The 279,441-nt window shown below is 41.9% G+C and overlaps 2 protein-coding genes and 3 long non-coding RNA genes across 24 annotated transcripts; 2 read left to right on the forward strand and 3 right to left on the reverse strand.

Annotated features, from left to right (window-relative positions):
- Positions 1–1,127: 1,127 nt before the first annotated feature.
- Positions 1,128–1,732, forward strand: LOC115606014. The gene is made up of 2 exons (XR_003990792.1): positions 1,128–1,359; positions 1,588–1,732. It is a non-coding gene; the product is annotated as an uncharacterized LOC115606014 (long non-coding RNA).
- Positions 1,733–17,678: 15,946 nt separating this feature from the next.
- LOC115617874 lies at positions 17,679–20,468 on the forward strand. Its single transcript, XR_003994689.1, has 2 exons — positions 17,679–17,776; positions 19,014–20,468. It is a non-coding gene; the product is annotated as an uncharacterized LOC115617874 (long non-coding RNA).
- Positions 20,469–40,092: 19,624 nt separating this feature from the next.
- Positions 40,093–178,778, reverse strand: LOC115607365 (supervillin-like). Of its 20 annotated transcripts, XM_030484682.1 has the most exons (39): positions 178,402–178,778; positions 149,268–149,362; positions 108,008–108,074; positions 102,623–102,714; positions 98,444–98,501; positions 98,164–98,315; positions 97,088–97,766; positions 87,461–87,631; positions 86,797–86,831; positions 85,607–85,668; positions 85,102–85,241; positions 84,234–84,329; positions 82,775–83,027; positions 81,466–81,489; positions 79,836–80,406; positions 78,242–78,461; positions 74,032–74,161; positions 69,843–69,920; positions 63,342–63,489; positions 60,570–60,659; positions 60,400–60,486; positions 59,171–59,348; positions 58,718–58,890; positions 57,334–57,489; positions 56,454–56,590; positions 55,793–55,940; positions 55,524–55,669; positions 54,474–54,649; positions 54,229–54,373; positions 53,617–53,893; positions 51,582–51,733; positions 50,277–50,382; positions 48,965–49,172; positions 48,168–48,301; positions 47,330–47,485; positions 46,784–46,927; positions 42,463–42,584; positions 41,496–41,651; positions 40,093–41,374 (listed from the first exon to the last, which is right to left on the reverse strand). In XM_030484682.1, the coding sequence occupies exons 5-39, from the start codon at positions 98,449–98,451 to the stop codon at positions 41,288–41,290; spliced, it is 5,745 nt and encodes a 1,914-aa protein (XP_030340542.1). In that variant the 5' UTR covers positions 98,452–98,501; positions 102,623–102,714; positions 108,008–108,074; positions 149,268–149,362; positions 178,402–178,778; the 3' UTR covers positions 40,093–41,287. The 20 variants fall into 20 exon arrangements, with proteins under 20 accessions (XP_030340542.1, XP_030340574.1, XP_030340551.1 ...); XM_030484714.1 differs by lacking the exon at positions 98,444–98,501 and having other exon boundaries at positions 98,164–98,251; positions 178,402–178,731; XM_030484691.1 differs by lacking the exon at positions 108,008–108,074 and having other exon boundaries at positions 178,402–178,663.
- Positions 87,565–90,813, reverse strand: LOC115607441 (supervillin-like). Its single transcript, XM_030484744.1, has one exon. It carries the CDS (start codon positions 88,740–88,742, stop codon positions 87,960–87,962), a length of 783 nt encoding a protein of 260 aa, XP_030340604.1. The 5' UTR covers positions 88,743–90,813; the 3' UTR covers positions 87,565–87,959.
- LOC115607449 lies at positions 110,424–122,457 on the reverse strand. The gene is made up of 3 exons (XR_003991237.1): positions 122,309–122,457; positions 112,004–112,014; positions 110,424–110,437 (listed from the first exon to the last, which is right to left on the reverse strand). It is a non-coding gene; the product is annotated as an uncharacterized LOC115607449 (long non-coding RNA).
- Positions 178,779–279,441: the final 100,663 nt, after the last annotated feature.

Consider the following 279,441-nt stretch of genomic DNA (forward strand, 5'->3'; position numbering starts at 1 on the left):
AGACCTCACAATGCTCTCAGCTGGATGCATATGTTGGCTGCCTTATTTGATCCCCCCTGAGCTAAATGTGTTTGTTTGCGTTTAACCTCCTTTGAAAGGAGAGAGTCCAGAAACTTATCATCTCTCTTCGTCGAGCCAGGGGTTTCTTCCATGGCTTTATCCTGCAGCCCCCAGATTCAGCAAACTTAATAATAGCTTAGAGACACCAGCTACCCCTGTATGCCATAAATCCCAAGGAAAAGAAATAAAAAGAGGTTGCACAGAGTGTGGGTAAACTTCAGGACACTTCTTTCTTACCTTTTAATGAAACTCTAAATATCAAAAGTAAATCTGCTAATGTGGTTGACACTAGTCAATGGAGAGTAATCAAAAGGCTTACACAACTTGCTTTGAAGGTTTGAATAAAGAAGGATTTCTTCCAGTGCTTCAAATCCTGGTCAATGGACATGTTAAGTCAAATGCAGTCAATGAAGTGCAGAGAAGCAGAATGGCTGGGGAAGCCCAGGGAGAGGGAAGATCAGCAATCAGCTTGTATTTTGGCAGGGAGGCGATTGCAAGCCTGAACTCATTCAGCATAAAGAGACAAGTGAAATAAAGCAGTATTGGGTTCTGCACTTATCTTTTATCTGTAGATTTTAATTTCTATTTGAAAAAGAATAGATGGATGTTATGCAGCATTTTTCTAGTACTCCAGCTGTGGAAAACAAACCACATCTGGTACATAAAATAACAATGAAATTACCTGAAAGCTTTACTGTTCTTAAAAGCAGCTACAAGTACATATTCAAATAACTTGCTGGAAGAGAGTAGATCCAATTTGTCAGATGATAATACATAAGCTTAGAAGGAGGGAAAAATGAAGCCAAGAGAAATATTGCACTTCAGAGAGATCAAATAAAGAGGTTCCTTTCCACCAAACTTCTGTGGGCTTACAAGGCATAAATTACACAAACAGCGTTTAAAAACAGGAATGCAAAAATCAAAGAGCAAAATTAAAAGCTCTGTTTGTGTTCCAGCCATGCAACAAGTGTGCTGCAGATGTCAGAGGCCTGTGCTTAAGAAATCCCCTGGTCTGGATGCACAATTTCCAGCGAGTCTCACTGACACGCATCTGCAGGTAGGTTGTAACAAATGTACTGTCAGCTATGTAAAATACACAGCCTGTGAGAAGAGGAAATACTGTAAATCTGGCAATGATGCTTTCCCTTGTGTTTCTCTAATGAAGCTGCTATTCTGTAGTGTTTCTGAGCGAGGAGCCACCACTGGCCTGAGAGCTGTCACACTCCATCCCAGTGAAAAGCCACTTCCTTTCCCAGTTCCTTTCTCACATTGGTGCTGAGGTTTCCAGTGAAGCACAAGGTAACTCACTGTATCTTAAAATGGAGCAGTTCATCTTAACTATAGCTGACATTTGGGTTCGAAGGATGTATCCCGCCTTCATGGTCCATTATACCCTATTTGGGTGAAAAGACCTGTGCTGCCAAAGGCAGAAAGGAGTAATAAAAGTAAAAATGGCATATTGAAATGATTCAGCTGAGGGAAATTGTCAAAGGACTATTGATTTGTTTCTTTGTTTTTATTTTTAAGGTGATTTCTAAAGCTACAGTTTAATAATGTTCTTAAAATATGTCAGACTTTACACATTAAGTGGAGGAAAAATGCCGTGCCTCCTACACTCACAGCAGCGGGAGAAGCATGTTGTGATGACTAAATAAAGCCCTTCCTGCAATCAGGTTGTTCGTAATTTAAATATTTTTATCTACCAAAGAATAATAAAACATCAGTCAATACCACACACAGTTTCCAGATGAATGCAAGACGAATGCAAATTAAAGGCTTTGCTGACAGCCTAAACAAGAGGATTTTTCATGCAGGTCTGTAGGCTTAACATTAAGGATTGGGTTCTCTTTTAAACAAACTCCCCTTTACATCACCTCCACAGTTGTGATGGATCTTACTGTGGGAGTAAATTACACACTCACTTAATCTGAGAGGGTTTAGATTAAATGCGAAGTGTCATCCTGGGGGTGGAGGGGATGGGCTGGCTGGGGAGAGGGAGGTGGCAAGGGGAGATCCTGTGTACGAGCCCAACACGAAATCAAATAACTAATTCTGATCTGCGTTTATTCCTTGGAATAGCTGTGAGTCTGAGCTGAATCCTGTGATGGGAAATGCTGGTTGTCCACACCTTCTCTCTCCTGCTACTGAAAAGATTAAGGAAAACATGTTCACATCCACAATTCTAATATGCTTATTAGCATGAAAAGTGTAAAGTTTTTGGAGTGCAACGCTGTAGGAGCAAAGCATGGGAAAGCAAGCGTAAAATGTACTGTTTCGTGTCAGTGGCAGCTGCAGTTTTATTTCTGTGGCTGAGTGATAAATGACAGGAATTCACATTTTTCTTCCAACTCCCTTGGCGGATGTATTCTATAGAATGAAAATAGAAGCACTGAATTATTAAGAATCAACCCCCTTACATATGAAAATGGTAGTGTCATGTTAAATACACTATATTAAGAGATCAATTACAGACCTATCTTGAGTTAATGGGATTAGTTCTTCTTTTATTTTACATTTTAAATGCAATCTTTCAAGGTGTACTGGAGATCGAAGGGATAGAACATAGTCATCCAGTTGAAGGTGGTCAGTGCTTGCAGAATGCCTGAGAGCAATGCCAGCAAGTGAGAGGGTGCGATGGGGCAAGGGCTGAGCAGACAGCATCCCTTTCTTCCCATCTACATTGACTTCCCCGTGTGTGTGAGTGAGAAATGCCATTTTTATAGAACATTCCCTTTATCCGAATAGACAATGAAACAAGGGAAAATATATTTGGGCCCTGGCTCTCAACCACAGCCCTTATTTCACTAAATCTTACAGCACTTTCTTTAAATCCTATTTGATTCAGTGGAAACTGAGTGTATACAAAAGCTTTGAGCACAATATTGCAACTGGTCAAGGTACAATTGTTGCATTAGTCACTGGACACTTGTTCAGCCACAGATTTGTGTTGGAATCAGCTCCAAAGGGAAATAGCTAGAGAGAGCTTCTCTACTCTTCAAAGGATTTGCTGCTCCTGTGATGCCCCTGGAATGCTAATGCACATGGATATAGGCCCCCTCGGTTACAAGAGAGGGGATGGCTGTAAAAAGGAAGCCTGTGGACCAAATTACAAGTGAATAAATGAGGCACTAGGAGTATTTTGGCATCCAACTACAGTCCTGCCCACACATTCCCCAGGACCTTTGCTAGCCCTCTCTTTCTACCCTGCCCAAGCACATGTACGTGCTGGGGGCCTGGATTCAGCTTGAAAATCAACCTGAGAAAAAAACCAATAGGATGGTTTTATGGGCACAAGTTACTCCTGGGGAGATTCTGACTGGACTCTCACAACGAAAACACTGGAGTAATTTCCCCAGGGAAGTGGTGAATTTCCCAGCACTGGACACTTCTAAGATTTGTCTGGACCAGAGGATCCTTGAGGTCCCTTCCAATCTGGTATTCTATGATTCTGTGATTCCAGTTGACTTTTCCTTTCCCATGTGGCATAAATTGCTGTCCAAAGAGATATGTATCTATAGTCTCCTTTTGCCAGGTCTCTAGACAAGGTGCACACAGCACTTACTTACTTTTATATTAGGAACAGTTTGCATTATAGACATTCAAGGTGGCAATATTTGTCACCAGAGTTACTGCTTAGCTAAACAGATGATCCATACAGTGCATGAAAGAGGATGTGTTTATGCTGAACAGAAAAGCCTGGAGATAGTTCAGCTCACACTCACCTCTGTGCACACACGCTGCCACTGCAGTGTCTGCACTGAAGAGACTAGGCCCTTCTCCAAACAGTACTGCTGCACTAGTGCAGTCCCCACAGCTCAATTTTTGTACCAGAACAGGCATAAATTCCTCTTGATTCGCCTTGTCTTGTCACACTTCAGGTTTCCAAGATGTTCTGGGACAGCGATTTGCTCCCTGCAGGGTCAAATATTGCCTAACGAAGAAAACCACCAGCTCCTAAGCAACTCTAATGCTTGCATAATGTTAATTTGCAAACTAAATTTGGCATAAGTTTAGGAATGTTACCTTGCCAGTTGGTATAACTGGGTAAGGGTCTTCTCTCTGAGTAGCTGCTGGGACTGAGTGGTGGATGTCATTGTTAACATTAGGAGGAGACTTCTCATCCAGAGCTTTGCCACAGAACCCACATCACCACATCCTGCTGCTGCTGGAGCAGTATCCTGTGGTGCCAGATCCTGCACCGGAGGATGCCAGCAACCAAGCCAGCCTCCCGGCTTGGGAATATGAGTCACTTTTACTTTCCTGTAAGCTGGACCACAAGACCGCTCATTTCCTGGCGCTTTCTGACTCTTGATCTTATCCCACCGATTTTTCCTTTACAAACAACAGGGGAAAAGCTGGGAAAGCTGTGGAAAACAGAAAGGAGAAATAGGTCACACTAGAAGTTCTGAAACCTCAGCAAAGCTCTTGTTTGAAGTGATTAATTCAGTGACCTCTGACCACAAGGCAGACCTTCAATTTGCCAGCAGAGGATAAAGGAGTCAAGATCTGAATGAGTAAAGAAGGGATGAAGGGTGAGTTAATCCAGTAACTGTGAAGGAACATTGGAAATAAAAATAGTCAACATATATTATTCTTCTCTTTAGTCCTTCTATTGCATGCAGTTTATTTCTGGCTGTGCTGGAATACCAGGTACACTTATATTCTTTTTGATCTACACTGTTTGATCCAGATCCAGGCAGCAGAGCAGACTGATGCTTTTAATGCTATTAAGTAGCACAGTCTGCATTTATTTATTTTTTTGAAAAGAAACTAAAAAGTACTTGCAAAATGGTACAGGGTTAAAAGAAAATGAAGTAATCCAGCAGCTTGTAACAGTTCCATCTTTATTTGCTAAGGTTTTTCATCCTAAAATACACATTTTTTGTGATGGAAAGTAACAAACTGGATAGTGACTGGGGTTGCCTGCACTGGATAGTGACTGGAGTTGCCTGCAAAGCTCCCATGCAGAATATAATCTTTCATCTATAGTTATAAGCCTGTAAGCTGCTTATACTATTTTTACTCTAAATTCACCTTTCATTTGGTTAGTCTTCAGCAATTCAGAGCAAATTTACACTTGGAAGTTCCCTAGTAATTTCCAGTTAACACCATTAGAAAGTGAGAGAGGAGTCTTGAAATAACGCACCTATTTTTGCTGCTGGACAATAAGCAGATGTCTCATTTGTGGTATCTGATATCCTTCATATGATAGCTTTGATTGATTGTGCCATTTTCTCCCAAGTAGAAAAGAAGACTTGTGGGAAAGTCACTTTTAAAAATGGTACTGTCCAACAATGCTAATGACATGAAGACTTCTCCATATTTGTTTATGCCAGTACATCTTTAAAATGAGAGAAAAAGACCTTGGAGTAACATAAAATGCCTGATTGTACCTCCTATACTCCATTACTTGGTTAAGGTTCAATCACTAAAGGTTCACAGGTTACTTGAACAATTTTCCACTTTCATGTGTGGTTTAGGTTTCATTTTACAGCAGCAAAATATCAGGCTATTACTGATTATTTGATTTTACTGTAAGGATTAAATGAAGAAGTAAAGATAAAATGTATAATAAAAACCTTGTCTTCACAACATCATAAATGTTTTTAACATTCAACCTATAACCTATTAGACTTCAATCCTTTCCTAAAATAGAAAAACACTTCTTAAAAGTGTGTATTAACTCTTGATTCTTAAGTGCAGGGGATTTTATAGTTCTCAAAAAGGAATCCTGAGAGAACCAATAACTCTGTTTATGTCTGCACAGCAAAACTACCTTTGAGTTGTCTTTGATTAAATCATTATCTTCTTTCTTCTGCTTTATTCCTTCTGGAGACATAAGAAGACATTAGTAGCAGAGATAAAGCTCTTGAGAGTCCAAGAAACAAAAATGGGAGATTATTTATATTCAGCTGTCCAGTAAAACATTAGAAAACTGAGTAATTATTTTGTAATGTTATAATAAAGGATGAAGTGAAGTTTGGGCTTTTGACAGGTATGTTTTGGTAAAACCAGAACTGCCTATAATTAATATTTATTATTACTATTTGCTTAGCATGCTGAAGTTCATACTGACTTACAGATAAATATTCAGATAAAATACCCCAGGCAGGAACTTTGTGTAACAAAATAAATTGTAACAAAATGGATGATGACAAGGAGGGTCTGTACGACTTCCTCCCTTCCCAAGCAAGAGCCCTGCAGCCCCTTGGAAGCAACTTTCTTGCTCTGTGCTACTTAAGCCCATTGCTGACTTAGCGTTTGCTTCGCTAGATATGTATCACCACCTAAATTCTAACACTACAGTTGCAAGGAATATTCCACTTAAATTCAGAAAAAGATGCCAATATCTGGTGTAATATACAACATCTTCCTAATATGGTAGCAGGGGTTACACTGATGATAGCTGCAAGTGTGAGTAACAGAAAAACATTGACACTGTGAATCACAAGAAAGCCTCAGCAGCAGTTAAGATTTATGGTGTCAACCTGTAATATACAGCTGTTAATGAAAGCAGAGGATTGAAACAATACTGATTTATTGGGTCAGGCAGATGAAAGCTTTAATGAGAGCATCTTCCTGTTGAATGGCTACTTGGGGCTGTCTCAGTAGTCCAGGACCCTTGGTAGCTACAGCCCTTACACATTGTCACTACTAAAATATTAAATAGAATTTTGAAAAGTTTAGGTTTTCCTCAAAAAAAGACTGTGGATATGGGGCTGCTGACCTTCCAGTATTAGATTTGTGAGCTTAAATTAATGGTAGAAATCACAGGTAAGAGGCAGAAAAGGTACATTAAAGCCTAAAATGTGAGGTGTTTAGGACCAAATATAGCACAGGAAAAACTAGGGGAAAAAATTATCTAACTATGCAGAAGCCTGGCAGGCTGTAGCAGGTTATATTTTCAGAAGTAATGATACTTAGACCTCTGAAGTCCCCTACTGCACAGCCAGAGACCTGCCCCATCTCAGCCAAGCGTAATTCAGGAAAGGCTTGGTCTGCTATTCAGATCTCATTTGCACTCCCTGCCAACATTAAATTCAGTACAACAGGAAGGGTCCCTGCCTTAAAAATTGCCAAACCCCAGAAAAATTCCAACACTGGCAGATTCCTCTTCCCTGCTGCCCTCACGGCTCACATACCCTCGCTGGAAGGCCAAGAGAGAGCAAATGGCTGTGATCATTTTCAAATAAATAACTTTTGGGAACAAAAAAATCTCAAAATTCCTGAACACATTTCTCAGCACAACCTGATACTCTGAGAAGCTGGGTTTTTTTCTTTGAAATACCACACTCCTAGTGTCAAATTCTGGTAAATACGGAAGACACACCCTGGGTTTGAGCATCTAATCATAAGCAGTGATAAATAAATACACCTGCCTACCTATTCTCCTAGAATTCATTACATATATTTAAGCAGAGTATATGTGCACACATGCAAGCAATTTCTCAAAATAAGACTCAGTAATATTTTGCATTCCCCCAAGTTCATGCAGATACACGATCGTACATCTGTAGCTAAGGAAAGGTTTACACATACATGCATATGCCTATGAGTAGAGACATCAAAAATGGAGCTCACAAGACATAAAAACTCATAAAATGTGAGTGCTATGATCCAGCTTACTAAAATGTTGTTAGTGGCATTAAGGTTAAACATTTCTGAAGAGTTAAAGTGTTGCAAAAGAACCATTGGTCCTCCATTAGTTTTGGATTGCTCCAGCTTGTGAAAAATGCACTTTTCTGTTTATTCAGGGTAAGGAGGATTGTTATCCTTGGTGGTTCTTGCTCCCATCAGATGGCTGGTTTAGCCTTCAGGCCCCTGAGTCTGCAAAATGACCCACAACAGCTCAGGTGGTGCCCACTAGCCAAAGCTTTCCCATTGCTTTCATCTGCAAAGCTCATGAGCTGTGAAGACCACTGTCACACATGTCACTGTTCCCTGGCTGTCCCCAGACTTGCTATTCAAGTCCACAGGTGCTTCCTGGACGGCACACACCTTGGTGCCCAAGTACCCTGGGCCACTGCTAACGACTGAGGAACCATCTGCAGGAAGGGCTGGTGATGGTGGGAGTGTGTTGCACACCCTCAAGCCTTGTGCTTGAAAGATTGCTTTTAGAGGAAGCCCTCTCTGGCTCAAGGACTGAAATCTTTCCTTATTCCTCCCACGTTCTTTCGGGCACTGTAATTGCATGCAGCAGACTGGACCCCATTATGTTTGGCACACTGCACATAAAAAGAAAGACGTTCTTTTTGCCCCCACTCCCACCTCAGATTTGATATATTTCTTCATGACTGCTTTCCTACCTTGAGACGAGTTGTGGTTAATCCCATTGCATTTTTTGGGTGTTGGCTATAATTGTATTTGAAATGTGATGCTAACCTTGTAAGTAGATTCAACACAGTTTATGACACCTACAAAACTGGTGTGACATACAGGCATCAGTGCTATTGTCTGCGTTCAACAGCTGTAAAGGTCAAAGCTACAAGGGAAACTGCAAAGATTTGTGTAAAGGACACAGAGAAACATGTAGCTGGGATTAGACTTCAGGGATTCCTTCTTTACCACCCTTATTATTAATTGTTGGATCAAGCCCTACTCTCCAAAGTGGCTTTTACGTGCTTCATAAACACACAAATATTCCAATTGATCAGACACTAATTTGTCCCCCAAGATTTGGGCACAAGTCAAGCACAAGTCAAGCCAGCGTGACTTGGGGATTGAGGTGGATTGATTCCTCTTCGTCAGCAGTATTTATATAACTGACTTTAGTTTCAAGGCACACACCTAGTAACAGCGAAGTCAAAGTGTGGTCATGGCTAGGAAAAAAGTGTTTGACATTTCGCTGCCATAAATTCTTCTATTTTAGTTATATTATAGCTTAGTTTGTTTTTTCAAATTCTCTTTATGTTAACATAAAAAGGAATTCAAACTGAAATAGTTACCATCTGCCTGAAAGAGGACAGGAAAACATGGTTGCAAAAGAATACCTAAAGTGTGGAGCAAAATACAGTCCTGCTAATGGTAACATTTCTATCATTAACATTAAAGATTAAAGATATACAGGAAAATATATTGCATAGCTTATCACATTTTTAATGAAGGGTTCAGTGTTATAGCAGGCAAGCACTGGGAAGAAAAATGTACCTCTTGGATTTTATTTGCTCTCTTGGGAGACTACCATATCATGATTGTAGCCCATAGCATCAGCCAAATGAACACCAGGCAGTAAGTCAGCAGTCCCCAAAAGGTTAACAGAGCTTCTTCCTAATGTTACAGCAATGATTAAAAAAATTAGCTCACATTAACCTTTCACCTTTCGGTGAATGTTTCAAATCTAGTGTGGGTTGGTAATGATTGAGAATGGTTACTATAAGTTTAATGTTTTTTTGGTGGCTTATGCAATGCGAGTGGGTGGTCTCACACCGCTTCCCTGGAGAGGCATGTCTGCCCTGAATGGATAAAACCCCAAAATAACTTGCCTCAATTGGTGCTAATTGGAAACCTCCTTGGCAATTTCAGCGGGGACCCTTCTGCAGGCAGAGGCACCGAACAAGCTGCTACAGACCATGGCTGCAGCGAAGGCCACCCTGAGGACACTCTGGCTTCCTAGCAAGGTTTTCAAGTCCTGAATTTTTAATTCAAGCAGGTTTGCCCTTCTCTGGTGCTGAGCCTCCCCAGGGACCTGCTCTAGATTTAGCCCTTTCGCCCTCCCCTTTCCCCACATTCCCCAGGTCCTCCCAAGGATGCTCCTAACTCTCCATCCCCACACATAGGTCAGACCAGACCTTCATTGTGTGGCTTTCACTGGACAAAGTGTGGGGATAAGAACCAATGTGAGATTAGGGGTCTGCTCTCTTCAGCTAATGTGCTTTAGGGTGGAGGTGACTTTTGCCCTATAATCACTGGCTATAAATGCAGCTGCAGTAACCCATTTATTCCCTACATTTGTGTACTACATCCATCTCGAGCGTGCCCCTTGCCCAATCCCCCAAACCAGGATCCACAGTGTAAGTAAGTGTATTCATAACGTGAGAGACTGCAAGCAAGCATTTGCCATAACATAACAGGCACAGTATTGTCCAAGAGCATGGAAGTCTGGACCAAGGGTGCTGGACTCAGAAATACAAGGTCCAACACACTCCCTAAACTTCACCATGATGAATAAAGCAACATTAACACAACCCCAGGATGCCTTGGTTCCCTGTGTGCCTTCAACTAGTGTACCAACTGTAAACACTTAATGACACATGCACAAACACAAGCTCCCTGCAAATCCTGTTTGTTCTCCATGGAAAATCCTTTACCTGGTGTAACAAACTACTCCCTTTCCTCTTCTGTCGTATTTTGCAGCTAGAAAAAAATTATAAGGCTGTGGTCATGTGTATTTCTTGCTTCTTGGGTGAGAAAGCAAGCAATCAGCACTCAGGGGCTTTTTCTTTCTTGGGTAAATAGTTCTCGTTAAACCAACCTAAGTAGGGTGATTTGCAGTATGGATTTTTCCCATCTAAGTTGTTAGAATAAGTTCAGTCAGCACATTCAACCCTAGTCTCTAGTGGTACATAAATTTAATGCAACACTCAACTCTCTCTCAGTATTTTTGGTGTATACTTGAGTTTCTCTTGGCACAGAGAGAAGTGGCAGGTGGAGTGATCAGAGACTTTTTTCCATCAAAGCGAGATTAGGATTTTTTTAGGTTCCTTTGTTCTGTAAAAGCCATGGTCTAATTCGCTACACGCTCGCTAGGACTGAGAATGTCATTTCTTTACTAATTTATATGTTTGGTTTAAAGCAGTGCACTGATCTCAGTGGAGTTCCCTATTTTTAGTATTCTGTTAAGAAATTTTATCCAAAGGGTTTTATTGCACAAGAAGGGCAGGTTTTGGGAGATATCTTTATTTTTGCATTACACTATCAAAGGCAGATAGTTTCCTCTTTCTTCCCCCCGATAACTTCTTATCTCAGCAGAGAGAAAGCAGAACACACAGGATAGCTCAAGGCAATGGAAATCCACCAGCATCTGTTCAGGACAACGCTGACTGACTTGAGCCCAGGCTGAGCTGAGTGCGTTAGAGTTAAAATCCTCCAATGCATGTAAGGAAGCGTGTTTAGGAAGGAGAAACAGGAGAAGGAGAAATAGGATTTGCAATGAGCTGTCTTCTCCAGGAATATACTAAATAGAATTCACCTGGCAAAGAAAATTGGAGAATGCATGCAGCTTTCTGGCAGGTGCAGAGAAGGCCTCTGACATGATTTAATGGTATGTTAAAAGGCAAGCACTTTTAAAAGGCAAACAAATGGGAGTGCACTGGGATGAATTAGATGGATTAAGATTCAATGCGATAACCTAACAACCTCAGGAATAACTAATGACCTTCCCTAACAGAAATGTCTGCTGGGTAGGGAACAAGGCAAAGCTATTCACTTTAATGATTTTGTTGGCACTGAAGCCTCTCATTTGGGACGCTCAGCAAGAACAGCTTATGAAAAGTATTGGCTGAAGTCCTCAATTTCTGCAAATTGTCTTGGTTCCTTTGGCATCGGACATGTGACCTTCTGCCCCATTGGAGCATCTGCCTCATTCTGGTAACAAGACAGAAATCAATGCAGGCCTAAATGTGAATGATATATTGATGGCTGAGATACTCTTGTTTATAGAAATGCTTTCATAATACCAGGAACAGGACAGCCTAGAATTTAACATCCAGGAGTGCTAGGGATGGCCCCAAATGTTTTACCTGTGAAGAAGTGACAGCAAGGGTTATAACATGTCAAGGGTGACTGTGGAGTACAGGCATTGGTCAGACACTCAACAAGACTCCCTTCCACAGTAAGGGTGGTGCTTTGCTCCTCTGACATTTGGAGGAAGAAATGAGTTATAGTGTACCCAAGAACTGTCCTTAAAATGAGTGCTTTGCCTCAGCTTTTCGGTCTCACAATTATTCATTGCAACAGTTCAAAAGGAAAATCATCATGATCTTGGCTGAACAAACTAAAAAATCTCCTAGCATATCAATTAACAAATTGTATAGGAGTATTGCAATTAATTTGTTTAATTGAAATTCCTTTTTCTCAGCAGTGCCAGGCTGATTTAGTGCCTTGAAGGACACAGATACTCTGCAGAAATGAAGAGAATGAGCTATGGACACAGGAATGAAAATCCCCTTTCTGCAGTCATTTACGGTACGAGAACACTGGGACAAGTGTCCATAAATCTCTGCTTGGCCACTTGACTTGCCAGCAAGTCAGAGGTACAGAGAATCTACCTGAAAGGTAAAGGTCTGTTAACTCCGTGGTGTGTTCTTCGCAGCTATGAAGGGCTGTGGGTGCTCCCTGGCAAGGGACCTGCAGGGAAAACGTGGAGATCTCCTGTACATTCAGACTGCATGGTAAATATCACAGTAACATGTAAGCATGGCTTAAACCTCTCCCACAGCTTTCCATGGAATTAAAGCAGCCCTCAGACTCTAAGTAGCAGTAGACAGCACCACTTCCAAAGGACCAAGCATATATTCCAAATCCAGGTGGGATGGAGTGAGATCAGTTTCTCTCTTTTCCTATGTTCTTGTAATGTATATGCTGTGTACCAGCACTGGCTCGTATTCCCTTGCACGTCTCTTTCTTTCTTATTGCAAAAGAAGTGTTACTGAGCAATGAAGAGCTGCACAGTCCATACATTTGTGATGGTGAAAGAGCATGTACACATGCAGATGTGGGTGTGTGGCTGGCTAATTGCAAACCGTGACTGTGTATGGCACATGCAATTTAATACAGTTGAAAGTTCAGAGCCTGACCTTCTCAAGGGCGACATAAAAATGCTTCCCTTGATCAACCTCAGCTCATGATTTCAGCTGTGGCACCTCTGCGGCACTGCCCGGGGTGTGGAAGATGTCTCTGTCCTGCAGCGAGGCCCCGGGTGACATTGTGCTCTATCAGCCGTTATCAGCACCTTTAATTACTAACAGGTATGTTACACAGCATCCAAATTGTAATCAGACTGAAATGGAGTTATAATGATATCTGATCTGGGAATTTAGTCCAAAGCTTTCCTTTTCCATGATGGTTTTCATTTCCTGTAATTTAGAGCTGGAAGCATTTATGGAATATCACATGGTTTTAGTTTACACAGGAAATCAGCTGCAGTTGCGGGAAGATACTGACTTAGGAGTTTTAGGGTTTGTTTTGTTGGTTTTTTTAAGAAGCAGAGATTGCTTCAGAGGAAAACATTGCAGACTTCTACCTCTGCTGTTTGAAGCCTGCATTCTGAAAAGTGATCTATGATTATATAGGAACAAGCAGTTTATTTCTGTTACATGATAATCACTTAATGTGAATGAAGCAATAAATGCCTTTCCTTTTTACAGTGAAGAGATAAAGCAAGTGCAGGAAAAGATGTGGAGGAGGGTGGGGGGAAGGGATGCTAGGCAGCTGCAGCTAGAAAAACCTCTGAAGCAGGAAGTCTCAATAGAGTGTGCATGAAAAGCCTGAGATGACCAAATCAGATTAAAATGGGAAAAGGTGGTTATGTTTCTTGAGTCACAGTCTGCCATTTTAATCACCCTCTCCATGGCTCCTGGTGGGAGCGGGAATGGGTGAGGGGGGTGAGGGGTGTGTGTGCATCAGGAGTAAAACTGCATGATGCTGCACCACCCAGACCACAGCAAAAAGGCCTTCTCCATTCCCAGGAGTGAAAATCTGGCTCTCCTGATTGTGCCAGGCACATTTCTCTTTTGGGTTGGGGTGCAAGTGCTGGTGTGGCAGGGAAAGCACTTGTAAATTGCACTCTCACAGTAACACTTCTCAACAAATTACTCCTCCGAAAGTGGCAGCAGGGCTGCTCAGTGTGCTGAGGCTGGAAGGCAAGGGCAGGGCGGGCTGGCATCCCTCGGGAGACAGGCTGCGGAATGCCAGGCAGGAGATATCAAAGAGCAAGAAAGGCAACAGGAAGGGGGGTGGAAGCCAGCAAACTGCAATAAAAATTCATCTCTTCCCAATGGCAGCCCTGCCCACTCCATGTGTCTCTGGTGCCAGAGCAGAGGGAGATGGCAGGGTGTGATTAGAAAAAGATGAACTGTATAAGTCAATAGCGACTGAAGAATCATGTTGGAAACACAGTCAAAAGCAAAGACCTGGATGTGCAGGACGGTGAGAGCAGAGGAGTGCTGGCTGCTTGCTTTCTGCACACAGAGGTACATTATGATTTTAAATGAATCCAGAACAGCTGAGGCATTTGTGGACTAAAAGCCAACATAACCATGACCATCTTAATCATCCCCTTGTAAAATGAGTAGCCATATGCGTGAAATCAGCCCATACATTTTATGGAATATCTGTTGTATGCTGGACAAGTACTTGGACTGAGGTTTATTTTCTCAGTACTTTAACTCCTGAAATATAAACCATGTAACCTTTCTTTTCATAAAACCAGAATTTAGAGAGGGGAGGGGGAATTCCCCCAAGCTTTGCACTGCGTGGCATTGCCTCTCACATGTTACTGCACTTGGCAAAGTCTACTGCTATACTGGATGCTATAAACAATGATTCCTTTACCATCCTGCGTGAGCAGCCTTTGTCATGATGGGGAAGGGTGTTTAAACAAAGGTGGCATGGCTTATAGTATTTGTTAGCAAGATATCAAAATATTTATGTGCGCAGTATTTCTTTGCTATGCTTCTCAAAAGGCTGAGGTTAATCAAAAGGAGCCTGTTCCTTGTCATAAACAAAATCTTGTCCCAGGATGCCTGCTCCTTAATCCCCAGAAAGCAGTATTGTGTTTCCTTGCCGGTTGCTTCTCAGCTAATGGATTCAATATCAGAGGCAGTGTTACGCTGCGTTAGGATTTCTCAGGGCAGGAGAGTTCCTCTTTGACCATACTTCTCCAGGACTCCGATTCTGCAAGGTTTTGTGCATGTGTTCAACCATCTGCGCTGGAGAAACTCCTCAGGCCTCAGTCATGTGCATCATTGCGCATATGCATGGGTCTTTGCAGGACCATGGTCTGATTGTATTTTATGTTGTACCACATCCTGTAGTATATCACACTGGCACTGGCTTAATTGCCACGAGTTCCTTCAGCTCCCAGAGCAAACTGTTGAAAGCAAGGTGGTTCACGATGGGCAGAGAGCACTCCTTGTGCTCGTGGTCTCATCTTAGGATTTTCTGCTTGTTCCACTCTCCTCTTGTTCCATTCTGTTTTTTCAGTGTTTCTGAAGATTTCATGCTCATTTTGCTCTCTCTCATCCTCTCTGAGGTCCATAAAAAAACACCAGGGAAAATGGCCTAGCCTGTCCTACCATGTCCCACTTGCTGCTTTTATACTACCTGGTCACCATCAAGACAGCCCCAGAGGTCTGCGCTAGATGTGGCGGAAGGTGGTGTGTGGGATTCAGTGCTTTGGATATGAGCACAAGAGAAAAAAGAGGAATATTTGGGTGCAAAAGTCTGTCTTTTTTCAGTTTTTTGGCTAAAATCCCAGAGGTCTCCCCACTTCTCCAATTTTTCTAGTTGTGTTCTGGAGCACATAAAAATCTCTGCTTCCAGCTGCACAGGGCCATAGTGTATTTTTCCACCACTGCAAAGGATTCACTGAGGCAGGTTGGAGTTTCTGGCCACTTTCCTGACCTGCCTGTGGACTGGAGTAAAAGCATGTGCAGGCCCAGAGCTGGAAGAAGTTGGGTCCTCTAATGGTGTGAGAGGTCAGCCCTGCATCATGGCCTTGAGAGGGGGAGAAGGCCACACAAGCAGCCTATGCCATCCCATGAATGGTACTGGAAGAGGAATGTGGCCAGAGAAGGTCACACTTCCTGCATGGGAGAAGAAGATGGGATTTAGCACCAGTTATTTGGAGAAAAGTTTAGTTTTGTTAGGGAAAATGTGAGCAACTGTCTACATGGGAACAGGACTCAGAGCAGACTGATTTAGAACAGGTACTGACTTTGTAAATCAGAAGAAGGATTTTGCACTTGAGGGTGATGAAGGAGGCCAGCCAGGAGGGTGAGGAACCCACAGACAGACCCTCCCCTTCTAGAGAAGAGATCTTTCTTCCTAGGGGGATCAGCAAAAAAATCTGCTGAAACAAAGATTTGTTTTTGGGCAACGAGGAGAAAATCATTTGAGCAAGAGAGGAGAGCTAATCCAGAAGATACCATACAACTTATTTACTGGGGATTTTTCAGAGGATGTTGAGGCCTTCAGGGCATTCCTCAGTGTCCTCACATGCTTCCAGCATCAGCTGCCTGTGCCACTGGGTGACCCTGCCCTGCACCAGCCCAGGAGCAGAGCTTGAGGACAGAGCCTCCTGCCCAGACACAAACAGCCTACGCTGGGGAATAGAATGTGGACCTGGGATGAAGATCAATATTATTTTGCAGTTGATCTCAATTTCAGTTTTTCTTCATCTAAGGGACATTTTCTGGATGCTGCAAATGAAGCCAGACCCATAAGAAGTTTAATCACAACTTCTTAAAATGTGTGTTGCCCCCACTTTGCTCCCTCCCTTTCCTTTTGGGATCAACTTCAAAGCTGGAGCCAGGAGTCCAGGCAGGACTGAAGCGCCTTATCTTAAACTGGTCTGCACGCAAACAGTGTCTCCTGGAACATGATGAATTTGTGCAGATGTATTTACCATCCTGAACTAGACTTTAAACAAATTGACATTTTAATATGCATTTATTCCTGCTGCATTAAAAAAAACCTGCTGGTATTATGCCAGAATGTGATATATAATGATGTTGTTTAGTGGCAACTCTGTCATTTGGTGTTGTTGACAGTAAAATAAATTAACATAATAAACATAATTTGTTAAAAACAGCTAAGTAGAAACAGATGGTTAAAATATTTTGGCAGGACCTGTTAGCCCAGGTTTACATGTGTGTTTAGACATCAGTTCTGTTTGCAACATATGTTACATATTTTCTTGATTCCATTTAGTATGCAAATACACACCCTCTCCCACAGTTGTATAAACAGGTCCTTTGCAGCGTGAGCGATGGGGAGGGTGCGGGGAATGGGATTTTTTTCTTGCTTTTCTGTGTCAGATTCTCAGCTACGTAAATGGGAGAGGAAAGTAGCCATAGTACTGCAAGAAACAAATAGGACGGAAGGTGGAGCGTAACAACATATTTGTGTACTGACACAATGGGTCTATTACTGGCTGCTGATACCTACTTGTGTAAGGCGCCGGTTTGTTGCTGGCTCTGCTGACCAGCACACCAGAACGTGCTGTCCCCATCGGGCTCCACAGCCTCCAGTTTACCTAATTCTCACCACACTGGCCTGAGCTCCAGCAGGATTAATGGTCACATCCAGTCCCATCCCTCCCTCCCTCCTGTTTGTGAGGGATTATGTGGAAAAAAAGGAAAAGAAAAAAAAGAAGGGAGAAAGCAAGCTGCTCTTTTAAAAGAACTTGACAATGGTGCAAGCTGGGAATAAATTCTTTTTAACTATTTCTAAGCTGTGGCTGGGCTGAAATAGGCATATGAATACCATGAAGTTACTGTTAATGTCTAAAGGTTACATGTCTGACAGTCATTTTCAAAGTATAGGGACATGGTTTAGTGGTGGACTTGGCAGTGTTATGTTAATGGTTGGACTCGATCTTAAAAGTCTTTTCAAACCTAAATGATTCTATGATTTTGACTTTGCTGAAAGGTGATCTTCAATGCCCTCCTGAGACAGCCCGAGTTGTGCTGACACCAGACTGCACCAACCACACAGGGTGAGCTTTGTTCATGCATGGACTGAAGAGAAAGGTGGTAGAGAGGATACTGCCAGTGCTGTGAGCTCTTTTTGTTAAGTCATTACTAAACTATGCAGACTTCAGGGTTTCATGCCTATGCAAACTTCAGTACAAGGTGGCCTCAGGCTGTCCCTCTACCCAACTTTGTGACCCTCTTTCTCACTCACCTTACATTTACAGCGGGAGAATGGCTGTTCATAACCCTTTCTCCACTCTTCCTCCCCAAAATCTTCTGCACACCCTTTGGAGATCTTCCTCTGCCTATCCCCTCCAAACCCTGGCTAATGTCAGTGCCCGTTTACCTTGGATTTGCTAGCAGTGCTCCCCTCCTGCCCCACATCCCTGCCTACCCCAGCACCTCCTGGCATCCTGGAAGGCAATGCTAGGGAAAGGTCTGAGCCATTTTTCTGCCTCTGGAGCAGAACAGGGCAAGGGATAGAGGGGATGATGCTCTTATCCCACATACTGTCCACGTTGGGCCTTAAAACAGTGACTTACAGCATCCACATCATGAGTGGCCAGGGCTTTATCCTGCAGGGAGAGCTCTGGATGTCCAGGAAGCACAGGCTGCTCTCCAGGGCAGTATATAGGCTGTTGTTGCAGAAATAGGTGGCACAAGGGAGCGTTTTCAGAGGTTCCTCAAAATGTCACCATCCCTTCCTTGCATGGCTCTGTGACATATCTAATGTAAAATATTATTTGTGAAACTTCCTTTTAATTGCTGTTTAATGGCTCCTAATATATTTCAAATAGGCATCTGCAAGTTCATTTTGACATTTATTAGAAGCCATTAGCTACCAATTTAATGGTGACTTGATGACAAATGTCTGACATCATTAAAAATGTGATGGTTGATAAATTATAATGTGATGTGCTTTTGAGCATCAGGGAATTAGACTGTTTCCAAATGTGACTGTTTTTGATGCTGTAAATTAAATTTTATTTCTAGTTGATTTATGTTTGTGGGCTCTGAAAGTAAAGAGTATCAGAATTTGAGGAGTTAGTGGGGAAGCTGGTTCTGATGAGGGCAAATGGGCAAACATGGTCAGTCAAACCATCATTGGTCCTGGTGGTTTGATTTGGGTGAAGGAAGATTGTATTCGGAATAACTTGCTTTTTAGAGACATTGTTAGATCTCTCCTACCGGTGTTCCAGTAAGTACTTTCTCTTGCATTAGTCTGATTATTTGTTTACCATTTTTATTATTGTCTCACAGAGTATCACTCATCCTGGACCGTCAACCACTTGTGCCAAAGAAATGACAATCTTTGGTCTGCCCAGGCAGTTTACAGTATGGGCAGGCCTGGATGTGAACGAACAGGGAGACAGAATTAGCATCATAAACAACAAACACTGGTCTTCAAGAAAGCTTTTCATAGACATCATAGCAGAAGAGATTTTTAGAGATCATGTAATCATACACTGGTTTGGGTTTGAAGGGACCTTAAATACCATCTAGTTCCAACCCCCTGCCATGGTTCCACTAGCCCATGTTTCTCAAAGCCCCGTCCAACCTGGCCTTGAACACTGCCAGGGATGGGGCACCCACAGATTCTCTTGGGCAACCTGTGCCAGTGCCTCACCACCCTCATAGTGAAGATAATTAATTGGCAAATGTTTATAGGAGTCTCCTTGCAAGGACAAGAGGGTAAATGGTAGAGGAGAGAGCTGTGCAAACTAAAAATGGGTGATGATAGAGATTGCCAACGGATCCCTAAGCTACAGGGTTGGGGCAGATCATGTATGTGATACCAAATGAAATCTCTGTCTCAAGTTGCATGGAAATTCCACATTCACATTAACATCCACAAAGCAATGGAGCAGATCCATAAGTGTATCTCAGATTTCAAAGGAAATACAAGACCTGCAGATGTGGGAAAAGATGCTTTCTCACAGAAGGCACCTGGCTTTAAGGAGAACAAATTGCTAAGGTCACTGTGTATGCCTAGATGGAAAACAGGACTTCTTGGAGATGAAGGTACGAGTCAAAGGATGTGGTGTCAGGAATGCAAGGTCACCTGGACCTCCAGAGGCAACAAAGAATCTGGATGCAGTGGATGAAAGGATGCCTTTGCGATTCATGGTGTTTGGGATGAAAGAGCTGAAGCAGGAGGACACAGCCCTGCAGCCAGTTTGGGCGAGGAGGCCCGTCAGGTCCTTCCCCACACTGTGGAGGCAGTTGTCTTCCAAGCCTAGGCTGTGAGCCTTGCTCAGCTACCTTACAGCAAAGCAAGCAATGTACTTGTATTTTAGTGACTCTTACACAGACCTGGAGTCAAAACCAGTGTCTTCAGTGAAACTGTGCATCTTCAGAACTCTAATACTGAACCACATGGCTTTCAAAACCCAAGATCTTTGTTAAACAAGATGCCCTTTTCCACAAGCATAAACTGAAGAGCTCCCTGAAAACTTTTGAAACCTTTTTTTTTTTTCTCCTGAGTTCAAAAGTTCTGTTAAAGAAGGAAGGTTTTTCCAAATCCTACCAGGTGGTGTTTCCCTAACACACTGAAAAGTCCATTTTGCCCCATGAACTTATTCTCTTGTCTCTTTTTCAAGATTTTTTTCCTTGACAGTTTTCCTTAGGTAAATGTCATTTTACCATTGCACAGTTAAGGGGGGTGGGGGGAGTACTTCAGACAGGTCATACTGGAACAATAAAAGCTTGAAAAAACTTTGCGTTTCTACTACCATGATGCATCTGAGGGTCTCCAGGTTCTTTGAAGCTGAGCTTTGCTCTTATCGACTAAGGGCTTACCTTTGCCAGAACCATTGTATACAGTACGAAGGTGGGACTGCACAGCACATTCGTTATGACACATATGTCCCTATACTGTGTACAAACTGCCCGTATATACACAGAGGTCCAAGAGCACCTTTGGGAGCAGCCTCTCACAAGTGAAGCAACCTGCCTTGCATATAGGCTGACCTGGGAGTTAGCTCAAGGTAGCTGCTACATGTTAAACTTGCACTTTTAAACACCCTGCCAAAGTTCCTCCACCCCAGTAGATGAGCCCCAAAGTGTTAAATGGCTCATTCCAGTACACAGAAAAAACAGAAGCAGAACCAGGTTGAGCCCAACTTCCTTGACACCAAGCCTTGGTACCCTGCGGCTGGCTGAAGCCCAGCCCTGTACTGCCAGCTTGTCTGCCTGCCTGCTACTTCCCCAGGCACAGAGAACCTCATGGCCCTCCACAGGCTCCTGCATCTCTTCCTTGCCATGTATGGAGCTCCTCTGCACAACGAAAAATGTTTTGGTTGTGCTTCTCTGGCCTTTCTCTCCCTCTCTCCCTCTCAGAGAGGGAGAGGGGCGCTGGCCAAAGCCAAATGCGCCATTCCAGGAGAGGAAATACCATTATACTGGCATCATGAATGAGAGGGATCCTAGTGCTCTGTTTAAAGCAAAGCATGAGCCTGGGTACATCTGGGTTCTGTTCTCAGTCGTGCTCCAGGTTTTCTCTGAAGTTTGCCCTACTTACTCAGAGTCTCTATGCCTCAGCCTCTCTTCCTGTGAAAACAGGGCTGTAATATTTTCCCTACATCTTAAAAGTATTGGGGTTGTGAAAGACTTGGATACTTGAGTGCAGATGTAATTAAAAATGCAAGATAGGGTGGATTAATTATACCCCAGGCCTCTGGTAACAGAAGCCAAATGTCTTGTTCTGTGGTTTTATAAGGAAGAAATATGTGTTTGGACCATGCTGTGTCATCAGGCTCTGCTCCCTGGTGCTGATGCGTGAGGGCTGAAGCAAGGCTGGAAGCTGGGGCAGCTGTGGTGGGGATAGCAGGGACAGGAGCTCCCCCCAAACCTGTGCAGGGCTGTTAGTGTGCTGATTTACTAAAGCACAAGGGCCTGGTTGGGCAAGTTGTGGAATACAATCCGGGGTTGCTGAGCAAGCAGGGCAGTGGCTCCAGCCTGGCTTTATAACTACCTCAGCATCGAACAGCCCTGTTTTAGTGTATGGGGCGGGTTCGGGGGGTTTTGGTGTGTAGCCATGCTTGGCCATCATCCTCTCTCCATGTCTGTGTGTGCGTGCATGACTGCAACATGCATGCCCTCCTTGGCCAATATGCTTGCTGGTAAAAGATGAACCCAACCCCAGATTCATCACGCTGGGAATAACCTCTGTCTTGCTGGCAGCCAGTGCAGCTCCAGCCCTGTCTCTTGTTTTTGAGTGAAAGAAAAAAAGCCCAACCCTGTTTGATTTGTTCCTGTAATAGCAGCTGATCTGGATTGGCTTTTATTCAAGTCTTCATGTGATTATACGGCCCAATCCCCATGGTATGTTCACAAAGCCATTAAATAAAGATGAGACATTTTAAAATACAGTCGGGCTTTAAAAAGACCTGCTTAAATTGTAAGAAATACTGAACTTCTGCCAGGGATTTTGCTATTTGGGTGAAAACTGAAATCCCTCTGCAAGGTTTGTTACATTATTGAGCACCTATAAGTACTCCTAGTTAAATAATTAAAAAAACCCCTGAGTTTTACTGGTCTTCTGCTAGTAAGTTGTCAAAAGAAAGTAAAATATGCCAGTGTATCAGCAGGGAAGCAGAGTTCCTGCAGGAAGGGAAAAGCCCGCAAGAAGATTGATGGCCGTGGTGCCTCTCTCCCTTGTAGAAACATGACAGCGTAGAGAAAAGAAAGGATAGGGGAGCTCACTTGTGGTGTGCCTAAGAATTGGCTGAGCGGCAAAGCCCTTATTTTCTCTGGATAATTTTTTCCTAAGTGAGCAAATGCCTGCTATAGAAATGTCAAACATTTTCCAAGCAAGGTTCCAGGTAGAGAGTGTTGACTTGCATATCTGAGAAATCACTTAAACTGCAAACTTCATGAGCAGATGTCAGTGTTTTGAAGCTGTTGGACATTATTAAAGATGCAGGTGGCACGTTGGCACTACTGACTCAGCTCTGGGCAGCGATGGGCATTGCCTGGGAGACCCAGTATCTCATCACTCTTCCCGAAACTCTGGTCACGCTCAATGATGAAAGCCAGGCTAAGATGAACTATAAATCTCAAAATACATATTTTTACTAAAAATTACGTGTGAAGTCCAATTTAAAATATTATAATAATATTGATGTTACTGGTGTGTATGTCATTTTTCATGTGTAAGAGGAAACACACCAGATCTTTCATGTCAGCTTAGGCCAAACCTACTAGACCGTGAAACTCTAGAGAAAAAAGAGATTTTAAAACTGCAATTTTGCCTCCAACCTCCTGTTTTCTTGCTGCTCCAAGATTTCCCCAGGTGCCTTCTCATTTTCATCAGCTCCCAGCAGCCAGAACCTTGTAATCTAGTATGTTTTTGCAGTGTATTGATTCCAAATGACCGGTATTCAACGACCAAAACATGCTTGCAGGGTCTTGTGTCTTGCCATGCAGGGTCTTGTTTTTGTGCCCAGCCTGATCCTGCAATATGTGCCCAGCACCCTCAGCTCCCCTTCACTGGCCCTCTGCTGTGTGTGGCTCTTAGAATCATAGAATGGTTTCGGTTGGAAGGAACCTTTGAAGATCATCTAGTTCCAACCCCCCTGCCATGGGCAGGAACACCTTCCACTAGACCAGGTTGCTCTAAGCTCCATCCAACCTGGCCTTGAGCACTGCCAGGAATGGGGAATCCACAATATCTCTGGGCAACCTGTGCCAGTGTCTCACTATTCCCATTATAAAAAATTTCATCCTTATGTCCAGTCTAAGCCTACTCTCTTTCCATTTAAAACCATTGCCTCTTGTCATAGAATCATAGAATTGACTAGGTTGGAAAAGACCTTTAAGATCATCAAGTCCAACCATTACCCCTCTTCTCCGATGGCAGCAGCTTTTCGTTTGGCTTCCTCTTCATAATAATGAGGAAGGGAGTGTATCAGAACACAATGCTCAAAGGAGCATTAATTCTCTTCCTGTGAGGCCTCAGAGCACCTACCAGCACCTACTCCTGCCCCTCCTGACCAGCATTGCTCTAGACTACTGTTTTGAATGCTGATATTACTCTTTACACTTAAAAGGTCTCATAGTGTCTCTAAAACAGGACACTTGCAGGGGGATGATGGGTTTACTTGGCTTTTGGTTTTCTGTTGGTTTTTTTTAAGTGTGAGAGCTTTATGATGCCCCAGGTACAGAGGTTTACAGGGCAACAGTGGCTGCAGTGGAACCATGCCTGTTTCTGACCGATGCCGGGTAAGATACCTGCTTGCCCTCTGCTGCCTGCACAGGACACTGCTGCTTGGCCCTTAGGTGAAGGTGGCCTAAAGGGGAGAAATGAGTGCGTACGTGCTGGACCAGCTTCATGCCAGGTAGCAGCTAAAGAACTGTGACTGAGGCATTTTCCTTTGTGTCAGGCCTTAGGGCCATTGGAGCTGGAAGGGACTGCTAGGGGAAGGATGCCAGGAGAAAGCTCTGGAAAGCACAGTAAGGTCCCATAGGTTTAATATGAACCCTCTCAAACAGTGTGAATTTGGCAGGTGGAGTTTCCAAGTTCATCTGGCCGAGACACCGAGGAATCAAAGAGAGAGAAATCTCCTTTTCACTCGGTTCCAGGTGGAGCAAGATAACTTGTTCTGGCAGCTTTTCAGTATTCCAGAAATGTGTAATGATGTACACCAAAGTGTGTGCCCCTACCCTCTGGGGCAGAGTTCAGCATCTGCAATAAACTTGCACGGCCTAAACCAAGCCCGGAACAAGAGGATGCTTTTCAAAAGAAGCTGGCGAGTTCTCACCATTGCCTTCAGCAGTTGCAGTTCAGCCAGCTCATTTAATAAGGGACTTCAGTGTATGTTCTGCTTCCAAAAAACCAGATTCCCCTTTACTAGTCAAGAGGCAACAATCAACCGGGGGGGGCGGGGAGGGGAATGGGGAGAAGTTTGCGAATATGACTTTTCCTTTAAACAGTGAGTTATGCTGCTTTCCTGCTCAGCCGGCGCTGTTTGACATGTACATGTGAGTATTTAACATGCTAATTAAATGTCTTGTGCCACACAGGTCCTGGCCCCTTTTAGCACTTACTTGAAAATTCCCCAAGGAGCCGGTGCCAGTGCTGGAGCAGCACTGCTGCCCAGTGCCGCCTTGTGCTGCGATCAAACCTTAGGGCAATGTGCACTGAGTTGCGGCCACTGCGAGCTTCCCTTGGCTTCCTAAGAAACGTCCAGTGCAGCAGAAAATGAGAGCTGAAGTAAAAACATCAACTCTTTGCTTTTCTTTTGGGAAAATCCAGACAAAAAAATAATTCCTCAGTAATATCATGGAATAGTAGTTCATGTATGGGATGTTTAGTAGTGCTGAGAATCACCTATGATTTCATACATGATAAAGTATCACAATGATTTATTGCATGAGAAACCTTTCAGTTATATTTAATGAGCTTCCATTATATTGGTTTATTAGAAGAGAGACAGTCCTCATTAAAATAATTTCCAGAATTAAACTGGGAGTGTTATTAGATGTATTTGGGAATATAAGAGTCTCATCTATGGGAAAGGTATGTATTTGTCTGAATGTAAAAATACAAAGAACCTTTTAAATGTGAGGAAAGTGACAGACAGCAATAGTTCAGTTTTCCGAAGTGAAATTTTAGCTCTGGTCAATGTTTATTTTCAGGTTCTGCACTGTTTCTGTGAGCACTCTTGTCTTCTCATTAAGAAATATGTTCAATAAGGTTTGGAAGCAACTAGATAAAGAACAACTAAGTTTGTAGTAGCTGCTAACTCAATTCTGCAGTCTGAAAATAAGGGATGGAAGGGTTTTGTCCCAGAGAAGTGGAGTGACAGATTCGTGCTCAGCTTTCAGATCACCTCAGGCTTCTCTTAGAATGAGTTATGTTTCACTTTACTCTGTATTTATTAAACGCTTTTGTGTGATGCATTATAAAAGCTAGAAATACAGCAGCAAAATCCATTTTCCTCATGTACTGCCCATCACCAGCACCATGAAAGCCTTGGCACAGCCCATCAGTGCAGCGCGGGTGAGTGTCAGACACACATTTCTTTCCCAAGTCACACAAGAAGGGAAAACTTACTGAAATGTTTGTGTGTTTGTGTTGGACCGGACAGCCTGACAACTCCGCTTAATGACGTGAGAGGAGTTTAATGTAATTTAAAGCTACTCTGATCACTAATCTCACCATAAAGAAAGTTGTGGGCTTTTTCTGCTTCCCCAACTCCCACTGACTTCATTGTCCATTGATGTCAATAGGAATGAGTGCCCTGGGTGTGCAGTGGTGAGCCTGACATTTTAATGAGCCACAGTACAGTATCTGAGCTGCACTGAATACCCTGGCCTCTATAGATAACACAGATTTAGGGGAGTGGGAGAGGAAGAGAGACAGAGAAGCGGGAATAAACCTTTCCTCCTTCCTTTACACTGACTGGAGTGGAGAGAGCCATCAGCAGGTGACAGGTTTGCATCCAAGTCTTGAGTTTTTCCTTTAAAATGCCTGTAAAAGCCAAAGCCTGCAAAGGGTCTGAACAAAACAGGAGGTGAAAAATTGTGCCTCACTTTTACTGTGAAGAAAAATCGGTAGTGCTACAGGAGTGCCCCTTCCCTGGTTTGATTGTTGCTGCAAACCAGGAATTAATTACAGTTCACCCACTGGGTACCTGGCCAACAAACACTCCCAATAGGTTGCATGTATAGATTTGTTTAACTGCCTCAAAATGTCTTTTCCTGGCAAAATTCTTGCTCCATTTATATCAAAGAGTGCCTGGCCATTGGTTTTATTCAGAAAATAAATAAACAGAGTGGATGTTTGTACTGTATCTGTTAGACAGATTGCACTACAACAGCCATATTGCACTACAACTCGGGACACCTGAAGTTGAGCACCCAAGTTGCCTTTGTGGTCATGGGACCACGAATGACACCCAAAGGGTGACCCAGGACATCCAGATAGGTGCTGAAAGGCAGAGGGTGTGACTTCACCTTCTGTATCAATTCCAGTGAGAGGTGAAGGGACCTGTGCTTCTCTCATGAGCCACCTGACTGTTTATAAGATGAAGCAAATCTCCCTGAAGCTCCTTAGTTTTTCTTTTTTCTCTCTTTGTTTGCTGTGCTAGCCAGAGGGGCCTGCAGCATTGAAACATTTTATATCCGGCAGCAGCATGCAAGGTGGGCTGACAGCTGTGTAGGATGGACCTCTCAACAGAGCAGTGTATGTGTTTCCCGCTTCTCTAAAACGGTGCAGCCAGGCTGGGAAAAGCTTCAGTATAAGGATCTCTTTCTCTCCATGGATGAGAAGGGCCCAACCAGACCTTGCCCTCTGCAGGAACAAGACTGCAAACTCAATTTTTATGCCACCAACCCCAGTATGGAAGCTCCTTTTGGAGATGTGTAAAGCCTATTTACCTCATTTCCCAGAGGGCAATCAACTGCCGCAGGATAGGAGAAACATTCTGTCACTATCATCCTGGTTTAATAGGAATTTCATTTCCAGGAAGAATGTAGTGTGGGATGAAATCACCTCACCACTGCCGGCATGCTGCCAGTGAGGCAGGTGATAGCTGGCTGCAGCTAACTATCTCTTTTTATGTCCTCTTGGCCATCCTCAACAAAACCCACACAAAGCAGGATGTTGCACCTACTTCGTTGTCCAAGCAGGGGAAGTTCCAGGTTATGATGAGCAATGACCTTCACCAGGATGGGAAAAGAGTCTTGTCACCTACTTTTGTACTCAGCTTGCTTCTGGTGGGAATTCTAAGCTAGGCGATAGTTCTTTTCTACAGAACAGCAAGTCTCACAGCAAAATACCTGAAGGTAGAGGAGCTACTTTACCTACTTCTCATGTACTGGACTGCTCTAGCAGCACATGGCCTTCTTTTCTTTTCATACCCAGAGCAGTTTTGTAAATGCCAAGGAGAATTCTGCCCCTTGCTCTGGGAAACTCTACAACCTTCTCTTCCTTTGTACCTGTGTCCTTGCATAAAACACATATTTTCCTGCCCGTAAATTCCTCCCATTACATCTAACCTTATCCCAAATGAGCCACCCTTGGTGTTTATAGCCTTCAAATACTTGCAGAGGGTTATCATATCCTCCTCCTCCTCTAGTCATCATTTGGAAAAGTTGTTTATGCGGAATTCTTTCAGGCTTTCCTCATCCAGCCGTTCCCTCCCACCTCTCATGTGGTGGTGCTCTTTGAAAGCCCTCCAGCCTGTCTGCATCACCCCAGGCCTGATGTGCACAGTAACGATTGCAACAGCCCAGGTGCAGCTCTGGCAAAGCCCCACTGCAACCCCAGCACATCCTTACTCTGTGGTGCTATACCTCAGTGGGCAGCAACAAATCACACAGGCTTTTCCTGTCCCATGCTGCAGCAATAGCTGCTAACCAACTTGCCTGCCTTCCAGGTTTTTCTGTCCTATTCACTAGCAGTGTTTCAGATTATTTCTCCCAAATGCCTTAGCTTCATTTTTCCCAGGTGCTGTCTAGCTTGGTTATTTCCTGCTCATATTTCTAACCTCTCCAGCTCCCCCCATATTACCGCTACATCCTCCCTCATTTGCTTTTGACTGCTTGGACCAAATTACAGAGAAAGCAGAGATGAGCCAGGATGTGTATCCAGGCTCTCTGCCAGCTATTTTGCAATCACCCAGGCCACAAGATCCCACCTCTCGCAAATCACAGTGACAAACTTTGAGTTAGCAAATGGCTTTTCTTTTTCCAACCTACCTGGTCACACAGGCAGGACCAGTAGCAGCTGCCAACTAACCCACATGGTCACAGGGGCTTGAAGGTTTCCAGCTCCTGCAGCGACCTGCAAGGTCCTCAGAGGGCATCATCAGGTATTATTTCCCAGCAGTTATTTGAGGTTAGACACAAAAATGAACGTGTCCTGATTTTCAAGTGCTCATATTTTCCATTGGTGATTTTGGCCATCATGCTACCTAAAGAATGGAGTTCTGGGTGTGATTTGACTGACAGCAGGAAGGTTCACCACCTCTGAATTTCACCTTTGAAATTGCTCTTGTGTAGGTGAATGAATGTCAGCCATTTTGGAATTGTTTGTATGCATGCGTGTGCATTTGTGCAAGCGTGTGTTCTGATTTTGGAGGCAGAAGAGCAGGCAGAGGGACATTAGTACTCCCCAAGAGCAGAGGGACTGCAAGGGCAATGACAAGGGTCACTGGAAGTCTTTGGCTTTACTTAGGAATGGGGCGGCCTGTGCTTTAACCAACAAGCTGTTGCATATTTTCCCTCTTCAGAAATAGCCTTCATCACCTCACACCTACATAAGCTGCTTTCCAGCAGGTGACCTGCTTTCCTGAATCCAACCATTTAATCAATCCAGGCTTTATTTCTGGTTTAGTTCTTCATGTAAAGTTACTCCTGGTTCATGAACACTTTCAGCAGCTGTTCGTGGCCTTTCATCATTGCACCTCTCACTTCTTCAGGGCTTTTTCCCACTCGACGACTGAGGCATCATGTCTGCTGATGGAAAGTGAGCGCTCCTGACTTCGCTGCCTTCAGCTTTTAGAGAAATGACCCTTTAGCAGGAAATGGTTTACATTTCACTGACTGCAAATGATTTGGCAAACTAATATTTACTAAGTCAGACCCAACCTATGGAGCATTCCTGGTACCTAGCTGCCCAATGCCTGGGCAGGCAGAGCCAGCTCCATGGAGCTGCTGATGTGATACGGCCCCAGACCCTTAATACCCAGCACTGAAGCACCTGGTAGATGGCACAGGAACCACTGGCCCAAGCTCCCCCTGCCTGAGCTCAGTCCCCCCCACTGCCCCAGCAGGCTGACATCAGATGGTCAGGAAGATGACCTGGAACGTAAAGGCTCTGCAGACCCTCAGGCCAGGCATCAACCCCAAATCTCTCCATAGTTCCAATTCCAGTCTTATGCAGTAGATACAAGCTAGTGCTGCTTCCACCAGTATAATAGAAGCCAGCTCTGGTGTGTCTTGTGCAGAGGGTATTAGAGGAGACATGTGTGCCTTGAGAGTCTCTCAAGGCAGGGATGAGGAATGCGAGGAGTCCTGCTGCAATGGCAGGGGATTAAGGCAGACCTCCTGTGCAAAGCCCTGGGCTACTGGAAAACTGAAGGACCTCTAGACTGCAACAGTGAGATTCCTCTCTCCTCACATTATAGTGGAGCCATACATCCTGGACTCCTTTTGAGCCAGTGGGGCGAGGGAAAAACCTTTTGAACACAATTCACCTGCCTCCTTTTTTATGAGGTGACTCCAATCCTAGAATCCAGCAGCTGAACTAAGTAGAGCTCTGCTGACTATAGATCTGAGTAGTGGTAATTGCTTCCCTAAAACCTCCTCTTAGGCCCTGTGTGGAGCTGTGAGGCAGATTCAGGTGCAAGATACTCTGCAAGTCTGAAGGCTGAAAATGGGCAAAAGGAAGAGTGGGCAGGCAGGGCATCACAGTGGCCACAATGACAAAGCTACTTCCATGCCCTCCATTAGCTTACCCATTCTGGGCCATCACCTCTTTGTAGGCAGGAGCACAAGTTGAGGAACTACTGGGGCTTCACCTTTAGTAAATACTACAAAAAGTGAGGAAGAGAGACTCTGAATGATGTAGCTGTCCTGTCCCTCAAGTTGTCTGTGCCTACCCAGCACCATAATTGGGGGAAAACAGCCCAGAGGCACCCTGCCTGGTGTGCTGGGAGCCAGCACAGCTCCCCTGATGTCAGTGTGATGCTGTGCCCAAGCTAACAAACCCAGGGCTATTAGCTTACGTGCAATGCCAGGCAAATGCGTCAGTACTGCCATCAGACACAGTGCTATGCCTGTGTGACAGCAGGCTGCACCTCACTGTTACCCTCTGCTGTGTGGGCAGCCCTTGGCTGCTGTCTGGTTTGGAGCACACAGGACTCATAACCTCTGGTTGCTTCAGGCCAAATGCTCCAGACCCACCTTCCTCCCCCTTTTATATATACATTAATAAACCCCATGAAAAAGTCATACGAAGTGAGAGAGAATAAAGTCCAAGCCTGGTTTTGGTCACCCATTTGGATCTATGCCTTGGAAATGAGCAAACTGCCGACAACCAGCTGGCACAAGCAGTTTACCCTCACTCTATTAGTTCCCACATCCAGGAAAAATGTCCTTCACTTCTCTCTTGATGTTAGAAACTGCCTGTCTCCTCCTAGGTATTAAAACGTGTCTTACAGGTCAAAGCTGTTGTGGTCCCAAAATGCTTTCAAGAGGCATGATGTATGCAGGTGACAACACACACTGTCACTAGTGTAACAGGGCAAATGCTGCTGATTAGTCCATTTAGCCCTTTCTAACAGTGTTCCCATTGCAAGGTAAAAACCACTTGAGTATTCAGCACATAAAGTGCTTAAAAATTATAGTTTTGTGTGTGTGCGGAGTGGGGGAAAACCACAGTCTGCAAACTGACACACTGTGCTCTGGCTTAATATGTCAGCAGTGGAATAAAAGCCCCTCTCCAACTCTTCCATCCCCAAGCACCCAAATAAGGGTGTATGTATTCAGCACAAGCACTGCTCTAAACCCAAGCCCCAAATGCTAGCAGGTGCTTCTCCCTCTCTTTTCATCATCTGAGCGTAGCCGATGTGTCCTGCCAATTTCAAAGGCAAGCGAACACAATGGTGATGGGGGGTGAGGCAGCTGGGGGGATGGCTGGGAGGGGGCACGGAGGGGGCCCTGCTTGGCAAGGTGAGCGGTGCCCGCCGCGCTGGCGGGCAGCCCTGCTAGCTCTCTTTGTGCTGCTCTGGGAGGAAAAGGGGGAAGGAAGAGGCGGCAGCAAGCGAGCAAATTCAAAGTGAAGCGGCTGGGGCCAGCGAGCCGTGGCTGATCTGTGCCAGCTGTGAGCCACTGCTCCTCTAGTCAATGTGCCAATTATTTTGCTGCAGTAGAGAAGAAAGAGCCACTAGACGTGTGTGTGTTTGTGACCGATGGGGCTGGAAGATAGTGGTGTGGATCAGCCTCACCCAAACCCATTGACACACAGCCATCACAAATTCCCTAGCGCCTGGCATTTAGGGTGTGCTCCATGCTCAGTCACAGCCCAGCAATTCCAAAAGGCTGGGACCCGAGGGAGAGGGAAAGAGTGGTCATGCTCCCCACGCCCATCCCAGAGCAGGGAATGCCACAAACCCAAGCCTGAGTCTACCAGGGAGTCATTCTCTGAGCTGCCACAGGGATGGGACCTCAGCACCAGTTTGCTCAGATCAGCTACCAGATAACTAGCTGACAGGGAAATGTTCGACTCCAGAACTGCCCCTGCTGAGGTGCTGGCCAGCATGGAGGGCAGTCTTCTGCCCTCTCATCTGTCCTCTGGGGCGCAGTCCCTGAGGGGCCATTCCTGTTCTCACAGACAGAGGGTGGTTTTGCCTTCTTAATGTGCTTCTGGATGGAGTGTGGCTCATGTCAACCACAGCTACTGTCCCCAGGCTGGGATCAGAGTGGGAAGAAGGCTGGGTCAGGACAGCCCTAACGCCCCCGGTGGGATGCCAGGGGGGGAAACGTGGCTGGTAAAGGCTTCTGATGGGGAGCTTGTAGAGCGTGGTAATGGCTTTACATAGTGGAACACAATGGGCACATGGCGGCCAGTGTCGGGCAGTGGCACTCCTGTACCCCCACCAGCCTGGGGGTATGAGCCAGGCACTGCAGCCCAGCGCCAGCAGCGATGAGCAGGCAGGGGAAGAGGATCCCTTGGGAATGCGGCAGCAGCCAGCAGCCCCGGGGTCTTTTTCTGGGAGCTCCTTCAAGTGCCCGACTTCCCGCATGCTGATGCGAGGCTGCCCATGTAGCCCTCCGCCTGCTTAGCCTCGCTGCCACAGGCAGTCTAACGTCCCTGATCACAACAAACTCATCCGAAGCCGCAGAGTGAGACGCTACCGCCCTGCGCTGGGGCAAGCGGCAACTAGAGCTGCCCGCCCCGCCGGCTCGGAGCCAGCAGCGCTGCCGCTAGCAGCGCGGCGGGCAGGCCCCGACCCCGGCCCCGGCCGCGGGCAGCCCGAGCCCGCGGGCGGCGCAGGCAGCGGCGACCCCTGCCGGCGGCGTGACTCCTCCGCGGTGGCGCGGCCGGCGGAGGGGGAACGGGAGCGGGCCGGTCCCGGCGGCCGGGCGAGGCGGGGCGCACCCGGGCCTGCCGCCCGGCTCCGGCAGTGCCCGGGGCACACACCCGAGGTGCCTGCGGCACCGGGCAGGGGCTGCCGAACCCGGCACCTGGAGGAAGGATTTAAAAGCGGCGTGAGGGCAGCCAGGCAGCGACGCTCTCCTGCTCCACGTCCTGCAGGCGCTGTCTCCTGTGGCCGTACCGCTTGCCCAGCAATTAATCGTAGAGTCAGCTATGTTGGAAAAGATCTTTAAGATCATCGAATCCAACCATTAACTTAACTCTGCCAAGACCGCCATTAAACCATGTCACTAAGGGCCTCATCTACACAGTTTTTGAATGCTTCCAGGGACGGTGATTCCACCACTTGCCCTGGGAAGCCTGTTCCAATGCTTTACATGCCTTGCAGTGAACAAATTTTCCTAATATCCAATCTAAACCCCTCCCTGGAGCAGCTTGAGTCTGTTTCTTCTTGCCCTACCACTTGTTACTTTGGAGAAGAGACCGACCCCACCTCACTACAACCTCGTTTCAGGTAGTTGTAGAGGTTGATAAGGTCACTCCTGAGCCTACTCTTCTCCAGGGTAAACAACCCCAGTTCTCTCAGCTGTTCCTCATGAGACTGTGGGGAGATGCAGGCTGGCAGCGCTGGGAACACTGACCTCCCGGCACTGCAGTGAGCAGTACTCGGTCCAACCCAGGGACCAGCATGTCCCCTGCCTCCCCTCTGCCCCCAAGGGGTTTTAAAGGGCACCTGGTGAAGTCTCCTGAGGCAATGCAACAGCCTGCAACCAGCACAGGTTTAGCCAGAGAAAGGACATGAGCCTCTATGGGGACAATGTTCTCACTGCAAGCAAGGGGCAGGAGGCAGCCCAGTACAAGCGGGCTGTCCATCCCAGGCGGCAGAGGTGGTAACGGGGCAGGAACCCATCTTACCTGCATTACTCATGGGGAACAGAAGGCACAGCATTCCACCAACCGTTCCGTGCAGTGCAGTAGCCAGTCATCTGCCCTCACAAGGTCCTACAGCTGTGGCTCACATGACATGGCGTGAGCACTGAACAAGTACAAGCTCCTATTAAACTCAAACAAGGCTGGCAGCCTTCAGCCACTTCTTAATATAAAATGAAAAGACATTTTAATCACACTGTGCTGGCATTTTTCCAATGGTTTTTCCTTGTCTCTTCCCTTCCAAGATGGCTCAATCATTATCCCTTCTACCAGGAACACTTTCTCATTAGCAAACATCCTCCGCCTGCCTTCACTGGGCTCTTCCAGCCTCCCCATGCATGGTGCAGTCCTTTCTTAAATGCTGCTTTGCAGCCTTTCTAACTTTTCTTAATGAGTTTGGCTGAGAAAAGGGAAGATTTGGTGTATATCCTTAAGGAAGAAACAAACCTGTAAGTGATGCCTCAGGGTCAGAGTAAATAGGCCACATGCACAAGGTGTTTCCAGAAGCTCCACTTTCACACTTGTTTGAGTCTGATAAGGGCCAATCTCACTCTGAAAACATAACCTGGAAGCGAATCTGCTGCTACCAGTCTCTCACAGACTGCTGCCTGTCCTGTGTCATCAGAAATGAGGCAGCTGTGGTAAGATCCTCAAATACAAAACCACACACTCATCTAGCACTTGGTCTTATGGCCCATGAACATCAACAAGTGAGGTGTGTTGGATAAGGTAGTATCTAATTTGTTAAACCAATACGGACTCCTCATAAACCTCACTTTATAGAGTCTTTGCATATATTTTAAGGGCAAACTGTGTATCCTCTTCTGTGTTATTGTCTCTGTTCAAACTGGTGCCAAAACCAGTGGTGGTTCCAGAGGATCTCATCTTCACAGGTCATTCCTGAAGGGCTCCAGCTTGTCCCTCTGTTGCTCAGACTCTGGGCTCCCAAACTTCGTTCTTGCTGCTGCCCTGTGTAATTTTGGCTGGCCCTTTAGTGCTTCACTTTAATTCCAGCCTTGAGTGCTTCATCTGCCTCTGCGAATTTTGTATGCCAGTCTTTGCTCACCCAGCAGTGAGTGTTGGCAGAATGCACAGCTATATCTAAATCAAAAAGCACAGCAGAAATTAAGCCTGTTTTGCTGGAAATTTTGATGCTAAAGTAAACCAGAGGCCTCTGGATAAAGTCAAAACCTCAGACTATTTCTGGCAGTTTTCCTTTGTGAAGTGTGCCACGTTCCTTAGTATTTATGCCACTGATGTGGTGTGGTATGGTGCAGCATGGTTCTGCTTCTGGTCTGCAGCCAAATTTTGGAAATATTTTCTGAAATAGAGAATCATCTTTCCCAAATCACTAATAAACCACTTGGAAAGAATTGAGGATGGGTGGGGAATACCATCCCACCACACAGTAAGGCACCAGCAATCATATTCCTGAAATATAAACATTAGAATTGTTTAATAAAACCCCACACACTTAAATTGTAAGGCTTCAGTGAAGTGAAGGTAGCAGTCAGAGTTGGAAAAAGAAAAAAGCATTAGAACTAGCTGAGATTTTACTGGGAAACTACTTACATAAATGAGTTAAGTTCAAAAAAAGCTATAGAAATGCAATAAATGATTGCCTGGGTCTCTATAAATAAACCAAGCCAAATCAATTACTTTTCTGTCTGTAAGTCATGAGCAATTTATAAAGCATAGAGTGAATGAACAGAGGCACTTATAATAAAGTGTTACCACTTCAACAACATTATTATACACAGCATCCAATTTCTGGAGCTGGGAAGCAGGTGCCTTTCGTTGCAGGCAGTCACCATTACCAAGGGTAGCGATCGTATCAAGGCTACTATGTGTTTACTGGCTACATAAAAACAATTAATAGCTGCACACAGAAACAGTTACCACTTTATACAGAGTATTTCTAAATTAAAGGGATTAAATAGCAGAGTGCTTCTATCACTTGTGCAATTGCAACTGGAAAATGAATGTACTGGTTGGCACAGCTGGAGTGCAAAATTGAAGCTGAACTGGTATCAGCTAGTAATACGGGAAATGGGGACACTGCGAGGTGCTTTCTCCTGCCTCCCCTTGCCTTTCCAGCAGTGCGTGTGCTCTAGGTCTTTTCTCTGGTTCAGTAACTTGGTGAGTAGTTCCATGGATAGGTCCCTGCAGAGGAGGGAGCAGAAGTTTGGGGTGGTTTAGGTAATGTTTACAGCCATGGTATAGGCATCCAGGATAGATAACTCCTCAAGGCCCCTTCCACCTTGGTTAGATTGGTAAAGCCACAAGCATAGAGATGCACGACTGCAAGGGTCACAGACCAGGGCCAGGACTGTGTGCAGGCAGGCATGTAGCAGAGCCAGGACCTCAGGTGCGTGTTCAGTAGCATTTTATAATCTCTACAAGTGACTCTACTCACTATTTGAAAACACACAGGAAAGTTTTCTTCCAATACCCTGGTTTCTTTATTGTGATGAAAAAGCAGGAAATAAAGCTGTTTCTTTTTTGTAAATATTATATCTTTTAGCAACAGAATGTAAAAAATTTGTCCAGAGTCTGGTCCTTGCTGGGAAAATATATTCCTGTGGCCAATCTGAGTGGCTACATTGAGCAGGAGCGATTGACAAAGCTTTATGCAAGTGGCACTGTGCTTTCTGCTTTGTCAGTGCATCAGGACTGCATGTGGACCTCAAGTCATGGGGCTGCCCCTACTTACAACTGTTGAAACAGGATGGGCCCATCTTTACCACCTGGGCTGCACATCCTTAGAGAGAGCACAAGATTTGGCATGAAAGTGCTTGGAGGTGCAGCCCCTGCTGCTGATCCTGTGTGCCTGTTGCCTTGGTGCTTGTGCACATTGTACCTATTCCCCAAGGAATAAAGGGCAGGGAGCACTCAAAGGCAAAGTAGCCCAGCTGCAGGAAACATGATGGTGTGCACACAGTGTATGGTACTCTCTCTTTTTCCTCTGAAATATGCTGCATGTCAGGAGAAGCACAAGCCAGAGATAAAGGTCTGCCTTACTTCAGGTTCAGATCATGCAGCTTTATGGGCTGGCTGGGCTTGCTTCTCCAGCTCTAGGAATAGTCCCTGCATGACTGGCTCCCAGTCCATGCTTCTTTTGGCCACTCCAAAGCAGAGAGGAACTTGGAGGAGAGCTGTCCTCCCCATAAGATAGGGCTGCCAGCTGCACGCCTGGTGAAATACTGCCACTTGGCTCCATACGTCCCCCATCCACCCACAAGTCTCACAAAAACAAACTGGAAAATCCTACATGAATCATTCCTGACACAGAACAGGTCCTGGGGCTGCCAAACCCAGAGTTTAAGACCACTTGTGAGGCACACAGCAAATAGGATGCCTTGCGCTTTTGCTAAACCAAGAGATACTGATTTTGGAGAGGTACCAGATTGCCTCACAGGTAGGGCAGTGGCTGGCCAGCATGATCCCTAGGATTGCCCTCCTCTCCACTGCTGCTTCATCCTTTTCTTCCTGGGATTTGCCATACTTACTGCTTGGGTATTTAAGCCATGCCTGTATCCATGGAGAGGTTTTTACACTGTTCACCTCCAAGTTCAGAAGTCAGCGCCCAGAAAAATACTGCTAGCAAGAAGCCAGCACAGCACACATGCTAAGGCTTAAAGTGAAGGGAAAATATTATTCAAATATTTTAGCTGGGTTTCTAATATTATTGTAGGACCAGGATAGTTGGATTAGATAGAGAAAAACTAACACTATGACAATACCACAGTCACAGGTTTTAACAAAACTTACCCACAGAGCCAGCATGAGTGGGGAAACTGTACTGAATCTCCAGATTGTTCTTTGTGCAGTTTTAGCTGCTAACTCACCAGGACAGCAGCAGAAAGAGGAGTTACTCACAGTTAGTTGTTCTTCCAGGGGCTCATTTTGCTGCACTCTTCAAATCACAGAAAAACAACATAGAATCAGCATTAACCTTACAGGGCATATAAATATGAGACCAGAGGAGGGAGAACCAACCTGGTGTTTCAAGCACTGCATCCCAACCTCCTTCATCCCCATCAAAGATCAGTTCACACATTCAGTCTCAGGAGGAAGGTTGAAGGTGTTCATCTACCCAAGGTGGCTCATGTGCTCCCAGAGGCAGTGCTGACTGGCTGAACACCATCCTTACTCTGTGCCCAAAAGGGTCAGACAAAGCCTTTAACCCTGTGGGCTCTGCAGCGCCAAGGGCTGCACTGTGGCAGCCTTCTGCTGCCCCCATCCCACAAAAGCACCTCAGGCTTACAGGGAAGCTCAGAATCAGCTTCCACCAGTTGTGTGTGTGGGTCAAAAACTGCTGCTCAGCTAAAAACCTGTTTGGAAGATTGGTGGGACAGCGACGGACAGAAACCAGCTCTCCCAAACTGTTAAAGATTAGTATTGTTTTTTCTCCCCCTACCTACTTACCTACCTTCCATTTTCTCTCCTCTTCTGGCTGAAGCATATAGAGGCTGAAGATTTTTCAGACATAATGTTTTATTTGCTGTTTTGGCACAGTAATGCATTCACCTTTCCAAACCCTTACGTGTGCAGGAATGCTTGTGTAATCAAAGAGCAGTATTTTTAAGAGTCAGGACTGAGTGGTTTAAAACCATAGGAGATAAGAATCATGGCTCAGGGCCTGGAAGCTGTGAGATCGACAGAAAATGCAGAATGCTGTGTCTAAGGTACTGCCTTTTTCACATACGGGGTGCCTGTACCACGTACTCTGCCTCTGAATTCACCCTACACATTGTGTTCTTGGGGGTCTATTTGAAACAAGGAAGCAGCACTAGATAACCCTTACAAATAAATAAACAACCAACCCCCTACCCAGACGAAACCTGTTTCAGCTGTATTTTCCATACAGGGCTGCAGAAACAGTTCAAGAAGATTTTAATGGCTTTTTCCAATTTCCAACCATAAATGGCATCCCCACAGCAGAGAGGGAAGGTAACACAAAATTAAAGCATAACCCACAGCTCTGTCTGGGGCCTTACACTGACTTGCTTTCTGTTGTCAGCTTCACATTTCAGGAAAGCATCTTGGTAATAACAAGTACATTAAGGACAACAAAATACTCCATTTTCCACAAACCCCTGAAGCTTCCCTATGCACTGTTGTTCGGGCAAAGCACCGAAGGAGGAAGTTGGGTTCTGTGTCCTGGTTCCTGGAACTGGGACATGAGATACCAAATTGTGTAACAATTACGGGAACTCTGAGAGCTGACAGCTCTGAATGATGTTTCGCTGCCTGCAGGTCCCTGTGCTGGCTTATCGTTTAGTTGAGAGTCTGAAGGATTTAAGGGTGGGTGGATGTTGCCCTTCAGCAGCACTTAGAGGACTGACGGTGTTTTCAAAATCAAAAGCAAATGACAGAGGAAAAACCAAGGTCAATCACGCAATGCAAATCAGCTCTCTGTTGGAGAGAGAAATCAAAACAGAGGAACCTGCTACCCCCATGGTACAGACTGAACGTGAATAAATAAAACTTAATTCCTGCTTGATTCTATCACCAGAGAGGGGGAAAGAGGAAAATATATGGGTGCAAAAATACCTAGATGAATACATCAGTGACTTTGGAAACCTCTCAGTGCTTGAAATATAAACTCGTCGCTATAAAGCCCTGCATTTTCCAAACAACAATTCCATGCAGAAGGCGTAGCTGAGGACCTCTGATGAACTATGAGACATCTAAACACCTTTTTTTGCTGGAAGCTAAGTAAGAAGCATCTTGGCTCTGAATACTGTTGCTACCCTTTTCTTGGGTATTTCATTTCAGTTCTTGACAGAAACCATTACAAAGGAAATACACCAGTGCTGAAAAGTGACCTGTAGTATCTCTGGTCACGTGAATAGCACTTGGGTATTTCTAGGCTTTGCATTTATTTACTTGAAGGCTAGCTTTCAATTTATTAACCCACCGTCAAAACAAGATTAATTTTAACTATGGAGCAATATTTACTGCAGATCTTGATGAAATCTATACCCCACACATTCAAAGAGCCTAATTCATTGCCCTGGACCTAGGAGAATGACTAGAGCAACAACTTTTTACGGAGGCAGGAGGAGCTCTGAACAGCTGCAGGGCAGACCTAAACTTATACTGGCAGGAAGGAAAATGTGAATTCCATTGGCTGCCAGAGGGGAACCACACAAGTGATTAACAAAAATGCCAAATGCCTGAAAAACATTTCAAACAATAGCAACTTTTTACTCAATTACTCTATTCAATGTTCTAATTAGCTGAATGAAAATGATTTTGAGTCTGGTGCTTGTTGAAAGAATGGACATGATGCCATACTCCTTTTCAGTTCAAGTTTACTCCCAATTGCACAAAGGTTGAAAAGATTTTTTCAGAGTTTGAAAACCAGCACAATAATTTTGGTTTCATGTATAAAACAGGGAAACCCAAAGGATGCAGGAGTTGTGTGACTGTTCCAACATTGAGCATTAAAGTGTTGCATGACCTAATTTTATCTCATACATTGATTACTTTCTACATTATCTGCTTCTCAAACTATAACTCTGTACAACACCCGCAGATAGCAAAGATTAAAATATTTTGATAAAATACCATGTTATGGAAGGTTCCAATGACTTAGTACAGGTTACAGTACAAAGTAGTGACAAGTCAGAGCATTGCTAAGAGTTTATTCAGAAGCTTTTACTTTTGGTTCTCATATCACAAAAGACATGTTTAATGTTTACAACAAGGATTAGAAACTGAGATGTTTTTATTTCTACTATTATAAAAGTAATGTAGGAGACCATTCTAAGCCATCTTCAAAATGCAGACCAATTTTTTTTTTTGTATATAAACTGTACACAAAAAACAAGGCACTATACATTTTTGGATAATAAAGTATAAAGGTTGATTCACATAGTTTCTCAAGAAATCCATGCTATAAATACAAACGCTTTGTTCAGTTTAGCACCTGAAGCAGCACTGAGAACAATTCATTAGCTATTGCAAAGAGAAATTTTTCAGAATGCGTAGGAGATACATATTGGTGGTATAGCTAATTCAGTACAAGCAACTGCCATCCAGCTACTCTTCTGTAGTTTTGACATGAAAGTCTTGAAAGTGAATATATATTGCATTGTTAAATACATACTTGTTCTATGTGTTTATATAAATATAAATTCTTTGTAATCCACAAACTAACAAAATAACACTTTACAAAGAGAACTTCTTCAAAAACAAAAATGGCAAGTATTGTATATAGCCAAAGGACACCTGCAGCAGTAGCTCAAGAAACTACTGTTTAAGTGCATAGGAGAGTAGAGCTTAACCACGTTACCTTTAAGAGTCAAAATTGAATTCCGTTTCCAAAGAGTTCTCTTGGCCTTTTATAATATTACACACCTCCAGACAGGTAGTCACTAATAACTTCAGGTTATTTCTATTTATTCTGTAAATGCGGGGTACAATTCTTCTAAAGGGCATAGAAAGTGAAAACTGACATCCCTTTAGTATTCACTCCAATAAACACAACTTAGAAAAGTCCTTTTGCCTTCTTCAGGTTAACCTGCTTCCAAGATGGCAGTGCATTGTACTCTTCTCTCGTCATCTCTAATGCAACCTACATTTAAAATGAGAGGACATACCATTAGTAAAAACACAAGTAGCAAAACTGTCAAGTGACTGCATAGCATGGTTAGACACACATGCACAGAGTAACAGTGCACCTATTCTCTCCTTACCTCAAAGTCCTCATCTGAAAGATAAATTTCAAGTTTCAGTGGGTCAACTCCCTCAGGTAGAGGCCTAGCTAAGAGATCTGCTAACGGATACACTGTTTTACACAGCTTGGCCAGCACGTCCTCCACAAGGATTATCTGATTAGAAACGTCTGCATCCTATAGGAAGAAAAGGAAACAGAGAACAGGATCACAATGCTGAAACCACCGAATGCTCCCATCGCAGTCTGCAGATGGCACGGGATCAACCCGCATTGCCTGGCCCATGGAGCACAGAGCTATACTTCCAGTTCTGCACACAGCCCTTTCCTACAACGATTTCACAGCTAAAAGGCGGCCTGTGCTTAGCAGGACACCCTGTACTCCTAGAATCTTGGTTTAAGGCTGAATTCTGTGTTTAGTCATGAAGCCAGCATTTTGCACTACAGATGGCTGCAGAAGACTTACAAAACAGGAAATGTCATTTGCCTTGAGATGCCCCTTGACTGAAGGCTTTTAAACAGTCTCATATAATTTGGCTGTGAGTCTGTTTCCCGGGAGGGGAAGTCAATGCTGGAGCTCTCGCAGCCAGTTGATCCTTTGTGAGGTATTTTGCTCTCCTGCACTTTGAGCCTGAAGGACAGACCAGAACTGCAGGTTGCTGTGTGCTTCACAGGATTGAAACAGTTGTTCTGCTAAATTCTAGCACATCTCTTTCTAAGAGATGATTCAGATAACACTTTCTTCCCATTTCTAACAAAAAAGAATGAGAAGTTACATGAAAAAACAAGCAGGAATGCCTCCGATATCCACACTCCCAGTCAGTATTTAGCTATGTTGTTATTTTATTTCCTGTGCAGACTCCTGAACTGTAATTTCCAAGCTCATCCTCTGGATTTTGGGGCTTGACAGCACAACCAACCAATGTTACTGACAACACGAGACACAATTACCAGCAGTAGGAAACAGTCTGTGCAACGAAAAGATTTACCATTTCTGTGATCTCTGCGATGTCCTCCCTGTGTTCCCAACTTGGGAACATATTAGTGAAGGTCAGAGGCTCCAGGCCAGCATGAATTAGATAGGATTTGGGGGGCTTCTTTACATTTTTTCCTAAAACCAGTCAAAATAGAGAAGGAGAAATTACAAATGGTACCATATTTTACAATGTCACCCACTATCCAAAGCTACCTTGTAAGCATGTTTAATTGATTCTTTTCTGAAAAGCTGAAGTAATTTAAGGCAGGAAGAATAAATTCCACCGTTCTGTTTTTTTAAATGCAGTATGACACCTTTTAACATGTTTATTGGTATTCTTAAATCTTCCTTTTATTGTGTCTGACCACCAAGATCAAACCATGTACGCTGAAAATCCCCCCCATTACTTCCTAACCCAATGTTATTTCTTATCTTACAGAAATAGAATTAGAATAGAGTAAGCAGAGTCTGATGGTCTGAAATTAACCAAATTCAGGTAAATAAAACCTTCTGGTATGCTCGGCAGAAGTGTCCTGCCAGCAGCAAATAAAGCTTAAACTTGGAGGATTAAGTGAGAATGTTTAAACTGTTCTTAAATTGGGATACTGAGGTGTAACACGATAATTTTGGTATTACAAATTCGAAGGAATGGGATCTGAAAGTTAACAGAGGTATTGCACTAGCTGGATGGCAATTGCTGATGATTTTTAAAGTCCTGCTTCTTTAAAACATGCATGCGTGCACACGATGCAGGATATGGACATAACCCTGCCTGGGAGTGATGCTGTATCAGATTAAGCAGTTACAGTCATTATGCCAAGTACTGGTAGAAAAAAAGCCCTACTGGTTGAATGATTTAATTCCCCAAGGATTCAAAAGCACTGATAAACTCCAAATATTATTTGAAAGAGGTAGACAGGCAGTCAGGGATTGGGAGGAGCTATCATTCAAAAATATTGTACTTTCATCTTACTTGGATTCAAACAACTCAGTCTAATCAAATCTTTCTTCCACGTACACAGTGGAAAAGCTGAAGAGGTTATAAAGTCCAGGTGAAACTAACAGAGCAACACGATACCACCTCACTTCTAAGGACTGTAGCTGCCCTAAAAACTAATTCTTGCAGAATTCTGTTATTCCCTACATTCAATCTCAGAGCATCTTTCATGCACTAAGATTTCCTCTGGAGTGTGTAATTCCATTACAGAAGACCCTGTTTTTCACTGTATTCACTACCTGCACTTGATGCATTTGGGCTGTCAGGCAGGACGGTCAAAAAGAACACAACTCCCTCCTCCCTATTGCTGAGGAGCACCCCAGAATACTCATGCAATAACTTGTGCTGAATGCGAATGGAGACCCTGCCTGGACATCGTTGTTCCACTAGGTCTGCAAAACCTGAACATTACAGGTTTGGATTTACATCAGAAGTTGGGAGCAAACTGATAAGAGAGAATATGTTCACATGAAACTGAATACTAGAGATGGAAGCTCTGTGGAGCAGTCTAACAAATGTATTAAAATGTGAGTGCCTTAACTGTATATTTAGGCAGGAGATTTATCATTTGAATATTTGATTTTAAGCCTTCTCTCCCACATATTTTCACTGTGGTTTATTTCTTCATTCTACTATGAATGATTCCAAGAACCACTTAAAAACTTTACATTTAAAAAACGTGTGAATCTGGTCTAGTTGCACTGCTCCACTCTTAGTAATTCAGCCAAGAAATAAAAGGAGAGTGGCATTTGCTAATGTTCCAGTACAAGCAAGATGAATTTGTATGTAAAGTGGAGAAACATTTTTATTGCATGAACTCTGCCCTAAACACAAGCTGATCTCCGCACTAAGAATTACTGAAGGGCACACCAGATTCTTCCCTCCCCTAGCAGTCTGCAGCTCAGCTCTCCGGACTGCTGATTTAGCAGATAAAACCACAGAAACACTTTCAAGGTATTTTGACAAGTTAAATAAGGTTTATGCTCAAGGAGAACTGATAGGTATATTCACGAGATACCCAGAGTTGCCAATCAATCAAATCTCTTTCATACCATCATACAGTTAAACATTGCAAGCCAGAAAAAGAAAAAAACCCCCGACAAATAAGTCCACAAAGCTGGGGGGTGGGAAGAGATGAGGAAATTAATGGAGAGAGGAAAAATAAGAAAAAAGCATTTTAATGCTTCTGATCACTTAACTATATTCTGGTAGTCAAAGTAATTTCAGCAGCATTGGTATCTCCTGAAATTCAATTTCTCCATCTTGATAAGTAGCCACACATAAGAGCTAGTCAGCCCTGACAGCTTGATGCAATGAAATTTTGAAGTGGTTGACAGAATTGCAGATCGTGAAAATGACAGACCACCAGGACAGCATAGTTGGAACAGTAAAAAACTGCTAAAGACGTTCACATCTGTTTTAGCATAGAAATAGTACAAGTAGAATCAGTCTTTAACAGTAGCAAATTTGCTCTGTATCTATGCAACCACAGAGCCCAAAGCTCTTGAGAACTGCCCCATCACAAAAAGGAAAAATGCCACAACTGCTGCAAAGTCATGGTCAGAAATAGAAGAGTAAGCACCCAACAAAAAAGCTTGTCCTATGAACATGTGCTAATTCACACCCCTGAGGAGCCACTGAAGTGCTTTCCACTGTGCATCAAACTCAGATGCAGCAAATTCAATCCAATGCAGAAGGTATCAATCCTTTTTCCCATCACTGAACTCAATGAAGCTCCAGAAATCTGGAAAAGTATCCAAATTTCAGCATATGTATCTTATTCCATGTCTGCTGGGGCCAGAAAACATGATTTTCATTACCAGATTACAGCACTGTATCAGGAACACTGGAGAGACCAGGATCTTACTTCCATCTCTCTCAGTAGCCTGCTGAGCACCTCTGGGCACTTCGTTGCACGGATGCTATGCTGGCATTCACTTCTGCTGTGAAGCACATTGTATGAAATGATTTCAAAGAAATGCATCTCACTCCTCCTGACTTGCAAAAACTGGGGGTGGTGGAGAACAAGTAACTGGCCTCTTTAAGGAATTCAGCAGTAACTGCCAAAGACTCTTCCAATTACTGCCCTGTCTTTAGCACCCTGTTCCTAAACAAATGCTGCTGTTTGGTAGGGCAGTGCCAGGGACACCAGAGGGTGAACCATGTAGAGCAATAATGCAGTTCAATAAAGATCACGTTTCGCTGTCTCCAGTCCTGGTTTTCAGCTGTCTCCTGTCAAGTGTTACTACCTCCTCTCAGCGACACAAGACAACTGGGTAGAAACACAACACTTGCTCCTGCTCCTATTCCACCTGCAGATTGGGAAGGAGACACTGGCTTATCTTCATAAGGGTGGAATCCAATAGGGATATTGCTTTAACTCTTCAAATATACAAATGTCTATGGAACAAGATGACAGTTACCACCAGCTGTGTCACAAGTTGTAAAGTTGTAAAGTTTATTTGCTACAGAAGAAATCAGTGGCATCATGAAGTCTCAAGGTCTATAAGTGATCAGGATTTCATTGCAAGAGGATATAGTTTGCACGAATTAAGTCCTAGTGACTTATTCACAGTGGGAAACTGCTCTGAATTAACAGAACAGTGGCTTTACTTATGCCTTCTCTCCTGGATGGTACACCTCCCTTTATTAATTCTCTATCAGAAGATGCAAGGTCTGTTCCTAGCCTCACATAACCTTAGATGAAGTAGAGGAAAGCATTACAGTGTCTCAAAGAAACTCTACTAGTCCAGGAAATAATCTAGTCTGTGTACTCTCACATGATCATCAATTGCAGCTTGAATCTGAGTGGCAATAACTCTATCTTGTAGAAATGAGCACAGAGACTTAGCTCTGTGCCCCAGCATTTCCAATGGCCATCTGTTTCCGTGTGAGACTTGTTCTTGATCTTCAAAGTCTTTCCACTTCCCTCACTAAATCAAAACCCAGTTACATCAGCAGACAGTATCTTCACTCAGTCCTTTGATACATAGAAGCTTATGAATTCTAAGAGAAGCTAGACAAAGCATTGAAGTTTAAGAGGCTGTGTTCTCAGAATTCACTTTTAGGGATCTGATGTCTGAAGTGTTCTCCCACAGTGGGGGCACAGAAGAGAAATAAAGCCTTTCCTCCGAGAACTGAGTCAGCAGAGTATCTTGGCAATTTGGGAACAATGCCATTATTAGACAAACTGTTTGCTAAGAAGGAGTGGAGATTCTATCTTCAAATGCATTGATGTTTAGTGATAACGTTGGAGGAGCACCAGAGTACTTTTCAGCTAGGGACAGTAATGCATGGAAAAGTAGGACACAGACAGCCAGGCACAGCAATCTTTTACCTTTGCAGTACCGGAGCACTGTCTCCATGGCACATTTCCTGTCTGTAGCCCACCTAATTCGAGCTGATCCAGCAATTTTGTTTTCCACAGGCCACCAGCCTTGCCACAGGTACACTTCATGGTGATTGTCAACAAGGAACAGTGCTGTGCAGCCAAAAAATAACAAATTCACCATCAGCCACTAACTAGTTCTTAGAATCCCCTAAATAACCCCAGTCTTGCATGCTTGCCAGCATCAGGACAGGATCATTTCGAAGCTTACCAATCCCTTTTGTTATTCATCCAGCTGAACCTCAGCTGAATTCAGATTCTCTGATATAAACAACGCATTTTTATAGCAAACTTTTTGGATACATGTACATTTGATTAGTTCTCAGAATCTTTATAATGGAAAAATTACTGTTATTACTAACTGTTGTGTAAGTATCACATGCACACATCTTCCTGAGAAAATCACCTTACCAGTGATTACAGTTACTGACTCACTGCCCAACGCAGGACACACTAATTTGTTTTCCTGTTACTTAAATATTTTAAAGCACATACCTGGCTGAGGAGCAGTGTAAAGATCCTCTTGCAAGAATGGCATGGAATTGATGACAGCAGGGTCTCTTGAAGGGTAAACATACTCAGTGGCTGAAAATTCTCCCGATGAACTACTGAGGCTGAACAGGCGGGGGGTGAAATTAAACTTTCCAGGATCTTTAAAGAAAAAAAAAATTTAGAAGATTTTCAATAGAAAATGGCAGAGATGAATGTAAATAATAATTTTTTAAAAATTGGCTTTAAGAGTGACTGTAATTTTTCCAGTTTTTGAAAAATGAAGGAAGACGACCAGATGTGCTGGAGGACTAGCAACAGCTGTGAAGAACTTGAGCTAAAAGGCTGCCTGCCATCAGATTGAATCTGATCCTGGCTAGTTACTATCAGCCATTTCATAACTGGCTGTTTTGCAGCTTAAGTGAAGCAAGCCCATCTCAGAGTTTACTTTTTAGCTGACAAATTTTCCACTTGGTAAATCAATTCCCCTGCTACCTTTGTTGGCAGTTTCAAAGCAAAGACCGTACAAGAATTGTGTGCAGAACTGCCTCCTAAATCCCTTCAGAAGAGAAGCAAAATGTGTTGGTAACAGTGTTAATTGTTGATCTGTGCAGCATGAATACAGAGGGGCTGTAGAAGGGGGAGAGAACAAAATGAAACACTTGGTTTTCCAGCACTTTCCTCCTATAACAGTATTACTTAAGTCAGTAGATTTTTGGAAGCATCTCTCTGAAAGGGTCATCTCAACTACCAAGATGTTCTTCAAAAGCTTTACATTTAATCTCACAATATCGCAGACCAGTAAAGGAAAATGTGAGTGCCAAATCCAGGAATGCAGATCTACCTTGCAACATGCAATCATAGGCCTTTCGATCTCTCCTTCCTAATGCGTCCCAGAATCCCAAGGGCTCTGACCCTTCATCACATTCATGAATCGTCACCTTGCTGCTGCTGTGCAGCCCTGCCTCCAGCGGACACCTACAAAACACAGAGAGAGAGTGAACCCAGCTTTCCTGCTCCAAACACAAACCTGCTGGCCACTCACATTATCAGAACCCAAAAGCACCCTACAGGCTTGTTGCACACTTCATGTCAACATAGGCCTTTTGAAAATTATGTCAAAATTATTACACAATACATGGAATTTCAGCAACCATTTTTGTACCATTTCTGATCACATTCCCAGAGTGGAAGAGATGCTCGTATGAGCTCTCAGTAGGGATTCTCACTGCCTGTTTTGGTAACTACTGCTGTCCTTCTCACATGCTTTCCTAAATTAATTTCCTCTTCCTTATACTCAAGGCTTGATTCTAATCCTCCTACCAACTAGCAGTTAGTTTGCTATTCAGATATTGAGCACCTCCCTTCAAATGGAAAGAGATTATGATTTTTTTGCAACTGTAATTAGAGCTGTAGGAAGAATAGGTGCATTTGACCTTAGGTGAAAGTGATTACAGGACATGTGTTTTCCCCACTACACCGAGTCAACTACCCATCATTCCTCCTCCTTACCAAGCATGCACATGTTGCAGTTGTACTCATAGGACAGCTTTATTTAATTCAACTTTACTTTGAGACAGACTATTTTAAGTCAATTGGTAGCCTGTATAAACATCTCCAAAATATAGGTCAGACACTCACTGTTCTTTTATCTTATTGGCTGCTGTTCTTCCTACATCCTTGGTGTGAGATTGTGCTTTGCAGCCATGCCACAGGTAGATAAGAGCTTTATTTATATTGAGGACAATCATGGATGTCCGGGAACGCAGGCTGCTGCAGTGACATGCTACTTCAAGTAAGTTTCCTTCACTGGGAACTTCTCCTCGCACGCAATATAGCCTCCAGTCACCTGGAGCAGACAGGAACAGTGCAGCAGTATTATACAGTCACATGGAATTGAAAACCAAGACCTCTGCTCTGGAACAGCTGTTCTCGTACTGATGAATTTCACATATTGCATGCCTGTATTGTCACAGAATCAACTAGCTAAGCATCAGGTTTGGCTAATACTATTTAAGAAACCCTGTCGCAGAAAAGATGCCTTCTGAAACCTTGCTATGAGAGTACAAGTACCAAGAGTTGAAGAGTTTAACACAGCAGAAGAGCTTGCTCTGTTTCATATAGGGGAAAAAGGGAAACAAACACAGTAGTTCTTCTATTCAGCTCCTCCTTCCCTGCGCGCCTTAGGCACTGGAGGCCACATTCAGATGAGAACTGGTACATCAACTTTTACACAGGCATGTAGTGATAGGACAAGGGGGAATGGCTGTAAGCTGAAAAAGGGGAGATTTAGATTAGATATCAAGAAGAAATTCTTCACTATGAGCGTGGTGAGGCACTGGCACAGGTTGCCCAGAGAATTTGTGGCTGCCCTGGAAGTGTTGATGTTCAGGCTGGACAGGGCTTTGAGCAACCTGGTCTAGTGGAAGGTGTCCCTGCCCATGGCAGGGGGTTTGGAACTAGATGATCCTTAAGGCCCATTCCAACCCAAACCATTCTATGATTCTATGATGTCCAAGCTACACTTGTACTGAAATTCTCCTATCTCAACTGCAGCATTCAAGAAATACATATTGCGAAAAGTAATGAATGGGTAACAAAAGCTTAGAGTTCTCCTTGGAGCAGGAGAACTGCTCATGAAAACACTCTTTCTCCCAGACTATGAGGAAAAGAACATATTTTAAAGCAAACAGGCACTTTGCTTAATTAAAAAATAACTAGAACAATTTATATGCGTTTCTATACAATAAAGTCAGCTTTCTCTAGAGTGACAAAATCTATTCTATGCTCAAAAAAGAAACAAACTACCTTGAAACAAAGCATTGCAAAGCTGTCTCATGGGTTTCATGGCATTCATTTCTACAGAGTATGGTAGTTGAGACTGAATTCAAAGCCCTTCACAATAGGCAAAAAACGATTTGGGGGCAGAAGCTTTTAACTAACAGTAATTTACTTTGTGCATTTTCTTCTTCCTCTTCCCTTCTTCCAGCATGCACAATCATCCCTCCTTGGAAGCACTGCAGGAAGCATGGTGGTTCTTTCCCTTGAAGCACTTGTACCTGGAAATTGAAAGCACCACTCTTCATTAAAAAAATGAAGCAAGCATACAGACTCAGGAAAACAAATCTCTCTGGATTATTAAAAATTATACAGTTATGGCCACCCACAAGGATGGCTTTCCTTCTACTTTACAACTGCTGGCTATTGTTTAATTTACCATATATATCAGCATGCGATGGATTTCATACGTGAGCTGCATATTAAAAGAAACCTCTAGCTGTAACTCGACAATCAAGAGTTTCAGAGGCTAAGGAATACCAAATAAACATTGATTTAAATTAGTTTAAACTAGTCATCCTTTGAATTTTTACAGGATTGGGCCACCTAGTCTGATGTTCTTTGAAACTATTATGGAGATAATGTAGGAACTGAAATAGGTTCTCAATTTGATCTAAAACTGGTTTTTATGAGAACATGCATGGTCTTTGCTCAGTAAACATTGCATTTTTATTATGAAACTGATATAGCCAATTGCTATATCAGCTATATTGCACAGAATCTCATACTCTGGATCAAAGGTATTTACGTAACACCTTTATGAACTCCTCTCTTACTGGTCATGTCTACATTGCTATTAAAACCCCCTAATTACAGCATTATCAAAGAACAGAAGCTTGTATGCTTGTAAACTTGTATGTTGCTAACAGTCCAGCCACAACAAAGCCCAAGTCCACCTAAAGACAAAGCAAGCTGGCATGTCCTCTGTTTGAGCTTCAAACTAGCTGCATCTGCTAGAACCTCTGCAAAACAAGGTAACCTAATAATATAACTACAGAGTAAATAAATTGAAAATTTCGAATGTATTTTCATGCCTTGGCCTGGCAGAAAGTGCTTCTCCTCTTCTTAGCACTAGAAAAACAGTCCTGTTATCTGAACATGTACTTGAAGTGAAGGCACAAATTTGTATAACTGTGCTTCACCTATTCCTGGAGGGAGAGAAGATATTCTCCTTCAGCCATTCTCAGAAATATCATCTTTAGAAGTAGGATTTGGGAATGACAATCCATAAATGAGCTTATGTGTCTTTGGAAGTTGGAATAAAGCCCAAAGTAATTTTGAGGTATGGCTATTTGTACTGACAAGAACACCTTTACAGAAAGAGAGGAGACAAAAAAAAGATAATCTGTATTTACCAGTAGTGACTACTTGGGCAGGCAAGTCTTACCAGGTCTGCCACTTAGGTCTGCAGAAAGCTCACCTGTGCTCCTCTCTCTTCATCAAGTTCTACTGTCATCAGTGCTGATGTCCCTTTCTCACTCACTGTGGAGTGCCTTCCTTGCCAAAAGAAATACACGCATTTCTCTTTTCCAACAGCCCTTACTTGTTGATCTCCTTTTTGCCTGCTTCCAACTGCAAAACAGAAAGTACATGCTGAAGAAAGTACTCTGGCTATAGGTTTAAAAACCACATGGTTTAATCTCATCTGCCAGCTCAGCACTATCCTGTCCAGAACAGGAAAGATAAAATGTCCAATTGGAGGAGCATTAGGTCTCCAAGCCAGTACATCCCCATGCAAAATTGGCATTATCTCATCAGGTGGATGTAAGCCCACAGGCAGAAATGCCTGTGTTGGCCAGAGAAAGGGATGTAGAAAGAACTGGTACTATCTGGAGAAAAATAACTGTCATCACTTGAGCCAATTCGCATGTGAAATGGTATGTCCAGTCATGTTACCAGAAGACTGCATTATGGCTCATTTTCCACATTACACTCTGTTCTTTGGCAGCAGGAGAGTAGCTGGCTGATGACTGATACTGGAAACAGCAACAGTTGAGAAACATACAGGCCTAAAAGAAAACCCTTTCTTGGTAAAGCGATATTACAAAGGAAAACTACAGAACAAAAGAACACCAAAGCAGTATTTTGCAGTCATAAAAAAGTTGGGTGAGCTTTATTTATTTATTTTTTAGAATTAACTCAGTATTTCATGTTGGTCTGGATAGTGGGTTAGCAGTGAATGGTTTCTTTTGTTTTAAAGGATCGGCAGTTGTTATGATAAGCAAAAAACGTTTTCAGCAAATGAAGTTCAAAAATAATACAACCTGTTATGGAATATTTTACTCTTTCCAGTGAATACTGAATAAACAGATATAATGAAATCAAAGGTTTCAAAAAACCCCAAGAGCTTTAAACCAGATTCTTAAAAAAAAATATTAAAACTTGTGCCTTGATTTCAGCAGTTCTGAGCAGCATCCAACTGAAATACTTAGGAGAAAGCATCCTGTTTTTTCAAGTTGAGAATACTCAAACCATCAGTCACTTCTAAAATTTATGGTTTTCACTCTTATCTGTACGTTCAGCCCATAAAAGTACTGCCTTCTACGTAGAAATTTATTCTACTTTGGAGTGATGGAATATATTTTCATCCATTTGGATTAGGAGTCTGTTTACAGTTCAGTATCAGTTTTACCCACTTCTCCCAAGATTTACAAACTTTTCTATTTTTCTTGGATTTGCAAGTATATGAACTCAACGATCCTGAATAAGACCTTCCTACATTTTTTGGTTAAAAGCCTAAATCTGTATAGCTGTTATGCTGCTTTCAACCAATTTTAGTATTTTCCTGTTTGGAATAATTCTTTTTAGACCATTTTACTTACCACAAAAGCCACCTATTCTTCGTTTAGTGCCAGAAGGGAGAGTTACAATACATTTACCTGCTGCTTTCAGGCTCTTTGTCAGAACACTGCTAAAGTTTTCCATTTGAGGCTGAATCCCACAGCAAAGGGCTTCCAGAAACAGCAAAAACGACAGCACAGGCAATGAGTTGGCAAGGGCTCTTCCTGTCATTGTTACTCTTCTCCATTACCTAGCAAAGGCTTTCCTTGTTGCTAAGCCTACCTCTCTTGCAAGACATTCAGACACTGAGACACTGCCATTAGTCCAGCTGCCTAGTTATTTTGGTGTTAAGCTGTGGGCATAATTCTGTCTTAATGAGCTGTCCTGTGAACATGTACACCACCACTGTTAGGCAAAAGCAGAGATGGACGGTATTACAATTTTGATGTATGAAAAATAACTACAGCTTCCTTTTTTTTTTAATGCTTTCTTTTAAACAATATAAAATAAGAAGCTGTACTTCTTAATGGCCTAAGAAGGCTAAATTAGCATTCCTAACCTTTAAAACAGTTTCACATCCAAGGAAGTCTAGATTTGGATCTCACCACTAACAGCAGCAGTTTTAGCTGCACTTCTCCATGTTTCAGCAGGATGAAATGGAATTGTTCACTAACCTGTAGTGCTCACCATGTACTTCCACTTCACCACGTATGTGTCTCCCTCATGGAACTGCCCTATGCTTTGCTTAGGCAGTCTACTATAATCGAATTCCAGGATGTGCCAGACATCCACAGATGCAGTGATAATTTCAAACTGCCTCCCATCTTCTCCTTCCACAAGTCCATAGCCCCGGCCAATATTCATTCCATCCAAGACTGTGCCTACAGTTGTTTGAGGCACAGCCACCATTAGCATGACATCATATGGTTTAGAGTCAGATCTGGATTCTTCCTGTCAAAAAACACAAAAGAGATTTCTTTGAGCATAGCTTTTTTTCTTCTTACCCCACACTTCCAGCCAGTTTGACTCCTGCATATTTCAGTACTTTAATATCTTGTCATCGCTTGATGCCTTGTCAAAGCCACCTTGGCAATATTCACTGAGCTGCTTGGCACTAATATAAAGCAGCTCTGTGGGTTCACTATAGGTGGTGATGTTCTGACCATCAAAGGTCAAAGCTCACAAGATAAAGAAAGTGCTCTAGATCGCTTAAAAACAAGCTTCCCTGGCTTCCATCCCAGCTAGGTCATCTAGTTTGAAATACCTAGCATGCTTATTATATGCACCTTCTGGTGAAGGGATTCACTAGAATTCTTCTCATTGAGTTTCTTCAGCTCTGTCCAATCAAGAAATTTTTCTTTGAACAATATTGTCTCATTATGTTCTGTGAGTCTGCCAAACACAGCCCAGTCTGGGCGTCCTTGTCCCTTTCTGTGTGAGGGAACAAAAGAAATAGAATCAAATTAAACACTGTAAAATAAGGGCAAGAAAACAAAGCTTCTGCAATGAGACTAAACTTGAGTTTCAATACCTGGGTATGAGGGGATTGCATTCCCCTGGGTCCAGAGGATTTATGTCACAATTGGAGTAGTCAAAGGTGCCATTCCACAAGTGTTTTGCCAGCTGGAATGCCACTTTTCTTTGTGCTAAAGTAACTTCCTTTCCATGCCACACATATACTTCACTGCCAAAATCAAACACCAACACCTAAAAACCAAACCAAAAAGAAAAAAAAAAAACCCAAAATAAAAACAATCTACCATTAGGTTAGGTGATACCCTGATCCTCCAGTCTCCTAGTGCTGCAAGCTGTCAGTATGTTGAATAAAAAATCCTCCAAACATCCGAGTCTCTGCAGTGACACTAACAACTAGCACTGCAACGCAAGTAAGGCCAGGTCAGTGGTCTGCACTGTGATGTCTAATTGTTGAGGAATGGAAGCAACTACATAGGGAATACTATGAGGTGTATCTTGATGTGGTAGCTAAGTCACTAGCTGATTACAGATCTCTTATTACTAAAAACCTGATTCTGTTGCATGACTGATTGCTCTCCAGTCACATCATCTTTCGCTGACATTTAGACCTTTGCTTCGTCCTGCAGCCAGAGAAGGCTGACAGAACATAGAGAGTGGGTAACTAGCTCAACAAACAGGCAGCTCCCTGAATACTTTCAAGAAAAAGTATTGTGTCTTTATTTTGGAAATCTGCTCTCATTCCTACTCAGACGGGTGAAATCGTTGTTTGAAAGGGAAAAGTCTGCTTAAGACAGAAATAAAAGCAGGAGCTTATTTTGTTTTGTTTTTCCAAAGTGCTACCTGTTTTGTACTTCACGACTTTGGAGTGAGGCACTGTTGATGAAAAGATTTACGCTTCCTAAAATAGTATTTCACTCGAAAGATAACATGATCTAATTTCTTGAGACCTGCAGCACAATCTAGACAGCAAAGTGTTCAGAAGCTTTTCAGAAACACAGAGAACCCAATTTCCAGTGAGTCTCTCCATGAGCATATGCAGTTACTGAAAGTCATTATAAGCTGTATGTTCCTGCACTTACCACAGGAGCAGTAAGTGGCACAATACCTCTTTTGGTTGTAGCAGGGTACATTTTGGCACCTTTCCCCAGTAGTCATCCTCAGGAATGAGTTTATCTTCTACGAGGCGGTATATGCAATTTGTTTCTATTATTGCAGCTTCATACATTTCATCTTCTTCAGGACTTCCAGCAGCTTAAGGAAAAGATTGTCAGAAATAATAAAAAAATTAACATCCAACTGTCTTTACTAAAGAGAACAGACTCAACTATGTTACTGTGATAAAACATCAGATACTGTAATTGTAAGAATGCTTACACTGATAATTTGTCTGTCCACCAAGGAGTTTCCAGAAGTCTTTGGCTGCATGGGTATGGGTATTTATTCCTTCTTCTATAGTCTGTATATAAGAAGCTCTACAGCCAAGTTCCCTCTTTGTCTGAATTAAAGTTGCAAGTTCTGAAGCCTAAGAGATTAACAGTTATCTGAATAGGATTGCTTAAGTCTTTTGAATACTTGTGCATGTCTTGTTCAGGGAAAAGGCAAAAGTAGACAGGAAATAACAGGGCAAATAGCAGGAGAAATTGTTATTATTTGTTGCACTAAATAAACAGACACTAGAGAAAATGTTACAGAAATACATTCATTCTTTCATTTCCCTTAAAATAAGACTTGCTCTTAATGAACATGGGAACACAAAGGACATCCTGCATTTCAGACTATTTTTGTTTGAGTCCAAATCTGTTTCCTGAGGATATCCTCTTTTCTCTTGAAGCTTCATAACCTACACACTCCTATGTCAGTCTTCATTCAGTGCACAGGCTAAAACATATTTACAGGAATCCTGCATATCTACCTGTCACCGGCTATCAGTTACATGCCACTTTGTGAGACAACTGGCACCAAGGCTCAATTACATCAGAGACATATACCACGACGGTTCTAAAAATAAGTAATAGAAAAACCAACTAGCACTAACCTTTGCTTTTTCTATGACATTTGCAAACTCTCCTACCCACAAGAAACATAAATGTGGAGTTAACAACAGGAAACAGTCTCCGCTGTTCAGTGACGAGGCCCTTGGTTCAACTAATCTTGTTTGAACATGTCTTCTTCCTAAAGAGAAAACAAAGCTAACTATATTCCTTTGGCTACTGTTATCAAATGCCAAGATCTAATTTGTTTTGACTGAAATACAAACAATCCCAGCACATTTAGCAAAAATATATGGAAACAGTCTGTTAAAGAAGAAATAAAAGTCTACTACCGTGGAAAAAGAGTTTACTCACAGGAAACAAAAAATTGTTGCCTCCTATTAACTAATACTTCTATTATTTCCTGTTCTTGCTTTAACAACTTTGTGTCCTTCTGGAAAGAAATGAATTAAGTAAATGGCAGACAGCAGCCAAGTTCCAGAATCCTTTACATTTGCTTAAGTGAAGCTATGGCACAGTTTCTGTAGGCAGTAAAAAGTTGTAAGAATTTTACTTAGCTATTATTTCACAGAATCAGATACATTACTAAGCGCTGTAAGGGGAAGTGGAGCAAGAACACTGTCGTGCCACTTCCAAGTTATACTGAGCACTAGAAGAATGGGAAAGTTCAAAGCTTTCCACAGGAGTGGCTAGAATTCCTGAAATATTCAGTTTTCCTCTTGGAAAACACACACCAGTGGACACAACGCAGACCTATCTGTAAGGTTTTGCATTTGTCACACAGTTCTCACTTATTCTTTTAGGTTTTGGACATCAGTATGGATCTAGAGATCTTCAAGAATTTAAACATCCAACTGTGGTAGCAACTCCTATATGTTACAATCAGCCTAGCATGTATTGAAAGTAAAAGCAGTTCTAGCATACCTTTAATTTGCAGCAGCATTAGCTTCTTGTATGGCACAGCACTGTTGTTAGAGTTTTGCTCTGTTAGATTAACGCTCCGCAGGCTAATGTTGCTGAAGTTCTCTTTGCTTGCCAAGCCAGCAAGTGCTACTTCTGAGAAATTTGAGTTTGTAGACACTTGTGTATAAAAAGAAGGTGGGGGTAAAAAGGACAAAATTATTAAAAATTGGTTGTTGCATTAAAAAAAAAATATATATATTTTCCCCCATTATTTCCAGTTTTTCTCCTTCTCAATAACAACAGCAAAACCAGGTTGAACTCAGATTAACTGCTAGCCCAAAAGCCTTTTGGGTTTAGCAGCACCTAAGTTTCTAGTTATCATCCAAGAGTAAACTGTCAGTGTCAGAATTATGTCATTTGGCAGAAATACCAACTTTGCCAGGAAACATGTCTTATTCAATGTTTTGTGAAGTGCTCTGTAGATCTTTAATGCCTTATAATTGATTAATGATAAAAGACAGCAGAGTAGCCAAGGCTAATTAACTAAAATTCTCTTCAAATTTGTCTCAACCAGTGTGGTGCAATAGCCATTTACATTTCAAAGTCTTAGTTACGTTTTACTGTAAACTTAAAGCCTAAATTCTTGGCTCCTTTTGCTTATTTCTCAACCAAAGACTTTATGAATCTGTAACTCTGGGAAATGCTTCTCATCAAACGGCAACAAAAATATTACACATATAATTAGTGTTTTCATCAATGCAGACAATGTTTAAAGATGATGTCTCTTTATTCAAGTGTAATAAGTAAAACGTGTGCCTGAAATAGTAAAAGTGGCTTGACAAACCTTCGAGTAAGTTTTACAATAATGTCTTTTGCTGCCTGTTGTCAGGACAAAGCAATGTCGCAAGTAAAACATAAAGCCCTGCCACAGAGCACTGATCCTTTATGGAAATTAATCTTCAGGGGTCAAGAAGGCTAATTCCAGTTTCTGAGAGAAAACCAGGACCCAAAATTGAGGCCAGTGTGCCTGAACAAAAGTTTATCTGTTCTTCCCAGGTCTCCCCCTCAGCATAAAATAATGTTAGAGCTGCCTGCCTTATCTCCTGTCCTTGCCCTGCAGGCACAATGGCACTGTCACTCTGCGCAAGGTGGCTGTGTCAAAAATAAATAATTAAACCTATGCACAGGAAGTGGCTGTAGGTAGCTTTCCCTGAAGAAGTCACACATGCCCTTTTCTCCAAACCTCCTAGGCAGTCTACATTCCACCTTACACCTCAATCAATTTATTGCCTCTCAGAGAATATGTTTCATTCCTTCAGTTGTGATTTTAGTGTTGGGATTTTTTGTTTTGTTTTAAATTGAAATAGCAAGACAGTATCTCGTACAAATCATCCTGTTAGCTTACTTTTTTCTACTTTCATTCGCTTCGATTCCATGAAGGCAACATTCAGTCTTTGTTCAGTATATTCATGAAGAATATCTTCTCTTGCTGCCAGCATTTTCAGAGGGTTCCTTGAGGACTGGACTCTGCGCGTAGGCCTAACTGCCCGTTTGTGCTCTGCTACAGAAGATATTAACCTGAAAAACAAGCAGTGTTTATAATCATCGGTTAATTTTCTGAGTAAGAATCACTGAATGACAAGAGATTTGCTTTAATTCTGGGTGTGACATTTATTAGGATATTAGGATCAGTTCCTTGATTCACGCAGAAGAATGATTTAGAAATGTGTAGCAAACCAGACATGCTGAGTACTAAAGATATCTACAAGATGACTTAAAGCTGAAGATTTTGACCACTGCCCTGTGTCTGCATTCAAAACAACGGAAAAAATGAACAAACAAACAAACTGGTTCTTACTTTGGTGCATAAGGATCAAAGATAGCATCAAAGTCCTCATCAAGGTCCAAAGGCACTGAGGAGGAAGGGAAATCCACACGGCGATAAAATTTGGAAAATGTTTCATCATCATCCAGCTTCATCACCTCTTTCACAGATTTTCCTGTAACTGTCAGCACTGTCTCTTGCATCCCAGCAACTGCAGGAAAAAAACACCTCACACAATAAATAATCATACTAAGTTTCTAATTCTAGAAAAGGTAAACATGGCTTGTTTGATAGTTGTGGGGGTGGAAGTTTTTTTGGGTGGTGGTGGCATCTTGTTTGTTGGTTTTGTTTGTTTTAAATTGATGGAATTTGAAGGACAGATGGTAGAAAAGTCTGTTGGAAAAGAACTTTAAAAATGGAGCGTAACTGCTACTCATATGCAATAATCTTTATTACAGAATGGTTGGGAAATATGGCTGAATAAAAAGTTAGGCACTATCAAAAATGAGTTGTTTCGATAGGATGATATAAGCATTTTATGGTCTTGTATATTTCATACTGCCTCCAACCACATATTTCCTTCCTTTGAAAATATCTACTAGAACTGTCAGTGGAAAATTCACTACTTCAGACTAGGGAGTATGGCACAATCACCATCCTATGCTAGTGCCACCTCTGCTGAAACATGAATACAGTTTTTACTGGTATTTGACACTTTACAAATGGATTTTTGTCTGACAAACAGAGGACATACATATGATATGGAAACACCAGAGAACTCTAGACAGCTTCATAGGTAGCCAACAAGCTGTACGAGGAAGCTATATGAGCTGCTACACAGAGTCAGCTTTCAAAAATGCAGGAAGTTGAATGAACTGTGCTTAGAAGCAGCTTAGTGTCTTATCTTGATTTTAATAAGATTAAACTACATTTAAAGCTGTGTTACTGTTTATGGGAATATGGTTCAGACTGTGGTTTTAAGAAATTTTGCTCTCTGAAAGAATGTGCATATCGTGTGTAGGGAAAGAAGGAAGTTATTTTGGCATTTGTGATTTATTCTACTGTACATTCAAAATACAATAGCATAAGGCTTTTTGTTAAAATTTAGCAAAGACTAAATCATAAACTGTGTGATCATTAAGTGCGGTCTGAACAAAGAAATATTCAGTTTCTGTTGCCAGATACTTTAAGTAAGAGGTACTTTAAGCCATTTACTGAAATTGGAGAGTGGATACGTTGCCACCTTTGCTAACTCTACCAACCTTTGTTATTCAGCCTTCCCAAGAACGACTCCAACTTGTCAAGCTTCATATCAGATTCCAATTGCATATCAGGCCTGGCTTCAATTTCTAAGCAAACCAGAGAGTAAAACTTGTTAATTGACGGGAAGTAAAAAAAGCCTGAAGATATTTCAGCCATTTTTATTTCTTACCTTCCAAGGGCTTTGTAACTGGAGTGGTAGACTTCTGCCGGTTACTGAAAGGGGATGCTACTGGTGTTAGCGCACTTGGAGAAGCCAGGCCTGCATAAGAACATATAACATAGGAAATACAGCCCTGGCCCACATTTCCAACAATGATCACAGGGGAAGCTATTTAGGGAAAGCACTGGCCACTTTGTACAGTCTTTCATTCTTCCACAGCCTCCACTACACCCCTGCTGTATTAGCGATGGCAGTGTAACTGCCCTGCTTCCTCCTTCAATGAACAGCAGATTCATAAATTGTCCCATTCATAAGAACAAAGGTTTGTTTCCAAGTGTCCGTGAGCACGCTAACGCAAGATACTTTCTCTTGAATACAGTCATTTTGCTTGTTTTCAAGGGAGCAGCAGTTCACTTGGTCTACATTTTGGACTCCAGTTCCACCACAAACCATATTTTAAAACATGCAACTGTTTTGAAGAAAAAGTTGGTTAGCAGAGAAACTACCAAGAACTCGCTTGGCACCTTCACTCCCCCGCCACCTTTTTAATTTAAACCCATCTCTATTAATACATACAGCAAGATGCATCTGACCTGTGAATGCTGTCCCTGGATGACACAGTAATTCTTGGGCCCTGCTATGTTTTTAAGAACATGTGGAAATAGAAGTGGAAGTCAGCATCCCCACCACAGCAAGCACTACTCCCTCCTTTTGTTGTACTCTCCTCCATTCTCTTCAGTAAAAATCATAAAAAAAAATCATTTGGGACCCAGTGGATAAAATAAGATGACTTTTGCTTACTACTTCTAACGTGAATCTATGTTGCTCCAGTAAGAGAAATGGCACTCCATAGGTTTCATGGTTTTTATTAGGCAGAAAAGTATACCAAAGCAAAGAATTGCATCTATTACCTCTTGTTGCCTAGACGTTCAGTAAATGGGGAAACTGACATTTAAGCTTTCCTCTAATAATCTATTTTCCACTTAGCCATAGCTTACTAATTACTGAGCTACATAAGTTTAAGCCTTTAGTTATTCTGACCAGATTAAACCATTATTGTGTTGGGAGAGCATATACTAGCCACATTTCCACTATCTTTACTGCAAGTCCTAGCAAGTCATAATTGGCAAACGCCAAGAGAGATTTAGAATATAATCAAGTACCTTTTCCACAAACAATTTTTTTTTCCCTGTTACTCAAGAGACTCAAAATTCCAGCAGGTTTTAAGTCAACCGCTAAAGCCTTCATCAAGGCGTATTTGAGGGAACACAGCTCTTAAGCAGCTCTCCCAGGACTTAATCCAGAAGATCACAAGGAGAACTGCTTCAGATTTTACTAAAGGACCACCTTTCAATTAGGACTGAAAAATTTTCAGCCATAAGAAGCAATTAAAATACAGCATCTGTGCACACATATATAACAAAGATTTAATTTTGCATTGCTTTCTCATCATCTCTTAAATTAAAAACTCATCATAATTTATTCTTTTAGGCAACAAAAATAGCACACATCTGAATAAAATCCCACCTGGGCTACTTTTATTGATGCCACTGTCATTGGATTACCTTGCTTCTCCACATGAACGATTGTGGCACCTAAAGTGATTCTTTCAAGGTATTTTTCTTTTCCCATTAAGAAAAGCAAAAGCTTTCACTTTCTATTCCTTTCAAAAGGCCAATGTATTTGGGAGGAGGGGGGGAATCTCTAAAAACAGTCTCTGGGCCACTGATCACTTTTTCTTGCCAACCCTCCAAAATAGGTTCGTCTTCGAACACTGACCACTGGTGTTTCTAGCAGCAAAACAGTGTAAACAGCAGCTAAATTATGTTATCCATAGATGTAATTTGTAATACCATGTATCTGTTTATCTGCCAACAGACTGTGGCTTGGACTGCAAATGAAGTTACTCCCTATTGTAATACTGCCCTCACCAAACAATGTTTTTGTTTTTTTTTTTTGTGGTTGTCATTTAACTCAAGGTTCTCTGCTGTTGCGTTTAACAACCAAGTTCTTGTAACAAAATTTAGTCTCCATTAACCACAAGAGATCAGTTTAGATGTCTCCTTCCCAAAGCTATCATCTTCCCAGGCACATTGCACGAACGCCTATATTTCTACCAGAGCCTTCAGAGACTCCTGTCCACTCCAGAAGAATGATTGCATCTGGAAACAGTGACTGAGTTCAAGAGATCCCAAAAATGTTAACATTGGTCCCTCGTTATTTCTACTCCCCAGTTCTATGCAGAAATCTGTTCAGTGACTTCCTCAACCAAGCACTTCAAGTTGTTGTCCAAAACAGCATCCATAAAAATAACACGTGTTCGCTAAATATTCCCAGTGATCCTAGGAGTCGGGGAAGTGCCAGCAATAGCAACAACTAGATTTCACAACTTTTCTCTAGACAGTGCACCTGGGTTTTAAATTAATTAGAGAATAAATTTCTTATTAAAGAATAAATAGGAAAGAATAATCCAATTGTACCCTCTGAGTTGCATTAGAAGGAAAAATGAAACGTAGGACTGTTCAAGTAACTGACTACCACCGGTCAGGCAGAGCCCAGTAATAATTGGATGGTAGTGCAACAGCTTAGACCAAAATGGATTAATACCAACAGCCAAAAGAAGCTAGAGTGAACAGCCTCATGACATGATATTCAGTTGAAGATAAACAGTCCTCCTCTTGCTAAACATGGATACTGTTTCTGCATAGCTTGAGCTTGACTTTATTTTGACTAGACAGATAAGCAGTGGCTTATTTATATTGGGATCATTTCATCACTGACCTTTTTTTACCATTCGGCCAGCTACAGTGAACTGTGTGGAGTCATTGGCTGCTCCTTTACCCTTGGACTTCCAGGCTTCTTCTCGAGCTGTAATCAGGTGTTTCCTTTCTTCAATGGTCATTTGGCTCTCCTGGTTATCTGTCATTCTCTGCTTTTTGGGGGAAAGAGAGAAAGAGATGTTTAAAAATAGATAAACTGACCAGGATCTAGCAAAAGACTGACCGAGCATTTCAACTGCCAGCTGTAGAAGCAAAAGAACAGGAGAAAAAAAGCTACTAAAGTAAAATCACAGAGACAGCTTAGTGACCCTGACCCTGAGAAGCTTCACTGTCTTGCTGCCCCATTACACTGTGAAGGCAAGATTTTGATCTCTGCTCTTTGACATTTCTTGAAACTACAAGCCAACACAAATGGCATTCCTCTAAGCAAAGCAAACCGTTTACTCTGTATATAATTTTCTAGACTTTGTTTTTCTGAAGCATGACTTGCTAAACTAGTGAGATAACTGACTTTCAGCAGATGTTTTAAAGTACGCAAATCTGTAGGTGGCACAGGCAATAACAATGAAGAAGTGTAACTTCAGTTGGTGATTTCTGAATCAGTCTCTTACGATAACTCAATTGTCCAGGCAGGATTAGCAACCTTATCTCTCCAGGGCTGCTCATTTTAGTTCCTATGTCAGCTTGTTCTACTGAGTGTTTTTCCAATGACTGTGATCAATACCCCTCCCTCCTTTTTTTTTTTTTTAAAGGACATTCTCAGCTTTTCTTGCTTGCTTTAGAGGGTAGCAGCCAACAGCTTGAGTGATCAGAAGCAACTAGGATCATTGACTATCTTAGTGCCTTCCTATCTAACACAAAAGATTGATGACAATACTTTATATAGAAAAGAAACTGAATTTACATACTTTGCTGTAGCCAGGTCAGGCCAAAGAAATATTGCTTCGATGCATTTATCTTAAAAAAGTAGCAACATTTCAGGAATTGTACTGCATAGAAATCAAGCATAAAAGTATTTTTCGTGCATGGGACTCTCAACTCTAGAATTACTTCCAAGTTGTGTGCTATTTGTCATTTTGCTTCACAACCTAGCTGCTAGAATTGAAAAACCACATGAAAATCTAACGCTTTAGCACAGCTCTAGCTCATGCAACCACAGAGGGGAAATGAAAAAGCATGCTAAAGCTTGTGAACACAAAGTAAACACTCTTCTCCTTTCAAGATACAAGGAAGAGCTGTAAGTCCAGATATTCTTATTTCTTATTTTCTTAAAATATCAGTCTAAATAAATTAATAAATCAGTCTAAATGAACCAGTCACTTTTTATAAAAAAAATTCTGATTGCAGGGGACACACTGAAATAGAGATTTCTAACTTTCAGCCTTTACCAAGAGCAGAACCACCAGTAAGAAGTGTAAAGATAATCCAAGAAGTGACTTGTACAAGGACTAGGACATGAGAGCTCTCCGCTCCTCTCCCTAGTTCCACGTATCTCTGCAGCCTTCTATAGTAACGCTTGTTCTTAGTTTATTAGGAAACAGCTGGACAGCCAGACACTGTTACTGTAAGTTATGGTAATCAAGATGAAAACCTCTGTTATTCCCTAGAACTCCAAAATGTTCCACAGAAATAACAAGGTGCAAGTCATTCAATATCGATTCCTCATCTGCAAAAGCCTCCGAATGCTTTGAAGAAAAACACTGAAATAATCTCTGTTCACTTCCCCCAATCTCCACCCATTCCAGTGTCAGCACCCCCACCTCTGTGATGAACAGCTGGTAGAAAAAAAGCACAGCAACGTACTAAAGGAGATCTGGGCAGGAAATGAATAAATACCTAATGAAACCACAAGTGAAATTTCATACACAAAACAAATACATTTAACTTAGTGAGGATGCTGGCTTCCATTACAGTATGAGGTGAAGTGACGGAGAGGCAGGAAGAAGTAGAATCATATTCTTCTTTCCTTTTTTCAAGTGACAGGGTGCTTGATTTTGAATTGTGTCTCCAGCAAATACCTGAAGCTTCAGAGTCTGCAGAGCTACTGGAAATTCTGAAGACACAGACCTGTGAAGTGTGTGTGTGTGTTAATCACTACACATGTAAATTGTGAGAAGGATCATAAATGATTCTGGAGCTGTGCCAAAGGACAAAGGAGAGTAGAAACAAACTTGTTTTTAATGGAAGATTTCAAGCTGTTCCAGTGGGCAAAACATCTTTGGAGTTCCTAAAAAAAATAAATACTGGATGTGTAAGTTACGAAACTCGGAGAAATTCCATATTAGATCTTTTCCTAACGCACGATGACTCCCAGCTTTGTCTGTTAATGAGCTAAACCACATGAGCTAAAAAAAAAAAGACAAACTGAATAGACACCAAGCAATCCCTAACCCGTTTAATTTGCCATAATAGTTCTGGTGAAAAAACAAAAGTATATGTGACGATTAAAGGAAAGAGTAATTTTCTATAGTTGGAGAACTAATATGAGCCAACACAACTGTCAAAAGACACAAGTTGTTCAAAGCACACTCTAACTGGGAGAAAATATGGCAAGAAAGGTAAAGCTCGACAAGATTTTAAGTGCAAATTCTATTTCCAAGTGGAAAAAAAAAAAAAAAAAGAGATATGAAAGAAGATTAAATCTCAAATTTGTAACTGTGACATTTTGATAAGGGGACCTAAAGAGCCCGATAAAAACAAGAATTAGTGTGTCAAGAAGAATAATAATAATAAAAAAAGCTTAGGAAGACAAGAGGTCCAATGCAATTTTTTCCATTCAACATAAAAGCTGGTTACATTCAATGAAATATGCTAGTTTATCATGAAAAATACATCCATGTGTTCATTTACATCTCATTTTAGACAAATAATAAATTCATAAAATGAAGTGAAGAAAAAGGATGAGAAGAATTGGTATCCAACAGCATGAAATAACTGGAATGGGAGATGCTCCAAAAACAAGCAAGGAATTTAAAAAAAAGCTGTTAAAAATGGAAGAATGTACAGGACTGATTAAAAACTCAGATGGGGATAATATTTAGAAGTAAAATTGAACCATACAGGTACAGGTCACACAAGCAATGTGTTGTTACAGCAGTTACACTTCCATGAGTGCCTGGAAGACAATCAATGAAGGATCAAAGCAGAGGCGCATAATTAACGCTATTCCACATGGCATTATGGAAAACAGGTTTAATCAGAATGGTAAGTTTGATGAGCTCAAGTATGATTAAATATGTTAACACAGTTATCTCTGATTTCTTTAATATATTTGACTTAATCACAGATGATATTCTGAGGTTTTTTTGAGCAATATAAAAATATCAGTGCAGCTTACAGGCTGCAAACTAGTTAACTGACTGGAAAATTATTTTTAAATAGAGAAGAGCCGTGCAGTGATCTAATTCACCCCAACTTAGACCAAAATGTTTACTCGCACATGGAAAAAGGATATGGCTCTGCTGAGAAGCCCCTCAGGATGAGACCAACATACAGAAGAGTGAAGAAAAAATGATCACAAAGATGGTGGGGGAGAAATTTATCAGAAAAATCTGATAAACCAGGCTTTCAAGAGAAATGTTACTTGAAAAGGGGAAAAAATGCAAATACACTGAAACAGGTAAGAAAAATTCCTATGGAACAGTTGTTCTGAGCAGATAATCTGTACTACAATTGCTCACCCATTTCCAGCCTCTCCACTTCTGTTCACGATGGTGATAATTTTGAAAGGTTTCAGAAAAGGGCTAGAATATTTTTTCAAGATTTGAAAAAATCTACCTCAGATTAAATCAGATGAGTATTTATTTTTACAGAATAGAGGGTCAAGAGTTAAGCTTTACCCAGCAAGAATAATTACACATGAAAAATTAGTTAACATTGCAGTGAATTATTTTCTGTATGTTGACAGTCTAGAACAAAGACTGAGTGTTTTTCTAAAATATTTGTTTTAAGTCTGAGAAGAAGTTGTAGACTCGATGTAAGAACAATTAGAAACAGGGATTACTTTTCTTCCCACTGGATAGTTAAGTTGGATGATGATACTGGTCTTTTCTAGCACTGCGACACATTTCTTGAGGGTATGCACAGGCATTCCACTGTTTTTGCAGCATCAGTTTATGCTAAGGAAAAGCTCACATCTCAGCAATGCTCCATTACGTACCCTACAATTTTCCAGTCCAAGCAGTGTCCCCTTTTAAGTCACAAGAACACAGCTGAGAGTGGTCTGTAAGCATCTGGTTTGTTGTTTGGGTTTTGTTTTGTTTTTTTAATGCAAGAAATAAAAGAATGCATGGTTTTCTATGTCTAAGATCTACTGCCCCTACGTGGGAGAGTCAAACCAAGAATGAACATAAAAAAATCTGTTTTGCAAAAAGAGAATCCATTTAAAACCAATGTTACAAATTATATAAAAGAAGGATTCAAAAAGTACCTATTTGCTTTTTAATATAAGTAACTTCTCTAGTTTAGGCTCCTAAGACAAAAAAAAGAAAAAAGGCACAAGAAGAATCCAACAGCTGTACAAAAGGTTTCAGCATTATTTTCCTCTGCAATTTTACATGGGTCTCGTTATATGGAGAAAACTCAAATGCAAATGCATGGCTTTCTGTTCAAAAGTGGTTTGAGCAAAACAGAACAACTCATGTTTAGTGCAAACAAAAAAATGATTAGTTGTGCCAGAAGAAACCCAAACAAATCTTTATGAACCTTGACATTGTGCTAGAAGGAAGCAGCTTTCTAAAAGGGCAGGATGTAGCTCACCATGGGGTGTTCCACTTTTAAGACAGACGGGATGAACATCCCATTGGAGGACCTCCTCTCACTAGCAGAGGGATATTAGGTTATAAAGTTAGACTACATATTTACCTTCTAGATACATAGAGCTGGTGAACTCTGTCTCAGCAAAATTAGTAGGTTATCTGAAGTAAACGGTAATAAAACTGTATTAAATCCAGAGCTTATAGAGAAGAGGTAGCACTTTTCAGTCGCTAGCCCCAAATTTAATTTTTAATTAAAAAAAACCCCTCAACCAAACAACAAAAAAAAAAACCAAAACCAAATCCAAACCTAAAACCAACCAACCAACCAACCAACCGAAAAAAAAAGTAAAAGATTATACTTGAAACTAGCCATGAAAATGAATGTGGAAATGGTAAATATCAGTAGTTGAAACTTTTATTGTAGCTTGAATAGCCTCTGCCATAATCATCATCCTCTGTTCTAGCAGTGAATATCAAGTCCCTTGGATTCACTGCCATTACGCGTGCCGGTCAGAATGTTCCCCACATGTGACATACACAATATTTTGTGTAGGAATGAAGAACCCAATAGATTCGTTGTAGTCCTAGAACCACAGATCTGAGTTGGAAGCCAAGGGACAAGGAGGTGAAATAAAGCAGAATTAGATTTGCACAGACCTTCCAGTAAACTCTCCCTATTTTGTCATGTTTTTCTTCCAACTTGTTTCTTTTCCCACTCCTGCCTTAGCTGTTTTTACCTCTGATCACATGAAACAGGCTCTGTTTGCTCAGACCAAGTATTCTACTCCTGCTCAAAGGCAACTCTAGTATGTAGCCCTAGTGAAGAAAGTTTATATTTCTCATTATCTATTAATTTTTCATAAGTTCTTCAAATTGTTTATGATGGAATTGTAGAGGTATGGACAGGATTTTGAGGAATACTTCACATGAAACTTCTGTAACATTTACTTAAACAGCAGCAGAACTCTGTTCCCAAGCAAGCTCAAAGTTTATTCTGTTGCCACAAGTTGCGTTGGGAAAGTGCATCTTAGATACGAATGTAATTTTCTGTCTTAGTCCTCCCTCCAATAATTAAATAGGAAGTTTATACAGCATTTCACCTTCCATCTCCAAGGATGACGTTCATCAGAAATCAGAGAGCTTGATTCTTTCAAACTAGTACTAGAGACCTTAAAGGAAGAAAGAGAGAGAAGCAGGAAGATGGGACAGTCAGAGAATAGAAGCAGGATGTGCCAAGGCAAAAATCGTTTAGACAGGGACTAGGGAAAAGCGCTATAGGAAAGTGACCTCTGAACAAAAGCAGCTTGTTTTTTTATAGTCAATAAATTAGATGATTTTATGTCTTACATTGCATATGTGCAATACTTACAGAGAAGTCAGGGGTACACAGCATTTTGTGCTAGAATAAATGCTGTGCAGTTACATATTGCTTATACTAACGACTTGCAAGTTTTCAGTGTTATAATGAATGTAATAATGCCTCTTTCATTTACTTCCTCATCTATATCCAACAGATACAGAATTTTTAGAAAAGCAACCATAATAGAAACACTAGCAGAATGTATATGAAGAAGAGTTCACAGCATAGGGGCATAATAGTATGTTTCTTTAATACAGCATTTACTAAGCCAGTTAATCAGTTAAGAGGATTATTAATTTCTTATGTAAAAAAGCCCCAACAAAACCTGTCAAAATGTGCTTACTTGAAATTGTTGAGCATTTAAATTGTGCAGACTTTTCCTCACCTGATTAATAGGTAGAAAAGGATGAAATTTATGGAGAGCGGGTATAACAGGAGAGTAAGTAGAAGCATATACAGGTTCCTATGACAAGGACAGAAGCAAAGCAAAGGAATTAGAAAAGTACTGGACTACCAGAAAAGGACTGGACTATCAGAAATGGAGATGGGGGGGAGAATAACTCATCTTCCCCTAATTTCTTAAAATGAAGTAAGTGGGAATCTTTTAATCTTCTAGAAATGTTTCTCCTATTGGAAAGCCAGAGATCAAAAATGTTGTTGCAACACAACAGCATGTTTACCAAAGCCATTCCATGCAGGAATTAAACAAGTTAGTAACAGTATCACTACAACTCAGAACAAAAATAGCACAGCCAGAAAATGCACTTTTCATATGCTGATAAAATTTATGTCCCTGTTGTCATGCACCATTAAATTGATGAACCATGTCAACTACAACGTGAATAATTCTGCTGTAAGTTTAATCAGATCTTGCTCAATAACAAGCCATCTATTTTCTGGATGAACGGAAAGAATGCTTACTAAAATTGGGATACTCAAAAGCCACCTGGAGGGAATTGCTAAGCCCACAGCACTCAGCCAAGGTGAGTTCACCATTCTAAACAAAGCCTACAAATAACCCCTGCCTTAGAGCTGGGCTTACCCAAAGCTGATTAGACATGGCTTTATCATTTGTAATTCTTCTTCCTTTCTGTAGGTTAAAGCAAATGTGGAACATTGCAGAGAATATGAGTAAATGCAGCTCATTAGAGTGGCTCAAAATGAAGCCTAGCCATTAGTTTCAGCTTTGATTACAACTGGATACGAGCACTTAGTGGATGCCATATATGAAATGGATGAAACTTTTTATCCATCCAAATTACTACAGAAAGAGACTGGTATTTTGCCTAAAGGTCACTTTTTAAGGGCTTACCCCCTTTTAAGACTGTTAAACACTTCCTCTTTGAGTAGTTTTGAATTGAATGTTTAGCCTTAGCCTTTAACACCAGTGCTGAGCTGCAGTTTGAACTTGCCGTAAGAATTAAGTGCATTTCAAATGTCATTCACTGCTTTAATGTGACTGCAATGCAGCTGGTAATCACATTAATCAGGGACTCTGTTAAAAGCGTCTGACTATACAATAGGAATTTTCATTCCAGTAAATCTTGCTATTTTGATACTAAGGTAGGATTTCTAAGTTAGTTCGTTTTCTACCCATGAAAAAAAAAAACCCAAAACTGGAAGTCTTCCATCCAACCTAAGATGATGAATACAAGTATACTAAATCAAACATTTTTCCCAAATAAAAGGGATTTTTTTCCCCACTGATATTCCTCAGTGTATAGTCGTTCCCCGTGTGTTAGAGCTATTCTTTGAATTGTCCAAGTATGTTTTACTGTGCATACAATAATTTAATAAGTCTCACAGCTTCCAACAAATTTTCCTCCTATGTGCAGCAATCATCAAAACAGATGCTGGACCTCAAAGTAAATCTCAATGTCCCCGCATCTGTATCTCCTTGAGTTAATTCCTTAGGCCCTATTTTATTCTCATTTGAGGTTGCTCCCTCGGTTTTTCCATGAATTTTATGGGTTTTCTACAGTTTAGCCTACATATAAATGGCTATAACACATTTGAAGAAATATCTCACCATGAAGACAACTGTGCAAAAGCATTTTGAGTAGAAATGATCAAAGAACACTATTCAATATAACTATTTTACTACGAGTATGAATCTTTGAACTTCTGTTGTTTATTAGAAATCTAAATGTACTCTAATAACTTCTATTTTATACAGCTATGCTTCAATAATTGGATCTCCAGAACAAGTTATATAACCTTTTAAGAGAGAGACACGCACACACAAGAAAACCTAAAAAGGTGTCTGACTACATTAAGAGAAGTGACATAATGCATCTAAAAACTTCAGGCATTATTTTGAACCAGAAGGGCATGACAGAAGTTTACATACCCTTGCTGTTGATTCATGACTGCCATGTGTGGAAATTGTATTTTAACTAGCTCAAAACACAGTAATCAGTACAATTCCTGCAATTTTATTGCAATCCAGCAACAAGAAGTGCTAAGATTCATAAGTACATCGTAGTCTCAAAATAGAGACTTCAGCAGCACACTGCTTCATGGTCCTCGAAGGATAATAGCCATCACATTGCTTAATTATCAAGAATAGTATTTCCAGATGTAAGGGCAGCTGACACAGTGTGTTGCAAGAACTGTGGTCAAATTAGTGAAGCTTTACATTATTTATATCATGTATCACATAATGAATCAGCATCACAAATATTAATACAGTTTTGGGAGTTGTGTATCTAACAAGACTAACATTTTTTCTTACACATTCAAGATTTCACCCATTGGCAGACATGCAAATCCTTTGTTTTAGGTTCTAAATAGCCAAGAGCTAACATGAACCAAGAGAGAGGGTGACCCAGTGTCACAGAAACTCCCACTGCTAGCATTCTTACTTCAAAGCTTGTACCATTCAAGCACTTCATGCTCCGTTACTTGCTTTAAAAGCCTAACTTGTGCTACACTGAGTGAAGTCGCAGCACATGGTAACACAGCAGGGAGGATATGAGTGCTGGGGAATGAGAAGAAAGAACAAAGGTTTTGTCTCTGCCTAAATCTTGGCAGCTGCTTAAGGAGTTTTCCCAACTCCATTGTCTTTAGCTGGAGTACATTTGTTATCTGATCTCAACAGTTGTCATTTCGGAGACTAGCCTGTTAAAAATGTGACCGCAATTCTGGTTTCCTCGCTGAAACTGGTTTTGCTTTAGGACATCTTTCAAACTTGAAACTGGATTTTTGAGCAAGTTCACAGGGCAAAACCAAAACAAACCCTTAAAACCAAACTGCAAAAATCAGCTTTCTTGTTTTTCTGCCCAGTTAACACACAACCATGGAGCCACATGTTCAATAACAACGTCCTCAATTTATCCTCAGTAATGACAGACTGTCTAACAACCCCTTACGTGTAACATACTGATGGATGAGAGATTTTTCATTATTGTTTGCCTATACTATTTAATAGAAGCAGCATTTTCACAGCTGAATAACTGCATCCAAATATTTCTGTCGCCACTGGTAAGATTTATAACACAAATTTTGTCTTCATTTGTCCTCTGTGAAAATACTCCTTCAAAAATTAAAAGCTTTTGAAACAGCCTATTTTATCTGACACTGTCATTTTCAAAATACTAGACTCAGAAGAGAAGCAAGTCTACATTAGTCCTGTAGTTTGAACCAGCACTCCATTTTGAAGCAAACCTCCCTGTCATCCGTACTTCCTGTGCTTTGGTTCACACTGCAGAATGCACAGACTTCTGGATCAAACTAAGCCCTGAGGCGCACTCCTGGATTCCCATGTAACGCCACGGCTGCTAACAGCAGCCAGGCCACAGGAGAAGATTAAATTTAGCCTGAAGCAAAACTATACTGAAGCAAAACAAGCAAGTATGGCAGGGATAGCAGGTCCTCAACAGTAATCATTCTGCTTTACAGACTCACTCCTGCTGGGCAACATAACTTACCCGTGCATAGACATAGCCAGAGTGTGCTTGAGATGTGGATTTCCATTTCCTCTACACCCCTCTATCCATCTCCCACTATTCACTAACACTAACAAGACAGGTAAAATCCTTGTCCAGATGGTTTTGGCTATCCACAAACACCAAAGATCATGCAAGATAACCAAAAGCCAAATGGCTCATGAATGCTTTGGTAGCTGCATTTCTTCAGTGTTTCTGGGAGCCAAAATTACTGCTAAAACAAAAGTATATGAACAGACAACACAATTTTAGGAATCCAAAATTTTTCAAGCTCACCCATACTATAGATAACACCTGAAATTAAAGTCTTAAGCCAATTTCACTGGGGGGTAAAGGCTTAAATCATTATACTTGTAAGTATTCTAGAAGCCTTACAAGCCCACTTAACATGTTCATAATCTGCTGATGTAAAAACACTGCAATCAATATTGTACGTCCCAAGACAGTGAAGACATTCTCGTTTAAAGAACTCTCATGTTGGGAGAATTGTTTTTCAAGCAAGCCTAACAACAAAAGGAATAGCAAGAGCTAGTAGCTAATATTAGGCATGCCTGTCTAGTCGGATGCATCTTCAGAAAGCTGAAGCATTTCAAGCAAGATGTTTTTTCCAAACAAGGATAGAGTTACCTTCTTCAACAGCTGCTCAACTTCTTGCATCTGTGTGCTACGATCAGTGACAGGCACTTTTGCATACTCCTGCTTTTTGCCAAGCCTGCTCTTCCAATCTTCTTCACCACTCTTCTTCAATAATGCCAACCTACAATAAAAACCATGCCAGCAGGCAGATTTAAACACTGTACTTCATTTATCCTCAAAAGATACCCTTTCATTAATGCTACATTCAAGAGAATTTGAAATTAAGTTTTCTAACATTAACTAGTTATTTACATTTCATACACATAATAAAAAGCTCACAATCGAACACTAAGCCTTTACTGAACATGTCGAATCATCTGTCAAAATACAGACATCTAGATCTGAGACAGGCACCCCAGTTAATTTGTGTAGTCAGTGGAAAGTGCCAATACAGAAGGAAGAAAAAGGTACAGTGCAGATCATCCTGAAGTAGATATATAATTAGGTTATATTAATCTAACTGCTTTTTTTTCCCCTCCCTTCTGTCAATAAGACACAGAGAGTGGCTAGCTCAGCTACGGATGCTTATGCTGTAGATGTTCAAAGTTAGTAAGATGAACCCTACCTTTGGTCTTTATCATACTCACTAAAAAAAGATTTAAAAAATTATTTTCTTTAAAACCCAAGAAGAAAGAGGTCTACTCAGCAGGCACCCACAAATTAGATCTCATCAGACTACTGCTACTGCTTTCACTACAACTCCAGTGACTGAGGTTACTATCAGACTCCTAGGGATCACTTAGGATCTCCTTGCTTAGCTCAGGCATTGCTGTGACACAAATCAATAGTGCCATGTAGTAGTAACTTGGTGCTAACTATACTACTGCTCTGAAATTTATCTGGAAGATTCAACTTATTTAAAGGATGTCCGCTAAGTAATATTTATTTTAGTTGAATTGTTTTACTACATAACTTTCTTTGATCTAGGGCATTTCAGTAGGGATTATACAAAACATTTAACTCTATTAATATTCAAAGAGGTTGAGTATTTAAACCTATTTTGATGACAAGATTCCTTTTTAGAGATGTGATTACTGTTACCCTCACAGTAGAAGTCTTGTCTTGAAACTGAGGAGAAGGAAAAGGTAGGACCGAATAGCCAGAGCCAAGTTTCAGCCAAGTTTCAAGGGGTGCAACTATGCTACTGATTTATTCAAGGATAACTAATTGGTCCTGAGGCAGTCATTGAGAAGAATTGAGAATGCAGAAAATGGTAAACCCACAGAATACAATGACAGTAAGAATGTTAGCATTTGAGAAAGCAGTTATTTCATTTCTTCCTGCCCAGGTAGGCAGTGCTGGCAAGACTTCACATCGCCTGATTGCTTCATACCTCACAGCATGGGGGGAGTAGAGTTGAGAAGGGCTCACAATAAGGAGCTGAGACCATGGTCATTGTCTCCAGAGTGTATACAAGATTTCACTGCCCAGAACTAATCTTTTGGAGTGCATCCATGCATCCGTGAAACTGCAGAGACGACCAAGATGGGACTGAATTGCTACTGCGCAGTTGAATTATCTTCAGTAGTTATGTTCTCTAAGGTCAGCTTTCCTTAGAAAAGATCTGCAATAATTGAAGCTGGAAACCATTTTGGTCAGCTTTGGCCTAAGATGGGTTTGTTTTCAAAAATGCCTACAGCTGCTCAGCATATCAGGCAGAAAATGGCCAATATGAGATACGTAACTACAAAAAGGAAGCCGACTTTTAAAAAAGTGCATAAATTCACAAAAGTGGGGGCTAGCCTGCATAAGAAAGTCTGTTCTGGCATCCACACACCAAAAAAGGTTGAAAATTCAGTTTAGGTTGGGTTCTTCCTGAGAGGGAATGAACAATGGTTAAGAGGTCTGCCAGAAATTAGAATTATCTGTAGGTTGTTTAAAATGGTGATCATGACATGCAGCTGACTTCTGAAGCAGAGATGACTGGGTGGCCTTCTAGCAACTTTGGTCTCCATAAATGCACAAAGACAGGTAGCTACACACAACTGATGTGCCATTTGAAGTCTTCCAAGACATTTCTCTTCCTGAAGGCAAGCCAATTCAAAAAAAGGTTTCCACCACTCAATCAGTGGATTGGCCCTGGCTGCCTAAGACAAAACACAGCCAAAACTACTCAAATATATGAGCCTTTGCTCCCTCTCACCTCCAAGCTGTGTGTTTGCAGAAGAAGAGAGTGTCTTGTCTTCCTTGAAAAATCATGATTTTCATTCTTCCATGTAATACTGGTAATTCTGAACATGCCAGGCATACACTCACTCCACAAGGATAATATTAGTTCAGTGAAGTAAGTCTTTGTGGAAAATCACTTCTGTCCAGACCAGCAGGCATGCATCCTGCCCAAATATCATTACATCTGTGGAAAAGCTGTTCTTCCGTAAGGTGAAAGAATGTCTGACACAGCCAGAAAGATCCACTGGATGGGAAGATGAAGTTAGTGAATGTAAAAGGGGTGAGAAAAAAATCAAAAGTCTAATAGTTAATTTTTAGCAGAAATGTTCTTTGAGGTTTATGAATACTTGGCATCAGCTATAGCCAAGCAAAAGAAAATGACTGGTTGTAGCTTTTTTAATTCTGGGCCAAGTAGTAGACTACTGTGGTATTTTGGAAGGCTAAAACATTTTGATACCAGGTCTGCCATTTACAGACGTTTGTGGAATCAGAATATACAAATTCCTGATAAGACAGGAGTAACTTTCTTTTGTCAGCTTTGGACTGACTAGACAGTCTTGGAGGCTTAACGAAAGTGACTCCAGACTGAGAGTGTGACTGACAGTCTTTAACATAAGTTCCCCAAGAGATCAACTCAACTGAAGCATTAAATTTAGGACTGAAACAGCTGCTAATACTTGGATCTTCCCTCCCACCTCTTTTTCCCCACAAGGATCAGGGAAGACTCATCATTTACTACCTATAAACCAGAAGTTACTGGTCTTAATCCTTATCTGCCTAGACACTTAATATATTTACAGAAGGGGAACAAGGGGAAAAGAACACATTAGTTAATAAAGAAGGTTGCTTTAAACAAACCAACAACAGTAGACTGAGCAAGATAAGTACATCCTTCAGAAAAGGGACTAAGACTGCACAGCTGTTGTAGCTGTCCCTGCACCCTCTTCTTTATGTTAAGAGATAACAGGGAGTGGAGATGCCCTATCAATAAAGAGGACTCGCATCCTAGAAATACATGAATTTCAGCAGTATGATTTGGAATCATGTTTAAAAATTAAAAAAAAGTTAGGCATTCCTAAGATCATACTCACCTCACCAAGTGAGGGAATACTTTTACACAGTCAAAGTTTAATCAGGCAGCTATTTTTATGTATTGGTTCTGCCTTCACTGCAGAAAAAATGAAGTAAAAATAGGCCTATTTGTCAACCTGAAGCAAATAATTGTAACTTTACTTACTGGACTGCTACCAGATCCTTTTACAGTTTGGGACTGAGTTTATACTCTTAAACTTCTATACTAAATTAGAATGACTTTTGGAAGTACAACAGCAGCTGTTGGAACTCCAGCCATGAACTCCTACTGCCCACACGAGTGCTGACAGTAACATCTTGTTTCAGATCAGAATGATCTTGGGTTGGAAAAAATATTTCTAATACTCCCACAAACCCATCCAACCTATTACCTTTTTAAAATCCCTACAGTAAGTTCTCAGAAGTCAAAATGGCAACCATGTATTTCTGAAGCAGAGAGGGAAACATCATGGTCTACCCCGACCCCCTGTTCTCAACTAATTTAAAAGAGACTCCCATAGACCAATGAAAAACTGGTTATTAAAAAAAGATCACATTATACTTGTTATAACTGAAATCAGAACCTTGCGAAGTACATTGAGTATATCAAGTATAAATGTAACTACAACATGTATTTTTATACATGTGTTTTTATAAATGCAACTAGAAAATGTATTTTTACAACTTTCATTTTCTGAACTACTTGTTGGTTATTCAGGTGGCCCTTTCAAAATCAGATTAACATGTTCTCTTGAACAGTAATTCTCATTCACCACCATCTGCTTTATAAGCATGTCGGGCAGATTAACTTCATATTTCTGCTGTTAGTATTTGACATCTAATGAAGCCTAATAATCACTGCTCAGCTTTTTCAGAAACAGGTTTAAAGCTGCTTTTTATACCATCCCATACTAATTACTGTATTTATAGAGATAATTTAAAAAAAGTGAAATTTCAGTACCTTTCCTTAATTGACATCGTTTTGCTAGAATTATCAAGGACATCCTCAGTTGTTTGTGCTTTGTTCTCTCCAACAGAAAACATCTCACAGGAATTCTTATACAATTTGCCTTCCAATTGTTCAGAGAGCTCCTGTAGTCTACAGGATGCTGCAGCTGCAGTTTGTGAAACTGTTCTCATTGCTGATGTGCTGGTGAGTTCAGAAGTAGGCTCAGCATGGTCTGCCCATTCAAAAGAGAAGTGCTGAATTAGACTTCGTGTACATCATATTTTACATTACTAACACTGAAGCAGCAAATCTGGTTTCTAACATTTAAATCACATGCTATCCTAACAGAGGGAAAAAAAACCCCTCTGGCTGAGCTAGAGTACAAAGATGATTTGTGCAATATTATCTGCTGCACAGACTGGCCATTCATGACTGAGGTTCACATGAAGCCACATAGTATCATGTTCAATACACAATTCTAAACTTCATATGGACGAGGGACAAACTGTTGTTCCTGTCATCACATCAACAGGAAAACAAATGGACAGATGAAAGCGAGAGGGGAACAAGGAGTAGTGGAAGAGAAGCAGACAAAAATTAAAAAAGAAATAAACTTATTGGTAAAGCAGTTTAATGCATAAGTAGCATAGTAGGAGGACATTCAATAGATAAACAAAGGTATTATTTTGTATGCGGGTGTTGGGGGCTTTTTAAACCAGAGAAAATAATTGTCTTCATGAAAGATAAATGCACCATTACAGTTATCCTTAAGGAAATATGACTGTTCCTGTTTTATCCCAGTTTCTGTCTCCCCTGAAGTCACCAAAAGTTAATTGGATAGAACAGATACTGCTTTTGAGGAATACGGGCAGCACCGTAGCTTCCTCCCTACGCTTGTTTGAAGACCATTAAATTAAAAATAACTTCAAAAGATGAAAACAAAAATAATTCTAGCACTACAGGGTACTGTGGTCCTGTACCACATCATAATAAAACAGAAGACTAATACAACATCCTTCTAAATTCAAGAGAATAGAAGGCTTTATGCAATGACCAAAATAACTGATTATTTCCAAAGCATTTTATTTATAGATGGGTGAGTTTACATATTAAGTTTGAATTATGCTGTGCATATAGAAATGTAATTGCTCTGAGAATTACTTACATTGAAAATTATACTGGTTTTGCAAAATTAGTTATGTGAAAACTATCCACTAGTAGTGATATATGTATGCATGCAATTAATACATAACTATATATGCACAAGAAGGCAATAGTTAAGATCAGACACTTGACTCAGAGCAAGTTTGGTTTGTTCATTATTGTGGAGGGCAAGGGCAAAGGCAAAGGAGGAACAGATAAATCTTAATTTCAATGTATAACATCACTTCTTTCAAAGTCAGAAAATATGAGTAAAATTGAGCCTTTAAAGGCTGAAGAATTAAAATAACAACAAAGAGAAACTGTTTTTGTAAAACTTAAGATTTAAGCAGTGTTAAAAGCAGGAAACATAACCAGCCATAATAATGCTTTAAATGATGATGTTTAAAAGGAAACACCACCATTTGCTGAATGAGGCTGCACCAATAGCAAGTATACACTACACCTCTTTGCCAAGTCTTGCTTTTCATAACACTTTCCAAATCCATATTTTCTTCAAAGGACCGGCCTTCTTTGACTTCCCATTTACCTTGCATGCCAGTATCCATTTCCTTCTGTTCAAGAGGCTGAAAAAGTGCTTGCGAACTGAACAGTTCCAAGCTGCCCTTCCTCAGGAAGCTGTATGGTGTCTCTTTATGGTAGTCTCCTGTTTTTTCAGGAACAGGATGTGTGGTTTCTTCCTCAAAGGAGCTGTACTTTGTAATTTCATTAGCTTCATGTGCTAGAAATCTCTTTCTTTCTTCTTCATGCTTCTTTGATGCTCTTTTGCTTTCTAGCACTTCCATTGAGGGCTGCCACTCTTCTGACTTCTGTGTGCGTTTTCCTGAAGAGTCTGAGTTTTCTGCTGAAGAGTGGAATCTCAAATCAGCTCTAGTGGCAGCACTCACACTTCCATCACTAGCTGGCTTTGTGTGCAGGTCTCCAGCGTACGATGGAGAAAGGGCAGATGCCATTGTTGAAATTGATGTTGCAACTGCAGTTGACAGGGCAGTAATTTTTCCACTTTCATTTTGTACCTATGAACACACACACAGACAAATGAACTCAAAAGCTCAGAAATCATCAATTCCTGAAAACAGTCCAATCATGTCAGTTCTTCAGAGGTGTGCTTCTGTATGAATGTACTGCTCAATAAATACAAACTAGAAACAGGTAAGGAGAGCAACAACGCCCCCATAATTTGGCTTGCAGATGGATTATTCCACTCAGGGAAGAAACAACTGCATGTGAACAGCAACATCTTTAGTAATAACGGGTGTATGTGTAGCATGCAACATGACTTTGTGACAGGGCTCCACGGAAAGGCTCATACTTGCATGGTACTGCGCAGCACTGGGGAAGTAAATGAGCAGTTCAGGTTCCAGACGCTGGATGACATGCCATGTGCCTGGGCTAATCAACCCTGCATCTCAGCAGGACTAATTAGCTTTGGCACAGCTCTGCTCTGATACAGTTATGCAGCTTCCAGCTCTGGAGCTAGCTCAGCGCCAGAGAGACTGTCCGTCCTGTCCTACATAGGGCAGACATTCCTGACGCTTCTGCCACATAAATCACGTTCACAAGGGACTCTTAGTGTAAGACTTTTTCAAATATAACATTGGCAGTCATGTACACCTCTAAGCAAAGTATTTGAATCTAAGAAGCATGTTAAAAACCCCTCCAAATTTGCTTTGCCAGCCTCCACAGTGGAACAAGTATCTTTTCTGCTCTTCTAACATAATAATTTTTTAGAGCTTTCCTAGATACAGTTAAGATGCAAATTTTTCCTGAAATGCAGAGCTTCGCTTAATGTCTTCTCCAAAAGAGCCAAAAAACTATGTAAGAGACCAACAAACATGCCTTTGTACACATCAGGAGAGGGTTTTGGTTGGCTTTTTTATTGTTTTCTTCTGCTGGGCTAGTGAACACCATGCAAAAGGAACAGACAAAATCACACCAGCAGGAGGAACTTAAAATGCACATGCAAATTCCATAAAGCATGGACACCACAGTCATTCATTAAACAAATCGGAAAGCAGAGCAAAGACTACTGCACTAGCTCAAAGATTCCAAAGCAAGATTAAGAAAATAGTTACCAGTTTACTCTTGTTCCATTGCATCTATCAGAATTAGAAATTTAGAGGAGATCAGCAAAAGGATATCATCTTTAATTAGAAAATATTTACATATGCAATTACGTATGTTGGTAACATAACCTCTAGTTATCTATTTTGATACCTTTCTTTTGTTTCTTCCTAGAAAACCGTAACTGCATCTCAAAACATCCCAACACTCCAACAATTCGCTATACAATGTTTTTTTGAAAGTATATTCCCATTGAACTTGGTTCAGAGCCAACTGGTTTCTTTTGCTAGGTTCAGAAAGAGATAAAACATGCTTCCTCTGTGTTTCCTTGCTTGAAGAGCAAGTTTGTTCTGTAAAAGTCTGACAAACTAATGTGATTGTCACTTCCTTCCCATCTGCTCCAAGCCCATTTCTGTTGACCACCTTCCTGGCCGCCAAACAAGCTAGTGACAAGGTCATTAAAGAGGCCAGGCTGTGACAGTGGTTGGCATTTGGAAAATGCATGGAAAGAGCATTGCTTAAGGTGTGAAAAGCCTGCTAAATAAATTTGCCAAATATTTACTACTACTTCACTGTTAGAGTGGTTTCTTTTAAAGCTCAAATACTAAGGGACTGATGTTTCTGCTATTGTGAACATCAGCTCTGAAAGACCACTGCTGGGCCATCTTATGCTCACACTCCAACAAAAAGGCATTGCTTTGCAGTTCCAATTATATGAAGGATTCCAGAACAGGAAGCCTAATTCTACTGCACATATTAAATAATTTCATTTTGACATGACCTTCTGAATTTCAAACATATTCTGCTTTTTGGGAAAATAATACAATAAAAATATATGTCCCCCTTCCAGAGGAAAATGACAGAATATGTCCTGACTAATAATGGAAATACATAATGCTTTCAGGAAAGAGTCTTGAGAGTTGCACATGACAAAATTCCAAAATTCCCTGAAAATACATCTGAAGCACAATGATATGTGTCACTATTTTTACCCTTTTGGTCACGAATTTACTTTTAGAAGACATGTAATACTCTACCAGAAAAGACAGACACTTTGAAAGGTACAACATGTGCTAATCTGGAAGATTAAATACTCTTGAATTACTTAAAAAAGAAAATACATGAATGAAATTGGACATTTCAGAGGATGTTGTTCCTCAATGTCAGAAGACTGCTTCCTGACAAGCTTTTTCCTGCAAATGTCATAACCTCAGTGTATAGCTGAAAGCAAAGAGAAGGCCAGCTGTTATGACATCTTACACTGGAGCTGTTTTCACCAACGAAAAGAAACAAATGAAAGAGAGCTAAGATTGCACTTACCTGCTCAACTTCTCCAAGAGTGACTGGCTGGGTCTGGTAACGAGCATTCATTCTCCTGTGCCTAATATCTCCTCGACTCCTTGTGGAGATGGCCCTCGATACTGGTTGAGACAGTTTATTAAACAAAGCCATCTTTTCTGCCAAACTTAAGGTGGAAGAATCTGGTTCCTCAGACGGATCTTGCCCCATTGCCTCTTTGGCTGCTCTTATCTCCTCTTTAGCTAAAATTTTTTGGTGTGCTGATGCCTGCAAGCTGAAGAAACAGAACTGGAAATGAGTTTTGAAAAAGCCGCTCTGAGGTTTTAAAATCTCAACCTGTGATAGAAGCAGAACTGCGCATGAAGCACAATAGCCAATGTAATATAGCAGCCTAAGTGGTTATGCAGTGGTTCAACATTGGCGTGATGAATTCTAATTCAACAGCTGAAGATTTAAAAAAAGTTAAATTTTCACACACAACTTCACTGGATTAGGATACAACAATTTTTTTAAAAGGGGAACTCAAGATTGAAGACAGTCTTTTGAGACCAATCTCTTCATAGAGAATACGGAGACAGGGAAGATGCCTTCTGTAGAACAAACACAGGTTCTACAAGGCCATTTATGTAAAATTCAATTTTATTAGAAATAATTTGTGTACCATATACGGTAAAAACATTTAAAAGACAAATTTAAGTCACAAGTTAGTGCTGCTTTTAGGTTAGAATAAATTGTTATGCCTCTTGTAATTCGAAGTGGAACAGAATTCAGACTGTCTTTTGTTTTGAGTTTTCTGAGGTAACTCAACAACAAAAATAGTTGTGAAATATACTCCATTAATTTTGAATATCGTTTGACCAATGCTGAAGGCAGGCACATTCATTCATAAAAGCTGCAACTGCATTTGTCTCTACAATAATATATTTTAGTCACCTCTACAATAATATATTTTATTCACCTTCTGCCACATTTATGGAATTAGTAGTATTCCCTTTCAGAACAGGCAAACAGTATTTTGCAACTTTACCTATAGGTGGTGCAATTTCTTGTCTTTAATTTTGCAAGCTAAAAAAAATATATGTAGAGACAGACAAAGTGAATACGTACTCCTTGTGAAATCAAGCACCCAGCTTCGATAGTTTCAATTTAAGATGACATTACTGTATAAAAAAAAAAAAGTTCAAGAGCAAAGAGGGTTCTGCTAGGTTTGCTCACATGCAAATTAATTTCTTTCATAAAGAAGAATATGCTTCTAGAACAGGTAAGTGTGGTTAGAAAGGTTCTGAAAACAGATGCTTGACATAAAAATAAGCTGCATTGTTTTATCATGCAAACATAAACGAAGTTGACAAATGTTTTAAATATTCCTGAAATGAGTATTGACGTGACACATTGAAAAGGCATTCAAGACTTTAAAGATGCATCTGCTATTGAGGAATCTTGTGCTCCATGTAACATGCATGTTTATCCCCCCCAGTACCTGATGGGTTGTACAGTGCTCTTAACTACAGTGGGACTAGGTACTCTTGTCACTACTGTGTGGGTATTCACAGAACGTGAAGCAGGGGTAGATTCACTTTAAAGAATTGCCAAGGAGGGAAAATTCACAGGGAGAGAGAAGAAAAAAGCATTAAGAAAAGCAATACATTAAGTGTTAACTACAGAAAAGACCAAAACCAAACCAAACCAAAACAGAAAAAAACAAACAGCAATGATTTTTAATTAACTGAGTTATCTGCTGCGGCCTTTACAAAAGTAACTTCACATACTTTGAAAGAACTAAAAAGATAGAGGAGCAAACAGACTGTCTCTTGAAGCTATCCATTACCCACAACATAAGGTATTTTTTAATAGATCATTAGGTGAACATCCATTCACTTTTTTTTTTTTTTTTTCCCCCAAAACCGACTTTTGTTTCTTTAGGAAAATTTCAGGATGTATGACCAGAGTGCAAGAAATGCATTTCCAAAAAGTACATTTGAGATTTCAGAGTGTAAAAGGTTTTCCCCAATACAAATACATTCTGTAAGAACTTGTGCAGATTTCCCTCAGCGGAAAGTATCTTTTTCATTTGAGTTACAAACCAGGGCTATGATTAATCCCCTCTACCTAATCTACAGGTTCGTAAGCTTTCTGCCAAATTACAGTTCATGCAAGTTATGCTTTAATAGTCCCTCTACTTCTAAAAAGGAATTTCAATATAGTTTCCCCTGTGGTTCTCAAGGAAGTTGGCCTTTAACAATAACTGATTTCCTTGCTACAAAGTTGTAAACACCACATATATGGAATGTATTCCCAGATTTAAAAGCAGGAACCAAAGTTAGAGCCAACATATGTACAAGACTTACGTAGCTGCAATGACCACTTCCTCGCTGGTAATTGGTTGTGTGTGTGATCTATCCTGCAAACGCCGCAGTCTTCTTTCTACTGCTGAACTTCTTGTAGGTGGTTTAGGAATATTTTTCATTTCAAATGACTTTTCCATTTCCTAAGAGGACATATGTCATAATTAAAACCCCCGCAGAAAATTCTAAAACAGTACTTTCTTTATAGCTTCCTTGCATTCAAAGAGTAAATTTCCCAAATGCCCATCTTTGAATTAGAAGTAGGATGTAATTGCACAACAGGCGTCATGGACTTCAAACAAACTACACCTCTCTCTAAATGATGTCCTTTAAGAAGGCTTTAGAGCAACAGGTCTACTGTGTAGGTAGGTAAGACGAAGCAAAAAGATTTATGTAGCCTGGATTTGGTTAACTGCATTACACTTAATTCTCATGCACTTTGGGATCTTTAGGATCTTGTATATAAAATATTTAACTCAGTCTTCTATTAAGAAAATGTAATACTTACTCTAAAAAGCAGCCTCTTTGCAGCTACACTTAGTTTGGCTCGGTCATCCATTTTTTCTTCATCTACTCAAAGGAAAAAATAAGTAAGGCTGAATGCAATGAATAAAGCTCATATTAAATGCAAGTTAGTTTTTTTCAACTAAGTGATTTCTGAACTCCTCAAAAATTATGTTTTACTAAGCTAAGAAGCATCACTAGCAAGTAAGCTGGCTGTTTACTCTCTTTTAACAATAGACTTCTCAGGAAACAGATTGTGTAAACTTTACTTGTTTTTACATGTAATGCTCCACAGGAGAATTCTTAACATGATTTGAGAACAAAAGACTTGTCTTCAGAACAGTTAATGTGCATTTGAGTTATCCAAACAACCCGTTTATGAATATAATCAAACTTATTCTATCAGTCTGTTAGACACATGGATTAAGAATACAAATGGACTGAAAGACTGTCTTAAAGGTCAGTATTCATCCTGCTGTATAGAACATCTATATTCTAGTACTGACCATATAAGATGGTCCCTCCTGGAAGCTGGTCATTCTGATTACCCCCTTGTGTCCCCATTTTTCAGAGACTCAGCTGGTATCCATAAAAGCTGAAATCAGCATCCTCCAGATCCAAGAATCTGCATCTCAAAGCTGCAGAGAATATCAGCTTCCAAATAGTAAAAGGCATTAAATCTAAATTTAGCTACTCAGGAGATTACCTACTTAATTTGTGCCAGACTTGCCGAGTGTGACAAGAGCGAAAGAGAATCAAGATGGCAGACTGAATTATATAATTTAATAACCAGCATAACTTCCTTAGCTAGAAAACCAGTGAAGGTTTTTTTTAGTTATTAGTCCTAGACCAACGATGAAAATGTGTGGTCTCATTTATTTATTTTTTTATTTATTTATTGTCTAAATCAGAAAAAAACCCCCCTAACCCTACATTGAAAAGTGCCAAGCCATTCCCCTCTTTGCCTCCCATATGAAGTTCGGTATTCATAGACAGACTTTTGGACTTAACTGAATTTGAAATCAAGTCTGTAGTAGACATGGCCTAAGGAAAAGTGGTACTTCAAACATACTATAGGTAATGAAAGCTACTTTCAATTGGACTTTGTTTGCATTATCAAATAGTTCTTCAGTGAAAACAAAACAAAATACATCTGCTCCCATTTCTTCCTTAGAAAATAGTACGGTAACATACCTTCAGCAGTTGGTATTTCTGCACTCAAAATTGACCTGGTGAAAAATCATCAAACAGAAAGAAGTTAGTTGGAAATGAGACATCAAAAGTTAAATTCAAACTCCATCTGAAGTAGCAGGACCTCAACAGTCTTAAGAGTTGGAAAACTTTATCTGTTTTTCAAGTTTCAATAGTTTCCACTTTGACATCCTTTAATAAAGCAGAAAGGCAAGCAACTGCAGCCAGACTTAAATACAGTAAAGGAAAATGATTTCCAGTTCAACTTGCAGAAGATAAAAGTTTAAGATTTGCTGCCAGCTCTTTTAACATAAAATATATAGCTTTGGTTGTTTACAAGAAAAGTAAATGATAAAGCAGAGTAGATGGAAAGGAAATTCTTTATATAAAACCAAAAGCATTTATCATTAGACAGAACCAGACAGCTATAACACTTTATGATGATTCACTGTTCACCATTTAACGTGGAGGGGATTTGCAACAAATTGGTTTGGTCGATGATGTTTTTATTTTTATTTTATAAGAAGCTGTAACAAATACTAATTGTTTTTAAAGAGAAACAGTAATCTTGAAAAATGCTTATGCTAATAAACGAACAAAGTCTCTGCACAAGCTCGTTCATGTCTACCTGTACCAGAATACTACACAGAGCTATGTACGTGCCTACCTATCTGTCTCCTTTCGTTCTGCTGACGTTATAGGTTGAGTTTTAAATCTCTCAGAAGTCTTTCTATTTTCACCAGGAGTAAAATAACGCCTCGGCCTTCGTGGCCCTCTTTCACGGTCACCATTGGCAGACAAAGTGCTACCTGCCGTTGACATCTCAGACCGAGATTCACTTTTAAACCACATGATAGAAAGCGCATAGAAAAGAAAATAGGAGAGAGAGGTAAAGCATAGATGTAAGCATCTCAACAATTCACTAGAGATCACTCTGCATGCTCCTCCGGTAACATGCGCAGACGTACACATTCCAGCTACCCCACATTACAACTTGCACTAGCAAGCAGAAGCACAAAAGCAGGATTCAAACCATCTCAGCCTCCAGTACACACTGGTGAGAGCTAAGCTGTGTGCTTTAAGTGCCGAACACGACTGCTGTTGAGTGTGTGTAATTTTTGCCAAGGACGTGCAAGTTTCACACGAAAATATGTCTGAAATGTCACCTACAATTCTGTTTTCTTGTTGGCATTAGCAGACTCCAGAAAGACATTACGGAGCTGGGCAACAGAGACTTTTGTGTCAACCATGCCAATCTCACCGTTTGGTGCATTTGCTTCCACGCTTTCCTTACTTTTAAAAGCTTCTAGCTTAGGAGGCACAGTGTAGTCAGACATTGAGCGAGTCAGGACTTTATGCTTTGCTGTTGACACTTTCCGAACAGGAGCCTTTGCCTTGTCAGGCTGCAATACAGACCCACTCTGAATGTACATAACAGCTTCACTCCTTTCTATATTCTCAGGGGTCTTAAGCTGCTGCTCAGGAGCCTGCCTCTTATTGCACTCCAGCTCTCTCTGAACTTCTGAGTTAACTTTCAGCTTGCTTGTGAAAGAGGAACTCCCCATGGGGGTATCCAATTCTCCTCCTCCAAAGAGGCCTTCATGGTTCTTCCCTTGCTTGCGAATCTCAGATGGCAAAATCGGTCTTCTGCCTTTGGAAGCTTGTTCACCCTCCAAGGAATCTTCTTCATCAGGCTTTGCTCCATAATCAAGTGCCTCTTTCTTTTCACTCTCTGATGCAGTGGCTGCTGACGATTTTGTTAAGAGGCTAACACTGTCTGGTAGGAGGCGGCTGCCAACAGAGATGTTTGCTGGTTCTTCTGTTGCCATCAGCTGAGCTGTGTGACCAATGCCAGCAGGCTGAATATAGCCATGTATTGGTTGGCGGACTGAACTGACGGGCTGATTTATAACCCTATCAAAGGCAGACGTTTCTGTCTGAAGAGGCATGTAGTGGGCTGGCACTGGATGGGATTTTCTCTGAGATACTGTGTCTGTGACATGTTCAGGGCTTCCACGAGCACTTTCCTCTTTCACCAGTTTCTCTCTAACTTTTACTCTTTAAGAAAGAAAAAGGATTAAAGCTGTGAACAGCAATACCCAATCTGGGAAGGATCATAAGACACCTACTGTGGGTGCAGGCAGCAACATCGTATTAAAATAAAAGCAATCAACACATAGAAGAAAGCAATGTTATGATGCAACCCCTTCCACCCCCCAAATCTTAGCAATAACATTGCTCAAAAACGTTCAAGTGATTCAGAGGACCTTGAACATGCATGACTCCTCAGAAGGTAACTGAGCAAGCTCTGAAAATGTACAGCATGTTCCCATGAGGTCACAACTGTGTTTGTCAAACAGCACATACCCATAGTCTCAAACAAACAAGATGATCAAAACCGCTGTTTATATATATTATCAGTGTTGGGTTCAGCCTGAAATTGCAAATTCTGCTGACAACCAGGTATGTAATCAGGTTTTTGAAGACGTCTAAACACTAGGCAGCTTACATCATATCAAGATGGTGTTGCATTGGGGGATGAAAAAACATGTTGTTATCTCCACCTAGCCCTTCAGATGTTTTGCCAGAGACTTTTTTACTTACGCTTTTGTGCATCATGTAAGATCTAAAAATCTTACGTGTAGTGTAACCTGTTTCAGTAAGTGAGAAAAAAAACGTTGAAAGTGCAAGCCCCAAAGCCCAAAGTGAAACTATGGCATGGCTGTTGCTCTTCAGAGGGCTTGCAGGGGAGAAAAGGATTAAAACCAAAACAGGCAATCTATCTGTTTCAAAACAGATCATTACATTGTAACATGCAAAACTTACAGGAATGTTCCCCCAAAGTTACCTTTCTTCAGTGTATTTTTCTAGAAACGCCTCTAGACTTGCATAACATCCATGCAAAACAGAGTTGTCTTGTACCTTCAGACACTTAATGCGACTGCACTAAGGGAAGGCAAGCGCGTGCAGCCCGAGGCAGCCTTTGCTCTATGACTACAACTGCAGGTAAGCTCTCCAGCAGCTTTACAGCCACGCCGGGTATTCAGACAGCTTACAGGGCGAGCATTTGTAAACATTGCATACACGGTATTAAAAATGAAAGCCCTGTACTTCCTCCCTGCCCAATGGGTAGAAAAAATGATTTTAATTCTGAAGAAGGAGAGAAACTCAAGTACAATAGGAGACTAGCTCTTTATTTGAAAGTAAGTAATCCAGCTCTAAGTATGTGCAATTCCAGGCTTGCCACCAACAGACTTTTTGGAGTTTACATTACTAAATAAACCCCAAGATTTAGGAAAAAAGGCAAATGAATATCTGAGAGAATAATTCTGGATATCCAAAGTTATCCGAAACACCAACCTTTCTAATATTTTGGTGTTCCTTATCTCTGAGGATTGGTGCACTTTCCAGGGAAACTCCTCACAGTTACTTAAGTACAGACAGTGTGTTCAGTCTGAAAAAGTGATTCTTTAAACTACATGTATCAAGCATTTTCCAGAACATTCACACTGATGTTAGTACTGGGTTATAAGAATTACTTTCATTGGGAACATAGAAAAGAGTCTTCCTGCAACGCACCTCATAGTGGGTTAACTGCATGCGTTACCAAACTGGGAGAAAGCAGCTGCTTGTAGCTCCAGTCGAGATCTTGATTTACGTTTCAATAGATTTTTTTTTTTTTACTTCTCTTGTACCATCTCCTTTGGAATTCAAGGAATTAATTATAGGGTATGCTAAGAGGGATTGGTGTGTGGTATAAAAATCTGCTGGTTTGAAGAGTAGAAAGTGGGATAAAATAAGTGATAAAAATTAGTGGAAGCCAGAATGATAGTAGCTGTGGAAGAAGCTAGGGGTGTTTGTACTTCATCAAAATACCGATTGGTTTTAAGCTACAATAAAAGCAGATGCTTCTGAAAAGTTTCAACAGCTGTTTATCCTCAAGAAACAACTTTTTAACTTGCTGCTGTTAAAGGAAAATTAAAGGCAAGTGTTAAAAGAAGACTGAGTAAAAGGAAAGAAAGGGGAGGTTTGAGTCTGATTGTTAGCCACATGGCAATGTTTTATGATACCTGGAGGGCCAGCTGATAAGTGAAGGCGTGTCCCCTTCGGAATCTTTCTGAAGAAACCATTCAGGTTTTGCTTTCCCTGCACTACTACAGAAAACAGAACTTCAGGTAACTTTTGAAATCTCAACACATGCTCCCATTTATTCTCCCAATCTTCCCTCCCCACCACTTCTTTTTGTTTGTTTTCTAATTACTCAACTACAGAGGACTGTTCATCAAAACAGAAGCACAAGCACATTAATTAAATTGAAAGGTATAAACTGTGAAACAAACTATCATATTAAGTCCACAAACATCTAAAAAGTATTCTGAATGTTAAATATTCTGCAAAGGTAACTTTACGAAGTGTACACTGTCCAGAATTTGAGAAGTTAAAGCAACTACACAATCTTATTTTTGCCATTTACCATTACAGGTCAATTTGAAGGGGTTTATGTAAGCAAAACCTAGAAAAGTTGCTAAAACCATTCCTTTAATTTCTGGTTTAAAATGGTAAAGACCACTGGGTCCAAATAGTAATACGAACTTAATGAAGTTAGAAATTCAGATGGCTATATCATACTTCCCAAGAAATTCTCAGGAGCACCTGGAACCCCTTGTAGACCTGTATCACAAGGCTTCAGAAATGCAAACACAGTTAGCTCAAGTAAAGTATGCTGTGTCACTAAGTGACAGGGGAAAGGAAAAGATTGAAAAAACCAAAGTAATCCCAATTTGATCCTGTCTTGATTTTATTTTGTTTCTATTTTGGAGTTGAAAGCCTAAAAGGGAACAAGAGCACTGCAAACTTCTAAAAGCCCTGCAGGAAAGGGTGTTTCAGACTACCTACATGCTGTTTCTCAAATACTTTCCTAATGCCCACCTACAGTAGATCACACCAAATACCTTTAACCTTGTAAGCACAGACTGTCCAGCCACACTATCATTTACAAACAAACTCCCTGAAGCGGACAAGCATCCAGGCTGCTTTCCATTACCTATAGATACATCCGAAAGAACTCACATCGCAGTAGAGACATTTGGGATGAAAATCCCAAATTAACCTCCAGGTCATCTACTTCAGTTTTTCTTAGCTGGTCTTCTAATGAAAATAGTTGCAGAAGTAAAATCAACTGTTCTTAAGGTAACAGTGCATTTACTGCAAATAAGTTTAAATTTGAGAACTCACCTACGCTTGTCACCTTATCCAAATCACTTAGGACAAAGTCAAACACCGACTGTTAGAACACTTTTTGTTTTTCCAAATGTTTTTGAATTCCAAAAAGAACTGACCAAATAGGAGGTAAAAACCTTTCAGAGCAGCTGATCCAGTAGCTGGAATTGCTTTGAAGCAAGCAAACTTCCTTCTCCTCTCTCAGTGTGTACTTTGGCACATTTTTATAGTGGGTATGGCCCAAGCAGCAATTATTTGTACTTGATCATTCATCCTTTGAAGAGAGCAGTCAGAAGAACAGGAGCCATGTTTTGAATTTAGAGTTAATCAGCCACTTCCGCAGCCAAATGTAGACAATGTCAAATGATAGAACTTTGTTGTCTTCTCAGTGATGGATAACAGGATTAATTATTAAATCTTCTTAGGACTGAAGGCACAAAGCTTTCATATGTATTCCAAAGCAAGCTGCATTTATTTTCGAATTTGAACTCAGCAAATTTAATTTTAACAAAAACAATCTTGCAGTCTGTATAATGTGGAACTGACTTCAAGACAGCAGCCACCTGGAAAACTGGCATTAGCCCTTATTTTGCTTGTGCAAATGGCCTTATAGGAGACTACCACACAAAAACTTAGAACAGACTGCGTGGAAATAGGCAATAACTTCTTTACCTCTCAGAAACAGGGACAAGAGTTTCTGAGAGGTTATTCTTAAATCTCTGAATGTCACACCACTGAGTATGTACTGGCACTGGAAGTTGTCAGGGCTCTTGGCAACTTGGCGTTTAAAATACTACCTACAGCTACATGCATATCCAAACAAGAGACCAAATCCTAAGTTGAAATTCTTGGCTGCAGTAAGGTCTACACCACATCTTGGTGGGTGCAGATGACTTCCTTCAAAAGGTATGGCAGACAGTAACTGGGAAACTCGTTTCATGCAAATACTCACCCTAGCCTCATCCAAAAAAGAATCTGAAATTAGTGACACTGCAGTCAGTAGTTCGTTCTAAGTTATGACTTATTCACAGAATCATAGAACGGTTTGGGTTGGAAGCAACCTTTAAAGGCCATCTAGTCCAAACTTTGCAATGAAGAGGGACATCTTCCACTAGACCAAGTTGCTCAGAGCCTTGTCCAAACCTCAGCTTGAATGTTTCCAGGGATGGGGCAGCCACAACTTCTTTGGGCAACCTGTTCCAGTATTGCACAACCCTCATCATAAAAAATATTTCTTCCTTATATCTAGACCAAATGTACACTTATTAGTTTAAAGTAATTAGCCCTTATCCTATCACTACAAGCCCTGCTTAAAAGTTTGTCCCCATCTTTCTTACAGGCCCCCTTTAAGTACTGAAAGGCTGCAATGAGGTCTCTCTGGAGCCTTCTCTTCTCAAGGCTGAACAAGGCTTTCCTCACAGGAGAGGTGTTCCATCTCCCTGATCATTTTCGTGGCCCTCCTCTGGACCCTTTATTACAGTTCCACGTCTTTGCTGTGGATGGAGTCTCCTGAGAGTGGAGTAGAGGAGTAAAATTACCCACCTTAACCTGCTGGCCACGCTTCTTCAGATGCAGCCCAAGACACAACTGGCCTTCTGGGCTGCAAGTGCACATTGCTAGCTATTGTCCAGCTTTTCACCTACCAATGCCCCCAAGTCATTCTATGCAGGGCTGCTCTCAATCCCTTTATCCCCAGCCTGTATTGATGCCAGGGGTTTCCCCAACCCAGGTGGAGGACCTTGCACTTGGCCTTGTTGTATGTCATGAGGCTCACACAGGCCCACTTCTCAAGCTTGTCCAGGTCCCTCCGAATGGCAGCCCATCCCTCAGGCATGTCAACTGCACCACTCAGCTTAGTGCCATCTGCAAACTTGCTAAGGGTGCACTTGATCCCACTGTCTATGTCATCAATGAAGATGCTGAACAGTGCTGCTCCCAATACAGACCCGTGAGGGACACAACTTGTCACTGATCTCCATCTGGACTTTGAGCCATTGACCACCACCCTCTGGATGTGATCATCCAACCAATTCCTCATCCACTGAACATCAAATCTATATCTCTCCAATTTAGAGAGAAGGATGTTGTAGAGGTCCACATCAAATGCCTCACGTAAGCCCAGACAGACAACAACTGCAGCTCTTCCCTTGTCCACTGGTGTTGTCACTCCATCATATAAGGCCACTAGGTTGGTCAGGCAAGACTGCCCTTGGTGAAGCCATGCTGGCTGTCTTGAACCACTTCCTGTCTCCTGCTTTCCTTTCCTGATTTCTTACCCCTGGTGATGAGGAGCTCTTGTGCTCTGTGGAAAGCAAACTTAATGATCTGCCAGCTCTGTTCCTGCTGCTTTTGCCCCACTGTCATTTGTTAGTATGGCACTACAGCAGAACAGAGAAGTAAAAATGACCCTACCACAAATAGGATGGAGTTTAAATTCTGGAAATGTCCTAACACCAGAATCCACCTGAAAATGGATCTTACCATTTCATTATCTGGAAACAGAGAACAAGTAAGTCTCAAAAAAAGGAAGACCTCACAGGAGGGGCCTGTCTCAACCAGTGCTTACCAAACACAGGTGATCCCTTAGTGTTTCACACAGCATCAGATCTCGTAGGGACATTGAACTTTTAGCAAATGAAAAAGTATGCCCCCATTAAAAACACTGTTGCCTTAATTATTTCTCTTCTGCCCAGCTTTTGCAGCATCTTCTATTATTACAAAATAAGTAATGCCAGGGATGGCAGCTTTAAAAAGAAACAGTTGGAATTTGTGAATGATTTGATAATGCCTTCAGCCCACTCCCTCTTGACCTCGTAACTGGTTTACAGAGCTGCACTAGAAAAAAACATATTTGCTAGCTAAAAATGAGAGAGCTTTACAAGGAGGCCTGCTGTCTCCACATTAAAGGCTATCTGTGAATGAGCAGAATCAGACGTCTCTCTATAGCCAGCATGCTGTTTCACCAGGGCAGTTTCTCCTGTGTTGGAAGAGATAACAACCTAGAAGGCATTTCATTGTTCAGTGTTTCACTGGTTTCCCCTCACAGAAACAGTGACTAGGATTGCTTTGTGAGAGTAAAGAAAGTAAAACCCCCTTTTCCACTGCAGCAGACACATTCTTGGCTATAAAGTTTGATGGGCTATTCTCTTTGCTTTCCTAAGAAAGACTGAAAACTTTCTCCCTTCCTTCACCTTATAAAACAAAGAAAACAGTCTGTCAAAGGTCCATTGCTTCAATATTCTTTCTTATCAGTAACTGTATTAGTCAAGAGATTTACCTCAAACTGACTATTTGAAGATAAGAGATAATGTTTTGTAATATTTGAGTTGAGACTGCTTCAGACACAAGTTTTTTGGAGCCTGGAATAACCCAGTCAACTCAAGGGGTTTCAGTACAAGTCTAGTCCCAGTTGTACAGATGACCTGCAATGACTATTTTACCTACCGTAGTAGCAGAATTGTAAGCTTAAAACATAAACCAAATATAAGACAGTACTTCCTAAGTATGTTGACTTACTTTCCCTCTGATGGATTTACTGAAATTAAAATATTCCTTTAAAACGTTGCCTTAACTGGGAGAGTCCAACGATAGCTCATATAGCCTTGTATCCACGCAAAAGAAAGTGAACAGGGTTAGAAGTCACGTGAATAATGGAAAACTATGAGAAAAATATTAACATACTATTGGTGCCCTGTGCAATAAAGTGAAACAAAAAAGAAGGCTAAGTACATCTGAGCAGTTTACAGGCACTGTAAACAGATCACTTAATCCACCCACTGGTTAACCTTTGACGTGGAAGATTGCTTCATCATTCAAACTCGAAGGTATGCTTGTGAGAGGTAATAAAAAGGCCACAACAAATGAGAATTAAGTTTTGTGATTTTGATGGGAAGGCTAAAAAAGTCCAGTCAAGGTATCTTGGTTTTGAATCTACTGCAAAAAATACCAAAAAGTGTGAATGGTGCAGCTTATGCCAGTTCATTTCAGTTTCTCAGAAACAGTCAGCACTGCTCAGCCTGATGCAGATGTGTTTACAATGAAGTTCTCATTATAATTTACATCATTTTTAGCTGCAACATTTTAACTTGAGTTTTTACAGTTACTATTTTCCATCTATCCACCTACCTAGAAATACAAGAATCACACTTAAAGAAAATCATTCTTTCAAAAAACGCTTAGTTGTGCGTTGTTCGCAGTCACCATAACATTTTGACAGCCTGTTTTTGCACTACAGTGTGAAATGACAATGCAAAATTAGTGAAAACAATTTTTTTTTCCTTCTGGAAGAATCTGGTTACTCTATTACTGAGGTAAATTTGTCAAATCTGAAGTAATTCAGAATCATGTGAGGGAGGTGGCTACATATTCCAAATTCAGCATGGAACTTTAACTGTCCCCTTTGCCCCTTCACACACACAACCCTGATATTATCTGAAAGATTGACTACCACAGTTCAAAAGGGTTTTTACACTTTCACAGCAGGAAAACAAATCAACTCTTTCAAATGACCCAAGACACTTCTCAGCTTTTGACTCTGAGAACTGTTTTATTTTGGCAGAAGCTGTCATGAAGCTATTGAAATCTTCAGTGAGAAACAGCTTGCTTTTAAGAGGAAACCCCTAACCAAACAATTTCAGGATATAGAGGAAAAAAAAGTTAAAGGCTTGCTCTAACAGGTTACGGAAAAAACCCCAACCACCATCTACCCACAAAACGAAACAGAAAACCCAACAGACTTAGAACTGTAACAGCATAACAGCTTCAATTTCTAGTTTGTGTAAGATACTTACACATAGTTATTCCACTCCCCTTGCAAGTGCCTAATTTTAGCATAAATTCTATAAATATAAAGTGAAACCAAGGACATATCTACTAATAGATACCCTCTCCCTTGTTTCAGAAGCACACTGTGATTCAATAAATCCAACCAACCCATCCTGAGACATCCAAAGCCACTAAATATATTCTTCAAGGGTAACAAATACGTTTTCATAAATACTGTAGACATCGCTGCAAAAGGTGATTAAGGTAAAGGAATCTACCATATAAACAAACAAATAAAAATCATGCTTACCTTTGTCTGATGTTACTGTGCAAGGGCTGGTCATTCTGCAAATGGATTGGTGAGGCTGCCCGCTTTGGTGAAGAGAGGGACTCTCTAGGGGTTTGCTTTGGTGATATTGGCACTTCATTGTAGGAGGAAGATTCTCGTCCAGAAAGCGAGATGGAACTATCCAAGGTTGCTGAAGGATCAGAAGCCTGTCTAATGGCACTGTCATCATCTGCTTTTCTATCACTCTTTTCATTTGAGAGGTCTTCTTTCTCTGGAACACCATCTTTTTCATGGCTCGAGTATTCTTTGGATTCAGAAATCACACTCTTTAACTCCTTCGTCTCAGTTCTGGACAAATATGAGGAGCCACAGTCCTTGTTTTCATCATCTTGCCTTTCACTTTTCACTCCCTTTCTTTCCACACTGTCAGGATCTTTCCTTGCCCGTGTATATCTGGGTGAGTAGTCAGAATCCAAATCAGTATCAAGAGATAATCCATATTTTTCTGCTAGCTGGCGCCGCCTCTCTGCCTTGTACCTAGCTATTCTTTCTGCTTTTGACTCTAGTTCCTGGACATCCATGTTTCCTGTACTATACAAGGGCTCTGTATTACCTCCTGTGGTTTCTGCTCGATATCTGGATGACCTGGGTTGTTTTTCTACAGAAGAATCTGAAGTTTCCTCCTCCTCATTTGATCTTCCTGTTGAAAGTACAACATATATGAGCAAATCCATCTCAAAACTCTGAGTACCCAACCCACCATTCACACTGAGCAAACAAAAAGCTTCCCATTTTCTTACAAACCCACGTGTACCAGTGACTGCACAGACATGTAACATTTTGGCACTTATGTCTCCAAAAACATATACGAATGATAAAGAAATGTTTATTAGTTAAATATGTTGAGTCTCATATCAACTGATTGTTGTTTTAAAACAATATGGATAACCAACCTTGTTCGACAGCTGAAGAATTAAAAAGGCAAGTTAAAAAACCCTCTGACCATGGCTTTCTATAAGACTCCTCACCGTGTACGGTAGGGTAGTAAACATGAAGTAATTTAGCAATGCAAGATTGCCTTGTGTTATGCTACTTACCTAAGTGGGGACTGTATGGATCAGTTGCACGCATATATCTTGGTGTATCTTCCTCTAGTAAGCGGTGTGTGACTGACCCCGGACAGTTCTGTAGAAGCATAGGTTGTGTATCATTTTCAATTCCCTCTAAGCGTCTAGCTATTCTCTCTTTTCTGAAAAAGATGTGAAAAATGTGACACCCAGCATCTTTGAAGATTTGAGGGGAGAGTTTCTAAGAGGAGGTAACAAAACAAGCTGTGTGTTTTGTTTTACAGGCCAAAGGCTTTTTTTTTTTTTTTACCTTTTCATTTCCAAAAAATCTTGGTTGTTTGGTTCAAACAGTTTTCTTAATTCTGAAACTGAGACAACAAAAGATTATGCAGTTTATAAGCTGCTAAGTTTCAGCAACTCTCAGAAACTTGTTAAAATGCTTTAGAATAAAAGGGAACAATCAAATAAAGTTAAGAGGTTTGAAATTGCTTTTGTCAGGGTACAAGTATTTTCCTCTGTTTTCCTGGTTTATTAAGCTCGCACTGTCAAAAGTGCACTAGGCACATAGGTGTAAGCATCAAGGAGTCCTCCGCTCCAGATAGAATCTGCTGTGCCATCCTAGCAACTTTCAAGATCTTGTAAAAACTGGGCAAGTTGTATTTTGATTAGATGGGGTCAAGCTTACACACTATTGTAACTCATTTCAAAACCAGGTAATATGGAATTACTGCTTACCCTGTCTACACAAAGGTCTAGGACTGACCTAGTTTAAAGAGCAACAGTGTCCCCTATTCCCTACTTTTCCTCCACTCCCTTATATTGAGCAAATCCCACTGACTCATGGTTGGAGTGAAAATTACTGTGTACCCTCATTATATTCTTTCACGGTTAATCACTCTCTACTTTGCGAATTTTCCCTTATAGTTTTAATCGGATATAATTTCCTTCTCTCCCCCCGAACTTTTTGGTGGTGTTATGTGCTAGCAGACAGCTGTCACAGTTCAAAAACCAGTAGTGAAACAACAAGAGGCATGATAGATGAAGTAATCCCTATATATATACACATATGTGCACAGTTACCAGTGATGTTTGCAAACCACATTGGAGCAGTCAGTGCTACAAAAACAAGTGTGGAATGGCTCCTTACCACTAGGAAGAGAAACCAACCCCAAGGCTGTCAAAGGATGCAGTAGACTGGGGGTGTGGGTGGGGTAGTGAGTACCCTTCACACACCATATCATTGCCTTGGCAAAGATGTGAAGATGTGCTGCTAAAAGCTGTATGCATTTATTCTGATGCAACAGACCTCTGATCCTGCTGACCCAAGGATCAAAAAGCAAGCTCAAGTCTACAGCCTGCTAAATCAGCCCTAGGTTAACACCAGAAATGCCTGATGAGTCAGGAGTGTCCAGAAGACACTGTTCCATGCCACTGCAGAAGTAAAGCTGTCAGCTTTTTTCCCTGCCAGACTCCATTGCTCTAGATATTTAGAAGATAAACATTATTGAAACACCACCCTTTTAAAGGTCAGATGCACCTTTTCTCCCTTTCCTCTACTGCAAGAACTTACATGCCTAGCTAAGGGTTTCAGCTTAGTTGATAAATATCCAGGAAGCTTGCTGTTTGCTCAATACCAGTGCTCATACCTCATAGATACTATTGACATTGCCTGTCACATCAACCTTATGTGCTGCAAAGCCACTAGAATTTCAGGTAAAATATCTTAGATCAGCAAGAATTAATGTATTCTGATCATGACTACTCAGAGAAGCAAATGAATGAGGTACAAATATAGCGTCTGAGGCTACAGATGAGTGCCTACTGAAAATGTGTGATTAACAGGGGAAGAAATCAACTGGGCCACTCTCCAAAAAAATCCCTTTAGTCTACATTTTTAAAGAAAGCAGACTCAAGCTATCCATTTCAATTTGTCAAGCCAAGTTAGCTCAGACTGTGATCATGCCATGAAAAAATACAATACGTATACATTTGATGCAACTAGCAGTGCAGAATAGCTAAGTGTGCAGCTACTTAACAGTGCCAACACAAGGGATGCTTCTTCCATGCCTAGTTTCAGCATCTGTAGCAAAGCAGTTTGAAGCCTTTGCTGTTGACCAGGTTGGCAGTGGAAGATAGACACTGAAAGTCAGCAAGCTCCAGGCACAGATCTCTGGAGATGAATGGGAACTAGACTTGGGCAATGCAAAATTTGCATCCAAACCAATACCAAAGGAAAGATAAGCCCATACATTGTGTTTCCATAGACCTTTCTCTCAATTCATGAGCAGTTCCTGCTGCTGCCCGGCCTACTCAAGCTGTGCTAGCAGTGGAACTGTGTTAAACAGAGAACTTATCCATATGAAACCAGCCTTTGTCTCACATTCGCACCAAAGGAAATGATTTTTCATAAATACTTTGCTCTCACCTCCGCCAAATCTACTTCTGTTTAAGTTTGTTTTTCTGGCTATTAGAATTTTTCTGTTCCATCTGTTGGCTATACATACATAAAATGGTCAAAACAAAACCCATAATTGTTATGCCACTTCAGACAGATCAAAGGCCTCTACAGCTCACAGTTAATAAAACCACATTCCATCCAAACCCTGATCATTTTTCTTCCCTAGTCACCAATTTATACAGTCCCTAAAACCATCATCAGAGAACAGGTCTTTTACACAGCTTTAAAGCATAGCTTTGTATACTAAAGTCTCTGTTCTCCCGCCTCCCAAAAAAAGTTGTCCACATACAAGAAATGTGGAACATCCAAAGAACTCCCAGCAACTTTAGCTCAACACCCTCTTGCTACGTGTTAGCTGAAGTTCCAGAGATTCTACTACTGCTTTGCAGCCCTAAAAAGAGCACTGGCTTCATGAAGAATCTCTCCAACACCTTCCCAAACAAGATGGGACAAAAATAGCATGGGACTACTCTATGCTGCCTTACACTTTTTCCACGCTTGAGATTCCAGACAGTAATTTCAGCTAGGTTGGCCAACATCTGCAGAGCTTTTTTGTGAAAGCATTTTCAGCAATAGTCTTCTGGGGAGGTGAGGAAAAGAAGGAAAAACAAAACATTTATCATCTGGTTACACTAGCAGAGGCATACTAACATGTACAATGCTTATCTGCAGGTAGCAATATGTGAGACTTCGGCTAGACTCTTTGATCCTCAGTTCAGTCTGTATCAGTTGAAAACTAAATATATTCCTTTGATTTTCCAACACGTGCAAATCCAGGTCGAAGTTAAGCCTTAGATGGGACAAATAACCTTTCTCTTCAGTATGTGCCTGAAAGGGCCTCAAGTAGGTCCCACTGCTAACTTTTTCTTAAGTCTGCTATACAGTAAATCTGATGCCTTTATTATGAGAATAATTTCTTAGGAAATACAGGCATCTTGAAACAGAAATTCACTGAGAAGCAACTGACAGACAAAGTTTCTCAAGCAAAAGCTCTCACAATTAACTTGTCGGCCAGCTGATTGTAAGGCTAAGCATCTGGAAAAATGAAGGACTGCATATACTTTCTGACTAGTGCCCTCAGGACATCTGCGTTGGGTAAATCCATATCACTCTATTCCATCACTGTGTCAATGAAGTCTCTTTCTGAACATCTGTAATGATTATATTTAAAAGCAAGCATATCGGTTAAATTTTATGCTGGAAGAAAGACTCCTTTTTCTAAAGGAACTCTGCAACAAATAACATTAGAATAGCAAGCTAGTTCCTTTACATTAGGATTTGTGCATCTAGCCTTGTAGTTTGTCTGAAAAGGGCAAATAACATCAGAACACACACAATTTTAATCGAAGTTCTGAGGTCCACAACATCCTTGAGCGAAGGGAGCATCTTTGTGCCAATTATACATAGTTCTTAAGTCAAATGTCATCCTTCACCGGTCAAGAACTATTTCCCAGCAGATTGTGATTCTTTCTAAACAATTTAAGAGAATTGACTCTCACCACTACCTCAACTGCATCAAAAGATAAAGGTGGAACTGTTGTTTTATTCTTAACTTATTCAGACTGAGACAGAAGTTTAAAAGAAAAAATTAACAATCCCCAAACCCATATGCAGCACAGGTCCTTTAGCATGCAAGACTAGAAGTCATTGTGTAGTCTGTTGGTCATGCAAGCACAGTGATTCTACCAACCACTGAAGGGGACTGGAAAGAGCTGTGACTACAAGCCAAGTTAATACTTTTGAATTCAGTATTAATCCAACTGTACAAAGAAAGCAACCTCTCTGATGTTTTGAATTTCAACTACTTCTTAACCTATTGAAAACTAGGTAAACAAAGCTGAACTTTACGAAACAAGGATGTACTAAGGCCTTGTAAAAGAGCATTGTGGTTTATCCCCTATGCATACTTCACAGGGAAAAGAAAACTCATTTACAAAGCATCTGTGCCCAAGTGATTTTAACTGTGCATACGCTAAACTTCACATGGCGTTAAATTACCACTTGTGTTCATAATGTGTCTTCCTTACCCACCTTTTGGAAGTACTGCTAAGAGATTAGCATCAATATCCTTTGTGCTGTTTGCAAGTTCTTCTGTATCTTCAAATGAGAACTCCTTCTGAAAACTGAAAGCAACATGTTGTTTACAGAACTGTGGATGTTTCTGCTACAAATCAAATAAAGCCAAGATGTAACCAATTTATGGCAAGATAGTCTAATAGAGATACCAAAGAAAATATTTTCCATAAGAACAAAATAAGAAATAACCTCATGAAACTCACAAAGCCAAACCTAACATAATCTGAAACCTGCTTGGAACTGACTGTGACACATTTTTGCATTAAATTGCTGACTGGAGACTGCTTCAAAATGCTCTACCAGCAATTACCTTTGAAATAATCTATATCAAATTATTCTTCATACATATTAAAACATATTTCATCAAATGCAGTACTGTATGTACACTCCACCTAGAAGCCTTCTGCACGACTGCCCTATTGTTGCTACTCCACTGCTCTCCAGATATTTTCTGGCTTATAATACACTAACATGAGCAGCAGATAACTTAGTTTTGTACTTTGTCTTCTCAGAACAGCAAAAATAGCCATTTAGATGAAACAAAATATTTCTTTAAATATGTTCATTAAATATACAAATTTTAACTGTAAAATGTAGGTGCCATAATGGCCTAAAGTAGATACTAACTGTGCATAGATACTTTTTTGGAGGTTTACCCTCTTATGAGTAAACAAAGTGAGATTATTCTCTCCAATTATTAAACACAGAGAATTGTTGTATTCATACAATCATAGAATGGTTAGGGGTGGAAAGGATCTTAAGATCATCTAGTTCCGCCATTATGACTTATAAACTATCCCAACCAGGCATAAGAAAACTTACTACTAGTCTTAAAACCTTTAGTAAACTGTGTAGACAGATGTAACAGACACAAATCCACAGTGATCTTAGCTCAGTGATCTAAGCACAGTGACCTTAGAGCTGTGCCATGGCAGAGCTGTGCCATATGATTTACTGTCATCTGATTAAGACAAACTGCACAGCCTTATTGTTGGCAACTCCTTCTTTAGAACAGTTCTTAAATGGCTTTTTAAAGAATTGAATACCCTTTCATCAATGGTATTTGGTAAGAAAAGAAAAAAATAGGTAAAAAAAATACTCTGTACTTGCTATTCCAGAAGAACATTTCTGATTGAAAAGGGATTTAATGTGTAATGACTAATAACATTTTACATGAACTCCAGGAAGTATTTGCTTCTTTATAGTTTAGAAACAATATACCTTTGTAAGACATTGAGGAGAGAATAAACCTCCTCAAATGATATTAAAGAAACTGGGCCGTGTCACATGCAGGCACCATGCCACCTGCTGCAAATCGTCTCCAACAACTGCACTTAAAGAAATTATTCCAGGTACTGCCAAGAAAAGCAGTGTTAGCCAATACAAAAAATAGCAAGTAGAAGATGGAGAGGTGCAATAAGCTGTCCATTAGAGAAAACCGTGTATCCTTACAGGGTGAAAACACTTTAATGGAACTAAAAAAACAACCAAAACCAAAATAAAATAGCACACAGCAGCCACAAGGAAATGGGCACATATATCATCTGAGACTGGGTAAAGACTCAGACAGTTAACTGCATGTTCCTATATCCCTAACTCCATATTGACAATACTTGTGATTCTTGCTAGCCTCACAATGCATTTTTTTTTCTCACAGACACAGCTTCTGGAGTACCCTTAGGAGGAGAGATTCCCAACTTCCATTTGACAGGAGTTTCTACTCCTTTTGGTTGAGGATGAGTTTGAAAAATGTGAATAATATTGACCTAAGGCTATAAATCAAACCAAAATCTACTCTGTCAAATCAATTTGAGTACTTAAAGCTTGTCTCAAAAGCGCCAAGGGACCCAGCTCATCACTTTTGAATACCTGGACTTTATTTAGCAGCATCTCCAATTGCTTTCATAATACTTGTGACAGAGCAGCACCTTAAGTTTCTATAAACACGGGATTCTGCACAGAAAAGCATTTATCCGTACAGCAAAATCCTTGGTTAAATTAACTGCGCACCAACATCCACAACTGTGCCTCAGTCCCACATGAATTTCCAAGGGTAAAATCATACAGAAACAGGACTGGCAGTAACCCAGTGGTTCTAAGAAGAATTGTATTACTGAATTGCTGTGGACCCTAACCAAACTTCTAAATACTGTTAACTAGTTCAGCTCACTCGTGTCCCTTCCTCCAGACTCCAGGGAGTTCCAGGGACTCTGAAGCCAGAGACCCTCCAAACCCAGTCTGTTTTTTCACTAGGTTTCCATGCATTTGTTCTCAGGTCAGTGTTGTTGGTTTCCTTACTTATTTTTCTTACGAGAAATTTCCCACATCTACTCAGCTGCCTCAAGACAGGCTCTCTGTTTCATTGATTTTCATTGATTATCTTTAAATAATGTTCTTTACCTATTCCAGTTTTAAGTTATCTTTTTCGCATATGGTGACCAGAATTGGACAGTCTGGATTCCACACCTGGGTCTTAGCAGTGTCTTATAAAAATAGGAATTTTAATAGAGATATCATTATTGTATGACTAACCAGATGAATGCTGGGATTTACAACACATTTACCTTTTTGCATCTATACTGTTTGGTTGCTCTAACCTGCATGAGAAACTAATATGCCAAGGCTTTGCTTTCATCAGTTGCAAGTAACAGAAAAATTTATCAGCCTCCAATGCACAACTGTGCACTTAGTATTATTACATTACATCCTTTTTCTATTACTCCTCAAGGTCATCCAGTTCTTCCTGTACGTGAGCTCCCTCCTGCTTTGTACTGAGGGTGGCTTCCAACTTTGCTCACTGGCAGATTTCATTAAAATTCTTTTAATAACCACAAACTTTTTAAGCTTAACCCTCGCTGGGCCATATCGCATCATCACAGGTTATCTGCTTTGTGAAATCACAGTTTCCCTTATGCTATCATTTCCCATTTCCCTCTGGACAGGCTGTCAACTTTTATTTACCTGTTTATTTTTAAATGTTTAACTATTTTCATATACTGATTATTTAATTCGCAATGGAGAACTACTTCCTCTTCAGAGGCATTTTTGTGCTCTCTCACAAAGCTGCAGGTGGCCTTGCTTGTTTTAAATATTTGCACATTAGAAACAAAATATTTTAAACTAATGTAATGATTACTGTGCTTTCACTTGCAGAGATTGCTCAGAGACCAAGCACTGCTCTGAAGATGAAACAGTCAAGCCAAGCAACTGGGTATTTATAGATCCATATATAAAATTAGTCCTAAAAATGAAAGTAGGCATATTTAGGACATGTCACAGTATTCAAAAAGAACATTCATTAGGAATCTAAATTGAGTCAGAACGATGTTAAAGCAATTCCAAATAGTAAAAATTAAAAAAAAAAAAAAATAAATTACACTAGTCTTAAGGGTTTTAAAAAACATATGCTCATAAGTACCTCCTCACTAAGGCTTCCCTTTTCCCTCACAGGGATCTATCCAGCTGTTTCCCTGCTAAAGGAGCAGTTGCAGCATCAGTTTAGCTTCTTAAGCAGAGCCAGAAAGTCAGACTTGGATTGCCAACTACATTTTACCTTCTGATTCATCCACAACCCTATTCTAGAAATATCACAGCTGTATCTGCTCACCTGTGCTTTTCTTAATTTCTCAAGTCCTGCTACAAATTTAGGTGCAGATTCCGAGCAGCAGCACCGGGAGTTTCTGCACTTAACAGACAACATTCGTTATCAAAATAATTTAAGGCATACATGCATGCCTTTAAATGAAAACTAAATAAATCAGAAGTTGCAAGAATTCTTTCTTCTTAAAGTCCCTGTTAATTCCGGATACTGAAAGACGAACTTGTCCTTCTTTGCTTGCCCAAAATACACCTGTGATCATGTTCATGAAATACCATCAACAGCATGAAGTCCCACAAATTTGTTTCACACAGGATTTGTGTGTGGTTTGGTCTCGGGTTCCAAACAAACTCATTATATTCCCCAATGTTCAAGAATTCATACAATTCCTATTAAAACACAGGCAACAGTATTTCACAGCCTCAATAGTTTTTCTTTAAAAATGATGTATAATGTGGCATTAGTAGAGCATTTGACAGTCTCAGTAGTTATACTGCTCTTGCAACTTCCACAGTAAGTGTGGGCTGCTTCTATACATCAGGGATTCCAGGCTGAAAACTTCTGCTGCTGCTGCTGCAGCACAAAGTTTCTAAATAGCTGTCCCAGTAACCTAGTTACATGCCCAAAAGTGAGCAGAAGTTTGATCCAAATGCCACTAGTAACACTGCCCTGCCATCTGGGTTAAAGCTACAGGATATATTGAGATTTTGTGACTGAAACACATGCATAAAAATCCACTTGTATACCTGCCAGCTAGGTGCTTGGCATTCAATTTTCATCTCTTTCTCTACCTCCAGGACAATGTCTTTCCCTGGACTCTCACTTAAGAGGTCCATTCTACAAGTCATATCCTTCCTTCACTACTCTCATTTCTACTTTCGCCTACCTGCCTTCCATAACACAAAACATCTTTTACACCTATTCCCTCTGCCTCTCTACAATATCTAAAATCCAACATGGCAAGGAATCAGGTATGCTCCAGAAGGTGTGTGGTGACTGAAAAGATGCCTGCAAACATAAGCCTGGGTGCCTAAGGCTGGTGGATTCCTGTGCAGCTGAGCCAACAAAACAGCTGGTTGCTTGGGCAAGAGTCAGTTCCCAACTCCCAGACCTCCTCCCTGCACCATCATGAATGAGTCCAGCAAGCACAAAGGCAGACACGAAAAGCAGCTGGAGTCAGGATGGGAAGAGAGAGGGAATGTGACCTCCCACCTTGCTTGGCTGTGAACTGTATCCCTTTACTCAGCCTCACGGAAAAGTGCCCTAAGACTGCTGGCACGAGGCAGCACGGCCCTGCAAGGAAGCACCAACGTCACCTTTTCATTCCTGTCTGCAGTGTCCCCCTCCCATGTGCTGACAAAGCTCTCCGCACAGCTGTGTAATTAATTCACCTACTTCAGCCACCTTCTTTTTCAGACAGATCAGCTTTCCAAGCTAGATCACGACATGTCTGTACCGCGTCCATGCCATGCAAGGAAAAACGGGCATTGCAGTGGTAGCAGGCTCAGCGCAGAGTGGAACATTTCCCTTAGCAATGTCAGCTATAAATTTCACATTACTTAGGAGGCAGTTGGTGTCTTCAATACCTGTTCAGAACATCTGTTTTATGCCAAGGCTTAGTCCTGTGAGAGGACCAATAATCAATTTCCCTGACAAAAGAACAAATGCAGATTGAAGCAATGACTGCAAGTTACAATTGCGCAACCAGTCATCTGCACTGGGCAAGAAAAACTTAATCTTACCTTAATGCTCTCTTCCTTTGGAGCAATCGCGAAGGTTTAAATCTGACTGAGTTTTCTTTGTCAAAATCTATGAAAAAAAAACCAAACCACACCATGGTGAAGATGCTTTAATAAACAGTGAACTTATAGGAAACTAGTTTATTGTCTCCAATCATAGTCCTTTTCCAGTGGAAAAGACTGTACAAAGGCCTTCCCCCACAGTCAAAAGAGCATAAGCTGGCATGTCCAAGATGGTGATAAACCAAAGCCTTGCAAAAATGAGTACAGACAGTAAATATATCAAAAGCATCAATGTTTTATGGCACTGCCATGTTCTAACCCCAGTATGCACGGTGTAGCACTGCAGTGTGGAGCTACCATTTAAACTCCGTGACTCAGTTTTCCAGCTTATAAGATGGGTGGTTGATATGTTTATGAAGCACTCTGCAAACGAGAAATACTTCAAGCAGCAAGAGCCTTTTTGGCTGCAGCCTAGCTGTATTATTAAAATTGCATATTCACTGCAGAAGTCAGAGATGCCCAGCTGAGGATCTGTTGCAACGACAGTATTATACCACCCATGACAGAAATATTTCTGAAGGTTGTCTACTGTTTTGGAAGCTCCCATTTTTGTCTGAATAGCCTTAGAACATGATTTCAGAAAGGAACATGTGTTTACACTGGGAGCAAAACTGTGTCAGATGCAGCCTTATATTCCAAAAGTATGGATTACAAAGCCAGCAGGATCCCAAACCTTTCTGAATCATAGCAAGCAATGGGCAATCTCGTCTCTCTCCCCAAGATTTAACTTTTTCTTCTCTGCACTCAAGGGCATCATCAGAGGGTCTAAACGATGACCAGTGACAAAGGGGACCAGTCATCCAAGTACTGGCTCCCTTCATTCAAGGAGGATGCTATTAAGAGACCTTAGTGAACAGCTAGCCAGGAAGCAGGGAGCACCTGGTCTGTAACTCCTGTTGAAAAACATGAAGCTATCAGTAATTTACTCCTAATGAGAAAACTGCCTTCCATGCCCACCTATATTAAGCCAACTACCCCAAGACCCTAAATTAATAAATAAGTGGTCTCTGATGCAGTATTCATTTTATTTTTCTAAGACAGGCCTGAATATTACACAACCTGGACTTTAAGATGATTCAAAAGCAGCTACATCCCTTTTACTTTACCTCAGAGCTGAGATTTAACTATTTCAAAGAAAAGCCTAACTGCTAACTGGCAAAAAAAATATTTTTTGCTTATACAAACTATGTTGAAATCTAGGTAGGATGTTTGTTATCTTTGCAGAAACGGTTTAATGAAACTTATTATAGCTGACAACATGGGTTCTTATTTAGAAACTGTATCTTCTGTCTATGCCTTTCAAAATTTTTCACCCTCCTCCTCTCTTCCACCTCTCTTTGTCACCTTTCCAGGTATACAGGTTTAAAGAAAAAAAAGATCATTTTAATAGCTTGATAAAAGAGACTTAAAATGTGGAAAAGACGCATTTTTTAGGCATCTGCTACAAGTTACTGCAGATTTCAGGCAGCTTTGCTAATAGCTTTCTTCAACTTTTATAGGCAACTTTTCCTGGTTTTGTTAACATTCATTTTCTCTTTCCAAGTAAATGGAGAATAAAGCATGCAGATTACACAGAAACATCTTGTTAGACCAAAACAGAGTATTATAAAGAAAACAGTATGAATGGTATATAAATCATTGTATTTTACACGACTCCATGTCATAAGTGTCCTCTAAAAAGGCCTGATTTACATTATTGTGAGAAGAGTCTGCAGCAACTTAAAAAGCCCAGCTCAGTATCAGCTTAGCTAATCAGAACCAGGCGTATTTCAGATTTACAGCGTTCTAACAGGATATAACCCATCCTATAGTTTTTGGCACTAAAACAGCTGTCCACCATGAAAACCACAAGTAGACCACAGAGAAATTCTCCCTACCCTAGCCAAAACCAGAGACGGGATATGAGAAGGGAAGAAAGTAGCTTTCCTTGCTTTGCTGGGAGAAGGGCTGCTAAGAGGGGGCACACAAGCCGGTCTGAGACTTGCTACCATTAAACACATGCAGTAACATTCATACATACCACATATGTAATGCCTCAAAAACATCTTAAAACTTTGCTGTATTTCGCAGGGGCAAGCTCCTCTCTTCTCCCACACACAAACACAGAAAATCAACCAGACAATTATATCTGTTACACAGTTCTGATATTTTATGTATTTCCTCCTGTTCAAATTAAACCCCATGTGGGAGGATTAAAGTCCAATAAAACTTACTACAATGAAGAAGTCTTAAAATTAAATACAAACACAGGAGAAAAAGTAAAACAACTCTGCTTCAAAAGAAAATAAATATACCCATAAAAGAAGTATCGGTTTAACACAGTCTTAATTCAATGGTTAATTTAAAGAAGAAAGCCCACCCTCACAGTACCTGATACAGAGAAGGAAAATCTTTGCAACAGCATTTTGTTCCTTCCTTCTTTCACTGAAGAATTGTAAACATGCTCATAACCACATTAAAACAATCTTAAATATTTGTATTTAAAATTGAGAGTATATTTACAGAATTGCAAATCAAACTTGCTCAGAAGTTTAACCATTTGTTCGGTCCAGTCCCCTTCCCTCTTAGGCACAAACTACCGGATAAAAGCGCTATCTGTAATTTAACACAAGGGAAATTAAAAATGCTTAATTTATATATATACATATTTAAAAAAAAAAAGGAGATGCAACCTTCCAGTGTTACTTAGTATATTTAAAGGCCCTAAGTCAGTGGCAAGCTAAGCTAATTAAAAGATCCATCTAATCGGATCTTTCAAAAGTGTCCTTTAGGAAATAATTGAAATAGCCTGGGTGACTAACTGCATACTGATTGCTAAAGTAGCTAATGTAGCTGCAGAAGATCCACTCAAACGATATTTACACATGCATACATATATACGAGAGATTAAACAGCCACAAATTAACTGCATTTTCTTCTATCTACTTGGAACTCTTACCTTGCTCCTCAGAGTATTTAACATTTCCCAAATAGCTGGAGATCCAAGGATTTCTGAACATGGTTGCACAAACAAAGGATTCAGCAAAGAGAAACTACAATAGCAGCTAATTCTCCAGCAGCCACAGCCCTAGGCCTGTCTTGGCAATATCGTGTAGAGATTTTTCATAGCACAGGACTGGAGCTGTCAGGCTATCGCGTCCCAGAGAGTACAGTAAATGCATAGCAATAGGCTGCAAGCTGGAGCAGCTCAAGCCAGTAATCAGATTACAAACAGAAATTAGGCACATGAATGTTAAAACAGATTGGGCAATGGTGATTGGGAGATTTATAATATTACCACTTCAAAGATCCAGCCAAATCACACATTATATTCCTGCAAAATCAATGCAGAACTCTTAAATCCTCATATTTAAGAGGAAACGCACAACAAAATAAACCTCCAAGAAGATGAATATTTCTTTCATATCTCTAATCAGGATAAACTGCAATGCTTGCTTAAGAAAAACAGCATCCAGGCTGCCAAAAAAGTGGACTCTGTTAATCGTATCATTATGCTATACGTTTTGCCTAACTGTTAGTTGGAACATTTAAAACAGACAAGATTTATGGATAACATATGAGCAAAATTACTGGTGGGGGTGGGGATTTAAGAACAGACACCACAGCTCGAAATATTTTAACTTGAGACAGAAGGTGTAAAATTGCACAAAAGTAGTGTCTAGCTACCATGGTTTTTTATTAAACAGATCTGATGGATTTTTGGATTGAAGAGAAACAACACTTTATAGTTAATTTTTAAAGTCTGCAAGTATTTGTTTGAAATGGTGTAATAGCCCCTGGCTCAGTCTTCCACACTGAACTACCTGATGGTCTAAGACACATGTGTGCGCACACATACACACAAAGCAGTGCACATTAAATATGTGACTGAAGCAGGTCCATGCACTTAACCCCATCCAACCAAAGGCACTAACTGCCCACTAGCTTCCCTCCAACAGACTTCTTCCCTTCAAAAATATTTCAGCTAGTATCAGTAGAAAACTCGCCACAAGCCTGGGGTTGTCAGGGCTGTGAAAAGGTAGCTTAGAAACACAAGATTGAAGTTCTTGACTTTCATTACCTCTTTTCATGATGCCTGGTACAACAGGACCCGGATCCATGCTGGGAACCTCTATGTACAGACAAAATGTAAGCAGTGATGCTGTGAAAGGGACTGCTCAACCACAAGTGATAATTATCAAAAACCTATTAATTTCTGTTGGCTCACCACGAAGTTGTATTTAGCCTGTCTAGGTCATCAAAACACTGTTTTTCATGCTAACAAGTTCTTGCCATGGATAGAAGAGTATGTGCTCCATCTTGTCTAATGCCACTATTTGTATCCATTTACTTCTTTTTAAACATGAATAATGTTGGAGTCACCTTAACCAAAGCACCTTTGCTGATATTTCAACCTATTAGCTGATATTTCAACAGTCCAGAGCTCCCTGAACAAGAGTAATCTCATATAAGGAAGATGGCATTGAAGCCTCTGACTCACCAAGTAACATCCTCTGTCCAGAAATATTCGCCTGTAACCTTACTGGCGCTCACACTTAATTCTAACCACGGCACTACCCATAGCACACAAACCAAACATTGCTGTGCTCTCTTGACCAGCTGCGAAGGCCTACATGTACTCGAGCCTAGTACATACAAAAGCAGCAACAAAAAATGTACACTGTCTACACTGGTCCAAACTTGCTGTTAACCTGAAAATCCACTTTATGGCCTAGACATAAGCACAGATATGCTTAAAACACCAAAAAAAGACAGTGGAGGAACAAAGAGGCTGCTGGTAACAGCTAACAAGGACATTCTGGACCAGTAGCTGTGCGGGTATATCAGAGATAGACACACAGTTCTGAAGAAGTTCCTTCTTTCCAAACCCTGCTTGAGTGAAGACTGCTTACTTGATCTTGTGAATAGAGGTATTATTACCTGGAGCATCTGTATCTCATCTGGTACACAGTAAGGGAACTGTTTCTCATAAAGTGCAGATAAATAACACTTATTTGATAAATCTTGTGGCTGCAGTCTTTAGCAAGGTTGAAGGAGAAGTTAGACTTGACAGCTGAGCTGATGCAATAGCTCATAGCTGCCAAGAGTCCTACCCATTCCTCTCTGTGGGACCTCTTTTAGGTCCTGCTCCTCTAGTGACCCAGTCAGATGACTTAACCGTTAGTAAATATTCCCTTTTATTATTGTTGGGTATGCTTTCCAGGAGATGCCAGAACAACAACAACAACAGAAAAAAAGGCACAGCATCTTATGATCAGGAAAGGGATCAACTCGTCTGGTTAACAGAGGAGGTGAGCTCAGCTTGATTGTCATACCAGTGTCTGGCAATGTCCTGTATGACAGAGTGGAGGGGTGTATTTGTGGAGGGAGGGATCAGGCTCCCACATTCCCCTGCTGTACACTATCTCCAACATTTTGTCCTCAGCATCCTTCTGGTGAATGAGGTGCAGAAGGTAAAGCATGCAGACCCGCAGAAAGACAGAAAAACTCCAGAGTACCTTTCCTAAATGTGTTTATTTTAAATGGGTTCTTGCTTGTGCTGTGTGAATTCTACTTGAAGAACACGGTAAGAAGCCAGTGTCTCCAACAGCTCTGGCTGCCACCTGGGAAGAAATACTTGTGATAGGCTGTGGTGCAAGTAGGACTCGTCTCCGTACTGTTTATGGCTGGCAGGACAAGAATGCAGGGACCATCTCATGGAACCAATGAGAATTCTTACAAAGTAAAGCAAAATACCCAGTAAAAGCAACATCTGTACCAAGGTCTTCACAGAGAGCTTCAAGCTCTCTTCATGTTAGGTTGGAAGGGGATCACTATTCATTGCTCTCTGCAAGGTATCTGTGAATTCACATTCATGTCACTGCTGTTAGTACTGAAACTGTGCTACTGTACTACTGTCCAGAGTTTGTTCAGTGTCACTTCAAGATGAGAGGTATACGTCAACACTGCCTCCAACATTAAAACTCTTAAAACTATGAGATGCTGGAGCCTTAAGGTATTACACCAATGCTATGTGCTTCACACAGATCATTGGGAAGATATAACTGTAGGTAACTGACAACTTCCCTCCCTCCTTTCCATCAAAAAGGGATTACCTGTTGCAAGACACGTCTCTGTTCTGCCCCTTCACCAGCTTTGGCAATGGAGAAGACACCTTGGTAAAAACAGTAAGTCAGCAGGGTCAAGCCATGCTACAAAGAAAAAGAATTCTTAAGTTTATGTTTTTGCTGCTTGTTTGGAAACAGCAGGTTTAAGAACAAGTCTATCCAGAAGAAAAGAGATCCACCTCCAAATACTTGATGAGAGAAGAAGAGTATTTTATCCTTCAAAGACATCCAGCCTCCAGGACCTAGAAGTATGCTCAGCCAAACTACATTATCAAGGCTGTGTTACAAATCAGTAGTAATGTTCTCGTCCTCCTCTGCCATAACTAATTCTTGAGCATTAGCAGCCTCCAACATAAGCAAAGAGAGAACAACACTTCAGCCCTTAGAAAGAGGGGCAGCCCAGCTGGACGTTAAGTTTGCAGTCATCTGGGCAAAGAGCTAGAGGTTAAGCATGCATACATTTCAAATCTGAGACTGCTCATGAAAGACCAGCTGCCGGCTAAATGTTGTTCTGAAGCTTTCCACAGGAAGAGAGGGAAAATATCTTCCTTTTGTCTGGCAAAACTAATCACTGTAATCAAAGCTGGAGTTTAAACGGCTTACAAAACTGTTCCCAACTTCCAGGGCTGCCAGCCCCAAAGCACCGAAGAGTTGTGACTCAGGTCCCACCAAGATCAAGTCTTTTTTCTTTCTGAATTTTGATCACTTATGAATTTATATTTAGCAGTGTTACTCTGTGATAAGGAGAACACGATACTTTGTTGTGACTTGCAGTTATCATAAATATAAAAATCAAAGCATCCCATGACAGCTGTTTGAAGAAAGCCTGAAAACAAATAAAATCAAGAATGCAGAGGAAAGAAAATCCACAGTGACTGCAAAGACACTTTCAGCAAATATGCTAGTTAGGTAAACAGGAGTCCAAGCAGCACGCAAAACTGAAATGATCTGTATAAATAAGATAATTAAAACACATTTTCATCCACATCTCATGGGTAGAGATCTAAAGAAGCTCATGAATTTTATTCCACTGCTGCTCTTCCGGACAAGGAGAGCACTCTTGGAATAACAAGTCAAAGCGAGCTGTACCAAGACCTGAGATGTTGTGGATGATCACAGGAACGAAGGTCAGAAAAGAGGGCTAACCCAGACCACGCTCTTCCGTCACTCCATCTGACCCTCGCTCCCAGGCTACTCATCCATCCCAAACCACCCTGTCAGCTTTTGGCATGTAGGCATGTGTTTCCAAAGGTAAGTGGCATGACGCTGGAAGAACCTCCCTCCTCGTATTTCCCCTTCCTCCCACTCTCCAGCAATGTCTGCCAACATGTTCAAGAAATAATTTAACTAAAGGACAGATAAAAAAATCTAACAGAAGATTAATACAGTAGTATAATCACTTAACAGAAAGTTAACATCTCAAGCCATGTTCAAGCATCCCAGCTTGCAAACACAGTACGATTCTAGATTGGCAATGCCAATCCATTTTGCCTTCTCCATTCAAATCCCATGTACCTGGCCAAGTGATATTCTCCTAAATGGAGGCCATTCGTACAGACTTTTAAACCAGGATAAAGTTTCTTGACATGGCATCATCTCTCCAGTGGAAAGCAAATATAATGCTTTTCACTTTGCTGTTTTCCCCAACTCACTCTGTGCAACCACTCTTGAATAGTGGTCCTGGCAAGATTCCTGTTCAGGTAGTGATTCTGTTTTGGACAAGTCTTCAGACAACCTTCAGCACTGTGCTGTCCGTGTGGTGTACTTTAAAACAGGTCATATGCAAAGAGATCAAAAAAGTGTAGTAGTAAGTGTTATAAAGGGGACTAAAGTATTTTAGTACAACATGACAGATGTGTTAAAAATAATATGGATGGTCTTTTTGTACTGGGTATTTACTCATGTGCTCTGGAAATAGGGAGAACACCACACACTAAATACCCCCACCTTCTAGCCTCCAGATTACTATTTCAGATCTGAAATCTTACACAAGTCATTAATTTTAGCAATGAATTGCTCCTACAAGGAGATTTTGGTACCTTTCAATCTTGCAACGCATTCTAAAAATAAAGAACAAGAAGGTAATGTCCCCTGGCATTCCTACCTCTTGTATCATTGCCCACAAAACCGTATGGAAAGACTGTACCGTAATTAAAAGATCTTTACGGTTTTCCTCTTTAGCAGTAGGATCAGTCTAGACTAGCTCCTTAAAGGAGGTTCAAAGGCCACACACAGACCCCTCTCATGTGGTAATCAGATATACCAGTGAGGCACATTATTTGAATTGAGTCAGACCTATTTGTCTGTGGGCCTGAAACAGTAACAGAAGATGTCAAGCACAGAGCAGGGTTAGGCACAGGCTAAGCAAATGGCTGGAAATGAGGATAAAGCAGGAACTCATCCCCCAGAGTATGTACAATTTAAATGATTAAACAGCCCAGGGACTTTGAGGAGACATGGGTTTCTACCTAGCAAAACAGTATCTGAGAGCATTTCACATCATGGCTCACCGTAAGGCAGCTGCGGTTCAGACTGTGCAGGCGCAGGGTTAGCCACGGCTCTGTGGACATCCTTCACTGAAGTTGTGACACAAGTAGCAGCTTCTTTACTCCTGCAGTGAACAAGACCTTTGCTGCTGCAATCGCCAGGGGCTTAAACTGCACTTGGGAGAGACTGTCTGCAAACTGTCCTCCAAACAAGCGGCCAGTGTTTCCAGGACAGGTTTCCCCATCTCCTGACACTTTTAGTCTCTTCAGTCTGCAGAAAACTTCCTGCCAGATTGCAATACAACCAGCACAAAGGGGTCTCCTTTCCTGGAGCAGCAAGTGGCCCTATGCAGCTAAGCAATGCAGAAAGCCCAGCCATGCTACTGAGTTTTCTTCAGGCTGCTCTTTAACACCTCTGCACACGTGTGAGAGCCCAATAAGGAAGCAGAGAGAGGCATGCATACCACAGGGAAGAATTTATAACAAAGTTCTCTGGCTCTTTGTGATAGTCATCTAAGGGAAACATCAATTTTGTTTACCACTGTGATATGACATTTCACAGGCCACATCATATCCCTGCATACTTACCTTGAAATATAACTGTCATTTCCAAGCCTCAGGCAGACAGCAGCCTTGCAGACAACAAATCCGTGACCCCAGCTCCCATCCTGTTTATAGCATGTTGCAATGCTTTCTCAGAAAATGAAATATTTAGTAAAAGAAGAAAAAACATGTACTTTATTCAAGGGCTGACGGTCAAGGTAGGACAGCTCAACTACACATACTGCCACTGAAAATAATGTCACTATGAAAAAGCATGTGTACCAGGCTTAACTTGCATCCAACATGGCTCAGCAAAAATTCATGAGGAAAGAAAATCCGGTTAGCACAGTGATGCTGCACTTCTGGAGCCTGTTCTCTAGAGAGCAGGTTCAAATCCATAGCAGCCATTCCTCTTTATTGGCTTCATACACTCCCAACGCCCCTGCAAAGATCACAAACACGCCCAGTGCTCAGGAGGGTACCCATCACTAATAGTAAGTTAATCACAAGTCAAATCTGAAGAGCTTTCCCAGAGTTGCCCAGGAAAGCTTGCACGCATCTGCTTGTACTGTACAGTACTAAATCTGTGGGGGTTTAACTACAGGAAAAACACAGACTTTTTTCTTTTTTTTTTTTTTTTTTAATAAAAAGTCTTCTTCCATGTGAACATTAGTTTTCATGAGGTGGGTATGAAGCAATCTAGTCAAGCCCTGGTCTGCACAAAGGCAGTGGGTGCCAATATTCCCCTTCTCCTGGGAGCAGGATCATTGCTTTAGCCAGTAACAGTCAGTCTTCCAATAAAGGGCATAAAACTGCACAAGAGGAGAGAAGAAACAAGTCCTGAAGTCATAAAACAACAACAAAAAAATTCCTCTTAGTTCAGGTGTGCCTCTGAAAGCAGGCAGCACAAGGAATGAAAACACACTTAGCAAAGGCCACCACAAAGCATTCCAGTATGCGGGATGACAGCTTGAACTGGTGTCCTAAGGTTGTAACCAAGCGCACGAAAGGCACACCAGGAGCGGGAGCTCCTGTCATTAAGGTCTGCACAACAGGGGTTTAGCTTTTAAAGCCGCGTTCGCAGAACCCCCGGCTCTGGCGGAGCAGAGCTGGGTCGCGGACAGCGGGGCTCCGGCGGCAGGCGCTAGCTGGCAGCGCGCCCGCAGCGCCGCGGTACTGGGTCGCCTCTCACGGGGTCTGGGCTGGATCCGTTCTGGGCCGGGCGCTCCCCGCCGCCATCCGGCATGCTCTGTGCCGGCCGCCCCGCCGCAGCTTGCCTAATAAGGCCACACGCGAGTTGACTGGCTGGCGGCGAGGTCACCCAGTGTTCACCCTGCGCGGCGGCAGCCGGAGCCTGCCCGCCTGCCCCCCTACCCACCAGCGCAGGGCAGCCCCGCCGGCCCCCGCAGCCCCGGGGCTCCGGCTGCTCCCACGCGGGAGGGTAAGCTCAGCCAGCAGCTCGCCGCTGAGCGAGACGTACTTCGGCTTTATCACAGGCAGAGCCAAACTGCACCGAGTTCAGGTTCAGGTTTTCACCACAGCACATTTTAGGACCACTAGACTGGAAAAAATAATCAGGTTTCTCGCTGCATGAGTTGCTTGAAAGTAGGGCAGCAGCGCGGGGATAAACAGCCACCTCCACAGCGCTGAGGCAGCTGACAGGTACTTGTCAAACACCAGAACCAAGGGAAGTAGATGAAAGCAAGGTAGAGATACTCATCTGAACACTACTACTTAATTATTTAACGCTTTTTATCAGTTATGGTGAGATTCACTGCAATTCAGACAGATGGCTTCAAAAGTAATGACTTACTGTCCCCAAAATAGCTGTATCTAGCAAAAAAACCCAACCCCTGCTTCTGCTGCTCACTGCCTCTCCTGCGATTCAGACTAGTTTTTCCTTTATACCTTAAGGTAATTTCAAGATGCTCAATTTGGACCCCATCCTATTCTCCTTCCCAGCACAGCGCCTGCAAGGAAAGCCAGGACCCCGCTCCGTGGTTAGAGCCGGCAGACAGAGAGCCGCAAGGGTCACCCCCTCCACGGGGCTGCTCAGATAGCTTTTTACCTACAGGTCAGTACAGGCAGTGCATTTCCGTCCTTTATTCCCCCCCGCGCCTGGCGCTGAACAGTAAAATACCAAGGCAGTTCAGATGTTATTTGTACCCTGATATTTCTAAAGTTGGCATTCAATTTTCTAAGCACTTTGCCTTGAATGAAGCATCCCCAGTGAGGGCACTGCTGGAGAGCTGGCAAGACTGTCCCCAGTCAGCAGGGACAGGCACAGAGAGTGCAGGTCTACGGGAGGGAGCTGGGCAGCAAACTGAGCATCCTGCCCATTGCCCTGGAAACGTGTAGTTCTTGTATTTTGTAAACTCCGTATCTTAGCTCCTCAGTACTAGCAAAACGATACCACGCTGCTGGGTATTTAAACCCTCTAAGGCTTGAATACCTACCTAATACTACCAGATATAACAATACATTTACCTAATGATTCTCACAGCTAGAAAAATCTCTAACACACAGGGAGTAAAACTAAACCACGATTATCACCCCACTGAAAAACCAAACTACCACAGTTATGTCCTGTTCACGCAATGAACCTGGGGTTCACATCATTATAATTAAAAGCATTAACATTTATGGCCAACTCACTCTTTAAATAGTGCATGTTTAAAAATGCAGCTGGGAATCATGCTGACAGTTTGTAAGCTTATCATTTTGGGCTGAAGCTGTGCCCAGATGCACACACAGATCTTGGCTCAGAACTGCTGTTTTTCTGCTCAAAGTCTATGCTCACCCAATATATGCTTCAGGAATACAAAGAAGTGGGGCACATGCATTCAGAAAAGGGCCAGTCAGACACGATTACACACAAGTAGTCCTAAAATAAGCTAACTCACTTTGTGTCCAATTTGCTTAGATCAGCAGCACAGTATGCTCTTATGACTAATATTAATAATGAATGCTGTAGGAAACTAAAAAACACATTAGGAATGAGACAAACTAGGGCATGGGTGGTGAGGCCCTGGCACAGGTTGCCCAGAGAAGCTGTGGCTGCCCCATCCCTGGCAGTGTTCAAGGCCAGGTTGGACGGGTCTTGGAGCAACCTGGTCTGGTGGAAGGTGTCCCTGCCCATGGCAGGGGGGTTGGAACTAGATGATCTTTAAGGTCCCTTCCAACCCAAACTAGTGTATGATTCTATGTGCATTAAACCTGTTCACAGAGTTTTAGGAGGAAGTCAGGGTAGCCCTGAACTATGGAAGTCAACACTTCACAGACATACAGGCTGGGACGAGAGAAAACCTGCTGGGCTTGCACTAGTTGCTAGAGGAAAAGGGTTCACCCATTTGTTTCTAGTCTCTCAGAGTACACACTGACAAACTCTAGGTGCCAGGGGGAACATTGTCTCTCCTCTTTGTTAAAAAGGAGAATGTCAGTAAACTTGGGCACATACAGAAAAAAACATACTGACACTCACTGGTGACACAAGTTAATTTAGGACCGTTTGTGTAACTGCACACTAACAGTTGCTTTCAAATGCTTTTATGCTTTCACAGTTTTAATCTTAAATAGGAGGTACAGTAACAGAAGTAAAGAATGTTACTTTTCTCCATTCTAACACTCCCATTTTCCATCTTTGCTCACAGACACTAAAATTCCAAAGGACAGGCTTTAGGAAGGAATTTTTGGGACAGTTCAGAAATACAGCAGGATCTCCTCCACTGTGCTAAAGATTGAAAACAATGAAAAAAAGGTAACATTTTTTTAATCCATATTCTGAATACCTTATATGCAAAAGGACGCCTAAGCGGTAGAGAAGTCACCCTCACAAAGCAGCATGGCTTTTTCATTCCTCAGGACAAGGCACGGTTATTGTACTCAGTTATACCTGTCTGGTGCAAAGCTACCAAGTAAAGTTCTCACTGAATTCTTCAAGAACAGGGTAGAAACATAATTTCAGCAAAATCTATGCATATCAAAGGTGATGCTGAAAGAACAGAGTAATGGCTCACATAACTACCTAACCTTTAAATCAAAGTTGAAGATTTTTTTTCCTCATACACTCCCCCAAACAGGCTCCTTCCCCAGTAACCTTACAAGAGTCAACTGCCACCCCAGCACTCCGTCACTCGAGAGGAAATACATCTACCACGTAATGAACAATTATGTGCTGCAGGCACACAGTCACTGAGAAAACAGATGGGGTTTCAGTGAGGTAACGAAGAGGTGTTCTTCCCCTGGTGTACAGATGGTCAGTTCAAGATCAAAAGCAAAACCATCATGACTTTGTTCAAATGAAACGTGGTGAGCAGAGAAACAGCCTACAAATGAAAGAACAAGGGCAGCTGCTTGGGGAGCCAGGAGATATGTTATAGTCCAGCTTCACTGAACCACCTTGGGAACGTATAGAGGACAGTCCCCAAGGCTAGTGCAACCTTGATGCCTGTGTGATGGCTGGAAAGGAATGCTCTGCCACACCACAGCTTTTACTGCCACAGGGAAGGAGCTCATCTCTACTTACCCCAAACTTCATGCATCTTCCTGAGACTGGACTGTCATTCCCAGCTCTACTCCTTTTAGTATCCTAGTTGTCAACATTGCCAGTCCTCCTCTCCTGATTTTATTTCTGCTGCCCTCTGCATACTTCACCTTCCTCCTGCACCCCATACTATGAGTAATCAGACTGCACTCGTCAGTGTTTCCAAATCTACCTCTACTTCTCCCCTGGCTCTTCTCCAGCTCCCACTGCAGACTCTCCCATCAGAGACCCCGTCCCACCCCACTGGCTCTCTTTACCCACCCTACCACACCCCAAACCAGGCCACCTAACTGAGCAGAGTTTTGGTTTCCTTCTCCAGGAGGCTTCAGTAAAAGGCTGTCCAATTTAGCAGACTTAGAATCATAAAATCATACACTGGTTTGGGTAGGAAAGGACCTTCAAGATCATCTAGTTCCAACCCCCTGCCACAGGCAGGGACACCTTCCACTAGACCAGGTTCAAAGCCCTGTCCAACCTGGCCTTGAACACTGCCAGGGATGGGGCATCCACAGCTTCTCTGGGCAACCTGTGCCAGTGCCTCACAACCCTCATTGTAAAGAACTTCTATCTAATCTAAATCTACCCTCTTCCAGTTTAAAGCCATTCTCCCTTGTTGTATCACTACATGCCCTGTAAATAGGCCCTCTCCAGCTTTCTTGTAAGCCCCCTTTATGTACTGGCAGGCTGCTTTAAGGTCTCCCTGGAGCCTTCTCTTCTCCAGGCTGAAAAAGCCCAGCTCTCTCAGCCAGTCATCACAGGAGAGGTGCTCCAGCCGTCTGATCATCCTTATGGCCCTCCTCTGGACTCGCTCCAACAGGTCCATGTGCTTCATATGTACTTGATATTTACTCACCCCTCTACTAGGCAAGATCTGAACACAGGAAACTGAGGATGTGCATTGGTGAGACCTGAACCAATGTGGGGCACACAGAGCTTAACTTCAGCACACTACGGAGTAGGCCAACAACTGGAGCGCGATAGCGTAAGCATGCTGATAGTCTTGGACATTTTTCTTTTGCAGGTAAATTCCCTTAATCAGTCAACTTGTTTGTCCATCATGAACAGCATCAAAGGAACGCTGCGCTGTTTGAAGAGAGGCACTGAGCATACGTAATGGAAAAAGAAAAGAGACATCACTTAAAAGAAAGAAAGGACAGTGTGAGCAAATCACAGTCGGAAAGAATGAAGGTCTCCCTAGATGTCTTGATGGTCATTGGCTACTACAGTAATATACTAACAACCAGTTACATAAAGGTGCTGGACTAGGTCCTTGCAAGGCAGGCCTTACAACTCAGGTTTTGAAAATACACCTACAGCAGTATTTGTCTAAAAGTGAGGCAAAACCACAGCTGAGGAATCCTGTATTAAAATCACAGACATGCACAGCACAATGCTTCTTAGCCAGCAGGACACAGTGCGACACAGCTCTGTGCCAGGTGATGCTACAAAATCATGTCACTAAGGGCCTGTCATGCATGAACGCAGTCTAGTGCTGAGCTAAGTGTTCTGCTAGCTCAGATGAGGCAGCAATATGTTCAGCTGCTGCAGGAGGACAACACTCAGGAGGAGCTGCAAAAGCCAGCAGGGAAATGGGGCAGGTTCTGCAGCAAGACTTCTCTTCACCACCCACATCACACTCTAAATCAAGGACCTGGCAGTTCTCAGGAGCAAAAGGATCACAGAATCATGGAATACCAGATTGGAAGGGACCTCAAGGATCATATGGTCCAACCTTTCTTAGTCTTTCCTATCCAGCTGAATCTTAAGAGTGTCCAGCATCTGGGCATCTGCCACTTCCCTGGGGAGATTATTCCAATGGTTGATTGTTCTCAATGTGAACAAATTTCCTTGTATCTGATCAGAATCTCCCCAGGAGTAACTTGCACCCATTACCCCTCATCTTTTCCATGTGACTCTCTGTAAAAAGGGAGTCTCCATCTTCTTTGTGTCCAGCCTTTAAATACTGGAATATGATGACACGGTCTCACTTGAGCTTTCTTTTCTGAAGGCTGCACCAAACACAGTTCTCTCAGCCTTTCCTCATATGACAGACTTCCCAGTCCTTTGATCATCTTTGTGGCTCTTCTCTGGACCCCTTCCAGCCTATCCATGTCTTTTTTTGCATAGCAGGAACCAAAACTGGACACAGTACCCCAGATGTGACCTGACAAGCACCAAGCAGAGTGGGATAATGACATCTTTATCTCTGCTGGTGATGCCCTTGTTGATGCAACCCAGCATGCTGTTGGCTCTCTTCTCCACAGCTGCACACTATCCACTCATATTGAGCTTGTTGTCCACCAGTACTCCTAAGTCCCTTTCCAGAGAGCTGCTCCCCAGCTGGGTAGACCCCAGCCTGTGCTGCACTTTTGGATTGTGCTTACCCAGGTGCAAGACCTTACGCTTGTCGCTGTTGAACTTCATAAGGTTCTTGTTAGCTCACTCTTCCGGCCTATCCAGGTCATTCTGCAGAGCGGGTCTCCCTTCTGAAGTGTCCACTTCCCTACTCAGTTTGGTATCATCAGGAAACTCATCAGGATACACTTGATCCCATCTTCCAGATTACTATGAAGATATTAAACAGCATTGGGCCCAACACTGATCCCTGGAGCACCCCACCTCTGACAGGTTGTCAGGAGCTATTTACCACATCCTCTGGTTGCGGCCAGTCAGCCAATTCCCCACCCACCACATAGACCACTTGTCTATACCATAATGCTTCGGTTTCTCTAGGAGGAGGCTGTGGGAAACCTTATCTTAGCCTTCTTCCAAGTCTTCTGGAATGTCCCTCAATCTCCACAACTTTCCAAAGATTGTGGAGAGCAGCCTCTCAGCGACATCAGCCAGCTCTTTTAACAACCTCAGGCGAACATTGTCAGGGCCCACCGATTTGTAGGGGTCAAGCTCCTGTAACAGTTCACATACCAACTCTTCCTTCACTGATGCTGGGTCTGTGTTTGCATCAACCTGGATATTTGTTCCCAAGGCCAACAGTGCTGGTAAAGACAGAGGTGAAGAAAGTGTTGAGAATTTCTGCCTTTTCAGTGTTGTTGGTGACAAATTCTGCTCTCCTGATTAACAGTGGGCCAATATTTTCCTACTGTTTCTGCTTCTCGTTTACATACCTGAAGAACCCTTTCTTGTAGTTTTTAATATCTCTTGCCAATTTCAATTTGACCTGAGCTTTTGCTTTTCTAACTGCATCTCTGCACAACCTGGTAGTGCCTGTGTAGTTCTCAACAGGTATTTGTTTATTTCTCCATCTTTGGCACACTTCTCTTTTGGTTTTGAACAGACTCGGAAGCTTGCAGTTTAGCCAAGGGGGCTCTTGCCCCACTTATTTCCCTTATCTTTAAAGGGGACAAACTGTTTTTGTGCTTCCAGAAGAGCATTCTTGAAAATCTCCCAGCACTTTAGCTCCTTTATCCTCCATGGAAGCTTCCCATGGAATCCCTCCCAACCGATCTCTGAGCAAGCTCAAATTTGCTCTTCTAAAATCCAAAACTCTGGTCTTAGTACTAACCTTCAGCATGCTCTGGGATCAGCCAGATCCCAAACTATTGTGATCACCACAGCCAACAGAGATATTACAAAGCAGGTTTTCTTGGTTTGTGAGTAGCAACTCCAGCAGTGCCTCATTCCTGGTTGGCACATCTAACGTTTGTTTGAGGAAGCAGTCCTCTGGGCATTCCAGGAACTTGATGGATGACATTTGAGCTGCTATATTGTTCTTCCAACAACTGAGATGCTACAAGCCTTGGGGAATTTTGGGGTGCATGGACCCTGAGAAGCCTCATTGTTAAAGTGCCCCACCATCCTCCCAGTCTCCACAGCCAAGGCTGCTCCCACAGTTTGCAATCCAAGCAATAAACAGCAACTGTGCGTGAGCTTCAGCACCTTAACAAAGCACATATTGGACACATACACAAGAAATTCACTGAAATGCACCTACGTTATTGTCAGCACAGTGTCCTGCTCACAGAGTCTGCAGAAAGGTATTCTTACAGCATGAAAATAGTCCTTCTTGCTACAGCAAGGAGCCTCCACGAGCCATTTGGGAACTTTATTTCGGCACACCAGCACTACTGGTGCATTTACTGTTGTGTTCTATATCAATGCCTCACAAAAAGGATTTTGAAATCCAAGCAAGATGCTTGTTTTCCTCACTGCCTTTCTGCACCTGGCCTGATTTTTATAAGTGCTAGTGGAAGGACTGAATAAAATTAAGCAGTAGAAGAGCTAGGTAATCCAGCAGTTTATCTAAATAAATTATTTAGTAGTTTGTATTGCACTTCAGCATACACGTCTTGCTTTGACTTAAAAAAAAGTTCTTGAATAATAAACAGAAAAAAAGCTCAGTCAAGGCTACAATTCAAGACATTTAGACTGTCTTGTAAGTGTATTGCTTGCCAATGGCTTTAAGTCAAACTACAGCAGTGTTTTAAACTCCCATGGAAAGTATGCCTGCATTAAAGCTCAGTACAAGAAACTTAAACATCTTGACAGCATGTGGCCATGCATGAGATCACTGTGAAAAGCTGCAGCATTTTCTTCAGTTCTTTATTTTTGTTTCCTGGGAAGTTTGAAACCATAATCAGCAGCTTATACCCAAAGTCTAGATGTTAAGACAGCACAGACTGGAGTAAGTCCAGGAGTTGCATTAGCTCACAATATTCAGTAAAATAACAAAATCCTATCTAAGGAGATCTGGAGCACTAGAATGATACTTATGAAGGCTGAAAAAAACTAGAGGATTGCTCCTAGAGAGGACACTACATAGGGATTTCACTTGGAAAGCATAACTTCATTTTTATAGTCAAATTCTCACTTCCTGCCCTCAAGGGTATATGTGTGTGTGAAACTATTCTATTAAATGGTTTGGCATATGTAAGTTCTTAGCTAGTTCCTTTTTTGGGAGCTTTTTGTTTGCCAAGAATTATCTGTATTTCTTGCAAGTCATTATGAGAAATGGTGTGAGAGCATCCAGTTTCTGGTATTTGAAAGGTCTGAGGGTGTGTAAAAGCCATCTACATAGAAACTAGATTTTACAAAAGGTTCATGGGAAAATAGTTTGCTAGGTTGGGAGGGTTTTTAAAGTTTTTTTTCATCTATTGACAATAAGAAAATTTTCTGTTAAAATGAGCTCACAACTCTCTGAAAGCATCTTACTCACCTATCCTATCTTTGTGTCCTGGAATTGAGAAGCAAAGAAAAGAGGAAGACAGGCAGCGTGGTAGGTAACCTTGAAAAATTACTTCCAAACATAAAAAGGCAGGGAAGAGAAAGGAGGAGACTAAGGGATGCCAAGGTGACTCAGCACCAGGAATGACAGAAATCTACATCACTGTAGACCACTGCCTTGTTTTATTTAAAGAGTCATTATTTAGCATAAGCAGTTGTTTCTCTGTGTTAGTGACAAATTATTAGTTGTGGTGCTTGCTTTCTGTGGGTGAAGCATGCCACTGAGGGTGTTCCACAATAACTACTTTGTGGCAAATGACAGGAACATCCAGCAACACACTGTTAAATACTGTAACAAATTTATCACTTCCCCAGAAAAATAAAACTGAATTTTATTTCTGTTTCCTTATCTAAAGGCTTAACTGCTCCTGTTCATAGACATTTTTCCCCCCTTAATGTTTTAGATTGTGAAGAAAATAAACAAGTGTGGGGTCCATACAGGATGCTTGAGTTTTCAAGTTTAGAGACTGCAACAGGACTTGGACTTCCTTTCAGTTACACTTACTAAGAGATAGGGTTTGGAAAATAAGATGGTAAGAAGAATCCTGAACAGATTTTGAGTCCCCTTATGTCACAATCATATATAGTTATACCCATCTCCATCTTCTGGAACTGATACAAATACTCTCCCCCTCCCTCCCCCACCATTTTTAATACCATCAAGTGTCATGCCAATTTATTCTTTGTCTTTCCAAGTGCTGGCAGTATTAATGTATTGGGATGGAATCCTATAAATACTCTCATTCCAACTTTAACTTTACAGAGCATGCTGGCTACCTCTGCCATAAATAAAAGCTACTTATACAGTGTGCCGCCAATATACAAACACAGCCCTTATCTGTTAGAATTGAGCCACCACACTCCATTAACCTCCAGTTAGACTACAGTTTTTTCCATATCAAAATTACTTGAATGCCTACTGCTGCTACTCCTTTTTGGTCAAATAGTAAAAGAATGTATTAGTTTTAGCTTCTAACACTAGTTTCCCTGTGAATTTGCTATACAGAGGCCATACTCAAGCCATCCAATGTCTCAAGACCAGTCTTAGGTTGATTTGGTGTCCAGCTTAGGTTTTCAGGAGATCTCCTGAGATCCATAAGAAGTTAATAAAGCAGTGGTACTGCTACTAAAGTGGTGGTGGTGGTGGACATTTGTAACTAATTCCAGGTAATTTCTTGAAAAGTTTGAGAGCAGAACACAAAAACCTTGGCTCCCATGGTTGCTAACTGACCGAAGACTTACGTGACTGAAGCACCACGTGAAAAGGATGTTTTAACATACCTTAACCTTTGAAAGTTTTTGTACAACTGCCTTCAAGGATGCCAAGACACAGATATGCCATATCCTGCAACATCAAGGGTCACAGAAGATGCTGTGGTCTCTCCCTCAATGTATCCTACTTGCTGTTAAATGGCTCCACTGCATGACAACTTTTTTCAGACTGTTGGTTCAGCAGGTTGGAGGAAGCTGTCTTCTGGCAGAGAAAGACAAAAGCCGGCACAGCTACACCCCTTTCCTGGCAAGGAGTTTATCTAAATTAGATTAAGCTTTTCTGACCTTCTCCACCTACCCAGAGCTTGGGTTAAATGCAAGGGTTACCTATCCAGCCCCTGTGGTACTAACAGGACACAGCTGAGTAAACAGCTCTGCCCTCTTCACATACAGCAGTGGAACTCAGAAAAAAGAACAAGCAGACTCCTGACACCACTCAAACAACATCAGTTGTTTTGAGCATTATCATGGATACTGGAAGTCAGTTTTGCGTGATAAAGCCAGATACCATAACTTTAAAAGCAACTGTTTATATATACAGAGGTTAATTTACAGGACATTTGTATAGCCCATTAAAAAGACCTAAGAAGTCAGATGACAAGTTAGAAGATGAGCAAGTTGGAAGATAATGACATCTACTTTAACATGTTTAAGCTGACATTTCTTTAACTATAATATTAATCACTTTATGATACAGCACTAAAGAAAAGCATTGAACAGGTTTAGAAAAAGATCGCAGAATAGTTTTCCTCTGCTCTCCACAGTCCAGTATACATCAACAGTACATCATCAGATATGTATTGAAACCACACTGATAAAACATCCTAATTCAAAGCTTAAACCCAGCACATTGCCAAATCTGTTAGCAGCACAAGTAAAACATCTATCATTCTGCAAAGCCTTGAAATTGTTTTTTTAATATTTCAATTCTGAATTTGGTTTCTGTTTGAGGAAAATAATAATTAAAAATTTTACTAGCATTCAGGGCTTCTTGTTAGAATAGATTTGATCTGATTTTAGAAGTAAATACTTTGTACAAACAATAGAGGTTTTTTTTCTTTCTGCTATTACCTTTACAACTATGAACTGACTACTAGGTAACTTCTTAAGTTAGCAGTATAGGCAAAGGATGGAAACCAGTTGACAAAGAATGCCCGAAACTAGATTGGCCTAATAAAGTTCTTTTACATAAATCCAACTCTATTTGTCTACAAATGACTGATCTTGCAATCTTGATTCTCAAATAAAAGCCTACCAAAATAAAACCTTCCAAAGAGAAGACAAAGAACTAAAATTTCCTAGTTCCCCCAGATACCACAAACAGCCATGGGCTCCTCAGGTACTGGTTTTATAGCCTCCCCCTGTTTAACATGCTGTAAACTCCTTATGTCTTTGTCCCATAAAACAATTACCTTCTCACCCTCCCCCCTCCACTGAAGGAATATCATACCAGCAAGCTCTTCTTTGACAGTTCAATGCATGTCTGATTAAACCGAGTAGTTTTTCATAACTTCTGTTTAACCTTGAAATCTGCTGCTTCTATTTCAGGCCTGATGAAGTGCTGGTGTGCCTGCAAGCTTGTCTCATTTTTTCCCCCCATACCAGCTGGTCTAATAAATTACCTCTTCCTAACAACCTCATGTTAGCTATGTCCTTAGATCATACACAGCAAAACACCATTATGTCACTTCAAACTTGTATTAAACCCTGACAAAGAGTACTTCTGGCTTAAGAAATAATAAAAGTCAAAGTCACCCAAACTACTACCTTGTGTTGTAAAGGTAGTCATTCAACTTCTTCACTCATCACATACAAGAGAGTTTATAAGCAAGGAAAGGCTCACTTAGTAAGTACCTTCCAGGAACATGAGCATTTTCTGTTTAAACTGCTCTCAATGTGAAAAATAGAAATACATCGATTGGACATTTTAATAAGTTTAAGGTGACTCCAGGGCTGATGGGTAGGTTCGTTAACTTTCTGCTATAGAGCATGAGCGCAAAACAACCAGTTTGCATGATTTAAATTTCAAAGCAACTTTTTCCCTTAATTTGAGAAAGGGAAGTGGGGTTGGGGGGGTTGAGGAAGGAACAGTTTGTTGCAGATAAATCACCTCTTTTCAACCCATGGGTATAAGGTCCTTTTTTTTTTTTTTTAAGGTCTGGCAGTTGGAGGCTTAACTCCCCTTTCAGACATGCCTTTATTTGGAAACAATGCAGGAGCAGGCAGGGCAAGGCAGGGCTTTTTCATCAATGCTGCCTGGCCACATGCGAACTAACAGCAACTTGGCAAAATGAGTGGCAGCTCTGCACAGTCAATACAGCCATATGCTCCTCTAGCTGTCCCTGAACAGAAAAACAAATGCGGAGTTTGCAGTTTGAAAAAGCAAACAAACAAAAAGCACTCCTTTGTAATTGCTTATTAATCATTAAAGGAAAGAGGGGAATGCTGGTCTCTGCTTTTAGAAAGAGACCAGAGCTCCATATAAATCCTGCAAAGCTTGAAGCTCACACAGTTATACTCCTTAGGACAATTATTGCCTGTATCACAGTGCTATCTTCAGGATTGCAGCGTGTTTGCTCTTGAGAGCAAGGAATGGCTCCAGATGAGAGGGCACAGTCATATGAAATGCACAGGCAGCACTGGTTATGAATGAGAGGGGGACAGGGAGCTAACTGAAGTGCTGGCAAATGACTGGACATGAAGCTTCAAATCGGACACCATCAATGTACCAAAAAGCAGGAATGAGACGCAGTTCACCCTGATTGGCGTTAGTGCTTGTCTATTCACTGCAACACCTGCAAGATGGCTCCTTGAGATCACATCCCCCTTTTTCCCACAGACAGACTATTTTTACACAGCCTGACCAGCTCACTTTGACAAAAATAACTGGAACTAAAACTTGAGGCCAGCCATCTTCCTGATGCTCCTATCTCCAGGAGGCCTGGGAACATTAGCAGCAGAGGAGACCAAGTGAGAAGAGGTGACCCCAGGAATTTGAAGTTATAACCTGACATCAAGTGCAACACCAGGATCTCTTTGCATTTCCTTTCTCTACACTGCTTTCTCTCACACCAAGAAATGTTCCCAGCTAGGAAAGTTACCATACCTTCAGCAATCTTTCTTTTGGGAAAAAAAAGGACTCAATTAAGTTCCATTCAGGTTTTCATCCCCATCTTCTTCCTCTCAGATACTGCCAAGGTCAGATACAAGAACCATACAAAAAGGCATCAAAGCAGAACAGCAAGAGGAGGTTATCTATTTAAAGGTACTTTCATCTTCCTCAGAAAAAGAACTCTTGTTCCAGAAGTTCACATTCTGCACAATCTTTAGCTTGGATTATCCCCATGCTCCTCCTGAAGCACTGGCTTAGTGCTGCTGAGCTGAGGAGAAAATGTCCACTTTATTGCAGATGCCTAGCACTGGTGCTGTGTGGACCATCACCACCATGCCAGTCTCCCACTTACCACCTTTCTAGGCCACAGTGTCCATGGAAACGCCTGGCTTTAATGACAGAAACCATTTGCATCCATCTCTGATGGTTGATTTGATTATATCAGTCCTTAGGCCTGTGGATACTGCTCATCTTGGGAGGGTACCCAAAGAATCTCTTAAACCAGATGTGGTCTGCATGTGCATGAAAATAGAGATTCCCCACCTAGAAAGTCTGAACAATTTAGACAAGAAAACCAAGTACAACAGCAACATAAGAATGAGGTAACTATGGGAGAAAGAAGGGGAAATACCTACTAAAAAACCCTTCATTTGCTAAGGAGAAGCCTGGACTTCAAACAAATAAGCTTTTATTCCCAGAGGACAGACCTGTGATCAAGGTTTGGCATCTGTTCAGTTCCTCCTCCGTGGCAAGTAACCTTGCTGCCTCCTGCATAGATGCTATCAACACAGCTTTGGCTGCCTGGAAGCTACGTTCTAAAGGCTCTCATCCAGAACAGTCTTGAACTTTATTTTCCATCATGAAGCACATCTTGCAAGTGTATATTTTTATTTTTCCTGCCTGATCTCATGTAGAAAAGCCACAGAGTTAAAGAGGCAAGCTTAAAGCAGGAAGAGGTGGCTGGAGGAGAGAGTTTCTGTGGCCCAAGTCCCTTTGTAGTAAAAGAACTCAAGACTGATCAGTAAGTGTGGAAGAATTCATGCTTACTTAATCACACAAACCACAAGATTACATAAGTGATAAATCAGCTGTCCTCTTGGAGGACTCCAAAGACCTCTTTCAAAAAGGAAGCCTGTGTTTTACACCCAAAACAAACACTGCCTCTTTAGTCACCCTACAGCAAGGGCTGCTGAAAGCTGAGGTTAGGAAGTTATTTTCCTTCTCTCAAAATTCTGAAAGCATTACAAAATACTGCTATTCTACAAAATAGAAATCATATCTTTTTCGTAACTCTTTTGAGAGGAATAGCATATCTTGAAACAAAGCAAAAATCCTTAAAACTGATTGCTACCTTAAGTAAGTAAAGTTACTGTAGTATTAGTATTCCCAGTAATAAGTCTAGGGAATGCTACAGATTGCATTTAACAACTGGCAGTTTTCAAGAGAGCCACCACATGCTTCCCAGCCCAGCAGGGCGCTTCATCACAAGCAAGCAAGCAAGCCAGAAATTGGGATGAATTCAGTAACGAAAAATAAGCACAAAAGAAATGATTGGCAACTTTACTACTTGAAGCTGATTCATTTCCACAGTAGCTGGATGTAAATACTTCCTGTTCTCTATACTGGTTAGATTTTCAGTTCAGACAATATATAAGAGATTGAGAACCTACATCAAATACTGTGGCCCCCTTCGATTGTTGTGTTATGTAAAAACTAGTGTGAGAGCAAGGCTCAGCCTAGTTAGCCAAGAATTTAACCATCTCTGTAATTAACTCTGGTGTCTGACATCATCATCCCCTCCAGGTTCTCTTAAAATTTTACTAGCCTGGTTTATGAATATTCATTTGCCAGCATTACACTTCCAGGGATTTATGAAAACCCAATGGCATGTCAGTTCCTAAATAGGTTCCATTATTCCTGCTGCTTCCTTAGCATATTTATTACAAGCCAATTTTATGCTGTCAGGAAGTACATCAAGCTTGCAGTTGGTCCAACCATCTAGGTCATTTCATAGAGATTAATAGACACAGCAGACATGTGAGTGCTATTGCTAAGGATGCCTATTAATTCCTCCACTGGACATGATGCTTCTTCACAGGCCTCATCAGTTCTAGGCTATAAAGCCTGCTGCTCCCTTATCTCCTCTTGTTTCGCTCCTCCTACATGTCACTGCAATTACAAGCCAAGCACGCGACAACCAGCCCTTCAAAGCCTGCTTCTGTGAGAGAGAATAGCCACCCAGACCAGGAGGGGTTTATGAGATGCGTACAGACAACTATTTCACGCAGTCAGCTTGCTTCAGCAAGTGCTACAAGTCAGATGAAACTGGCACACTGCAACAGCTAAATAAAGTTTGTGACACATTATTCCATTACCAAGAGGCAGAAACAGTTCTTCTGTACCACAAAGTATAATTTGTTTGACAGTTGTTTATTTTTCCAGGCTGTGACAGTGATGCAGTTTTAAACCACTGGTTGGACATCACTGTATTTCACAGACCCAACCATGCCCAGATGTAAAGCATCCCCCAGTTCTGAAAGGAGAGCTCAAGAAAAGTTCATAGCGCAAGTAGATTGAAAACTCTTATAAATGTGAATCAGGCAATGAATGTTTAGAGCACAGTTTGTAAGACATATGAAATTTAAGGCTACATTAGATGTATTTTCAATTATTTAGAAGCTTGCTCCCACTATTCATGCAAACTGGAAAGCCAAATAGCATTTGTCATTTCTCTTATCTATACCTTGACTGTACTTCTACTTTGACAGCAGAGAGGCAGCTCAAGAAAGCTCAGAACTACTTCTGACACTTACTAACAAAATGAATTCAAATAGATCTTTCTGAAGGGATCATCAAACCTTACCTTAGAACAACTGATGCAATTATGTGATTTTCCCCTCACCACCACTTCAGAACAAACCTGGTAAGAGGTTTGTTCTGTCATAAATGAGCATCCAAAACAGAAACACTGCTCCAAATACTTACAAAGCAATGAAAAGCTCTCAATTTGGAACATTCATTTTCAACAGTACCGTTTGGCAAACACAATATTTAAAGGTGTCTCCAAACAAAACCTGTAGACTACTCAAAGTTAGCAGGAGAAAAGGGGGAGACAAATGCAGATAAAGAATAACTTAGGTAGTAAAGAACGATATCGTCCCTGAAGGGAAAGGGAGGGGAAATCAGAGACCAGCAACTTGGACAGTGATGAAGAAAGGTCAGAAGTCCTGAAGGATGTAATCATGATCCTGTTTTAAAAAGGGAAAGGCTAAAATTGTGACTGATACAATGGCCTATTGGCCAGGCCAGAAACTTTGAAGTACCATAAATAAAATGGTTTTACAGAACATCATCACCTGCAGTTTTGCATGTGATGCTTCCTCTAAGTCCCAGCCCACAGCTTTGACAAGAGACTGGTGCTTGGGAATAGAATTGTAAATTCTTACCAAAACCTGGTGAAAGGCTTTGCACTCCAGGCAGTCCTGGACACTGGTCAGGGTACAGCAAGCACAGCATCACTGTGGTTGAATTACAGTATTTCTGGTTTGCTTCTGTAGAGAAACCAGGTTATTTGGCCTTGTTTTTTCTTTCCCAGCCTTCTTTGGGGAGGAAATAATTTATGCTATGTCTTCAGAACACAAAGACCTATTGTCAAAGTCACAAGCTGCCTGTTTGCCCTAACAGGGATAGATCCTCTGTGGTGCAGGGGGGAGGGATCTCCTTTAGACATAGAATGGAGGTGTTGTTGTTGTTGTTGTTATATTAAAAAACAACAGAAGGTTACAATAATTTACGTCAAGAACCCCTAAGCTAAAAGCTTGATCTTTTGCTTTTAACAGCTCTAAAAGGAGGAGAAAAAAAACCCCAAACCAAGTCTGTCCTGCAAAGCTCTACACATGCATCCCCCCACACACCATTTACTTAATTTTTTTAGTGGCTTGCAAGCTAAATCTCCAGCCTGCATCCAAACCAGGTTTGGGTACCTGTCAGCCCTTAAAGCTAAACATTTACAACACTTGTCAGGTGGTTGTAGGAAGGACTTTTAGCTTCAAGGAAAAACATGATAGGCTGGGTAAAGTTGAATGTCCAATTTTTTTTGGCATCCGATACTCTCATAGGATATAAAGCCATGTTGGCCAGGGTCAGGGTCCTGAATCATGTAAATATTTCCAAACGTTTAGAGCTTGTCTGTCTCAATAGACCACCCACAGGGAGGATAGCTTGATGGCCATGGGAACAGTACCACCAACTACATTGGTTTTTACTGTACTCTACTGAATACACTTAACCTGCAGTGAACTGACAAAATTACTCCTCTCTGTCAGGAAGATCCACATATGTCTGCCCAGCGGGAACTGCAGTAAAGCATTCCTCTGTAGGCAGAAGGGCACATCTCAGTTCATCACCTTTCATGGTTAGGTTTCAGCCCACCAGTCTTGGGATATGGCAAGGGCCATGCTTAAGTTTTGCTCCCCTGCTAACAGGGAAATAGCATTCAACACAAAAATCCAGGTTTGTGTAAGCAATGCAGACACCAGAAAACTGCTTGGCAATTCAACTAATTGTCACATGTCACAAGAGAGAAGCAATTCAGAAGTGTTAATCAACGCAGAGTTCATTTCAACTCAAACCATTTGTTAAACTGCAGTTGAGCAGCAGGTTGCATTTCACTGCCACTGAATCAAAGATATGAAAAAGGAGTAAAATATCTTGAGAAACTGAATGAGGCACTGTCAGAGTACACGACATGTAAATGAAGTCATGTCGAGAACAAGTCATTTATGCCTCCTAGGGTGTAATCCCATGATGCAATACTCAGATTAAATCTTAGACTATTATCCCAGCATATCAGCCCTGTCTGTTCCCAGCAGAGAGGTGACCCAAAGATCCTGTTTAAACTAGCCCATTTATCCAATCAAGACAGTAAAAACAAAAGCATGAGAAAGCTCTGCTCTTAAGTGCTTCCCTTGGTTCTCCCTGAAACCAGCTCTAGATTTTCATCCTAATGCCTGGTCCGCAATCCTTGATCTCTCTCAGCTCCTCCTCTCTCTCCGTGTCTCTCTGAAGTCTTACACAGGGAGCGAGTGGCTTGCTGTGGAAGGATACTTGAGCCACCAGGAAGACAAGCCAGGGTGACTAAGCCTAATAGACCTTGATTTATGTTAAGTGTTTGCCGACAGGAATGTGCATAGTCAACTTTTTCCTCTGACAATTAACTTCTACTGATTTGTGTTGTCATGATATTTCATTGTCTGCATTCAATCTTGCATCATCACAGGCAATTGCAAGTCAGTTGTAGGAATCTACTCAATTACTGGCCCTAGGTTTAAATCAGAAATACTCATCCACTTAACGTTTCAATAGAAACTAGCGACTTCTGTGCTGGCTTCAATCAAGCTGTAAAGTTCCTGTGATATCAAACATAAGTCTTTCATAGCTGCATTTCAAAATTATACCCTAACTTTACTTACACCTATTTTTACTGAAGTCCAAACAACCCAGCACAGCCAATATAGAAACCTTTGTAATTGTTCTGGGTTTGGCTGGGATACGACAGCTCTTTTCAAACCCCAGCTCCTCACAGCCCACTAAATCAGCACCCACACTGGCATAGCCACGGGGAGCAGGACTGGGCAACCCACAGAGAGGAAGGGAAAAAAGGTTCTCAGACAGAGCAGTTCCCTTATCTGTGTTGCCATGTTGCCAACTGACATACATGGAGAGAGTGGTTCAGGAGCAAACTGGGAATGGGGAGCAACTGGGAGGGATTCCTAAACTGGTATTGTAAAGTGGGGTTGTCACTTCCACTATTCTTGTCTGTCAATCCAAACCATCAGCTGCCTGAAGCAGTCAGAAGAACAAATTTGGTATCCCTAGCCTTAAACATTTGCAGGAACATGATCCCGTAGGTGTGCTTATGTGTCTAACGCAGCCATCATTCCTGACAGCAGTAGGAAAGAATGTGGCTGGCCTCACCAAACAGTGTTCGAATTGCCTAGGTATTTCCAGCAGAAATGAGGAGACCCCAGTTTGAAACTCACCATCCTGAAGCCTGAACTCTCTTCAAGTTGGCCCTAAACACCAGCCTACAACAAGTGAATAGCAAGACTGCTTTGACCTCTCTTGTTTAAAGCAGAGCAGCTATGAAGAACACAAAGTCTTATCAATGATATTATGGGGTTTTTTCTGCAATTAGTAATTGCTATAAATCCTCCTAGTTAATATGTCTGACACATTATTAGCTCAGCAACCAGAATGTTGGACTGAAGTGTGTTGATCCTATGTTTTCTCCTTTGACTTAACCACTGCAAATCAGCAAATATATTTACCATTACACCATTACAGCAAATATACATAATCCAAATAACCAGAAACATGATTAACACTGGAAAATCTAAGCCTTTATGGCTCTGAATAAGTGCCAGGATGGATCATTCTTCCTATGCCCACCTAAACAGAACCCTTACACATAAAGGGTTGTGACTTCATCTAATGACTGATCAGCAAAGGCTTCCAGCCTCTGGTCAGAAGAGAAATGTGAACCATTTGCTTGTATGGGAGCTTTTATAAAAAACAGCTTCACAATGTTAAGTTGCTAGAGCTCCTCTAAGCTGAACACATATCTCTCTTATCTGGCACAATATGGCACAGGTTGCCCAGATAAACTGTGGATGCCCCATCCCTGTAAGTGTTCAAGGTGAGGCTGGATGGGGCTTGGATCAACCTGGTCTAGTGGAAGGTGTCGCTGCTGATGGCAGGGAGGGTGGAACTAGATGATCTTTAAGGTCCCTTCCAACCCAAACCATTCTATAAGTATGCTACATACGAGCATATGATCATCAAATCTGTTCTTTTGAGCTCTGAGATACTTAAAGACAACCAATTCTTTACTGCTCTTTCCGTAACTCCAATACTTGCATGTATAAACTGACAAACACATTTTGACAATATCGAAATTGTGTCTGCCACAATTACATTTCTAGCACACCTTTAGATATCTGTGTACTGATAATCAGAATATTTGTATGTAAAGCTCTATAACCAGAATGTATTCTGTGCTATTTCATAAAGTATAGTGTTTTTTCTACTAATGTTTCCCCACTGATAATTTCATAAGAAATAGAAGTAAGAAAACTAGAAAAAACTCAACCTGAGAATTTGGTATTTAAATCTGTAATGCAATCTTTAAAAACTTGAGTTCATTTCAGAGTTACAAAATGAAGTTTCCCATTCTGAAACATAATCTCCAGTTATCAATGTAAAGATTCCTTGCTTGCAAAGTGAACCCTTACTACCCTATCAGAATGAAAGGTTGGGTTTTGAGCTACGTTTTCAAAGTTAAGTTGTACAATTCACACAGGTTTCACAGAGTGCAGCTCTGGGAGTTGGCGTATGGGCTTTGTTTGAAGTAGTTTTAGTATAAACTCACTCTAGTTGGGGTTTTTAAGGCATGCAGTTTTATTTCCCTCAACTTCAGGAATTTATAATGCTGTTTAGAATTACCAATGCTAATCCTTGAGTCTGTTTCTTTCAAAGAAGTTATATGCTCTGGATGGCTTGACTGCAATAAGAAATACATCATTCGAGGTTAGCTTTATTCACTGCAAAAAACCTGCTACTTGTCTTCACAACAAAGAGGAACAATTCCAGTGCTGCTGGAGCAATAACCGCCTCAGCTGTTCAGCTCCAGTTGCCTGTGTTAACAAATCAGGCAAGGTTTTTTTATTGGAAACTGAAAGCAGGCAGGTGTTACAATGACTGACACTAAGGCCGGGTCTCAAATCCCAGACCCAAGTTGTGGCTCAGGGTTAGCCTTACCAACCCCTAGTCACCACTGGAGTGCCAACAGCTGCCTGAAACGCTGTTCCCATTAGGCTCTCACCTTGTTTTCGAGGCCAGTTGGCACTTCATGGGAAATGACATTGAAATACTGTCCATTTTCCACTCTAACATAAACGGTTGGGGCAAGTATTTTCTAAGAGTTAAAGAGTTATTCTAGCTGTCTCTGAGGCTTACCTGAGCTTCCTGTCAGCAAGGACAAGATTGAAAAGTCAAGCGAAGCACATACAACCTGCATATTCCCTAGGTTATTTGGTGCAACTGTTTTGAAACATTAATCCACACTCCTCCCTCCTTCCATAGCAAGCTAATAGGAGACAGTGCTGTTTTATTTTAAGGAATAGACAGTAATTTTGTCTAAATCTAAGGCTGATATGACAGACCAAGAATGAAATCCTGCAGGTCTTTGCTGACTGCCAAGAATTTTACAGGTATAAGCCACAAGGAGCACATTTGGCAGTCATTAACTCCATGGAAGTATTATTAACTTCTCACAGTACTTTGGCAAGCAGTCTCCCTCCCGACTAACACCTGGATGCTGTTCCTTTGTAACAGACCACTGGTAACAGCATGGCACCTTTTGGCATCAAAAGGCTCCATTCTGTCGGGAAATTACACACTTCCTGCGTAACGGTCTGATGGAGCTCCAAGTTGTTTTGGAAACTTATCTTGCCTTAGTTAATTGCGACACATGATTCCTAATGTCCAAGTTCATCGTGATGCTTTTTTGTGTACCTAAGGAGACACATGTCTGGAAATCTGAATTATTTTAATCTGGGTCTTTGAAATCTGACTTTACAGACTTTTTTTTTTTTTTAACTCTGAGAACTGGCATCATTATATCCAAGAAAGACCATCCCATCAACTAAATCCAAATAAATCAGCAAAGACTTAACATGTAATTGCTGTACTCTCTCTACTGAAAGACTCCCTTCAACACACCACCACGTGAGTAAGTGACATCAGAAGCATATTTATCACCAGTTACCCAATGCATTCTTATCTGCTTAAAGCAGATTCCAACTAGGACATGTTTTGCTCATTAAAAATCACGACCTTCCAGGGTGTCTGTTAACTCTAAAGTGCCTAGTTAGGAAAGTAGAAAAACCAGTGAATTAATAATGAGAGACCATTGTGCATACAGATTCCTCTGAGAGCTCACTATTCCCCTCCATTATGCCAAACTGAGGCTTTTCTGTGAAGAAACAGAAGCCTATGCATTCAGCAAGAAATACACTGCGAACCGTGATGCCTCTGTAAAGTGCTTAAATCTCAGTCACCCTGTTACTGCAAACTGTTCCAGAGCTTTTGCCTCTCTGTAGTGAAATTGCCATGCATAACAGCCGAGACATTGGGGAACAAACATGAACACAAACAATGGCAATTTAACTAAATAAGCTTGTGCAATTTGCACCTATGATCATTATATTAAAGGCTTCACAGACAAGAGCTGATCTTGTGAACATGTTCTAAGCAATGAAAATGACAGTGTTGCATTTAAGAAAAACAAACCCACAAACCACAAATTCTACACATTCTTAACAATGTTTTGCATAAACAAATGTACTAAGACTATATAAAGCTTTCAAACCACTTCATCAACATAAATCTAACATGCAGATAGAGGAAAGTATTTAAATGTATATCTAACGAAGTCCACATGGGAAAGATTAAATATATGGGGGTTTTTTATTCCATTATTACTTATTTTTTTATTCCAATAAAATATTCCTATACCTAAACTGGTAAAGTAGTTTTTATACAGTAATTCTCCAGACATGTTCTGTCTTCTGGTATTCTCTAGGCTAAAACACAAGTTTGTATAACTCAGAATAAAAATTCTAGGTCCATTTGACAGAGAAATACAGGTCTATAACCCAAAGGAAATGGAAGATGGCCTTAAATTGCTAGTTCCTGAAAGGGAAACTGAAAACTACAAAATTCATTTTCTTGCCAATGATACCATTCTTGTGTTTCTGGAGATTCTATGATTCTATGATTAGAATACACCACCTGGAATAGCCTTGAAGCAAGGAACCTCCTCTTCCTGCCCCTTATGCTCCCCCCCAACAGCTGATACTGCTGCAGAAGAGGAAAGTAAAACAGTGCCAGTAAATTCCACCTGTGGTGTCCTGGTAATATTTAAAAATAAGAAAGTGGAAGGTTGGAGGAGGCTTTCTTCAAAACAATCCAAGTCTCAAAATACAGAGTTATCCAATGCAACAGTATTCACATGTGTTTATAGAACTTCTTAAACACAAAAGAAGATCACTACTGAAAGATTTGGGGTTTATAGAAGTGTTCTTATAGCTGCTTGTACTACTGTAGCTTAGGTTAACCTATTAAAACTGACAAAGGAAAGAGACACCTGACACACAAACCAGCCAGTGGCAGGATTTTCCATTCATAGCAGAATGAACTCATCCTATAAGCAAAACCGCGAGAATAAAAACACAAAATGCCTTAAGGAAGGCTGAATGACTGGCATGCACAGGCTGGAATAAACCCACTCACATTTCAACCTGACAAAGCCGCAAATATTCTCCAACAACTGGCTCGAGTGACTGCGCGCAAGCTCTCCGAATGAGGTGCTACTTACTTCAGAATCCTGTAAAAATCCACTTGTCTGCCTTTACACAGGGGAGGAAAGGAAGAAGTAAGAGATGCAGCGGAAGGGGTCAAAGTCTTCTCAAAATAGTTACTGATAACGCCCGAAGCTCTCTTTACTTAGGTATTTCATAATTCTTGTTTTAGAAAAGTTTCTCACTTCAGCTAAGATTCCTTTCCAAAGGACCTAATGCTCACTCACTAAGAAAACAGAAAAGTGACTTCACAAAAGTTACCAAATATCAACATGCAAGGCTGGCAAGTACATGTGCAGTCAAGATGATTCAGATAAGTCAGATAAATTTAGAACAGAGCTTTCCTAAAAGCATGCGTTCACCAAGTGCAGTAAATATGCTGAAGCTATATCCAAGTGCTGATTCCAAACACTAGAGCAAAAAATTTATTTGTGAAAATCTCCTTTTAAGAGTTCGCTGCCATCTGAAGTCCTCAACAATGTTATTCCTTGATCTGCCTTTAGTATTTCCATCCATCACTGGATTTATCCACATAAAACGCTATAAGGCTCTCCAACCTCGGAAGACTAAGCCAAATGCAGTGTGGCAACTTCACATAGGACCAACCTTTTATGGTTGGAACAGTAGAGCTTTGATACAGCTAATCTACCATAAATAGCTCTTGAAACTCAGAAGGATCAAATCAGCTGTTGCAGCAGTCCCAGCCTGTAGCGGCTTCAAAACCAATTATACTCTCAACTCTATCTTGCAGCACTCCTTTTCACTCCCCCCATCCAAAACTTTTTTAGTCCTGCTCCTGCAAGAAACTAAAAGCTGCAATGACAAATGCAGCAGAACAAAATGCTTTTAATGAAAATCTGAAACACATGCCCAAGTATTCTTACAATTATCCTAAGGAACACAAGTTTTATTCTGTTAAAATTAAGAACTTGATGCCCATTTAAATAAATAAATAAATAAATTAGCCCTGATTTGTAATGCAAACATACAATCTGAAATAAGCAAACAGTTCCAAGAACAGCAAGCTCAGCTTTAGAAGGTGGGTGAAACCAAGCAGATAAACTTCATGGAGCACTATCTGTGCCCCAGATTAAGGCATAAAGCACTGGATTGCTTGCATGTTTTTTCTGTAACTTAAATATACCTGAGACATACTAGAACTCACTGTTATAAATCCTTGAATTACAATGTTTCCTTTCAGGTAATTAGAACCATTTTCCCCACAAAAAAAGAGAGAACTGTAATTTAAGAATTCTTAAGGCGCTGGGAGCTTCCAAAAGGTATGTTTACTAACCTTACAAGTCAGTGTTAACTCTGAAAATTACCACTAAGACAAATAGAGCACTGTAATTTCTGAGAAACTAGTGCAGTGACACTGTTCTGGAATCAAATACAGGTTTGGATCCGGTGAAACACAGGTGAGCAGGGTCATTTCTTTATGATTCACTTCACAGCACAAAGAAACAGCACACAATGCAAGTATGTAAGCATATGCAAATAAAAGATACTTTTTTTAACCATATGTTATTAACATCTCCCCAGTCTTTCCGAAACAAAGAGTTCAATTACTCCAGTGCAGTACAGGAACTCTGGTACTTCAAAGGGGAAGAAGTGTCTCATGAGCAAAGCCTGGATCTGTATCTCCCACAAGCACGTAAATCCTGAACATTGCCAGGACATCCTCCATTGAGGCATCAGTCCTACTTGTACAAGCAAAGGGAGAGGGGGATTGCTAATTCTGGGTATTCAAACTGCTTTAAGTGCCTGAAATTTGCCTCCTCTAGAAGGTACCCTAATGAAAGGGGCAAAACACATAAATCATCATCATCTTCCACATCATGGAAAATTATCAGCCATATGCCATTCTACTCCTCTCTGAGCTTGTCTTAAATTTTACCATCTCAGTTAAAGGGCCTGGGCTTTAACTGATTTGCAAGGCAGGTAACGTAACCTGAACACACAAAGAGTCAATCTTGCCTACACAGATGACAACAAAGCAACTTCAGCTAAGTGTAGGTGGGTTAAATGAAGTGGTTTGCTATCTCCTCTAAACTGAGCATGAAGACTCCAGCTGGGTCACCTTCTGGAAGTCTCAGAAAAATCAAAGAACTGGAAGAAGGCACAGAGAGTTTCCCTTTAGGCCCCAGCAAATGCCCAACAGGAGACAGTGAGTTTTTCATTAGCATGGAGTAAACTGAGCATGTGACAAGTAGACAAAACAGAAAAGCAAGATCTGCCCGAATAAGTTTATCACTTTGAACACAGCTCGTAGAACTTATGCTTCTGCACTGTGGTGAAAAAAGTAGCTGAACCAACTGCTGACAAAAGCTGAACAGAGCTCTTAAAAATGCAGCAGGCATGCTTGCAACTGGTAGGAGAGAGCAGCCGTGAGCATGCTGCCAGAGCACAACCACTGGTGCTTTATGTCCTATCCATAACCATTTAAAATCCAAGGTCTTTTATTACTCCGGAATTTGAAGGATGCGAGTTATGACATGGAAACACACCCCCTCTCAAGAGGCAGGACTGGGATTGCTTGTTTCTTTTATAGAAACCACTCTTCCTATCACGCAGGGAACTATGCTAAAGATTTCACTATTGCACCTAACCTGGGGGGAAAAAAAAAAAAAAATCCTGTGCTCTTTTCACATAGACTTTTTTGCTATAAACACACAAAACAAAATTACCATGGAAATGCAGCAATTTCTCCCTCTTACTCCCCAGTACAAAATTTCTGTAAACATAGAGTAGAGGAAGCGAATACACTAGATCACCAACAGCTCTTTACAGCAAGCATAAGATTTAGCATGTATCTCCCAGGGAGTATTACTTCTTATAAAAGAGAGTGAGACATCACGCCACAGGTTCTGTCCTCAAAGACAGAAGTACAAATTAACAGACACGCTTCTGATACCACTGTCTTGCATTGCAAGAGAGGGTATGTGATTCAGTAAGTAAGTAACAGTCAAGAAGTAACAGCAGTGTAACACACAGTAAAGTGCACACAGCTTGAGAAGTCTGCAGTAAGCCTGCATTTATTTAACAATTCAGCATCCCAGTTTACAAATATCTTCTTTTCAGCTGGGAAGGAGAAGGAGAGACTTCCCAGAAAAAGGAAAAAAAAAAAAAAAAAAAAATAATGGAGACACAAATTTAATAAAAAGTGACTTACCAGCATCCATTGTTAGAATCATGACCCCACTTCTGTGTCCCAGGAAGCAGGAAGCCTTACCCATCCAGTGTATGCGAATGACTCAGAAGGACAGCATGGCTTTGTTTCAGCTTATATCTTCTAGCTCATTCACCCCTCCTCCCTCTCGTGGGATAAAAGTGTTGCCTGTGTCTGGCCATCCCTATTGGCTCAGCTAGGGAGCCACGCTCATTTAGCGTATTCAAGTTTCTGTGAGAGCCCAAAATGACCCACAGAGGATTTTTTTATTTATCTTAAAAAAAAACCAAATAAATAACAAAAAACAACCCAAACACAAAAAACCAACACAAACACTTTTTGTCTTTCTAAGAGAACAAACTCTTCATTCTTTTACTGTCAGATGCATATTACAGTTGGTGTTCTTGCCACAGGGCCAAGCAACTCCCTGTGATGGGAGGTGGCAAGTCAGGGAGTACAGTCCCACAGACTTCAGTAATCCCCAGTTTGGCTGCACTGCCTAGAGGAATAAAGCCACATATTTTGTGTTAAAGCCTATGCCCTCCAACCCAGCTTATCTTCCATGCAAACTGTATATACCCCCAAACTGAGGATTTCCCAGTTTGCCAGGGAGGATTAGCTCCTCCATTTTATTCTGAAGTAGGCAGAACAGCAGACACACACACAGACTCTATGGGTTAAACTCTGCTGTGAGGAAGTAGTAATGTTTTCTTAACCTGCAGGGTTCTCTAAATGTAACAACTGGTATAATCTAGGCTCTGCCTGAAGAATTTAGAAAGCGGTTACAATCTATTTGCGAACCACGGCTCCAGTGAGATAATAGTGTTAGACGAATTCACCACAATGTAAGTGAAAAAGACCTATCTGATCAAGAGATACCACAACCCTTTGCTAACTTTGATCAAACAATAGGACAGGCTAAAAAGTGTATTTGGAAGGAGAGAAGATGGAGGGGGAGAGGAGTTGGTTTCTTTCTGTACTGCAAAATCTTTAAGAACTTGCCGTCAGATCCTGAAAGGTGAACTTCTCTATCTTGCAGTGTGATCTGCTGACAGCCTTAGATATCTGTACTTAGGGATTCAGCAAACACAGTGAATGAAACACTAGCATTCCTTGTCTCCGATAAGAACTACCTTTTCTAAATAAAGCGTGGACATATTAGGCTACTGTCTCACCATGTTAGTCACTGCTGGATAACTTAAGATTCATAACTCTGCGATACAACCACCAGTATATTTTGGAAGTGTTGCTTGTGGTTGTTGAAATAAACACAGTACTCCATCTCCTCCCTCCCTCTGTTTTTAGAAAAGGTATCGGTTGCTAGTCACGAACACCAAGGGTAGTGGAGCCACTAATGAAGTTAGAATCCACAATTCAAAGAAATTAGCAAAAGCAATATAACTGACTATGCTTCTCAGATTTCTTGACCTTCTCTTGCTTTGCATGGCTTCACACCAATACTCTGGAGTAATTACAGCTTCAGGGAAACAAAATATTCCTCAAAATGAAAATTTCTGACATTTTCAGTAGGACACTGCAACAAAAGCTTTGGAAAGAGGCAAAAGTAATTCAGATGCTAGAAACACTTTCACTGAACGGAAATGAGGAAGAAATGACCCAGGTGGAAGGCTGCTCCTCAAAAGCCTTACTACAGAAAGAAGCACAGTGTCAGAACGGATGTCAGACTGAATGGATTAGTGGTTTCATCCAAAGTTTACAGCTCCCAAATAGTCAAGATGTTGTTTTGTTGACCATAATAAATAGCTACAGACATTTGGCAACAGCCCAGGACATATGCAGAGGTGCAATGTTAAATTTCTGGGAGTGACACTGGGCATAGCTTCCTTTCTTACCAATAATTATTCATTTGAAGAGAGACGCAGCAGTAAGGAAGATGCTTTTGCTCTCTCCCCATCCCACCCTTTTCCGCCCAGAAACATCTTTACTAAAAATCCACAATGCCTAAACAATCAAACAAAAAAAAAAAGTCCAAGGTTTGAGCATGTGTTCCAGTGGTGCAATCCCAGAGCCTCAGAGGAACTGTATGGAGAAAAATAGCAAAAGACCAGTTCTTCCCACCAAGGTAGAAGGTGAAGGGCTGGTACACTTTTAAGCACAACTGAGGACCTTGACTGTGCACAAGACACCAGGCTAATCCAGCCTCAGGCAAACTAAGCATGAGAAATACTGCTGGAGAACACCAGGCACAACAGGTACTATGTGGAACACACACATTTTAACAAAAGCATTACCATACATTATAGAAAAGCAAACCACTTTTGATAGGATGACATTCCCTGTAAGCTTGGCTTTGGCAATAAGTCTAGTACTAGTGTTCTGTAGCAGTAAACCACAAAAGTTCAAGCAAACTGTTCTCAAAACAGGAAAAAAAACCCGAAAAAAATCTGGGACAGCAAGAGATTGTGAGGTACTGCGTGGCATTATTTTTTAAAACAGTGCATGCATTAATCATTCAGCTTACAAAGTATTCAGAAAAGGAGTTGAATTGAAACCATACTAGGGGAGAAGAGTCTTATTGACATCTGAGAAAATGAACAAGAAATAAATGGTTTTGCCTTTAGCCCCAGAAGGGAGAGGATGAAGTTTTCAGCGAGGTTAGAGGGAACATGGCACAGGTGTTCAACATATGACATTAACCTAAAGGACAGTGCTGCACTGACAGGGGATTTATAAAAACTGGGCATCCGCAGTGTTTCAGTTCTATCCTGGACAGCAGAAATGAAAGAGTTCACCGGTTTCGCATGTTTCTTCATATATATGCAGGGCTGCTAAACTGTCCAGCAAGACAGCACATGAAGCCTCGGCTTTGCCGTCTTACGTGGACGTTACACAATACAGGTAATACATGATAAATGGTATGCTGCTAGCCAGGACAATGTACTGTAAATTAAGAGAAAAAAAAAAACACCCAAAACACCTGTTCATAAACTGTGTCTACTGGAATGACATGAAAAGAGACTATAAGTGACTCATCTGATCATGTCCTGCACATTTCCCAGCCTCTAAACTCAACTGGACAATCTTACCGAGATGCAACTCCAGCAACAAAGTAGAAAGCTAGGTCATAACCTCCAGAGATCACCAATTTTCTTCCATCCTTTTACAGTCTGATAATCTGGAGCCCATGTAATAGCTTACTGAATCTATATTATAAGCCAGTTATGGATATAGTAAATATTGCATAGTATTCAAGATGCTGTGGAAAAACTTAACATTCATCTGAAGATTATATCCAAACAGCCAGTGGTTTAGTTATCAGACCTTCTTAAGCTATGTCTTGTCTTATCTTAGTCATGGTAAGTCTGTGAATTATGTATTGTTAACAATCTCTGGTTGTTTAAATTGTCTACTAAAATAATCCTCATGGATTTTAGTTGTTGATTTATGGGGGTTTTTTTAAACACAGCCAGAATACCCATTCACATAGTCTGACAGCATCACCTTCCGAAGGTTACAACCATGTTATGATGGCACATACTAAGAAGGAAGTTCAGCAAGGAATTCTCTGAAGGCTTGACTTACATGAGTCTTTGTTGGAAGAAGTTATTTAAGTACATATTACCCTTAAAAACCTAAATTCACAGGACTGTTCATATAATTTTCAGTACGTGCTTTAGTCTTGTAAGAACAGGCTACTTCCACTCACCTTCATTAAATTTATTCACGACACAGAAAGTATACAGCTAATAACTGTGATGTGAATATGCTTGCTCCAAACATTTTTGGAGGAGACTTCATTCAACTGCTTTAATTCCAAATTGTCAAGACTCAGTCCATTTTTTTCACGACCACACTCCAAACCCAAATCTTCAGGAATCAAGGTTAGGTCTTGCTTTTCAACTGTAAGTCCTTCCAACTTTTCAAGCTCTTGATCACACATAAAAGTGAGCACTGTGCCTAGTCTCCATTTTTTTTTTTTTTTTGTAAGATGCTAAAACAAGCAAAATAAACTTTTATTCAAACTTTTACTGTTTATACTGTGTTCCCCTAGCCTTCAGAAGCTACAGCAAGCTGCAAGGAAAACAGTTCCCATATAATTTTGGAGCAACAACAGAAATGGTGCCTATCATACCTCCAAGAAAAAACTGGCTAACGTCAGTTCTGTTATAACACTGCATTTTATTAATGCTACAGATGTACTAGGAGGCACACACAGATTCTTCTTTAAATGCTTGATACGAACTACTCCAGGAGAAAAAAAAACAACCAAAAAACCAAACACCCCGAAACCAACACCCCACAATTCCTGGTTCACATCTGCATCCAGTTCTCAGCACAGCCTTACCTTAAATCCCAACCATCCAGGCCTGGCCCTCTAGGTAGATCTGTATCACCACAACCAAATCCACAATTGGCTCACAATTCAAAAGGCAACTCCCCCTAGAAGAAATGAACATAAAAAAAGTATGGGTAAGAATCACAAATGCACAGAGGTGATGACCTGGCTGATTACAAAGAATGAAGCAGTTTGGAGTATGTTGCTACCTTGTCCATTCATACAGACAAGATCGTCACCACAAGCAACAGCACTTTTCAAAGCCCAGCTATTGATGCAGTATACATTTATGGGGAAAGAGAGGCCTTGCAAGTTTGCTAGGAACCCCAAGCAACTTGACCCTGCATTTACTGGACTGAGCCTTTCACATGAGACATATCCTTGAACTACCCATTTCCCTAGAAATGCCAAGCTTTCCCTTAACCACCTCAGAGAAAGTAGTCTCTATTACACCTTTCAGTAAGGTCAAGCAGCACTGAAGGCAACAACGAAACAGCAACATCTACCAAAAGACTATTACCTTCAAAAACTTTAAACATCAGCGGATGCAACTGAAGAGCCAGCTCTCTTCCTAGAACCACAGCAATCAGGAGACAGACCTGAGACCTTTCCCAGTGGGGAACACGTACCCTTTTCAAATGAGTCCAGTGTTGGGGGCAACACCTGCCATATGGCCTGAGTTTTGATCCCCACACCTTGAACCACAACTGCTTTTATCTTCTTCTCCGGCAAATATAAAACATCTCTGGCTCTCCATGTAACACTAATTGCTTTCCCACAGGGTAATTTGGCCCATGTGGAGATTCATACTGATGTAGTATCGAAGTTGGATTGTTTCAAACTAACTGAATTATCCCAGCACCACGTTGTCCTTGAATATGCCAAGCCCCTGAACTCCTAAATACACACGACAATGAACTATTCCGGGCTTGATCGGTACCACCAATGCAGAGCAGTGACAGGTTCTCCAGTGCAGACCATAACTCCATGGAACAGTCTGTGCTGTTAAACTGATTAATATCTCCCTCCTGTAGTACAGCTGGTAGCTACACCAACGTTTTTACTCTTGCAGGGTGAGGTTCAGCTCACCTGCAAATATTTGTAGGTGTCATATATACTCCTTTCACTTTCACAGGCGCTCTATTAAACTTTCTTTTTTTATCTACTAAGACGCACAAAATAAAGTCATGTTATCCTACATGACCATAGCAACAACTGTTAAGAGAAGTCAAGTCACTGCTCTGCTTCCACTGCAGCTGCTGAACATGTCAGACACTAACAACGGCATCTAGAGAAGAGGTCAAAACAAAAGTAATCCATTGGAAAGACAAAAAAGACAGATAAGACAGGAATTTTGCCTGAGCTGGGAAAAATTCTGATTTTAGAAGACAAGCAAACCTCCAAACATAGACTACCTTAGAGTCCATGGGAACAGATAAGGCAGCAATGCAGTCTTCTCCCTAATGATATGTAGCTGTTCACACGTTTTAACAGTTTTTAAGGTCTACCCACATTTATCTTTGTATTTCAAGAAGAAAACTAGCCTAAAGTTTCCAGAATATGGTAAACCACATGCTATTGTTTTCCCTTTCCCTAGGGACTTTCAATCTCCTCAAATGAGCATTCCTGCATTTAGGAAGGGTAAATGAGTGGGGACTCACTTCAGCCTGTAGGAAACTTGAAGAAAAGAAGATGGTTGGCAAGGGGTAGTTGAAAGAAAGATAGTTTCTTCACCATCACAAAATGCTCAATTTCCAACTTCCTTCTTGCTACTTAACTGTAGGGCTGCTCGATTACTTCTACTGTTCCTGGCTTTTCCTCTTTATGTATCAACATTTAAAAAGACAGAAAACGAAGAAAGGATTTGAAATACAGCTACAGTTTTGGTCAACTACTTCACGGGTTTCCTGGAAGCCACTGTGGAGTGGGAAGAGGTGACATTTTAATTAAACCTGGTGCGCATTGCCACTATCAAACTAGCATATTTCATTAGTTCTCATTCTGAAAATGGCACATTTGTGCTTGGAACAAGAGAGAGAGGACTGTGGTGCTGCAGTTTTGAAGGCGTGCAGCTTTGAAGCCTGTCAAAGTCTACCCTTTCAAAGGAACCTTGAATATCTGGTGTGAGTTGAACTATCCTCTCAGAATTGTTGGGGTTCTCTTTTTATATTTGCATATGTCACTATATTCTACCCATCCTTGTTAGTGTCAGAAATCTTACATGAAGTTTTGGCAAGAACACACAATGAGACAAACCCAAGGCCTAAGAACTACAGAGCACCCACTAGGGAACATTTGAGACTGAAATCAAAATGCAAGAGCTGAATTCCAACCTTCTAAAGACTGACCTTGGCTGCAATTTTTTTGCACTCTCTCTCCAGTTCATCTGAGAAGTGTCTGGCAAGCCACTTGAACCGTATAGCTGGTAATTCCCGCATTTGGAGAGTTTAGAACAAAAGCAGGAAAAGGCACTTCAAATATTAATTCTTTATTTTTTTATGTACTCTGCTTTATTACACAATAGATAGATCCTGGAATCTGTCAGTACATTATGAAGGAAAGACAGACATCAAAATATCATTTGGATACTTGTTACAAACTAGAAAGAGGGGCCAGTGAGTAATCGCTTCTGCTTAGTCACAAAGATCCATCATTTTTGATTCAGAAGAATAATCAAACTTGCAGTTTTTCTAGACAAAGATTCTTCTGGATGCAGATAACATCAATATTTGGACTAATTTAACACCTGGCAGCTGAACCAGTAAAGAACAGTAAAGACTGTGTGCACAGCAGACAGAAATATAGCTGCTCTGCAAGACTCTGCAGTGACCCATGAGGTTATTCACTAGGCTGGGTAGAAGATAGCTACAACAGCCTCTCTTCTTTAAAGTCTGTTCTGCACATAAGAGCTCCAGAACTATGAGGCTTATCTTAAAGAGTTTCACTGAAATAAATTAAGGTTGTGTCCCTCCAATGTCAAAAAGACAGGAAAAGGAAAGAAATTTTTCGGATGTTTTATTGTTGTTTAATGATTTATATCACATCAGTTCTGCAAAGCCATCATCTTCTCAGGCTTGTCAAACCCAACGCAATGAAGCATTACACCACAAAAACTGAAGATGTTTTGACAAGGCCTCACTCTGCAAAGCCTTGGTACCTCTTCATTTCTTACAGAGGATAAAAAAAAAGTGGAGCTTGGAAAAATCTGGGAAAGAGGTATAGGAGTACAACAACTTTCCTGTGAAGCCAGGAATCATTACAGAGAGTTCAATTAAACCAGAGTCTAATACCTCCTTCACACTATCTCAACTGAGGTGGCATGTCTTAATGCTCCAGAGGCATGTAACAAAACACACCAGGCAGCAGCCAAATACAAAGGAAATTTTCAGACTGCTGGTTATGCTTTTACTGTGTCCCCTCCCCCTTCCAGCCCACCAAAAAAAAAAGTCACAAAGATTTTCATTAGTCCAGGTCTCTCAAACACTCAGAAAATCTCAAGAACACCAAAATTCAGCTCTATGCCTGCACTTACCCCCTATATTGGTGCCAGCTTGTAAACTCTTAGCATTCCATATTATCATTTTTCTTGGTTTTGAGGAATTTCAGAAGAACCCTACACAAGAGCAACAGGATACAGGCACTTTTGTTTGTAGCCAGTTCTCTTAGAAAACACATTCAAGAGCTCAAATCCACCCTGCTGATATTTTTCCCTATTCCACCATCTTAGTAAAATTGTCATTTGTGATGTAATCTGCTCCAGTCAGCAGGACTCTCCTAAAATGCATTTCTCTCCCATTTGACCCCACATGACACTGTCGTAGTTTGACCATCTGTTCTAATCCCCCTGCCCAATGATGTTTTCAGAACCAATCTGCTTTTGTACATTCCAGATGTTTAAAGAAATTACTTTTCTGAAGAACTGAAGAAGACCTGTTGAGGAGACAGTCTCTACAAGCATCATGATAGAATCATGCCTGAATATGCTTCCCTCAACACTATAAAGGGAAGCCATTCATCTGAAAGTTACCAGCTCAGTACCCAGGAACTTGACATCTACACTAATTATAATAGGTGCATGTGCAATTCTCCCACCATTTACTTAAGAAGTACAGTGCACAAGTTAAGGATGACTCCTACAAATAGCGCAGCATATAGAAATATATCTGAACCAAAAAATCATGCTATTGCAAAGCAAGATGAATGTCTGAGGTGCGCGTTGGAACAATTGACTGTGCATATTCATGCTTACCACATTAAAGTGCTGTTATTGATACTTGCCAAATACTCCTTTAGCAAGGAGAATTAAAAGCAGAAAGCTCAAAAAAGCCCTTTATCCAAGACAGTCATAAGACATGTTAATGTGAAGTTTTTTCCACAGTAGTAGGCTACAGTTTCTCCTAGAATCTGGTTTCAAATTTGATGAAATAGGATTCTGCAAGAAACTCTATACCACCTCACAGAAGCTCCCGTCATACACTGACCTCTAGTGTAATAAAAACTCAAGACATCAGAAGTCTCCTCAAAGCCTTAGGAAAATTATCATATTATTTTCCCAGCACTCTGAAGGACGCTTTCATGCAATAAACCAGACTGAAGTCAGAAGGGCCTCGCAGGATTACTCTCAATTGTTTAACGAAACTTGAGCACGGGTAAAAGAAGCTACATAACTTCAGTTGTTCTAAGGATGTGAAGACACTGCTGTGTTTACATAATTTCCAACAAAGCTCCATTTAACTACTTTGAACACCAGTTTACTTTAACACCTAAACATTCTGGCTGTGCAAAAATGTTTCCTAACTACAAATTTACAAAGCTCAATTAAAAATAATTTCAAACAAACACTCCGCTTGGGCAAGTCCTGTACCGGGCGGATCACAGTTAGCTGAGCCCACATTCTGCATCAGACTTTTGGAGGGCATGTGGACGGTGCTGCTGGCTCAGATGTACTTACTGTAGCCACCACTTAAGACAAGAAGACTGCTGGAAATGTGATATAAAAATCCTCATGGGTCCTCGCTCACTAAAAATACAGGACTCCCAGAGTCAGCTGGGGGGGTGCAGCGTGGCCTCTTACAGAGCCCAGGCAGACGGGGGTCTGGGTGGGAAAGTAGCTGCTTGGTTTGGACCAACAGCTTTGGAAAAGGAAAAACAAACTAACAAAAAGTAAGAGGAAAATTAAAATAAAGTTAGTTTCAAAACTACCAACTTAAAACCCAAACAAAAACATTTTCTATCCCAACTTTAAAGAATCTGTATTTTGTTATGAGCTAACTAACTGTAGTTTTATGATAAAAACTACTTAATGAAAGCACAACAAATTCTAAGACAGCATTGCTGAACATGACAAGTAAAATGGATGCCCAAATTACTTAGGGTTGTATACTTCTGTCCAGCCCTAAGCACCTGACTCTGGACAACAATTCCTAGAGATGTTCCCTTTACTTCGACCCATTTCTTCTGCCTCCTTCAAAAGCAGGGCATCGTTTAGAAGCTATTTGCAAGCGAAGTGACATTTTCAAAGTCTCCAAGCTTTTCAGTGTCTCTGAAGTGCAGGCATATGTGGCTATGTTGGAACAAGAGCTTTTACATGCACTCTAGAGTAGAAGCTCTTATAAATTTCAGTCTCTTTTGAAGAGGTATTAAAAGCTTCAAAAATACTAAAATCAAAAAGAGTTAATTGCAGCATGAAAATAGTCATCATAACTTCAACATATGAAGGAAGTTTTCAGAAAAAATTTCAGAGAGCTGTTTGAAGCTAAGTTCAGATCAACTAAAGGAGGTCCTTTACATTTGCCTTCCCAGATCTTAGTCTGTGAAGATAACCTAGTAAGGACGGACTGAGTTTTTAAGACTGGTTTCTAGCTGTAAGATCCAGAATTCAATAAATCCTTGTCTGTAATAACAACATCTGAAAGAAGAGCTTTGCATTCCTTAAAAAAAGACACTATTTAATGATGTGTTCAAATCTAAACATCTGAAGTTTCAGACCACATCTGAAATACATGCAAGTCATTAGGAAGACAATTATTATTATCTACCACATTTGCCTTCTGCACAGCAGTGAGCTTCTTGCCATCCCAGCAATGAATTCCACCCCAACATAAGCTGTGACCTACACCTACACCAGCTTTCTGGATGTGCTATATCCTGCAATCTAAACCTGGAAGCCTCTCTAGTCAGACCATGGTAATAGCATCAAGTATACAAGTCATAATAAAGTACAGAACCTTTCATGCTATTTGGTAAGAAGTCTAGGAGAAATGGGATACCTAGCTACTGGTCCAGAATGCTAAAGGTCAAATCTTACCTATAAGAATTGCTTTTCCTTACCACATCACAGTCATTTTATAGCCAAAAAACTCTTATTCCAGTTATAGCATGGAGTCAAACCAGTAGCACTCAGGATTTACAAGGATATCAGTCACTGTGTAAGGTCATTTCAGGCAGAGTTACAAAGAAGATTTATGTTTTAATATGAGAGATCCTGGTCAAAGCCACTCAGCCACAGTTCATTTCCAATTCAAGTATGCCAACTCAGCCAACTACTTACCTCACATACATCCCTCAGACAAGGAACTATATTGAGAAATCCCTTATGCTAAACTGTAATTTCTATCCAGAAAATAGTTTGCCACTAACTAGGAAAGCACAATAATACTCTCCCAGTCCAAAGGGAGCAACAGTTAGTGCACAGAGCCCATCAGAATGAGAAGTGCGTGACTGAGCTCTAAGGGCTTGCACAACAGATCCTTCCCATTGTATTTGACAGAATGTGTCCTTCCAACTATTTTTTCCCTAAATTCTTGTATTTAATTCAATGCATGTGGTGGTGGAAATGACTTTTAGTAGAGTGATGTGAATCAGTACACAGATGTTCCACATTTGTCATGTCACATGAACCTTGTGGCTAACACCCAACCATTAGAAGTCTAAAAGTCCTCCTACATGAAAATCTGCATGATGCATTTGTTCCTAGAAGAACAGCAGACAATATATTACATTGCTGGAGATAGATTTCTCCAATATTGTCTGTCGTCTTTTTTTTTTTTTTGGTTTGTTTTGGTTTTTTGTTTTGTTTTTTTAAACTGCAACAAGCTTTCTTTGGTTTCAAGAAACAAAGGCGAAAAAAGAAAAAATACACAGAAGTTAAGTCAAATGGTAGCTTAACAAAATTTGGCAAAGCTAGGAGAAAGCCCTTCAAAATGAATTAACTACAGTGAAAGAAAGTGCCCATATGTTACATATAATCATGTTCAGAATTTTTTGGACAGCCCCTTTTCTAAAGAAACTGTAAAAACACAGGAGTGAAGCAGACAGCTTCATAACCAACACAGAGCTCTAAACTCTTCACTCAAAGAGGTTTCCTAGTTTATTCCTTTCTAAATGACTCCAAACAAAAAATAAGGCATAGAAATTGATGGCAGATTATATGACCTAAGCTCTGCCCTCAGACCCTTACATTCAGCACTGTCTTAATTGTAAGGAACATACAGCTCAAAATGCTATATCCCCTAAGAAATGTGCGTCCAGGATTAATGAACTACTTCACTCTAAAGTTTGTATTAGGCTATTGACAGTGTCATGCTGCAGATCATGGGAGTTATCGGACAACTGTGTACTGACTTATTTTTTACTGAGTTAGCGATATAAAACCACATAAGGATTTGTTTCAGACACTAATTCCCAAGCTATCTTTATTAAAAGGCAGTAGCCCTTAAACATACATGTGCTGTAGTCGACAGATCACTGTCTACACAAAAATAACATTTCTAAGGGAAAGTTACCTGAACTATGTAATCCTCACAGAATGCAGCCAGTTTATACTTGAAAAATCTACAGTTATGACCAGCTCAGTACACTTGGATTTTGGCATACCCTAGAAAGCATCTATTAATTCATATATAAGCATTTGCAAGCTAACAACAAATTCAAGTAGAATAAATCTAAAGCCACTTCCCACCAGTTATTGCATGTGACAGACCTGCGGTCAGCACCCTATAACACAAGAGAGATGGTTTCAATTTCTTGCTGACAGAATCTTGTATGACCTTGGAGAAGTCACCGGGATTGCTCTTTGGCTCCATGGCAATCTCAGCCAGCTGCTAGCTGTCAGATTCCCACTCCTCTCCCTGGCTGCGTGAGTCAATCCCTTCCCTGCTCCACAACATGGTTGACCCTGCACTGACTCATTTCAGACCAGCAACATAAAAATTATTCAATTGCTTCCTTACACATTAAACACAGATGAGCGGGGGGTGAGGGGGAATCTGGTACATGTGGGTGACCACGTGGCAGCTAGCCCCAGCCCCCATAATCCAGCTCCCAGTCCATCATTCAAGATGAACTCTCCAGTTTCACAGGGGTCTGGTGAGGATGAGTAACTCAATGTTAAAAAAGCACTGAGATTCACGTTAACTCACTACAGCAATTTTTCAGATTATGTGCCTAAGGAAGGGAATTTTTTCCACAGAGTAACCATTCTGGACAAGTCTGTGGCTCCCATCACCCAAATTTATAAATTCTTTAGGGATTTTGAGTCAGACAGCTACTGAAGTAAAATAAAGGTTACAGAGGGATCTATGTTGAGGCAGGAAACTCCAGGACAAGTCTCTGTTTTGCAGGAAGTTCCAGGAAACAGGCACAGAAGGAGCCTTCCCTTCTGCAAGTCTGCATGCTCAACAATATCACTATTTGCTGCTGTATCTGTGATTCCTTCTGTATTTGGGTGTGGACCATCATACAGCAGATTTACCTGAATAAATGCTAATTGCTGTATCAGAAGTACCCATGCTGCTTTATCTCAATTAGTTAACACTTAGCCATAAAAAAGAAAAGGCAAAAGATGGTCTTCAGGAGATTCCCTAAAGTGTCCCCAGAAGCTGAATCTCGTTTCTCCTCTCTTAAGAAAGGGAGGAGGCCCTATCTATTATTAAAGCACCCCAAAGTGAATCTACAGCTTCCTATGATCTTCAGTGCAGTAGCTGTACCTCTGCTGCTGCTGGGGCTGGCTACTTCAATGGCCAGTAAAGACAATTCATTAGGAAGTCCACCAACTGGCAGCATTTTTTTCTAGACTGCTACAAGTGTTTTTTTCCCCATTTTTCTATTGTCACAGATGTCTTAGGTGGCAGAATTAGATAGGATGTATGGGATCAGAACAGGTATGTGTTAATAGTACCAAAGCAGAACCAAAAAAAGGTCACAGCAAATGTTCACTTTATTAGCACAATTAGAATAGAGCAGAAAATATTTAGCAACATATATTATCTAGCAGAATAAATATAAAAAACTCACTCAACATTTAAAGATTAGATTTGAATAGAAAAATTATAAAAGTGACCTGTGGGAAACGCAGCTGTATTGGTAAAGAAATTCAGCACATACCTAACAATTTTCTTTCTTACACATTCTTTCTACAACTGCCACATATCTCCTCACACATACTTTAAACAATTAAGTAGTAGCCATTAACCCATCTGCAGAACCTTAAGTAGCCTCTAGAGACTTTAGTCTCTTTGTTTGTTTTACAAAATCACATCACAAACAATCCAGTCTTATTCATGAACTGAGCTCTGGCAATTTTACTCACTTAGTGGACTACATAATTATGGTAGAGATTATCTAGTCCTGTGGGATTTGCATAATTCCTTGCTAACTGTATCTGCTATTAAAAAGTTTGTTGCTTATAGGTTATTTATTGACTTAGCTTCTTTTGTTTTAAGATAGCGGTCTCAAACTATAGCTTAATCTAAGATTGGCGCTATTTCGTGGTATACTTCCTTGTAGTCAATAGCAGCCTTACAACAGTCTGAATTTAACAGAAGCAATGTAATTACCACTTGATTTGCCAGTTTACATGAATCTGTTCAGAAGGTATTTATGCTGTTTGGCAGGCTGTTGAATAAACAGTGGGAGAAAAAAAGCAAGCATAATATGCAGCTCTTGTTTTAAAGTTATGTGCGTTTATTACCACACAAGCAGCACTTGTGATGAGATTTTACATTTTCAGAGTGAAGTAGTCTGTCCATGCTGGCAAACTCAGTTTTGAAAACAGAAGCAAGTACCATAAGCCAGAACACCAGTAACGCTAGAAGAGCCATATTTTGATTGCTCTGCATGTTGTTTGGCTGCTAGCGGCAAGAAGCTTCCAACGGAACAAGTGACAGAAGTACATCCTTGCCTCATGTAACTCCTGGGAAAGCAGGATTCTCACAGCATGTTTACTGTGATCACCACCTGGAGGCCTTATCATTGCTGGCAAGCTCAGTCAGCACTGCTCCCACCCCGGGAAGACATCTGAACAAGAGCAGACCTCCCCGTTTCAGACACTTGAGGAACTGCAGCGCAGAGACACCAGCTCAGTCCTACCCTGCGCAGAGGTGTCCCCTCTTGCTTTTCCCAAACTCCATGCAAATTCACAACCTATATGCTTAGGGCAGATGTTCAGTTTGCCAGTGAGCCCCAATAGCACATAAGTGCATTTTCTGAAACATACGCAAAGGGCGGTAAATTTGATTTCTTTTTTTAATTGAATTTTAGACTGCCGTGTTTCACTTCAAACGACTGAAAGTGAGGGAGGAGGGAGGGCCAGCTTAGGCTGGTAACGAGCTTCTGAAAAGCTAGACACATCATAGAAAGGCAATTCCCTCTCAGCCAGGTAACCCGCTATGCTGAATGAGTAAGGGCAAGAACCTAAAAAGTAACTATTTGCATCATCTTTGAATTTCATCTAAGTTCAAGGGAATTTCCCTACCTACAGGCTAAAAAAAAGCAGGAAAAAATCCCCATCAACAGCACAATACAAACACACACATTAAAACGGTTTACAGCAAATCTAGGAATCAACTGTTGTTTTCAATCTCTTCCTTGCAGTTTAGAGTATGTGCTGTAAAACACCCACTTCATGTATCAGCCAACTGGCAGACCCAAGTGTTCTGGATTTATGTTATCTGAGTGACTTCTAACCTGCACTTGCATAGCTCTGCTCAGCCAGACCTCAGTTATAAATCAGGACTGTGTATATTTGCAATGCGCACCCTTACTGAGAGAGTTACGTCTGACATGTGTGAGTGTGCAAGTAACAGGGGTGGGAATCTCTTCTGACAAGAGTGCCCTGGGATAGAAACAGTGGCCAGAAACATGGTGCTGTGCTATAGTTAGAGCTTCAGTCATGAGTTCAAAGGGCAAATCACATTGCTTGAGCTCTCTTAGGCACACTCACTCCTTAATCTTCAGTTTGAATTCCTTCCTCGTCTTTTACATATCAGTTAGATATACCAAAATAAAAGCCAAGTACTAGCTGCATGAACTAGTTCATCCCCCAAATCCAATCTTAAAAAGTGCAGCGACTGCCACATGCTCTACACAGTATGAGTGTGCATATCCCAGTGACAAAAATTCTACACAGCATTTTTTACAGGTTTGACTGACTGTACATTCAAGCAACTTCAGCAACTTTGACTAAGATACACCTGGCAAACAGAAGATTCCTTTTATGTTTGTAAACCAGATGCCACTGATTTGTCACAATGTTCCATCCTGAACTCATACCTTAACATAGGCGAACACCAGTGTCTAACGAGACTTGCTGTAAATTGCCATGCTCAGTTGCGTGTCTGAGCAAGAACATTTTCAACTTTCAGTTTTCTCCTAAAACCCCTAGAAATAAAGCACACCTGTAACGAAATAAATGCCAATCTTAAAATAAAATATGACCTTAGATTTAAAGGTTTCATTATTTAATAAGCTCTTATACAATTAAAATGTGACATCAGAGGTGGTTCCACTACATTGTCTCTCTTGGCGCCTTTGGTGGAGGCAACAATTATTTAGGACATCTTCTGAAAGGCCTGCAAAACCAAGTTATAACATTGTTAGACTTGTCAAGTAGCAACACTTATCAAAGAGATATTTTACCATCATGTAAACCAATGACTCCTGCCAACCTAGTAAGTACTACCTAGCAGATTTCCACATATGCTCATTAGATTGTCTTCCAAGTTCTCAAAACGATTTTTTTTAAACATTCCTTCAGGCCCAGAGACATTTGCATATTCTGATTTCATAATAATGGCACTTTTTTTCCTCCAGAAGACATATTTGATTACGCTCCAAATTACAGTTCTTAACCACCTCTTAAAAAAAATCCATCCATTCAAGACTTCATTACCACAAAATAACTTTGATTGCCCAGTTTCTCTCACTTCTCTGACTCATTTTACTGCCATGTTACCTCCTTATTGCTTTGTCTATGGCATTCAAAGTACATGAAGCTTCAGTGTTAATACCAAGTACTAAGGTTAAGAGAATCATTCCTTCAAGCCAGAGTACACTTCCCTTTCTCCCATACAAATCAGCTTTCACCTGCTTTCATCAATTTCAGTACTTTACTGTCTCCCTCAGCACTTAAATATATAAGAAACAGTGAAAATCAGGTGCATCATCCATCTCTAAGAAGGTTTACAAACAAGACCTTGAGGACATTTTAAATGAGGAACTCCTCAGTTCCATTTAATTTAATTAATCCAAAGCCATTAGTAGCATAACGTATTCACTGCTTTAAAGATGCTGAACTTCTTACATGCTGAGAAGCAGCAATTATCACAACTGTTTAACAGACTGCTGCATCAAGCACAGAAAGTGGCAGGTAGCAAGGGAGCCGACAGTAGTGTCATCACTGGAATTCCAGCTCATCACAAGCAATACTTGCGGTTTCAAACTTGCCAGCGCTGACAAAATGGGTAACAGAGACAGGTGTCATAAATATATATATATAAATGTTATTAATTCTTATCTTCAAAAAGACAGTTGTACATGTAATAACTCTAATTTTGAACATCAAGTTTTCCAAATTAGTCTGCAAGAGCTTTTTGGGGGGTTTTGACCAACACTGGGCCTCTACTTGTAGAGGTAAAATTTGTTGAGACAATATAATTTACCTAACTCATGACCTCTTTCCAAACCCACACCTCTGCACCACTCCATTGAAATTACTGTGGTGCATAAGCCAGAAAATGGAATAAAAATGACACACATGCTTTCTTTTGGCCAGAAAAGAAAGATGCTGCAAATATGGCTAAAGGAGATTTGGTGGAGATCAGGCAAAGGTAGAGGTGCTAGAGTGGTTGGCAGCTCCAGTGCTTGGCCAGCTAAGGTGGAAGTAATAAGTGTAGGAATGTCCTGTATGAATAAAAAGCTGGAGATGGAGGGAAGCACAAACTGTGTTTAAAGTTTTTGCTGACTAAAAGCCTTCTCACTTGAATTAGTCAATTAGGGTTGATTTCAAAGTCTTCAACAGTACAATAAATGAAGTTTCCATTAAATTGGTCTCCAGGTGATCCATCACATATCACGCACTATAAAATCTGGCCGGTAGCTCTGAGCTTCAGTTACATCCAGCTATACTGTAAGATCTGCTTTGCACAAGAGTGTTAGCATATGCTCCTTTTACATGTCTACAAAGAAAGAATCAAATTTGGGTTTGGCAGAGATAGTAGTGATACATTGGCCATTTCCTGCCCAAGCTAAACTAGCAATTACTACAACTCTGCACTGAAATGGCATCAGTCAGTGGGTCAGCATAGCAATGGCAAAATTGCTTTGTGAATCTGAATAAAACCAGAAACAGCAGAGTAATTCCAAAAGCTTCAAATGAGAATTAAAACTCTGCAGCTCTTAAGAGACCCATAATAGCAAAGCAGTCTCTTAGAAGTATACCTGCTTTCCAGCAGGTCTTTCCCTAAAGCTAGCAAAAGGTCACATAATTCAGAATCCTACTTTCCTTTTCCTTTTTCTGTAGTCATGTCTCCTGGTCAGGTTATTAGGCATCATCCTAAAATACATAAACACATCATCCAACTCCAACAGAATGTCAGACATCTTGGCTGTTGGGACTATGTGGATCAACTGGACATAGCCTGAATGTCTAGCAATGAAGTCTTCAGAGCAAGTTAGGGAAGAACACACAGCCAAAAAAACCCAAAGAAAACACCCCAAACACCCAAGAACAGACTAACGACAGAAACAGACCATAAAATCCAAAATAGAAACAGACGAATATCCTACCAAAGATAACAGTCACAACTAATTACAGTCTCCAGAAAGGCCAGATTCAGAAATGGGAGGAATATTAAACATTTAGTTCTCTCAAACAAGGCAGAAAGACAAGTCTAATGCTGCATGGTCATCAACCAGTAGGTCATGCACTGGCCTATTCAGATAATCTCTTAACAATATATTCAGATTTAGAATTTAGATTTATCTCCTGGGCTTAAGCATCTTGTGACTGCATGACTAAAAACATCACCTTTACTAATGAAATTAACTTGATTAAAAAGAAATTCAAGAAATCTAAGAATTCCAAAAGTTTAAAAGAAGATATCTTTCTAACAAAACAATATAATCAGGGACATACTGAATTCATGTAGCCTACTGCACTTCTGTTCACCTATGTGGATTTTTAAAAATGCTCATTCTGTAAGTGACAACATTACATTACACTGGAGAGCAGAGATACTCTTACAGAACCATGATCATCTTCTGATCTGCAATGCCTCAAAGCATCTCAAGCTTCCTCCAAAACAACCGAGATAGCTCTCTTCACTGCACAATTATGGAACAAGACTGAAGACTTACACACGAAAGCGAGAGCTGTGGTTGAAAGCCTCTCCCCAAGGTTTTGGAAAGGGATAGTGCCACACAAGAAAGAAAAGAAGTGAGGCAAAAGAAGGAGACAAGATGAAGTAAGACCCTCAAGTGCTTAAGACAACTGGAACATAAGAGTGATTCTTGTGAATCAAATACACACACAAATACATGTTTATTCTGAACAACAGCACTCAATACAATGCTCAGGTTGCCAAGATCAACCAAATAATATCAGATCTTGTGCTCAAAGATCAAAGTCAGTTTGGTTTCTTTCCCTTTCCTTTAATTCAAGCACACTATTTAAATAGAATTAATCAAACAGATGGTGTAATTAAATCTGGTGAAAATACAAGTAGTATTTGTGAGCGTAATCCAATCAGCCCCAACTACATTCTAGCAGCACATTTCAGGATAAGGGTCCTCCATATCACGTCTATTAAGTTAAATATGTTGGTGCTATGAGACATCAGAAATAGCACTTGAGCAACAACTAGAGTGCTGTAAGCAGTGCACAGCGAACAAACCTTGCAGCTCAGCTGAGCAGTGAGGGCACCTCTGTTAACAATTAACACTGAAACATCTCTGAACAACATGGACTTTACTGTGGAGACATTACCTTAACTTTGAATCTGAACCTCAGATCTGAATTCTGTAATATTCTGGGCAATAATATCATCAGATAATAATGTTAAAAAAAAAAAACCAACCGAAACAACCAAAACATTAGAATCTTTTCAGCCCACTCCTCAAAATGAAACCTATGATTGAGGCTTATTTATACAAGTAAAGTTCAAGGCAGTCAAGCAGTTGCATTCTGCCAGATGGCTCTGAAATTGATTTCATCCACCTGTAACGTAGAACACCCTCCCATGTCTGGAGTTTAACACAACCGTGAGTCTCCCCTTTGCACAGCAGATGTGCATCTGCTGCCAGAATGAAGTGAGAAATCAAATTGTTTTGTTAACTCAAATACTTCAATTTATAACAGGCAAAAATTTTGATAAGATGTAAAAGAAGATAGTGCCCTTTTTATTTTGGTCAAAAATGTATCTATGAATTATCCTGGAGAATGTACTGGCAGTACAGCACAGCCTTCTCTAAAACACGGGGGTAATTCAATGCCTGCAGCAGCCACTAGAGCCAGCTCAGGCGTCCTTTGTAAACAAAGGCTAGCTATGATCTTGACATCTTGGTCTGGAAGATAATGTCTTAAAGGACAAGACCCCTGTACTGTGAGGTAGGTGCACAGGTCCAGTCACTGGCTGTCAATTTACCACACTGCAACTGTAATCCCTCAAAGTCAGCAAGAAGACGCAATAGCGTTGTTAACCTCAGCTGGCAGTTCCTAGGAAGCCAGCGCACTTGAAACTGACAATCCACCAAGCCATCCTGTTAAATCCAGTTACTTTGTTTCAAGTCAATGTTTATAAATCACCACTTTTTACCCCATATTCAAGTGTTTTGAGACATTCAAAAATCCTGGTGTTTATGCAGGTTGTCGTAACTTTTTTGTTGCCAAATATGCATTGGTGGCACTATTGAGTAGTTACAGAAAAGGCTAAGAATCAGATCATTGCAGGAATGTTTCCAACCAGACACTTATATTCTGATAACTCAAACAAGACACTTGTCTTCCTTGTGCCAAAGTAAATCTCCAATTGCAAAACTAGGTGAAAAAGCAGGCCTTCACTGATGATCACCAGCCAAAGCCATCAGGTTCAATAGCATGTATTACTCTCTAGTAGAATTTTAAGTACTCAGCCCAAGTTTAACAAAGCTTCCAAAACCTCCTATGGCCTTTTTATTGACCCAAGTAGTTATGTCAAGGCTTCTTCCTCCCTAGCATTTCTTCCCCATTCTCTTTAACTTACTCCACCAGCACTGAAGAGACATGCTGTCACCATGACAACTGTAACTCCAAAATACAGCAGCTCTTAATGTCTTTAAAAGATGCTAATGGTCTCATAGCATCTTTACAATCTGACGAACAAGTAAACGACCTGCGATTTTAGATTAGTAACAGTCATACACAGTTACAATCCAACAGAGCCAAACAACACTATGCAGCTGCAGCAGTTTCTGGCCTTTCCCAGCTGTGATCTTTCCCCAAAAGTGTAAAGTTTCCTTTAAACAAAAAACTTTTTAAAAAACAAGTGGGAATAGGAGCCACAAACACGGGGGGGGGGGGGGGGAGGGGGGGGGGGAACCCAAACAAAAAACCCCAAAAAACCCAAACAAACAAAAAACCCAAAACAATTCCAGTTTTTTAAGCTTCAAATAAATACTATTTCAGTATTCCATTTAAAAACTTTTAATTTGTCAAATCAGAGCTGAAAAGTGCAATGGGAAAGCCCATGCTCATACTTGGATCCACATTAGATGAAGTGAACCATGACGAGCACATGTTTTTTGTCCAGTCTGACTGCGATCCACCTTGCCCTACCAGCATGAAGACCAAGGCTCTGAAGCCAGGAGCTGACTAAGGGGCCTTGTGCTACCAGCTCTCACCTCCTTCTCTGACCCCACTCCCAGCTGGGCTGATTCCCCATGGCACTGGCTTGCACACACACTGAAGGTCTGAGAGCTTCCTTGGTTCACTAACACAGCAGAATACTGATGTGCTGACCCTGCAACTAAAGCCTGAGATAAAGGAGCTTACAAAGTTGAAGGAGTGGACTACAGCCACCCCAGAATTATCAGCACAGGCATACAGCTCGGAGCAGGAAGGAAAGAGGGAAATGGGAGGAGTAGGGAGCTGTTAGACTCATAAAACTTCATCCCCAAAATGGTATTATTGCAAAGCCACACACATAAAGAGTTGGCCTGAAAACTGTAATGCAGGTTTCAAAGCTCATTAAAATTGCCTCTGAAACAGTTTTCGGAGTAGGGTTTCAGTGGGAAAAGGGAAATAATTTCTGTGGGTTACCCTGAGAAGTCTGCCCCTCCTAGGAATGAGTTCTGAGGCTCCACAGAGTAACCTCACTATCCTGTGCAGGGAATATTCAATAATACCATAATAATATTGTAAATATAATTTACAATGAAAGTGTCCAAACTGAACAGCTGTTGGGACATAAACCACGACTGAGAGGGCAGCCAACACTGAGGCTACCACAGGGAGAAGTCCCAAAGCCCAAGGAAGCTGGTATGCAAGCCACGATTTCCAGAAGAAAGGGAACAAGCCGAGGGTCGCACACCAACAGGATGCTGGTACGGCTGGATCCCAAAAGCCTTGATGTGTGCAGCATGAGACAGTGTTTACACCATTTGTGAGAAGCATGAATTTATTTTGTGTACACCCTTCCAGTACAGAAAGTCATGCCTGACCAGAAAGGAAAGATAATTTGGCCTAGTTTAGCAAATGCTTAAAACTCTGCCAAAGCATTGTCCAGACAACAGAAGACATAACTACTGGCAAGCTCCCGCTCTCAGAAATTGCAGTCTTTCAAAGAGTCATTTAACCTCTCTGTAGCTTTATTTATTTGCAGTATTTTTTGGTTGTAGAAAGAGCAACAGCTACATAGGTAGCGTATAAAGGCAAGAATTGCTCAGGCTTGGGGAAATCAGACTCTAGACACATCATGACAGATGTCCTGCCTTAAATAGCAGCAGTAACGTTCCAATACTTGATAGCCCAGCTAACACTCCAAAATAGTAGAAAGTATAAAACATTAATGAAGACGATGTGATAAATCTGTTTCAAACAAGTTGCCTGCTCTGCACAGCAAAAAAAAAGAAAAAAAAAAAAAGTCACCTTTATCACTGTTATCTCAGGTAATTTGCTACATTCCCACCCACTGCTCACTCTTCTTTCATTAAAAAGAAAAACAACAAGAATGTGCTGTGTAATTTGAATTACACTCTTGATAGTGTATTTGAAAGGAACAAATTAAGGATGCAGTTCTCAGTTAAGAGGTACCTTAGGCAAAGTCTGAAAAACTGAGTGTTTGAAATCCAGAATAGGGATTTGGGTATGGAGGGGGAAAGAGAGATTGGGAAGATTGGGCCATAATGAGAGACCAGCATAAAGAAAAAGAGGGATGCTCAGTACAGTCCCAGTGAAGTAATACAGCAAGCAAATTTTCAACCTGAAGCTTCCAGCCTGTAGTACACATGTCACACACTGGTGATATGCAAGTCACATTGACACTGGACACAAGTGTTGGCCAAGTGTTGCCAAGGAGAACACACAAGCCCACATGTGTATGTGTGCATGCATCCATGTGTGCATGCTGAGTCGTGCTGATCCAAGGAGCTACCCAACCACCCCAGGCAGAAACCCTAACAAAGCAACTCATCAAACACATTGCTGTATTTAATACAGGGATCATGTTCAGTTGCTACAACTGTCATACTTTGAGACTTGAGGGGGTAAAAATAATTGAGGAATACAGTCTCAGGCTTGTAGGTATTTGACAAGTATCCAAGCCCAGTAGCACGCACAGTGAATACAAGTGACTGGAAACATTTGAGCAAGTGATCTTCTGTTTATCAAGAGCAGCATTTCTTACCGCAGCTCTCTAGAGGCCACACCACAAAAACTAGAACGTTCTGAACAACTTTAATACACAAAACTAATGACTGTTTTACAAGAGTTAGAAGTTTTCCACAATAAGAATTTGTAGTTTCCTGTGCAAGAAAGAATGCCAATTCATACCAACTTGTTCATGGAAAGTTTTTTTTCAGGCTTCCTTAAGAAACTAACCTCTGTAACACCAAGATTACTCACTTTGTTTCAGCAGAGACTGGCCTGCTTCTAAGTTCTCACGTCAGTCTTTGCGTAAGAAACATTTAATGAAGTAGCAGTAAGTTTATTGGGAGTACACTGTCTACTATTGCATCATGAAACTACATTTGTATGTTATTCTAGGAATTTCAAAAGTAATCATAATTGTCAAAGACAGTATTTCAGGTGTTCCCCCTCTTCATTGCATTTGGAAAGATCTTTTGGCCAGGCTGAAGTTCAGCACAAAACCACTCTGGTCCTCGGCTTCCTTACTTCACACACATATATGGACCTTTGGGGGTTTTGCTTTTGATTTCCGCAGCTCGTTGCTGGCAAGCACCTCCTGGGAGCCCAGAAAGAGTCTAACCAAACACTGCTTTAAAGATTTCTTTTAAAAGGCTACTAGGTCAAGACTCCAATAGTAAAGTCAGACGAAACAAAATCACTGGTATCTTCTTTTTTGCAGCTCCCTACTGGAAGGAGGATTAGGTTCCCAAACCAAGGAATGGAAATTTATATCTCACCTGGAATGTTTCATCTGCCATCCCCTGCCCACACAAATGCCTTCAAGTTGTCTGTGGCTGTACTATCCCAGCAGGATACACTACACAGTGCATTTCAGACATGAAGTTTATTACAGAAGTATTAGCTGAGCACTCCCCTCTTAAACCACAAGTTTTAAGATCCTGAAATGCATATCTAGCAGTAGCTAGTTATGCTCTTAGCTTTTAATAATATAAATCCTTGAAAGTTGTTTAGCTGGGTTCAGTGCCACTTAAGTTCAGAGTTCATTTTATTCAACATAATTTAATTTCAAGCTAGAAGAATCAAACTTGCATTCCATACCACAAATCCATATAAACAACTTATTTTCATACTCCAGGCTTTTGCTTGCAATAGGAAGACAGACAGACTTTGCTGCCAACCCACAAAAACAACACAAAAATAGGCATTTGCATGCAAGTTGTAAAGTCAGGCATGCACCAAATATCATGGAGACAAGACAAACAAGTGTATTTAAGAAAGAAACAAATCCTTTGTCTGTCAACTATTGGCACTCTACAATATAACAGGAAGGAAGAGGACGGGCACTGGGGAGAGCATCCAGGAGAGGTTTGATGCAATCCCATGGTCAGGCTGTTTACAGAGTTCTGGGGAGTCTTTGCTCTCTGAGCTTTGCAAGGGTCAAGTTTTGTAGAAATGCCTTTGAAGTAATATTTGTCACAGTGTATGCTTTAAACCACAAATGATAAAATACTCTAACTCAAGTAATTTAAGCCTAAAGCCAACAGTGTGATCTGATCAGGAATACATAAGCTAAGCAGTCTTGTGTTGTAAGACAGGAGAAGAAACAGCTACTTTTTAGCAGTTAACACATAAATGCTGGTTACAGATGGGAGTGAGCCCCACATGGAGTGCAGAAACAAGGCAAAGCATCCAGAACACAAGTAACTGTAACAGGCAACCATAATAACAGCAACCTAACTAAGCCAGTTCCTTACTGATCAGTATTACCTCAGTAAATACACTTTGTTTTCTTTGTGTAATTTTGTTCATTATTTAAACTTTTGCTTCAGTAAGCTTCTTTCCAGCTCTTGAATCTTTCCAGTGATAGAGACAATTGTGTGCAAGCAGGCTCTGGGGTGCCATACACATGGCTGATCAGCTATATACAGGGCAGAGTCATGAACCCCACAACCTGGGAGACGACAGGCACCCAAGCTCACCAGTGTGCAGGACAACTCATGGTAAGAGCTGCAATGACCACCCTGGGGAGAAACAAATTGCACAAGTTAGAGATGACAACTCTTATCCCACATCAGCCTGCGGCTTTGGGAAGCAGCTCTACCTGCCACTGCTCTATTTCTGTCTTTAAATTAACACATAATGTAATTTTTAGTTTCAGAGAGCAGTGGAAGAGTCAGTGAAGTGAAGCAGGCAAAGCAGCACTTACCACTAGCTGTGCAAAGGAAATCATTAACAACAGCAAAAGGAAACAAAGGTTGAAGGGATTAATTCAAGTTATATTTTCAGAACAGCAATTTCCCTGCTGCTGGAAATGCTGCTCTCCTGTGCAATCCACAAGGTCTCCTCCTCCGCTAAGCCTTACGGTTGTCAGTTTTCCTGGAGGTGGAAGGCATTGGACAGACATGTCTTTAAATTGGCCGGGAAGCCAATTTCAGTTTAGAGGAAATTTTAAAATAAATATTTTCCCCTGTAGGGGATGGAGCAAATTTAAGCCAACTTAACAATGTTGACAGAACCTTTCATTTAAAAGAAAGAGGAAAAAAAAAAAAAAAACAACAAACTAATAGATTTCTCCAATGCTCTATTTTTATGCCTTTACAGAACTTCAACCAACTTAGTTAAGAACAGTTTTTGGAGGTGGGTGCTTTTAAACATGTTTAGCAATTTACTGCCATTTAAAGTCTTATCACTTGACTTCCCACCACCTTCCATGAGAAATAAGTATTTGTTTCTCCCAAAGCCTTTAATAATTGAACATCTCTTAATAGTCAGATACTGTCCTCCTCCTCTGCTCAGCTGAGGGCAAACCAATCCCTCCTTACTTTCATACTTCTCAAATTCCACTGCTCCCAATCTTCTCTATGTCCATTCCCAACCAAAGGGGTTTATAAATTAACCAGCAGCACTTAAAACAAACAAACAAAAAAAAAAAAAACACAACCACCCAAAAAATAAAGAAAATTAAGAAGTACTCCCTAAGTTTCTCTGTGACAGGTGTTCCTCCTCCATTCCCCAACAACCTCTCCCTGCCTTCAGTATCACACTCGGTTGTCTTCCTCTATTTCTGAAGTGTGTCTTGAAGTCTGCTGTTCTGGACGAGAACCCATTATCTGTTCTCTGAAGAACTTTTCATACATGTAGCTATTGAATCCAGAATTCATTTTTACATTTTTGGTATTAAAGCTAAGCTAACATCCATGACTTTGCTCAACTAATGTAACTAAGTATCTAATATGCTCATTTCAAACTATAAGCCTGTATTTCTGCTATGACTTTAGACAAATACTGATTCAGTACTCCAACACTCACTCCGAAAGAGTAATTTTCCAGAAGACAAGAGCAAGCATCTGGCCAAAGACAGTGTTTCAACTTCTTTTAAGACACTAGCATTAGAATGGAAATTTCAAACTCAGCTATTTGGAGATATGAAAAACAGATCCTGAAATATGCTACCTTAAACCAAGAGACTTCTCTTTATGTTTCTGTTTTGTTTTTACAGGGCAAGGCTCTATTATTAAGCCAGAGTCATCCTCTTATTAGCATAATTTAGGTAGTATTGACGTTTAACATGAACACAAAAGCTACAACCAGCTAGGACAGGGTAGGCCTGGCGAAAGGGGGAAGAAAAAAAAAGTAAGAAAAAAGAAATATAACTACAGTCACCTGAAAATTTCCTGTCTGAATAATAGGGTTTTCAGACCAGCTACAAGGGGTAACTAAGAGCCTGGGGCAGAGGCAGTCTTTTCTGTTATCAACTACAAGAATGCACAAGTCATTCCCTTTGCCATGAAATGATTCACACAGCCAGGAAAATTCAAATTTACACTCTTCAACTACAAACTGTATTAAATACGTTTTCAAAAAAATGCCCGATTTATCCCCTCAAATGGAGGTATGGAATACTAGTTAATGAAACCAGCCCAAGCCTCTGAAAATTTACCTTTATCACTATCTTTAACAATCTCTTACAGCAACAAAGTATATGCTCCCTCTGATCTAGAGTTTCAAACTGACATTGTATAACAGGTTAAGTGTTTAGAACAGTAACTTTAGTCATTAACAGAATGATTCCCCTTTTTTAAAGGTGCTTGAATCTGCTCTGTTCAAAACTTTGACTGAAATTCACCACAGGAAGATAGTCTGCCTTTTAAGTTCTGTATCTCCAGGGAGATGGATTATGGATTCACTGCTGCAGAAAAGAGGAGCTCAGCCACACAAAACCTTTTCCGGACATCTCCTATTCCTTTCATAGCAGGGCAGCAGGCTGGATGGAAAAAACCAGAAGGCACGGCTCAGCCTATGGTCCTCACCTGGGCTGAACACTGACAGATACAAGGCATTTCAGGGCCCCTATTCTTTCCTCAACATCTGATCTGAGCACTGCTGCCACCGAAATATAACTCAAGTTTCAAGCATCGGTAAATGAAAGGATTGGCTGACAAGAGAGCAGAGGATGCCTTGTTAAAACTGAGCATTGTTCAGAGAAGTGGGAAAACAAAAGAGCTGTTGGCATGGCTTTAAGGGGCACCTTTTCGTACCGCAGTTCTTCTGGATTAGCTGCTACCACAGGATGTGGACATTCATGTATACGTAAACACAACTGTACTTCACATTTGTGCCAAATCTAAGAAAGTAAGATTTTTATACAATCTGTCCAACTAGTGGCAATGAAAACTTTTGAGAACTTTTATACAGTAAGAACTGCCTGCTTTTCTTTTAGGTCCATTATAAGCAGGAGAGGGGCTCGCAGCACCTAGCATTTAACAAGAAGTCAATTTTATCTCCACTTAACACCAGAGAAACAAATGCAGCTACAGTTGCCTGTATTAAGCAGCTGGCAAGCTCAGAGATGGAAAAGTTGTGGAACAGCTGGGGAATGCGAGACCCTTTTGAACAGGCTGCTATGTGATCCAAAATAATGGTACGTGTTTACACACAACACAATGGCAGCAACAGCCAAATGCAGGTCTGGCGAATGCACTACAGCTGCTCCTTCCCCCAGACAAGGCACAGCAAGGAGATACAAAAGAGTTCATATTCACAGAAATATGGCTTTCATCTTAAAAGGCAGCAGTCTGATTTCCAAAATAGACAGCTGGCCCTCCAACTGCACTAAACCATACAAGATTCTGTATTAGAAGCTACCCTTTATAACAGGTCTGGATTAAGATCATAGAGCTTTCCAAACTGCTGCTAGTTTACCACCAACAGTTTCCAACAATGCATTATTCAGACAAACACGTTGACATCTAACATACATACAAAAAAACCTTCTCTCGTGACAGTATTTTCCAGCTAGCATTAGGAAGACAGCCATATACAAGCTCTTAATATAGACACTGACTACACAGAAGTTAGCGTTCAGTGTGCTAGAAAGGAGGGTTTGAATAAACATGGGCTACTTTACAGTTTTTTTACAGCAGTGTTGCACATTGATGTAAAAGTCAGTTGGCACTTGGAAGACAATACATCCCACTGCTTACACATAGGCAGGGGGACAGCCCTTGTTTGCTGCTGCTTATGCAGTGACTGAGAGCATGTTGCAAGGAGCACATGCTTGTTTCACAACAGACACCTGAAAACAACACAGTTTTGTATATGGCCTTGCACAAAAATTGCATCACCCTATTTCGAGTGATCTTACCAGTTTTCAAGTCTTAGAAGCACAGTATCAGTGGTACCATCTGTCTTGCTCAAGACAAACCATGATTAAATAGTGCTAACAAACTGGCTACTACTTTATACTGCAACTGCACTACTCCTAATTTTGCTAGGCACCAAAACAGAGTTAGTAATGGAACATTTCAACCCACTGCATCTTGATCAAAAATAGTATAATTCAAAAGAAACATTTTTTGACTGAGAGAAGGAGATGGCATTGAAAGATTTCCTCTTCTACCTCCTCTGCACATAGCCATTAATGTTACAATCCCAGTTAAGAGCTATTCAGAATATGATAGCTAAAACTGGACAAAGACAGCTGTAATAGCAACAATAAGAGATGCAGGCACGTTTTTTTATCATCTCCTTCATTTTTACAAAGAAAAATGCCACTAATAGCCATTGTAGAAAGAAGGATTTTGAAATATGGGTTGTAAGATTCTGTCTTGTAATTAATGGGGTTCTGTCAATGGTAAGCACATCTCTCAGCACACGTAAGCAACAAAAATGCCACATCTGTACGCTTCGATTTCAGGTTTCTGATACAGACTTCCTAGTGAAATCCATTTGGGAATTAAGCCGTATTTCTAAGAAATTACCCATATAAAGGGAATATACACACTGAATAAAGAAGAAAAATAAGTAGAGATTTGAATCATACTTCCACAAAAGATACTTCTGGTACCAAAACAGTAGTATTCTAAGCACTCTTCCTGCAGGCAAAGCAGTGACAGGAGCGCCTACCATCAGTAGAGGTAAGAGCACGGATCTGCTCTTGAGCTGCACTAACGCTGCATTTGTTAGGAACTGCTACAAGTGCTGCCACATTGTGGCAGAGGGAGCTATGGCTTGTATCCAAAAGAGACCTCAATATGAGCTCTAGAGCCCCACCAGGAGCTTTTTCTCCACGAGTTTTGAGCAAGTTCTGCTACCCAGATTCATCCAGGTTTGAGCACATCCCGCTATTCTAGCGTCCCTAAAGTCTTGTTCTCAAAACGAACAAAGGTAAGACTAGAAGCTCAAAACAAGCGCAGGACGTTGTGATGAGTTATGACACCAGTGAAGCAAACGGATTATTTTTAACAGTTACAGGTAACGCACTGACAGCCAACCTCATGAACAAGTGAGACTTGAATGATCTGGACTATTCAGCTGCACTGAACCTCTCCCATATTACCCTCCCTATGTACCATAATGATTACTCTTTCAACCAAGATCACAATAATAATTAAACAAACCCAAAACCAAATAAAAATAAAAAACCCACAAAAAGCCAAGGAACTCTAATTTCTCATCAATTAGTCTCCACTAAACTAATTACTACTTTAAAGGAGAAGGTATTTATCTTAAAATTCCAATGCTGTACTTAGCAGGTACAGACAAAATAAGTGCACTTGGAAATAATTCTTTGGTTCCACTCCCCTTCTTTGTAGTCAAATTATAAATTGTAGTTTATTTTCAATTGAAAGATCTACCAGGGTATTTGCGTGCATGGTTAGTTTCCATCTTTCTGAGTTCTTTTTAACAAGCATTTTAAACATGGATGTAAACTCAGCTCTTTCACAAAAGAATTACTGCTGTTATTTGCCACAGAGGAACTTAGAAAACTAATCTTCTAATAGCTTATTCCGGGTTTTACTATAACTGCACACAGATAAGGTTTTTAAAATTTTTTTAGGAAGTACATCTACACCAAAGTTTACTTGTCATAACAGAAATTTCCCTACCATGTAGATCTCCTGACAGCCATGTCCCAACAGGCTCCAAATCGTTTACACACATACCAAGTATTGTTCAAAGCAGACTTGCTTTAAGCAAGATTAAATACCTGTTCAGTTTGAACTGTCCCAGTGCCAGGATAAACTACACTAAACTAGTTCAGACAGTTATCCCGCTGGGCACCAATGGCCTTTGAAACTCCAAGTACCCCAGAATCTGGCTGCTTCTGGGAATTATGCCAGGAGCTGTGGGATAGCTCTCCGCAGAGGACATTACAAATTAAATATTTTAGAAGTGTGCTTGTGTTTACATGGAGCAAGGCTGCAACAGTTCAGCATATGAGTCAGCATGGTTTGCATCCACACAGAACTGAGCAGTGCAGTTGGGAACTATAAATTTTCCAGGGAAACAAAGAGCATGAAATGATTCCCCCAGGGGATTACAGTCAGGCTGCACCAAGCAGAAGCTAACACTCACCTGAAGACAGGAATTCTGTTCAGAACTTTACTGCTGAAAAGCCCATGATTTTCCTGTGGCAATTTTAGAAGTTTCTACACAGAACAGATACTTTGGTCCTGCCTGTATCAGAGAGGTTAATTATGGTGTTATGGCCAGATAAATTTACAGGCACACACCTCCACACTAGGATACAGCTCTTCAAGTCTTGTAATTAACACTCAACTCACTTAAAGTGAAAGCTGAAGCATATTTCCTATCAGGATAGCAAAGAAAAATTCTGAATGCATCTCTCAATACAGTAACATCCAACAAAGTCTTCAGACAGGTAAGCAAAGCAGAACTTAAAAAGGGCAAACTAGTGTAGTGCACCTCACCATGCTGTTACCTATGGACTGATGCACCTTTTCAGTGATGCTTCAAGAGCCACAGGAAAACAGGATGACATATCAAACCTCTAAACACCCCACCAGGGAAGCTGTAAGGCCTGTGTTTCAGGAGCTGACCACGTTAGCACTGTTCCTTCCTCTTGCCTCCACAACAGGCACCTCCGTCTCGTGGAGGCTTGGCACACATCATCAAGAAACCAGGACCGTTTCTGTGAAAACACAGGCTGCACCTCTACTGATGTTTGCAAAGGGCAGCACACAGCCAGAGGTCAGCATATCCTCATCTTGAACTGCACTTTCAGGTCAGCGGTAATGACACCTCAACGTAGTAACACTGGACACCGTTCTGTTGTCATAAACCTCACTAACCACGTGAATCAGTCAAGAGAGGTTTCCATTTTCAAGTGGCTTTTGTTTTCATTTTGAACACAAGAGATTAAGATAATTACAGGCTGGGAACATTTTTCAGTATGATATAGTTTGGTTTACTCTTAAAGAAACACACTTGCCACAATAAAAATAACCAGACTCATTCAGAACATTTTCCATAAGCTATGAGAGAGGCTGTTCGCACACCCAGAACTACCTACCTACCTACCAGGATAAGAGTGCTGCCTTTCAGCACAAGATGTTATCTGACTTGAGATCAGTCTGTGATGACACTAACAACTGCTAGAGATCCAGAAACAGTATAAAGACTAAATGAATAATTTTCACTTCCTATTTGCTTCCCAGGCCTCATGCTGCTGCCCCCTGCCAAGTAATAAACTCGAGTACACTCACTCTTTGCAAGACCACTTAAGTCTCTCTTAAGAGAGTCATAATCCACCATCATGTGCAGACTTTAAGAAGCATTATTAGTAAAACAGATCCAAAGGTGTCATTAAGTAGTCAGCTCTGCAGCACTGGGTATCCATGCTCTATGTAAAACCCTACAAGCACTGCACTCATAACTATCAGCATACCCTACTCATTTTTTTCCTATTAATCACAATACTTCATTGTTTCCTCCCTTTCTAAGCATATAATCGTTTTCTGGGGTTCGGGCAAGAGTCTGAGCAAGCTGCAACCCCACTACTGACCCATTTAAGCCAGGGAAGGTAAGTACTCAACCTCTCCAGACCAGCTACTGGGCTGTGGGCCAAAGAGGTTCCGTGCATACTACTTGTACCTGTTGATTTCCCCAGCCTTTCCCACTATCCCACTGTGCTGTAACCAACCAGCATCATAAACTCCCTCTTTCTTTACACCACACGTGCACGCTACTGCTGCCGATGCCTTTTTCTTCCTCCAACTGAAAGAAGAGACAAAACTCCTTCACAAATGCCTCAGCCCCGCTGCAGAGCAGCCCTTGCTGCGAGGGCAGAGCCCCCTCTGCCGCGCCTCCCCCTCACTGCTCCCGCCAGCCCCGAGCCCGTCCCGCCGCTCCCCTCCGCCGGCACCTGGGTGAACCGTGCGGGGGACCCCGCGGCGTGTGCTGCCGCTTGGCAGCAGGTGCGGGAACCCGCGGCGAGGACCCGCGGCCGGCAAGCAGGGCGCCAGCCCTTCATCCCTCCCCGTGCTGAGGGAGAGCGCACAAAGCCGGCTGACAGCTCGGCCCCGGGCGGGAACAACGCGGGGAAGTTTCGTGCAGCATCTTCCCGACGGAAACCCGCTCCTCGGGCGAGCGGGGCGCCCGCGGCGACTCTTCAGAGGCGGCTGCCGTGCCCCGGGAGCAGCGCCCGCCCCGACCCCGCGAGAGCTTCCCTGCCATGGGGAAGGAGCGGCGAGCGCGGCGGCGGCCACCGCCACCACTCACCTCACAGCCGGCGGCGCGGGGGAGCCACAGCCTCCGGCGGCAGCGGCGACCTCGGTCGGTCGGCCGGTCGGTCAGTCCGCCCCTGCAGCCGGCCGGCGGGGCGGAGTGGGGCGGGGGAAGCGGCGCGGCCCCCCGCTGCAGGGGGCCGCCTCCTCGGCTCGCCGGGGCGGGGCGGGGCCGCGCCCCTCGCCTCGCCTCGCCTCGCCTCGCCTCGCCTCGCCTCGCCTCAGCGCCCCGGCGCGAGCGTGCGCGGGCGCGCTCGGGAAGACCCACGCGGGGAGCAGCGGCCGCGCGGCGACACGCGGCCCCACGCGGGACGGGGCGGGACGCGACGCGACGCGCCCCTCGCGCCGGCCACGCCCCCGCGCCCCCCGCCCGGCTCGCCCCGCTTCCGCGCTCCTCCTGGAGGCGCTGCTCCACTCCTTAAAGGGGCCGCGCCCGGCGGGGCGGGTGAAGGGTCTCGCCGGGTGACCCGCGCTGGCGGCTGCGCCAGGGGCATGTATCGCCCCGGCGGGGTCACCTGCCGAGCGGCACCGGCGCTGGGGTGAAGCCCTTGAGCGGAGACCGAGGTAACGGAGCGGCACCAGCTCGTCCTCGCCGCTCGGACCGCAGCCGGCGGCCGTGCGAGGCCGGGGTTCTACGGACGCCCGAGGGAAGTGCTGGGCCCTTCCTCAGGGCCGTCCGTGCTGGCCCCGGAGTGCCGCTCCTCGAGTGAGCGCCGCAGTGAGCCGGGATGCTGCGGGTGTCAAGGCGAACGTCGCAGCACATCCGTTCCGTGGAGAGAGAGTCGGTGGCAGATGGGCTTCAGACCGCAGCTTGGCCAGCCGGGAGCGCGGGGAGGCGTCGTGCCTGGGACCTGACCTGCCATATCATTGAACCGTGACGGCCTCTCCAGCCAACACGTTGAAGTGTGGTGGGAGCTTTTGGGCCCCTTCCACCATGCCTGGCCAAAAGAATATTTAATTATTTATATAAAGGGGACGAGGCCCCAACGAGCGCGCTCCAGTGCGGCAAAGGAGCTAGGCAGGCCTCAACAGCATCGCTCTTGTGTTAGAATGAATATGTGGATGGCTCCTACATTAGCAACACTTCTGGACAGTGTTCCTCTGTAGTGTACAGTCAGAGCTGTAGGACTTTGTCTCTTTATTAACTCGTACAACCCTTCCAGGTTATCTCAACCAAATTGCAGAGTTTGCTCCTGCTGGGCTGGAGCAGATCCTGGGAGGATCCTGGAGAGGAGAGCAATTCAGTGATTGTCCTGCTTTCTCCCTATGACTCGGACCACATGGGGTAAAAGCTGGGGGAAGCCGAAATGCATCACCACTTTTTAAAGGGAGAAACTTCCCCCCCTCTCCCCCTCCCCCAGATGCACATGTTTAAAATCAAGGCATCATTAGGAAGGTGGAGGAAGTATGATTATGATGTTGTAGACCTCACCTCAGTGGTGCATTAAAGGTATTTGTCCACACAGTAAAAGGGAAACAGAGCATTTAGATTTTATGATACTTAACAGAATGTTAAATTGTCCTTTTATCTTCCTTTCACTTTAATCTTTTACTTTAGACAAACATTTTTCTAAGTGAATTACGTGGAGCATTCAATTCCTGCTTCACTTGATGAGATCTTACAAAGCAGCCTGAAACATGACCACCGCACGTACCACAGAGAATTACCAAAAGAGGACTCGTTTGAAGGATACGTTAAACCTGAGGACTTAGGTAGAGAACATATGGAAGTGAACAGAATACATGCTTCTGTTTCATTCAGTTGCATATGCAAGAGCAGAGCCATCTTCTCCGTATCTGTGTGAAGTCTCTGCAGAGAAATAGGAGAAAATATTAAGGTGTGGAAACATGCTAAGAGGAGGCAAACCTAAAAACTTTCACATCAACACCCAACAAATATTTCACAAGGCACACTACAAAGTATCTTTGTCTGCAGGACTACAGCAGCTTTGTGCTCTAGATGAGTTCAGAACTGAATATTGAGGGCTTAGTTTGAAATGTTGCTGGGGTTTATAGCTTTGTGGCAGGCAGAGATTTCTTAATTGCAGGATAATGATGTGGTGTGGGCGCATGCCTTTTGCCTAGTGGTTATGAATTATTTTGTGGAGATACATGAAACCCACATCAAATAGAAGCATAGACATGTCCTTCCAGTCTGATTGAGGGGGAAAACAAAGAAAGCTAGCATGGAAAGGAGGCATAAACCAAAGCAAGGTTAAAAACCTTGGATGAAAAAGTGGCCTCAAAAAGTATAGTTTATTCTGCTGCCTTTCCATGAAATTTGTCCTGCTGTCCAGCATCCCTATTTGAAACTATCAAAGTCCTTCCCTTTCCTTAAGGAAAGAAAGGCAGCACCTTATCACTAGAATTGTCGAAGTTTAGAGATGGAATTCTGATCCTGCAAAAAGTGCCCTGTAACACAAGCCTGAGAGAATTGTCTGAGTGGAGGGGAGAAAAAAGTAATTAAAATGTTAAATTTGCCTTTGTTGTGACTGTCATGATGCTGTACCTATTTGTTTTCAAATATCAGAATGGTTTCTTGATGGAACTTTCACAGCTGGAAACCTGCAACCTATTCAGCAAGAACTCTGTTTTCACCCTCGTTCAGAACTGATCTGTCTGTCTGGATTTAGCTTTAGGCACAGTCCTTGTAATCTCCTGCAAACTTAATCCATGATCCAGATACATGATTATTTCAAATTTACATTTAAAAAGGAATAAAAGATTGATTTGAATTCCAAGGGAGTAGAGGGAAGTACAATTACGTTGTTCAATCTTTTGTTCCCAGAAAAAACGGCAAAGAATTAAGATTACTAAAGAAGTATAATTTGGGTCAGACCAACCATCTTAATCCATGTCAGTTAAAAAGATGTTTTTCCCCACTTTTTTAAAGTGTTAGACACAAGCATGTTTGATTTATGATGGGAGTCAAAAACATCTGTAATGTAGGGCACAAGCAAATGCTTATTTAAACAATGGGGATCCCTGGGGGGGATATAGGAAAGAAATGACATTCTTTGCAAAAGAATTCAGTGTTTTTCACTCTGTGAAGTATTTTGCTTTGTTTTGAAAAGTACTCTGCAGAAGACATAACAACTCAACCTATTATAAAGGAGTCCAGCAACTTTCACCTTTATGTGACTGGTATGAATATGAACCAGGATAGCACCGATGAAATACTGTTAGTGTTTGCTTGCCTTAGAGTGACCTGCGTGAAAAAATTGGTCATCTCATTCTCATTGGCAGCATGAAAGTATTCACATCTTAAAAACATTTGGAACTAGTTGGCAGTCTGAGTTGGTTGTCTGTGCTCAGGATTAGCTCTGATTTCAGGAATTATTTTAGCTTCTGGTACAAACCCACTGTAGATAAAGTTGTGCAAATTGTGATATTCACTGCTGTGTACCATTTGATGTGGGGACTAGTTCTAACTGCAGATGAGGCTGAAGGAAAGGAATCAGTTCCCAAACAGTTACATATCCTGAAACAGCTCTCATGATGTGCTTGAGTAGTTTATTTGAAGTTTTTCAGGAAAAAAGAGTGTTGAAGGTATCAGAAAATAAACATCTGTAGTGTTGTTTTAAGTTCCAGCCTGCACTGGGTGGAGATTCCATTCTGTAACCAGATGCTGGGCTGTATATGCATTGATATGATTAGAAACAGGCTTGAAGGTAACATTTACATTTACTAGTAAACTTCTCGGACTTCAGTAAGCCAAGTCTGCGAATGAGTGGTGTGCCCGCTCCTTTTAAATCCATGATCTTGAATCCAGACATCTCTACACTTAAAGGGACTTTCTTGCCAGGCTTTGGAAGTGACCTCTGTAGCTCAGCACAGTCGATACACAAAGATGTACCTCGCTGTAGAGCCCAGTGTAAACAATTAATGTCAACAAAGAGGCCAGAGCAGAGAGACAGAAATATGTCTGTTCCTGCGAGGTTTCCACATATGGAGAAAGCAAGGGGGAAAAAAAAAGCAACAATCTACATTTCAGCTGCTTTTCTAAATGAATGCATTCAACAATGCAGCAGGCTAGTAGCTTTCTCTTCCTGTGTAAGACTAAGCCAAACTAGAGTGAGGAAGCCTAGGGTCTTTTAAAAGAAGGTGTGAAAAACTCTGGGGCAAGTGTAGAATTTTAGAAAAGAGCCAAAGCCTCTGTCCACCCTCAGAAGAGCAGAATGACAGAGCTCTGGCAGCCATTGCAGCCACCACCAGTTTATTTACGAGTTCCTGGAGTCGGTCCAGTGTAATTATGGTCCTGAACTCCGGATCAGATTCACTTGACATTTGAGAAAGTCCATGGAAAACTAGTAATAATAAACTGATAATAACCATCCGTCTCATAAGCACTGAAAAATAAAGGGAAGAGAGAGGGCAGGTGGGGAGGGGGTACAGCAACATAATCCCCAAAAGATCTCCTGTTTGTCAGGAGATACTTTCAGTATATACCCCTATGTATTTTCTGAAAGGAGCTACGGAGAATTTTGGAGTAAGTCCTGACTCATGTCAATGCTATTGCAATTACTGCACTGGAAAAAATGAAGAGGGGGATTGCAAAGGAAGCTGGGATAAGTTGGGACAGCAGTTTCTTTTGGTAGAGCAGATAGTTTGTGGCCCATATGGCATTTATCCAAGTATGCTCATCACCTAAATAATATTACCACGAAAAAGCTGGCTTTGGAGAAGCTTGTTTGAAGAATCTATGCTGTAGCATATGATTTGTTTTCAATTTCATGCACAATATAGAAATACACTTTTTGTACTTTACTGCAGGTCTCCAGTTCTGCTTGTTGATATCATTGGTATAACATGGATGAATATTGGGGTTAAAAATCTTTGTATTTAAAACATCTGCAGTCTTATATCAGGATTTGTATTCCATTGTTCAATCCTTTCCATTTGAATCACTCCATATTATTTTCTATTGAATTTCTGTAAGACCGCTTTAAAAACCCAACTCTCTGGGAGTTTTCCAGAAAAAAATATTTTTCAAGTAAGATAAGTTGATTAATTCTGCTGAATGGAAAAGGCATCTTCTCTGACAAGAAAGAGGTCTGACAGTTAGTTTACAGTTGTCTCATGTATTTTATTTCAGGTGATGGAATTGAATTGCAAGTTGTGAGTGAATGTTTAGCAAAGCAAGAGCAGTTAGTTACATTTATGCTACACTTACACAGCATGTTGTGAGTTTTTATTATGTAGGTTTCAGAACATGTCACCTACATATGCACAGGTACAAAGGAGTCCATATATGTAAATGGATTTCTGCAGAGGAAGCATTCCAATTAACTGTTTTCATCAAAGAACAGCAACCAAATGTCAAGTGCCCTGGCAATCAATACTGAGCATGGTAACACTAGACAGTGTCTGAAAGAAAAGGAATCCCAGGTGAATGAATGGGGTTATTGGCCCAGAACATGTCATCTTCAAATGACCTGGTTTACCATGCTCACCTAACTTCTCAGGAACTTCCTATTGGCAACTGCAGTGAGTAACTCCAGTCCGACGGAAAAAAAAATATTGAAAAAGGAATGGTCACAGCTGTATGCAGAACAAACTCAGTTCTCAGATATCCAGTGAACATACACGTCTTCAGGTTAAGTGCATGAGAATCACAAAAGTTAATTTAGCCCATTAGTGGTTTAGCCCATTCGCCTTCATCTGACAATGATATCTTGTATTTATGCTTATGAACTATACGTAGAACTGGAGTTCTATGTTATTTAAGTTTTGGGGGTTTTAATTTGATTTTTTATTTAACCTTATTTAACTTCCTTATTTGACATTTATTGAACACTTTAGGTTATTGTATTATTACTGTATGCCTTGATACTTTCATCTATAAATATATGTCTCATAAGTCTTGAGGAGGTGACTTAGCAGTCTGAGGCACTGGTGTAAGGTCAATAATAAAAGTGTAATATATAGGAATGGAATTTCTGGGGTATTTTCCTTACCTACCATATATCTGGTTTTCACCAGACATGTCCTTTTTTTGTTCCTGGTAATTCTGTAGGGGCAGAATTTAAGAACGCTGACAATTGTCTGGACCAGCCTCACCACAATAGCAACTCTGCCTGGGCTGCTGGATATCTGGAAATCCTAGGCACATTTACTGTGCACTGCAGATCAGCTCCACAAAGTATGCAGTGCTTCACAGTGTTAGACCTTCTGAGCATATGTTGCCCAGATGAACTGCACATCCCATAGTAAACACACTTACTGTGCAAAATCAGATTAACTATATAATTTATGCACTGTACATCTGATACTTTGACATGCTGGGCTTATAGTTAATTTCTATTCTGCACATGCTCATAGATTTCTACTTGGTAATTCTTGGGTGCAAATCAACTGACTTTATTTACTTGTTTGCATGTCTCTCAATGATGAAACACTATTACCTAGGAAAAACTTATTTTTATTTAGCATCAATGTATAAAATTCAGCAAGACTCTGTTTTAGTTGGTCAGCTGAGGTTGCATCCAAACCACTGAATTTGGTGGAGTGGTGGAGCACAGGGTCACACTGAATGAAGCTTTCAGCTGCTGATGGCATCTGAAGAAGACCAGGAAAAGGTTGAAAGCCTCGGTAAATATCCTTTAGAAAATAGCTGGCACTGCGTTATGGATTTCAGCAAAGGCAGTGGGCCTGTCTGCCAGTTTTCTTCATGTTGTTTGGTGTAACAGTCCTCACATGGAGCTCATAGTTATTAAAATAAATAGTGCTTCTAGAATAATATGTGGGATTTTGAACTCCATTCCTCAACTTTGGCTTCCAGTACCATCTAACGGTCTCATTGCAGATATTCAAATGTGAAACAGTTAACATGCAAGAGGAACATAAAAAATCTGTAACGACAAGAAACGTCACCATTAGCACCCCACTTTGCTGTTTATAAGAATTTTGAGAGTTATTGGCATCAACTATGCACAGTCTATAGCGTCTAAAAGGAACTTGATATTCCAGAAGTACTGCCTTCCCTGAGAATACTGGACTGCACTCAAGTGTATCATCTCAGTGACTTCAAAAAGGTACACATCTGGGCAGACAGTGACACAGTCATCTACCTGTGGTATGACTGTGGCACAATGAATACTATCATCTATAATGTTAACAGTTTTGAAATACAAGTATATGCAAGGGGCATAAAAGGAATTTCTCAGCCTTCCAAGCCTCAGAGAGCTGTGTAACTGTGCCCTGAGTTTGTACTCTGCTGTTGCTATCTGAAATGACATATGTAAAGAAGACATGGAGCAAAATCAGTGTCAGTCCATTCACATGCAGGGCTCTTCCCAAATGGAAAACCCTGCAGGTTCCAGTCCTTGTTTAAAGTCCTTGTACTTGTGTAATTGAGTTTACCAGATTATTGATTTGTTCCTATGCCCTTCCAACTTCTGTTTCCACAGGGGTATTATGTATGCTATGTAAAGTTTACAACACTTTGAGGGAGTATTGAAGTTATAAGCAATGATGTAAATAACAATAAAAGTACTTTCAGCAGTGCACTCACAAAGTCTTAACATACATTAGCCTTTATAAAAGCCTTGTATGAAAGCAAGGTGTTTACTTGCATACATCTACAATTAGAGCTTTAACTACTTCAGCATGCTCAACATTTGATTGCTGTATGGGTTAGTGAGAGAGCAGTCAGCCCACTGGGAGTCCTTTTGCTGCAGAAGTTCTTGGGTTTAGAGAAAGAATTGCTTTGCACTACTTTGGAGTAACAATGATTTTGTTTTAAGTAGTCAAGTTATTAAACAAGTGCATTCAAGGGGAAAAGAGTATTTGGGGACATCAATCAAATTTTCTTAATTGTTTAAACTGGAAAAATAAGAATCAGAATCATTAAATATTAAATTTTGGTATTTTTAAGTGAGATGTTTTGACTTGGGATTTGGAAGTGGCAGTTCGATTTGGCTTAATTTCTAAAAGAGAGCTGCAAAACTGTTAAATTTCTGTTAAAACTGTTAAAAATCACAACTGTGAAAGTTTTTACATTTTCTTTTTGTTTTAATTATGGCACACTGAATGAGAAATCCATGACCCCTTGTCTTCGTGGGCTAGCTCTGGCCACTACTCAAAGATCCAGTATTATTCTCTGCAAGAAGCTGTGTCTTGATCTCCTGCGCTAAAACTAGAGTCATTGCAGTTGAAGCTAGAAGATGGAAGTGGATGGTCCTGAATGGTCCACCAGCAATGATGATTTGTCTGGAGCACTCTTGTGCTTAAACACAGACTTTCCATGAAGACCCACAATTCCAAATACTTAAAAATATGTGAAAAGAACAACCTTTGTAAAATAATCATGTTAGCACTATCAGGAAGAGCCTGAATTTCTTGCAATCTTTCACTAGGATCCTGCAGTTTAATAGCTTATTCATTGCTTATTTTCCCTCTTACACTAATGTGTTATCAACAGATCTGAGAGAGGCTAGCAAAAAAACCCCAAAACCAGAAAGGAATGAAGTGGATACACTTCTTACAGGCAATCCACATCAAAAGATGTAAGACTAGAAGGTGAAACTGGAGCTTAGAGTGACTTCTGTCTACAAGAATGAAACTATTTGCAGTATCACTTGCCATGTTTGTAGTCAGAAAACCTACATGGAACCCATCCTCCTCAAAGCCAGCGTATTCACAGCTCATCTGTGTGAAATAAAGATCCCATTTTTGGCTTGCCTAAAGCAACTTTTCAGAGAAATAGAATAAGGTTATTTGAATAGGAAAGCTCTAATTTAAACAAGTAACACTCTGTACAACTTAGAGCTTTTTCAGCAAACTGAATTCATGAAGGAACAAAAAGACTAAACAGAGAAGTTTTGTCTCCTAATGGAACCCCCCAGCCTCTTTTAGGTCTAAATAAAACTTTCAAGGCAGGAATTTAATAGAAAGACATTTTATGAAGCAAGTTCTTGTTTTCTACCAAGTGATATGGCGAGTAGTTTGGTGACCTAGCAGTTATTCGTTGTTGCATGATTGTGTTATGATCTTTCATAACAAGAGCATCAGCAGTGTCAATATGTTGTGTGACGGAAATACTGTTTTTAGTATAACTGATTTTACTAATGCTTTTGTATATTCACTGGTTGTTTACAACATGACTCAGATAGCAAGATGAGCTAGAAAACACAGTGTGGGCCATCAGCTACAACTCACAACCACAAAAATGGAGGTTAGGGTGTCACTCAGCTGAAAACTCCGTCTCTTGATATATACAGTTTGTGTGCACACATTTCCAAAGTGATCCAGAATATTGCTTATAATTAAAATATATTATAGGCTGTAAGGCAGAAGGTACAAACAAGATTTTAAAAAACATGTTTGTAAATTCATTTGCAATGCTGACACAATTTCTCACACATTTCCCTCAGCTCTGAATATACTGCTGGCAAAGATTTCTATCTGGTAGAAAGCAACAGCAAAACATGAAAACATGACAATCCCAACTCTGACACTGTATCAAGGAGTAATTTCCATAGCAATGGTAATTTTGCAAAGATTAGAAATCATTTAGTGATAAAACACATTGTCCAAGCAAACAGTGAAAGCACCTGAAATCAAGGGCAAATTGTTTTCTGCCTTGTATTTTTTACTTCTTTACTTAGGCTCCAGTCGAACATATCAGTGAAGTACTTGAGAACTCTCAAAAGAATACAGTAGTAATACTTACAATAAAATAGTTAATAGTTGAAGATTTTAAGTTAAGCGTATGCTGAAATTATTTGTCAGATCTATGCTGAGGAGTGAGCTCACAGCTCATAAGCTGTGATTTATAGAGGTTTGTGGCAAAAGATGTTGGTACTTTAAGCTGTGGTTTTGCATCTGATTTTCTTCAGTTATTTGAGGTCCTACAAAGTGCTATAATAGCTGGGGAAAACAAAAAAAAAAACTATCAAAAAAAGCTGGAATACAGCAGTATCTGACAACAAATATCTCCTGATATACTCCAAAGTCTGGGTACTGAAGTTGGAGATGAGCAAGGGAGCACTTTTGCTTGGGAAAATTGCTGGAGACCAGTTGCATTAACTCCAAACCTCATCACGTCGCTGTTACAGTAGGGAAGAGCCAAAGTAGAACCAGTCACACATTAGAAGGTTTTTAAAAGCTCAGTGGGCTTAATGTCATGGGAAGGTCATGAGCAGTGAGCTGCCGAACTGCACTCTGACACCTTTCTCCTACTGTGAACTAATGGCTATGTAAGGTACAAGGCGGTGGAAAACCAGGTTGTAAAGCTATCTTTTATTAAATGCAAAGTGTTTACATTTTAGCCAATTAAAATATCTCAGCATGTTCAAATAATCTGTAAATCCATGATCTTGAAGCCTGCCCAAAACCAATAAAAAAAGGCAGTACCTGCAACAATGATGTCACAAGTCAAGGAACATTAAACATGCTGCATAGGTCTATATAATGAACACATTTGGGTGGGATTGCTTGTAGGTTCACAGATTTGGCTTGGCTTGAGCAGGCTTAGCTCACTTTATTGGAAACTGCAACCTGTTACATTAATGTTGGATCTTCTTCCTGTGCTTCTCTGGTTTTCTACTAAGCATAATCATCAGCTGTCTTTACCCCCAGGTCCAACTCCCTATATTCTTTTTAATAATTTTCACTAAAGCAAATAACCCTCCCCAGCCTGATGTGAGTATAATTATATTTCATTACTTCACAACTGAGCCATGAAAGAGCCATAAAATGTTATATTTTACACTGGAAGCAGTGAGGAAAACACTGGATAATACCACTTCTCCTTGACAGCGCTGGCATCTATCAACAGAAAGGGTTCATGGTGCTGCATGTGTGCAGATCATCAAATACAGAAGCATAAAAGTTTAAATAACCTGGGAGAAACTGAACTACCATAATGAGAGTACTTCTCAAGGGTCACCAAGTTATTTTTTCTCAGTGGAAATAATGCCAAAGATGAGAGAAAGTGTATCTTTCTCATTGATGGGGGCAATGACAGTGTAAGTTTATTCTTCAGACATCCACTGTTGTCATATCTCATGCTTCCTTGTTACCATTTGAACTTGAGTGAAAATGAGCAGTCGTGAAAGTTGGTGGAGACTTGAAGTTCTATTTTCCAAGATTGTATGGCCTTTTTGCTCTACAAAGGTGGCACAAAAAACCCCCACAAAGTGGTGAAGGAGCAGCCTGCTGCTAACAGCCTCTCGCGTGAAGATGTTCTAGTTGGAGTCCAGGAGGTGATTCTAGGGCAGACTTCTTTCTAGTCGCACAGAGACAGGTGACCTGCAGGTGACCATACTGCTAGCTTATGAGCCAAGTATGCGAAGTACAAGATGTGGAGAACACTTGTAAAACATTTATGGTGGTTTTTTAGTAAAGTTTAGTAGAAAATAGTAACCAAAGAATACTCTGAAGCTGCTTCCCAATATATTCCTGGTGCTGGGCAAACATTTTCTAAATTAGTGTTTTCCATTTTGAAAATGCTGATGAATCAGTGGGAATATGTCAAGATTTGTACTTAGTAAAAGGAAGTTTGGTTAAGGCTCATTGCAAAGGTTTTGGAATACTATATTTCTTATTTTTTACTACTCCTTCAGAAGAGCTCTTATTCATTTTAAAAAACCCAAACAAACAAGCAAAAACCTAAATGGATTATTCTTTTTAACAAAGTTATGTATTTCTATTGACATGACTTTTTTTGGAACATTTTATTTTACAGGACTTTACAAATTCTTTTTTGTTCTCCCCCTCCAAACCTGGATATGTTTCAAAATGTCAGAATTTTCTGTGAGGCAGAAGTTCCAGTTCTGCCATAGTCCTGCCTGTGGAGCCTTTAGAATGGGGAATGATTGTTAATTTCTATAATTAATTACCTGAATAAACCCAAACTTGCAGAAGAGAGAAAAAAGTAAGGGAAAAAAAAAAAAAAAGAGAAGAAATAATTCATGCAGAATTTGTACTGAACATGTCCTCAATAATTCATGCATATATGCAACTGCCCTTTTACAGAATTAGTTCTACTTAAATACAGGATTTTTCTAGCAATAAACCTGTGTCTGCCCTCTGACACTGTTGTATGAAGGAGACAACAGTGGTATGTATAAGCCATTCTTCTAGTCACTTTTTCAGCAGACTGGATTCAGAAGATGGACTTTGTTTAAATCTGTGGCAAAAATAATCACTCATAAAATCATGGAATCTGAATGTAACCATTTGGGGCCTTTTAAAGCTGCCTTGCTTTGCTCAACTGTGCTATTTCAACTGCTCATTACTGGCATACTTAAATATTCATCTGCAGACTTGGAAATCCCAGTTCTCTTTCTGAACTGAGTGTCTCTAATTTATTCACCCAAAGTCTGAGAGTTTTATTTTTCAAGTAAACTTAACAAATGCTTTCTCTCTCTTTCAAATCCCTTTTCAGAAGATTAAAAGAGGGAATATCTAAAGAGGATATAATGTCATAAGGCATACACCTACTTAATAAGATTGATCTTGCCTAAGAAGACTATGGATAATTCAAGCCATCTGACCAAATCACTTTTCATTTCTAAAAACGTGTTGGTCAGGTTCGGTGCAGTGAGATGGACAAAGGGAGAAAGATGTGTAGGCAATAGCAAATATAGCCGGGTAACTTCTGGTAGACTAAATACCAGAGAGAGAACTGCAAAGATTAAGAAGGCGGCTCACTGCTACCGCAGCTTTTTTTTTTTTTAAGTCAATAAGGAACCAAAAGAAAGTTCATGACTTTATTTATTCCAGGAATGTGTAAATCTGGATGCATAAAGAAGTAACATACTCTCTACATAAAGCATTTCCATTTGCTGGCTCCTCCCATCTGGATTTACTGGATTACAGCCAAAGAGTTATAACTGCCAAATTTTTCTTTAACAGAAAATCCATCTGAGCAGAATTTAGTATTGGCAGAGGATGTTTGGAGACATGTGTGAAAAATTAGGAACCCTTTAAGGGAAGAAATAACCCAATTAAAAATGTGCAGAAAATAATCTATCATACAATTCCATCAAATCCCTTTTGATTTCAAGTACAAAAATAATGACTGGATCAGACCCCAGTTGAGTCCAGAGCTGGCTGAACTGTTTGTTAAGGTTTTACCATTATTCTTGGAGAGACAAAAATTCTGAATTGAGCTTTTTAATGTTTTTAGTTTTGCTTTTTACGTCCTTTCTTCATGGAATACCTTGCACAAATAGTTTTCAGTCCTTCGGCTCTTTGAAACAGCTTCCTTTGAGCATTTCAGGGCATTTATCTGTCTTGCGTGTTTGTACTTTCAAGTATTGTTTTTCCCTGACTGGATGACTCTTAAATTTAAAATAGAATCATAAATCAGGGAATAAAAATACCAAACTGTAACATGTTCTGTTTCAAAAGGATAATCATTTTCCTAAAATGTATGATATGTGTAACCACAGGCATTTGGAGGAAATGTTAGATAAGGCATCAGATTAATAATACTACTAATTAACAAATCAGATTCATCACCTTTTAACAACCACATTTACTACTTAAAAAGGGATTTTTTTTTGTCTTGCTTTGTAAATAATGACTCAACCCTACCCCAATGTATGTGCAACTGGACCTACTGGACTGGACCTACTAGAACTGGACCTAAAGGACCTAATTTCCATTCTACATACGATGTATGTAGAATGGAAATCAGTGAGGTAGAACTTTTCTACTTTGTAGACAAAATAAAAAAATTACAAAATAATTATTTGAGGGGTTTTCCCCTAGAACAGAGTTGTTTAATTTTGTAATTATTATCAAAACACTTTCTTGTTTAAGAAATACCCTCCTTTTTTACAAAAAAAGGTCAAAATAATTTCTTTATTTCCAAAGTAAATATTTGATTTTCAACATTCTGGAACAAAAAACTTTCAGTGGCATTAATTTCACCAGCTGGAAGCGTCACAGTCTTAAATACATACCTTTGAATAAAGTGAATTGACATCCAGACATGTCTGTTTCTGTGAGTTGACTATAACTATGGAGTTAGACAAAATGCTTAACTCAGATTTGGCTACAGACAAGTATTTTCCCCAAAATACCCCACCCCTCCCAAACCTGTCTTTTTTGGAGTTGGTTTGAAATTACTTCATATATTGAGCTCTTGAATTTGTGATTACTTGTCAGTTCAAACTTGAATTATTTCACGTATTTGGTCCAACCCCACTTCTGAAGCATGCCCCAGAGAGAGAGAAAAATGATCATATAGTATTTAATACTCCATGTCAATAAAGATTTCAGTTCTCTTATTTCATCCCCAATTATATCTCTTTTATCATAGCTGCAGGGTGTGTTACAGAGTTAGCCTTTACTCTGCTAATCAAGAATAATGTGTCTATTATTCTCCACATTTTTTCCATGAAAGCAGTCACTGTTTCTGGGCATATGTAAGCAAAATATTCACCTCACCAGGCATATCACTGGAAGTCTGAACAGAAACAGCTCAGTGAATTTCCAGCCTTGCAGCTTCTGTGATTGATTAAACAGAGATCTACATATTCCAGAATGAAAGACAAACAAAAACATGTCCTTCAGGAACGTCTTCTGTAACCAGTGTGATATAGAGCTGAGAAATTATTCTGATGTTTGGTAAGGAGAATATAGTGAAGATCTTGGCTTCACTGGGAAGCTGCTGGACCTCACAAGCCTCAAGCACAGGCTGTCACAGTACCCCGGATCCAACCAGTGAAGATATAATAACTTTATAATAAATAAAAAATTTGTAGGCTATATTCCTGTATTGTCAGAACTACTTCTTGATACAATGAAAATTAATTCATTTTCTTTTTCCTTGTGCAAGTTCTGGTGTACCTGTCACTTTGTATCTGATTTAGTAACTACTTACAGTATTTTTCTTTAAATCAAAGCACAATTCAGGTTAGAAAGAGTTGCTGGAAGTCATCTCATCTAATCCCTTGCTTAAAACAGGACTAACTTCAATATTAGATGAGGTTGCTCAGCATCTTGTCCAGTTGAGTTTTAAGTATCTGTAAGGATGAAGTCTCTGCAAGCTCTTTGGACAATTTGTTCTGGTGTTTGGCTACCCTTGAGGAATGTTTTTTTCTAAACAGAATTTCCTTAGAATCATAGAATCATAGAATGGTTTGGGTTGGAAAGGACCTTGAGATCATCTAGTTCCAACCCCGCTGCCACAGGCAGGGACACCTTCCACTGGACCATGTCGCCCAAGGCTCCATCCAACCTGGCCTTGAACACTGCCAGGGATCGAGCATTTACTGCTTCTCTGGGCAACCTGTTCCAGTGCCTCACTACTCTCACAGTAAAGAACTTCTTCCTTATATCTAACCTGAACTTCCCCTGTTTAAGTTTAAACCCATTCCCCCTTGTCCTATTGCTACAGTCCCTGATGAAGAGTCCCTCCCCAGCATCCTTGTAGGTCCCTTTCAGATACTGGAAGGCTGCTCTGAGGTCTCCATGCAACCCTCTCTTCTCCAGGCTGAACAGCCTCCATTTTCTTAGCCTGTCTTTGTATGGGAGGTGCTCGAGCCCCCTTATCATCCTTGTCGCCTTTCTTGCAGTTTGTCTCTGTTGCTTCTTTGGTTGCTGACCTCTAAGAAGAATGTGTCTCCATCTTCTCTATAACTACCCAATAGTGGTTAAGACAGCAATTAGATCCCCACTTTTGGTCTTCTCTTCTCCAGGCTGAACGAGCTCAGTTGCCTCAGCCTCTCCTTTTAGGTCATGCATTCCAGCCTCTTAACCATTGTAGTGGGCCTCTACTAATACGTTACAATTTTCACATTTTCTGCAATTTCTTAGACTTGCTATCTTAAAAAATTCCAACTCCTTGAAGTTAAAATACATTTTTATTTGTAATTGCCAATGCATTTTCTGTAACCTGATCATCCTGAAAGAGAACTGCTTGAAAAATATAACCAGCTTTTCTAGTCATCTGGTCTGTGGAAGAGTGGCTTACTCCATCAAGGCAGCCAAATTTAACAAGGAAAAGAACTAGGTTTAGCAACCATATCAAAAGCAGACATTGTTTCAAGAGACTTAAGACTCATATTCCATCCAGATACCAGCCCAGGCGGATAACACAAATTCCTAATTCACTATTTAAATGTAAATGGAGAATATATTTCTTATCTAAAAGTGTTTAAAAATAGTAATGAGTGTGTATATAGGGTTAAAAATTACACATCCATTTCTGGAGCCATGCCAGGGAAAGACAATGACAGTGTGATCAAACTTAGGGCGCTGAACTTCTTCTTGACCAAAAATATTAAGACTTAATATAGCTTATAGGATAAAAGGCATGACTGGAATTAAAATACCAATTCCTCTTTGATTTCAGTAGAACGGCACCAAGATAGATTGGCAGATTTCTCTCCCCAAAGAATCCTTAACTGCACATTCAAACCAGAGGACATCCTCTGAGCCCAGTCCTACTTCCATGTTGATGGGCAGTATTTAAAATACCATACGAGAATCTGGGCCTGTGCTCCTTGCTTTAATCGTCACTTGCTCTTGCATGGGGAAGCCCCAGAGTTAGCGTCAATCCAAAATCAAGTAAGTTATGAACTGAAGCGAGGAGTAAGCGCTATCCTGAGGGCTGGGGTGAGATCTTGCTTTTCCCACCAGCCCTTCTGCAAATAGGTCAGTGGCCAATTTGTGCTCTCCGCCTGGCCGTGAGCACAAGCTGTCAGCGGGGAGTGAGTCAGCTGAGCCGCAGTAGCCCTGCACAAGTTTGCGGTCAGTGCTGGTTTCCTTCCCTAAATGCTTCACCCCCACCCTGCAGTGGGGAGAAAGTTAACCACACTTTCGAGGGAGCCCAGGGTTGAGTGTTCGTTTCTGAGAGACAACCTGGGACTGGCAGTCTTGACTGCCTACTGGTTGCTGCTGTGCTTCTAGGAGGGAGGGCTGAGCAACTTCCCTGACCCCAAAAGGTTCAGCCATGCTCTGAGGCTGACAGTGCCCATATGCTTCCTGTAGCTGATATATTTTTATCCCATCCTCGTAATCTGTGACACCACCAACTGCAACAGCAGCTGCAGGGGAGCAGGGAACCTCTGCCAGGTATGGGGTTGTTTTTCATACATAGCAGGATTTCACTTGTTTACTGAAGGAAGTGGGGTTGATTAATTGTGTCACCAGACTCCTGCCCTAAAGGGAACAGTGGGAAAGTGTCCTTTCCCATCCATTTAGTTCAGGTGCAACTACTGGGGCAACAGGCACAAGGAGGAAATGAACAACCTCTGAGTCAAGCTAGCTTAGTAGTGGCTTAATCTGACTACATTTCCAGGATTTCTGGATTTACGCCCAGAAAGCAAATCCAATATATAAGTGATTAAGATAAATACTATTATAAAATCATATAGAAATTATAATAATATCAATTGTTATTATTTTTTAGAACTGAATATGTAGGCAAATATATGTAGCTACCTGGGCTGCTAATGCCCAGAAATTCTTCCTGTGTGCACTGCAGAAAGACAGGACTTTTCTCCTGCTCTGGTGAGCAATCGGCAAGCATAGATACAATTGGTATCTGCCCTACTGCATATGTAGTATGCTATTGAAGTATATATGTACAAGATGTCCATTATGTCTCAAACATTTCAGATTTACATGACCCACACCCAAGACAAAGGCAAAGCAACTGTGGCTCCAGCCATTTAGTTTATTTGGAAAAAGAGCCTCAAGGCTTTTCCTGCATAATTCTGTTAGTTCTTTGCTGTCAGATTCTGTTAGATCCTTGCTGTTAAGTTGGTAACATTTTTGATCTTTCTTTCTCCCATTAGCCTTGCCACTCTGCCTGTTTTGTTTTTAAAAAGGGTTACTGCAGAAGTTTCCAAAGGATCATAGTCTGGGGAAATACTTGTGTTCTTTGGAAGCCAGTATCATTAAATACCTGTGGATTTACTTCAAAGGAGAGGAAAGTTTAAATACAGAAACACTGGCAGATTAGCTCATTTCTATTTTTTATCTGCTTATTTTAGGTTTATAGCTACAGAAAAACCTTAATGCAGAGTAAACTTTGGCTTAAGGAGGCACCATTATTTGCTGTGAGACAAGGGTCAGAAACAAGCTCTGGAAAATATTTGTCAATAAAACCCTGATAAAACTAGGAAGCTATTCATGTGGTTTGCAGTTTACAAGACAATAAATCTCATAAAGCAGTATTTATCATGGTGACAGCCACCAAATAAATCTCATAATTATAAAGGGACACTGCTAAACAGTTTGGAAACTGAAATGTTGAGTTGGAGCATCAGACACTCAGATGAGCCATGTTCTGGGAAGACACTAGAAATATCTCATTGCCACTTAGTGAAGGAAAGCAGATGGTCTCATGTAAATGAACTTTATTACACAAAAGTGATGTACTGAGCAAAGTAACAAATGATGCTTGCCACCTGTTCAGCAGAAAAGGATACCTTGAAATTAGAGGAGGGTGAGAAAAGGAATCAGATGTAAAGAATACTTTTGCTGAAGATGGTTTGCAGTGGATTGTTGTCCCTGGAGAAGGATAGATACATCTTACCCAGGCAATGATCCTGGGTAACAACAGTTACATTATTAGCATCATGTATGCTTTTCCTGGTATGTTTAAAACATTAGGCAGTAGAGCGATGAGTTGATCATGGGAAGAAGAAAGCCAACAGCACTTGTGGCTTTGAGACAGCAGGAGCTCTGAGGCCTGGAAAACTGATAGCAAGTCTTTAGATGGGTAGTTAATGAACAGGATAGGTAGAAGACTTTGACCTTCTGGTTCTCTGCTATTTTTTCCCATTGAAAAGCTTTGGGCTTACTCAGGCTAGCTTGGCTTTTGGGTTAGAGAAAGGCCTGGATTCTCTGCCTGAAGGTAATGAGATTACTTGATTTTCTGTGAGGGTCTTCACCAAAAGAGTCTATGCCGGCTGCTATAGCACTTTTAAGGATAGTCTTGTCCAAGGCTTTTCAGGGGCTGCTTAGAGAAAGCAAGCTGCACAGTTCCCTGGCTGATTCTTTTCCCAGGCCAGAAGAGCCAGCACAGATCCCTTCTAGCAACTGTGCGAAAGAAGGAAACTGGAAAAGCTGGTACCCATCATTGTTTTAAGTAAAGATCTCTTAGAACAAAGAGAAGCCATCAGTTTCCTGCTCTGTTGCTATTGGGTGAATGAGCTCCACTTTTCTTCTTGCTCTTCTTTTGTTTCTTTGTTTTCCCTCTCCCCACATCCCAGTCAGGGTCCTGAGTGCACCAACAGGCTCGAATTGCCTCCACCTTTCCTTCTATTCCAATAGTCACTCTCATCTCTTATTTCAACAATATTTTCCCCATGACATCCCCTGAATCCAGGTTTATGTAATGTAAGTCAAGCAAATGAGTCAGGAACAAGTGGACCTAACAAGCCATGCATCTATCATCACCCCCACCCTCGATTTGTCTCTGCTATTATATCCCACAAACTTGACCATTGTTTGTCCTTTCAACTTGCAAGTTATTAAGGCCAGGAACTCTATCTGTGCATGCACTTGGGCAGCACGCCATTCAGTGGGGACCCAATTTCTGCTTGGGGCATTGCTATAATATTAATTACAGTAATTGAGAGTCTCAGGTGTGTTTTGGCTGGAGTTGAACCGTAACAAAAAGCAAGCCTGTAGACTGTAAGAAAGGAGAAGCTTACTCAGCTCTGACAATGGAGTTCCTCACTTTTGCCAAAGACGGAATAACAGTTTATATTTTTCTTTCCTGAAACAGTACAGGAAATTCTCTGTAGGAAAACCAAGGGGTTCTAGCCCAAGCTTTTCCTTAGTGAGCTGGTCACAGAGCTGAGAAATGCCCTAGGGACAAATCCATACATTCCTTCTGGAATACCTGGGTGAAAGCCATCTGCCAAGAACTCTCTAACACAGTGTCCCGCTTGACCCATCTGCAGCCAGAGTTTTTCTTGGTCCCAGACTTCACACTCCAGGCAGAGTACCCCAGCAAGCCCATGTTATGCCCAGCCAGCTTCTTCAGAGAGCTTTTAACCCCAAATGGGGTCTTGTAATTACTTCATATTTTCACTACGCATCCAGGTACAACTGGAATTTCTGCTGGTTTTAAGAGCCTTGCCTCCAAGGTGCTTAGACAGTCTGGAATCAGTGTTTAGGCAAAAAAATTCTTTTGTCTGTATACGTGCATAGCTTTTGCCAGGAGTGATGCATCAATTGCTTTGCTAGGCAGCTATCTCAAGTCTGCACCTTGTAGACTAAGATGTATTAGGTGACATTTACCTTTGTACACTGGCACTGGTCATTTGTATCCATGTATATGTCAGAACTGCCTGAGCAGCAAGTGGCAGCTCCTTTTCTCTCTAATGATAGGGAAGCATTTTAAGATTTGTCTAATGCTCACAATCACTGGCTTCACTCCATTTCCAGCCTCAAGACTGGGGCTGTCAAGCTGTCAAGCCGTTTTAACAAGGCAGAAAGTATCAAGACAGAGAGCTAAGATGATCGGAGTGCAGAAACAGCTAGCAGGTTCATTAACTTGCAGACACTTTCTGGAAATATGGTTGTGGACTAACCCGGAATTCATGAGACCTGGCTTATTCCTCTCTCTCTGCCACTGCTGCAGTACCTGAGCCTGGGCAAGAGGTTTCACTTCTCTGTTTTACCTCCTACCCATGTTTTTTCTGTAAATAACTAGGCCTTTTTATTCAATCCCCATAGAATTCCATGAGGTTAACTTATTTTTCAAATATAAAATCCATTCACAGGGAGACTGTAGACTGGTCTGAAAAGCTTTTATGGAAATGCCATTCCCATACTCTTACCAGCCTAACTCAGATGAGATCTTTCTGTGAATGATTTCACAAGGCGATGTGGCAAATCAAGTCAGAGAATAGAAAGCTGGTGATTTTCATTTCTAGACGTGTTCTCAGAAGATTGTACCCTTTACCTAATTCTGCTGTGCCATGGTTTAAGCCCAGCCGGTAACTCGGAACCACACAGCCACTTGCTCACTCCTCTCATTCTTCCTCCCCCCGCTCCCGGAGGGATGGGGAGAGAATCAAAAGAATGTAACTCCCACGGGTTGAGATAAGAGCAGTCCAGTAACTAAGGTATAATACAAAACCACTACTGCTACCACCAATAATAATAACGATAAGGGAAATAACAAGGGGAGAGGATACAGTTGCTCACCACCCGCTGACTGATACCCAGCCTGACCTGAGCAGCGATCTGGGCCTTCCGGGTAACTCCCCCCAGTTTATATACTGGGCATGACGTGCTGTGGTATGGAATACCCCTTTGGCCAGTTTGGGTCAGGTGTCCTGTCTCTTCCTCCCGGCTTCCCCTCCTCCCTGGCAGAGCATGAGACTGAGAACGTCCTTGGTTGGAGTAAACATTACTTAGCAACAACTAAAAACATCGGTGTTATCAGCATTGTTCCCAGGCTGAAAGTGAAAAACACAGCACTGCACCAGCTACTAAGAAGGAGAAAAAATGACTGCTACAGCTGAACCCAGGACATGCTGTCATAGCTAGCATTGGCCTGAGGGATATGATAGATCGAGAACCAGAGACAGAAGGAAAAAGGATCTTGCTGGCAAAAGGAGCAGGGTCAGCGTTCAGCCCAGACAAGACACTTCAAAAGAGCGTCTCTCTTTTGGGAAAGACAATTGGGTAAAGGGAAGGACCCTAATCACATGGTATTTTCCACATTTGATAAATGATTCATCATATTTAGTTTCTTCTTTGACAGTGGTTAATACCAGATGTTTCAGAAAAAATATGCAAGTAACTTTGTAAGTAGATAGATATAGTCTAATGTTAGCCTGCCCAAGGCAAGTTTCTTCCTTAAGCCAGGTAGCTGGCTGATGGCCTGGCCCATGGAGCTTTGTTTCCCCGCAGTCATGGTTCAAACGAAGATGCAATGATACACTGATTCCATAGATTACCTAATCACCACACTGAATTATTTGTTATTCCAAAGTACGAGTTATTAGAAACAGAACAGGAAGGAATGTTTTGAACCATCTTGTTTTATACCCTACCCAAATGAACCAAAGCACTGGAGAATTATTTTAAGTGTTCTTCAAAGGGCGTTGTAAAAGAGTGAGGCTTCAAAGTAGTGTCAGTACTGTCATTTTAGGGGCCAGGCCTCTATTCTCTACATGCTCCCCCCTCAAAAGAAAGTGAATAATCAGAAGGTTTGGTTAATCTTCATAGTTTTCAGAGTCTGCGTTAAGTCAAGTACCTGAAAGCTAATGCTTATTTGGCACTTACATATACCCCATATTTTGACAGATAAGGAACCAGTAAAAAAAACCCAGTAAAAAAAACCCAAATGTTCTCTCATGCAAAAATTTCCAGCCCTCTGACTTCTGGCAGTAGCCAAAACCCCTGCAAAATCAGCTTTTCTTGTGATATTTCAGCCTTCTTGGTCCTGGTCCTAGAGGAAATGAGAAGTGTAAAAAACATCTAAAACCTGATTCATGAAAGCATTTCAGGTAGTTACAGTCTACCTCCAAAACACTGTCCTTCTCTAGAAATGTCCTTTGATGGCATTTGCAGATCCTGGGGTGTATCTTCAGGACAGTGTAGCTCTCTTCAGCTGGTTGCTTCCACTGCTTGTGGCTGACTGAAGTCTTTCCACACATTTGATAAAAGAGAAACACTCAGGTTAAATTTTGTTTAATATGTTTTCATTCTAACCATCAGAGTTTGCTTGCTCCTTCATAGTTTGCATCTGTCTTAAAACAGACATCAGCCATACTTGTACGTTCTTGGTCAATATATTCCTGAAGACAGAAGAAAAAAGAAATGCCCCTTCTCATGTTCTCAGTCGTTTTCACAAATTCCACAACAATAATGTCCAATCTTATAATGCTAAAATAGCCTTTAGAGAATCATGTCTGAGGACACCACAAAGACAGAAATAACTACTGGTCAGTACCAACAGAGTAACTGATATGCCCTTGCCTATGTACCTGCTCTGGGGAGCGTGGCTTGTCTTCAGTAAAGCCGTATTACTTCTCAGCTCTTCAGGGCATTTCTATGCCTTTCTATGTCTCATTTGTCTTGTGTGTGTTCACTGCAACTTCACTGTAAATGAACTGTATGTAAGACTACACTTGGAGTCACAGCAAATTATTTTGCTCTCCCAAGCTAGTGCAGAGTCAAAGATAGCCAAGCTAGGCTGAGAACTAAGCTAAAATATTAGCAAAAATGGCAAAGATGGTTTGTAGCCACCTTTCTGCCCTTGCCCATTACCCTATGCAGAAGCTGCTGTTAGCCCACAGGCTCAATATCATGGGCATTTAAGGTTCAATGCCTTTGTAAAAGATTAATAAATCTGGGAGGAACACCAGGATGTTTAGGACAGTCAGATCAAGAACTGGTTTTAAAAGTGAATTTAAATTCATTTGGTGTGGAAGTGCACATCTTGAAAAGCAGCTCCTGGTCTACTGGTGGCAGATCTTCCACTGCTAGATCATTTCTTTGTGAGGAGGAGAGTTTTCAACACCTACTAATTCACCAGCCAGACTGGGAGTGGAAAGGATGGGCAAATTACAAGCAGGGTGATAGGAATTTTGTTCTACTCCAGATTCTGATCAACTGCCTTGAATTTCTCCTGCATTAAATATTTTGAAGCCTCAGCCACCAGCTGGGAGTTGGGCAGAGACAGAAAGACAGCTGCTCAAAAATTAATGAGATGCTGAGCTAGGAGCCTGGTGTCCCCTGCCTAGATATGGGAAAGACACCAACGTTTGCCATCACCCAGGGATTTTTCAGTGTAATACAGCCTTTGGGATTTATAATTCAGGCTGCTTGGGATAATGTTGTTCTGTCTTATGCTGTAATGATCCCCCAGTGAGATAGAGTTACAAAGAGGGCAGTACATAACGTCGTACACATTCATGTTTTCCAGGCCAGTTAAACAAGCTTTCGTTTGTTTTAGAAGGAATCTATTCAAACTTTGGCAGAGCAAATCAATAATTGTGTGTTTCCTTTCTTCCTCCCACTTGGAATCCAGTCTGGATCATGCTCAGAGATGGTGCGGGGGGAGGAGAGAAAGGGAGCTCCAAGAAGTGAAATGCCTCCTACCATTAATTGAAGCAAAATGATCCCATTTAATGCACTGCCCCCCACAGCAACTATATTAATGTGGCGCTTTACCCTGTAACAGCAAAACAGAGATGCCATTGCTCACCCTGCTGCAGTCTCAGCTCTGGCTCTTCTCTGAGACGTTTTTTTATATCCATCCTACCCAGACAGACCCTGGGGCTGTGGCCTCTGGATCCATCATCTAGATTTCTGGCCTTACTGCTCCTCCTGCCACTGACATCTGCTCTATTTCGAGCATGTTTTGGGTGTCACTGGCATCCAGCTGTGCATTTCACAGGACACTGGTTTGTTCTGTGCTTGCACCAGCAGCTAACTGGAGCTCTGCCCCATTAGCAGCATACCAAGCCACCAGTTACTAGCACTGTTTAACTGAAATGAGCTGAATCCTGAAGAAATTAAGCAGGCTGCATGTAAAACAGTGAGATTTATATAAACTTGCCAGTGGCTCCAGTTGGTAGGAGGTGAATGGAGATGGAAGATACGCTTGGGAATGCAGGCTGAAGGAAATGTGGGAAGTTATTGTAGGACTCTCAAAAAGCAGCATCTGCTCCCCAGACTTTAAATTAACCCCAACAATAAAATAAGTGGACCAGAAGCTTTCTTACATGAAAAACTGGAGTTTAATCAATTGCCCCAATAAGGCAAGCAGTCCCATGTGTAGAATTCATATGAGCCTGATCTCTAGAGGATTTTGTGAATATGGTGGTGAGGTCTGACTAAAACCCTGATAAAATCCTCTAGGATAAACCGTAATTCATGGCCTAATTCTTTGCCTGATTTAGTCACTGAATATTCACACTTTGACTTAGTAGCAAATTAAAAGAAGTAGTACACTCACCTAGTGCGTACAAAGGCAGAGTAAACTGTTATTACCCATTCAACTTTCAAAGATTAACTCTTAAGGGTTAGCAAAAAGAAAAGAAAAAGCTCAGTAACTAACAAAGTAAGAAAGTTGGACTGCACCAATCCTCTCCTACATTTGATCTCCTGCAGGTTGGATCCTCAATCCATCTCCTTTGTCTGTTTATCCCTTGAGTGTAAACCTCTTCAGCTCACATTGTTCTGCTTCCAGAGATAATTCCACGTGAGTCATGGTGCTGGAATGCCAATAAATATGGCTGTAACCATGCCCCAGTTAGTTGCTGCAGATCTTTCTGGCACAAAATGAGGCCCGTTCTTATCTTCGTTTGTGCAGCTTTTCTCTAAAAAGGAGCTTCAGGCCTGGCTGTGGCCTTTAGGTGCAAAAACAGGAGAAAGATTTTAAAGCAACAGAAATAGTTCATACTTTGTTGAGCCAATACACAGAGAGAGATGGGCTTCCTAGCTTCTAAAACCCTCCAAATGAGGGAAGTCCATGCTTCCCTCTGTGAGGACTACTCTCCATTTCTGCTAAGTCAGGCAAAGTATTGCTACTTGCTGATTGTGATAGGATCAGAAGAGGCCCCGGTGCGGCTGATATTAGATAGGGCTCTGTTTCCCAAAATCTGTCCCAGTGATGTTTGTGTGGTTAAATTTTTTGCTTATGAATTACTTATGTAAATAAAAGGTGAGTACTTAATGATCTTCCCACTTTCTCTTCCCTTCCCTTTCCCTTCTTCCACCTTCCCCTTGTTCTTCTTTTTCAAGTACATCTTAAACAATTTTTTGGCAACTATTCATCAAGAATAAGTTGTCAATAAGTCCTTCAACTAACTGAAATCACAAGCAGGACCATGGCAATCCCCTTTCCTAATAAGGTTGTCCACATTAGCTGGCAAGGCTGTCTAATGAGATCTATGTCCCTGGGGCCTGGAATGCAGTGCAGTAACTGAGTCATCTATTTATAAGCTGGTTGAGAGATAATTGTGTTTATCTCATATTTAATCATTTGTACAAAATTTTACAACCATATCAGTCTCTTGGATATTGTCCTAGTATGAAGAATTTCTGTTCAAAAATACAAAGCAGGAAATCAGAAGCAGTGCAACATGCAATCAAAGTAAGTTCTGTGCGGATCCCTCTGAAAATCATTTTGGTTTATATTACATTAAAAAAGGGTTGTTTGGGCTGCAAGTTTCTAGGCCTGACTAGTAGGGGCATTGCATCCCAAAATACCGTGAGGTTGTACTGTACCCTCTGCTTTGCCTTGATCAAAGGAATGGCAGCTGGTAGCACTCTGCAGAGAGGTGGCATGTTGTTCCCAGCCCCAGCATAAAGGGGATTCTGACTCCTGCACATCACCCTTGCTGCTTCGCCGTTGAGCAGTACTTGTTAATGAATGAGGCATTATCTTGAAATTGCTGCAGAGTGAGTGCTGCTTGCCAACACATTTTCCTCATTTATTGAAGAGTGGTATTTTATTTGTGAGCATTCTTCTTTTTCATTTCTTTTTAATGACACCACCTTCTTGTTTCTAACTGAAGTAACATGCAGTCCCAAGGCCAGTTTTAAGCCTGGGTCCCTAAACCTGCATTTAGTCACCTAGCAATAGTTATACCTAGTGTGTAGCATCCAGAAATGCTTCCCAGCATCCAGGTACACACCAGCATGGGTTCCCAGCTGTGTTTTCCATTGACAGCTGAGTGTGGGAGGTCAGCTGCAAGGCAGGGCCATCCCATCAAAATAAAGGAGGACACAGACTTTTGTTTGTGTGTTTTCTGGGACAAGAGAAATTCTTCATCCAAGTTTTCTACATACAGCGGTCACAGTTTCAATGCAATCTGCAAACTCCTTGATAAGGGTTAGGAAAGCTAAATAGATAGCATTTGTGTTTACAGCACACGATGAAGGAGCATGTATTCATGCCAGGGGAAGATCCCATTAAATCTGCTTATACTGGGTTTATGCTTGGGAGTACAATGCTTATATATTCTTCTCCAGGGTAGTGTGCTGGGATTGTGATTGATGAGGACAGTGCCCTTTATCATCCTGTTCTGACAGAGTCCCATTCCCAGCAGCTTGGGTGGACCACAAAAGGCATATCAAACAAGCCTCCAAAACATGTAAAAATTTTGAAGAAAACTGTCTTTTTATCCTTCTGCTGTGAAAGCTAAATTAAATGCAAAGAGCATTACCCCAGATATCTTTTGCACTGAACTTCTTTAGTAGGAAAAGCCTTAAATAAGTAACTGCAAATATATGTAAGTATATACATTATATACATAATATTTATTTTTATGCATGTACATGAATGTATGTGTATATATGGATGTACTGTTACATGTACTGTGATGACACTAGAATTTCTGTCCCACATAAAGAAAATCTCTCTTTTTTGAACAGTCCCTGAAAAAATCTGCCCTCAAAGTGTAATTTTCCTTAGAGGGCAGCTTGTCACCAACCTTGGCTCCATTAACAGTAACCACTATCTTTCTCATCATTGACAGCAGCAACCTAAAGGGATGCATAGTTCACTGACAAGAAACAATTTAATTACCTTAACCATTGTAACATGCAGATCAGCCAGCACAGTGCCCTAGATAAGGTCCATACTGGGTGTACCTGAGAGCTCCTTGACTCAAGTGCTATGCCCAGATGAGCACGGGATACTTTGATCCAGAGCCAGGTCTGTGCCACACTGGAGAGCACAGCACCGAGACCCAGGTCCTGGCTCTAGAGGCCCTTCCAGGGCTGGCCTGAAGCAGCAGCAGCAGCCAGGTGAGGACAGGGAGGGTTCTACATCACTCTAAGCAGAGCTCAAGACCACTTCTGCTTGATCTGTTTCATGTGTGAAATTCCTCCTGGCATGCATCCTAAGTGGCTCCAGAAATGTGATCCTTCGGTATCCCACCACCTGTCGTGTGATGTATGGAGTCACTGTAATCCTACATTCATCGTCGGGGGAGTATTTTCAGGCATCCAGGCTTTGATCTGTACTTGGGTTATGCAGATGTTTCAGAATGAGTCTAAATGTAATGCTGAGTGTTTTTTAGAACATAGCTTTTTGTTTTGTCCTGGAGTGAGCTGGGCTTCTTTCTTCTTGGAGCCTCATCAGGAAAGGACCCACGCCAGATCAAAGTTTCTTAGCACACACAAGTATCCATTGTTTCAAGAACTGCTACAAATTAGCAGCTGCAGCTAAAATAAAGGGTGGAGGTATTTTTCTTAGCCTCATTTAAAATTGTTTGGAGTAATTATCCCAAAGTACATTGAGAAAATAAAAGTCCCTTAGGGGCTGCCAATTCTGTAAGGATCCCATTAAGCTTCACATTGTTGTTGGATATCTGATCAGGACATGATGATGGCAGAGGGAAGCTAAACTGCTCTAACTACTTATGGAAAGACCGCTTCTGTTGCCTCTGGCAGCTGTAATGAGCTTTAGTGGAGACACCCACAGATTTCTTCCATAGTTAATGAGGAGAGAGGACCCACTATATACTCAGACAGCATGAGGTGGGGAGACATCCCTCCAGCACGCAGATGTCTAAACTAGCCCCTTAACCATGCCTTGACCCCATGGAGCTTTCATGGCTGATGTCTTGAGCAAGGCTACAAAGAAGGGATGTTGCCCCACGGCAAAGCCTGAGCTGTCACTCAGAATTCAACTCAAACCACACATTCCTGTTTTAAAAGGAAATACGGGTGTTTAAAAACGAGCATTCTGAACACAAATAAAACCAGCTATTTTCAAAATTATCTGTACAAGGGGAATTCAGAAGAAATCCACCTACAAAAAGTATTCTTTTTTTGTAAATACAGTTTAAAAACAAATAATATTTTACACTTCCTTAAATGCTGTTGTTATTGTTTGATTATTTTAGAGGAAGTCACTAGTACAGCATAATGTAAAAATACAACAGTAAAAGTATTATTTTGTGGTCATCACAAAATCACAGGGAAAGAGTTCACTTATGCTTTCCTACTTCCCTTTTCAGGATGCTACTAATAACAAAGTTGGGGCAGCTGCAACTGAGCATACATTAGGGCTGTATTTCCTAGCTCAGGGTGTCTCCAGTTAAAGTTATCTGGACCCACGATGTCTCACAATTTTGATCATAATTTCTGGCATGCTTTATCCCTCACCTCTCCCCTCTCCTGAGGCAGACCTTGCTCATACAAAGTGAGTGCCATTTTCCACCAGGTCTAGCTGGCCTGGAAAGGGGTGCAAAGCCAAAATGCTCAGGGAGCAGGCTAGTGCATCCAGCCTTCCCATGGCACTGTTCCCAGCACTCTCCTGGGACAGGACCCTCTTTCACATCCTGTGGCTGCAGAGCCATGACGTGGCTTCACTTTTGCCACCCAAAGAGATGGGGAGTATGCTCCAGGATGTCCCAGGGACACGGACACATAGCACAGATCTGGTGAAAACACAACCATTGAACTCAGTGCTGTAACCCTGGTGCTGATCAAGCCTGTAGTGAAGACAGACAGAAGATGGGAGACAACATTGCTGGGCAAACTGGGACCTTGACCTTCAACTGACAGAAAGCCTTGCTCTGAAGTGGTTTGAGGACAGTTGCATTTGTTCTTTTCAGGTCTAGAAGGTACTGCTATGGACACCCCTGGCTGGCCCTTTTGGGGGTCAGCAAGTGGACTTGGGCTTGTTGCAGTGGCCCTCATGCCTCAGGGGATGCAGTGGGCTCCATTTTATAGGGGTGCTGAGCATGTGAGCAAACATGGGGAGTTTGGCTAAGAGTGGCTCTGAGATTGTGCTTTTTGACACACAACAAGGACATACACTTGGGTAAATGGGCCTGGGTCCAGGAGAGGGAGTGCGTTAGGGATGCCTCATGTTTCTGACTTTGTGGGAAATGAATTAATGTGTGCAAAACTCCACTGGGCTCACTTTGCTTATTTATGAGAAAATCACACAGATTCATCTCTGAAGGCATCCAGAGCACTGCTAGCCTTTATTCCTGGTAATGTGAAGTTTCATTCCAACCTTTGATATACTTCCCCACTCCCTCATTATTTAAAGTGTGGTTTTACTCTAAAGATTGCCTGTATAAAATTGGCATCTGCTTCCTTAGCAGATATATTCCATGTGCGAAATCAGAATATCGGCCTACTGACTTCAATGGCAAGAATTTTTTTCACATGCTCTTTTTTCATGTTGATGATGCAGAGGCTTAGTTGCACACTAACATCTCAGGCAGCAGCACTGCTCTTCCCTTTTGACTCTAAGCTTTTAGCCAAATGAAGGACTGGTGGACTAGTTCCTTTAAAAGGAAAAGTGGTGGTGAAGAAGGTACTTCTTTTGATGCACCTCTGTTAATGCAGTAAGGGTATGCGCTGGTGACAAATCACAGGAAAAATCAGACGAAAGGGGATAATCTCTTTTCTTTACACCTCTAACCCAGTCAGACACCCTTTCTTTCTCGCATAGCTTTTTATGCTGCACTGTTTGGGTCTTTTTGTTTGAAGGACCCTTTTTACATTTTTCCTGCTAGCTCCCCTTGCCTGCTTGGCCTCTTTCTCAAACACATAAGCCTTTGTAAAGAAGTAGTAAAAGCTCTTCCCCCTTCTATGCCTCATGTGTACTTTCATCTGGGGTAGTGGCACATACTTGCGTTTGATGTGGAGGTTCCTGTAGGTTTAATTATATGGTTTCTTGTGGAATGTAATAGTTTCTTCAGCTATCAAGTGGTGGTCACTGTGGCTGGCCAAAGACAGTATTAAACTCCATTAATTCCTGCTCAGTCAGATTCTGCACTCATTCATCACTCTGCAATCCCATGGAAGACAGAATCCCTGTTGCGGGGGGCTGGGATACAATGGCGTGCACCATGCAGGGGTAACACAGTGTGGCCTGGTCTGTGAGTTGTTTGGGGCTGGGAATGAGACACAAGGAGGGGAATCTCAGCTTGACTTTCAGATCTAAAATGAGTCTTCTTTTTGCTAAACAAATCAAAAAATCATGGTCGTATGAGAAAGAACATTGCCAAAAAAGATCAGAATAATGGTATTAAATAATTCAGAGATTTTCCCATATTTCTCAGCCAAAATCTAGCCCAGCTTTTGTGGAATTTGAGGAAGATGATTGTTTTCTCTGGAAAGGTTTGCTGGGGCCAGGCGGGTTCCAGAAAAGGATGGTGGGAAGCTTTCAGGGGTGCATTATACTGTATTACTAGCTGTTATTTACCATCTGATGGCCCAATCTCACTAACAAGCCAAACCCTTTTGAACAAAAGGTATTTTTCCTCAGAGATTTTACTGCCTCCAACACTAGTATTCTCTACAGACCCAGAGCACATAATTATTTCATGGGTTTTCCTGTAAATACATCCAAGAGGGTGCCAGAGCATCCTACAGAATAGATCTGTGGAGATGTATTTGCAGGATTTGGCCTTTCCAAGGCAGACAGGTAAGACAAGGAGCTAATGCCACCATTTTGCTGCCCTCTTACAGTAATTAAAATCTCCTTTCACAAGTGCAAGTTGCTTCCTTCTCCTGATTTTGTTTTTTATGTTGTTTCCAGTTTGATCAGTTCTATAAACCAATCGGCCACAGGCTTTCCCCCAGAGGGCCATTAATTACTGACTGCCTCAGAACCACTGGACTGTATTTATTTAGGTTTCTAAAGGGTGGTCAATACCACTGCCCAACAATTTGCTACATCTGAACCTGATGGAATGTTCCAAACCCAGCTCTCTCCCCACCTCCCTCTGCAATGCCTGAGAGAGCAAATGAGCCTCACAGGCAGGTTCCTCCCATGGAAAAAGGCAGCTTTCTTCCCTGCTTGATTGCTCCAATGAATCTGTTTTACCTTATTGCTTTTGTTGATCTCAGTTTGAAATGTAAATTGGCCTAAAAAGATAAACTTCAGCTGAGTCTTTGGCAATGGTGGTGAGAGGGAAGGAAGGGTTATGATGATGCTCAGAAATGACCCAAGAGTTCATTGAAAGAGTTCAGGAAGCATCTTGTTATCCCAAGCTAGAAGGAGGTTGCTGTGAACTGGGGCTCTGAGAGTAAATTAAGAAAGGGTAAAGGTGGCCCCAGGCTAGGAGAATACTGATAAGGTCAAGGTGGAGCGGGTAGCTCAGGCTTCATCATGAGTTCACATGCAAAAACCCTATGGCAAGACACCTTAGTTTAAAAGAAGTGAGCTGAACCTAGCAACTCGGGGAATATGTGCCTGAAACTTGGTGCAGATTATTTCTTCATGTTAACAAATGCGCATTTTCTCCCATACATGGGAATGTGCAACACTTGAGTCTTGCTTTGCAGCTCCTTTACTGAAAGGGGTACCTCTTAATCATAGCAGTGCACATAGCTGTGCACAGAAACATCTGTGTGAGCCCCAGGACTTGGCTGCATTCTTCTTGCCCTGATTTCTACCCTGCTCTACACTTCTTGACTGTGCTTGCAGTGCAGATTTTTAAATGGCTTAAAGTGTAATTAAAACAGGGCTTGTAAAGAAAGAAACAGCTTCCACAGACTGAGAAATACAGTGTCAGCAAAAGAAAACTATGTCTATCACAGCATAACTGTATGTGTGAAATGACTGCTTAGATATATGTCTGTGCCACAAGAAAAAGCACTGCCATGTACATCTGACACATTTGAACTATTTCAGGGCTTCTGCATTCTAGTCTAGTGTTTCCATTGGTTGGCTAAAAAAGATAAACAGAGACATATAAATATAAAAATATACATTATATGTAACAATAGAAATTACTCAAAGATATTATTATAACACCACATTATAAGATATTGCTATAGCGTGTAATATAAACATGTAAATAAAAGCATGTGCAAGCTTTGAATCATTCTGCATGCTGCCTGTTCAAGAACAAGGGCTCAGCATTCCCCTTTCAGCTGTACAGGACATGGACAAATAATAAACATACGATTTTTCTGCTCATCCAAGTCCCAATACCTGAGTGTGAGTGACCTGAGGGGTAAGGAAATGGGGTAGAGAGCCTGGCTAGAAACCTGCGGGCATGAAGGTGAGGCTCGTGTGATGCTTTGGGAAGTTTGCAAGGAGTTGTGGTTTCCCAGTAGTTCTCTTAATTGTCTGCAGTTTGGGAAATCACAGGGAAATACTGGAAGCTGCAGTGACACCAAGTGTGATAACCTCTAGAGAAAATGTGCAATTAGCTTTACTGACAGGAGTAATGTGTTCCAAGGGGCTTAGGAAATTGATTGCTAAGCCTGTCTTTTGGTAAGGGTAAGGTGTGAAATTGTTATAAGTTCAATACCCTCTGACCAGGTTCTTTAAATGTTTCACACAAGGAGGGTTTGATATTTGATATCAGATTTAGTTATTTGTAGGTATGTGACATTGCATGGGGTTCTAATTTAACAGTGTTATAGCAACATACTGAAATCACAACACAAACACTATATAGCAACTGCAACGTACAGTTGGGTTGAAAATATAAACATGATTCCTATCACTGGCTGAGGGCAGCTCAGGCCCATTTCTCTCTTCAGGGTTCATTTGGTTGGTTAATGTTTAGACTTTGTATTGGGGTAAGCCACAAACATGCTTCCACCATGCTGGCCTGGCTGGCTCAGGAAGATAATACTCCCTATCAGTTATTTTAGGGAAGGCCACTTACACAACCAGTTGACCCACTCAACAGATACAGTTGTTTATCTAAAACAAAGACCCCTTTGTGTTAAGTTCAGCTTCCTTTATGACAGCTGTGGTCACTTCCTACATGCTTTTTTGTGCTTCATGAGTGCATCATCCTTGGCTATCTTCTTTGAACCTTCTTCCACTGAAAGGGTTCGTTGGTCAGCCACAGTAGTCCCCCAAGCTTCAGAGCAGGCAGTGGTTCCACCTGTGAAGTGGGCAAATGAATTCATACATAAAGCATTCCTGTTAGCAAACAACAGTATCCACATTTGTAAGTTTCAGAGCCAGGATCCCACCACGTCCACCTAGTTTTAGTTGCTAGTAACCAGATAACTTAGGTTAACCTCTTATTTCTGGTGGCAATCACTGGCACCAGTGCATAATCCAGCCTGACCATATTCCCTGGGTGGCAAGCTGCTCTGCCTGCCAAGCCATGGTGTTAAATTAGCAGACTCCTCTTCTGTAAACTGTGCCATACTCTGCATAGCTTGTGTCCCTGCCATCAAAATAATCATGTCCAGCATTTTTTTACTGGGTGCTCACCTTTCTGGGTTTTGTAAGCCATTTCCCAGCTGGAGACCATACATGGCTAAGATTTACGTATATTTATTTCTGATAGCCTATTCGCTAACTCTAGAAGATTGTGCACGCAACACAGGGCATCCAGAGCTCGTTTATCCCAGAATGGGGAGGAGCAGAGAAAAAGAATGAAGATTAAACAAGTGAGGCCAGTATTAAGAATAATTTTTTATAGCATTCTTTTGAATTAATATACTTTTACAACATATTTTTCTCCTAAATGATGTGTTCAGGCAGAGGCCCAATGTTGTAAAAAGACACATAATTGGCACTCAAAGAGATCTGAGTTATTGCCTGGTTGGTGTAATTTTACACCTGTCACTGCCCATATATTTAGAAAGAGTGAAAAAACCAGACCTGGGGTCGTTTCGCTGCTGGTTGCCTTCAGGCCGCGCTGACATGCTCGCTGAGTTTATAGCGTGCTGTTGTGAAGGCAAAACCAGGAGCTCATCTAAGGCACAGCTTGGCGGGGGTCAGCAAGCAGTCTCTGGTTGCAGTCGCCACAGGAGCAGCATGGCTCTTCAGGTCTGGCCCTGCTTTCCCATCTCCTTTCGCAGTAGGCAGAAGCCCGCCCCACGGGAGCAGTGCCAGTCCCCATCCCAGTGCACTCCTCCTCACCGAGCATCGCCCAGCGCTGGTGTGCTGGAGGTGGGCAGCAAGGCAGTGTGCTGAAACAGCTGCCTTCTAAGGGAACTTTAATTACACAGGTTTGTGTTGTTTTTGTGGTTTGGTTTTTGCTTTTCCCTGGGATTTGCTAGAAGCACCTAGCCTGTGGCCTCAGCTGCTTTTCTTGAGCTTAAAATACAGAAATATCACAATAGAAATCCAAAAGTGCTGCCAGCCGAGGATGCCCAGACATCAATAGCATTTATCTAGAAGAATAGCAGCACAGCCCCAATCCTGCTTAATATACTTCCTGGTGACCAGGAACAGAAGGCTGGACAGGACCAGTTAAAAAGCTTATCTCTCTCTCTGCCATCAGTTTTTGGGTCAAGGCGAGTTGCAGCTTGCCCCAGGTCAGTGGGCTCCTCTGCCCAGAGACAGAAGCCCTGCCAGGAGCCAGAGAGTGGGAACTTGGCTGTGGTGCTCCAGGAGCTTTATGCAGGTGTCCTGATCTGGGAGGGGGGCAGAGACAGGGAAAGAAGTGCAGCTGGACACAGCTCATGAGCCTGGCTGTGCTCATCCCCCTGCGGAAATGCTTGTCCAGGTACCTCAGGGCCTTAGGCACTGCTTCTTAATCCTCCTCCTTCGTTTGACCCAGACGGATGATTATTTTTTGATTATTCTTCTTTTCTAGTTAGTGAGTGATTTGGAAACAAGGCAGCTGTCTGCAAAGCTCCAGCAATGGTTTTCCCCAAAAGCTTTTGCGTGATACAGCTGACTCCAGCAGAGCAGCTTTTCTCCCCATGCTGGGCTGCCCAGCCACCCATCACAGCCCTCCTGCATTTCCCAGGCAGGTTGTGGTCCTTCACCATCTCTGTTAGAGCTCTGGTTCACATGGCCTGAGCAGAGAGGTTAGAGCGGCAACACAAGCAGTAGTGCTTTACAGCTGTTTATGTAGAAGATTCATTCAATAGAAGTTGGCCAATCTGCATTATGAGGGTGGAAAATCAGGGTATCATCCATTTTTAATGGTTTTACAATGCTGGAGGAAGACTGGCCTCTCTCACTGTAGACTGGCACACATACAGGCAGGTCAGTCAGACCCAATCAATTTGATTTAAAAATCATCATATCTTGTACAATAACTTTGGATACTTTTTCCTTTCAATTTCTGTGAGTCATTAATTACATTCATTTCACATTTTCCAGGTGGTTTTTTCTGTCCTGCAGTGCTGAGAGCAAGAAAATCATGTCTTGTGAACTGACATTTTGCATTTCTTGTTCATCCAGATGGCAAGTCTCTAAAGACACCTGAAATGGCAGGACCCTTGTGACAGCAGCCAGGCTGTCAGCATGTCCCCTGAGGCCAGGGAGTAACAATATTGAACAAGAAACAATTCTGCACCTAACATATTTTGTCTCTCCTCGGCTTAAACTTTTTAATTTCCTGTGGCCGTAAGTTACATAGGGAAAGATCTCACTCTCCCAGGCCAGGTGCCATTACCTTAGTGTTATACTATATTCGTGCCTGTAACAAATATTGAAGATAGAATCTGTTTTTAGCTTCTATCTATAAATTCTAGCCTAGAAAACTAGGGAGTCCTGGAAGCCCAAACCACCCAAAGTCAAGAGGGGGCCTTTGAGAGGGAAAGGTTTTCCAGAACAAGCTTTCTCATTGTGAAAGGCTAAAATTATTGCTCTCCTGTGACTTACAGTGCAAAAGCCTTCAGTCTAACAGAGCACCTGGACTATTCAGCAGTAATTCAGAAACAGATTCATGTGATTGATACAGCATATTGCTGCAGAATATATAGTATCAGAGTACCTGCACATACATTACCCACACCAAGAGATTATCCTGAATGTGCTACTAATGTGTTCAAATATGTTTGCTGTTGTTAGCATAAATCACAAGCACACAATTAATGTGGCTACAACAAAGCCCTCTGGCTGATCCATCAATTACTCCTCATCTTCTAGCTGTGACTTGTATCTGTTTATATCTTCCGAGAAATTATGAATGATGAAAGATGAGAATAATTTAATTTATGGTTTCACCTCAAATTAAGTCTTAGGTTTCAAGTATGTAATCCTTAGTGTTGTAACAGAGCTACTCATACAGCAAGGTTCTTTATGGAACAGAAAGAACTGGTGTTTACTTTTGAGTGCCTGCAGCACTTCTCCCCAGGGAAGGGCTGGACAGACCCATGCCCCATTTCCTGTACACTGCCTAGAGAAAAAGAAAGCCTCCCATGAGAGAGTCCAGGCTGTCTCTACCCTCACCTAGATGTGCCAGCAGTTTAAACATGCTTCTGAGCTCAACTGCTTCTCTCCTTTCTCCCTGACCCCTGGCTCAGCCCTTGGGGCACTCCTGCATCTCAATTCCACAAAAGCGGTGATGGGCAGTGTGTGCTCACTGGTTTGCAAGAAGGCTGCTGTCTGCTAGCAGGGCAAAGCATATCTCTGTCCCACAATAGATTCCATTCCTGCCCCAAATCTGCACACTTCAGCCATCGGTCTATGGCATAAATGAGGGAGCCAGCGTGGATACGATGCAGGAACAAGGTTTGAGAGACCTGGAAGTGGTGTCTGCTCTGCTCCTGGTCTACTTTAGATTTGTGGACACTCACTGGACCTGTAGCCTGGACCTTGGTGCTCTGTACTTTTCTAAATCTGCCCCTTTGGCCTCCAGCTTAGTCACTGAGCAAATAGGTATTTAGGTATATAGGTAGGTACCTGTAGCTCTGTTGTCCTAAGCCCCAGGAGCATTCCTGAATACCCTGCCCTTTAAAGTCTAAGGTTAAAACCATTCTCCTCGTTCTCTGACCTCGTGAGGTTGCTGGTTAATTTTTATTCTTTCAGGGACACCTAAGCACTAAAGCAATTATAGCTGAAGCTTTTTGAATGATTTCCAAGTGTGATGTAGTTGCAACAGGAAGCAGCAGGCCACCATTACCACCAGTGACCTTGCAGTCTCTGACACCCCTGCAGTAGCTGTTGTGTGTGTTTCCACACTGACTGTGTTTGAACTTCTTTCTGGTGTGCAGCCTTCCCTTCTGTCACTCCTCTTCCAGGTGACCTCTCAATATCTGGAGTACCCAAACCACATTTTAGACACCTCTGATAATGCCTTACGTTTTGGTTCCTCCTTTTTGCCTGTTCTTTTCTGCTGCTACATCAGGAAACTTGTTTCCTCTCAGTTACAGCCACATCATAGTCGTGGTTGAGGTGTGTGGGGGTGACACTTATTGAGCTGTATATAGCCCCATGCAACTGCCCCCACAGGAGTAGAGCCAGGCGCCCATTCCCTTTAACAGAAGACGTGTGATGAAGATACAACAGAAAGACCACCGGGACATAACAAGAGATAAAGTCCCTGTCATCAGAGCCCCCAGACAGCTGCTTCTTGTTGTGGCAGCCTGTGCAGAGTCACTGTCCCATGAGAAAATGCAGACATGGCTGTAGTCATCAGGGAAGGAAAGGTTAACGAGATGTACTGAATGCAGTGCTGGGAGAGGCTGAGGAAGATTAGGGTTTATATATCTTTTTTTCCTGACAATCTCATACAGCTTCCAAGAGCCATTACTAAATGCCTCATGCTACCGCAGGAGGATTTAACATCCCAGAGCCTGCTTCTGGAAAGCCCTGTGTGCCCCTGGAGCCAGCCTGTGGCTCAGGCTATCTGTCCCCAGCAGCACCCAGGATGCCACAGTATTGGGCTCCCCAGATTAGATCAGCAGGGACAGAGTAGTGTAGCACTACAGCCAAACCACAAAGTGAGAGGAATGTACACAAGGGAGAAAAGGCAAAACAGTGCGTTTCAGGATAACTCCCGATTGAGGCTCACTAAGAATGTAATCATGACCCGGGCAATTTTGCCAGCACTGGTAGCTGGGACAAGTGTTTGGTCTTGGTTTTTTCTATCACCAAAAGAAGGCATGGAGTTCTGCACAGAATAATATTAAGGGTTGATTGATTGCAGATTAAGAGCCTGAATAAAAGCTTCATGACGTCAATGGAAAGATTCTCATTGGCTTGAGCCAGCCCCAAGACACTGCTTGACTGATGCAACGGGATTTTGATTTTTTTTTTAAATGCAATTGTTATAATGTAAAAGCTTCTGTTGGACAGAAATATCTCATAGAAACAGAATTAAAAAGAGTCCCAGCACAAAAGGACAGATTTAGCTGCCCAAGATTGCTATTTCGGCATGGGTGTATTTTTATGTGATGTTTCACAACAATGATGTGCTTCACTCTTTGCATTGTGCAGAGGGAATGCTCAGGTGTGCTGGGGAACAGTCAGTATTTTGAACCTGGGAGTTTCCTTGTGTAAACTAGAACAGATCTGTCTCATGCAGTAAATGAAATGTTCTTCATAAAGATTTTTCTAAGTCTTTAAGGACCTGCCTGCCGTTGGGGAGATCTTTATAGCCCAGAGTGATTCTTTCATCCTGCATGCTCACAGGAGCATGTCATGCTTGGCACAGAGGTATAGGCATTGTTTGCAGGAAGGACAAGGGCCCTGTGCCCCCTTGCCTGTAACATATATTACCCATGAGGAGCACACATCCAACATTATATTACAGGTTATTGTCCTCTTTCTTCAAAGCTAAGGAATTTTCATGAAGTGTGTATACATCTGGTATTGGATCAATTCAAGATTATGATAAAAAGGTTATTTATAGCTCTGCATTGACATTTGTTTATTGTATAGATGACATCACCACACCAGATCATTGCTTTAACTCAACATTTCCCACTTTTATTGCATTTGTGATCCTGTATATGGCCACAGAACAAACCATTAAAGAGGATTGCATGAAGGATAATGAGTACCATAATACTTTTAAGCCTCACATACACTCTTTAGCTGGATTCAAATTCTTTTGATCTGTTGAGCAAAGTTGCAAGATATGGAAAATAACAGACATTGAATGACACATTTGCTTGTAATCTCAGATTTTCCAAATCTCCCTGGTGTACCTGTGTTCCCATTTCCTCACTAATGAATTCTGACACTGAAACAGATGTTGCCCTGTAAATTCCCATACATTATTTCCCAGCAACACTGCTGCTCCAGATTCATTTGGCAAGAGGTAAATGCTCAAATATGCCGACCCTTCATTGTGTCTTTCCTCTTCTCCTCTCCTTGCTGTTTGCCAGATCATGGTGGACAAGTTTTTAATATAAATCAGTGGTCAAGTTTCTATTATTTTCTACAAACCTGTCCAAACCTGTCCCAAACCCACCAGAGACTACCAAGAACAGCACCACCACCATGCTGGCTGCTGCTGATCCAGTCATTGCTGGGCTTCCCTGTGTTGATTTGCCATTGCACTAGCACAAGCCAGTGCACCCCTTGTTGGGGCTGGAGTGTTGTTTTATATGACTTTACAGTTTTGCTTGTAAAACACCTTCTTTTGAGTAGCTGTAGAAAGCAGGCTTTCTACCAAGGGACTTGGTCTAGCCAACTTTACCTTCTGTGTTCAGAATTTTACGGAGAAGAGAGGTTTATTTGTGCAAAGTAGGAAATGGATTGCACTGGCTCTGAAATGTTTATATAAGGCACTTCTCTGGCCCTGATCTCAGACTAATGGGCCAAATAAAGTTGCCTCAGCCTTCTTCAATGTATGGCATGAAATGCGCTTGTAAGTAAGGCACAAACGTTGTGGCACAAAATCATTTCATGCTACTGAAGATCTGCCAGTGGAGTCAGAGGCTACACAAGCTGAGTGAGGGTGGCTCTGTGATTTCCATTCAGTCTGTTTGGATTTCTGAGAAAAGGCCTCTTTGCCAGACCAGAACCAGAATAACCCCTGTTCTTCTCCCCACTCGTCACTTTTCATTTTCCTTCTGCCACTCTCTAAATTTTCAGAACTTTCACATTTTTATAATGTCATGAAAGCTCAGGGTAACAAAGGGGAAAGTGAAAAAAAGTGCTACCCTGTTGCCACTACTTAGTTTATTGTATTTGGCAGCAAATAAGAAACTCAAAGCTAAAGTAGCAGAAAGTTGAAATACTTTGAAAACATTCCACAAATTGTGAAAAAACGTTAAAAAAAAACGTTCACCTCAGACTTGCAAATGAAAATATTTTTTATTCCATTCTGGTTAGTTTTTATTCCATTCTGGTTTCTTACTGCATTTGCTAAAAGTCATAACTGTTTAGGCCTGAATCGTCCCTCCCGGTGTGGGCTTCAAGTGAAAGGTTCACATGCATCCTTGTGGGCTTTGCTGGCTGGTTGTCACTTGAGAGGAGAGATACCGCTGTTTGTCTCTCTCCCGTGCGAACGGCCTTGGTGGGCAAACCTGGTGATTTCCCAGGAAAATGCATAAATTCAGAGGGAATTTGTGGAGTTAGCGTGCCCCTTACCTCATGGGCAGCTCTGAGTCCATGCCCTTTTCCTCTCCTCCTGTCCACCTGATCACAGTGGAGCATGATTACCAAGAACCTGCAACAGTGGGGGCCTTCACTTCATCCATCGCTGTGGCATCATGGGGAAGCACTGAGTAAAAATTCCCTGTCACTTTGGGCTGTTGTTCATGTGGGATTCACGAACAGCAGGAGGTCAAGGGTCTGCGCTGCCTTTGGGAGCCTTGTTTGCATTTGAATTTGAATTTTGCAGGAGTATGGAGCCCTTGCAAGCAGATCCCTGCTGCCCGCAGGGACAGCTCTCCTGTGTGAGCTGGGTCTCCATGTGCCTGGCTGTTTGCCATTAGGACCTTTCAGTTCTCCAGACTACTGATGCAGTGTGTGAGAAAGAGGCGTGCAGAGGGCTCAGCTCAGCATCACTGGGCACCGAAGCTACCGCCACCAGCTAACACACCTCCAGCTACTGCTGCAAACATACAACTCTGCCCCTTCTGCTGTCATGAGAGAAGCTTGTTTGAAAGCACAGAGTGGATCTTTCCTCAGGGAGGCTTCTGGATTCACAGTCATCTGCCTATAAACGCTTCAAATCCAAGCTCCAAAGCCTTCACTTCCCTAAAAACAATGAGAGTTTTGCCCAAGTAAAGGATTGACATAAAAAACTGAACAAGCACTTCGGGATTTGCCCTTCTGGCAACTTCTCATCTTGGCTGCTGCCTACACATGCTCAGGGGATACCTCCAGAGCTCAGTTTTTGCTGCATTTGGCTGCTAGCTCTATCTTTCTAGACTAAGATCATATGTGACTTGGCTTGGGGATACATCACATGTAGCTTTACATCAGAAATGGTAGTTTGCCAATTGTAGGTATAATTAACAGACCTGAAAAAACCCCCAAACAATAGCTTCAGGTAAACTCAAGCCAAGCTGTGGGTGAAATATTAAATAGAACACATTTTTCAGAGTGTATAGGGAGAATTAAATCTGTGGCTGGGGAGTGGCTCCAGATGACCTGAGGGGAGCTTTGGGAGACTCATCAGCTTGCAATGCTGAGATATAAACTTTGGATTTGTTGGGCTGTTTGAGCCTCAGGAGTATTTCCTGGGCTTTCACAATTTAGACTCAGACCAATCGCTCCTGTACTTGCTTACCCAGAGAAAGAGAAAAGATGGCAATTGCTGATGTGAGGCTCGTCAGTGGTTCATGACAGCCTGTCCTGCCCTCAGGATTAATAGGGTAGTTGTGTACATACGGTACTCTGGGGGTCCAGGAGATTTGGGTTCAGTTACTAGCTTTGCTATGGATTCCATGGGGTCTGGTTTCTCTTGTCTGCAAAGTGGGAATAAATAACAGTTCCCTTTCTCTGCCTTGTGTCATTGAATTTAATGACTTTAAAGAAAAAAAAGCACAAAACAACTCATCTGACAAAAGAGGCTGTTGGATCTCAGTGTCACTTGGAATGAAGAAATGCAATATAATTCAACAGGCACTATGGAGAACTCAGTGTCAATCAGACAAGGAAAAGCATTGTGGGATTCAGGGCAGGACAAGAACAGAATGCAAAACCAGGTAATAATAATTTATGTGCATACAAAGTCACAGAAACATAATAAAATAGAGGGGAAGGTACCCCAATGATCCCTTAGCCCTTCCTGGTTCTCCTGAAGTTTTGCTGTTCCCTACAGATATTTGCCTAGCCTGCTCTCAAAGATGTCCACTCCTCCATCAATATCACATTTCCGTGCCTTGCTTACAAAAATGGCAAGATGCAGCATTCAGTGCGTGGCTAATGTCAAGCTGCTTGCCCACCACAGGATGAAATTCACTTTATTTCATAAATTTGTTCTTGACGAATCCATGCTGAGTGCTATTTATTTCCTTGCTACTGGTTAAAAAATCTCCAGAGGATTAAAATTAACTACCAAAGACCAAGTTTTGTCTCTTTTTCACTAATATGGATCTTGCTGGTTACCTGGTTGTAGCAAAGACTGATATAAAAAATGTACAATAAATTTAAGTCTTTTGCCAACAGTTGCAATCTTGCTGAGCTGTGAAGCAGGGTGTTCCTTGTCCTTATTTCTATGAATGTATCTATCAAATGGCTTTCTCTTCCTCTAGATATTTCTTGGCAGCTACTACCTGATGTATGCTGTGATCTTCTTTGTTGTCTTCTCAGGAAGGACCTGAATGTCCAACAGCTCATGCATTTTGCCAGCCACATCAGCTTGTTTAATAAAGATGCTATTTCTCCACATGAAGTCAGTGTCCCAAGCACTGTAGGCCACCACCACTTGCAAAGCCTCCGTGGTCATGCTCCTTTTTGAGATGTTCCTGTTTCCTCTTGCCTCTCCCTTGCCTCAGTCTTGTCTCTCTTTTTCAGACTTTATGCTTAATTCACACATTACTGTTTCCACTTCTTTTGTTTCCCTGTAGTGCCCGAAGCCACTGTTTTAGCCAAGCTAGTCACTACCCTAATTGGGATGTTTGTCCTTGTGCCCTTACTATCACTTCTTTGAGGAAATGCCAGCTCTCATTGGCTTCTCCCTTTCTTCCCTCCCCTGGAGTCTGTCAGGCAGTCATTTTTCTCCGTTTATTTATCCTCAGATATTCAGTCCCTGTTAATGCACTGTCAGAGAAGTTCTGTGCATGTCCTGGGGGTGTACTTTTTCATTACTGTTCCCATAAATTAAAGAGAAAATCCAGGCACACAATTAAAAAAATGTAAATTTTTTGCTTGTCTTCGTTAGGGATTCCATACAGACTGAGGAATTTTTCAGCCTGAGTCTTAGGGTTAAACAAATTCTAAAATTTAAATATAATTTCAATAGTTTTTTAAACCTTCTGGCAAAGTATAATAAATCTGAGTTACTTAGATACATGTTTAGCATATTACTATTTGTAGGAACATGGTATATATCAAAAAAGTAAAATTTGCTTGCATTCCTATAGAGAAGTATTGTAAGTTGTGAGAAGAATTTCCTAGTCAACAACTTTCTTTTGCTTTCAAAAGCTGAAATATGTTATCATATAAATAAAAGAACAAGCCAGTAAGCGAAGGTTAGTTCAGTGGAGGAAAGTAACAGCTAATCCAGGAGTTAGATTTTTAATTGCAGACAGCATTTTACCACTTTGAAGTTTCTTTCATTCCAGAATGAATATTGCAAACAAATAGAAGATGGTTAAAACATCTTGTGCTAACAAAAATTAAGACTTTGACTGAAACAAGCTTTTGGGAAGAGGTTATAGTTTATAATAGAAAGAAGAGTGATGATATCCAAAGAGAAAAATATTCAATGTTATTAAAATTATATTTCCCTTTTTTTTTGCCAGTTGATTTTTTTTTTTAATTGAAGGCCAAAATTCTCCTCCACACAGTTCACTGTAGTCAGCATTTTGCAAGAAAAACCTTTCCATTGGAAGACTTCCAGCCAGGTCTCCATTTCAGTTCTGTAGAACATATAATTGATGTTTTCCATCTAATAATAGTCTATCAGATGCATTTAAACCTGTATTATGCTGCCTGTTTAATGTGGGTGACATATTTTATTAATTTTAAAGGACAATTTCTTGTTTATAGTTTGTCAGTGGAATTTCACAGTTACTATCCACAACCTGTGATTCAGATTTTGAATCACTTGCTCTTGCACTGTGACATGACCTACCTGATGCTTGTAAATAAAAGTCTGTTGGGGTGACAGCATGCACATGGCCAGCTAATCTGGACTATGACAACAAGGGTGTTCATGCCTCAAGGTGCTACATGGTGGCCAGTATGTGTGCTCCAGCCTCCGGGCCCTCCTGGACTGGAGCACACAAAAGGCACAAGATGTGGTTGTCAATCCTGAGGTCAAATTCAGCCCCCAGACCCAGACATCTAAAAGCAGGTGTCTTTATAGGTGAAGGTGTCTGAGATCTTCCTGCTATTGTCAGCAGCAATCTTAAACTGTGAGGCCAGATTGATAAGGACTGTAATGGGCCTTAGATGCTGAGATTGTTTGTGGCACAAGTGTCCTGATCCATGAGCTGAACCCTGCCTCTAGTTTCTTAATGAAGTGGTCGGATCTTCCCTGTTAGGGTGGTGAGACACTGGCACAGATTGCCCAGAGAAGCTGTGGATGCTCCATCCCTGGCAGTGCTCAAGGCCAGGCTGGATGAGGCTTTGAGCAACCTGGTCTGGTGGAAGGTGTTCCTGCCCTTGGAAGGGGTGTTGGAACTAGATGATCTTTAAGGTTCCTTCCAAATGTAACCATTCTGTGATTCTACGTTATGATAATATGACCTAGGAGTCATGGATCTGTTGTTCTACTGCAGACTTCCCCCTCGCACACAACGAAATTCACATATGTACAGTTACTCATCACGGATTTTCCTCTGGCTCCCCAAAGGCTTTAAGTGGCACTGGTTTAGCACAGTTTTGATGTCTCACTAGTCTGAAGATGAGCACAGGAAAATTGCTGAATCATCTGCCACCTGAATGAGCAGCAAGTAAGACAAGGGGAATATTTTCTCCTATTGCAATTGTTGAAGTCACATGTGGACAGCTTGAGAGTTCTCCAAGCAAAATCAGTGCCAGTTGTATGACTCTTGGCTACAAACAGCCTCTCTACACATCTATCTGGACCAGCTCCAGGCCTGATCTGGAAAGCTGAGTGATCATCCCTTCAGCATCTTTCACATCAAGTATGCCTATGCTACTTCTAACAGATGCAGAGTAAACACAGGATTTCACAGAGGAGAGCATGTGAGTATTCCCTTGGGTAATAGTTTCGTGCCACTTAGAGGTTAACGTTCCCCTATTTTTTAAATTTTTTTTGACTAATAAATACCTCCATGAAGGAAATCTTAAAATAAAATGGTCCTTTACTTGTTTGGCTACTCAGCAATTGTGGGAAAAAGGGATCCCAGGACACCCACTGCAAGCTGTCTGCATGGCAGTTAACTGAATGTTTGGCGAACCGAACAAGCCTTTTTTGTGACTACCTAAATGCCATTTAACATGAAATTTGCAACTGTCTCAGCTGCTCATTCATCGACTGCATCTTTACTATTCTCATGTCATTCAGTTGTAATGATGAATGAAAGACAAATTGTTTTATAACTGGCAGAAAGAATGATTGTAGCGCATCTAAAATCTGATGATAGTGTGTAGATGTGACTGCCTACTGCCTGAAAGAGAAACAAAGAAGTAAGACAGCAGAAGACTTTCTTGCACATACTGCTTGCTGGAGAATTCCCAAATGAATGACAGCAAAATGATCTTGCATGGCACTGCCATAGACCTTGCTCTGGGAAACTCATTTCTAAGACATGAGCAGCAGGAACTACAGAAATGAACCAAGACCCATAACAGTGACTCGAGGCTTGGGATGCATATAGGATGGCAAAAGAAATTCAAGTTATTTTAAAACATCTGGATTAAATCTTTGGGTGGCTATCAGGCTATCAGGAAGGTTAGCACTTCATTTTAGGAAAGTTGGTGCCTGAAGATGATAGGATATCGAAACCTTATACAAGAAGACCTATCTGTAAAATCCTTGCCTTATTGAAAGATACCTGCACTTCAAGAGGGAATCCATGTCCCTGGTTGAAAGATAGGCAAGGAACAATTCAATCTGTTGATATCTACAAAAACCTGTGTGGTGCATAGGCTGCCTTTGGTATGGATGGGAAAAGCACTGCACGCTCAACTCACTGTCTGAAACATACATGACAGTAAACTTTGTCATTTACTGTATCAAAACCATGATTACACAGATACTTCATTCTATTAAGATATTTGTTTTAATAGGCTTGTTCTGGAAGTCTATAAATAGTCAGTACCTACCGAACCTCTCAGCAAGAGCTTTGCTTGTTCTGGGCCATGTCCATATCATCCTCTGTTGGAAAGGCTCAAGAGTTAAGATGATGTAATCCACAGAAGGAAATTGAGAAATGGATACAAGGTGATGGTAAAAACCTGATGTTCCCAAATGTGGCAATTCCATATGGACTTGGAAGCAGCAGTGAATTGTACATTTTTTAATGCTGCTACACTGTAAGAGATAAAATACTTACTTGGCACTTACATGTCTTTTTCTACAGAAGCTCTTTTCTTTCATCTTGTGCCAATTTTTGCTTACCCTAATTTTCCATACATGCTTGATTTTACTTTGTTCAGCTCATCAGTGGCCTATATTATTACCTAAGGTCTGTAAAGCTACATCTTTAGGCATATTCCTGGGATTCACTTTTTGTAAGGAAGAATATTGAATTCTCCTGGTTTAGGCAAGTGAAGGTTTAGAAAGGGAAATGAAGCACAGCATCCATCCTATGTAAGAAAAAAGATCCCTCTGCAAATCACGTTTTCACTTTCTGCATACATTTATGATGCAGCTTGGCCATCTCGGTAAAACGCAAGTGTTTTGCTAACCAGAGGTACCAGCCATCACTTTCTCGCACTAAACAGGCCATCCACCGTGCAGAGAGGACAAGAAAAGGTGTCCATCTTTTTGACCAATTCAGTATTGGCTATGTACTCTATACAGTGTCACTCAGTGAGTAAAACTGTAGAGTTGAAAGTGTTTGTGCTGATGGCCATGCCTTCATGCTAAGCCTTTCAAGGGAGTCTTACTTCGCACTGCAGGGATGTGGTCCCATGGACCGAGTGCCCCTGCACCACTGAGTGCGTGGCTGGAGTGCATTCCCATATGTTTGAAAGATATCCAATTCACATCCTCCAAAACTCTTCTGTGATCACAGTCAAAGCACAGTACGTGGAGATATTTGCTTCAAAAGTCCATTCTGATCTGCATGAACTTGCTAACGGAGACACAGCCAGCTCAGGGGTCTCCCACTATCTGTTTACCTGGCATGAAACCTTCAGGAGCTGAAGTGAATCCCCACTTCTATAACCTATCTGGCAACAGGTCCACAACTTCACACAGTTGCAATACTGACAGCATAATTTTCCAGCTTTCGCCATGATGGCCTCCAGGTCCATGAAGTCTGGATCTTTTTATCCCTTGAGCCCTACAAGCCAGCCACCACTGCACAGTATACAAATTAAGGTTACTCCATGTTCTACATCCATGTAAGGACATTTGTCATGAGGTCTCCCCTAGCAGAAACCAAGGGGATATCAGCACAGACCCTGAGCAGAGACAGCTTCTTGCCCCACCAGCACCTTGAGGCCCACCAGTCCCCCCATGCAGTCGAGCCATTCTAGTTGACACCAGACAGAGTAAGCACTTAGACGGTGACTGATTAAATAGGGCTTACGGAGTATACAAAGAGGCTGCCAAAATGCCTCATGATTAATCAAAATCTTCAAAAAATTCAGGGAATCTGAGTGCTGCAAAATCTCACTCTGTTTTTCATCTCCTGGGAAGGTAAACAAATGAGCCCGCTCCACACCAGAAGTTAATTGGCTTGGGAGACCCTGGAGCCGACAAACCTCGGAGCCATTCCCAAATCAGATCCCTGACTCTTTCCTAGTGACTGATTTTTAGCTAGCGCACTCTCCTCCCAACACCTCCTGGAGTATTTCCCTCATCCTGGCCTCCTGTCCCATCCACTCCTGGCCACCACCCACTACCTCCATCCAGCGGTGGCTCTGGGGGTCCCCTCTGAGGGATCTCCTGGGAGGTGCAGGGAAAAGCCCATTGCACAGGGGTGATAGATGCACAAACACACAATGGCAGAGGGACAGGACTCCCGGGAACACACAGCATAGTTCAGACAGGGGAGAGGATCTGTATGGTTACAGAAGCGAGAGCAGTTGGTTTAGGTCAGTTTACAATATATGAAATCCAGCTCTTCATTCAGAGGTTCCTCCATGCTCCTTCCCTTCTTTCAAGTGAAGAAGCTTGAAATATTCTTCCCTCTGTTGCCTGAAATGTTCCTTGATGACTCCAAACAACCCGTGACCAGGACAGCTGACTGCTCTGCCATTTATTACAAGACACTAAGACCAGAAATCCAGCAGCTAGCATGCCTCAAACATATGGGAAGGGCAGGCAGAAGTAGCCCTGAAATTAGGAACCCAAAAGTTGTAATTTTGGACACGAAGATGGAGCTGCTAATACCAGTTTTATTTGTGGTGGGATTGTCTGAAAACCAGAGAGAACATGATGCTCACGATGTCGGGCTCTTTTGCCTGAGGTCTTCTTGCACCCCTGATTGTGCCTCACGATGCTTCAGGAAGTGCATCAGCTCAGCCTGTGCTGAGCAGTTTGCTCATGACTATTTACTGCTTCATTTTACATATACCTGACTTGAATTTGACAAATGTCCATGTTCACTTGCTCCCTGCCCAGAGCCCTCAGCCACAGGATGCTGGAAGCAGCTGGGAAAGCATCATGAACATCAGCCATCACTCAGAGCCAAAGGCCTTGTGGGGTCTGTTCCTGCCCACAGCTGGGAGTGCAGGGAGACACTGGGAAAGGTACTGCACAGATGGGCTGTGCTTTCTGCTTACATGGACTGGACAAGCAAGCATGCAGAAAGAATATGGCATTTTTCTTTTAATAATTTAGGATTACATGTCAATACTTCGAAAATTAGAACAAACATTGGGGGGAGGTAATTTTAGGCATGGTAACACACATGTAAAAATTTTGGGCTTGTGAATAAATGGCAAATGCTTATTTGCGAGACCACAAACATCAACACATGCCTGCAAGCTGTGGCTCTGTCTGGGATCAGAGCTGTAAGGGACAGAGCTGTGTTGCTCCAGCATCACAGGCATTTCTGCCCTTTCTTTTGTCTCCTGTGTGCTCAGTTTCCCAGGGCACCTCCTCAGTCACAGCACCCGTGACCACCATGCTTGCGGTGCAGCTTCCCCTCAAAGAAACAGGAAAATGAAATTAAATGAAATGAAAATATATGCTTTACTGAAGTTTTGTTAGTCTGCAGAGGGAGCCAGACAGGAAATTTGTACATTGGTCCTCACTGACACTGCAAATAATATAAACTCCTTATTTCCTCCACAGCTGGCTGGAAGCTTGGCCCCTTCGACACAATGAGGGGAAATGTAATGTTCTGTTTGTTGTGTTGTTGGAGGCTCTCGTTTTTACAGCTGCTATTTGAATCCCTCTACTTTTTATAAAAGGCTCTTGTTTCTCCTCAAATGCAGGTTCCTTCCCCAGAAATAAACCTTTGGAGGATCTGACGCACAGTCCCCAGCTCTCACATGCGTGCTCACAGTGGGCATTGCGTCTGGAAAAAGCAGATGAGCCATCAGCCCAGGATGCACCTCACATCCAGCCCTCCTCCTTACCACTTCCCATCACGGCCACCCCCAGGGACTCCTCTGAAAGATGATTGAAAACAATAACATTGGTAATGGCTGATCTGGATGCGCCTCAAATATTTGCCCTATGATACGGATGCTTGTGGTTATCCCATGAACCATCATCCTCCAGACAAATGTTTTGAATTATCTGTTTCCAGGAATGAGCTCACAGGAATGGCCAGAGCAGCTTTCCCAAACATGTCAGCTACCTCGAGCCAGGTGGGTAGCTCTGCCACGCAGGTAAAACCCTACCCTCATGCCCTTCCCTTGCTGCCTGCACTCACACCTTTTCCCAGGGATGCAGGCAGGATGGAGCAGGCAGTGAGGGCAGGGGCATGGTGTGCTGGGGTGATGCACAGGGCAGGCACAGACATGGAGCAGAGGCAGGACCCTGTGGGCTTCAGTCCCAGGTGCTGTGCTGGGGTGCCAGAGCCAGGCAGCAGCAGAGTCTTTGAGGGCAGTCCATGGAATGGGCACCTTACAGGTTCTGACAGTCTCCCAGCTCTATTCCCGTGTTCTCCTCGGGACGTGACAGGATCTCGTTATCAAACCTCTCCCTGTGGGAAACTTCCCATGCAATGGAGTTTGATCCAGCTCTCATAATTATCACACCTAGGCTCCAGTCTGCAGACTGTTAACAGCAGCTCAAATTAACAAAGTCCTTAATGCCTTACTATAATAACCTTGGTTAATAAAACTGGGGGAAGCATATAATCACAATAAGGCTGCTATGTATATACAAAGGCAAGATTAATAAGCCATTGTTGAGCCCAGGCTAAATCAATAAAGTGGAACTGATTGGAAGCCAGGACAGCAGGCAGGCAATCATTAATCTGTATGTGTGAGATTGAGTTTAAAGACCAGATGTTACTTCAAACCTGTGCAGATGCGTGGGGTGTCCAGGAGGGCACCGCAGCCCCTGTTACCTTACACCCCTGCATGGAAAGCAGGAAGAGCTGCATTCTTTGTGATTAACCCAGCTTGAACTTTGAAATCTGAGTCCCAAATATTTGCAAGAAAACTGCAACTAAGACAAAGGACTGGGGTTTGAAAGGTCCTTTGGTTCTATAGTGTGGGATATGCTTCCTCTGGGGCTTGGGGCAAGTCTCTTCACCTCCTAGGACCTCACTTTCCCAAGTTCAGAGTACAAGTCTTCCCCAAATATATTTCCTTTGCATGTCTTATTTCCAGGGGGAATTAGTACTGAAGCTTTATAAGGGAAAAAACGAGAAGGAAAACCTAAGAAATACAAAACCCTACAACTAAAAGTCTGAGAGAGTTTTCACTTGTTTCAAAGAAGAAGAGCACAGCTGGTCACAGAAGTAGCAAACATTTCCAAGAGTCTCCAGAGGACTTGGGAGAGTGCGGGGTGCAGTGCCCTGGGTGATTTCATGACCCAAAGGTGCAGCATGCCCATCCTGCATACTGACCCCACCGGTACCCCTCGCTTACACAAGTCACAGCTAGAGCAGACTACTTATTTTACTCTTGTGAAAGTGCTTTAACTTAAGGATAATATATTGTTTTACTCTCTGCCCTGCTGCTCAGCATAACTCCGGTGTTAGCTTCCACAACTCTAACAAATCTCCTAAGCAAACAGGTTTTAAGTTCTGCTTCCAAATCAGGCTGGATAAGGAGCAAGTGAGTTCAATAAGGTGCAGTGGCCAATTCATTGCTCCTTCCTCTGCCTCCACTCCTCCTTGGCCCTTAAGACACGGGGCTTAGTGTTTACAGCTCACCCTGAACTGATTAAATAGGATATTTGTCTCCTCATTTGCATGGATGTTATAATTGCTTGGAGGCAGGACAAAGTCTCTGCAATGTTTAGAGCTGTGGGGTTTGGGTGGATCACTTTGCCAGAGGAGGACAAACGTAGCCCTGCTTGGCTGCACAGGGTGTTCCTGGCCCTGTGTGACAAACAGGGCTGAAGAAGTGGATTGTGCAAAGTGGCCATGGCTGGCCAGGCTCTTTCAAAGGTGGGGGTGAGTCTCCCCATCACCTCTCCAGAGAGCACAGCCCTGATTACAAGCAGAGCTGGCCAGAGGGCAGGGAAGGGAGGGAGGTGATAGAAACATCCCAAGGGAGGTTTATTAAAGAGACTGAGCAGGCTCTGGAACATCCAAGCACAAGTAAACGTAGCAGTGTCAGGCCCAAGAGCCCTGTTTTGTCTCATTACAGCACCTTCGCAAACATCTCAAACATTTGTTTTCCTTTGTGCAGCCTCACATGCCACCAACCCAGCACCAACAAATACAAGCTCCTCACTTATTAAGGACAGCCTTATGAGGAAATATTTTTACAATGAGCTGCAGCTCCAGCCTGGCATGAGGATAAAAATGAATACAGGAATAGCAGGCAAGCGAGAGCATGTGTATGATAGAAGTTGCAAGGAGGAGCAGGGCCAGGAACACTTGCAATGGCTCCCAGGAGCCCCGTGGGGGAAGAGACCTTCAGATACTGAGAAATTCGGGGGACCTCTTAGTAAGAACTTGCTGTGGAGTTAGTAAAGTCTTGTTTATGATTCTTAGGACTGAGATGGCCATCAAAAATGAACAAGTTAATGTTTTTTCAGAGGTGCAGTGGGCTGTGCTGTTGCTGTAGCATCACTTTCACCTAAAGGAGCTGCTGTGCTACAACAGGGTCTGTTCTGTGGGGCAGGAGCCTGGCAGTGCTAACATGAAATGTGGGGCCAGTAACTCTGAGCCCTTAGGGGGTTGGACCTAGATGATCTTAAGGTCCTTTCCAACCCTAACCATTCTATGATTCTATGATTCTATTATATGCCTCTGCTCTGCTTGACATCTGCACAGCATGACTCCAGAGAAAAGGTGCTCTAAAGTCCACATCTTTTGAAAGATGTCCCCGCGAGTTACCCCAAACTGCTAATGGGTTTGCACATCCTGGTCTCAAGTCTCAGTCTTCTCAGCAGATTCTAATGCCAAGGACAGCAAGGATGGCTGAGAGAAGCAGCTGATGAGAACATCATGTAGACTCAAAGCCATGGATTTCATTGAGTTTAAGGGCAGAAGACCAAACTGCCTGTAGATTAGGCATTTAGCTGGTAAAGTTTTGCCTAGTTACTTGTCACTTGAGCGCATAGGCACAAATTAGACAAAAGCACATGAATTCTCAGGGAACAGAGCTCCTAATTGCCACCAGCAAAGAGCACCTGCTATCAGCCATATGCAATTCCTGGGACAAAATCTCCTGGTAGGGGAACCAGGTAATATCATCCTGACTTGGGGAAAACAGAACTTCACTGTTGCTCTAAATTAGACACCAGGCATGAGAACAGGAAAGACTGGGAATTCTCTGCCCATTTCACTGCCATCTCCTCAAGACTTACAAGGTTTTCCTCACCCCTGTGTTATGCTGTGGATCCCTCCCAACATCCCTCTAGAAGTGCAGACAAGGAAATTGTATTGCAGAGATCCTACTAGGGCTGTGTTGGAGAAGGAGGACTCCTTCCCTATTTCTCTTTGATGGACCTCCAGGACGGACTCTGGTATGTTCAAGATCTCTTTAAGCCCCTACTTTGCTCCAGTTGTGGAAGCTGCTGCTGGAGTGATAACCTCAGACCTTGTCTGAGCCACTGTTTGCCGAGCCCATGCATCCCACCCTTGGCTTGTCACCAGTATTTATCTCCATTTCCATTTGCAAAGAGCGACTGGTTTGAAGGCAGGGGAAGCTGAACTGCTCACGCTATCAGTGGGACCATCCATCAGCTGGGGGGGGGTCACAGCCTCATACCTGCACAAGAGCAGGGGGTTTGTCCTGGGCCTGGCCACCAACAGCCACTCTCCTGGAGACCTCCCATGCCCCAGGCCTCTTGTGGTTGCAGACTTGGCAGCTGGCACAAGCTGGCCCCCCCACATCTTTCCCTAAATATTATGTTTTTCAGGGTGTTGGTTTTAGCTGTTGTATTTGGCAGGTCTCCTTCATTGCCTTTAGCAGCAATGGCTTACTGGTAGAAAGGAAAATTTGAGGCCATTAGCAGCTTATTCCAGCTCCCCTACCTTGTCTCCTGCATACACACATGCCACCCCCTTACTACCATGCCCAGAAATGGGGCCAGGTGGTAAGGACTGGTGCTCAGGGCTTTATATATCTGGATCTTCCACCTTGCAGAACACTTCCAGGATTAGGCTTTCTCTCTGTTTCGTTTTCTTTTTTGATAATATTCACCAGCTTCTTGGTAGGATGAGATGTGGAGTAGATCAAGAGATTCAGGTTTCCCTAATGGGAGACATGTACAGCATTTTTGTCCTTCTTAGCACTGCAGGCTGGCATTTCAAAACTCCCTCTTCAATGCCAAAGAAGTAGCTACCATCTCATCAGAGTTCAGATCCTGTGTACTGCCTGCCTGTAAGTACCTCAGAGGGTATAATAGTTGCTCTCTGCCAATTTCTGAAAAACTTATTTCTTATTTCTGTATCTACTTTTGAATGTTTCAGCCCCTCAAATACATGGCCAGAAGAAAGAGGAAATTGGATCTGGAGGGATGTGGGAGGGAGAGAGAAGATTAATCTCTTCTTCTTAACACAGTTCTTAGATCTGTGAATATGGGTTGTTACCCCAGCATGAGGATTGGGCTGAAGGTTTATAGTGAAGACATGTCAAGCACCTCCCCTATTCTGAGGAAAACATGCATAAGTGAAAATAAATACATAAATAATCAACTGAGACATCAGATGCTTACCAAGGCCACCCAGTGAGTTGGCTTTTATTCTAGACCATCTTTCTGTTCTATATTTGTCTGTGTCTTTCACCGTGGGGTGCTTGGCTCCAAGGGGGCCCACAACCTACCACTGCTATGCCAATGGCAGAGTGAGGCCTCCTGCGCTTCGTGTATGGAGCTTTGCTGCGCTCGCCTCACCAAGTCTCCTCCAGAAACAGCCAGAAAGTTCCTCTGGGTGGAATACATAGAGAAGGAAAACTCTTTGGCCAGGCTGGTTTCTGGAAGAGTGGATGGGCTTCATCTTGCTCACCAGTAGCTGATGATAGGTAGGTGCTGAGCAATTAGTCCTTCTTATTTCCACTCCCACTAGAGCAAGTGAAGGAAAATGGAAGAAGAATCATTTACCCTGGATCTTCATAACCTGGGAGGTGAGATGAATCCCACCCTGAGGAGCTTTGAGGGTTTCAGTCCAGTCTGCTGAGAGCAAGAGCCAGCCCTTGTCCCTCTATTGGTTCTACAGGCCTTGACTTGCCTTTTGGGAGCTCCCAAGGTAGCCAAAACCAATGTCATCTCCTGGTCTTCAGTCTGAAAATGGGGGATCTGAAAATGGGGGACTGTACACAAGAGCTAGTAATTCCTAATTCCTGGTGGTTCAAGACCAGCTGGTGGAGCTCTACAGCAGCAGGGTGCTGAGTCCCCTTCCAGGACCACTGCTTGTTGTCCACTGTGCACGCTCTGGAGTTCAGTCATGGAAACATCCAGTTCCCCATACACCATTTGAGGATCCAGACAAGACAAGAGCACTTGTACTGCATGCGATAGATGCAAGTTACAGGTTAATTTCTGTCTGCAGGAACTCACAGTCTAAATTAAGACAAGATTGCAGTGAGAGATGTCACGAGAACTGGCAGCAGGGAGAAAGGAGGATGGGAAATAGGAACCTTCCTGCAGTCTCATCCTTCTTTTAGCACACTGCCTTTTTGTTCAAAGCAAACTTTCCCGTTTTCTGGAATGATCTCCCAGTACATCCTACTTCTCTCCTGTCCATCTCTGTCAATATGTGGTGCTTATATTGCATCTCTAGGTACATAATGCATCAACTTCACATATGGTATTAATAAGCAGTGGGTATCTGCACAAAGTGGTCACAAAAGCATCTGACTGATTGCATTGCAGAAGGATGCCTGGAACTGGAGCTGTTTTCCCAGATGGACATAGGCAGGACATACCCAAGACCACTTTTTCTCCATGCCTTCTCCTCACATACATATTTTCAGGACTCAAAGTCTGGACAAGCAGAACATCACGATGTCAACCAAGGGAAGATGTAAATCTCCTTAAGTAATTTTTAATGAAAAAAAATATTGAGTTACTCTGAGTGCCATGGTTTCTGGGTGGCTGGCTTTAACTTTAGCAATCCATACTTAAAGGGAAATTTTACAGTCTTAATATATTCCAGATGTTCTCCTACGCCCAGATGAAAGCTCTGTCGTCGTTTACTGTTAATATTTTTGTTAGCAGTAGAACTTTATTGTAATACCCCATCTTATTTGTAGTCACTATTAGTCACGAGAGAAACTTCCTCTACAAGTAATCCCTGGGTCACTCCTTCAGTGTCCTGTCTCACTCTATTTAATTAAAAACTATTAACTGCTTGTTGTGTCCAAGACTTGTCTATATAATACATGTATACAGTGACATTTTACCTGATGAAAACCATTTGCTTCTAGCAGTTAGACTGAAAAAAAATAAACTTATACTCTACAGTAACAATAGTTGGCTTTATAACAGCTCTGCGGTAGAATGAAAACAAGAGATTTGCTTTGAAAATAAACCTCCATGAACTTGGATTGACAACAAGGGACGCGAAAGTTTACTGCAAAAACAAGAAACCTATTTCACGCTGTTAAACTTTGATCAGATGTTAGTTTCTTACAAGGAGAATAGCATTTAAGTGTGGCAGTTTTGATCCTTTGTAGTGACCGACAGTCTGATTACAGAGAGAAGGGGATTTGGGGGAACACAATAGAGCAGATTATCAAAGCACAAGTCCCTTGGATGGACCTTCCTCATTCAATGAAGAGCAGTTAGAGTAAAAAAAAAAAGCCACTACATGATGGGCTGCGTGTGATGTTCAGTTAGTACATGAGTTGGAAGCTACTATGTTATTTTTTTCTCACCACTGTTTCTGAAGATTAACCTGGATTTTGAAAAATCAAGTCTCATTGCTCCTGCTCTTGCCTCACTACCTTACTCATAAGGTTCTGGAGGTGCTGAAGGCAGCTGAGAGGAGCCATGGGGACACACATGCTCCCAGTGCTGTGGCCAACTCTTGCGCCAGCTCCTCAGCACCAGCAGCAGGGTTCTGCTCTTTGGAAAAAAAGAGACTTCTCTAGCTAAAGCAGTGGCAGGGATTAAGTTTTCTGCATCCTGAGGTGCTGCATGGGGACTTGAGGATGAGGGGCTTTGTTACCAACATGGACATACTAGGCTGTGAGCCACACAGTCATCTCTCTGACACCTGGGACATGCCCATGTTGGATCCCATGGGAGAAATGTTTTACAACATGATGGGAGCCTGTGTAACTATACTGAGGCAACAGAAGGTGGTTGCTGGTTTTGAGCAAAGTCTCTGCTGAGCAGTAGAACTCCAGGCTGTGGCATTGCCACCACAGCCCTTTCTGTTTCATGACCCAGCCTTGCAGATGCAGTGTGTCAGTGATGGAGCATGTGAACCAGCTGTGTAGGATATGTGGTATCTGGGCATGGCTGTAAGCTGGTGTGCAGTGGGACCCAGCTGTGCACACATACTTTACATGTGATCTAGCTGAGACAACTATCACTGAGATGTCCACGGCTGTGAATACCCTATTCTGTGTTAATTCTGACAAACCTAGTGGTGCTGAACCTCATCAAGATGAAGCAGGGCCTTCTAAAAGGACTTACTGTCCACCTTTCTGTGGCCTCCAGCAGCTGTGGATCTCCTAGGAAGATGGCTATTGGAGTCCTGCACCCCAATTTACTAACCAGTGCGTATTCCATAATTAGTGCCTTAATTCTTGACTACAATCTGGTTTTGCTCAGTGATGGCCAAATTTTGTTACAGAAGAGTTCCTACTCCAAAAACCTAAACCCAGAAGAATATCTAGAGAACCTATTAAGTATGGGGGAGTATGGGCTGTGTGCTGAACTCAATACCCAGAAATCACACTGTGAACAGGAGCTGTAACTTGCTAAATTTAAAGCTGCCTCTGGAATATACTTTGTGAACTGCAGCTGGGACATATACCTGTAAGAAAATTGGGGTTTGGACCTCTTATTTAAAGCCATGAGTGAACTTAACTTACCCATAAAAGGTGCAAGACAGTGGCAGGGGGAGGAGGGAGGAGGAAATGCTGTCTACTCAAACATGGCTTGATCTAAGGGGTCTAATTGGACTGGAACTCCCCTATTTGCTCTGTTCTCTGTGTCTCATCTTCTAGTTTTGGTGCTGGGACACTGATACTACTGTAATGATGATACTGATGTATTCCTGGGGATATGGCTAGAAGCACAGCAAGTTATTCCAAAGTCCTTGGTTATACTATCTGGATGAATTTGGGCAAATGCATGTTCTTAAAGGGATGTAAAGGCATGTAATAAATGCCCAAGGCCTCTGGTGCCTCATCTTCTTGTGTCGATACCTTAGGGTGTAATCAAAGCGCTTTTTTAACCTTTTCAAGAGTTTCCTTTTAAGTTTAAAGACATGCTTAGAGCAAGACTTAAAGTGCAAGCTAAAAAGATATTAGGGAGATAATTCTTATCCAGAGGCAGCATTCACGTTACAGCAATAGTCAGATAAGGGTTTGTCAGGTTTCTTCTGTCCTGCAGCTGCAGTTGTATCTCCATGAAGTGGCCAGCAGAAAAGCGCCCTCTGTTCAGCTGAGCTGTTCACTGTGTGAAGCTATTCACAAGAACCTAATGGAGTCACGACCAAAGAAAGGAAGAGGAGGATATTCTGCAACTATAGAGAGTGTAATGAGCCTTCATATCATAGAGGCTTAAAGAGGCCACAGCTTGTCTGATCGTCATTGAGACTGCTGAATTTTCTTTTGTACAGCGGTACTGTGTGCTGCTAGTAATGTCAGTGAACCACATCTGATTATGGAAAATTAAACTATATCTGTTGATGTTAAGCTGTTGAGTGAGTTTCAGAAAGACTTTAATTGGAAGGGAATACACCCCAGTAAGTCTACTGTGCCTTATATATATATATATCTTCTTTTCACTTTGGCACCATTACCATCATCCAGGTGTTGTTATCGCATGTGAGCACAAAATCTCCTGCAATGCCTGCACTGAGAGATGACAACTGACAATACAAAACGGGCATGGCGGCAACTTCTGAAGCACCCTCTGCTCTTCCCTGATGTTTATGGTTAAGATGGTCATTGGAAAACCTCATCTCTGGCTGCATGGAAATTGCACATCAGTGTTTTCTACTGACTTAAAATCCAGCAGACTTCTGAGCCATCCTCTGACACTGAACAGGTGACACCACCACTGGATATTATACATTGCACTGTCTTTGAACCGTTTATGGCTTGAGTTGCTCTGATATTTTTGAAGAGAGAAACCTTCTAGGTAGTTGAAACCTGTTATAATAATCTTCCTTTGTTATTTTGTACAAGCCCTGTGTCTGTAAGCCACAGGCTGATAACCACTGGTACTTGGTACTTTGCACTGCAGTTGGCAAACATTGTGATTTGCAATGTATCTGGATGAGCCAGGAGAAATGTCAGACTCCACTAACTGGCTGAATTGCACATGGTCTGCTGGTTAGCATCATCTCATGGTACCTTCATGGCCACTGCTCAGCAATCCCATATACCAGTTTTCTCTTGCTCTTCCACTTTCCTTTCATTCTGTTTATTTATTTATTACTTTTTATTCCCTTTAGTTGCTTATGGGATCTCTTTTCCTGAGCTGTGGTCTTTATTTCCTCTATCCCCTTGTGCTTCCCATTTCCTGAATTTTGTTCTTTCTGTCATGCCTCCCAGCCCCGCAGCCCACCACACTCTGGACCACCCTTGGGCCCCTCACTTCTTACCTGTGTTCCCCAGATACAGGCTGGGGTGACTGTGGCTGTTAGCAAGCAAATACCTGTTGTAGCCACTGTGAAGGTTTGTATTTGGCATCGCAGTGGTTGGTACCATAGCCTGTATTGGTTGGAAATAGGCACAAATGTGGAACAATTCTTTGTATAATGGAGCAGTTATTTCCATTACAGATGATGCATTTTCCTCTTAAGTATACATTGCTACTGCACTTCAATAGTTAATTCAGGTTTTCTTATAAAAGATAGTACTTATAGACAATTTTAGTCCATGGGTTTGGTTGGGTTTTTTTTCCAAATCAATTCATAAAACTCTGTATGTAGAGATCTAATTCAGCCTGTTCAGACAAGGAAAATATTCTTTCCGTTTCTGCATATGAAGAGGAAAAAGGCATAATAAACTCAATGCATTTTAACAAATTGAAGAATATGACTCTGAAAATAGAGCTTAATCCACTTCCTAGCACAACTCTCCTTAAACATGCAAAACCCGCTTGGTAATTCACTTTCAACCTTTTGTCAACATTTTTTCTATGAAAGTGGTTGAATTGATGAATAAAATTTTGTTTCCTGAAATGAAAATGTACAGTCAGGTGTTTGAAAGCTAATATTTACATGGAATGATATTGCTTTTCATCTTTTCTGTCTTGGCATTATACTTTAAAAATAAGAATTAAAATCAACATGAAAGAATCTGCTGACAATTTTTGATCTCTGTTCCTTCTACATATTGTGTGAAACATGGCAGTTCACTAATAGCTCTTCAAGAGCCTCTCCTTTAATACTTAAAATAAGCCAAATGACAATTGTTGCTACCCTTAATTACCCATACAAAAGTATTTCTTCACTCATTTTCAGCAGTGCAAAGTTCTTTTGCCTATCTTCAAGAGCAGATAGACAAAAGAACTGTCAAGAGACCTCTATGTCTCTTGACAGGTCAAGGATGTTACGGCAGCAGTCACTATCATGACAACAATTTACATGAGAGGTAACTTGAGTAACCCAAAGCGCTTAGGCCCAGTCTTGGGTCTTGCTGGCTCTCTTTCCTCTGCTCTGCTTGTGTGACTGGCATCATAGCTCCAACTACCTGTTCCATACTGCCAGCTTTTAGCTTTTGGCTTTGGTGTCTTGAGACACCAGAATGCCCCCATGTTGCGTATGCTGACAACTCCCTGTACCAAGGATTCATCGAGCCTTTGCGAGAAAACCTGTCATCAAGTGCATGGAGTATTTTCTGTTTACACACCCAGTGAGAAATTTTCTCTCATGCATGCCATTTTCCTACCTGACTTCCTTCTCTAAAAACAAAGCTCTGCAATATTATTATGTTTTAACTAGCAAATCCTCAAGCCCCAGTGATTCTCATTTCAGTGGGAAAAATGCAATGAAAAATTGAGACCCTTGTTTGGTTTTTGCTTTGCTCTGCTATTAAAATCTGTTAAAATGCTGGGATTTTCTGCCTCTTGAACTCTGATACGGAAAATTCAACAGCTGAGCAGCCTGGTGTCACCCTGTGAAGTCCAGTCAACTCCCCCTTCCTCTCGCATGACCCATGACTGAAATAGATGTTCTCTGGTGTAAATATCAGGTGTCCACTTGCAGAGATAATCATGAGCTAATCCATCAACAAGCGATCTAAATAGAGTAGATAACTGCTGGAGCACTGACCTGGGTCTCCATCCTTTGTGCAGCCCCCAAGTCTTACAGGATGAGGAGGAAGAGCCTCTCTGGGACCCTCATCCTGCCCCAACCTGACTGAATTGGCACACAAGCTGGAAAGGTGCTGGCTGGAGGAGAGGAAGGGAGTCTGACAGACAGAGTGCAACCACATGAGCCTCATTTCCTTTGTAAAGCAGACTTGGCCAAAAGTGTACAGACCTTGTTTTGTTTTGTTTTGTTTTTTTTGAAAGGATTTTTTTCTGCAGCTGCTAGAAGCCTAAAGAAAAACTTCAGCTCTCTTGGACTTCTCTTTACCATTTGAGCACTTCTGTGTATATTCAAGTCTCATTATACATAGGCATAAGGGCTGGCTTGAACCAGGACTTTAGGACTGAAATATGGTTGGATGCTGCTCTGACAGGACAGCAGCTGTGAAGGTGTTTGATGGAGTGATGGGCTCCCTCTCCGTGGGTGCAGCAGCCCATCTGTACCCCATCTGGGGTCTTTGCTCAGGGCCCAGCCTAACACCCTGCTCACAGAGACTGTAAGAAAGGCTGCTGCTTCTTCAGAAAACCAAAGGCTGTTACCACAAATGCCAGGGTATTGCATACTGCTTGCAAAAGGACCTGCCAGGGGGCCTTCTCCCTTCCCATGCAGGAGGGACCATGCTGTGCTTTTACGTCTTGTATGCAAGAAAGAGACAGAAATTTGCTGTTATTTTTGACCCTGCTCAACTTTTAGTTGTAAAGGGTGGGTGTAACACATGCAGCGCAAAACCACAGGCCATACGACATGTACGCAAATGAGATGAGTGTGGGAAGTGGAGAGGCAGTGTCACTGCTGAAGGGGTGAGTAGGGACCCTTGGTGGACTCAGAGCCAACACTGCCTACAGCAAATACACAGATTTCACATCCAGGTGGCTTGAGCAGGGCTGGAGTGGGCACCCCATCCATCCAGCTCAGCCAACCAACAACCTTCAGGCTCCATCATGCTAGGTGGATGCTGCCGAGCTTCTTTCTTCCTTGCCCCAGAAGGCACATTTTGTTCCTGTGCCAACCACAAACAAGAAGTGGAGTTTCAACACAAGCTCTTTGATGAAATGAAGCCAATCACCTTGAGTTCATGGTATATAGTACACTTTCCCTCCCAAAGTGGAATGCAGCTTTGGAAAGGCAGCACCTTATCATAAACCAAGCTATTGTTGTCTGTTTGAGTGCAAGCACATTAATGATGAATCAGCTTTTTATGAATGCCTCTTTTCATCCCTTCCGTATCCCTCACCCATGTCTTGCTTTTAAGACAGATGGTGTAACTTCCTTTGCAGCTTCAGTTCCCATTGCTCACTTCTAGTCTTGCCGCTGGGGAGCACTCCCAGGTAGGGCAGCTCATAAATAAATCTTTCCCTACAATTGCTCAGTGACATGCGCAGCCTATAAACAATCCAGCAATGTTGAATAAGGAGCTAATTCAAGCTGGTGACCCTTAAGCATGAACTGAATATGCTGAATAAAGACAGCTGGGTTATAGGTTTTGCTACTTTCGTAAAACATGCTTTAAATTAAAATAAATACATTAAACATGAACTTAGATATGATCCAAAACAAAGCCCATGTTGAGTAGAAGTATGAATTCCCAGAAACATAAGACTAGCAGTCAGCTGCTTAAATAGGGTAACTAAATCAATAAGCAATTGTCATTTCAGGATTAAAATGTGTAATGTAATGAAATTACAGAAGATCTTGCTTCAGTCTTACTCTGTTCCAAATTTATTGTTCTGAAACGGCATTTCAAAGTTCCTTTTGCTGACAGTAAAGACGAGTGCAATTTGCAATATGTTTCTGCAAAGAGCATATGCAGTTCCTCAGGACTGGCATCATTAGGGTTGTGTTAAAAAAGCCTCTATACTGCAGAGTAAGGATTTCTTTTACAGTATGGAGCCCTATTAAAAGACAAAAATTTCTTTCCCCCCCCCCGAAGGTCATGGGAACTGTTTCCCATATAGCTCTGCCCAGGAGTTTCTAGTTAAATGGCAGCCATTTTATTAAAATGTCTGTTTTCTGTCAAGGAAACTTAGCACATCTTTAACGGTCAGAAAATGCTATACACACATGTGCTATAGCAGAATATGGAATTCATAAACACTTGCTAATAACATGCTCTGACTTCACAGATAAAGACAAGTTTATCAAGTCCTGGAGTTACCACTGTCATCATTAAGGAGCCTTGCACTCAGCCAGGAGCTGACCACAAAGTACTGCAGTAGTAGTATTATCTCTACCCTTACCTTTGGGTTAGGCTGTGGTACATGCTGTTGCATTTGTTATTACTGTCTTACTTTGAATAATGCTTGTTATAGGAGGAAGATATGGGGTATCTTTTCTTAATTGCAAAAACCGCTCAAGCCAAGAACCTGGAGTCAGATCTTGTGGGGTCCCGTCCCACATCAGTACAAAATCATTCTTCATCCTGGCAAGCCATTCAGCTGCTCTGTCCTTCCTACACTGAAACTTAGACACTCCATCACCACATCTGAGCATGTCTCTGTCCCAAGGCCCTGCTGCAATTAGCTTCTCACGTCCTTGCTTTCTTTTACTCTCTCTTCCAATAATTTGAATTTTCTAACAACATGCACATGTTATTATACATTTAAGAGAAGGTAACATCAGAGAAACAGAGTTTATACTGAGGGCAGAAGGTGATGAGGTATTTCCTGGGGAAGTTCATGCTACAGTCTTAGAGCTGCTGAATATTGTTGTTCTGAGGAGTTAAATCTTTGGTAACCTTAGGAGTTTCTGTAAGTTTATGTTGTGTGTGGTGTTCTTTAACCAATGTTTAGTATGCAGTATGAGTTATTTGGCTGGGAATTGTATGGCAACCCAGTGACAGGAGAGCAGAACAGAAACTGTAAATTTATGGTACACAAAGGTTTCTAAAGTTCCCACTTGAAAAAGCAGTGTTCTGCAGTACAGCACAGGGGCCTTTGATACATGCTGCCCCAAGGCCCTCTGCTGAACCCACATTTGGCAACTTCTGTCAAGCCAAAGATGATTTCCCTTTGAGTTTGTACAGTGATTCAATAAAGCCTAACTGTCAGTTAGGATGCTAACACTATATTTACTGCTGTTACTGAGTTTCAGAGACAGCTACAAAGTTTGCAGCTATGGATAACTGGAACTGGAAAAAGATGTTCTGTAACTGCAGAGAGATCCAAGAAGTGGCAGAAAAGAAGGCAGGAAAGGTGAGAGAGATGCTGTACTTCAGCAAAAGTCTGGAGAGAAGGTCCAGCCAGGGAGTCTCTTGGTTTGTACAGACTGTCAAGAGACAGGACCTGACCAGGAGGCACAGGAGCGATGACCAAGCACAGAAAGGGAGGTCAGGCTCAAAGCATGGACAAAATCATGGAGAAAAGAGGAAGAGAAGCAGGAGCAGGCAGGAGCAAAGCTGATGCGACACTGAAGCAGAGAACACTCAAGCATCACTCTATAGATGGACAAGTTCCAAGTGCTGCCTTTAATATAGCCATTTGTGAGGAGGGGCATGCAGGGATATATAGCCTGAGGTAGAGTAAGAGCATTTTAGCACCACAGCAGGGAATCAGCTTTGCTGTCCTACAAGAAATTTCACATAAAAGAGCTATATTCTCCCTTTCTTATTATTGCAAACAGTAAGAGAGCTGTCCAATATTTGTATGCTCCTACATGGCGGCACTCTTTGAGGGACACACAAGGAAATCATGAAGCAGAATAAGCACTAGAAGGAGACAGATGGAGCTGCCTGATGGAGCAAAAGAAAGGAGCCCTAAGAATAACATGGGGAAAATGCAAAAGGAAGCAGAAAGCCAGGAGGTGTTGGAGGACACATTCAAACAGGGATTCAGAGAGCTTGGAGAACAAGCCAGGCAGGGCACTGGAAGCTGCTGTGTACCATAACAAGTGGGACTCATCACTGGTATGTCTGGAATATTTCCAGGAAGCCTATTTCTTCTATGAGGGACTAAGGAACTGCTGCTCTGGATCACTCTTGCAGTCCAGCACTTCCTGTCGAAGAACAGGCAGAAGCTATGGCCAGGGAGGAATGAAGTCTGAAGCTGACATTGGGGAAAAGATGTTGCAAGGAAAGGTTTCCCCAGGAGCAAGGTTGTCCTATGGCCTCAAAGTTTAGATCCTTCCCATTGCTCTTTCAATTTTATTTGGTTTAACACTAGAATGTAAGAGGTTATTATTGGTTTTAAAACCAATGTTTAACCCTCGAATTTGAAAATCTCTTTAGAATAATACTGCATTCCCATTAATTATTGCACCAAATAAAATTTATTCCGAAGTTCAGAAACTATCAAGAACACGTATTGTTATTTATTGTGTCAGAAATTCCCACTTTCCCTCTTGTTTCCGTCTCAAAAGTTGCATTGTTCTAGCTGAAGAAGTTATTTCAGGGTTAGTTGTAAGAAATATCTGAGATGATCGCTGATTGAGACATTACCCAGCCCTGTCTCCATAGAAGTTCCTGCTGACCTTACATGTCTTGCTTTCCTTTTATTGTTTAAGAAATTTGCTTTTTCTAGTAAGAGACATACACACATTTTATACTGACATTGTATTTTCAATGAGGTACTTTCCTAATGCTCTGCAAGAAAATTTTTGATTCATGTCATTATCTACACAGATTTTAATCTGAAGTTGCTATTTTTGTTTCATTTGGCATCTACATTTGGGAAAGAGTCAAGGGAGGAAGTGACAAATCCATCAGCTCAAGACGGGAAGCCCTGTGATTTCAGAGCTGCTTGTATCTTGTTAGAAGTTGCTTTTCCCTTTGGCTATTTCATACTAACATCCTTTCATGGGATAGTTTCTCCATTCACATCACTAAAATATAACATCAAAATATTTATTCATCAAGCACTGAGTGGAATAAGTCTAATCTTGCCTGTTCTATACTCTACCATGTTTACACAGCACCCAAACAGCAAACCTTAATGGGACAGGGAGGCACGACTGTGTATGAAGTATAATACAGTAAAGCAGACTTACAAAAGGAATGGATCAGCCATCTAATTGCTATCCTGCTTATAAACTATTTGCCTGGAAGATACTATGTCAGTCTTGAGTACCACCTTGCATGTGTATGTTCCTAACATATTTCTGTAGCATCTTTCCTCCTTTGCCCGAGGCACAGAGGAAACAAGAGCAATCATTCACTCCGGCTCCTTTTCCATGAAAAACACTGTGTATTTCAGCAACAAAGAAGGGCAGCTTTTTAGTTTGTTTCTCTCAATAGCAATTTTCAGGGTCTCAAGATGCTTATTACAGTAGAAAAGCACATGAGAATAAGTGCACTGAGTAAGTTGTGCCCACCACAAGCCCTGGATAGCAAACAAATAATAATAATAATAATAATAACAACAACAACAACATTGCAAAACAATACAAATACCACTGTGATTAAAAGGCCTCCCTCTAAAGCAAACAAGTCAGAGCATACAGGAGGAGTGTTACATCTAATAGCTGCCCTGAGTTGCACAATATCTAACATCTCCCATCCGAAGCTCTCACCATCCCTCAGAACAACCTCCAGCAAGCAGAAGGCATTTTAGTCCCCAGTCACTGGTCCCAAGAGAACCTTGGTGCCTCCATATAAGTCCTTTAACTCCTCTGGTTGCATTGCAACACTTAACAGGAGAACCACAAAGATGTGGACAATTAACAGCAAAGTTTGGAGCAAGGCTGCCTGAAAGAAAAGGGAGATTAGGATGAGGTTTGTATTGAACCAGAGCCAAGCAGTCAAACCATGGTACTTACACTGTAAATAACTGCGATGACGACTTTGCTCACCTTTCAGCACTTGCCCCTTTTAAACAATTCTGTAGTATCTTGTGCCCTTACTCCTAACAATGTATCACCATGGGTGTTGACATTTAACCTGTTTGTCAACAGATCCATTTACATCTCATTTCACTGGCACCCCTGCAAGAGGCAGTAAGTGAAGAGCATTTTAGCACAAGCGATGAAAGATGTCATTGCTGGTGCCCTTTAGCACTGCCTGCACTGCCATGAAGTATAGCTACCATTAGTAACACAGATTTGAATGTAATGTCTCCTTTCACCCAGCAAGGTCAGAAATTTATGGTTTTGACCTTTTCTCTCTCATTTGATGTTGGAGTGGGCTTGGGTTGTGTTTGCAAAGAATAACATCATATCAAATAGAGTTAATGCAGGTTCACTGTGAAGCGATGCAGAGAAAGAATTCCACCTCTCCCTGATAAAAATGACTTCAACGACATTAATAACAAGGGCCATAAAATTCCACAAACTTTACAGAAAATGTTGTAAGAGTGTTAACACTTTCAAAGGAGCACACAAGAGAATGCAATTATTCCAAGACGACCTACATTTATTCTTGTCATTATATGGTTTTCCAGATGTATTTCTCAAGGTCTCAAATATATGTTTCAAGAAGAGCAAGTTTTGTTCTGGCATAAAGGTCTGTGTTTGTTAAACCAGCGTAACTTTTAAGTGCTGTGCTTTTAGCAGGCTGTAAACTGCTTTGACTTAGTTTGGGTTGGTCACTTTGCATAGGCAAGCTAGAAAGGCACACAAGCCCTTGTGCTGCATTCCCCTCATTTGACCAAGTTGGCTTAGCCAACTATAGACTGCTGTCTATAAGCCTGGGAGTTTTAATGGACTCTTAGACTTTTCCCTGATCCTTATTTTTAGGGCCAACCAGAGTTGAACTATTTGGCTGAGTCCCTTTTCAGCACTGGAGTCCTCTGATGTGCACAGCTGTCGTATGGTCTCCAGCACTCTCCTCTCACCCCATCATCAACATCTCAGCACGTGAGGAGCAGGAGTGCTGCTTTCCATGCACACCACTGACTGAAGGTAACTGCCCACTGACTGGCGAAAGGGGCATTTTAGGGACTGTTGGCTCTTTTCTCACTAAGTGTGACAGAGTCACAAAGCTCACCCAAGATCAATCCTGTAAGTGTTTAGGATTGGGGATTAACTCAACCCATTGCAGGCTTAGTAAGAAACCATTTTTCAAAGAACAAGTTGCTCTGCAGTCTTGTTATCTCGAATGGTTTTTCTTTCCTTCCTCCCCCTTTTCTTTTTTCCCTGCAAAGGAGCATTGTTTAAATGCATGCATAATAACTGTGCAGGGATTCAAACATATCTTCTGTGATGCTGTAGTACAGCTGGCATAAGGCATTCAATTTTGGTATAGTTTGGCTTACTTTTAATTTATTTTCTTGCTGGTTTCAACAGGAGAAAAACATCACTTTGACAGGGAAAGATTTAGAGCAATTCTGGACACTCATAAAACATGCCGATATGAGAGATCTTCAGATAACCTCCAAATTTTTTGTGCTGGTGGTTTTTATTTGTTTTCTTTTGTATCTGTAGATGCTCCCCCTGGCTGCAGTAACCACCAGTCCAAGCAAATGTAGCCCTCCTCGAAGATCATCTTTCTCAAACTTTCTGCTAGGATGCATAACTTCATCAATTCCCCAAGTTTTGGATCTGAGTTTGGGATTTCTGCCAGAAAATGTCATGTCTATTTGCATTCAAGCTATCCATTTTAGCGTGCACACAAGCTGTCCTCTGCTGTCAGGGACTTCGGCAGGACTTGTTGCTTAACAGTGTCTTTGGAAATATAAAGTCATACATAAGCTATGAAATAGGTTGTTATTGTTATATGCATATTTTTAACATATTTGAGCATTGAGTAATTAATAAAAACATCTTTTGATCTTTATTGGCTAGATCCAGCGTGCTTCCTCTCTGGCTTTTGTAGGCTAGCAGGAGATATAATTTGCGCCAGCCCACACAGGGCAAGGGAGCAAGAAATAAGTTATAAGTTGCATATAATTTTTTGCTGCTTCTCACTGCAACAGTGACCTTTCTTCCTGCTGTGAAACTTCGTGTCCAAATTTCCTCCCAAATACTACAGGATGCTGCAAGTACTGACTAAAAGAAATGCAGAGAGGTGGGGAACAAAGAGAGCAGTTAAATGGCCATTAGCAAGGCTAACAAGACAAACAGGAATAGCTGTTACAACACAGGTTCTAACCCCAGCAAGACCACTATGAGAGAATATTATATCCAGTAATGTTCCTTGTCAGGCTTAATGGATTATAAATACCTCGGCTGCTCCTTATATAGATACTTCAAATTCACTTTGTAAAACCATGAGACAGATACACTAAACACCTACCTCTGGCTGCAGCTCATGACTTGCATTGCATACCGCTGTGGTCCACTGTGTCTGTGCTCAGCCCTTCCTTTCTGGTCAAGAACATGGAGGCATGGAAACTCTCCTAACTACAGGGTATCTTCAGATATGCGGGTACTTCCCCAGGACCAGCACAGCAGCCTGGTGTTTTTGTTACTACAGGTGGCCAGTGCTTTTCCAGGCAGTCTGATTCCTCTGGGGAATGCTGTATTTTTAATGCCACTCAATTTTCACAGTGTCGGCCTTATACAGTACGAGTTGACTCCTAGAAACTGCAAGAAACCAGAATCTTTTAAGTTTTGCTGTTCCTAAAGTGCTGCTAGATTGAGCCCTATGCTTCTGTTCTTCTGGCCTCCCCCCAGCCCTCCAAGCCCCATGTCACAAAGGGCATTCTATGTGTTTTTGAACACTTCCAGGGACGGTGATTCCACCACTTCCCTGGGCAGCCTGTTCCAATGCCTGACTAACCTTTCGGTGAAGACTGTTTTCTTAATATCCAGTGTTTTGTGGTTTTGTTTTTAATATATGTATATATATATATATAAAAATTACTTAGTATTCTACCTGCTTGCTGGTTATCAGCATTTGGAACCTCACCACCACCATATCTGCAGAGCATTACCGCTAGTACAGGAACATGACCCCATGCTCAGAAATACAATCTTTAAAGCAAGGGTTGCCTCACTGAATATTTTATGCTCTTTGTTTTGCTTTTTGCTTAGCAATTAGAAAGTGCCCTTTGTGTTTCGACAGGATTATTGTAGTAGGACACTACCAAAAAAGGCAAGGAAAGAGCTTTCCTGCAAGTCAAGATTTCTCTTTTATTTTTCTAACAATGACAGAGTCACAAAATAGGAGTATGTCAGATGTGGGCAATCTGGAGTTTGGTTAAACAGGAATGAAACAAAATCTGCAAGTGACAACTTGCTGTTGTAACAAAGATTACCTCAAACCCAGGAAATGTTACAGAGTAAATCTCTCCTTGTTTGCATTTCAAAACAGTTGCTAAAATATTGCTTCTCAGAACTTGAAAATACCCAATGCATATATTCCTTTCATGCCCTGCTCAGCAGGGCTTCAATATGGATTGGCCTCACTGATCTCTCAGACCTGAGCTGCCATGAACATTTGTCAGGAGTTTCTCCCCCTTTCTTTTGGTGTTGGCCTGGAAGGAAAAGGTGGAGCAGTTGGGTGAAGCCAGCTCCATCCCACTCCCCCAGCCACAGCCAGCCTAGCCCCTGGAGCAGACTATTTTCTCATCGTCGCATGACTAATATAACCACAGGCACTTGAAGTGCATGGGAATTTTTCCAGCCAGTATCCAGAGAGCAGCACAACCTTTCTGCTGGTGAGGGTCTTATGACATATTTTGTGTTTTTTAACTTTCAGTAAAGAGTTTGCCATCACAGTCAGTGCAGCAAGATGGACCTCAAACCTGGCAACATTGGAAAACAGCTCTTCTTGAATCCTTCATATACCTTGAATTTCATGCCAGCACAGGCCACACTGTTGACAGCAACGTTTTCTCATGGCATGTTATCTAGTTAGGCTGTGCCAAAAATGGCTGAACTGATCATTTCATGATTACTGCACAATAGCTCACAAGGCAGACAGTGAAGCCTTGCTAGGCTGTGTGTGTGTTCCACAGCAAAGTACCTGCAGCATGTGGTGGTGGCTCACAAGGTTGGTAAGAGCCATTTTAACTCTTGCATGTGCTGATGCTGCCTTTTCGGGTTCTCCTCCAGTTAGCCTGGAGCCTGAAAACCCCGAGCAGGGTTAACCAGCTCCCTGCTGGGACTCTCATTAGGAGCAGCTGAGGCATTGCTGTTTCTCCTGTGCCTCTTTTTACATCTGTTTCTACGTTTCTGAGAAGCCTTGCCAAGAACACCCCAATTTATTTAGATCTCACGTCTGATTTGACTTGAAGCTTCTCAGCCCCCCACCCTTGGTCTGACCAGATCACTGGAGCAGAAGTCATAAGATTTCCAAAAAAGAAAACAACAGTAAAAAAGCTGATTAGACAAAACTGTTGAAAATCTCTAAGAATTAATTCACAGACTAGATGCGATAGCTCCCCAGGATGGCATCTTTCCAGCTGCAGTGTCCCTATCACTCCAGTCAATGATGAGACAGATTAGGCACTGAGTTCCTGCCAGCTGATACACTAGAGCATTCTTTTTTATGAGAAATGTTGTAATTTGGTAGAGTTTGACCACTCCTTTGAACTTTGGATGTTCGCATTGCCTGATTTTGGCAAGTTTGCACCCCAGTGAATAGCTGTGTGCTGTTCAAAATCTATGTAGCCACAGCAGTGATACCTTTCGTTTATAAATGTGACCCACGCATACTTGGGCTACACAAGGGCTGGTAAACAGAGAATGCAATTACACTTAAGCACGAGAGGAGACGCAAAGCTGGACTAGACCGGGGGGAGTTTGAAGATGTTTTGCATGTTTCAATTTCCATGCTGTCTGACAGAAAGCTTGATAAAAATCCTATGTCAACCACAACAACTGAACGGCCAATTACTAACACTCTCTCAAGTGACTTCTAAATAAAGGAGAATGTGGCTGTCTTCAAGGCTGACATTTTAGTATGAAAATCAGTTTCACATCAGAGATCCTCCACTCTGCTCTGTGAGGAACCCTCTGCAGGGCCAGCTCAGCTGCTGGCACTCTGCCTTGCCAGCCCACTGGGAATTCAGCTCTGCAAAACCCTCTGAAGGATGCTACTAGCATCAGCCCATGGCTGATGCCTGCAGACTGGGAGCGTCACTAGCTAGTCTGTAAGACAAATACATGAGTGAGCTTTACAGAAACACAGAAAAGTCTTCACAGAAAAGAGAGTTGAAACAAACTTCTAGCTGTGAATTCTCTATTGCAGTGACAGTGTATGGCTAAACCCCCAACTATCAGTGGCTAAAAGGCACAGGCCAAAATCAGATCTTTGTACTTTTGATCTATGGGGGAATTCCTATTTAAGCCTTCAGGCCTAACTCCTGCAGACTTATATTTCTAACTAGCTCCACAGTGTCCAGTCCACAATAAGGAGAAAAATAGTGTTTGGCAAGCAAGGACAAAAGTTCTTGTGACTGGCTTTCCAATTTTTGCAGAACAACTGATGAAAATTACAGTCTTTTCCCTTGCTTCAGTTTATAACTGGATTGCTGGGATAAAAATACAGATTTGGGATCAAACTCTGCTTCTTGCAGTAGAAGAGACTGTTTTGTTTGACTTGTTTCCTATGGAGGTCAAAGAAGGGCAGTTATTTTTTCACAAATCTAAATGGGTATTGAACAATGGTTAAAATAGGAGAATACCCCCCAGAGCTCTGGCCTCTCTGCATAAGTGCAATTCTGTAATTCAGCTGAAATCATTCCAGAACTATATTAACCTGAGTGCAGGTCAGCAGATGGCAAGCAGGATACAAGGGCAGAGTGGGACAGAAGAGACCTGTTAAACCCTGAACTCGCAACCAGATCTCTGCCAGCGGCTGTTCAAAGCCTCTGGACACTGCAGGCAAGCCGGGAGCAGGCAGGACTCTGCACCAGCACAGGCAGATGCTGAATCAGGGCCTTGTGTGTTGGTTTATTTTAGAAAGTCCAGGATGCCGTTAGTGGACAGCCTAAAAATAGCTCTATCAAAATGGAAAAACGATCTGGATTCAGCCATGTACAATCAACAGACCTTTTCACACTTCAAACACTGGGACATGCTGTACAACATGCAAAAACCAGCTCTTTGTGGGGGCTGAGGAGGAAGGAAGGTGCCAGAGGAGGGGGGACAGACCCTGAGCAGGATGCGGGTCTCCCCAACAAACAGAGCAGCAGGTAGATGCAAGGAGACTTCAGTCTGTGGGGCAAGCTGGCTTCTACCAGAGCAAGAAACAGCCATACCCCAATGGCCAACAAAAAAAAGAAAAAAAAGGAAATCTGGAGAGAAAGCAAATGGTAATTACATGTTTCTAGAGCTCTGGTTCTCCAAAAACTTACTCTGAAGCAAGATGTGGAGGAAGTCTGTTTTTAACTTCTGCAAGTAGTCCTGGCCAAACATCTTCCCTCCCCCTTCGCTACTCACTAGAAATCCCCTTCATTACTCACACACAAATAAGGCTGTTGCCATAGAAGTCTTCTTGACTTGGTTAAAAAGTGATTCAAGAGGATCACCCGGTGGCTGAACCAGCTTATGCTGAGAGTAAGACAGAAGAAACCAAGCCCTCTCCAGTGGCTGGGGCTGTGGGGAGAGCCCCAGCTCTCCCGTTACAGCTTGCCAATCCTGATCTCTGGTTTTGCTCAGAAAGTGAAGCTGAACAGGAAATTATTGTGCTGCGTGACACAGAGCAGTGTATTATGCGGTATTAGGAGGATCATGTTCATGAAATGTTATTTTTCCACTTTAACGGTTAAACCTTTGGACTAGTTTTTTTAACGTAATTTTTATTTTTTGCAGTTATTTATGTTTTAGTGCTCTCCTCCTCCAAAGGATAGCATCCCCTCCTCTTGTACTAGTGCATAAACTCCGTGTCTCCACAGCAGCCCGGGGGCCGAGGGAAGGGAAGGTGAGTCCTGACACACACCAAGCATGTGCCTCTTCACTACTGACTGATACCAGAGCGGTGAACCAGGCTTCTGGGCATGTGTGTGGATTTGGTGATACAGCATTAGGTGTAGGGGGGAGGCAAAAAGAAGGGGCCAAGTGGGCCCTTCCTCCAGTGGATAGAGATACCTCCTGTACCCTTCAGAAATGGCCTGTAGCGATGTGCTGGCATTGCAAGGGGCCCTGTGACAGAGCCTGCAGGATGAAATAATTCATCCATCTCCAAGAGAAAGGCTAAAATAAAATATAACTGCTCAGCTCACTGTAAACATTAGTAATCTTCCTTGTAGACTTTCTGATGAGCCTCCTCTAGCCACTGCTCTGTGCTGGAGCAGCAGTTTGGCATTGCCATTGCAGATACATGCCCTCTCGGGAACATTCCCAGAGTTAAAGGTCCCTCTTGCCTCAGAGAAGTTGCACTTCTTGCATGCTTGTTAGAGACAGGGGCTGCCAGGCTCCAGAGGTGCCACAGCAGTAAGTCTGCCCTGCTGCTCCCAAACATCCCTTTGCCAACAGTGGCCGGGGGTAGGATGCAGCATTCTGCCTTTAATGGAAAATGAAGGATGGAGAGAAATCTGTGTGATCTGCCCACAGGAAGGGGGCAAGGGTGACACAGAGGAAGGAGCCAGGTCTGTTGGGGTGGATGGGGATGCCTGGAGAAGGCGGGAGGACAGCCACATCCTCACCAGCTCCCCTAGGTGGTGGCAACTGGCTGCTGAGCTCCAGCTGCAGGGTGTCTGGACTGACCCTACCCTAGGCTGAGCACATTGCAGTACCCAAGGTGCTGGGTTACCCTCTGAGGAACAGGGTGAAACCAATATTTTGATTAGCTGTTGGTTAGTTAATAGTAGCCTACTGTTCCCTGGATGAGACAGAGGTCCTACAGGAGACGTAGCATCTGGCTGTGCGACCAGAGGCTTTGCCACAGTGCAGGACAAGACACAAGGAGGCACACGAGGGTAGGACGAGCATTGGATACTGGCCTTTCCTAGCCCAGAGGCTTCATTTGGTAGCTTCAATAGTAGACATATTTTTCTGTTATTTTAAAACACACCCTGAAGTTCAACATAAACCACTGACACAGGCCTGAAGTTGAAAAGGAAGACAGGGCTCATGGTGTATTGTGCATACATATGGATCTGATTATCGGGGGAGCATTAACAAAATAATCTCTCTCTGCTGAGCTTACTGGGTCTCCAAAGACATTGTCTGAGAGGAATATTTGACATCTTTAGAGTGTTAAGACTAAGGATTTTTCTTATGTTCTTTAGAACCTAAACATGTGGGATGCATGCAATGTATTTTTCCATTCTAATTAACATTTTCATTGGCTAAACTCTGCCTGGCCCTGATACTTTTAAGAGACCCACTGATTCCACACACCACAAGGGCTGCCGAGGAAAACATATGCTAAGACAGTGTAATTATGGAGGATTTTAAGCAGCTTTCACTTAACCAGTGAATGGTATAATACTAATCTAAATGCTTCAACCAGCCTTTGATGGAAAATTTAACTATTGAAGGTGGGAGACAGAGAGTGGAAGAGGGACAGAGAAAAAAGAAAAAGCCCTGAACAGACTTTGCAGACTGGAGCAACATAAAACCTGCTGATCAAAAGCTGTTTGATGAGTTGAGTGCCATGATTTGAACAGAAGAAGGGAAGAGGAAAGCTGAACCTCTGCTTGAAAGTTGTTCCCTTTGCAGATGCGAGCTCAAAAGATCACCTAGCTGCTCAGTATTTAATTTGCAATATTGATGTGCTAAGCTGTTCCCACACACAGTAAATCAAGGAGCAAAGAGCAGAAGGTAACTGCCAGCCCATATGGACAGTGACTCGCTTCATTTATTACCCAGGGAAGTGTGTCCATTTTGCAAACAGAAGTGGCTTTTTCCTTGCCCAGCGGCACTAAGTGTCTTATTACAGCAGGACTGTCAGGGCAAGAGACTTGTCAGCTTGGGTTTAAAAGTGCCCAGTGCCCCATGACTCAGTGAAAGCCAGCCTGATGCAGACGTGGCCACTCATACCTCTTTAAAGGACACGAATATACTGCAATGATGCCAGAAGTTCTTGGGCATTATTTATTTGGGAAACGATGTGTCTGAAAGGGAAAATAAAAGAATTTTGACAAGCTGCCCATGCCAAATGTGAAGTGCTTTGCTGTCCGCTGCAAGCAGGCAGGGTAAGACCGAGGAGGTATGTTTCCCAGGCCTGCTGCGACGCAGCTGGGCTGTCAAGCCTGGCCTTTGCCTCTGTTAAAACAGGCCAGAATCTCAAGAGCTCAACAGACAAAAAGCAAGGGTTACCTGTTCCATCACCTACAACAGCACTTCCCCACTAGCAGCTTTCAAGCAGCTAATCAAAAAAACAAGCACAGGCTGGTATGACACTTGAAACATGCCATTGCCTTTGCATGTCACTGTCATCCCTCCTCACATGCTCCAAAGCCTGCAATCTGGATTTTAGGTGTGGCACTGGAAAAGCTATTGGTGGTGAAGCTGAGCAGAACATCCTGCAGTGATGTAGCCCTGTAGTACGGCTCTGCCTTTCTCAGGCCAGAAGCTTGGCACTTAATTTGCAAGGCCACAGGACTGAGGCTTTCTGCTCTGTCTGAACTCTTCTTGACGTGCCTGCAGTTTTGTTTTACTTTATTTTGCTTCATTTAGCTGTGGCAGCAAGTTCTCCAAGTGACTGCAAGTGCAAAGCTAATTTGTTTTACTTTTGTATGTCTTTGCATGCTACAACCATAGCTTTATAAAGATTGCAGTTATTCTATGCAGAATGAGATATTTATGACTAATAGAATAATGTAGAATAGGGGAGGACAGGTCTGCTACAACAGCTGTTGAGAAGCAGAGACAGACTGAGGTGCAGAGGAGCACAGGCATGGGATGATGAGAGATGTGGCACGGGCTGGCACTGGTGATCCCATAGCTATAAACATCTCTCCTGTAGTCAGTCCAATAAAAGTGGAGCTAGGCAAAACTGGTTTTAGGGCAAAAAAGAAGACAAACAAATAGTACCCAACATATGTAAAAGGCACCACATATAGTAAATTCCAATGAAACACGGAGCTGCAGACCAGTGGAGAAAGAGAAATGTGTAAAAAAACACATTAGAAAACTTACGAAAATGGATCCTAGGTCAAGGAAGAAAACACCATCAACCTGAAATTCCATCCCTGGCAGTGCTCAAGGCCAGGTTGGATGGTGCTTTGAGCAACCTCGTCTAGTGTGAGGTGTCCCTGCCCGTGGCAGGTGGTTGGAACTGGATGATCTTTAAGGTCCCTTCCAACCCAAACTATTCTATGATTCTATGAGCCTATGAACATCATGCCCTTCCTCACAAAGCACTCCAGATTCCCCTGACTCACTGCAATGTCCCCAGCCCCACCATACTGAGACCATCCACCTCAGGGCACAGAGGAGCATCCTGACACCAGGAAAAGCGGGATAAATTAAGTGTGTGTGAAACGATTTTAACTGCACTGTTATTCTTTCGTTTTCTGTAACAATTAGATATAGATTTTGCAGTGATTCTTGAATTACTGTCAAGGTTTCTGCTAGTGTAAGGTGAGCTTCCTTTTCACCTGTAAACAAGACTTTTAACATAAAAATTTCTGGAATTAATGAAATGAGGTGACATTGAAATGACAGAGAAGCCATGGATAGGAAAGAGCCTACTGATTTGCTGTGGGTTTGCTCTTGCTGTCACAATTCCCGTGACTGAACTGTGGTACAGGGTGACTTCTGGAGGTCAGATGAGGCACGTCTGGGAGCTGCACAGCACAGCCTGTTCCTGGGTGAGGGACAGCTATTCCGGCAGAGAGCGGACGCAGTGGCAAGCTTTCACCCACCACAAGCAAATCACTGTCTTTCCCAGGAAAGGGAACAGGAATGGATCCCACCGAGGAAACGAGAATCCTGGGACAGATGAACTGCAACACGCATTATTTATGTTAAAATACTAAAGATCAGGCCAGAAAATGCTATAGCCAAATTGATTTGGAAGGGCCAAGCTGGATTCATGAGAAGAAGGCTAGCAGAGGACGGTATGTGTATAATTTGTAACTTAATCCAGGCTGCAGTCATATGGAGACACCAGCTGTCATACCCTCTGTGGATGCATAGAAAGCATTTAACATGATTTAACAGGACTATTTGGATCAAGTGATGCTGAAATTTGTTTTTCACAAGACCTTTGCTGATAGTGTTTTCTTTATGGACCTTCCCCTGCCAAACCGTCACTAAAACTCAGCAGGATGCAATTTCTTCTCCATTTTCCCTGGGAAAAGAAAAGTGCTGCAGTTCAGTGGACCTATTCATACTAGCAGGAATCAAGTCCCTAACAGTCTTTAATCAAGTCCTCTTTCTTTTTTTCTTCACAAATGGGGAAAGGGGTATATGCAGCTTCTAGGTTAAAGCACCTGGGAAACACCAACCACAAAAACCCAGAAGCTTGAGAGGCCTGGGGGGGAGGGAGGGTAACTTCCAATGCATTATCATGCACACTGCATCAGCATAGAGCACTGACTACCAGTTCTGTAATCACAGCTTTTATGAACTCCAGGAGTTGCAATGTGCTTTGGATGGACATACCTGGATGCTGGATCTTACTCAGCCTAACCAGCTCAGTGGAATGAAACTTATGGCTACCATCAAGCTTTGGATCAATAGAAGCACAAGATTCTGGCAGCCCTTCAGATGGGCAATATTTTCAAAGGTCATTGCCAATTTTGCAATGCCAGATCTTTAGTCTAATATTCAGACCTATGGCACCTGCTTTACAGATACACAGAACAGCTGGTCTTTGCTCCAAAAACCTTACTCTCTAAACACATGGATCTCATACAGGCAAGGCTGCTGCTAGAATTAATAGTCTACTAATCATGTTAGCTTTTACTTTTCAGCATATGCTGATGCCATATTTCTGCAGCCAAGTTATCTATAACATGATGGATAGTTTTGTCTGTTTCTAATTTTCAAGTAATACTGGGAAAATTTTAGATTTAATCAGCAGAACCTGACATTATTCTATGGTTTTGTTCTTAGCATTGCTTTCACAATTCAAAAACATTCCCGCTGCCCTGCTTTCAAACTCTTAATAGAGATGGGGGTGGATATATCTAAGATTTCCTGTCTCCGTCATTAAGAGTGGGACCCACTCAAGAGGTGAGCCAATTTCCCATTACTTGCTGTAGAGCCTGAACCTCCTGTGTCACCACCCCAGCACCATGGCTGCTCTCACAGTGTCCAACCCAGCAGCCACCCTGTGGCTTGGACAGGGGCCATGGAGCAGGAGAGAGGCTGCTGCTGGGGAGTATCCCTCCCTGAGCCTTTCTGGAAAGCAGTCTAACTCTGGGACCCACTGCACTGCCATGCTGCACTTCCAAAGCAGCTGGTGGTGGGGAAGGCAGGCATGGTGGCTCTCCTGTGCTGTCAGATGGAGGGGTTGGGAGGGTCTAGTGCCCTGCAGCATGTCCACAGTCCTTGTGTGAGTTGGACCATGCGCTGTCAAAGGAAAGTGCTGGGGAATGTTTTGCTGTGGTACGTTCCCTTTCCCATCCTGGCAAGATAAGTCATATTGCACGGTGAGTTCATTATGTTCCGTGTTTGTTGATCTAAGCGAGACAGAATGAACTAAGACTGATTTTATTTGGCTGAAAAGGGCTGAACAGCAGCTAATATTAAACACCTTTCATGTGAAGCAGGAACATTGGTACTGAAAGAATTATAGTGACTTAATGTGAACATTAATGAAATGTTCATGAATAATACATTTTAAATTATTACCTAGATATTGGCTGGCTGGAGCACCAACCTTAGTCCATATTTCTCTGACACTATTTAACCTTGTCACTAATTTAGGAAATTAGAGCCACTAGAAATCCTAGCTGTGGGGGAATATGGATAGACTTCTTAGTATAATCTTTGTCCCACTCACACACTGTTTCCCTTTTGCTCCTATAAAAGAGGGTAACAGATAAAATGAAGTCTGTGAAAGCAGTCCATAAAATGAAGTCTATACTGAGTCTATCTATGGCCTCTCCACCCAATGAAATGGGGCTTCTACTAGCCCAGGCCATGCTCTGTCCATAGGAGCTTGTCAGAAGTGAAGGAGCCGTTTACCTGGGAGGCTGCAAGTGCCTCCAGCAGGTCCTCCCTAGTTCCATGTGTTGTTGATGTGGCAAATAACTTAATTGTGTCTGATGGAGCAGACAGCAAATTCAGCCCTTTGACTGTGAGAGTCAAGATTAGGATTTGTTTGGATTAGGACTAGGATTCATCCCACTAGCCAGAATTTTCCAAGCAATGGATGGAGGAGACAGGTAACACACTAATACATAGGCTTGTAAAGTGACACACAGGGCTTCTCTCCACTTTCCCTGTAGGCTGCTCGAGTAGCTGTATCCATTTCCAGTACCCAGCACATTACCCATGCACCTCCTGCATGGCTGCTTCATGCAGCCATGAAACTGCATCTCTAGCAAGTGTACTACTAACACAGGGTACAGCTACACAAGCAGTTTACTCTGAACGAGGTGGAGGTGTGGGTTTACAATGTCAGTGTAGCTGCTAGTGGCAAGTTCTCAGAGGCAGCCTCTTGCCTTGAGGAAAATTTCCCTCTATGATTAGGCAACTTTTCACTTACCACAGGCTGTGAATGGGACCTTGCTGTGGAAAACATGATGTGATATAAATGCACATCCCCACAGTCACTTGTTGGTATAGCTGTACCTTTAGAAATGAGAGTTGCAACCAGAGTAGACCTTGAAAAGAGCCCTGCTGCTGGCTAAACAATGCTTTCAAAGGACTTTCAAACACTGCCACATGTGGGATTTGTAAATTGTTTTGCTGTATGAATCACTGCAGCACCCGAGCCTGGGTCTGGAGCACAGTTTATAGTTAAAAACACCATGCAGCTGTAATACAATAACAAAGCAGTTCCTCTGACTAAAACTGGCCGCAGTCCTGGGGGCTTTTCTCTTGCTTTCTCAGTCACACCCTTCCCTTAAATCTCCTCCTGGGTCATGCAGCTGACCCCAAGTCCGGGGCCTTTAATGGTTAGTCTAAACCAGCAAAATGAATTTCCAGACCAGAAGATTTAGGGTTTGATATATAGATAAAGAGTGAGCTTTAGTACCGTCTCATTTTTGACTCATGAGCAATGCCTGACCTTACTGCTGTGCCCCCAGCTGGTTTTCACAAGCTGAGCAATCAGGGGAAATATTCATCCTCAGATTCCCAAGCATCCTAAGTGTTGTGTGGATGTCACTAGAAGGCCATGCTGAATGCGCACCCACATGCCTCTCCTCTGCCGGACCCCAAACCACTGTGGCCTCTCAGGAGCTTAAACATCTGCAGACTTTTTAGTGCTTCTGGGTACATCTATAGGTGACAGCTGTTGGCTTTCTTCTAGCAGTGCAATCACTTGGAGAAGGCAACCAGCAAGGACCTTCGTGCATGATCAGGCACAGCCACATCTTCCCAGCCAAGCAATGCTGTGCAGGACTGTGCTTTAATTGGAAAGAGGATTGAGGTACGGCTAAGCAGAAAGGACATGTTCTGCAGAATGTACCTGTTTTCATCAGACTTTTTTTTGACGACTGAATTAACGCAAGGGAATGCATAGAAATACATCTGTGCAATAACCCAATTTGAAATTTTGAATTTATGAACATGATAATTAAAAAAAAGTAATTCCTATTTTTGTAAGAAAACCTTAAAATCTGCAGAGCAATATTACCCAAATTTCCCCAGATTTTACCCAAACCGAAACTCCTGTCTAAGCCAGGCACTTTCAGAGAAATAAAAGCAGTTACAAAGCTGGATCATTAGCATTGTGTAGAAGCCCAGTTTCAGCTGATTTTATTGGAAATGTTCATGCTTTCTTTTTCTTCTTTACCAGTTCTAATAAACCACATAACTTAGGGGAAGGAGATACTACAACACCCAAACCGCTTACAGTTCTCAGTGCTCAGTGATCTCTCTTTAGCAAGCCAGGTGTCTGGTTTTGTCATCAATCCAGACGTCACCCCACCATGCAGTCCACCTTGCAGTGCACAAAAGTGCCTGTGTGCTGCACTAGCCCTACCTAGACCAGCATCCACTTTAAGTGATGAAAGTCCATAGGACCAGGTGTCTTTAGGCCAAGCATTCCGGTAAGTGAAATTTATTGTTTTAATATTCCTTTCTCCCATTTCTCCATCAAGGGATCTTCCATCACTAAATCAACATGACTCAGCCTGCTGCAGGAAGATAGAAAACAGGACAAGTGCAGGCTGTCTAAAAAGAAAATGGAGCCAAAGAGGTCCTCTGCAACTTTGAGCTTTACTAAGCACCAAGATGACTCAAAAGAGCTACTCTGTGAGGTCAATGGAAAAAGCAGGCAACAAGAAAAGCTTGTAAATGGTGTCAATATGGTAAGAATGGGTGAAAATCATCGTGGTCTCCATATCTGAGATAGAAAACTGAGGTCCTGCACACAGCAGGAGCAGGCCACCAGTTACCTCCAGCCCAGTGCCTTAATCATCACAGTGGTCGCAGAGGAGGGCAGGAAGGTTTGAGGGTGAGCATTTGCTTCGTGCTTTGCATTCTCTCTGTGCCCAAGGCCAGAAGGATAAGAGCATCTCCTGTCTCAGTGTCCACTGGCAACTTCTCACTGCCAGAGGAGAGAAAAATGAGATCTGCAACACCCTGTCTTATAGATGGCCCAAATCTATCACGCAAGGAAAAGGTCAGAAATAGTATCTTCAGCCTTCCCACATCAGCTGTCCATTTGGGAGCCACTAGATCCACCCTTCCCTGTAAGTGGCCTGTCCAGCTCCTACAGGATACCTAGAAGTTCTCTATTTCTAATAATGCTGAAAGAGAGTAGACTCTGATGGCAGGTAGTGCACAAGAACATGGTAAAAACATGATCCAGAGGGTTTACAATCTAATTAAAGAGTTTAATTCTTTATACACATTGTAAAACTGAAAATCCAGGGTAGGTCCATTTGAAAACAAAGCAAACCAGATAAATGTGAGCTGTTTCACACTGGGCTATGGGTATATTTATGTGGAAGACTGAACAAATAAATTAGTGGTTTCTTTTCTGATAATGTAAATACTCCCAAGAACACTGGAGATCCCAGTGAAGTCATCTGGACGGGGTTGTAATGCAGTGCAGATGTGAAAGTGCTTGAAGGAAAAGAGGGAGCGTCCAAGCCTTTCCTGAGACGCTCCTAACACCCTTATGACAGTGATCTGCCTCAGTGTTGTTGTTGGCATGGCTCGCTCAGCAGCCGTCACAGCCCAGCTTTGTAATTGAAGCTACAGGCCCAATTCATTAAAAGAAGATTTACTGGTGTTAAGAGGGTTTTGTTATAGATCTTGTTTTCATAAATGGGGCTCTACAGCGCATTATGTGTGTGATTTACAGAGGAAAGAAAAAACTCTGAATTATGGGGAGAAGTGCATGTGAGCAAGTTTCTTGGAGTGAGAATAGTTTAGTATGGAAATGAGATATGGATCTAGGGGAGAAGGAATTCAATCTCCTCGCATCTGCTGGTGCCCCAGGAGATATCACAGCAAGACGCGACCGCAATGGGGTTGTTGCAGTGCTCTGTACACCACTCTGCTCCTGCTACCGTCCTGTGTGCTCCGGCAGCTCCAGTGAAAGTGGCAAGTGGCAGGGGGGCCCCAGCTCCCACTGCTCTCTGCCTCCTATGTGTAGCTCCTCCTGTCTCAGAGAACTGCTCAGTTAAGTGATGAGGCCCTGCAGACATTTTCTACACTTGGAATGACTTTTCAGCCTGACTTGTAAGTACATCCCAGCCTGTAGCACTGGGAGCTGCAGCGCTAGTGCAAGTGACTATGGGAGCTACATTGCAAGAGACATGCTAGACATTGTAGGTATGGCATAATAAATACTGTTTAGTAAATAGAGATTTAGAATCGTAGAATCATAGAATAGTAAGGGTTGGAAAGGACCTCAAGAACACCTAGTTCCAACCCTCCTGCCATACGCAGGGACACCTCGCCCTAAACCACGTCGCCCAAGGCTCTGTCCAACCTGGCCTTGAACACCGCCAGGGATGGAGCATCCACAACCTCCCTGGGCAACCCATTCCAGTGCTTCACCACCCTCACTGTAAAGAACTTCTTCCTTATATCTAATCTAAACTTCCCTTGTTCCAGTTTGAACCCATTACCCCTTGTCCTACCACTACAGTCCCTAAGGAAGAGTCCCTCCTCACCGTCCTTATAGGCCCCCTTCAGATACTGGAAGGCTGCTATGAGGTCTCCACGCAGCCTTCTCTTCTCTAGGCTGAACAGCCCCAGCTCTCTCAGCCTGTCTTCATACGGGAGGTGCTCCAGCCCGCTTACCATCCTCGTGGCCCTCCTCTGGACTCGCTCCAACAGCTCCATGTCCTTTTTATGTTGAGGACACCAGAACTGTACACAGTACTCCAAGTGAGGTCTCACAAGAGCAGAGTAGAGGGGCAGGATCACCTCCTTTGACCTGCTGGTCACGCTTCTTTTGGTGCAGCCCAGGATCCAGTTGGCTTTCTGGGCTGCAAGCGCACACTGCCGGCTCATGTTAAGCTTCTCGTCAACCAACATCCCCAACTCCTTCTCCGCAGGGCTGCTCTGAATCTCTTCTCTGCCCAACCTGTAGCAGTGCCTGGGATTGCCCTGACCCAGGTGTAGGACCTTACACTTGGCTTGGTTAAACTTCGTAAGGTTGGCATCGGCCCACCTCACAAGCGTATTGAGGTCCCTCTGGATGGCATCCCTTCCCTCCAGCGTATCAACCGAACCACACAGCTTGGTGTCATTGGCAAACTTGCAAACTTAGTCAATATAAGTAGCATAGCTTTGGGCATGTCATGTCTCATTCTAAAATGGATGCCTAAAAACCCGTGCTTCTCAATTGCCTTCCTCTTCCCACTGACTACAAAGGGAGCTAGGGTGACCAGCCCTAGCTCCCTAGCTCAAGACAAAGTACCTCCACAGGTTCTAATTAAGCCTAATTGCAACACTCAGGTCCAGGTTGCCCACATGGCTGAATACAAACAGCATGGCTATGTACAGTGCTATCTACAAGGCAGAAGCAACACAATGGCTCCAGATGAGGAAATCCTGAGGACAGAGCAAAACTCTTCTCCTTCTTCCCTCTCCTCTTAAAATAGTTTATGCTTATTAGCCTATATGCCTTTATGAGTGCAAAACAATTGAGTAAAATATCCTGTTCCTTTACTGAACTCTTTAGACTTCTCTTATTAAAAAAACCAGCTACATTATTTAATCAAAAAAAACCATGAAAGCTTTTAATTTTTATGGGTTTTTTGTCTCAAAATCTATGAAAGGCTATTGCATAATTAACAAACTTAGTGAGTAATGCACAGCTTAGTATCACCCCTGTGGAGCTGCTCAAAATCCATGACAGCCAGGAGTTAAGAGACCTATAGTAGTCAACATGGGAAATTGCTGTATGTTTTGATTTATGATGCTATAATTATTTTGCTTTTGCAATATCTGATATGCTGTAGTTACCTACGAGTGACACAGAGCTCTTCCAGAGGGTGTCATGCACACAACCAAGCAATTTCCCTGGCCAGATCTTGTGCATACAAATTATTTTCTGGAAATATTCATTCACATCTTTACAAGTGATTCACTTACTATAGGGATATTATAAAGGCCAAAAAACTTTGTAGGCATTTTAATAAAAAGAAAGTGTGAGGTGAAGCCTTCACTGCCTTTAATTCAAATTGTTCATGTTTCTTCAGCTATCAGGAGCTAGTTTCCAGAGGCCCTGCAGGTGCTCAAGTGCACATTGGAATTGACAGTGTCTCTTGTTTGTTCCAAGCAGTAGATTTTTAAGCAACATTTGGAAATGTTCACAGAAAAGAGCAATTTTGGACTTGTACAATGGGAGTGATCGTGCACAAAACCTGAAGCTAAGTTTCACTTGCCCAGTGGGAGAACAAGGAGCAAAACCATCCTTATGAGTCATAAATTCAGTCGACTCAGTCAGTGTCCAAATACTGCATACTTAGATACAGGCTTCTCCCAAATTGCTCTTGACCAGGGAGTTATTCACTGAGTAAGTTTGATTAAGTGTTCTAAATGGTCATAACCTGCTTGTGGCCAATTCACAAAAAACCCCAACCCAAAACACAAACATATAGATACATATAAAAAATCCATCTTTATTTGAAGAAGTTTATTCTGTTCTAATCACATGGCAACACTCAGATATATGCAACCAGTCACACCCCACTTGCAAGCCATCAGCAAGGGGACACCAGGAAAATCAGCCTTCATGCTTCAAAGCCATGTTTTTAATTTTCAAACCTCTAAAGAAGTGTGTAGAAGAGGGGGAGATTCTGCATTTCAAACACAAGCTGGCTGACAACAAGCAGTTAACTTGGACAATCCCTGTGGGAGTCATTCCACAGACCCACAGATGACGGCTGAAAACCATAGTTTTAGATCAATCATATTTGACAACCCAGTTTCAGGGCTGGGCTTGTTCCATGTTGGAACTGTAAAGTTAGAAAGAGATTAAGAAGCCTGCCTAATAGCTGGCATTCCAGACTGTCAGAGTCATGTTATCACACATAAAACTGCTATTAGATGAATGATACAAAGGTTGCCAAGTCGAGTATTCAAAAGCTAGGCAATACCAGAAATAAGGTTATTATACTCTGTTTTAGCACTTTGAATGACATATCCATGTCATCCTTGTGTGGCAGGCATCACTGTAGTGTCTTTCCCCCACAGAAAACAACTACTATTTTCAAGACAGTCTGTGAGATTAGCATTTCCGTGAGCGAAGACTCCCTCTATACTTACTCATGACAGACAGAGCTTGCCAGAAAACCTGTTGCTCTGTTTGAAGTGTCTCACCTGATTTTTCAGGATTTTTAAACATGGCACCTTATCTGCCCAAAGCACAGCTCCCACTGGCTTTCAGTGGCATGACCTACCTCTTCAAAGACTATTTCAACAATGTGCACTGCGTCACCTGGGGACAGAGGGACAAGCACAATCCAGACCCCAGACAATCTGGGATGGTACTGTCCTTCCTGTTCCCAATGCTTCCTTGCTGCAGTGTGCACTTCCCTTCCATTTATGCTCACACAGGATGGACCCTGGGAGGTACTAAAGTCTGTAAATGTACATTGAAGACTCCTCTGGTGTTTCAAAGTTTGTTCTTTTGCTCCATACTCTGCACTATAGCCAGTTCTTTTGCCACATTGCAAGCCCTTTCCGGAGGCTGAGAGAACTGTCACCCACTTTACCCTCCACCCAAAAAAGAGCACTCAAGAATTTCAGGCCATGAGAAAAAAAAAAAAAGCATTTTTCATTCTTAACTTGGATCTTGGAAGTAGCTCAAGCTGGATGTCTGGCATGGAAAATCTCCTGGCCAAACACTTTAGGAAGTTTGGCAAAATCACAGACGAGGAAGACTGGGGTCTTATAAAGGGGAAAACTGTTCAACCCAAATAATAAGCAGAGCTGCTAGATCTCTCAACAATAGCACTTGATATAAAACCTGTAAGAGTTTCTCCACATAGGGTTCATAGCTAATAAGCCAAGGACTGGTGTTTTATAAAGACCTAGAAAGACCACAAAGAATCCTCTACGTTTTCCTGTAGACATTCACTGAGATTAGACTGACACCAAGAGTTGTACTGAACTAAGTCCACAGCCAAAAAGGGATAGTGTCTCTTGATTAACGTGAGTAGCCAGTCTGTTCAGATTGAATCACTAGATTTCTCTTCCACACTAACAACCTGCTGGACTAATTCATGGACTATAATTGATCACTTATTAAATCAAGGTGGCAACAAATATTCGTACAAATCAGATTCTTTCTTCTTACAGATAGTTTATTCAGAAATGTTACTGCTCATTTGTAGAAAGCCCTGCTCAGAAGAGAAAGGAAAAGCATTAGTTTGACACTGTCTTTCTGTGTGAGCATTGGTTCTACCTGTTCTCCTGAGGGGTAAAAACTGAAACAGCGACTCAAAAAGGGTTCTAATTTAGATACCTAACGCCAGATAGATAGGCTTAAGTATTTATAATCCCAAATTCTGTTTCCGGTTCTTTGCTTTACGCTCATCTCTATTCTTTTGGATTTAGTTTAGATACATGTTTTCCCTAAAGTCTCTTGCACTGCAGGAAAGAAGAGCTCCCTGAAGCCGGTTTGTGTAGATCTTTAAAATAACACTGGCTTACACATTAAAAGACAGACACAGCTGCAGTGAAGGGCACTAGGCTTTTGATCTTAAAAAAAAAAAAAAAAAGAGAAGAACCTGGGTTTAAAGAACATTCATTTTATGCAAATAAATCTGTGCAGAAAAACAGAGTAAGAGAAATCTGTGCCCTTTAGAGACCTGGGAAAGCAGCTGGCCTGGCTCTGCAGGAAGTAGCCTGCAGGTGCTGGGAACCGGCCAGAGGGCAAGATTCTCAGCTGCCAGACTCAAACCTGGCCTTTGCCTCAGCTGGAGCAGGAGGATGTGCTTGAGGAAGTGGGGCTCTTGTGATAGTTGTCCCTGGAGAGAAGTTTACCCCTCCTGGCTCCAAGTATATTAAGGGAGCTGCTTGGCTTTTCACATCTATCAGACGCAGCTTTCTACCAGGCTGGATGTTGTGTTTGTCTTTGTTGCGAAATAAACCTTACTTTGAGAAATGTTTGTTCAGAGGTAGTGGCTGGCGGGCACTTCCCTCTAGGGCAGCCTGTGCTCTGACTTTGGTCAGCTCGGAAAGAAGTCAGATAAATGCGTGGGAGAGCTGCAGAGGAGAGTCTGATCTATTACTCATTTGAAACAAGAGGAGTTTCTATCTGAAGGACTTGAAACCTTTTCAGTTTATTTCTCATTTTTTGTCCTGCTGTCACGACTATGGATTTTCTCCCTCTTCAGTGTCTTTTATATGAACACCCTGCCTTATAGGCAATATTAGCAGGTGAGAGGAGAAGGAGAGACAAAAGGAGTACAATTACCAAGTGTTTCTTCCCACCCAGGCAGATCTGAACTGCTTGGCCTTCATCTCTCTCTTATAGTCTGTAACACCAAAGGGATCAGTATAGGTAAAAGAATGTTATGTTGTGTGTGTGACTTGCAAAGGGCTGGCAATTCCAAGGATTGTGTAATGAGCTGAGGCTGACACAGCACAGGTAATGTGACAGCACAGCCTGTCTTTTGTGTCACCACAGAGGAGGAGATGGACCAGGACATCTGCCCATCGCCCAGCTAAGACAGGAAAGAGAAGATGTGTAGGGAGCTGCAAAAACAAACATTTTAAGGAAAACAGGAAAGAAAGAACGAAAAACACACTCATAAAGATGTAGTGCTAGCACAACCTTTTCTTACCTTCAGATCTCAAAATGCTTCACTGTTTTATAAGATGGGAAGCACACAAAGCACATTGCCAAGTTCATCAAACCTGTTTACATCAGAATCATGGGTGAAAAATTACCTTCATGCTACCGCACTCTTGAAATGTTCTTCTTCCTTCCTCCCAGCTCATCTTGTGACACATTTTAATACAAATGTCCCCTTCCCCACAACTAGGGTTCACTGAGTTCAAAGGTTGGAGAGAATTTAAGATATACTTGGGATGGAGATGAATTTCAGGAAAAATTGGGTTAATTTGGCAACATCTCTTTCAAACTTGGAGAAAAACGTGTAAGCGATGGGTGAGGTTACACAGCAGCCGGAAAATTAATTGTTCAGTTCAGTGGGTGTTCCCAGTCATCCTGGGGCCCATCTCCCCATGAAAGAAATGCCAAGACACAGTTTTCCTCTTCCAGCATCAAGCTAACATGCCTAAACCATTCCCAGCTATCCTTTCGCCATCTTGACACAATCAACAATGAAAAACAAAACTGACTTCCATGGATTTTTGTTTTACTCACTGCCCTCAAGGTATTTTCCATACAAGTGTGAAATGTCAAATTTGCCTACACTGGGTCTGAAACCACAGATCAGACAATTCAGTTGTAATATCAAAGTCAAATGGGATTATGGGTTACATATTTGGGACTGGGGTATAGGATGGTTGGCATGAAAAGAGCTCTGGAACTCTGGCTGCTAGGGTTTGGCAAGCGGGAAGAAACTGTGGTTAATACAGTTTTAAAAACAGGCTCTTGTTGCTTTGCCTTTATGAGAACCATCACTGGAATAAACCCTAGGTCTTTTGAAATATTGATTGGAAATAAAAGTGTCCATTGCCAGAAGAGTCCAGCAGCCTGGAGTATATAAACCCAACCTCATAATCTGGGTATGTACCAGGCAGAGCAGAGAGTCTGTCTGCCATGCATTGGCTTTTATTCTTTTTTGAGATTCTGGGTTCTCAGTCTCTCCTTCTAAAAGTATCCTATTCTGTATAAATAATTTGATATTCAGTAAGAGTAGGAGAAATTGTGTCTGTATAGGCCATTAGTCAGAGTAAACTGATTACTAATTACCGGCATCCCAGTTTAGAAAAAGGAAGGAATTAAAAGCAGAGGGTTTTAGCCAGATTGCAAGGTGTAAATAAGGACAGGCCAGGCACGACACCAAGGGCAGGGAGGAAGGATGGCTACGGGAGGAAAGCAGGATGCTTGAAGGGATTTACTGAAGTCAAGTGTCGATGGTGTTGTTTTGGCCAAAGTGAAACTAGAAATGTAGTGTTCAGAACCAAGAGCAGATGTGGGTGAAGTAGATACATGTTTTAAAAGGTACCTGGTGAATGTGGTGATTCTGCTGGTAATTTCGCATATGTTTTTTTGATCGCTTCCTGGTGCTGGGAAATTCTCTCATAGTTGTGGGTCCCCATGCCTTTGAGGAAGTTGCTAAAGCAGAACCCATGTGTGCCAGGGAGGCTAGAGGGCAAACAGGTTGATGGCCATAGATGGAGCAATGCTGGGCCAGATGCTGAAATGGATGCCTCTACAGACCTGAAGGGAGCTGCTGAAATCAGGTGCATTCTCCCAAGTGGGCCTGTGCTAAGGAAAGTCACAGTGAAAGTGGTTTCAGGACAGACACATATTGATACAAGCCTCATAGAAAAATCCAAGGAAGAGTGAGCTCCAATGGAAGAGTTTCTGAATGTTTTGTCACTTTCCAGGTCTGCCAGATGATGCTTCTAATAGTGTGTCACAGAGCTGCAAGCCACCAAGTGAATCTACCTGGTGTCCTCAGCCTCATCGGCCACTGGCTCCTTCTCCCTCTTGGCCAGGCTCCTGCTTAACAGCACTAAGAGCCCACCAGCTCCCACCTATCCCATCTGTCTCCCACTCAACCCCAACCTATCTCTCCTGCTAAATCCTACTGCCCTACCACAGCCTGATTGCGTTTCAGCTGTCTCACAAGCCCCTTTAATCATAGGGAAAAGGTGCCCGGTGAGCACACAAGCCCGTCTTCGCTGCAGTCTTCTTCCACACTGCTCAGTAACCCGAAGGCCAGGGAAACACTCTCAGGGGCAGGTTGACGAATGAGTGAATGAGCCGCTTGGGCGGGCGGCAGCTTGGGCTCTCCTTCGCCTGGTGCCAGGTCAGCTCCCCAGGGACCCTCGGTCTTCCTGCACCCTGTACCTCAGCTCACGGGTGTGCCTTGGTGGGTTGATCCCCAGCACCCCGGCCCCAGACCCTCGCTTCGCGGCTGCGGGCACCTGGCGGGGCCGGGGGCGGGGTGGCCCCAGGCAGCGCGCCCGCTGTGACGCTCCCGGCCGCGGCGCGCCCGGCAGGTGGCGCTGTTGCAGAGGCTGCCGCCCGCGGCCGGAGCCGGCGGGACGGGGGCAGCGGGGACCCAGCTCTGCCCGCAAGGCTGCGAGGGGGGCCCGAATTACCGGTATTTCCCCCTCTCTGGTACTGCCTCGTGATGCTGAGAGACAGCGAGGAGGCTCTGCGGAGCAGGAGTGCCGCAGCACGGGCAGTAGCCTCAGACTTGACAAACTGTGGCCTCTTCTCGTCACATTTTGCCTTACATAAAGGTCACTAATAAATCAATAAAAAAGTGGAGTAATTATTCACTGACAGACTTTCTTCTGTGGAAAACAACCAACCGGCCAACCATGGTGGTGAGGCACTGGAACAGGTTCCCAAAGAAGTGGTAAATGCTCCATCCCTGGCAGTGTTCAAGGCCAGGTTGGACAGGGCTTTGAACCTGGTCTAGTGGAAGGTGTCCCTGCCCGTGGCAGGGCGGTTGGAACTAGGTGATCTTAAGCTCCTTTCCAACCCAAACCATTCTATGATTCTGTGGTGCAAGCCTGAGGACCGCCTTCCCACAGATGAGAGACCTGCAGCCCCCTGGACACAAAATAGCACCCTCAGGGCGTGGGAAACCCTGGTGTTTGCTCACGGGTTTTGGCTTAAGGTCAGGGCACATCTCAGGAGGGCTCAGGGCAGCCCCATGTGGGCAGTGATGGCAACCAGTGCAGCAGTGCTGCAGTGGTGTTGGGGCCGTGGCATAATGGCTGTGCCTGTGAGGGGATCTATGGGGAAGGTGCTGCAGCACCTCCTTGTCTCCACTTGGCTGCTCCGTGTGAGGGAGAAACGGGGAAGAGAGATCTGAGTCCTGCTGAAGGGGCCAAACAGGAGGGGAAAGGGCTGACTGCCTGAGGCCCATGAATGGTCGTTATGCCCTGCTGTGTAAAAAGAGGGTAGACACCAAAAGGGGGAACAAGTGCTTGACAAACATCACCCAAAGTTAAGGAGATATTTCATAACTTGATTTGTGCCTCTGCTAATGCCTTCACCCTCAAGGGTGAAGAGTCCTTGAGGAGAACACTGGGGAAGGAGGTCTGCTGATGCCTTCCCAGGGCTTTCCACTGAAGAGCACAGTCAAACCCAACTGTCAGAGTAAGAGCAGTGGTTACAAACCTCCTGTAAAGGGGGCATGCAAGCCAACAACCACAGTCCCGTGAGGCTTGTGGGCTGACAGATCAGAGGTCAGCTGCAGCCATTTTAAACAAGTGACCCTCCTGAAAGGAGCTTGGCTTTTTTACTGCCCTGCCTGCACGTAATTGAGTTTTTTGTTTCCCTCGACCTCTCTGCTTCACTGCTCCATGGCTATTATGAACTCCCTCAGCTATTTATGTGGTTCAAATGTACCGACATTGCCTAAAAAATTCCCTAAGGCAGAGTTTTAGGAAATTGGTCAGAAGTCTTAGAAACTGAGTCATTGGGGATGGGTCGAAATTTGCTTTATTCTTGAGCTGCCTGCTGTGTGTTTGTCAGATAGGGATTGAGCTGAGAAAGGGTCTCAGAGTTCAAACGCCTTCCCTGCTGCAGCGAGGTGGAGCATGGCACAGGATGCAGCTTATCACAGATAACAGCTGTGTGTATCAGGGGTCTGCGCTTCCCTCTCCATGCTGCTTGCTCCGCTCCCTGCCTCTCCCACACAGGCTGAGTGGAGGGAGGGTAGGGTAGGATATGGTTTTCAGACCCATTAACAGCTCTTCAGCCAGCTAATGTCTGTGTCACTGGGCATATCCTGCTGATTCAGCAGTAGAGGGCAGTCCCTATCTCAGAGGGAAGGACAATAGAAGAGAACTAAATCTTTGCTTTAGGAGGCATGAGTTACACCTTTCAACCCTGTCTGGGTGAAATGTGGACCTGTTTTACAAAACTCTACTGCTTCACTCACATAGCTAAACCAGTGTGATTTCTAAGCAGTGAGCAAAACTGTACAGATATATATGCAGTCACCAACATTTACCAACCACTGAATCATAAGTTCAGTTGGAAGAGATAACTGTGCACTGTAGAGCTGTGCACACCAGGCTTTGGTGGTTGTGGTGGGAGGAATATGGAGATGAGCAGATAACAAAAATTAAAAATTACTTTGGGGCAGGTGAAGGGGGTTTTCAAAGAGATTTCAGAAGGTTTGGAATGTATCTACATTAGTTTCATTATTCACACACACACCCCCCAAATCATCTTTCTAAATCTGTTATCAAAAACATTATCCAGGGGTTATTAAAACACCAACAGCATAGCCAGTAATCATTTAATAATAAAAAGGCACAATGTTCTCCATGAACATCCCCTTAGTACAAGAGTTGACGACATTCATTAATTTTGTTTTTCATTTCTCAAGGGGAATAAAGGATGATTTTTACATAAGGAATGTTTCTGTTTAAAATCTGGCTCAGGAGGTTGGCGGTCTCTGTTTGACTGTCCTGACTCACCTCCCTGCAGTGACTGTGATTCCTGGGGGGCAGAGGAAAAGGCCCTGTATTTCTGGCATCGTGCTGTTTTCCTTCAGGGGACCTTCAGCTGAAGTGGCTGAATGGTATGAGAGCTGCTTAGGGTAAGGAGGGTGTTGCAAGAACATGGAGGTGTGTCCGCACCAAGAGGGAGAAGGAGATGAAAAGTAATGCAGAATGGAAAAAAAGTTTTGTGGATACTTTTCAGCCTCAAACCTCAAGAGGAGGCTGAGAAGGGAAGGAAATAAGAAAAGCAGCATATCATGAAGTGAAGAGAGCGGTGACATTTTACAGCAGCCAGAGATCTCCTCCACAGTGTTTGTACTCCTTTCATGTGGTGTTATCAGAGTTCTTTGTGAGAGTTTATTATCGTGTTCTCCCAGACAGCAAGCAGACAGCCATCCTGTGACCCACATCCTCAGTTTTACAGCCCTCCTTGTCCTGTGCCATCTGGGGTATTTATAGTGTGACCCACCATGGGGAGAGCAGAGGACTTCCTTTATACTCTAAACATTATGTTACAATAATAGTGAGAAACTGGGACAAATTACAAGCCTTCATGCTTACAGAATGTCATAACCCTGCTGCTTCAAATGATGCAAGCTGGCTAGGTCACCATGCTGTTTGCTCAGCAGGTTTCAACTTACTGGCTGCTCTTGCTACTATAGTGAAACTAAGGCTAAAGGCTGTACCTGGGGCAGTGCATAGAAAGAGAGGCTAAATACTCCACAGGTGAAATGGAATAGGGAAGGAGTAAGAGGAGAAGCTGAAGCTCCCCGGTTAGGACAACATCTGTCCTCCCAGCCCTTCCCAAGGACTGGCTGTTAAATCAGCGGCAAAGTGAGCTACAGCTAACCTTTGATATACACTGCTACAGAGCAGTGGTATAGCACCTCAAAGAGATTTAAGGTGGTTTGTTTTGTTTTGTTTTATTTTGTTTTGGTTTGGTTTGTTCATTTGTTTTTTACCATTGTTGTTTTGCAAACATTTTTCATGATCTTGCTTATGGTTACAAGAAGTGTTCTTATTTCAAGGGGTAGAAAGAGGGAGTTGGCTTCCTTCCTTTCTGTATCATGCCCTGAGGTATGACACTTCCCAGGCTGGTGTTAGCACCTCTCTGCATAAATGGTGCAAAGGGATTCCCAGGGGGCTGTTTCTCTTTCCCCCAAGAGAGGGAAGATTCAGAGCAGAACACAGAGAGAGAGATAATACAGTTTTAATTGAACCTGGGTATGGATACCATTGTTACCCAAAAAAGGTCAAATGGGCTCTAGGGCTGTAAAAGGTCAGTGGGAGAGATAAAGAAGATGAGGTGTGTGTAGAGTAAGATAAGAGTGAAGGGTTGTCTGAGATTAGCCGGGGGTCAGGCATGTGTGGGCTAATGTGGCTAAGCGTGAGTGAGCTGGTGGCTCCAACTAGTGCTGGAGAGGAGGCAAAGGGAAGCCCTGCAGCTGGGAGGGGTTTTGGTTGACTTAGCAAGAAACCTTCTGAGTGAGGGCCCTTAGCCACTTCTATGTTTTCCCACTGACTTTCTTTGCAGGCCAGGGTGGGCCTGAGCACCTACAGATTTGTCTGGAGGGAGCATAGACTATATTGGCCAGCCCCTGTCCTTCTCTGGTGGCAGACAGCAGAATATCTGCCTGCCTGAAGCATTTCATGGAAGTGTTGGCCAGGTAAGATCCAAGAGCAAAAGTCATGGGTGGCTCCCTGCTGGTGTGGGCCAGCATCAGCCTTGATATAGTTGCCCACCTCTCTGAGAGAGGGTGGGTGCTGGTGGGTGGGAGTGGAGAAAGGTCTCTGCCCTCATGCCTTCACCTTTCCTACTGGTTTCCAAAAACATGGCCAGCCCCTCACTTTGAAGCATCAGGTCTCAGAATAACAGGACAATTTTTGGTCCCTAGATCACCCTGGCGACTTCCTCCTTTTGTAGCTGATAGCAAATGGCCCAGTTCTGTTATATATATGGATATTTCTGGAAAAAGTAATGAACAACAGATGTGAATTGAGGTAGGGACCAAAACTAAGTTGAAAAGTAGAAACAGAAAAAATACCCATCAGCAACTGGAAAGAACTGAATGCCTGCCTTCTCCCACCAGCAGAAAAACAGAGGAAAATTAGTTTCTAGACTCAAATTGGGTCAAAGATGGGATTATGCTGGATCAGAGATTTTTATGTTTCAAGTGGTGGGGAAGGATAGGGTATAGTGAGATCAGATTGGGTGGATGATGGAAAGAAAAGGAAAGCAAAACTGCTACAATGCTTTCTATTTTCAGCCTTCCCACATCTGTGAAGTCTTTTGTTCCACAGGTTTGTCGATGACAGATGAGAGGTACCAGGATGAATCAACTGCTTCTACACAGCAATATACATGAGCATGACAGTAAGGTCTAACCTGCTTTTGAGCCAGTGACAAAAGACAGAGCTGCACATTCTAGCTATGAGCAGCCTACAGTTTTGCCCAAAAAAAAAGATATATTTTTTATATTAACTTGAGAACTTAGCTCTCTTGAAGTCCTATCAGCACAGATACAGAGTGTGCCATTCTTTACTGCAACGTAGCCAAAGTAAACTATCCCATTGCCATATCAACTTGTGCAAAGGGAGTGGAAAATACTCACATGGAGTGGAAAATGCTCTGACACCATAGGTTTACCCAGTGCAGATGGCTGGTTGCCAGGCAGTAAAGGAGGAATCGACTCTCGCACAGAAGCAGAACATATCCTAAAGGTAGCAAACAAACAGAACACAACTTGGAAATAAGCAGCCTATAGTCTTTGCTGATCCAAGAAAGACAGGATGTGGAAAGTGATTCTTTCAAGTAAACACAATTTCTGTACCTGGTGGTGTAACAGACCAGCCACAATGTCAGGTTTTGAAGTAGCAGCCCCCCAGAGAATACTGCAGCCTTTTAACACTTCACCAATATATTTATCTTTCTCAAAGGCAATGCAAACATCAGAGCACATGTTGCATTTCATCCCATGATAACAACATCAACAACATCACAGGGGAGCATATCCATGCAAAACCTTTATTTGGAGAACGTCTGCTCTTGATAGCGCCCCTCCAGTTTACACGTAGGCCCAGAAACACAGTATTTGCATTGTGCAGAAAAAATTACAGAAAATTTCTTAAAACACGTTCATTCTCTGATATCATGTAAATACTATTGTAATTGCTTACCCCTATTTCCTCTCTTTTTATCCTTTTAAATCAGCCCTTGGGCCAGTTTGAGCAGAAAACCATGGCAATGACGTAATATTAATTTTGGAGATAGGCCACAGTATCTTGAAAGTCAGTGTGGAGAATTAACTGCATTGTATAAGGACAAAGACACATGGAGACTGATGTACTGTCTAGCACACATATCTCCTTGTTTTCCTTCCAGGTTAGGAATGGCTTTTAGAATGGTTCTGATTATTTTCTGTGATGATCCAGAGCTTGAAAGAAGGCTGCGATTACTGCTGTTGAGGGTGGAAAGTTCCTCCTTCATTTTATAATCTGCATGTTATTGCGGTTTCTCTTGGCTGGGAAATACCATTTTTATTTCTAATCTCAGCCATGTGTCGGTCAATTGTGACTTATGTTCCCTTCACCCTCTCCCTGCTGTGCAGCTCTGCGAGCCATATTGCAAACATATTTTTCAGCATGGGTGGGAGGTAGCATTGTGGTTTTGGGCTTTGCTATAGATATCAGGATTTCCCTTTTTCTTTGTTCGAAACATTTTTTCTTTAAATATAGAGTTGATGGTAAACAGCTTTCATCTAGTCCCCAAGGGGAGGTGCAACAAACATTTTCATGCAAGTTTGAATAAGAGTTAAATCACAATTCTCCAACTTTTCTAGTGAATTCAGTGATATAGTCATCATCTTATGAAATCTTCAGCTTGATACTTTATTGCAATGATGCAGAAGAATAGAGGTTTGCAATAAAATCTCACTCCAGTAAATCAGGAGTGCAGCAATCATGGCTTATCGCCAGTTGAGAGAAATTAGGGAATCGTTTGATCCTCAACAAAGAAAATACCAGTGTCCTTCAAAAGGACAGCTTTACAGAAAACATTCAAAAGGCTGACAAGCTGTCAATCCTTTCCATTCCATTTAACACTGGTTTGCATCTCTTCTTTGAGCTGATGGCTCCTGCCAAGTAAAGATCCACTTTTCACATGTACTTGCCTCTATCAGATCTTGACCCTGGACAGAAAAGCTCACTTTGCAATTGCAAGAACTTCTGCCATTTAAAATGCAAGAACATTTCAATTCTACTTTTCTCCTGATCACTCCACTATTTTTTCCTTTGAAAAGAGGCAGTGAAGAAAATATCAATATTTTAACCCAAAGAGAAGGTCAGATGCTATAAACTAACATTCAGCTGGCTGTCCATGTGGCAAAGGCAACAGAATATCAGCCCTAGATAATAATATTGATTTATGATATTAAACAAACATATATTTTACTAAATTCCAATATTTAAATAAGCTTGATGGGACTGGTTATTTTCTAAGGGTCGCAGATTAATTTGGTCATTCTTTACCACTTTCAGCATATGGTGTCCTTCACGTTTTTCAGGAGTTATTAGATGTTTCAGTACACAGACTATCTGCTCCCAACATCAAAGGCCAAATCTAGGGAACCTGATGGTTTCGATACACAATACAGTGGTTTGCAGTAAAGATTACCCTGCTGTCAAACGTGTGGTATGAAATACAACAGTCCTTATGCCTAGGGAGTTAGTAGCTCACAAGTGATGCTTAGGCACACCACTGGGCATTTCAGTTACCAATGATCTTGAGTCATTGGAAGACATTTCCTTCCTTCGCCTTCCCCATCCCACCTTGTTCAGCTGTGATGGCAGCAAGATTTGAAACGCAAACTTTTGAGCTCTTCTCAGGCCACTCTTCTGCCCAGTTCAAAACACCTCTGGTGAGGAGGCTGGAGTGGGGTCTGAAAACGATTCCTCTTGGAAGCATACTCCTAGTTAATGCTCAAGGAACTGTAGGAGGGAGCATTCCCCCTTCCGAACCAACCACATTGGCAGCCTGGGCACCTCCACCCACCGCACCCCAGTCAGTTCACGGCTGGGGAGAGCAGGCCTTGGACGGGTCAGCAGCCCTGAAGCTCATGGGTGACTTCTTTCTCAGACAGAAGAGCCTGAAAGTTTGTCTTCATTGTTTAACTTCCTAGCTCCTTAGCACTGCCACCAGTTGCTGTGGCTGTCACTAACTACTTAGGCTGATTGTCCATTCAGGATTTCAACATGGAAGGAGATGTAGGTCCTATTTAGCTATACCTCCTAAGAGGAGTCTCCCTATAAAACATTTTTGAAATGTGTAAACCAGGCCCTGGTTTCTTGCATGAATTTCCACGAATGCTCTTGAAACCAGTGCCTTTGCATTCAAGCCCTTTGATAACCTGTCATCTAGCCCCAGCTTCTCCTACTACAGCAGTACAACAGCACGAGCTGGATACAAACAAACTTGTAGCAATGTGGTTTCTGAGGTTCTAGCTCTGCTTTTCCTCCTGAGAATACAGGTAAATGCACAGTTCTTCAATGCTGCTCCATGGTCACAGGACTCTGTTGCAGGAGGCGCTGGAAACAGCCTACCACATCCTCCTTTGCATTACCTAGCCCTGAGCTCCTGCCCTTGCCATTACCAGCCCCAGCTGGTTTTTAACTCTATCTGGTGTAAAAGGAGCTTTCTGTTGAATGCTGTTTGCAACTGGCAAAAGGTTTCTGGAAAGGCATTCAGCTGTGGTACCATCCAGCCCATTCGGATAGCTGTCATTTTCATTATGGCACAGGTACTGTAGAAACACTGAGGCACAGTCATTATTCATAAAACTGTTCTCCATGTATTTCTCAGTTGCCTGTATCATAGTATTAAATGAAACAACCAGTGTTGTTAGAGGAATACACCATTTTTAAAGCAGTGCTGACTCTAGTCTTTCATCCACTGATCAGTCACATACTACTGCAGCTTACTAACTTCCTAGGTTTTAATTTCTCATTCTTGGCCAATAAAATCTTCCCTGAAATATTGCTGCTTCCTATTTCTTCTTTCTTCTTTTTTTCTTTTTTTTTAAGATCTTGGCTGTTTATGTACATTGGAAAAGTAATTACTTGACATGAGGGATGAGACAGACACGTTGCAGAGTCAGTTAACCCCCTTCCCATCAGAACATAAAATGCACAGAAAGCTCCTGTTCCACAG

Source organism: Strigops habroptila, chromosome 1 (assembly GCF_004027225.2).
Source record: "Strigops habroptila isolate Jane chromosome 1, bStrHab1.2.pri, whole genome shotgun sequence".
Lineage (NCBI taxonomy): Eukaryota > Metazoa > Chordata > Aves > Psittaciformes > Psittacidae > Strigops > Strigops habroptila.

Coding starts and splice junctions, on each gene's coding strand:
- LOC115607441 (XM_030484744.1), bottom strand. CDS start 88,742: ATGCCTCTTCAGACAGAAACGTCTGCCTTTGATAGGGTTATAAATCAG.
- LOC115607365 (XM_030484579.1), bottom strand. CDS start 145,028: ATGGGTAAGGCTTCCTGCTTCCTGGGACACAGAAGTGGGGTCATGATT. Junction 108,075..144,964: donor GATTCTAACAATGGATGCTG/GTAAGTCACTTT, acceptor TTTTTTTCATAG/ATTTTGACAAAGAAAACTCA. Junction 87,632..97,087: donor CACAGTAACATCAGACAAAG/GTAAGCATGATT, acceptor GTGGTTTAAAAG/TGAATCTCGGTCTGAGATGT.